This window comes from Phoxinus phoxinus, assembly GCF_949152265.1.
Source record: "Phoxinus phoxinus genome assembly, chromosome: 18".
Classification (NCBI taxonomy): Eukaryota; Metazoa; Chordata; class Actinopteri; order Cypriniformes; family Leuciscidae; genus Phoxinus; species Phoxinus phoxinus.
In genome coordinates, this window is record NC_136893.1 from 6,841,316 (window position 1) to 7,090,650 (window position 249,335).

The 249,335-nt window shown below is 37.3% G+C and overlaps 16 protein-coding genes and 1 long non-coding RNA gene across 37 annotated transcripts in view; 9 read left to right on the forward strand and 8 right to left on the reverse strand.

The window, feature by feature from the left end:
* Positions 1-4,182: 4,182 nt before the first annotated feature.
* Positions 4,183-17,354, reverse strand: marchf9 (membrane-associated ring finger (C3HC4) 9). Its single transcript, XM_079589631.1, has 4 exons — positions 15,877-17,354; positions 7,998-8,153; positions 7,685-7,877; positions 4,183-5,214 (listed from the first exon to the last, which is right to left on the reverse strand). Exons 1-4 carry the CDS (start codon positions 16,219-16,221, stop codon positions 4,880-4,882), a joined length of 1,029 nt encoding a protein of 342 aa, XP_079445757.1. The 5' UTR covers positions 16,222-17,354; the 3' UTR covers positions 4,183-4,879.
* A 5,554-nt stretch (positions 17,355-22,908) lies between these two features.
* On the reverse strand, positions 22,909-31,395 carry tspan31 (tetraspanin 31). Its single transcript, XM_079588265.1, has 6 exons — positions 30,889-31,395; positions 27,542-27,709; positions 27,326-27,406; positions 27,081-27,221; positions 25,467-25,577; positions 22,909-24,605 (listed from the first exon to the last, which is right to left on the reverse strand). The coding sequence occupies exons 1-6, from the start codon at positions 30,949-30,951 to the stop codon at positions 24,531-24,533; spliced, it is 639 nt and encodes a 212-aa protein (XP_079444391.1). The 5' UTR covers positions 30,952-31,395; the 3' UTR covers positions 22,909-24,530.
* Positions 31,396-31,822: 427 nt separating this feature from the next.
* On the forward strand, positions 31,823-56,974 carry agap2 (ArfGAP with GTPase domain, ankyrin repeat and PH domain 2). Of its 7 annotated transcripts, XM_079588272.1 has the most exons (19): positions 31,823-31,956; positions 32,209-32,409; positions 42,394-42,452; positions 43,022-43,109; positions 43,219-43,304; positions 46,311-46,452; positions 46,541-46,675; positions 46,766-46,881; positions 47,959-48,102; positions 48,515-48,595; positions 49,000-49,104; positions 50,248-50,431; positions 50,517-50,624; positions 51,677-51,814; positions 52,360-52,508; positions 53,914-54,004; positions 54,089-54,311; positions 54,402-54,669; positions 56,213-56,974. In XM_079588272.1, exons 2-19 carry the CDS (start codon positions 32,340-32,342, stop codon positions 56,417-56,419), a joined length of 2,394 nt encoding a protein of 797 aa, XP_079444398.1. In that variant the 5' UTR covers positions 31,823-31,956; positions 32,209-32,339; the 3' UTR covers positions 56,420-56,974. The 7 variants fall into 7 exon arrangements, with proteins under 7 accessions (XP_079444398.1, XP_079444396.1, XP_079444397.1 ...); XM_079588270.1 differs by lacking the exons at positions 31,823-31,956; positions 32,209-32,409 and adding an exon at positions 33,036-33,456; XM_079588271.1 differs by lacking the exons at positions 31,823-31,956; positions 32,209-32,409 and adding an exon at positions 33,171-33,456 and having other exon boundaries at positions 50,260-50,431; positions 56,213-56,967.
* A 765-nt stretch (positions 56,975-57,739) lies between these two features.
* On the forward strand, positions 57,740-65,685 carry zbtb39 (zinc finger and BTB domain containing 39). Its single transcript, XM_079588062.1, has 3 exons — positions 57,740-58,055; positions 60,948-62,456; positions 63,749-65,685. The coding sequence occupies exons 2-3, from the start codon at positions 60,981-60,983 to the stop codon at positions 64,640-64,642; spliced, it is 2,370 nt and encodes a 789-aa protein (XP_079444188.1). The 5' UTR covers positions 57,740-58,055; positions 60,948-60,980; the 3' UTR covers positions 64,643-65,685.
* Positions 65,673-69,070, reverse strand: ackr5 (atypical chemokine receptor 5). Its single transcript, XM_079588080.1, has 2 exons — positions 68,744-69,070; positions 65,673-68,180 (listed from the first exon to the last, which is right to left on the reverse strand). The coding sequence occupies exon 2, from the start codon at positions 68,175-68,177 to the stop codon at positions 67,101-67,103; it is 1,077 nt and encodes a 358-aa protein (XP_079444206.1). The 5' UTR covers positions 68,178-68,180; positions 68,744-69,070; the 3' UTR covers positions 65,673-67,100.
* A 2,734-nt stretch (positions 69,071-71,804) lies between these two features.
* On the reverse strand, positions 71,805-83,284 carry pip4k2ca (phosphatidylinositol-5-phosphate 4-kinase, type II, gamma a). Of its 4 annotated transcripts, none has more exons than XM_079588075.1 (11): positions 82,820-83,284; positions 81,538-81,635; positions 81,192-81,288; positions 79,838-79,984; positions 77,598-77,744; positions 75,595-75,633; positions 75,395-75,508; positions 73,874-74,138; positions 73,668-73,771; positions 73,455-73,571; positions 71,805-72,857 (listed from the first exon to the last, which is right to left on the reverse strand). In XM_079588075.1, the coding sequence occupies exons 1-10, from the start codon at positions 82,979-82,981 to the stop codon at positions 73,491-73,493; spliced, it is 1,254 nt and encodes a 417-aa protein (XP_079444201.1). In that variant the 5' UTR covers positions 82,982-83,284; the 3' UTR covers positions 71,805-72,857; positions 73,455-73,490. The 4 variants fall into 4 exon arrangements, with proteins under 4 accessions (XP_079444201.1, XP_079444202.1, XP_079444200.1 ...); XM_079588076.1 differs by having other exon boundaries at positions 71,805-72,450; positions 82,820-83,222; XM_079588074.1 differs by having other exon boundaries at positions 71,805-72,450; positions 73,495-73,571; positions 82,820-83,214.
* Positions 83,285-86,261: 2,977 nt separating this feature from the next.
* On the reverse strand, positions 86,262-89,795 carry igfbp6b (insulin-like growth factor binding protein 6b). Its single transcript, XM_079588101.1, has 4 exons — positions 89,277-89,795; positions 88,351-88,385; positions 87,847-87,966; positions 86,262-86,818 (listed from the first exon to the last, which is right to left on the reverse strand). The coding sequence occupies exons 1-4, from the start codon at positions 89,644-89,646 to the stop codon at positions 86,705-86,707; spliced, it is 639 nt and encodes a 212-aa protein (XP_079444227.1). The 5' UTR covers positions 89,647-89,795; the 3' UTR covers positions 86,262-86,704.
* Positions 89,796-92,840: 3,045 nt separating this feature from the next.
* On the forward strand, positions 92,841-135,566 carry spryd3 (SPRY domain containing 3). Its single transcript, XM_079588077.1, has 11 exons — positions 92,841-92,997; positions 94,163-94,299; positions 96,122-96,197; positions 101,366-101,490; positions 101,780-101,915; positions 103,765-103,953; positions 120,145-120,294; positions 126,509-126,566; positions 131,935-132,054; positions 132,199-132,332; positions 133,371-135,566. The coding sequence occupies exons 2-11, from the start codon at positions 94,172-94,174 to the stop codon at positions 133,503-133,505; spliced, it is 1,251 nt and encodes a 416-aa protein (XP_079444203.1). The 5' UTR covers positions 92,841-92,997; positions 94,163-94,171; the 3' UTR covers positions 133,506-135,566.
* Positions 135,567-135,878: 312 nt separating this feature from the next.
* Positions 135,879-156,640, reverse strand: lima1a (LIM domain and actin binding 1a). Of its 6 annotated transcripts, none has more exons than XM_079588063.1 (11): positions 156,363-156,640; positions 154,852-155,003; positions 153,016-153,058; positions 151,013-151,318; positions 142,301-142,364; positions 141,919-142,025; positions 141,087-141,164; positions 139,343-139,388; positions 138,950-138,993; positions 138,700-138,833; positions 135,879-137,409 (listed from the first exon to the last, which is right to left on the reverse strand). In XM_079588063.1, exons 2-11 carry the CDS (start codon positions 154,971-154,973, stop codon positions 136,500-136,502), a joined length of 1,854 nt encoding a protein of 617 aa, XP_079444189.1. In that variant the 5' UTR covers positions 154,974-155,003; positions 156,363-156,640; the 3' UTR covers positions 135,879-136,499. The 6 variants fall into 6 exon arrangements, with proteins under 6 accessions (XP_079444189.1, XP_079444190.1, XP_079444194.1 ...); XM_079588064.1 differs by having other exon boundaries at positions 156,369-156,517; XM_079588068.1 differs by lacking the exons at positions 153,016-153,058; positions 154,852-155,003; positions 156,363-156,640 and adding exons at positions 151,571-151,588; positions 151,700-151,818; positions 152,660-152,676.
* A 1,734-nt stretch (positions 156,641-158,374) lies between these two features.
* On the forward strand, positions 158,375-164,542 carry LOC306985632 (uncharacterized protein). Its single transcript, XM_079588100.1, has 4 exons — positions 158,375-158,498; positions 161,247-161,640; positions 162,813-162,881; positions 162,960-164,542. Exons 2-4 carry the CDS (start codon positions 161,316-161,318, stop codon positions 163,238-163,240), a joined length of 675 nt encoding a protein of 224 aa, XP_079444226.1. The 5' UTR covers positions 158,375-158,498; positions 161,247-161,315; the 3' UTR covers positions 163,241-164,542.
* Positions 164,543-165,399: 857 nt separating this feature from the next.
* On the forward strand, positions 165,400-173,309 carry csad (cysteine sulfinic acid decarboxylase). Of its 2 annotated transcripts, none has more exons than XM_079588069.1 (14): positions 165,400-165,540; positions 167,228-167,358; positions 167,451-167,577; positions 167,737-167,827; positions 168,556-168,778; positions 168,880-168,959; positions 169,046-169,100; positions 169,600-169,716; positions 169,866-169,930; positions 170,034-170,115; positions 170,291-170,490; positions 171,098-171,149; positions 171,245-171,334; positions 171,422-173,309. In XM_079588069.1, the coding sequence occupies exons 1-14, from the start codon at positions 165,525-165,527 to the stop codon at positions 171,593-171,595; spliced, it is 1,503 nt and encodes a 500-aa protein (XP_079444195.1). In that variant the 5' UTR covers positions 165,400-165,524; the 3' UTR covers positions 171,596-173,309. The 2 variants fall into 2 exon arrangements, with proteins under 2 accessions (XP_079444195.1, XP_079444196.1); XM_079588070.1 differs by lacking the exon at positions 165,400-165,540 and adding an exon at positions 166,166-166,179.
* Positions 173,310-173,318: 9 nt separating this feature from the next.
* On the forward strand, positions 173,319-182,222 carry znf740b (zinc finger protein 740b). 2 transcript variants are annotated; one of them, XM_079588096.1, is made up of 7 exons: positions 173,319-173,486; positions 175,980-176,134; positions 177,129-177,338; positions 178,167-178,301; positions 178,423-178,552; positions 178,645-178,763; positions 180,635-182,209. In XM_079588096.1, the coding sequence occupies exons 2-7, from the start codon at positions 176,090-176,092 to the stop codon at positions 180,803-180,805; spliced, it is 810 nt and encodes a 269-aa protein (XP_079444222.1). In that variant the 5' UTR covers positions 173,319-173,486; positions 175,980-176,089; the 3' UTR covers positions 180,806-182,209. The 2 variants fall into 2 exon arrangements, with proteins under 2 accessions (XP_079444222.1, XP_079444223.1); XM_079588097.1 differs by lacking the exon at positions 175,980-176,134 and having other exon boundaries at positions 173,352-173,486; positions 180,635-182,222.
* Positions 182,223-198,778: 16,556 nt separating this feature from the next.
* On the reverse strand, positions 198,779-205,600 carry copz1 (COPI coat complex subunit zeta 1). 2 transcript variants are annotated; one of them, XM_079588105.1, is made up of 9 exons: positions 205,455-205,600; positions 205,035-205,103; positions 203,911-203,992; positions 203,737-203,828; positions 203,600-203,655; positions 203,425-203,502; positions 201,665-201,716; positions 201,390-201,428; positions 198,779-199,262 (listed from the first exon to the last, which is right to left on the reverse strand). In XM_079588105.1, the coding sequence occupies exons 1-9, from the start codon at positions 205,470-205,472 to the stop codon at positions 199,215-199,217; spliced, it is 534 nt and encodes a 177-aa protein (XP_079444231.1). In that variant the 5' UTR covers positions 205,473-205,600; the 3' UTR covers positions 198,779-199,214. The 2 variants fall into 2 exon arrangements, with proteins under 2 accessions (XP_079444231.1, XP_079444230.1); XM_079588104.1 differs by having other exon boundaries at positions 201,390-201,488; positions 205,455-205,588.
* Positions 205,601-216,157: 10,557 nt separating this feature from the next.
* Positions 216,158-221,210, forward strand: nfe2 (nuclear factor, erythroid 2). Of its 2 annotated transcripts, none has more exons than XM_079588071.1 (4): positions 216,158-216,348; positions 218,076-218,154; positions 218,857-218,994; positions 219,522-221,210. In XM_079588071.1, exons 2-4 carry the CDS (start codon positions 218,107-218,109, stop codon positions 220,725-220,727), a joined length of 1,392 nt encoding a protein of 463 aa, XP_079444197.1. In that variant the 5' UTR covers positions 216,158-216,348; positions 218,076-218,106; the 3' UTR covers positions 220,728-221,210. The 2 variants fall into 2 exon arrangements, with proteins under 2 accessions (XP_079444197.1, XP_079444198.1); XM_079588072.1 differs by lacking the exon at positions 216,158-216,348 and adding an exon at positions 217,872-217,891 and having other exon boundaries at positions 219,522-221,067.
* Positions 221,100-225,816, reverse strand: hnrnpa1b (heterogeneous nuclear ribonucleoprotein A1b). Of its 3 annotated transcripts, XR_013794835.1 has the most exons (12): positions 225,677-225,816; positions 225,067-225,186; positions 224,789-224,935; positions 224,502-224,712; positions 224,320-224,412; positions 224,098-224,241; positions 223,926-224,000; positions 222,849-223,037; positions 222,568-222,762; positions 222,401-222,472; positions 221,263-221,332; positions 221,100-221,179 (listed from the first exon to the last, which is right to left on the reverse strand). XR_013794835.1 is itself a non-coding variant. In XM_079588079.1 (11 exons), exons 1-10 carry the CDS (start codon positions 225,686-225,688, stop codon positions 222,411-222,413), a joined length of 1,248 nt encoding a protein of 415 aa, XP_079444205.1. In that variant the 5' UTR covers positions 225,689-225,816; the 3' UTR covers positions 221,251-221,332; positions 222,401-222,410. The 3 variants fall into 3 exon arrangements, 2 of the variants coding, with proteins under 2 accessions (XP_079444205.1, XP_079444204.1); XM_079588079.1 differs by lacking the exon at positions 221,100-221,179 and having other exon boundaries at positions 221,251-221,332; XM_079588078.1 differs by lacking the exons at positions 221,100-221,179; positions 221,263-221,332 and adding an exon at positions 221,907-222,207.
* Positions 225,817-225,905: 89 nt separating this feature from the next.
* On the forward strand, positions 225,906-238,351 carry cbx5 (chromobox homolog 5 (HP1 alpha homolog, Drosophila)). The gene is made up of 6 exons (XM_079588103.1): positions 225,906-226,365; positions 227,514-227,586; positions 230,537-230,750; positions 232,268-232,502; positions 232,745-232,845; positions 236,561-238,351. The coding sequence occupies exons 3-6, from the start codon at positions 230,611-230,613 to the stop codon at positions 236,700-236,702; spliced, it is 618 nt and encodes a 205-aa protein (XP_079444229.1). The 5' UTR covers positions 225,906-226,365; positions 227,514-227,586; positions 230,537-230,610; the 3' UTR covers positions 236,703-238,351.
* Positions 238,352-246,016: 7,665 nt separating this feature from the next.
* Positions 246,017-249,335, forward strand: part of LOC306985639 — a 41,385-nt gene continuing 38,066 nt past the window's right edge. Inside the window, exons 1-2 of the long non-coding RNA XR_013794837.1 lie at positions 246,017-246,205; positions 246,696-246,760. This is a non-coding gene — a long non-coding RNA (uncharacterized lncRNA). The remainder of the gene's footprint in view (positions 246,206-246,695; positions 246,761-249,335) is intronic.

The following is a 249,335-nucleotide window of genomic DNA, read 5'->3' on the forward strand; positions in this document are numbered from 1 at the left end:
AGTATTTGATGTCCCCTGAGTGTGTATGTGAAGTTTTAGCTCAAAATACCCCACAGATAGTTTTATATAGCATGTTACACTTTTTGAGGGTGAGCAAAAACGCACCGTTTTTGTGTCTGTCGCTTTAAATGCAAATGAGCTGCTGCTCCCGGCACAGAGGGCGGAGCTTCAAGAGCTTGTGTGTGTCAGCTTCTCCAATTACCTCACACACACACACACTGAAAATTTCTAAAACTTGTAGCCTTTTATTTTCAAACCTGTCAGAAAGATTGAGAGACTCAAGAAGAAGTGACAACATCTCTGAATGGTTAGTTGGTGAATTTATGTAGCTTATGTGTAGTTATCTTCTAGTCATTGATTAGCATATTCTGTCTTGATAATCTATAAATCTTGTTCCCGGGGGGCGGGGTTTATGTAAATTTTAGGGTTGGTGTTGGTGATGTCACTAACCCGGGAGGAATGTCGTGTAGTCCCTTCCAGCCGTTTGTTGTAGTCCTTAAAAAGCAATTTCTGTCAAATAAAATATCTCCCTTTGTTTTGAACTTTGCAGATGTTGTTTATTCTCAAACAGCAACATTACACACTAACTAAAGTTAGAAAAGTGAAATCATATTCAACCACCCCTTTAAGGTCAATATTTAGCTAAGCATTACTTAAAAAATATATTTACTGTATGTATTTGCTAACTTCCATGACTTTGCCAGGCCTGTAAAACACCATTTAAAACAAAAACTAAATATTTTCATGACTGTGTGCAGCCCTGTATCTAATAATATTTGTAAAAAATATTTCCTACAGTTTATTTATATGAGGCTGCTAGTATACGGTAATAAAATATACCTTTCCAGTTTGAACTCAAATTAGTAACACTTTACAATGTTTCATTTGTTAACATTAGTTAACTACATTAGCAAATATGAATTAACAATGAAACAATTCTAAAGCATTTAATAATCTTAGTTTATTTTAATTTCTGCATTTAATACATTATTAAAATCGAAAGTTGTATCTGATAATATTATATGGACCTCAGCTGACATGACCGAACATTGAAAAATTGTATTTTTATTAACTAACATTAACAAAGATAAAATCGAACAAATGTATTGCTCATTGCTGGTTAATGTTAATTCATTAAACTAATGTTAACTAATGAGACCTTTGGAAGCTTGTTTCCCCCACAGAATAAAAAATACAAAAGGAAATTATGACTTTTTATCTCAGAATTATGACTATTCTTCTCACAACTGCGAGTTTATATCCTGCCATTCATTTCGTTTTCATAACTGTGCAATGTAAAAATTGCGAGAGAAAAAAAGTCATAATTGTGAGATATAAAGCCACAATTACCTTTTTTTTCTTAAAATCTAATGCCTTTTTCCTGAATGCTCCTGATTGGTTCCAGGGACCATGTGCATTTCTAAACACTAATTTGCTCCAAGTAAAGCCAAATATTCAGCAATTTGCTTGCCAAGGTCTTTAAATCCTAGTAAATAAGCATATGTTTGAACACAGTGACTACACATTCTAATCTCAGAACATCTTTTAAACTCTTTAGACACTGGTGCTGCTGTCTTTGGATGTTTCAGTGGTGTGACATTGTGAGAGGACTCGCAGTGGGTTTCTGGCGTTGACACACATCTGCCAGGTGAACGCATGTGACAGATGCCCTCCCTGCAGCGCTGTGACCTCGGCAAGGGCCGCCCAATGATAGTGGCACCCAGGAGACCTCATGCTTGGAGCCTGGAGTGATAATCTATGAAGCGCTAAAGCAAAGATGGATCGGATCAAGGTCAAGACACAGTATGAGATTTGTTTGTTGGCTTCACAAGTGTTTTTACCTGAGAGGGTTGAAACTGCAAAACAGCTCAATATTGAGCCATGATCCATGAAAATATTCTGTATAATATCATATAAATTGCACCTGTTGTACAACACTAGCAGTGTTTGTTAGGTTAAGTTGGGTAGGTCATTCTACCAGTCAAGGTGAAGCTTCGTGAAAGTCATTTTGTGCCTTTTTGGGATGGCACCACAAGGCGCCATTCACTTGAAGAATAACTTGCACATAAGTCAAAGAGTTGTGTAGCATGCTCCGATAGGAAGGGCCTGATACTGCTAATGTTGTATAAGGCTAATCTGCAGGACCAGGCAGTTCTAGCAATGTGGTCTGTGAAGTTCAATCGGAACTCCAAGGGTCCTGGCTATCCTGGATGGAGTAATGGTTGACAAACCTAGCTGAATAAAGAAGTTGTGATGAAGTGTTGGGTTGGCTGAGACCACAAGTTTTGTCTTTGCAAGGTTGAGTTAAAGATGGCGGTCTTTATTCCAGCAAGAAATGTCTATAGGCAGGCTGAGATGCGATAGCCTGGCTCCGCCCTCCTACGTACTTCCGCTCAATTTTCCTTCAGTACTACTTTAGTAAAACTTGGGTTTTCTCCGGTCAATTTTTTACAGGTCCAATCAGCGGACAGAGGGAGTGGCTGAGAACGATGACGTTGAGTCGTCATACGTCACGACCAAACGTCAGCGATTGGTTATGGCAGATCCAGAGTGGCTCTGGGCAAATCCAATAGTTTTAAACTTCAACAGAGTACCCGCCTACAAGGAAGTTAACGCTTGTCAGTGGAGAGCGGCCAGACTCTCTGTACAAATGAAATGTACGAGAGTCTGGTAGAACCAGGCTAGAGATGCGAGCAGCTACCGTCGAAACCTCTGGTTGGAATGAGAGGTAGAGTTGTGTGTCAGCATAGCAGTGATAAGAAAAAACATCTATCTATAAATTACAGAAACATCTGTCTGTCTGTTATTCGCATATCTCTCGAACCGTTAGTCCGATGGATTTCAAACTTGACAGGTGTCTTGCTACGGGCACGAGTAAGTGCAGTGCCAAGTTTGACGTTGTTTGGATTAGAAATGCAAAAGATATCGTTAAATATATCGGTAAAAGAAGCACTTGGAAGGTTGTGGTTTAAAAATAAACATTCGGACATAAACACTCTGTCAGCTAAATATTAAGTCTACACTGTTTACTTCGGAATATTATATTTTATTCACGGCCATCATTTGTAGTAGCCTATTTAGTAGCCGAACAAACTGTTTGCTCAAGCGTAGCGTTTTCGCAGAGTTCACTGCGTAGCCTGCTCCCTAAATCGTGTAGTTAAATTTGGTTGCTAAACTGTTGCTGTGTAATTGTAACAATGAGCACTCAAACACACCAAACCAACAATTACTAAAAACACACACAAAAACTGATTTTGCACGGGCACTTTGCACTAGTATTTCTGAATGACAGATCCTAGTGATGTCATGTAGATTTAGATTGAGAAGAGAAGTGGTCCCAGCACCGAGCCCTGAGGCACCCTAGTAGCTAGATGTTGGGTCTTAGACACCTCACCCTTCCACGACACCCTAAAAGACCTACCTGAGAGGTAAGACTTCAACCACTGGGTGCGGTTCCCGAGATGCCCTTCGTCATGAGGGTTGACAGGAGGATCTGGTGATTAACTGTGTCAAAACAGCAGACAGATCCAGCAAGATGAGTACTGAGGATTTGGAAGCTGCTCTTTCCAGCCTCAGAGCTTCAATAACCGAGAGCAGGGCAGTCTCAGTTGAGTGGCTGCTTTTGAAACCAGACTGGTTGTTATCCAGGTGGTTGTTTTGTGTAAGAAAGGAAGACACTTGGTTGAACGCGACTTGTTCAAGTGTCTTCCATTAATTTTTTTAAAATAATATAATAATCAACATTTTGTCAATTAAGCTCCTGGAATTTATTTTAAGAGGTAAGTTTGAATGAATTTCTAACCCCTTTATAAAATAAATAATACAATTATATTCTTTTGAATCCTCCAAACTTCCATTGTTGTTGTTTTTTGTTTGTTTTTAAAGAAGTGGTAATTAACATTATGACAAATAAATTCTGTCCGCGCTCAACTCATTGCATTTTGAATGCTAAGGCTAATCAAACGTCCTTTCAAATCAAGGTGCATTTAGCAATGTTTTTCTTGTGCGTTATGATAAAGAATTATTGTAATTCACTGGTGTTCATATTGAAATGAAAGCTTTGTATGCGAACCTTCCAAACCGCAAACAAAAAAAGTAGTGTACAGTAGTGTGTGTCTGTAAGAGGAACCCACTTAAACTAACAAAAGCCTTTGTGTGATGATGTATTTCACAAACAGCAGATGAATAGTAGTGTTTATTCAAACGAGCACCATTCTGAATAAAACAAATTCATCATGTCCATGTGTCGAGGAGGCATAAAACTCTACCCTCATGCAAAGGTCACTGTAAAATGTACAGGTATCTTTATTGCAGAGAAGATCAAATTATTTTAAATGTTTACGTCTTTTTATTCTCTGTATAATCTTATGATGTCTTATTGCACCCTCCCCTTTGATATATTTTAGTATGTAACTATTCGTATCTCATTTCCCTGGTTATTGTGTCGTGATCGTTTGGTTATGGTTGGCTTTCTTGTTGCGTCAGAAGCATCCGTAAACATCATTTACAATAGGTCCATATGAGTTGCCATATACATCACATGTCGGTGTCACTTCATGTACCATTCTCCCTTAGAAAATCAAAAAGTTTTAAAAACCGCATCGATAAAAAAACAACACCAGCGAGGAAATCGAACTAAAAATGCAATAGTGTGCTAGATCATGAGAGTCTCGCCAATAGAAACTCCAGGAATTAATGGCGCCAATGTCTTACAATGCATTGTTCGTCGCGCTCCTGTCCGTTTAAAAAGTCGAAGTGAGACGTTATGCAAGGAAAAATCGCGATCATCCTAAAATCACGAAACTGTTTTTTCCAGGAAAAGGCGCTTGGAGCCTGAAACGCGGTGGCATCTTTTTTTTCCTCCCTCTCCGGTCCGACCTCATACGGTCGTGACCCGCATGACCACCTCGCGGTTGGTGGCGGTGCCGAGCCGCGGGTCGCTGGGCCGCAGTTGACTGAGGATGTGGAGGATGGTGTATCCGCAGTGGTGGTTGAGGATAGTCCTTAACCTGCGCACTCGCTGACCCCCCCTGCTGCCGCTGGCCAGGCCGTGCGCGTTGCTGCGTGAGCCGCGGTTGCCTGCCTTACTGCTGGAGCTCAACGGGTCTCCCAAGTCCTTCGCCTTCTCATAGTTCAATACTTTCCACTGCTGGTTTACAGCTTGCCATCGCTTGAAGATTCTGTACACGGACGAGCCCTCGTGGATTATAAGGCCTGTGGGGAATTATAGATAAGGGGATGTTACTTATTGATTCGACAACACTTTACAAAAAGGTTCAATAGAGGGTTTTCACCAACGTCACGTTCTTGGCGGTAACCCGGATGCGCGGCCATTATGGAGGCACTCGGATGTAAACAACAGCATGGATTGCACTGTGTATGTACGACTGAACACATTGTTGCACTAATAAACCACAGAAAAAACACGTGGAAGCTGCGAAATCATATAGAGAAGGACTTAGTAAACAGGAAAGAGCGCAAAATGTTGACAAACTAAAGTTAATATGTGGTAAAGATCCGAACGAGGTAGCTTCTCTAGCCCTTACTGCAATTCTTCCTTCTATTTCTTATCTTGACATAGGCTACGTTCAGATTGTCAGTCCAAAAAATCACATGAATCCGTTTTAAGCTACATCCATATGTGGTTTGAAATCCTATTCAAATCACATATCAGGACATCAGCTTCAGTCTGAACGCTCTGATCGGATTTCGCGTGGTATGTGACTTTCTCACGCCACGTCAGACGTTGTTATAGGGAACACGCTGAAAGTCGCTGCCGAAACAATGCTGTGTTGTTGCAAAGTGCCGGACGAGCAGAAAATGATTATTTTTGAAACCCATTTTGAAACCGGCGCAGACAAGAGTGTGGAAAAAAGCTGTCCATACCAGCCTCCTACAGTTCTGCTGCAGGCTCAAGACGCAGTAGTCCAGCGCAGCGGCTACACATTTCCATGTTGTAAAATTTAAATAAGAGAACATCTCTATTGCAAATGTAAATCCCTACATCAACGCAACGTCATTGCCAAAGAGCTGGACACACAAATCGGATCTGAACAGTTGCGATACACAGTGTGGACATCATTTTTATCTTTGATTATACAAAGATAATCGGATTTGGACTGACAGTGTGAATGTAGCCATAGTTAATTACGTCAACATTTTAGCCATAGTCAACGCTTCATTTACACATGTGACTGATGCTGTACCTCTCTCAACCACAAACGCCTTCTTTCATCAGTGTGTTGCACTCTTCTCTTTAACTTTTGATAGTCTGTAGAACTCTAAATGTTTTTTCCCGGTGCGAGCGATTAGTACAGACCAAAACTCAACCATTTTTCAGCAGCAATAATCAGCCAAATTTGCGAGTCCGTTCAGTTCAGTGGCATTGTTTACATTCAGTGCCTCCAAAATGGCCGACTTCCGGATTGATGACGTGTAGTGAAAACCCTCAATTGTTTAGGCTACATGAGAAAATGCACTAGGTATCATGAGCTAACATTGAACAAGATTTCTAACAGCATTTATTAATCTAGGTTAATATTATTTTATAATGTATATATGTCACATAAATTAACCTGAGTTCATGTTATTAGTAGTATATTCATATTATTATTGTATATTAAAAATGATAGTTTACATATTTAAATTTATATAAACATCACTTTTTAATATAAAAAAATATTGTATTTATTTTATATGCATTGTATTTTACATAACTATGTGTTACATAAATTATATAATAAAACAAAAATGTATTACTTTTAAAATGATTATTAAAATTATGTTTAAATAAATTACAAATATATTACAATATATATATATATATATATACATACATATATATATATATGACAAAAATAAGAACACTACCGCACACTATTGATAATATTTATAATTATCAATTGATAACACACTATTATTATTAATATATATAAATTGTTTATATATATATATATAATTTTTTATACAAATAATATATATATATATTTTACATAAACATTTTTACTATTTTTTATATTGAATTTAATTATTTTGTATTATTTTGAATATCACTAGTAATAATTTAACTGATGTTCATTCACAATATACTTAAACTTACAATTTTTTTATATTAAAATGGAGCCTATTATTACATGTAGAAATTAGCATCGAACCAAGATTATGCTTTACTATATTAAAATTATTATAAATGATATATACATAAGTGTGTGATTTAGAATAAGTTTTACATTTTACAAAAACATCATTTTTAATAATATAAAAAACTATTTTACATAATATATTGCATAAATGAACATCAGTATCATCAGTTCATGTATTATTAACGAAAGTATCATGAAAGTTATTAACAATATTATATTATATTTATACTATTTATTGTTCACGAAATACATATTGTTTCATTGTAATGTTAAAATATATCAACATATGTAGAAATTAACATAACCATCTATCATTCATTGTTAGTTCAAGATACCTAATGCATTAACTACTGTTAGCAAACCTTATCGTAAAGAGTTCCCATAATTTTCCCATAACAAATTTACATTTACACATATCCAATCATACGTATATGCAAATGTGTGTATTAGTTTATAGTTAGTCTATATATAGGAAGTCAAAGAGTGGTCCTAAATGTTATAAAAACAAACGTGTGTTTGCACTGATTTATTATATTTCTCACCTATGCACACGATGTCCATGAAGCCGTACATGCCGTAGCAGATCTGGAAGAGCAGGTCCTGGCGCTGCCACTTGGCGGACGGGCTGAGAGAAGACCACACCAGCCACGAGATACTGGCGATGAGGAAGAGTGAGCCCAGGATAATGGCGGCAATCTGCACCTTCTCGATCACCGTCAGAGAAATCGCCTGCCACTGAAACACACAACATTAAAAAAAGATGGCATTTTCTTGCTTTGCTTGTAGGGGTCTATAAATAGAGATGCTAGCCAGTGCTTAGCCCTGACCCAGACACTTCACAAACTGACGCTTCACCTGCAGCGGGTTCTTGGTGCTGATGGCCAGGACTTGGTACTTGAAGTAGCAGAGCTCACAGCTCCAGGATCCTCTCTCACTGATCCAGCGGATGAGGCAGGGCTGGTGTGTGCAGCGCACGGAGCCGTCGCAGCGGCATGGGCTCAACAGCTCCCCCTGCAGGCACGAGAGAAGAACACAATCAAAACATCATACTATTTACTATTGTGATAAATGTTACTGGACTTATAGACCTTATGCACAAGAGAAACAAGAGCGCCGCCATTTTTTGAAATTTTGTCCGTATATTTCTATGGCATCACTGATGAAAAGTGATTCAACAACTGGTGAAGGGGATTTACTTATTGTAGAGTTAACTATAGCTAGTTATCATGAGCTTTGTAATGTTTGAAGCGGATGTCATAACAAATGTCAGTAGACCGGGAAGATTTTAAAAACGAGTAGTTCATTCATAAATCCGTAAGATCTTACCTTCATGCTGTGGAAATACAAACCCGGAAGACAGAACACAACGAGCACCGCGCGGAAAAGAGGCGGAGCTACATAAGGTCTATACCAGGAAAATATGTTTTGTCAATCATAATAACTTTCTCTGCCTCTGAAATAGCCTCTTTTCTGCTGGTGTCACCAAGGCTGTGAGTAGGAAGAAATAAGATTACCCAGAAATATCATAGCCTAACTATTATGATCCAGTCAAATCCCGAGCAACACAATTAAGTCCCAGACCTGCATTATTCCCAGCTGCATATTCAGTTTTATTGGGAAATGTAGACGTGAATTGAACTGGAAATGCTATTGTAACACTTTATTTTACAGTGTCCTTGTTGCACATGTTACATTACTAAAGTAATAATAACTATATATTATGCATAATTACATTGAATTAATTAATCCTAAACCAAACCCCTAATCCTAACCTTATAGTAAGTACATGTAGTTCATAATTATTACACAGTACTTACATTTATAATTACACTGTAACACGGCCACCTTTAAATAAAGTGTAACCAATGCTATTATATCGTGTAGTTTTCAATAATTAAAAAATGTGGTCACACTTTAGATTAGAGTCTAATTCTCACTATTAACTACGACTTTTGCCTCAATAAACTCCTAAATATTGCTTATTAATAGTTAGTAAGGTAGTTTAAGGTATGTTTAAGTATTGAGTATGATTAAGGCATGTAGAATATGATCATGCAGAATAAGGAATTCATATTTTTAAGTACTAATAAACAGCCAATGTCCTAGTAATATGCATGCTCATAAGAAACTAGTTCATAGTGAGAATTGGACTAAACTAATGTGTTACCAAAATATGTTTACTCTACCAATCAAAGGTTTGGGGTTGGTAAGAATATTTTTTATGTTTTTGAAAAAAGTTCTTATGCTCACCTAAGTTGCATTTATTTGATCAAAAATACAGTGAAATCGTAACATTGTGAAATGTTATTACAATGTAAAATATCAGTTTTCTGTATGAAAATATTATCAAACGTAATGTATTCTACTATAGCAACGCTGTATTTTTAGCATCATTACTCCACTTCAGTGTCACATGATCCTTCAGAAATCATTCTAATATGCTGATTTTCTGCTCAAGAAATATTTAATAATATTATCAATGTTGAAAACAACTGATCAACTGACCAATCAGAATAAAGTAACCAAGAGATTCGTGTAATAAAACATTACAGATGAAACTAGTTTTCCTGTTTCATATTATATTCCTGCATATTCCTAACATAAACAATCATACCGATTTAATTTCGTCCAGTGCTTCCAAATAAAGATGTTATAGTTTCCCGAGTCTCAGATAATCACGTGGGATCACAACACAACACATCTGCTGAAAGCCTCAGGGTTTTTACAGTCCTGACATCTGTTGCCTTCTAAATCTGCATTACAGCCGCAGAACCAACGATCCTCATGACTGGACTGCCCTCCAGGACAGTGCTGTGGCCCGGTTGATTTACGTAAATGAGATATTACTCATGAACCTGTCCGCCGTTACAAATGATAAATCGATCCCGGACACCGCGTGCATGCGGCTGCTGACGTGAGCTTTGGACTCCAGACTTATGAGCGCGTGGAGGATCTGAAGAGTGTGCGGTTAAAAGACGGGTGAGTTATTCTCTCCTCTACTGCTCCAGACACTCAATCAATACACACCTCGGAAAGTCCTGCAGCTCCACGGTTGTCGGGGAAAAGCTTTTGAGAAATTTCATTGGGAAAGCAGCAGCTTTTGCAAACTGTCACTCTGGTGCATCTGTGGTTGCTATGCGGTTGCTATGCTGTTGTCAACAAAGGAAAAGCTTTCCCTGCAGTTTTCCGCCAAAATAAAAGCTTGATGGTTTAATGTTTGAAAATTAATTAAGACAGCTATTGTATAAATATGTTACTATTATTATTATTAAATACAGATATTAAACAAAAAAATAAATATTAATGTTGAAATATTCCACTGTACAATAAGTACGAGTATTTTAAGAAAAATAATATAACAATAATAATTATATTATTATTATTTATTATTTTTATATCATTATTACTATTCATTCTTATATTGTCATATTGATAAAAATATTAAACAATTATAAACAATATAATATTTCACTGTGAAATAAAATTGAGTATATAAAAAATATTTATAAATATATTGAGTATTTATTACTACTACTACTAGTAATAATAATAAGAATTATTATTATTATTATATTATTATTATGTTGATATAAAAATAAACAAAATAATAAATATGACTATTGTAATATTTCACAGTAAAATAAATATATAGAATATAGAATAATCATAATAATAACACAAATACTTATTATATTATTGTAATTATTATTATTATTAATAATATTATTATTGTCATATTGATATAAAATATTAAACAAAATAATACATATTACTATTGTAATATTTCACTGTAAAATAAAATGGGGTATTAAAAAAAAAGATCAGTATTTAAGAACAAAATAATAATAACTATTCATATTATTTTCATATTGATATATAATCACAAAGTTTTGGCCAAATTGTGCAGCCCTACAAACAAGCACAGCAAACTTGTAGCTTTTTATTGCATTTGTAGTTTTTTTGTGTGCAAAAAAATATTTTTTTACCCAGACTTTGCAGCCCTAACAAGCATGTGCAATTTTCTAGAAAAATGATATCTAAGATTAGGGGTTTGTTCAAATCCTCAACCCTGAGCAAGAACCACTAATAATACAGCATCCAGCAAAACCACTGAAAATGACCGTGCCAGGTTTACTTAGCGAGAAGAAACCCTGAATCAACTAACATTACAGATGTAAGAGCAGCATTTAGAGATCTGCCAAGAGAACATTCAATAGATCCAATGTGAATAACAAGTGGAGGATAAAGAACAGGATGTCCAACTGTGGGCCAGAGATAAAGGACTGGAAGAATGATATAATCTTTAAGAGAAGGTCTGAATGGCTTCTGAAGTACTCAGGTACTGCGGCATAAAAGAAGAAGAAAAAAAGAGGAAAGCAATCTGTGATCATTAATTGCATCGATTCTTTAACTGTGGTACCAGCGTGTCCAAATGCAATTTTGAGGTGGGACTAGAACGAGAACCACTTTAAGCTTAATAATCACTATTGATTCTGAGAAGAAACACAGATTTATAATGTGTTCATCTCAATTTGTCTGATAAACACAGAAGCAGTCCAGTAAAGACATCAGACTTTTACTCGCCGCTATTGAGTAGTCAGTCCCGTATACGTGAAAAACAAACAGTGGGATCTACTGTGTCCACAATACAAATCTGGGAAAAAATATGTGATTTTAATAAAAGTTTATTATTATAGTCAATTAAAATTGATAAAAAAATATTAAAATACAGGTGAAGCTCGGAAAATTAGAATTAGAAAATTGGAAAAGTTGATTTATTTCAGTAATTCAACTTAAAAGGTGAAACTATTATATTATATAGACTCATTACATGCAAAATTAGATATTTCAAGCATTCATTTGTTATAATTTTGATGATTATGGCTTATGAAACTTATGAAAACCCCAAATTCAAAATTAGGTGAAAAGGTTTTCATAAGCTGTAAGCCATAATCATCACAATTATAACAAATAAAGGCTTGAAATATCTCACTTTGCATGTAATGAGTCTATATAATATATTTGTTTCACCTTTTAAGTGGAATTACTGAAATAAATCAACTTTTGCACAATATTCTAATTTCTCGAGTTTCACCTGTATATATTTTTTATTTTATTTTAATTTCATTAAACTTAAATGAATGATAATAATAATAATTTTAATAAAATAAATAAATGTACTTAGTTTTATTGTGGAAATAAATATTAAGTTTGAACATTTAAAAAGTTAATCACGTAAAATTAGTACAAAATATTTAATTGATGGGTTTTCTTGCGCTGGAGAAAATGGTCATCAGGTTTGGATCCTATTAACTTGTTGCTGACAATCAAATGATAATTCATAAATTATGTTCTCAACATTTCACTTATCTTCTAATTCAAAATCTCAACAGTTTTGCATCTAATTAAAGAATGCAAACGCATTTTCACCTCTGAACCCAACAGTATCTCTCCAGTACAGTTGACATCACGAGTCTGTCCAGTCTGATCAATGTGAGCGTTACGATAAGTGGACCTCGATGAGTCATACAGTGCTTTAAAGTACAGCCTGTCCTCCTCTTGTTGTTTCAGTGTATCTCGCTGTTATCAGAGATCCCAGGCCAGATTACATCCAGACAAAACCAAGCAGAACAACCAGCATCCAACGTCTCTACATCTGTAAGTAGCGCTCAAATCGTTCTCTCCACATAGTAATCATGGACAAAAAGCTTTGTTTCATGTGTGAAAAGAGACGGCAGCATCATGGCAGTAATTATTAAAAATCCCTCTCAGCTTCATCTGATTAGAGCTCGTATCAAGCACCAACACATCAAAACAAATCAGTTGTACATGTTCCAGAAGCTCTGAGTAATGAGGACTGGTATCACACATCCCCCGTTCATGTTTAAAGTAAGGAGGTCTGTCATTCCTGGAGCTACATGTGTGCATTATCATCCATCTATTTGAAACGTGACATCATTATGCAGTCGGGTCGTGAGCCAATCCTGAGCCGCAAACGCTGACTAATCACTAAATAGAGTCGTGACGTCAAAGGCATACAAGGAAAACATATTATAATCCAATTTAGTGATTAAGTTCGTTGGTTAATGGTTATAAGAACCTCCGAAATAGAATCAGGCACTGGTAAAATATCTATAATAATATAATGAAACGTTTTAATTTTGTGCCTGCAAAAAAAAAAGAAGAAAACACAGCACTGTAAAATAATATTGAGTATTTAAGAAAAAAAGAACATAATTATTTTTATATTATTGTCATATGGATGTATAATCACACATTTTTGGCCAAATTGTGCAGCCCTACAAACAAGCACAGCAAACCGGGAGCTTTTTATTGCATTTTTAATCACACTTGCAATTTTTATCTGAAAAATTGAGCTGTGATGTCAAAGGTAACAAACAGAGAAAAATATTCAAAAATATTATATTTTAAATATTGTTTATAAATTATATAATAGATCATTTAATTTTTAATTTATGAACCTCCCAAAACAGAATTAGGCATTGGTAAAATATCTACAATAATAATAAAAATATACCGCTAATTTGAACTAGACACCAGTTTTTAATTGTTTTTATTGTTTTTTTTTTTTTTTGCTTTCTTTTTTTTTGCAATCTAAGTCAATGGTGTCCAATGTTGTTTTAGAGTATAATGTCCCTAAAAAAAATTTTTTGTTGTTGTTGCACAAAGTCATGTAGGTTTGGAACGACTTAAGTGTAAAGTAAATGACAGAATTGCCTTTTTTTGGTTGTACTATCGCTTTAATTCTGCCAAATGGTGCAGTATTACCATCTAAACAATAACAATGAATGGCAGACTCAAACAGACCCTCAAATCCTGACGGCGAACTCCTTATGTCTTTATTCCAGTGGCTGTTTTTCTTCTGTCAGTCCGGCACTCTCAACAGCTCACTAAACGATCTACCTGAGAAGCAGGCTTACACTCGAACGCATCTCGCATTGAAAAGAGACACCGAGGCTGACATAATCAGATGGACTGCCAGATGGAGTGTGTTGGTACATCACTAACATCTCTCCATATTATCTGATGTCTACGGCTAACTTGCAGCAGACGAGCTTTACAGGTTTGGCACATCTGTTGTTTCGCAGCTTGGCTGCTGACCAAACATCCATCCCGTGTTCCGCCTATACGATCCAAATACAAACGCACGCTGATTTATCCATGAGGATCTGATTACACAAGTCAAGCAGCTCATCCATCATGCGATATAAAACATCGCTTATATAGGAACAACATCTATTTTGCTCCTGAACATCTTCACAACTCAAAAAATAATAATGCAAGACGTAATTATTATTGTTTTTCCAAACATTTCAGTCTTTCAGACCATGTGAATCCTGCTTGTATGGCTGTGTGAACACCGCTGTCTTTGCATTGCAAATGAATCAGCCTCAGGCTGCCCGGGGCTTTAACATCCACACTAGGATCTATACATTTCCACACAGAGACGTCTATTGCTCATAAAAAAGCAATAGAGAGGTTAATTGTGTGGACATATTGAACCTGTAAATCGACACACGCTCCATTGGCATACCTGTATCCCATCACAAGAGGAAGGCATTATTAGGTCACGTGTTGCCGGTGGTCTTTGTTCCGTGAGCTAAACATGTTGCCGATACTTCACCAGCAATTTCTTGCAACTTTAAGACAATTTACATGTTTTTTATTTATTGTAAGCAATCAATATTACAGAACAATATTAATAAACACAATATTATGCATGTTTTGTAGAACTAAATGCATATTTGCACAAATAGTAAGTTCTCTTGATAAAACTATTAGACTGCACATACTTAATACCAATTTTTTTTTTATTATTATTATTATTGTAACAAATCATATTAAAGTGTTCGGTTACACTTCATTTTAAGGTGTCTTTGTTAATTATACATTTAAGTACTGATTAATATTAAGAAACTACATGTAGGGTACTTAGGGTTAGGATTAGAGTTTGGTTTGGTTTAGGGTCAAAATGTAATTATGCATAATTTATAGTTTTTACTATTGTAACTGCATGTAACGTAACAATGACACTGTAAAATAAAGTGTTACCAAGTGTTCATGTAAGTGTATTTACATAAAAAATATATATTTTGGACAAGTGCATAATGCAAGGAGATGTTTTGGAGTGCATAATTATATTTTAATTGTATGTCAAAAAAACGATAATTTCACAGTGTCCTTGTTACACGTGTTACAGTTACTGTAGTAATGACATATTATGAATAAATACATGCAACTAACCCTAAACCAAACCCCAATCCTAATCATAACCCTATAGTAAGAACATGTAGTTAATTATAACCACACAGTAGGCTACTTAAATTCATAATTACACCATAACATGGACACCTTAAAATAGTGAATCCATGTTACATTTATTTTCTGTAGTAATAACTATAAATCATGTATAATTACATGCAACTAACCCTAAACCAAACCCCAATCCTAACCTATAGTAAGTAGTAAGTACACACTAGTATTATCTCACTACTTAATGCATAATTGCACTCAAAAAAAGTGTAACCAAAATGAGCAATGCTGATGAACAACATTAGTGGAGCTGTAGTAATTCACAGCGACAATAACAAGCAGCATGTGTAATATGGTGTAGCAACCACCAACATTTACATTTAAAATAGCGAACATGGCCATAATAAACTAAAGCAAACACACACACAGGCCTTGTTATCGTGGGTGGGAATAAAGGTACCTGCTCGGGCCCCTGGAAGCAGATCCGACACTGGGGTGTCCTCATGCCGCTGGCCGTGCTGCTGGTGAGGCTGACCGCGTCCAGGCCCGCCTGCAGTTTCGGGTCTTTCTCCTCAAACGCCAGGCTCCTGGGCCTGGGGTCGCTCCCGTAGTATTCTTCCTCGTCATCGCGGCTGGAGCAGTCAACGAAGGGCGGCCATCCGCAGCCGCCCATCCCGAGCCCCCTCATTCTGTCCGAGCGTCTGTTCGGCTCTGCGTCACTGTCGGAGCGTCGAGAAGAACCGGATCGCATGAAAACCAGCACCTTCAGTTCGTTAAAAAACATGCGGATCCGGTTCTTGAACATGTTTGACTACATGTGTGTGTTATATGGCTGAGACGAAATTGTTTAATTGTTAACAGAAAAATATTATTATAAATAATGATTATATTATTGTTGTTATTTTTATATAGTGTTATTAGTATGCATTATTGTTTTTATTAGTATTGTTGTTGTTATTGATTCGTTTAGGCCTATTATTAATATTTTATTCGGCAGAAATGCAGTTGCTACCCTAAAGCCTCAGAGGAAAGTGTCCAAACCAAAGGTAATTGGTCAGAAAAATCTCGGTTGGGCTTGTTGTTTTCCGTCTGATGGCATGTATGTGCTTGTTAGGGCCGATGTTGTTACAATCATCACAGGTCGACAATAATAAGCCTACGGTATTGCAGTGAATAGCCAGCAATGCATTGTTTCAGCTCTAAAGAGATGTAATTTTCATAAACTCCCAGCAACCCAAAGCCTGGACGCACGGATGAGAGACGAGGAAGATGCAAAATGGCATTTCAGAGCATCACTGCCACATACAGTCATCGTCGCGGGATCCTTCAGCATAAAAACATAATCCGAAAGAGCTGGAAGTTGGATTCATGTGCAATCCTATAGTTTTGTTTATTGTTCATCAGAGGCATCATGACGAAGCTTTCACATCATTTCCTTGTGCATCTCCCCATTGACATATTCCAGCGCCACCTCCCATCCCGAACACAGAGCTCAGAAGAATCCATTAGGTTGGTGTTTTAAAAAAAACAGCAATAACAATAATGGCAGTGTTGGCCGAGGAGCAGTGGGGAAATGCCAGCATCTCGTCTCCATTTGAAGTTCATCACCATCCCCCTCCCGGCCCGATATGGTTCCTCGCCACGTTCACGTTCAAAGGAAGATGGAGCTTCCAGAAAGGGAAAAATCAAAGGCACCGTGCGCAGATTCGCCTATTTTCCTTCTTCGCAGGGTGTGATAGTCAGTCGGAGCAGCTGATGCTGTGGATCGTAATGTGATGGGGATGCTGATGCTGCTCCCCTCTGATTCATCCTCGAAATGGACGTTCTGCCGTGCGCATCAACACACGGCCCTTGTTTCCAAGGCGCGCTCTCGCCCAATCAAAATGATTCATTTACAAGCGTCTCGCTGCCGTGCGCGCTCCTGCTCGAGTCTCCCGTGGGAGAATCCAAGTGTGCTGATTTTTTACGGGCGCCGCTGTCCAAGGTGCTGATCCCTCGCCGTGACGTTTCCCCTACGTGTCAAAGAGACGCGGGAAATATAAATGGGTCATTCATTCCTGCTATACAACACAAAGTGGAAGAATATTTATAAAGGTTAAACCATAATTACTCATATAGTGCTCTGATCAAGCTCAGGCAACTTTACGGGAGATAAAAGAAAACTAACAAATAGGCTATGATTTTTTATTTTTTTTTGTAAATATGAAAGAGTCATGAAAATGCTCTGCGTAACAGGATTGACCCATGACATAAAGGCTTTAGCTGAAGGGTCAGCTCTCTAATGCAGTTTATTGATTGAGATTCTTGTCAATTTTTGCCTGCAGGGCAGCCCTAAAAATTGATCTTTCACACTCAGCCATTACATTTATTGCATACTGTGTTAAGCTAGGACCTAGAAGAATGAAATGGCAATTGTTTCTTTCATTACTACTTGATGTGATACTGATACAGATTTACAACTACTGCGATTCGTACATTTACAAATATCAAAATTAGTCATCTAACATAAAAGTTTGTTTATATAATAGGTTACATGTGCGGTCGAATCGATTAATCGCGATTAATCACGTCTATAAAAAAAGTTTGTGTTTACATAATATATGTGTATTAGTGCTGCTGTCAGATTAATCGGGATTAATCACATCTAACATTAAAGTTTGTAGTGCTGTCAAATCGATTAATCATGATAAATCGCATCTAACATAAAATATGTTTGTATGATATATATATATATAATATGTGTTTCATATATAATATATAAAAACAAACTTTTATGTTAGATGCGATTTATCACGATTAATCAATTTGACAGCACTACAAACTTTAATGTTAGATGCGATTAATCCCGATTACTTGATTTGACAGCACTATCAAAATGTATTAAATATTATTAAACCGCTAAATATCAAACCAAGTTGCATTTATTTTAAAGACATTATTTTAAAGCACATGAACACTTAAAAAAAAAAAAACGTTGTAATTTGTCGTTATAAATTCTTATTTTTTTTATAAAAAATAACAGGTTTAACTATGGAACATAATATGATAAACAAAGAAACTGACTTCATCCACTAAAAATCACTGCCACAGTTAATTACAAGCCAAAATAAAAAACGTAAGTATAAGGTTAGTTCACTTGGTTTAATATTTTGTAATTTAATAAAATGAAATTCAAACATTTCTAAAAATTAAAATCCTGTCTTCATTTACTCACCTTCATGTCGTTCCAAACATGACTTTCTTTCTTCTTTGGAACACAAAATACTTATGGGGCTTTACTGTACATGAACACATATTACATAACTTTGATTAAACCTCATCAGTTATAATGGACAGTGAGTCAGACTGAGCTGTCAAAGCTGTACAGATCAATCTCAGACCAGGCAGCGCAGACATATTGTTGATTTATTGTTATGGCATGACTATGCTGCACAGAGGCATATAGTGTGTCCGTTTAGCACATCAATAATTGAACTGGATGCACACACAAACATTTTAATACAGACAGACATGTCCTGGGAAATATTTATATGATAAAGTTTAATACCTTGTTCTCACTGGTGAACACTAAAGAGACACTGAAGATGCAATGCAACTGAAAGGCTTTCACAACTGAAACCATTTTATATATATATATATACTTTGGTATACATACATACTAAACATGCAATTTGTTTATTTTTGAATAAAATAAACTTAAAAAAAAATACAGTAAAATAAAATGTATTAAAATTGTATTATATTTAACAATTTATTAAAATATATTATAATATGAGGCATGACCCCTGATTCACACTATGTATACATGAATCAGGGGTGATTGTGCCTCATATGGATGTAAATGATTTAATCATGTAAATCCAACATTTTTAGTGTATACATTGTCCATTGGTCCCACATGAATAAGTTAAACAAACATAATTTCAACATCAAGGAATTCAGTCATTCTAAGTGACTCAATTAAGAATCTCATGATCTTATCTTTTTTTCCCTGACAGGATTTAAAAATTTATTTAATTTCATATTTTTTGTCACATGACTGAATTTTAAGATTGTACTATTAGCTTACTACAATCATTAAGTTCCAAGCAAAGCATGATGGCAACTACAGTTTCAGTAAAAATTATTGGATGGATAGATAGATAGATAGATAGATAGATAGATAGATAGATAGATAGATAGATAGATAGATAGATAGATAGATAGATAGATAGATAGATAGATAGATAGATAGATAGATAGATAGATAGATAGATAGATAGATAGATAGATAGATAGATAGATAGATAGATAGATAGATAGATAGATAGATAGATACTTACAATGGAAGTATTGGATTATTATTGGATCCAATTCATAAAGACTAAAATACTCAATATATAGCCTCAAGATATAAAGAATATGTGTGCTATAATTTCAGTTTGGGGAAACTAACCCTTTGTGTAAAATATCCAATTTTACAACTTTGCTGCTTATATTTTTTTAAAGGAGGTATGAGTCTTTTTTCCCTTTGTAGTATTCACTATTATACCACATGCTGTCAGTTGAGCTTAACTTGTATTGAACCTGGAATGTAAATTTCAAATGACGCTTAGAGAGTTTAGAAAGAGCACAGGTTGGCTTGTTGCTCCAAACACTGTCCCAGGACCAAACAGGTCCCGCTGACCACGCCAAGTGTCCCGTACACACTCAATGCTGGTCGCAGAGAGCCGGGCAGGTCCGTCTTCAATTGTACTAACAACATCTAGCGCGTTCCATTATTTATGCTGCTATTGACCCCGTTCTGATGGGAGAGATTACTCTTCCTGTTTGTCCGACTGGATCTGCACGAGGAATCACGATCGGCTCCATCATCTGTCCGGATCAAACTCAGCCAACAAATATTGCATTGGTCATAGCAGAAAACAACACCAGGTCAGGATGCAGAGATGTTCTCCCATTACTGGTTCATAACACTCCATACGTTGCACTTCTACATTTAGGTCCTCAAACTTCTCATAGACCGTTTGCTATATCTGTCTCTTGACAGGTGGTCAGACCGGTTTGTGCATATGGACACTCATGGAAAGGAGGGAGAACTGGCACATGTCCCAACCTGGAGCCTGAGTGTGCTGACAGGATAGGGGTTCGCTTTGCTGAGCATGACCTAAGTCCTGTTGACCGGAAACTCAAGGAAACCAGACACCTTACAGTGCACATTTAACTAAGCACCCAGCAGAAAAATAAGCATTACCATTTAAAATATTAGAACAGCTGCATATAATTCGAACACAAAAAAAGTCAAACATTAAAATGCACCGTTCTTCCATTTTAAATCGAGCTGATGTGCTTCTGGTTTGAGCGGTGAAGCGTTCGATCTGTTGTGGCCACTGGCAACAATTATTGATGCGCTGAAGCTCATCAGTGCAAATGAGGTGATAACTTGCAAATGATAAGATTCAAAGATTGAACAAGCACAGGAAGGCTTTGAGATGACACCGCAGACATTTATTTGACCTTTGTAACCAGCGTTTTTGAAAACATGTGTGAAGCTTTTACATATTAGACCAGGCTTTGCTTTTTTGATTATATATAGCCTTTATGTGACCCTGGTTCACAAAACCAGTCACATGTCGCACGGGTATATTTGTGGCAATAGCCAACAATACATTGTATGGGTCAAAATTATAAATTTTTGTTTTATGTCAAAATCATTAGGATATTAAGTAAAGATCATGTTTCATGAAGATATTTAAAAAATTTCCTACCGTAGATATAAACAAATTTTTTGTGAGTGAATGCAGCACAATCGTGAACATAAATGCACAACTTTAAAGGTGATTTTCTCAATGTTTCAATTTTTATATATATATAAATGGTTTCAGTTGTGAAAGCCTTTCAGTTGCATTGCATCTTTAGTATCTCGGCCAAATATTGTCCTCTCCTAACAAACCATACATCAATGGAAAGCTTATATATTCAGCTTATATGCTGTATACATCTCAATTTAAAAAAATTGAGCCATGTGATTTGTGGTTTTGTGGTCCAGGGTCACATATATGAGGTTTGTTGCTTTTGCTCTATGTTCCAGTGGGCACCACATGAGGGCAGTGTATTTTTGAGATACAAAGACACTTGCCTTATAAAGCGCCCTTATAAACCACCTTATAATGACTTCACCCATGATGTAAAATCCCGATATAAATCAGCAGACACACAGCAGGAAGTGTGTTGTTGATGCTGAGAGTTGAAGTGGAGTACTACACAAAGAAATCGTTTGTCTCAGAGAGAAACAAGAAGAGCAACAAGAAAACACTTTTACAGCAAACTAACAGTGTTTTGTCTCTCGCTAGGGGAACATTTTGTAGGATAACAACATGGAATATTTTTTCAGGCCCTGTATGAATCATTTTACACACTCATCCTACACAAGTTGCATAATCTATATATAACAGCTTAGTGTAAGTTGTTTGCAAGAAAATAAGCAGCTTAACGCTGAAAACAAAGGAAGTAAGTGATCTCACACAGACTGAGCTGGACAGAAAAAAAAATAGTATTTTTTTGTCATAACGGATTATTAGTTGTGGAAATAAAATGCTGTAACACTAATGCATATAAACTCGATATGAACTGTAAACACCTGCTGTTTTTGTGTGATTTCCAGCTGGGGGGGGGTCAAAGCCAAATACAAATAATAAAATGTCACAATGCACATTAATCTTGTACAATTTAAATAAATGCAAAATAAAACCAGCATATCAACTTTTAAAATGGAGAAGAAACACTTCCCATATTTTTTGCTGTTGACATCAAAGGCTGTGTCCAATCAAACTTAACTTAACTTACATTTCAGCCTTTAAACCAGTATTAAAGAAAATCGATAAGTCAAAGCAATAATGCAGCTTCGCTTTTTAGAAATGCGACTTTGAAAGTATAATATAAACACTATAAGATAAATATAGTCATAATTCATCAACAGAAGATCATAAGAATTCGCTTATTCATTGCTCTGAAACTAAGTTTGTAGAGTGCACAACAGCGCTGGATTTTACTTTGAAACATGCAGTGCTGACCATTAAATCGCCTTTTGTAGTTTAATAATCACATTAAGCCATATTACGATTCTGTCTCTAAATTTAAGATCTCTTGAATTCATAATTAAGACATTTCTTATACCACTTAAGATATTTCAGACTTTAAAAGGGGCTTTTTTTAGAATCTCTCGGGAGCGTAAACTTCACGTCCTTTGGGTTTTCTTCACATAAAAATCTGCTAGGTCTTGTTTTGTTACAAGCAGTTCACGCATCGGCGACAAAGAAGTGATTAATACATGAAAAGTATTATATATAGGCCATTTAAATTTGATCCAACTGAATTTAAGACGTTTAAAGGGCCTTAAATGAAATACAGGTTTGGTATTATGTTGGGTCGTATGCAATGTAAAATCTCGATTTTGGAAGCAAAACCAGTTGAGAAACAACTCATGATGAATGCATGAAGAATTGCACAGGTATTGATCTTAGAATATTTAATTGGAAAAGTCAGTTTCAAAAATACAAGGCAAATCCAGGGGAAAGGGTGCTTACAGCTCACTGAGTCGGGTACTGTGGCCTTCTCACAATGGCAATAAATAACTATTATAGCACAGACATTGATTTCACCTCTTCAAAATCCATCAGTGAAACTCTCATAATACCATGACCAAGTGAAGCAGAACACATTTGAGCTGTGCTGAGTGATGGTTCAGTGTTCCCGTTTTCTCGATCATGCGGGGTGGAAACCATAGTGGTTAAGACTGAGTATTAGCCAATATGTTCCTCTATTAATATGAGTAAGCAAATTAACACAAGAACATATTGGACATATGGAATCAACATATGCACGTGCGCATAAGTCTATTACAAATGATCTATCTATTACAATAACAATGTTCAACATTGCAAAACAAACGCACAACTTAACACTTAGCACAAAACCAGAATTTTTTTTTAAACGCAACAAAAAACGAGAGAGAGATTTGGCAAAACACAAAATAGGAAGGATTTGAATTGAAATGGCACATTATTCAGTTCTAAAATTATGGACCTAGTGCTGTTAGTACTTTTTTTTTTTTTTATAGCTGAAAAGAAGCGATATATGATTGCAAATAAATGGCACGCCGAGATTATTTCAACACAAACATCCACGAAACAATGCACACGATTTTAAAACATTATGTCCTTGAGTAATACTAAGCTTCAAAAGGAAATGGAGAACTTAAAAAGTCCAGTGAGAATAGCGAGACCCCGGCTGAGGCGGTGGGGTCTCCGTGTTTTAAATAAGGATGGAAAAGAAGTGGTGAACGACGACCGTCACTGTAAAGACTATGTACAACAGGAGGGCTGCAGTCCGTCGGCAGGGTAGATCCTCCTATTCGCATGGCTCAGTTACACAAGTTTTCTCACTTTTTAAATATTCACGTTCTACGTCTAATTCCTAAACTAACACCCCATAGGCTGGACAGGTCACCTCATTGAGACGGATTCCATAAAGCATTGCACAAAACACCGGTGTTTATCAGGTCTGCACTCATTCAAGCAGCCCTGGATGCTGTTTTCCTGGGAGATACGCGACAGAATTTCACCCTAACTGATACTAGACATTAATATAGTTTATGTGGGATAACTTTCTGATACTATTTCAGCACTACATACCTGGTTATGTGTCCATACGTGAGCTGACCATGTCACAGGAAACTATTCTGAGGCTATGAACATGCAGACATCGATGGCTTTTACACTGCAGATTTTCGGTTTGCATACACAGGACAGGAAGAGCTCCTCACATCAAGGATGGGGGGGGGAGTGCCAGAACGAGCATCCTATCATACATGATCCCTCCTCCTGCTGGTTTAAATTAGCCCTCTGCAGACCTCGTGTGGAAAATGGGTCAGATCTATCATCAAAATGGATGTGTTTGTATGTGGAGTGTGGTGCGTTGGCTCATGTGTTCTGAACGGGGTGTCGGGGGATCTGCGGTTGTGTTCTGGGTTTAATGCTTGAAATGTCTCTTGGTGCGCTCCACTCTACCTGTGCAAAGGGGAACTGGAATAGCTGGACTACACTAAACGCAGTTTAGGACAGACGGTCTGAGAGACTATAAGAAAGCACTGGGGTTCGCTCTCGGGTCCTTTTGGTTCCTGTAGCGCATGGCCAGCCAAACTCCTAAGATCTGAGGACAAAAGGGGGAAAAATATTATGAATACAGTACTGTAGAATAATATATAGCTATAGTGAGAAAAAGTCAATGTGATAAAATGATTTTGACTAATGCATGACTGGAAGTGACTTATTTATAGATCAGATATATTATAAAAGAGATCAGTGTTTAATGTTCAATGTATATTCAGTAATATATATATATTCTAACATTATTTAAATGTGTGTATATACAGAATGTGTGTATATACAGAATATATATATTCTAACATTATTTAAATGTGTGTATATACAGAATGTGTGTATATACATATAGTATATACAGAATATATATATATATATATATATATATATATATATATATATATATACACACAGTATACACACACACATACATTCAGTAACATGTGTAAGTTTGTGTTAGTATTGTTAACTAAAACTATTAAAAAATTAATTATTAAAAATAAAGAAACAATTTTGTTAATTGTTTGTTATAAAAATAAATATAAAGATAAAAATGTTTAATAATATTTTAGTCAAAATAAAGCTGAAATAAAACAAAACAAATATTAGATAAATAGACGAAACCTTGGCAACTTAAAGTTGAGATACAATTAAATGACATGTACAATAAAATGTGTAATTGATACATTTTATGTATTTTACCCTTCTAATGAAGATGTAGCTAGTACATTTATTTTTTGTATGAAGCCTTACTTATTTATGATCAATAACAATTTATTTCAAGCTTTATTCTCTAACTAACATGCCCAGACCTCGGAAAGACGGGACACAAAAGAAGTCCAGATCTCCAGTTTCCAACTCTTTTTGTGGCATTCACATGCGGCCCACACAGCATGTGATCTGAACTAACCTCTGTGAAGCTGAAAAAGAGGCCGACTCCTCCCAGAATCTTCAGAGCTTCTGATGAATGTTGGAGCATCTTTTCCCCGCAGGTGAGGCAGGATTTCTTCCCTACACATGGCTGCGGGAAAGAAAAGCAGTGTGTTATTCTCTCATTTTTCACATTTGGTTAACTCAACATCCATCATCCAAGGTCATCATCAGATATAAACCGTTCATCTTAGAACAAAATAAACAGTAGTTGGACCCTTTACCTGTTGGGTCAGATCATTCTTCCTGTCTAAAGGCCCGGGTTCACTTCATTTACCGCATTCTGCTCTGCAGTGTTGTGTGTAACGCGTTACAGTAACGTAACTACTGTAAAAAGTAGTGTAACGCGCTACTACTGAAAATTTGGTAACGAAACGTAGTTCCTTTTTCAATTTGGCGCAACGTTACTTTTCCCAGGGACAGATTTGACAGCGACACTGCCTCCTCAGCTGCGCACCTGCGCAATCACGGCAAGCGAGAAGCATCCAGCGCTAACTTTTGAGGGATGGAGGTATTCCCACTACCATTCAGATGCGAAAAAGAGCTCAGTTCAGTACTCGCGCGCTGTATAGCTGTCTATGTATACGGGTGCGCGCTTCGGGTGTGCGCGCACAGAAAACCGTACTACCGCGTCGTCACTCTTTTTCAGATCTATCCATATGTCTGCTCTTCTCTTTCTTCCAGACGTTTACATTTTTGATAGTTTATCATACAGTTTTATGAGACATGCATCAAGCACATGCTAACTCTAGTCACGCCGGGTAGAGCAGCACGTTACGACTCAAATGTGCGAGTCTTCCACGAACGCAGCCGGACATCAGTTCTGACTGGATCTCTTCCCATATCGTCACTAACTAAAATGTCAATAGATTTTCGTGATAGTTTTTGTCATTCAAAACCGGTTTTTATTTAGTTATCGTCTGTGAAAATACGAAATTAACACTGCTAGGCATATGCCTATCTTCATAAATATTTAATTTTTTGATAAATGCCTCCCTTGATAGAGTGAGTCGTGTGTCTGAAAACTAAGCTTATGTCTTCTATATCATTTTGTCCTAGGCTATCAAGACGTGATTCGCACCAGTGTCGCACATTTAGGAACAGATATGCAACATAAAAGTAACACGTAATGTAAAAAGTTACTTTCCATAGGGGGTAACTAAGTAAAGTAACGGATTACTTTTTTAAGAAGTAACGAGTAACAAGCAAACACTATTTTTTAAAAGTAACTTCCCCAACACTGCTGCTCTGTCTTGCGCACGGTCGTGTCCACAGTTTACTCAACCACGGATGAGCGCATTTTTGGGTGAACTCTCTCTTTAAGTATTGTGGTATTCCGCCATGTTTCTCACTGACTCGCACCCAACTCGTAAACATCGGTGATTAAAGAAAATTATGAGCTTCCCACTCGTATATTAACGACATTGTGGTGCATTCAACTCGTAGATACAATCATGACTTGAACGCACCATAAGATCAGATGACATTTTTTGTGTGACTCATGCTCATCGTATCTCCCTTTCTCAAAATCAACTTTATCTATCCAATAAGGTGGTAGAAAGAAAAAAGGAGAAGACAAAGAAGGTATTCTTACAGCTCCACAGAGGCTTAAGTCAGACAAAAAGTCTGTCTGGAGTTGAGTGTTGTTGAACAGGCCACAGCAGTCCAGTTTTTTCTCAAGACTTATTCTTGTATCGTTACTCATTATTCGCCAGGACGAGTGCAGCAGCTTCTCCTGTTTTGGTAATGGGACATGACAAAAACCAGAAATCACGCTCAGTTTCTCAACAAACAATTGCGCAACAACAACGAGTGTGCTTTAAAATGAACGAGGCCCACCTGCTGACCCTGGTTCATGGCCAGGCAAGAACAGGAAACTCCAAACTGGAAGAGGAAGACAATGAAGAGAATGACCATGTACTGTAAAAGAAGCATTTGTGGTCAAGGACTTAACAACATTCGGATGGGAGAACTATTAAAATATAACAATTATAACACCATTTTTATGGGCATAGAACTACAAAAAGCACGCAGTACAAGGTTACTAAAGGATACAAAGAAAAGCATGACTTGGTGATGGTGGACGGCTCCAATGAGCCCCACAATGGAGATCAGTAGCAGAAAGAAGCCCACGGCAATCACGCCGCCAATGATGTGGATGCTGGAGACGATGCCAAAGCCTTTCCCCCATGCTGCCACTACTATCAACAGAAGACCCACCAGCTGAGGATGAAACAAGAGACCATCAGAAACATGTCACAACTGTACAAACCATTATATGGCGGAAATAACGCTATCAACATGAAATGGCAGTCACAACACATTTTACTTCCATAATGTGACATATTATCACTTATTATAGTTGAACAGAATAATTAACGAGAGGAAAAAAAGGGACTTGATTTTATCCATAGAGTTGATTTTTTTTTTTTTTATAAATAAAAAATACAATACAATAAAAATAGTAAGTGTGTTACAATTAACTTGAGTTAATTTATTAATTTTTTTATTTAAATGTAAAATGTTAAGTTAATTTAAAAGGTTAACTTACAATTGATTAATAAAATAAAATAAAACCAGACCAAACAAATAGTACAACCAAATTAAAAAAGTACACTGGCAAGACATCTAAAATAAAATAGGTCCTAAATTCATTTGTTGCTTGCAAAAAATTAATTTGCCAGAAATGATGGCAACTTATCATCAATCTACACCAATGGAAAAATATGCTTTTTGTCCACAGATAGAGTAGTTATGACTACCAGTAGCGACTAACCATTATCATCATGTTAACCAAATGCTAGCTGGGCGTATTCTCCATATGACAGATCGCTGGAGAGGAGGATTTAAAAAAATAAGACGACAAACGTTTTACTCTGTAATGCTCCGATAATGCATTCACAATCAGACCAGTAACAAAGGTCAAAGTTGATTTCATGTTGACTTTAAGTGACGTCTACAGCTGTTAAAACTATCAAGATGACATCTTTATATTGCGTTTCAATTCATGAAAACTACTGCGACAGCAACATGAAACAAGTCAAGTCTACTTCACTTCATTTCTATAAGCTAAACTGTGACTAGTGTCAATCTGCAGTTCAAGGGTTTGACTGGAATCTATATAACCCAAAGCAAAGGGCAGCAGGATAAAGATTGCAGGTCCAGAGAGCAACATATTTACCAAACAGCAGCACATGTGCAGCATATCACGGGCCAAACCCAAAGCCGAACAATGTACACAGTGTACACACACACAGTCCCTCCTTAAATGCCAGCATGAGGGTACGATTATGACATTATGGAGAACATTGTGAACCAAAACCAAGCCAAATACACCATAAAATGGTCTGAGTGATGGCTTCTGGGCAAACAGCAAATTTAATTAATAAAGTGATTTACAGAAGGATTTTCAAACCAGGGTCCACAATGGTATTGTAAGGGAGCCCGTGGAAAACTTAAGAGTAAAACTGTAAAAAATAAATGAACATAAGATTAAATAAATTATTAATTTAAATACGTTAATATTAATAAATATATTAAGTAAAATCTAACAGTACAGTACTATGATTAGAGAAAAATGTAAATGTAACAATGGAAATTATATTCTAAATATTTTCCAAATAATAATACACAATAGACATGCATAATATAGCCTACATTTTTAACAGTATAAATTGGGTCTGCTAGGGAATACTACGGGGTCCATGGGAAAAACTTTGAGATCAAATGTAAACAAATAAATAAAAATAAGTAATTAGTAAAAACGAAAGTAAGAACAAAAGAAATGAGAAAGAACGGAAATCTAAATGATCTAACAGCACAGTATATGTATATTTTTTTTTAAATAATGTAACATAATAGAAATGAAATAGTCAAAATAATATTTTACATGTTTATAATATTAATTTTCACAGTATAAATTGGATCTGCTAGGGAATACTAGGGGTCTGTAGAAAAAAATAGAGATCATATAATGTAACAAAACAAATTAATAAATATAAAAGATTAAACAAAATAAATTAGTAAAACAAACTAAATTAATAAATACATTTAAAGAAAAGAAAGAAATAAGAACAAAAGAAAGAACGAAATGTGAATCATTTATAGTGAGTAGAAATAAAGGTAAATCTAAATAATATTTTGCATGTTTATAATTCATTTTTCCTAGTATAAATTGGGTCTGCTAGGAAAAAAAGAGATAAAATGTAAAACAAATTAATGAATAAATTATAAAATAAATAGTGAAACAAACAAATTATCTAACTATCTAGTCCAAACTTTCACAAGCCAACTTAAGGTTTGTCTCAACTAACTTTTTTATCTAGTTATAAATAATATCTTACACATATTTTTACAATACAATCACATCATTTTTTTCCCAGTATAAATTGGTTCTTTATTCATGAAAATATATAGCTGTCTTTTAAAATTAGGATGGGGGGTCCCTAGCACAAGGATGATCATATTTGGGGCTTTTTGACATCTAAAAGACTAAAAACCCTTGACGTACAGTAACTTGTACCAAACGCAGCCCCTGTGGAGTAACCCAGGGTTAAGTGTCTTTACCTTAAAGGGTTTTAACCTTTGGGTTACTAGCACAGATCTTGAACCACTACACCATCCAAAGTCATTAGCACTTCTCATTTACAGCTCTGGCTGAATGCAAAGTCCTTTATTTTTGGCTGAGTGTGAGTGTGACTGTGCCACTGTGATCTTAACCCAGTATTGTCATCACATGTGAGTCAGAGGCATTATAGATTCGTGATCGGTGACTCAGTACTGTGTGTATCATATTAAGCAATGAATATTAACTCAACAAAATCTGAAATGACATTTGAGTTTTGACATATACATGCATGAAGCTGTCAGACCAAAGTCTTTCAGAGCAATCAGGCTAATAATCAGTCGTGAAATAGACATAATTACACAAATATGTATATAACGTAACTTAAAAATACAAAAGTAAACAAAACGAGTTAATGAAAAACATTACACAAACAAACATGGGGACGATTATGCAACACTGAATGGATGGCGAAACATCATAATGAGATTCTACAAATAACAAACTACAAAAAAATCTTAATATTAACACATCAGAACGATGTTTACTTTCACTAATATAACAGCAAAACAAGAATATTTTATTCCACTAGTAAAGCCTATGACGATAAGCAACGTTAGCTAGCTGATTCATCTAACGTTACTGTTAGCAATAAATAAAAGACCTCACCAACGACCAAGCAATAATAGAGACCAAGAGAGTAAAAATTAAGGAAAAAAAGCCCATAACACGCCTTATATCCAGTATAAATGTAGAACTAAATGTTAAGATTTTGTGCAGGATTAGCCGTTGCTAACAGGCTAGCTGAGCTATATATATTCATGTGCGTGCGACTCACCATATAAACTACATTTAGCGAACACAGGGCGTTTTTCGAGCACGTAAATCCTCCGCAAACCATGTTGAATCTTCAGGCATTTACCGGTGAGATGAAATGATTTGCTGCTGATGTTGATTTCGCTGATGTGAGTATGCTATAAACTGCTCTTCTTCTCTTGTGGTGGTGGTGAGCAGTAGCGATCGTGAACGAATCGTTCACTTCAGCCGAATGTTCTTGATGAATCAATTAAACCAGTTCACAAAAACCGACTGAACTGAATCATTCGCGGTACCAAACGCGAATCAGCGACTGAATGAATCTTGTTTAATGCTAATGCAAATTATTTTTTGGTTATAATAATAAATAACTATGTTTCATGAGATGAATCACGGCTGCAACAAACTGAACTAAGACACATGAATTCACAATAGATAGCCAGCCTTGTTAATGAACCTCAAGTAAATCGTAAAAAAACAAAAAACATAAACGATTTTGGATAATGACATAAATGAATCACTGAATCGTTTTTAATCGATTCTTTGAAATGACTTTTCAAAAGAACTGATTCGCGGAATCGGTTCCCATCACCTGGGCTGAGCTAGCCGGTGACGTCAACCGGAGCCGCAGACCCTCTAGCGGCAGAACTTTCACTCATGTGCTTTGTTTGTAGGAATTTCCTAAGCATACAATTTAAACATAATTTTTTTTGAAATAAAACCTGCTATATTAAGATTTTTACAAATAACAGCCAGAGTGTAAAAGAACCTCAAAATCTTTCTTCCCTTTCTAATCGTTTTAAATTAAGGAAGTGTCTAACGTGTAATTGTCATTAAATATCAATGTTTATATCGCACAATTAAGATATTAAATAAATTATTAATTTAATTATTAGCACGAAATTATCATCCCACTAAATTATCATTAAATCTCGCGATAGCAAACGATAGCAAATACCACGCGCATGTTTTCATGCCAACATACTCAGTTAAAGACATTTAATTGAAAACCTTAAGCATATTAAGAGATCAGGGACGATTTTATAGTACATTTGCTCTCCTGTCTGCAAACATGCGTGCTTCATGAAAGGCAAGTAACGTTAGTTTCTAATACACAAAGCTATCATTTTCTTTTTTACATGAATTTGTTTATAACGCGTCTGAATATTAACTGTTTCTGATGTGATATAAGAGGACGCTGATTTAATGATTATAGTAAATAAGATAAGAATGTAAAATGTGTACCTTGAAATGCAATGTAAGCCGCTTTGCATAAAAGCGTCTGCCAAATGCATAAATGTAAATGTAAATACTGAACCTTGTGGACTGATATTTAAACCAGCGCTGAAGCGTCACGTGTGTGCTGCTTGAGCTTGATTGGCTGAGCAGAGTAGCAACAAACAACGTCACACTTCGCCCCGCCCTCTAAATCGTCACGGGCGTGTGAGACACAGGATGCTGCATTGAGGACTGATGATAAAGACAGGCCCTTTCTACATCAGACACTATGAAGGCCTGAAGACACTACGACATTTATGCTTATGTATGTATTCTCATCTCGTGCAACAAATTCCCGTAAATGCCAAATATCGTAATATTTTATGGAACTGTATGGGGGAGGCTGAGACTAATTGTCTCACTTATCAGTTCAGTCGATATCTCTCAGGAGTCAGGACAGGTTTATTTTTGAATGTCAACCATACATGAAATAATTTATTACAAAATAAACACATGTTGACATTTAATGAGAACCTTAAAGCCTGTAATATATGAAATCCCCCCCCCCCCAAAAAAAAAATCTAAGCATTATTAGATAACAACATTTATTATACTTAATTAGTTGTATGACATTACTTATTTTTTCAAATAAAAAAAAACCTGTTAACACTTGCCCCCAGTATTAATGTGACATTTATGAAAAATTCACTTCTCTGTCAAACAGCATGTGACAACTAACCCCAATTTCCTCATAATGTATTTATCTCTCATTATCAGGTTTTACCATTCCATCTCTAAATCTGATAATACATTTGAGGCTGCCTTTTTGAAACTTTATTTTTTGAAACGGTTGTCTTGAATTTACCACAAAATCCTGTTTGCGTGAGAGCAGCCTATGAGATGGTGACACTTTTTTAAATCAGGAAGTGAATTCGAATAGAGAGAGAGAGAGAGAGAGAGAGAGAGAGAGAGAGAGAGAGAGAGAGAGAGAGAGAGAGAGAGAGAGAGAGAGAGAGAGAGAGAGAGAGAGAGAGAGAGAGAGAGAGGAAATTCATGCAAGCAAAACTACTTCTGCTCCGAGCTGCATGCTTTAGAGTTTGAACAACGTTTTGCTGCTGTACGTGACATTGACATGAAAGAACGGGCAGGAAATGCTGATGGGTTACAGGAGAAACTCCATGCGTTTTAAGCAGTCACATTGGTCTAAATATGAATAGCACAAATAAAGTTGTCAACTCGACTGCAATTAGAGCTGAGGTGAGAAGACATGAAAGCTTGCAGAAAACTATAAACAAATTTCTCAAACAGCTGGAGAGGGTTGAGGACCAGCAGCTCAGGACAGGACTAAAGGTTTTCCTTCACAGCATACAAGGTGAGCCTGAGTTCGTTGGAAAAGTCTCATAAATATCACGAGATTGTTTATTTTGTCCCGTAGAAAGCTTGCTGATAGATTCCCGTATCATTTTGCAAAGTGTGATGTTTACTTCAGGTCCTTAGGGGTCCTTTACTTACCGAGGAGACCGACTTGCACGTAAACAGCATGTTGTTCGAGTTGAAAATCTATATTGATAGAAAGGCATATCTGAATAATTCTCAGAAGAGAACAAGTTTACTAATCATTCTGGAAATGAGTTAATCACAACTTCTTGTGTGAGATGAAAAATTCAAGGAATTAGGCTTTTTTTACATGGTTTGATTGGCATTGATTGTTCCACTTTTGAAGTATTATGTGCATTATCTTGAGTTTTGAAATAATATCAATTTCTAAAACGTCCCAACTGTATATTTTAGAGAAGGCAGACATATAAAAAGGAATATAAATGCTTTAACTCGTGTTAAATTGAATTATATATCCAGCAGACGTCTGCAAATGCACATTCTCCACCATTAGACTGTGATGATGGACTGTTACTACAGTCCGGATGTTGAATCAGAATGGTGGATGTTATTTTAAAGAGGCCCAGGTTGAGACGTTAGCACCGTCTTAGAGACGTCGTCATGGTGGCAGGCGTTTGAACACGAAGTGCTGGTCCATTTCCTGTCTGACGCTCTCTTGCTGCCACGAAAGCCACATCCTCTTCATCTCAGTCTCCACCTGTCTATACAGTGCTACTCTTAATCTCCATATCTGACTCCATTATCTTTAGTTTTCCATAAGATTCCGCTTTTCTCTGTTTGACTTTAAATAATCTGGCATCCATTGAAGCTCCAAGCCAGATGAGCCGGCTGTTATTTTACCGTGTTAGCAGTAGACATCCGTGCAGTGCATATTTTTGGGTTGGAACTTATGGTAACAGTAACTATGCATCTTTAATATAGTGTTTGTTGATGCTCCTTATAATTTACTTCCTCCTCACACTTCCTCTTGTGAGCGTTAATGCATCCGTCACTCTAGAGTTCAGCTCAACATGAAGACGCTATCAGTCAGCATAATCTCACAGACAGTTTGTCGCTTTAAACCAAAACCAAAATTAAACAAGCTTTTTATGGTACTTACCCATGGACAACTTGCCACAATGATGATAGCGTATTCAGGATGATTGCTATGGTATTCTGGATGATTGCTATGGTATTCTGGATGCTTATTATATGGATTTCTTGTTTCTATGATATTACAGTCCCTAGATATTGCTCTAAGTTTTTGACCCATTTGATCATTTTCCAGGAGAAAGTTGTTCACACTTGCATTAACCTGCATCACTAATGATGTTCTGTAAACAAAGTTGCAGAACAGACAAGATGAAATAGTATGGATGATCTTTGAATATATTAATTAAGCCCACATAGTCATTTGATGGTTCAAATGATGCTTGATGGGAATAAAATAAAAGTGAAGGAAACTGTAAAGTGGAAGTCATCGCTGTTGGCTTCTGAGCATTGGGATTTGCAAATTGGACTGACACATTTTAATGTTGATTACTGCAGGGAGCCAAGAGTGTGGGAGACAGGCGGAGTGACAGCGATTTAGGGGAGAGAGAGAAATGGGAAAATATATTTATGAGTGCGAGTTCTCCAATAAAGAGTTCAAGGAATGTCTACCACTATTAGAATATATACTATAAATAAACTAAAGCTTTGCATTTTCTGATAAAAATATGAGTGGTGCTTGCCTGTGGTTGCTAGGGTGTTGCTATGTGGTTACTAGGGTCTTCTGGTTGGTTGCTAGGGTAATTTGTGTCATCATTTACTCAAGCCATTCCAAACCTGTATGCATTTTGTTCTTCTGTGGAACACAAAATAAGATTTTTTCATAATTTTCTGAAAGGGGTTCTATGTTGTTTGGTTCCAAATGTTCTTCAAAATATATTATTTTGTGTTCTACAGAAGAAAGTAATGTTTGGAAGGACATGAAGGTGAATAAATGATGATGGAATTAAAAATCTTGAGTGAACTGTCTCTTGAACTTAACTATGAGCAATAATAGTAATAGTCACTAAAAAATTCTTCTTTATATGCAATTAAGTAGCAAATCAATAAAAAGAACAACAAATGAGAGACATTCACATACAAGTGACTGCATGCCCTCTTCCTAAATGTTGCTGAATTGTGTTCTGTATGACACCTGTCTTCATGATTGATAGCAATCAATATAATATATTATTGATTTGTGAACTCTATATGACTGCTGCTAATTAACATTTTAAAAATTAAACTCCTCTCTTTACAAGATTATTTAAAAAAATAAAAATATATATACATATATATATATATACATTATATATATACATACTGTATATATATACTTCATATGCAAAAGCCTAGCCTCTAAGTGCCATCTAAAATTTTCTTCTAAAATTCTCATTTTTATCAAGCTTGTATATGTTTATGTTTAGTTATTTCACTTTAATGGCAATGAAAATGACCTATTCATTGTCATTTAAGTGAAATTACTGAACTTAAATATACAAGCTTGATAAAAATGATTATTTTAGAAGAAAATTTCAGATGGCACTTAGAGGCTTTTGCATGTGAAGTCTTCATAGTCTTGTGTAGATATATATATATATATATATATATATATATATATATATATATATATATATATATATATATATATATATATATATATATATATATATACACACAAAACATATAACCTATAACATATATATATATGTGTGTGTGTGTGTGTGTGTGTGTGTGTGTGTGTGTGTGTGTGTGTGTGTGTGTGTGTGTGTGTGTGTGTGTGTGTGTGTGTGTGTGTGTGTGTGTGTGTTCCACAGAGTTTGTGTAGGACACATTGATTTTTGTTTTACTCTCATCCCAGTTTTTGAATGAATTCGAGTGTAGTATTGACTCCAATCAAGCACATTTGAACAGATCAATCAATAAATTGTCAATAATATTGCATGCCCTCACTCAATCACCTACTCATTCATACACATCTTTGCAAGGACAGTTGGTGCACATAGCAGGGGGTTAGATATGGAGATAGCGAACGGAGACTAGATGGAATCAGTGCATGAAGGAGGAGGAGTTTAGCCTCGGAATACCTTGGTAACAAGCAAGCTCAGTGTCTAGGACAGGAAAGGTGGGGGGACACGGCGGCTCTTGAATCACTGTACTGACTGTGACTGTGATATGTGGCACATTGCTGCCTGATACAGCGCTGTATCGAGTGCAAAATTTGCCTCGTTGATGTGTCAGTCTTGATTAGCTTTGCACGTAACCACTCATATTTGTGTTTTTCTTGTGCTGCGTTGACCTCTTTTCCTTGTCAGAACCTTGCAAGCTTTACAGTCTGTCTTTATTCCTCAACACATCACTGATTCTCGCTTTTTAAGCAGGAGAGAGCGTGCGAGCGAGAGAAAAGAGAGGGAGAAGGCGAGGGAGGGAGAGAGAACGAGAGGAGGGGGTAGCAGGCTGTGGAAAGCAGGGGCTGGGAGCTGTCTGGCTGGTGACAAGGGCAGAGAGAGAGAGAGAGAAGCAGGAGATGGAGAGAGAAGCAGGGTATTCCTGCACGGTGCCGTTCTGCGTGGGTTTGAAGAAGACCTTCCACTGGAGAGATCTGAGAGACCCTTGTTCATGATGCGTGACTCGTCGAAACCTTTAGCGTGAGATGCACCTTCTTCTCTAGAACGAAGCATGATTGTCTCGCGCGTTTATATTATTGACATCCCGACTGCTTGACGCACTGATCACCGGAGGCGTGATGGATAGACTCTGTTTGGGGACACTAGGATCTCTCTCTGTGGACTTGCTGTAAACGTTTCCGCCGATCCATGTGGCATGTAGACTGACTCCTCAGTTCGACTCTTCAGTCTGTCAGCGTCTCCTCCACACGCCGTGGAGCAGGTTGGTGAAACGATGTGCCTTGATCTGAGGTTAACAGCTCTGCATGTCTCACAGATGTAATTTTACTCTTTGTCGTCCTTGAAGGAATTTTCGATCCTGTTTCCATCTTGTGCATTGTCATTTTTGCCTTTGAATCTGCCTCTTGTTGAATGTAGTCAATGGAATCGGGAGAATGCTTTTCATGCAGGTGTGGAGAGCTGGGCACATGTCTGCATGCTTAAAATAGGTGTGAGAGGACCAGAGAACAGCAATACGAAGTCTGGGAAGAAACATGAAGGTGTGAAAGAGCACAAAGGACATTAGCTCATTTTTTTCCCCACTTTAGGGAACAAGGTCACGGTTTACTTCTTCATTTTGACACACTTGCTTGAACTGTCTTTTTTTTTCTATGAATTCCGTGATTTTTTTTTTCTGCTGTGGAAGCCATTGAACAAGTGAATAACAAGATCATTTGATTAATTTTCTGTCCTTGATCTGGTGAGAAATTCTGGACCACATGAACCGAAGCGGGACGTCACAGTCAAAAACCACCTACCTTATCTCCCTCACCTTGGTGAAGGTAGAAACCACCGAGGAAGATGAGTTGGAGAAGTCCAGGACAGCTGTGGAGGGAGCGGTGTACGATGCTGATGGAGCGAAACATCTCAAGCACCCTGGACCCAATAATGAGGGCCAGGAACGCCAGAAAATGGGTGAGGCTGTGAAACTGGAAGCTGGAGAATCTGTCAAATTCTCAGTGGAACAGGAAATACTCCAAAGCCCAAGGGAGGACAAGGCACTTTTTGCAGATGGTGCTCACCCTGGTGATAGACATAAATCAATGATCTCACCCACCACAGAGAATGGAAGAGGCAGAGAATCCACCGGAATGTCCCAAACCTCGTTTCCCCGAGATATAGCCAGACATCTGGGTGACATCCCGATCCGTGCGACCCAGCGTCCCGTGTCTCTCCTTAAAGCTCATGGCGGTGGTCGTGAATTTAAGGAGTCTAGAGAGAGCATCCATGCCTCCTCAAAGAGCCTTGACCGTAAGGACAGTCGGACCAGGATTCAGTCCCCAACCAGCCCCACTCCTGGATCTTTCCGGGCATCATGGGCTGTAAGCGAGGTGAAAACTTGCGATGAAGACCTCAAAGGGGGTATTGGGATGAAGAGGCCCACTGAAGGGGACATCATAGCCATGCGAACCCAAAGCCCTCGAGCCGAGAGATTAAAGGCAGGATCTACATCTCTTCCGACCCCCATCGCCTTGATCACCAAGCCTCAACGCAAAGGAAAGAGTCGCACCCTGGACAACAGTGACTTGAATTGTCTGTCTGAGGACCTCCTTAAGTGCAAAGGTGGTCAAATGGTATCTGACTTTAGAACAGCTCAGTCCCAGGGGGCTTCAGCACGTGACCGCAAGATGCTAAGATTTATTAGTGGCATTTTTACCAAGAGCACTCCAGTTGCAACCAGTGCAACCATTGTGACCCCAGTCTATAGCACCATTCAGAGGGAATCCAGTGAAGAGGAAGGTAGGAGAACATGGCTTACTCACCCATACACAACTCAAACTCTCAGATAAGTAGAATTGTTTCTGAAAAGGGGAGGGGGACACACTAGGTAGCTTGCACATTTTGAAAATGAGGGATTCTTTGCGTAAAGAATGTGTAACGTTTTCTAAATATTATGTTTATATTAAAGGGATTGTTCACACAAAAGGATGTTTTCATCATTTACTCACCCTTCATGTAATTCCAAACCCTTCTTTTGAAAAATGTTTCAACCATCTTTTTTTGTCTATGCAATAAAAGTCATCAGCGCATAAAACAACATTGGACCCCATTGACTTTTCTTGTCTGGACAAAAAAATATTTGTGTTCCACAGAAGATTGAAAGACATACATGTTTGGAACGAAATTAGTCTAAGTAAATGGTGGCTGTTTTCAGTATTTGGTGAACAATCCCTTTAAAGTGAAGTATCTTTCATTTAAAAAATTGACATGTTTAAATCTGTACACACATTTAAGGAATTCTGGTAATTAATTCTAATGCCTAGGGTTGTAGAGTTAAGATGCTGAAAGCATACTGGTCTTTTATTTACAACCACCTACTGTTTCTGTTTCTGCACTGGAAAAATTGGAATGGGAAATAAATTTGATAATACCCATGCCACATGCAGCATAATTTTGCCCAACATCCTAATCCCATCTTTGATGTTCCGCCCACTTCCTGTATTCTGGTCTCATTCTTTCACGGAAGCTTCAGTCCTTTCATCACCAGTCTCTTCATTTAAAGCCATATCCAGCCAATTTTAGCAGTCTAAACTGAAGGGAAAGCACTGATTTATGTAGTGAAGAAACATTTTAAATGACATAAAGCAGTATCTGCATCAACAGGCAATTGGATGGATGAGCTTAAATTTTGCCACATGTATTTTAAATCCACCCAAGCAAAGTAAGTCTGATTTTCTTCAAATGATCTACTATGATCTTGCAGAGATGCCTTCAAGTTCAACTAATTGATATGCAGAGCTTGTTGAACAAAGGCTTCTTTTTCAAACGTCTGTATTTCTCGACAATATAGATTTGATAATTAGGTTTCCTATTTTGTAGGATGCGATTGATAATTGCACAAGTGGAACTCGATATAGGTGTGTGTGTGTGTGTGTGTGGTCAATATGCTACGAGCAAAAGGTCTGATGTGTCTGCACACACGACGCATGCGCGCACAAAATATTTACGTATGTGTTCTCCGAGTGAACAGAAGCAGCGGCTGGAGGTGGGGTTGTCATGGCAACAGGGAGGGCTGAGAGAGTTGCCTGTTGTGTGGCTGTGTTATGCGAGGGAACGAGCCACACATAAAATGAATGGGAGTGAGGGTATGCGAGGAGGGGTCCTTTTGCCAGAATGTGTCACATAGAGCGTCCGTTTAGATGGAGGGGGTGGCGTGTTGTATATGGCACATAAGGATCACACTGTCTAACCGCACTGGCTCGACTCCTGATGTGCCCCGCCGTACAATGACCTCATAGAATTGCATTGAATTCGGAGGGGGTTAAACCTCTTCCGTTTGTGTCGTGGGTGGCGTGTGAGAGAGGAAACTGCAAACGCCATGAGCGCCAACTCGTACGCCGATCTCCTGCATCTGTGCGTCGTGAGCTGCTTTAATCAGTCCACGCCGGTCACAAGGGTGTATCGCACCGATCCTCCCCCCCTTAACAAAAGCATCTTTTGCCTCTCATCCGCCGCTTGATGCACCCACAGCTGTGCAGCCACACAAAAAAAAAAACAAGGTGACATGCCCGTCTATCACTGGGTGCCGGGTCTGAGCGGCTGGTGAAAAATAGTGAGAGTGTGCTAAGACTTCCAATATAAAGCGGAGAGGGGTGTGGGTGCTCATGTTCGCTGCTGCTCGGATACACCTGCAGTCCTTCACGCCCTGTGAATTACCACTGGTTTATAACACCTCCAGATGAACTGTCATCCGAGGCGAAGGTGCAATCAAATTTCACTTCGATGCAGAATAGAAATGTGCAACAAAAGGGCAACGCATGATCTGTGTTTAAATGGTCACAGATTGGCGTATCACCAACAGTATCATTGCGCCTGTACTGACTTTAGATAATGTGGCTTGACGTGAAGGGTGGTGGTGGTAATGTTAACTCTGCTGCTCAGTGCTTGGAGGTTCTGAATGTTGTGATCACTGTATGATCATTCAATCGCGTCAAACTCGCTCTTCCTGTAAGTGAGTCATCTGGAGTTTCACGTCACTGACATCAAGGGTCAGGACGAGGGGATTTAAACTGGAGATCAACGGAGATCTTTTTTTAGGAAACAAATTCAGTAGCTGGCCTACCCTAGTGAAAGTCTAAATATACCAAAATGTATTTTGAAATTTTATGCTAAGTATACTGCAAATACATTCACACATGCATGTACTTATAAATACCCTGCAATTGTACTGTTGGTATACTTAATTGGTATACTTAGTCTGCTAAATTGGAACAACTAATTTTGTCATTAAGGCACTTTAGTTATCCGGAAATAGTGCTGAGGTCCAACTAAAGATATACATAAGTATATTTGATCGTGCTAAAGCGGAACTATTGCAAGTATACTTTATGTAAAATTATCTTGCATTTAAAGACTGATATTATAGAGAGATCATACTATTATAATACCTTACTAATAGTGATATTAAAACACATTTTTGGCTTAATATTAGGAAATCTGCATTGTTCAATAAAGAAGTACTCCAAGTAAATTTTAAATATAAGAATTATATCAGTAAGTCTCAGTAAATATGTTCATGGGTTTGTAGTATACTTAGTATGAGTAAAGGTATTTTAAATACATTTCTGCACACTAGGGTACCGAGACATAACATTAATAATTCAGCACATATTCCATCTCTTTTTTTGTTATATGATTGATCCATCTGTTTTTCTGTTGTACTTTTATTAGTGGTGTGCTTGCTAAGCACCTCAAATACAGATCAGAATATGACCAAATATAGAACCTCAATGTGATCTAAATTAGACAATGCATTTATAGAGATATAATACACCTCCTGTTTCCCTTTTTCTTCGTTAATTTAATCCCACACCATGGCAACTCTGTTTGAGATATCAAAAATATGTTTGCAATTCAGCATCTTTAATATCTAGGCCTGATGTTGACAAAGTTTGATGATGATCACATGAATCCCCTTGGAGAAGTATTTTAAAAAAAACGGCACAAAAAAAAAGGGGGAAGCTTTTTTAATATAGATTATCGAACTTGGGGACATTTTACTAGGGCAACCACTTAAAAGACCCTAGCAACTGCATAGCAACACATCAAAAGCCATTCAAAACACCCTTGCAACTGATAGCAACACATTAATAGCCACTCAAAACATCTTAGCTACTGCATAGCAATGCCCTGGAAACCATCAAGGCAATAGAATACAGTAGGATGGTTTGTTTTGCGCAAAAAATTGTCTTCATTGTTTTGAAGGTAAGACTTAACTTTGACTTTTCTTTTTTCAGCATCATGTGCCAATAGCCAGGAATGGACCTTAACTCGCGCTATTCCAGAACTGCGATTGGTGAGAACATTCATATTCCTTTAGCATATACACAAAAAAATTTTGGCATACGTCTATAAAAACAATATTTCATTTGGTTAGATTTACTAAAAAGAAGATGGTTGCACTTTATTTTAAGGTGTCCGTGTTACATTGTAATTATACATTTAAGTACTGAGTAATAATAATATTAATTACACTTACTATAGGGTTAGGATTGGGATTAGGTTTGTTTTAGGGTTTGTTGCATGTAATTATGCATCATTTATAGTAATAATTATATAGAAAATACATGTAATGTGTAACAAGGACACTGTAAAATAAAATATGACCAAGAAGATTTATTTTGAATTTTTGTCATGCTTGATGAGTAACGATACATATTTGACTGTAGGAAGAAAAAAAAGATGAAAAGATCTGACATTTTTTCTAAACATTAACAAAATGAAAAGAGCACAAATAAAGACTTTTGCTTAAATTTCGATTAGGTCTCAGATGTGTCTCCTCAGGAGTTTCAGAGGAGATCTCAACAATGTCAGATCATGATTAAAAGTGATGATTAAAAATATCATTCTTTCTGCCGCATGCAGGGGGTTCTGGGTAGCCTTCGCAGTGGAAAATCTGCTCTGGTAAACAGATTCATCACAGGAAGTTACCTTCCACTTGAATCGCATGAGGGTGAGAACTTTCTTTCTCATCTCCTTTTCGAAGACTGTCATTTTAACCGTTTAAAGGGATTATAATTGTTATAATTGTTGTCTTGTCTCCTCTTTTTCTTCTCTGTAAGGGGGAAGATATAAAAAAGAAGTGTTGGTGGAGGGACAGAGTCAGTTATTGCTGATTCGAGAGGAATCTGGTCCACCAAGTGCACAGGTGTGTGAATGTTTCCCTATGAGCACTTAACTCAGGAACATCAACTCTCTGCACAACACAAATATTTAGCCAATGCAAATGTGCATCTCCTGTTTTTCATACTTAAAGGAGAACTCCGGTCAATTTTAACATTGAGCTCAATTTTTAGTAAATTTGGAGTGCTGTCAATACAGAGAACAACGACAAAAATCGGTGTTGCCTACACTGTGTTATCCTCTTTTTAAAATTTACACCCTATTGACTTGAATGGGGCAAGTTTTAAACTTAACCAGTTCTTAGTCTTATCATCCTTGATGTGTCATAACAAGTGCCCAGCCATGTTGAGTGATTCCTTCAGAGTGAACACGATTGAATCTGACTGCAGTAGATGTGAAAGATATGAATAAAAATGATGTTATATCAGCCAGCGCAAATACCTGTATTTAGTTCCTGTTTTCGGTGGAAGTCCAAAGTAGTCGATTGTCGAGTTCACGCGCATAGGTTTAGTTACTATGATCACGCGCGTGAACTCGACAATCGACTACTTTGGACTTCCACCGAAAACAGGAACTAAATACAGGTATTTGCGCTGGCTGATATAACATCATTTTTATTCATATCTTTCACATCTACTGCAGTCAGATTCACTCGTGTTCACTCTTAAGGAATCACTCAACATGGCTGGGCACTTGTATGACACATCAAATATGTTAAGAGGATAAAAGCAGGTTTAAAACTTGCCCCATTCAAGTCAATAGGGTGCAAATTTTAAAAATAGGATAACACAGTGTAGGCAACACCGATTTTTGTCGTTGTTCTCTGTATTGACAGCACTCCAAATTTACTAAAAATTGAGCTCAATGTTAAAATTGACCGGAGTTCTCCTTTAACATTAGTGTGGCGGTAACAAACTACACCAAGTTGTCCATACCATTAAACCGAGCTGCGTTTAATTCCGTTTTTAGACTTGTGAACTTCCCTAAGCATTTCCGCTTCGGGGAATCCCGAATTTTCCCGCACATTATTTTAAAGTGTGTCCAACTTCGTCGAAAGTCGAGGGAAGTTTATTTGGACAGACCCTCGACCCCATTGATTTTGACCGAGAGAGCGAGTCTACTCAATATGTACAACTTCAGGCAGATCTATAGACCAAAATGCTAAACTATTGTGACGCCACATCAGATCACACTTTTAAGGGATAGTTCACCCAAAAATGAAAAATCTGTCATCATTTACACACCTTCATGTCGTTCCAAACCTGTAAGATGGTAAGATCATCTTCGGAACACAAATAAAGATATTTTTTGATGAAATCTGAGAGCTTTCTGTCCCTCCATTGACAGTCTACGCAACTACCATTTTGACTCTTCAAAAAGTTCATAAAGAGATCGTAAAACTAATCCATATGAATTGAGTGGTTTAGTCCAAAATGTTCTGAAGAGACTTGATCGCTTTATATGATGAACAGATTGATTTTAGGCTTCATATAAACATGAACGGAAGCATATTCAAGCATGTTCGCTTGACCCACGAGAACCAATGAGGTTCATTCTTGTGTTACGCAGCACGTTTAAACTTCAGCAAGAATCAATGAGGTTTGCTTAATATTAAATGTGAATAAAAGCCTAAATTCGGTCTGTTCATCTTATAAAGCGATTGTGTCTCTTCAGAAATGTTGGACAAAATCGCTCAATTAACATGGATTAGTTTTACGATCTCTTTATGAACTTTTTGAAGCGCCAAAGTGGTAGTTGCGTATACTGTCAACGGAGGGACCGAAATCTCTCAGATTTCATCAAAAACATTTTCTTCATGTGCAGAAGATGAACGAAAATCTTACGGGTTTGGAACGACATGATGGTGAGTAAATAATACCATAATTTTCATTTTTGGGTGAATCATCCCTTTAATCCATCCCTACCCCACACCACTCTAGTGTATGATATTGTTATTTTGACATGTAACTGCATAGTACTTGTAGCTACCGTAATCCGACCATTTATTTTTATTTTATTTATTTTTTTCTCCAACAGCCCGTTAGAGATAAGCATTGATTCAGGCCTATAAAATAGTGCACTGCTTATGGAAAAAAAGCTGTAAATAATAAATCAGCTTCATAGCGGAATCTAAGTGATCATGGCGTTCCATTTAAACACATTGCAAGGGTTCTGCTAGTAGTGGGCTCTTGTTTAAGGAAGCAATGACGTACGTCCAAGTGAACGAGACAGAGGGAAGTTAGCGAGGGAAGGACATTAACCACAGATATGGTTAACTACATTTAACTAGAAACTGAAGAAGACAGTTCATGTGATTACGATATAGTGCCCCTTGTGGAAAGATTGATAATGCTGCTTTCTCATGTTGTGTTATGAAATGCTTTTTAAACATTTTGGAATGATGTGTGAAATTGAGCTCGTGTAACAGGAAGCATTTGCCTGCACATACTTGTGTATATTGAGTATATTTGTATGTACACTATCATTCTAAAGTTTGGGGTATGTAAAAAATTATGTTATTGAAAGCAGCCATGAAGGCTGCATTTATGTGATCAAAAAATACAGTAAAAGCAATAATACTGTGAAATCTTATTAAAATTTAAGAGCTGTTTTAATATATTTAAAATGTAATTTATTCCAGTGATGCGTAATTTTCAGCATCATGTAATTAAAATTAAAATAACTGTTTTAATATAAATGTAAAATGTCATTCTAATATGCTGATTTGCTGATTTCTTCTTATTATCAAAGTTGAAAACAGTTGTGCCGGTTAATATTTTTTGTAGAAACCATGACCATTTTCGGTTTTGACAGGCTTATTTGATGATTAGAAAGTAAAAAAAAAACTACATTTATTTGAAATATATTTTTTTGTAGCATTATAAATATATTTACTTTCACATTTGATCAATTCCAAAAGTATTAGTTTCTTTAAAAAAAAAAAAAACACTGACCCCGAACCTTCGAACAGTAGTGTATTCTGCATTACACCCTTCCGCCCTGTTTTTAATTCCTACATTTGTGATTGTAGATCTGCAACTGGCTGGATGGTGTCATCCTGGTTTTTAGTCTGGAAAATGAAGCAAGTTTCCAGGAGGTGTACAAGAACTACAGTGAGCTAAGTGCACATCGCAACATAGCAGAAATCCCCATTATAGCGGTTGGAACGCAAGGTAAGAGATACACTCGTCTTGGTTTCAGGGATGTTTAATTGAGCTATACGGTGTTGAGTACCAACTCTGAGTGTTTTTCTTCCTGCAGATAAGATTAGTAGCACTAACGCCCGTGTGATTGAGGACAAGAGGGTCCAGCAGCTGTGTATAGATGTGCGTCGCTGCACTTACTATGAGACCTGTGCCACCTATGGACTTAATGTGGACAGAGTATTCAATGAAAGTGAGTTTCATCTCAAAACAGGGGCTAAAATAGCATGTTACGTCCAAACAGGATGACTGTTTTGATCGGACAATCTTGTTTCCCTCTTAGTGACTCACAAGATTGTTGCTGCCAAGAAGCAAGCCGCCCTTCTGGCCTCCTGTAAATCTCTCCCAAACTCCCCGAGTCACTCAGGGGCCTCGACTCCAGTGTCAGGGCCCGGACAGGTATCTCAATGCTTATCTAGTCTATCTGCAGCTTGGATGAATCTCATGAAAGCTGTCAAGACATGTCTGGGTCAATTCTGGGTCAAAGAAAATCTCATTTTCATTACTATAATGCACACAAAAAGTACATTTGTGAAGTGCAGTTGTAAGTCATCATTATTTCTTGCACTGAATTGAATTTAAAAATTGGTGACACTTTACAATAAGGTTTCATTCGTTTACTACATTAGTTAACATGAACTAATAATAAACTGCACTTCTACAGCATTTATTAATCTTTTTGCGAATACATTATTAAAATCAAAAGTTGTATTTGTTAACATTAGTTAATGCACTGTGAAGTAACATAAACAACAAACAGTGAACGGCAGTATTTTTTTTTATAAGTTAACGTTAACAAAGACTTACAATTACAGTAATAAGTGTATGGCTCATGGTTATTGTAAAGTGTTACCAAAAATAGTTTTTTCTCAGTACAATATTGTAAATTTGGGGAGAAAATTGTAATGAGAATAATGTCACAATGAAACATCTTAATGGCCCTACTGAAAAAATATATATGTATGATTATAAAATATTTAAATTTAATACAATATTATTAAATATAATATACCTATTTTCTTTATTCACATTTTATTTTGTTTTGAAATATGACCTAGACATTTCTTTGTGAGATTGACCCATTTATCATCATAATTCTTGTGAAATATTTTAAGGAATGAAATACCATCATGGTGTTGTTCTTTTCAATATTCTTGAGTATTGTTAGGGTGCTTACAAAATCAGTATTAATATTATTTCAATATTATTTATATTTACAAATTTAATCATTATAATAAAATTAAAAAGTTAAAATGACAAGCTTATATTTGATCATATATGAATTATAAATGCTAAAATTCCACATAAATTCATACATTTTTATTTCAGATTTATGCATTACACATTTTTATACCCCTGTTGTTGAGTATTTGACTGTTTTAAATGGTTATGAAAAACGTCATCATCTGTCTGCACCATTCACCATTCCACCAACCTCTGTCTCATTCTTCTTCATGTCCCATCATCCTCTCTTAGGCCAGTAATGGGGGTCAAAGTAGTGATTACCCCTCCTCTTTGCCTTCTACCCCTGTGATAAGTCACAAAGACATACGGGGTGGGGCAAGTGGAGACGGGGGCTCGCAACGAAATCCGCCCCGGCGACGGACCTCTTTATTTGCGGTTAGTTCTCTGAGCTCATCACAAAGAGTGTCAAATCTTGCCAGCTACTGTACATTATGTGCAACACCAGTGAAACTGGCTGTGGAAAATGTTGTATTGTGTTATTTATATTTTAAAGTCTAGTTGGCCTTATATCTAAATGATTATGGTAATCTGAGGTGATGTGTGTAAAATAATTTCTTCCATCCAAATGTAATAACCTCTTATAGGATACTAGTGAACTTGCATACGTCACCTTTAAATGTTGTTTAAAAAAACAGAAGTATGACAGCATCTTCAGTCTGAGATTGTGTTTGTGAACTTTCTGTCACTCTAACACTCACCTCATCTCATGAGTCACATCTGTCTTCCTTCCTTTACGTGTTTTGCCTTCCTCTCATGTGTACTTTATCTAACATGTCTGTTATTGTAGAACCGTCGTGGGAGTGACTCTGAGAAAAGAGGTTCAGACAGCAGAAGTGACATGAGCAGTCGATCGGTTCCTATCAAACAGGTGTGTGTGTGTGTGTGTGTGTGTGTGTGTGTGTGTGTGTGTGTGTGTGTGTGTGTGTGTGTGTGTGTGTGTGTGTGTATGTCTGTGTCTGTCTCGTGGGGCTTCTGTGAAATGCAGTGGCCCCAAAAAGTGTGTGGACAGTTACGTAGAAGGTGCTGGAAAAATGTATGAATCTCGTTGCATTAGAAGAATAATTAAATAAACCGCTTTTTGTGTATGTGTGTGTGTGTGTGTGTGTGTGTGTGTGTGTGTGTGTGTGTGTGTGTGTGTGTGTGTGTGTGTGTGTGTGTGTGGACAGTTACGTAGAAGGTGCTGGAAAAATGTATGAATCTCGTTGCATTAGAAGAATAATTAAATAAACCGCTTTTTGTGTGTGTGTGTGTGTGTGTGTGTGTGTGTGTTAGGGAACTTTGTGGAAACGCAGTGAACGCTCTTTAAACAAGGAGTGGAAGAAGAAGTATGTGACGCTGTCAAACAACGGCATGCTGATGTATCATTCAAATTTAAACGTGAGTAATGCTCTCTTGTAATCCCTTCTGTTTGCATCAGAGCAGTAGTGTTTTTACACATCCTTCATTAACAAACACTTCCTGTATGCTTCTGTTTTTATAATCACATTTTATGTTTTGTCATTTTTTTGTACCAAAATGAATACTGCTGTTCATCACTGTGTTTTTGACTTAGTATTTTTAGATTTATTAGTTTATTATAAAATAGTGTGTTCAGGTGTGATGCTGTAACTGTATTTCAAATATTATTGCCTTTTATTGCCTTTTGCCAGGAGAATAACATACACTGCAAAAAAAAACTCGTACTCTGTATTTTCATCTTGCTTTCCAGTACAAATATTTAAACATTCTTAAATCAATATATATTTAGTTGAGAAGCAAGATGACTTAAGATATTAAGTCTTGTTTACAGAAAAATTGATAATCAAGTGAGTTGAACAAAAAACAAGATTTAATATCTTAAGTGATTTAGCTTCTTAAGTAAATGTATCTTGTTTTTAGATATTTGTAATGAAAATATTTTTTGCAGTGTATAATTATATTAAATGATATTAAGTATAATACACACACACACACACACACACACACACGTGTAATAGATATAATAATGTATGCACACACATATAAACAAAAACTTTTATGTTAGATGTGATTAATCGATTTGACTGCACTAATGAAATATTTAAATACCAATTTAAATATCATATCATATTATATAATTAAATTATAATTAAACAATATATTAAACCAGACAATTTTTTATTTATCAATATTATTATATTATATAATACTATTATATAGTACTCAATATGATTATATCTTTTACAAATGAATACAAAATTATATCATTATATTTTGGGTGTGGATTTACAGATAATCTGTGTTGCAATGATTCAAATCCAGTGGGTTGTTATAAAAAAAACAAAAAAACAATGATACTTCGATGAAATTGCCTGATAAATTTACAAAACCCAAAAGCTTGAATGTTGTGCTATTTTTTTCTGTAGAAGAGAAATGGCGTATTTGTCAGTTAGATCCATGGATTGTATTTCTCATAATATAGTGTTGACATATTATGAGCAATACAATCCATGGAGATAACTGACAAATACGCCAGTATTATGCATATATTTATGATTTTAGGAGTTTATGCAGAATGCTCAAGGGAAAGAGATGGACTTGTTGCGAGTGACAGTAAAGGTGCCAGGAAAGCGTCTTCATCGCGCTGTCACTCCCGGTGGGCCGTCCCCTGGCCCGGCTCTTGTCCCTGTGCCAGGTGTAAACGGACTCAGTAAAGACAAGCAGTCATCTGAAGGGGGCGCTACATGTAAGTGAAATCTTTTAAAATTTACTCACAAATGCAGTAAAATAGTTTGAAGGATTTCTCACCGTCATGGTCTCTCTCTTTCCAGCAAATCTTCTGACTGTAGAAGAGGCGTCCAGAACTGGCTTGTCGTTTCATAATGATCAAAGGGTGAAGCGTTGCCCGTCATCTGTGTCTAATAAAGGGTTCAGTGTGGGTGCGTAAATATTTAGGTTACAGCTTCCATTCATTTCTTCTATAACGGTTTTGGAGAATAATCAATTAAAAGTAGCAATGCTACTAACCTGGAAATGAAGGTAGCGCAGCATTGCTTTCCAACTGCAAACTGTAGTGATTCATTACAGTTCATATCAAGTTCATATGCAAATCTGATCATTTTTACAGCTCGTTTTAAAGATTCATATCACTTAGTGGTGTTACCTGTTATATTTACTTGTCCTTTTTTGCACTGAAATATTTAGTTAAATATTTATAAAAAAATATTGTTTCGATTCAGTATTTTTCCGTTTGATTCAATATTTTTGATTAGTTACATTTAGTGTTAATGTGTGTGTTTAATGCTGTAACCTTAATTGAGACATGTATTCTTTTTTTTATTGCAGGAAAATACTTAATATAATTATATTCTATAATTATATAATAAAAAATTCAATATTATAAAAAAATGCAATATTATATATAATAATATATATTAATATATAATTAGGGCTGTCAAAAGATTAATTACGATTAATCGCATCCAAAATAAAAGTTTGTGTTTGCATAATATATGTGTGTGTACTGTGTATAATTATTATGTATAAATACACACACATTCATGTATATATTTAAGAAATATTTGCATTTATATACTGTATATACAATTATACAATTTATATTATAAATAAATATTTTATATATAAATATAACCAATTTTTCTTAAATATATACATGATTGTGTGTATTTTTATAGATATAAATAATTATACACAGTACACACACATATATTATGTAAACACAAACTTTTATTTTGGATGCGATTACTCGCGATTAATCTTTTGACAGCCCTAATATATATATATATATTAATAAAATTACATTATATAATAGTATTATATTAATTATATTATAATATGTTTAAATACACTCAATATATTTAATACATATATAATAATTTTTTTATTTTCAATAGTTAATCAGAATAGTTAATAGTTAATAAAGGAAATGTTTTGACAAAATTCTGTCCTCTTTTTTGTATTATCTTAATAGACTCAAGCATTGAGGGGGCTACAAGTCCTCCCTTAGGAAAAGAACACATCCCGTCTTCTCCAATGACTGACAGGAAGAAGAAGAAACGAAACCGAAGTATTAACCTGAAAGGAGACGCAGCGGCTGGACAGGCTGAGGGTGAGAGATCAGATTTATGAAAGATTGACAGGTGTCACATTGATCCAGTTTTACTGCTAAAGCAATCAGATGTATTATTGCGAAAGAGTTTTCTTTCTTCTCTTTTCCTTTATGATTCCAGTATGGACCTGATTAATTGCTTTCTGTGAGGTCCTCTTGCAATCTCTTTTACTTCTTCCTTTCTTCTTCCTCTTATCCTCTGCTGCCCTGGACTAATTTCTTGCACCGCAAGCCAAGCGCAAAATGTGGAAATTAAAAAGCTTTGGTAGCTTGAGAAACATTAACAAAACAGGTAACCTGGATGTATGAAATGGATGAGTGGCTGAGCTGACTCCATCTTGCTGTCTTTTCTGCAGTATGTGTCTCTATGTCCATCTCTTGTCACATCATTAGATTACAGCAAATGGATCTGAGTCTTTCTGTCTGTGTTCCTGTCTCCTCAAACACATAATTATACTGAGACGATACATTAGACTGAGGACACAATGGGTGTTTTTATTGATCCCTTCCTCTTGTGTAAATAACTGTTGCTCTCGCCCAAACAGAAGAAGAGAGCGCGGACTTCATCATCATATCGAGCACAGGACAGAGCTGGCATTTCGAAGCCCAAAGTCAAGAGGACAGGGACGCCTGGGTTCAGGCCATCGAAAGCCAGATCCTGGCAAGTCTACAGAGCTGTGAGAGCAGAAATAAGGTAAAGAGGGCTATAACATTTTTGATAAAACGGATAGTGCCAGTCCTTGATTCTGATTGGTTGAGCCGCGTTCAAAGCCGCTGTAAATTACTCAACAAACACACACCTGTGACCGCGTTACATTAGTATTACTGCGCAACTGCCGTTTGTGATTCATTGTTGCTGCATGTGTTGCTTAGCAACCTCTTTGAAACTACATTGCTTGGCGGAGGAATAAATGTGTTATGACGTTATATTTTTTGTTGCTGGTGTTTATTTTATGAATAAAACAAATGTTTGACAAATTTGTATGTCTGCTCCGCGTCGTGCCTAACAACGCCCCTTAGCTGTTCTAAATCCACTGTAAAACACGGCTTCGCGGGGCTTATTACCTTAATCTAACAAGCTAATCTGATGTCTATCAGTCTGTCATTATCAGGAACATCTTTTAAAGATTTGCAACACAAACCTAAACTTTTGAGAACACTTTTATGTTCAATTAGCATCAAAAGTTCCATTAAAAAAATTTTTGTGGCCAGTAGGTTTTTAAGTGCCCCTATTATGCATTTTGAGTTATTATCTTTCATGTAGTGTTTGTGAGTGTAAAACATCTGCAAAGTTTCAAAGAGTTCACAATAAATGGAGTTACAGTATTGTCGCCCAAAATAAAGAACGGATTCTGAAGTGCCTGAAACCAGTCATCGGTTATTCCAGTCTTACTTAGTGATTGTAACCTACATAGGTTTGTAACAAATTTGCATAATGGTCTTGGTCTTCATTGGCCGCCTGTGAACAACGTCTACTTTGACCCGCCCTCAAACGCTGTAGTTGTAGCTGAGAGTGGAAGAGTTTAGTTTGTGTTGTCGACATGTCGAAAAGATTGTGTTTTCTGAGAACTCGCACTGGAATTGATACAGTAAAACTGACGCCATTGTTACTGTTCATATCACTGTGTATCAAGTCCTGAAGAAGATCCGGAGCTTAAATTCAGATATGGTAATGAGAGTTTTGTTTCCGACACGTGGTAGACCAATCACAACAGAGTGGGTCATCTGACCAATCAGAGCAGCGTAGACTCTCGGAAAGGAGGAGTTTAGAGAAACCGATTCCTTTATCAAACACTGTGAGAAAATAGGTGACACTGCAATGTATATTATGAGAAAATTTAAGTGTTTTTTTCTTTTTTTGCTTGGATGCATGTAAACCTATTGTTGGTGACCTAAAAACAAAATTAGGAACCTTTAAAATAGCATAATAGGGGTACTTTAACTTTTCCATATCCCTAAAATCGAAGAGCAATAATTGGTTATTAGGATCAATAAAGGACACTGATTCCTTCTATATACGTAAATCATGTTAAGAAACAATATATTAACAGTTTGCTCTGTAATATCAAAAAATAATGGACTTCATTTTTAACTCTCAGGCTCGAAGGAACAGCCAAAGTGAAGCTGTTGCCTTGCAGGCCATTCGAAATGCCAAAGGGAACGACCTCTGTGTGGACTGTGCAGCACCAAGTAAGTGTCTTAAAATATAAACCACAAAAATTTAAAGATCTCTGTCATTGTTCAGTACATGAGAACATTACGCTCTCCTTGCAGCTCCAACATGGGCGAGTCTTAATCTTGGCGCTCTAATCTGCATCGAGTGTTCGGGGATACACCGGAACCTGGGGACGCACCTGTCCCGTGTGCGCTCGCTAGACCTGGACGACTGGCCCAGTGAACTTACAAAAGTGCTTTCGGCTATAGGCAATCATATGGCCAACAGCATTTGGGAGACCTGTACCCAAGGGTGCCAGAAGTTGACACCTGAGGCAACAAGGTGAGCTGGCTTTGACCGTGAATGTCATTGTGGACAATGGTTCAGAGCCACTATGGTAATAACTTGGCCTTTGCTTGGTGTTTGTCTCAGAGAGCAGAGGGAGTCGTGGATCCGTGCCAAATACGAACAGCGGGCATTTGTGTCGCCCTTGCCCGCTCAGTGTTCAGAGGACACAATGTCGACTTGGTTGCTTAAAGCAGTAATCGACAGGGACCTTCCCAGACTTCTGCTGCTCCTCGCGCACAGCACCAAGGACCTGATCAACATCCCGCCTGAAGGAGCAGCGCAGCAGCATCACAGCGCGTTACATGCGGCCTGCCAGCTGGGCGACGTGGTCATGACACAGCTGCTGGTCTGGGTGAGTTATTGAGCCTGACATGTGATATAAAAAGCCCCAAACATTGAGATTTTTTGGAACAGTTTATTGAACCTTTAGACAACATATTTGTAATCCTCTCCTCGCATTCTGTAACAAATCCTTCCTTCATGGGTCAAAATGACCCGAAGCCCTTATACTTTTTTTTTTTTTTTTTTTTTTTTTCAGAAAGCTTGTATCATTTCATTTTGATGATATTTTTTCTATTTTTAATGCAATTTTTTGGAGATTTTTATTTTATCTTATGTTCAATTTAATTTCTAGATTTTATCGATAAATAATATAATTGAATTCAACTATGCAATACATGCATAACCAGCTCAAAGCAGCTCACAATATCTCACATTGGGTCAAATTGGGTGTCTCTACTGTCCTCTTGTGGAACAAAAAATATAACATGATATTCATGCCTCTTGCCACTAGATGGCCTCATAGCTCTATATGGAGCAAATGAGCTTTTCCCCTGGGTCCTAAAGTCCGTGTTTGAGTTTATCTCTTATAAATCTCTTATAAATATATAAAGTTTATCTCTTGAGTTTATCTCTTTTTGTATATTCGTGGTTGAACAAGAGTCCAAAGGTCTTGGACCACTCAGATGAACATTACATAAAAAAAATTAAAAAAACAGGATATATATTAGATTCAGGTCAAAATGACCCGAGGGAAGGATGTGGGTGTGTTTTTGTCGAGTATCATATTTGATACATCAGGCTTTTATGGCTCAGATAGTATGATATAGGAGAATATGGAGACTCCTATAATACGCAAAGATAAAAAAAACAACTAAATTTTATTCAGAGGCTCAAACTCAGCAAAAATGTGCAGATGCTGATATTTATTTGGCCACAAAGTATGAAATTCTGATAGCTTGTATTGTAAATCAATGACATTTGTATAGCAGACTACTAGCATAAAATGCATATAAATATCAGTTGTCACTCTATATCTCCTAAAATGCATATATATATATATATATATATATATATATATATATATATATATATATATATCAGTTGTCACTATCTTCCAATAATATGTCTTATTAAGATAATATTTAAATGATTACCGTAGTTTTTATAATAAAAGCTCTGTAGTTTTTAATGTGAGGGGGCAAAACATAATGCAATTCAATGATTGAGAGAAATAAATGTTCCTCAAAATCCTGATGGATCATATTTGAGACTCACATTTTAACATGATTTTTCTGAAAAATTACATTTGGGTAATCAAGCAAACCTAAGTTGCTTCAGTCCAGTAAATGTTCATCTTAAAACACTGATAACAATATAATAGTTATTATTACGTTTACTTTATAAAAATCATGATGTTTAATCATGTTGATAATTAGAAATGTGCATATCAAATATGAGATACTGTAGGCTTATAGTGTTGAATGACAAGTTTTTGTAGAATTTTCTTTTTTTGTGTGAACCATTCCTTTTAGCTTTTGCACTTTCAGTATTGCATTGTTTGTGCACTTCTAACAGGTACTTTTTTGTTGTTTTTGCTTAATTGTGCTCTACAGTACGGCAGTGATGTGAAGTCAAAGGATCCACAAGGTCGAACCGCACTGACGTTGGCGCGCCAAGCCGGGAGCAAAGAGTGTGCTGAGATCCTTGTCCAGCACGGCTGTCCCAGTGAGACGTCACCCACCTCCCCGACTCCCGTTCTCTCCCGCAAAAGTAGCATCACGAGTGTCGGACGTGTCAATTCCAGGAGGAGGGTCTCATAACCCATGAACGTTCATGATTACATAAACACTTTCACCAGGCCCATTTTTATTTCTTCATACAGAGTTGTGTGTTCTGTGCGTCTGTGAATCCCCCCCCCACCAGAATATCGCCAACAACGCTGTATTTATACTGTACGTATATCCTTGCGGATTCCTCAGAAAAGGAAAAAAGAAAAAAAGAAACTCTTAATTGTCCTTATTAGAAGGCTTAGAATGACAGCTACACAATTTCAACATGCCTTTTGAAAGAAAACGGAAGCTGTTTTACCAACTAAGAAGCAATATTATTTATAATATGCTGGTTAATATATGTACTATAGATGCATTACATGGAAAAATGTAGCTTGAGAGTTTCCCAAAGCAATCTGAGGGAATGTATTTACCATTATGACTGTCATTACCATTGTTCTTTAAAATAGAAATCATGGCTAAGGGTAATGTAATGTAAGAACATGTTTATATCCAGACTCCAGAAGAAATAGTATTTGTCATTGTGCATCCTTTCTAAATACTATAGACAATAAACTCTGATCTTCAACCTCTCTGTGGTACTGCTTATTAAGTTTCCATCTTTTTTTTTAATCAAAAAGCTGATGTTTCCACATTATAATGCCTCAAAACTTCACTGTCATTGAAGGCCTGTTTGATTTCAGAGAATTCCGCTGGTTCAAATTGTGCTATCATATGTGTCATAGTATGCATATAAATGCAAGATTGCTTTCATGTTTCTTGGCCTTATTATCTCATATTTGCATTTTGAATTCATTTACACTTCTGAAAATCGTCATGAACATACAGTAGTTTGCTTAGCTGCAGCCACTCTTCCAAAATGTTCCTAAATTGACCACTTCTTAAATTAGACCACTCTTTCACACATTAAAATGTGTCTGTGACTTCAACAAGAAAACTGGATGACAACAGAAGACTGGATGCCTTTAATTACATCTGAACAAATGTGAGCAGAAAAAAAATGTGAATTTTATTTGTGTGGGTGTGTATGTGTGGTTCGAGTATTCCCTAAATTATTGGGACAAATTTGTCCATCGATCTGTCGCCATAATACATTATCCTTAAAATCCAGTATCAATTCCAATGTGGGCCATCAGAAGAAAAATACTGGACACACACACATATTGGGTTTTCATGTTTTATGGGGACATTCCATAGACATTTTTTTTATACTGTAGGCCTAAAAACTGTACATTTATGCCCTAAACCTACCCATCACAGAAAATTGCATTTTTACATTTTCAAAAAAACATCACTTAGTATGATTTATGAGCGTTTTTTTCTTAATGGGACCAAAAAAACATGTTTGCTGAGGGAATGTGGACGTGTTTTACAGTAGCAAGCCAGAGATTACATGTATTTCCATGGGAGGCGCTCATTCTTAGTGCTCGGTGTTGAATTTGTTCAGTCCTTTATGGCACAATGGCCGTGTATTAAAAATATAGTGAGCACTTTACCTTGGACAGTAGTTCTGGGCATCACAGATACGTTCTGACACAACCGAGTGATCTAGGTAGGCAGCTTACTAGGCTTTGAAACACCGCCTTGTCTATGCAGGGACGACTGTCTGGGCTAACAGGATCCGAGTTGGATTATTTATCTATCGCAACCTAGCAGCACACTCCGGGTAAGCAAACATTTGAGTTGTTATATGGTTTCTGAGTACTAGTTAGTGGCACATCGGTCAGTTTTATTTCCACTGCGATAGATGATGCTTACGTGCTACTTAGCCACACATGCTAATGGAATCCAACGGTAACCGGTTAGCTACAGCTAAACGAATGATGTACTAAATAAAGATGCAATGAGCAGTTTTATTGCACCCTAGATTGTTTTTCTGCACATATTTAAATATACATTTTTGTTACAGAGGGGTGGCAAATGTTGTGTTAACCCCCAAAACACAAATCTATTTGTGTGTGGACAGTCTTTGTTAGGACACCAGTTGTTCAGGAATTGTATTATTCATGTGTGGATTTTATTTTTTACATTTGTGCATTTATGAATTGTCTGTTTGTGTATTTTTTTTAAATTAGATATACACATACAGCAAACATATCTAAAGCTATCCTGACTTTCTGTGTTGAAACTAGTTGGTGATAAATGTAAACTTAAGTTAAGTGTGTAATTTCATGTGTAGTGGAAATAAATTAGGCTATATTTTATTTAGTTAGTTAGTTTTTAGGAGGATATTGGGCATGTTTTATAAGACGTGCACTTTATTTGAAATAATGTTTGTCTTCATAATCTTTCATCACAATAATTTTTTTTTTTTTAATCTTACAATAATTCTGAAATAATTGAATCAGCTGAAACGAAATTACGATTTGGCTGACGTCACCAAGCCCTCTTATTTTTCAAGCACCTGTCACATCGGCGATGATCTTAATACAATAGGCCTACTAACGTTACTTTACTAATTCTGTGCAGTATATAGGCTACTAATAATAACAGACTCTGTTACAAACAGAAACAAATACATTAAATAGTAGCCATTATTCTACGTTAAATGTTTCAAACATAAATCGGACGGGCAGAGAGAGTGATTAGGTCATATGACAACAATGTAGTGTAGGGCCTTTGCCTTTCCAAATACCCACACTTGCGGTCTTTGCACTTGACCATTTGTCTACTTGCATGACGTATTTCCTGTATTTGGCCTAAGTGTTCAAGTAGGTGTGAAGACTGCAAGTGTGTGTAGAACTTTTTATTACCCGATGAGACACACTTATAGTGTTGCAAAAAAAGTCTTTACAGAGCTTAAATTTGATTTTCAAAAGTTAATTATTATTATTATTATTTTAATAAACAGTAGAGCATTGGTGCTTGCAACTTGACATTTCAATGTAAGTCGCTTTGGATAAAAGCGTCTGCCAAATGCATAAATGTAAATGTAGTCCCTGTGTGGTGTGTAACATAAGACACCATTTAAAATTGTGGTGCTTCTAATTAAGTGATAAAAAACAGTTGCAAATGTTGTACAAAATACACACAGCCTACTCCTCTTTGCACCCATAAAATGACACTTTAACAATTTTTTTTACTACCAAATTACATGTAATATCTAATTAATTTAACTTGCAGTAGAATGTTTTCCTCTCTATCTGGCGATTTCGGGCCACGTGATTTCCCGAACGTAATGCATGATGGGATATATACGCTTAGCCTTGAATACCACTCTGATGCAGCATTAGTGTGGGTTTAGTGTGCATTAAAGAAGAACTCCGGTCAGTTTTAACATTGAGCTCAATTTTTAGTAAATTTGGGGTGCTGTCAATACAGAGAACAACGACAAAAATCGGTGTTGCCTACACCGTGTTATCCTATTTTTAAAATTTGCACCCTGTTGACTTCGATGGGGCACGTTTTAAACCTGCTTTCAGCCTCTTAACATCTTTGATATGTCATTACAAGTGCCCAGCCATGTTAGATGATTCCTTCAGAGTGAACACGAGTGAATCTGACTGCAGTAGATGTGAAAGATATGAATAAAAATGAATTATTTCAGCCAGCGCAAATACCTGTATTTACATCCTGTTTTCGGTCGAAGTCCAAAGTAGTCAATTGTCGAGTTCACGCGCAGAGGTTTAGTTACTTATGATCACGCGCGTGAACTCGACAATCGACTGATTTTTGTCGTTGTTCTCTGTATTGACAGCACTCCAAATTTACAAAAAATTGAGCTCAATGTTAAAATTGACCGGAGTTCTCCTTTAAGGGCACTGCACTTTGGCATTTTTTAGACAAGGGACAGTCTTGCGATCTTACTTCCTGTCTCGTGCACGCGCTACGAGTGTTGGTATTTGGAAAGGCCCTACCTCTACTGTACTATAGTTGTGTTCATGCCATGTCATAATTACGTAACGATTTCTGAAAACTACTCCTTGTACCACAGAACTGCCGATTTATTTTTGAGTTAATAGTGCAAGAGAAACGCATAAAGCGGTGGTCACACTAGACTTTGAGCATGCGAAATCAGCGGTCGTGATTTGGCATCTTTTTTTATAAATATGAATTTTACGTATATTTATATCAAATAGTAATACACTCAAAATGTAAAAAAAAATATACAATCTACTTGACTTTACAAAAATGTTGTTATATTAGTTATATTCTAGTAATTTAGCCAAGAGAACACAATGAGGTATCGATCTTCTACTGGACACACGTGATGCGAATTGGCAGCTTTGGAACGCAGCAAAATGCAAAACTTGTAAAAAAATTATGCAGCAAAATGCAAAACTTTTACATTTTTTACGCAGAGAAATGCAAGACTTTTCGCATGACACATTATGCATATGAGAATGGAAGTCAATGAAGCTAAGTGTAGTGACCGAATCCGAGGACGTGTCGCGAACAGCTCCAAGTACACCGTCATGTCATCTCTTATTTACGGTAATTACGTGAACGTAGCATATAGGTGGTACAGTGATATTTCCCTCTTTAAGTACTGAATATAAGTGCATCTAATTTCATCTGTATCTTGTAACCCTTTTTGATTCACTTCTCTTTGTTTCAGTCCAAATCCTGGCTTTGGTCATTATTGCCAGGCATGCGGATCAGGCTGCAGGGCTCTGGCCACGCGGCCCGTCTCCTCTCCGAGCTCAACCGCTGCCGCCTGTCTCGCCTCCTGTGTGACGTCGTCCTCCAGGTCGGGGGCCGCTCCTTCCCGGCTCATCGTGTAGTACTGGCGTGCTCTTGCACGCACTTTAACAGCCTCTTCTCCAGAGGTTCCCGCAACCAGGATGGCATTCCCACCACCTTCTCTCTGGACTTTGTCTCTGCCGCCAATCTCGAGAAGGTGTTGACTTTTATTTACACGGGTGAGATATTCACGGATTTGATCAATGTGGGTGTGCTGTACGAGTTGGCGGAAAGGCTCGGCGTGAGGGAGTTGGTGAGCGCTTGCCATGCCACCTTTCCTGACCTGCAGAGCTCCAGCTCTAGAGACCCGGTGGCCGATGGGGATACGGAAAGTAATATGGTGTCCGCCAACGCCGTGTCCGTTTGCTCATCCTCCGCAACGTCCTGCTCCTCGCTCTCTTCTTCAGCCGCTCCCACACCTGTGACTCCATCTCCGGTTTCTCAAGGCAAGAACGGCAGGTTGAATCGCTCCCACTTGACCACCCAGTCACCTAAAAACGAAGACTTGCAGGTGCATTTGGGTTACAACCAGCAGGTGACCAACAAGCTGAGTCCTTCGGACAGTAACCATTCTGCAGATGCTCTTCCTTGTCTTGCTTTGCAGCTCAAGACTGAGCAGGAGGATGAAGAAGAAAATGCAGGAAGCAACTCAGTGGACCAGCTTGTTGTTAATGGTAGCAAGTCAATGTTTGGGTCTCAGGAACCATGTTCCATTCCTGATTCTTCAGCCCAGCTTGGAGGTGAAACCTGCGCCCCTTCGTCGTCCTCCGGTGACCCCTTGGACAGTTTGCAGCTTGGGGCTGTTACAGGACCAATCAAAGATTCCGATTTTTTTGAGGAAGATGATGCAAGAAAGAGGCACCGCCTACAGGAAGAGCATACGGAAAGTGGCGATCAGTGGCGAGCACTGTCGGAGGACATTATTGAACTGAGCGACGAGGAGGAGCACTTCATCGTGGAGGAAGAGGACGACGAGGACTTGATGTGCATTGAGAACGGTGAAAACGGGGCATCTCTCGGCCAGCTGGCGTCATCGCAGCCATGCAAATCGTGCGGGATGCTGCTTCCGGTGGAAAACGACATCATACGAACTCACGCTGAGACGCACCTCTCGGAAACGGGTTCGTGTCTAATTTGTGGCGCCTCCTTCTCGGACCGTTCTGCTGGTGTCGCACACGCCCTCACACACGTGGGCATCTTGCTCTTCTCCTGTGACGTTTGTGAGCAGCAATTCCGGGCCGAGTCTGCATTGATTCTCCATAGACGTCAGTCAGCAGCCAGATGCGTCCCTCAAAATCCCGACCTACTGAACGGAGCCTCCCAAGGGCAAGGAGGGGAACTGCAGTGCGCCATTTGTGCTAAATCCATAGCAAATGATTTCAAAGTTAGTGGAGCATACATTTTTTTTTGTTTATAAGCCTTATATCGTGTCCTAATCAGGTGCAACGTGACGACTTTGAATCATAATGCTTGTGTCTTAATTATTAAATTGAAATAAAACTGAAATTTGATAATTTATATATATATATAATATATACTTATATTTTTATATAAAAAACGTATTTACTAAATTAACTAAAACTAAATTAAATAAATTAAAAGCTAAATATAAAAACTAATACAAGTGACAAAAGCACCCAAGAAAATTATTAAACCATAAACTATAATGAATAAAAGCTCATTCAAAATATTGATAAATACTCAAATAGTATATAAATAATATTAAAGTAACATGTTTTAAAAAGCTACATTTTATAATGATTAATTCATTAAACATTATATTCATGTTTTATATACATATAATCAATCATTATGAAATATATATATATATATATATATTAATTATATTATTAATATTAAATATATAAATATAATATTCAAAAGAAAAATGTACAAAAAAAGTAAACATCGCTTCACAGTTTTTCAGCTATTTAAGTAGACAGTAAACAGATAAAATTATTACAGCAGAGTAAATATTACAGCAACCAAACTATTTATTTTCATTATCATATACAGGTGAAACTTGAAAAATTTGAATATCGTGCAAAAGTTAATTTATTTCGCCGCATTGAGGCAGTAATTCATGCAAAAGGGGCCCAAACCAAGTACTGAGTACATATGCATGATGATACTTTTCAGAGGGCCGACATTTCTGTATTTAATAATGTAATAATTGTAATAATAATTTAATATTGTATTTTTAATTGATTTCATGTAATATTCTAATTTTCTGAGATTTTGAATTTGGGGTTTTCATAAGCTGTAAGCCATAATCATCAAAATGATAACAAATAAAGGCTTAAAATATCTCACTTTGCATGTAATGAGTCTATATAATATATTAGTTTCACCTTTTAAGTTGAATTACTGAAATAAAATAACTTTTGCACAATATTAATTTTTTTCGAGTTTCACCTGTAGCCTATGAGCTACCACTCTGTTGGTTGCATACTGCTAACTAGCTTGTATGGTAAAGGAAGACAATGACTTCAGTCAGTGAGATTCATAAATATACAATTTACCTAGATTAGTGTGTAATATTGCAATATTTTTATGACTGTAGAAAAATTATATTGTTCAGAATTTTACTTCAAAATTCAGTTTCTTTAACTTTAATATGTCAATGAATTGTATTGATTTGTCTATATTAATGATGGATATGTTCATTTTCTTCAGGCGGTGAGGGACCACGTTCAGAGCCACGCATGCTTGAGGACGTTACGCTGTGGAGTATGCCAGGTGTCTCAGCCCTCTCGATGTGCCCTCCTGTGGCACACACTAACACACCTTTTTCCAATTTACACTTGTCCACAATGCGCCAACCCCTTCCTGCAGAGTGCACTGCTGGAGAGACACCTGTCTGTACACGCAGAGGAAGGAGCGTCGGCGAAACGGGGCGACGGCAGTCCGGAAACCAGCGGAGAAGGCCAGGCCGAGCTGCGCTGCTTCCTGTGTCCGCAGACCTTCCCCTCCGAAACCGCGTTTCATTACCATCTCAGCGTGCATTCCAGCGAGCTCCAGGGCAGCCAGGTTTGGCCGGCCAAGCGCAAGGCAGACCAGCTCATCGAATACTCCTCATCCTCCTCCTCGCCTTTGGAGGCGAGCGGCTCGGGTAAAGCAGGTTTTAACTTGAGCATGGGCTTCAACCTGCAGGACAAAATGGCTCACGGGGGCGTCCCGTTTCCAGCCGGACTCGTACTGAACGGCAACTCCGGTGCTGGCACGGGGCTTAGGGAAAAAGTGTATCGCTGCCGGTATTGCGGCAAGCATTTTGCACATTCGGGCGAGTTCACCTACCACCTCCGCATCCACACGGGCGAGAAGCCCTACCAGTGCAAAGTATGCCTGCGCTTTTTCCGTGGCCGATCCACCATGATCTGCCACCTAAAGACGCACTCGGGCGCCCTCATGTACCGCTGCACCGTCTGCGGATTGTTTTTCTCCACGCTTAAAATGGTTTCCTCGCACATGGAGGTCCATAAAGACCAGCTGCCGCCCGATTTTAACATCGAGGAGACCTTCATGTATAACGACCACTCTAAAGAGCCCGTCCCAAACCTGGACACCTGAACAACGCCGCCCTCCGAGCGCTCCGTCACACTGTGTGCCCACGTTTACTTGCTCAGTAAGTTGTCGAGGACAAGTGACCGTAGACCTAGAATGTAATGAAGTGTTTAATCATGTGATCGTCTTTGTGTTGTTGTATACAGAATGAGATTGATTCTTGTTTTTTAAAGACTAAATTAAGGGTAAAACTTTATTTTAAAAATTTAGTGCTGATTCTTGACCGCATGATGGCAAGAGATACTGAGCAAAGTTACACGGCCGATCAAACGTTTGGACACACCTCTTCATTTTTAATGATTATTTCCATTCTTTTTTTTACATTTTAGAATAATAATAAAGTCATCAAAGCTATGGAATAAAAAATACAACTATCTTATATTGTAGCTTCTTCAAACTTTTGCCAAGAACGTCATGAGGTGCAGTGTGTGAACACTGTTGAAGGAGTCTACATGTGTGCTGAGCACTGTTTGGCACTTTTCTGGTCATTTAAAATGACCAATTAACAAAAACTGCAGTTTTGAAGAACCATGTATAAACGCATTATTAATTTCAGGCATAGTTCACCCAAAAATGAAAATTTTGTCATCCTTTACTTTCCCTCAAGTTGTTCCAAACCTGTATGAGTTTCTTTCTGATATTTTAAAGAATGATGATAATCAAACAGTTGATGGACCCATTGGCTTCCATAGTGGGAAAAACAAACAAACATTTGATTGGTAGTGTTTTAATAACAAAGTCATTTTTAACAGGATGTTGTTCCAAGTGCTGATGTGCGATTATTACCTCTATATACTCTTCCGGCAACTCTATCACAATAAGCTAAATGTCTCTGGTTATTCTAAAAAAGCACAAAGTAACCTTTGTTCTTTCACGACGCAAGCGCAAGTTGAGAATAAACCAAGACTCTGTTTCTACATTTTCTGATAAATAAAGCAGTGCTCTAGGTCAAGGATATAAATAAAAAGGTCCTTTTTTTAAAACATAAAATAAAGGTACTTTTCTTTTACAGAATAGTTGTTATTTTTATAGTTGTGCAGTGTATCACTTGACGTTGACTGAATTAGAAATAGTTTTGAGATGCAGTATCATATAGTTTGTATGTTGTGCGTAAAGCAAAACACTTCAAATGTGGTTCATTCATTTCATTGGGAAATTTAAGGAAAGAGAAGTGAGTCAGACTGAGGTGCTAATATATCAGTCGGTTCACATGGCAGTGTTCACCTTCTTCACTCGGCACATATCAGTATTTTGTGCAAATGGTATTGTCATGAATAAAAACAATTGTTTTCTGAAAGCTGCAATGTTCTTCTGTTTCGTTTTCCCAGCAGTTATATGCCTTTTTGTTTAGTACACTTCTTTCTTGTATGGGACACTTTTACATAGTTCGTTTAAATAATTTTTTTGTTCACATCAAAATTGATTTGGCACACCGTCCATTGATAATTGATGTTATTGGTCATACCACAAAGTATCTATTGAAAGCTGCTGGGACGTTGTGTTTGTTGTAGCCTTATTTTCAATGTACCACAGAAAAATAATGGCTGAAGAGAATGGCCGTATAAATTGCCTAGTTTGATCAACTACTTCACCTTTATCAATCAGTCGGTTTTATTTTTAGGAAGAAAATGCATATTATCAGTGCTTTCTTTGCTACTCTCTTTGATGTTGAACGTGTGATAGGAATGTCATGTTCATGCTACGTTTTATTTTCAACATGAAACAATTGCCTTATATCACTTCAGTGTTATTTATATAATTTATATATGTTCAGTGTCATGATCAGAAATCTGTTATCTTTTACTACAGCTGTTCTTGTCTTCTGAATAAAAACGGTACTTACAACAAAACTAGTCAGGGAGTCTTATCTTTTTTTGACAAATTTGAACACAAGACCACAGGTTATCAATGTTAAAAAGTATTTATAGTGTATTTTTATTCAACAAACATTACTATGACCGATAATAATTTTCCAGACATTATTGCAGGTGCAGGACATGCTCAAAAACAAAATGACATTAACCTCCACGATTTGCTCCCCCTTTCACTCAAACATGACTTTTTAAAATACATTTTAAATTGAAATGTCCATTACAATATGTACAAACAAGCTGCTGAGCTCAAAAAAGCCATTTAATCATCACTATAGGTGTTGTGATTAAGAGTATGGACGGCTAAGTGAAAGTTTCTGTCGAGTAGAACAATCAAAACAGTCTTTGTACAAACACTGGCATGTGGTTAGGGTTTTTATTACTGAGTTCCTAGATGTGACAAAAGGAACCGGTGGAAATAGAGGTTACGAAAGGTTGACAATATTTCCTTCCTTGCACTGTTAACAATACTGAGATGAGAAAAACAAGAGACAATATGGCTAGTAACCAAGAAAATGACCAAAAACATCTGGCTCAACAAGGCCATTTCTTGTGCTTTGCTTCACAAAATCGTCATTTAGGAGTTTCCCTCTTCACGCACCAATGTCGGAGTGGCTCGTGCTGGTGTTGCTGAGCTTCCGCTCTTTCACCGCGGCCGTCCCCGTGTTGCCGGCTACCGCATTAGCTGGCGTGCTGGCCGGCGGTGAAGAGATGCGAGTGATCACTGCATTTATTAGATTTCTGCGGAAGCTCTTGCTGAGAAAGTTGTAGAGGATTGGGTTGGCGATGCAGTGAAAGAGCGACAAGCATTGCACGAGGCTGAACGAGAAGTACAGCACCCCGACCATGTTGCAGGAGAACAGGTGCGTTTCCAGGTCGTCGATTGTCAACAAGAACAACACCAAGTGGTACGGTAGCCAGCAGGCCACAAAGACCAGCGAGTACACGTGCACCAACCACACGTCCCGGCGATTCTGGATGTCTGGGGATGTGCGGACGGCTCGGGCGATCAAGACGTTGCAGGTGATGATGATTGATGCCGGGACCAGGAACTGGAATATCAGGCAAAGGAAGGAAACTGAGACGAACCACTCCGTGTAGTACTGCTCGGGAACCATATAGCAGCCCGGTTCATCCCACTCCAACAGGTCAACGTGGACGTTCTCCAGCAAGGCCAGCACAAGCGACAAGAGCCAGATCCCGGCGCAGAGCAACCAGCGGCGTTTTTGGTTTGGGGGAAAGCAGGCGGGTAAGTTCGGACGTGCCAAGGACAAGTATCTCTCAAGGGTCATGAAGGCCAGGAAAAGGGAGCTGCTGTAGAAGTTAATGACGTACACGAGGTGCGTGACCTTGCAAAGGAAGCGGCCCCACAGCCAAACCTTGTCCATGGTCATCTCCAGCATGAAGAAGGGCATGGTGAAGACCACCATTAAGTCGGACAAGCTCACGTTGATGACGCAGAACAGCACGCCATTCGCCGAATGCCGCCTACGCCAGTTCACCCACACCACCACAGTGTTCTCGGCCAACCCCACCACGAACAATATCAGGTAAAGGAGGAAAAGAGCGATCCGTCGGCCGTCCTCGTCTAGGTGGATGGTGCACTCGTTGACAAACCACAGCGTGCCGTTGTAGAAGTCGTACGACGAGTTGTGTGGATCGAAGCTCATGTTCTGCAGACAGAAACAGACAGTTGTTCACTTGACCTATCGTACGGGTAAAAATTGCTATTCTGGGAAAGGCCAAGAGTAACAGATTTTAGTGGGAAAATTTTGTCACACAATCGTCTAAAAGCAGGGCCGAACAACTTTGGCCCACAATATATGCTGTCCTGCAGTTTAGCTCTAACTTTTATTGAACATACATGTCTGTAATTTTCAAGAAATCCTGAAGACTCTGGCTAGATTTTTGGGTTGGAGCTAAACCCTAAATTGGACCTCGAGGGCCAAAGTTGCCTGTCCCTTCTTTTAGAGAATTGTGTCTCGGATATTTTTTCCTAAAATCTGTCTCTTTTGCCCTTTCCCAGTTCAGCAAGTTTTTAACAAGTTTGGACGTCAAGGACCAGAGTTGCCCACCCCTGCACTAAAAGTATTTTGGCACAAAATATATCAAAAATTACCTACGTTTTTGTTCCCCAATTAGAACATTAAAGCCAACATATCCCGAGCAACTACATCGGGGATCAATGCTATTCAAATTATTAGTTTCCTAAATGACAGGGCTATAGGCGACCTACCTTGCTGTGTAGTTGCTGCTGATGAGGCTCTCAGGTTCGACCCCTCTGTAGAAGCAGTCCTGGGGAAATATCACTGGAGGCTTTGCTTGACTGGAATGTTGTGTGGGATCTAGCCATACATTGGCTTGTGGGGCAAAATAAGCTCTTCCCTCTCCCTCTCACGCGCCTGGTTGCTCCACCGTCATACTGACAGGACATCCTCACAGGACAGGAGGGGGTTGAATCTGACAGGAAGGACTCTGAGAATCTCTTGATAGCAGATAGTATCATCCATATAACCGGAGAGAATGTTTGTTTTCCTGTGAGTATTGGTCTAAACAACGTGTGGAGCCAAGCTGGAATTAAAGTGGTTGCAGGAGGGTGTGGCGCAACAACAAAATAAGGATTATGCACAAGCCCCAGTGTGTATATATTACGTTACCCTAAGCACAGCAAATCTGTACTAATGAGCAGGCACATGATACTCTTATTGGTAGCTAAACACATTATGAATTCTGCCTGCTAATGTGTATGGAGCGAGATTCACTGTTTTAAACATTGCAGTACATCTCTTGCATTTTCTTCTCAAGTCATTAAGCTGTATTTTTTTATACAAAGTGGATACTGTATGTATATAAAATAAGCTTTTAGCTTTTTAATCAGAATATTAATGAGATCGATATGCAAATTAGGCAAAACCAAGCAATTTATAATTAAGAAGCAATATTAGCAATACTACAATACACATTTTTGAACATAATTAAAGACCTCTGATAAGTTGCATGATTATTATAGCAGAAATCGGTTGTTCGAGTGTCTAAATGAGCTCAGTCCAATTTTATTAACAAAAAAGTGCTTTTTATGATTATGAATTTAGGTGCTTGCTGCAGAGTGTCTCTACACAAATTAATTAATTAATTAAATAAATAAATAAAAAGAAATTTACTGTGTCCAATTGCTGCACACCATAATAAACGCCATATTTAGTTCAACTGTGAATTGTTTAGATGTGTGTGGATTGACTACTTTCTTATCTGAACACAAGTTAAATCTGTTGTTTTCCAGATTATCAAGTTAAATCTGCAAATTTTCCAGATTATCGAGTTAAATCTGGAAGTTTTCCAGATTATCTTTTTTACAGTTCTGAAAATCTAAAAGGAAATATTAGCTGGTTTGTGCCTGACATGCTGAAAAAACACAGCCCCCAGCACAATAGCAGGAAATGCTTTGGTGGTCGAGGGGCAGTGAGTGGCAGGCAGAGCGAGAGAGAGGTAGGAAGCCAGCCGTACATCAAACCCCCTCACAACACCCCCGCTGAACATTTCAACAACTGCTACTGAGGTTGAGAACACTATAAAACGATCTCTTATCTAATCTGACTTAAAGGGATAGCTCACCCAAAAATGAAAATCTTGTAATTTACTCAACCTAAATGTTGTTCCAAACATGTCTGGGTTTCTTTCTTCTGTTGAACACAAAAGAAGATTTTTTTTAAAAGTAATGTTGGGAACCAGACCGTTGAGGGTAGACATTGACTTACATAGTATTTTTTTTCCTACTATGAAAGTCAATGGCTACCGTCAACTGATTGGTTACTCGCATTCTTCACTTCATCTTCTTTTGTGTTCAATAGAAGAAAGAAACTCATACAGGTTTGGAACAACTTGAGGGTGAGTAATTTATGACAAAATTTTAATTTTTGGGTGAACTATCCCTTTAATAACACCCATTGTCCCTTTAATGACACCCGTTTCTGCCTAACAGCTTATGGCTTCAAAGAACAATTGTTTAAAATGTTGTGGTTGAGATGACTTTAGCTTTTAGACATTTATGTTTAAACAGTAGTTTAAAAATGATCATTTATAGCAAGTCCATCAGCAACAAAGGGCCTAATTCATGAAATGTGAATTTATAAATGATACATAAAACACGTCACTTCAATGTGCTTCAATTTATGCTTGTATGGACTCCTGTGTGTACGGCTGTTCAGAATGGATGACTGCTTGCTGAATATTATGCAGTGTACACTGCATACTATTAAAACGTGTTTTTATCTAAAACAACACATAGATATTAACATTTGAAACAGTTGTATGCTACAATGTCGCCATTAAGGTGACATTGCTTAGGTTGCATTTCATTGTCAGTGGATGCAAGTTTTAATAAATCTATTTCAAAACAGCATGTGTAATATTACGAGTAGTATTTTTAAGAGTAGTATAATAGTGATATGATAGTATGCTATTCTGAAAAGCCCAAATCTGCAACAAAAAAAAAACAAAACAAAAAAAACATCAGTAGGAGTTAAAATATATGCGGTCAAAATTTAAACTGGCTTTAAATGAGGCCTATTAGTGCTTTTCACACTTAAATTATATCAACCCTCAGTTTTACTTGTATATTTACTTTATGATTGCCTTTTACAGGGTTTTAACCCAAATCTGTATGAGCTTCTTTCTTCTGCTGAACACAAAATAAGATATTTTGAAGAATGTTGGTAACCAGACAGTTGACCAGACAGTAGAAAAAACACTATGAAGGTCAATGGCTACTGTCAACTGTCTGGTTTTTCATTCAAATTTTCATTTTTGGGTGAACTATTCCATTAAACGAGGGTTAAAAATTGGCCTTAACCCAGCACAGTATGAAAAGCCTTTCGGAGAGTAATGTGACCCTCTGAACTGCGTGTTCCAGCTACTCCTACGACCACAAGAATCCGTCAGCAGTTTGTTAGACGATTGGCCCCTGCATGCTCCCCATTGTTTAGAGAACATCTTTTTGTCAGTGAGACAGGAAAGAGTTTGTCAGCAAAATCACAGCTCCTGGAAAGGCCTAGGTGGATCCTGTCCTTGACCCCTCTTCGTGTGCAGGTCCAGACATCGCGGAGACCCCGGTTAAATGTTATTATTTTAACATTCATATATATATATATATAAATCTAAAAGAACAAATACTTTATACTATTATTTTAAAATGTAGAAAATAGCAATAATTAATGATAGGCAGTCCAAACGGTTGACTGAAACTTTATACAAATCTAGTATATGTAAATGTGGACTCAATTTCTGTTTCATCCAATATATAGCAAAAAAAAAGAAAGTTTTATTGTACTTAAGAATGCACATTATTGTAATTACAGTCTTTACGTGCATTATGTGAGCACAATGCAACATCATCTTAAGGTGTTAAAACAGCTCTAAAAATACAGGTTCAATTACAACTGTTATGGATATAATTGTGCCATACAAACCTAAAATGAATAAATAACAGAAACCATGTTTTTGGAAATCTCTGAAAAATATATTTGGTCCAAACACTGATTTGCAAAATAAATAAAATGCAACAATAAGGCATTTTTTTTATACTAAATCTGCTCAGTGTTGCTAAAGTATTTCTACTACAAACTACAAAATTCCTCTTCTGCATTAAGGCTAACTGCATAAAATAGCTCAAATAAGAGAAAATAATAGTGTGTGCTCCATCCGTTCATACAAACAGTCAGCATTCATAATATTACTTTAATCTAGACCCTAACTGTACACTTAGGGTCCCCAGCTGGTCTTTTTTTTTATTTTTATTTTTTACAAAGTATCTTGTTTCCCTCCTCACAACATTCTAGTGCTGCATATCAAGTGAAGCTAGCATGCACTTAAAGCATCAGACAACATGAGTTTCTGCTATTCCTCCAGAATCTGTTCAGCAAATGGTTAAGGCGGTGGATTCTCTCTCTGCCAATCCAAAGTTCAAAGAGAGAGAGGGAGAGAGAGAGAGAGCACACCAAGAACAAGTTATGTCACTGCTACAGGTTTGGAGTCATATCTCCTTAAAAGATTAGGCAATGTTCCCATGTTTGTGGGTTGTGTCACATGGGTTGTGATCCGTGTGAATCTAGTTCTATCAATTTGTGAAGGTGCACTTAATGAATGTAGATGTAGTGTGGGTGAGAATGTGAAGTTCCCGTCAACATGTCATGCTTAAATATTGTGTTATGAAACTATATGAAAATATGAAGCACAGCCAACAGGCGCTAAAAGAATTCAACTAATCAATATGACGACATTAGATAGAAACTGCAGAAACATGTTGAGTGAATCTGACAAAGCCTGTGAAGAACATGTCCGGTGCATATTTCATCCTAAAATTCAAAAGAAAGAAATAAGATATTATATTTTGCTTAGAAATTAAGCCTATTAAGTCCATTTAATTAGTGTTTTTGTATTCACAAATTATTTTCATTACAATTAACCACATTTCCCCTCCAAATTCTCATTATAATGCAAAAAAAAAAAATAGTATATCTGAATAAAAAAAATAGTAAATGCACTGTATTATTGTAATGAGTATGTGTGTGTATTTTAATATATATATATATATATATATATATACTGTATATGTATATATATATATATATATAGGCTATATATACATATACAGCAATAACAGTAATTTTTTATAAAAAGTATGTGTACTTGTGTGTGATGTGTGAGTATGTGTGAGTATGTGTGTTTTTACACAAATGCATGCAATGAGATAAAAAAAATAAAAAAAAACATCATCTGGGCATATTACATTAATGCCAATTTTGGGGAGGTGTGCAAATGTGAGTTATTGCCATAAAAATAATGTCCCAATGAAATATAACTTGATGGATCTAAAAAAAAAAATAGGCCTAATTTCTACAATGCAAAATATAATTAATTTTTTTGATTTTGATTTTGGGGTGAAATGTGACCTTGTGATAAGTGTGGATAAGGACACCCAGAGGTGGTTACGCAAAAATGTTGGAGATGAATTCCCGGAATCGTTTGGCATACTGCTCTGGATGAACCGTAGATATTTCAGCACCAGCCTGAAAGGAAGGAAAAGAATGAGTCATGTTATTATAACCTCCCATATCTCAGAATTATATTGGACCAGTGCGCATTAAAAGTGTTTTTCCACTTACGCCATGTTTAACGGTCTTTGCCGCGTGGGCAGCTTTCTTCTTAGTGTCGTACTGTGTCAACACGTCAATGAGGCCCATGAAGTACACCTCCCTGTGTGGCGCTCCTGGAATCCAACACAAGCACACATGTAACATCCTTTCCCATTTCCCTCTTCTATACATGCTTGACACACACCCCACCCTCCGTTTTACAGGCCAGAACCTACCTGTTGCGCTTTTGACAGCGTATACATCAACGTAAGGGTCAAATTCTCCAGGGCCCAGGGGTTTGAAGGAGTTCATGTAACCGGCGATGCCCTCCGGTGACGTGCCGTAAGAGCCGACCTGTGCAGCCGGAGCAAGGCCGTTCTCGGGATCAGCGTCATCTTCACAGCAGGGCTCCTCGCCATCCTCATCGTCCCGCTCGCCACGGGCCACGTCATGGATGCCCAGCAACAGGCTGTAGTCCATTATCTTCAGCTTCACCAGGAACTATCATCATAGAAAGATCAATGGAAATATTACAATCACCATTTTGGAACCTCTTGCGGTTCATCCTCCAGTAGTTAGTTCGGTAACACTTTACTGTAGTTTAGGGTCCAAATGCATATTACTAGGATATTGGCTGTTTATTAGTACTCAAAGCACATATTATTGCCTTATTCTGCATTAATGCATTATTACCATAATCTACATCCCTTAATCCAACCAATACCTAAATATAACAACTACCTTACTAACTATTAATAAGCAGTAATTAGGAGTTTATTAAGGCAAAAGTCATCATCTACCATTTCTGAGATGCACCACGTATTACGTCATCACGTTGGAAAGGTCACGCAAGACGTAGTCGGAAGTACCGACCCAGTGTTTACAAGTATGATGTATGCATGTTGAATGACACATATTTATATGTATTTGTGTCAGTTTATTATTAATGGTCCTTACGTGTGCATATCATTATTGGTACGTGTATTAGTCTTTGCCCGTACGCTTTGTAAACACGTCTTGCGTGATCTTTCCAACGTGATGACATAATACGTGGCGCATCTCAGAGATGGTACAAGTAAGGCATTTGTGGTTAAAAGGTATATATATATATATTTTTTTTAATAGAAATTGACCGATCGTTTCGCTGGATAAGACCATTATTTCTCGACTGGGATTGAAGCTGCATTGAGACCTATCTGACATTTGGACCTTCAAACCGTTGGTTGCCATTGAAGTCCATTGTATTGAGAAAAATCCTGGAATATTTTCCTCAAAAACCTTAATTTCTTTTCGACTGAAGAAAGAAAGACATGGACATCTTGGATGACATGGGGGTAAATTATGAGCAAACTATTTTTTGAAAGTGAACTAATCCTTTAAGCCTCGTCTGTGAAACCAGGGGTAAATGTTGCAATTCAATTCATACGGAGTATAATTGTTGTTCTTTTCCTTGATTCCATAAGACATGTGATGTAAATAATCATACGCCTGTTTGTATGGCATAAAATGTAGGTAAACAAATGCATCATGGCACTGCACATATCCGATTGAGACAACAGTCAGATTCAAGCTTTTACATGCTTAATTGTTTCCTGTTGAATGGATTATTTCAGGTGTACACAACCCCTTACAATCTGATCGAAAGTTCAATCGGATCGATCGAGGTGTTTACACGAAGTCTGTTCAGTCCCATCAATCCAATTACTAACAGATTATTTGAGTGCATATAAACATGTTTTCATTGTGTATATCTTTACCTCTACATCTCGGTTTAACTTCTCCATAATCTTCTCTTTCTGTTCCTCTGTCACATACACCTTCTGCAAGTTATTTCTGAAATCCACATCTTTAAAAGTGGGCAGCTCTTTTACCTGCATTAGAAGAAGCAAGAATGTCAAGACCGAAAAGTTTGTGTCTGATGTTGTGTCAGGTAACTTTAACTGGACTGATGTCCTACCTTCTCTTTGTCACTGGCCTCACGATCTACCAGTGATCCCTGATGAACACACAAAGTTAGAGATTTCAAGACAGTCTTTCATTAAATGTATCAGCATCCGATGCTCTAACTAACAGACAGTTGATGTGGAGTTTTAGTCTGTTGTAATCATAAATGCAATTAAAATGACAATAAACAAGGTCGTGGGTGTTAAAGGTAGGGTAGGCAATTTGTTTTAAAGGGGTGGTATAATGTCCCCAGAGTGTGTATGTGAAGTTTTAGCTCAAAATACCCCACAGATATTTTTATATAGGAGGTTAAAATGGTCACTTTTTGAGGGTGAGCAAAAACGCACCGTTTTTGTGTCTGTCCCTTTAAATGCAAATGAGCTAGGGGGCGGAGCTACAATAGCTCATGTCTTTTTACCTCACACACACGCACTGAAAATTTCTAAAACTTTTAGCATTTTATTTTCAAACCGAAGTTAGAAAGATGGAGAGACTCAAGAAAAAGTGAAAATATGTTGACAACATTTCTGAATGGTTAGTTGGTGAATTTATGTAGCTTATGTGTAGTTATTTTCTAGTCATTGATTAGCATATTCTGTCTTTATAACCTATAAATCGTGTTCCCGGGGGCGGGGTTTATGAAATTTTAGGGTTTGAGATGTCACTATAATGTCATGTAGTCCCTACCAGCCGTTTGTTGTAGACCTTAAAAAGCAATTTCCTTAAAAAGCAAATATCTCCCCTTTGCTTTGAATTTTGAGCGTCGTAACTTTGCAGATGTTGTTTATTCTCAATCAGCAACATTACACACCAACTAAAGTTAGAAAAGTGAAATCATATTCAACCACCCCTTTAATACACTTTTTGTTATACTGGTTGTAACTCTCTTCACATTGCTTCACATGATAGCAATCAATAATAGTAGTGGTTAATATTAAAACATGTACATATATCTTCTGTGGAAGTCTTAGAATAATTTTTTTTTTACAGTTCCTCCTCAACCAACACAACAAACTAACGTTGTGAGATCTGAGACCCCTGACATCTGTTCACGTCCTCTGACTCGGATTTATGTAGGGCTGAAACTAACGATAATTTTTTCAATGGTTAATCTATTGTTTATTTTCTGAATGGTCAATTAATAACTGTGACTACCGGTAATCTATTTATGAACTATTATCTAATGATATTATTTATCACAAAAGATAAGGTTTATGCAGTGTATGCCTAATTAGGACAGGTTTTTACTATGGCTGGTTCACGGTCACTTTAGGGGATTTTACAGCAGCAACTGCTTACAAGTGTGAATCCTGAAATGTTTTGTTCATTCAGGAGACTAAAGTAGCTGATTCAATAGAGTGGTGCAGGAATGACATCACTTTGTAGGCCAAAAAACATGGAAACGAGTTAGCATTTTAGCACTTCCGGTTCCATCGTCCCAGAGTCAATGGGTTTTTTGAATGGGATTTTTGTAAATGGCAAAAAAAAGGTCTGTGGTGAACTCAAAAAAAAAAATTTTCTTGCAATTCCGAGAAATAAATTCAATATTTTTGAGTTTATATCCCCCAATTGTGAATTTTTTTCCCTCAGAATTGTGATATAAACTCACAATTGCTAGTTATAAAGTCAGAATTGAAAAAATAAAAATGTTATACTTATCCAAGTAAAATGTTATAGGTTTAATATATGTGTGTGTGTGTGTGTGTGTGTGCAAACGTTGTTTGCCCTTTTTTTGAATTGTTTCAATTTACAGCTTTGACAGTGAAACTCAGCACTGAGTTCCTCGATAACAGGTACATCTGAGATGCTATTCATGAACTACTCATCAATCATATCCCTTAAACCAGGTCTAAGGGGATGTGACGCATGATTTAAGTGCTGTTTGCTTATTGCTCGAGAAGTTAATGATGTGGAACGATAAATATCAGTCATGCTATGAAAAGTTAAGTCCCACAGCATCAGTCAAAAACATCCTGATGAATCAGCAACATCTCAGCTGCGAGGAACGGCCCCTACCTTCAGATCGTATTTCCTGTGGACAACGAGTCTGTGGCTGAACATGTTCCTCATGACGATCAGGTACGTGTCCTCGCTCTCCACCGTAACACGGTACATGCCCAGAAACTGAGGGAGAAGTGTACTGCCATGACACTTCACTATATGCTGTGAGACACAACACAAACCACAAAGAATTACATTTTCTGAGCTTTACCCATAAAGTTTATGGTTAAAATGTTCATGCAATGGCACATAGCTCATAAACAATGAACTTTGGGTAGCATATGGTATCCAGTACTAAAACAAGGCCACAGGCAAAATAAATTAATGTTTTTCTCTGTCTGCATCATTGACCAACAAAACTAACTTGATGCACTAAAGCTGCATGGAATATGAAGGGAAAAGCATGTCAATAGCACTTAAAAGCAAATATCAGCTTATAATTTAATAGCAGTTTTGTTGAGACTGATTCCTGTATAAGTGTGCACCCTCAGGACATGTCGTGAATATAAATGCAGCGCAAATGCAGAAGCACAGTCTAGATTAAAATCTACTCATTCAGCTACAATGGAAACTGTTAAACAAATTCACACATAGTTTTCTCATGGCTGTCACGGCACTGTAAACAAGCCAGAGCACACAAACGCTAAACTAACCTATAATTCACATGAACGCAGCCACACTGAGGCTGATTGACATCTTAAAGAGCTCTTAAAATGTTTTATATCTATAAAAAATATAAAAAATAAAAGATAAGTCCCCTTATTTTTAAGACAATTCATGACAAACACACCTAAGAATTTAATTATACAATGGTAACCCAGAACTTTATCATGATGCCATATGCATGCCGATATGTGTCATTATACACACCGCTGTATTCACTATAAGCGTAAACATAGCATACTGCCCCTACTACACCTTTAAATAAGCACCCAGAACAACAAAGCTCATTGTCAATCATAAAAAGAGAAATTTACCTATATCAAGGAAGTGCGATGGAACATGAAAATTATTTCAGTGACTGAACAAGTTTGGATGACAATGTAAAGAGGAAATGAACGACAGGGCGTGTGGATCCCAACTGGGAAAAACAAAACATAAAAATAGCTGGAGTCTGAATTCTTTGATGGATTATTTCTCCAACACACGCAAAATTGTGTAATCTGTAAACTACACTGCCCGGCCAAAAACAAAAAAGTCGCTGTTTGGATTTAAATGGGCAAATGCTTAAGAGTCTTTGATTGGATTGTGTAGCTTTTCATTTCTTAAACAACCATGTAGGAAGACACATCGTGGCCATATTTCAGGATGACAATGTCAAGATGCATCAGGCTTAAACTGTGAAAGAATGGTTTGGAGGGAGCATGAAGAATCATTCCAGACCTTAAATTTATTTTAAAGTCTTTGGGATGTTGATCTTTACCAAAAAAATCATGCACCTCTTGATGGAAATAACATCACAAAGAAAAAAACATATTTCCATCAAAAGATGCATGAGTTTTGGGTCAAGATCTTGTATTGCCAATGCCAGAGTCCAGCACTCTGTAAAGTCTTCTCCAGCACATCCCAAAGACTTTCAATAAATTTAAGATCTGAACTCAAAGGTGATAATTCATGTGTGAAAATGATTCTTTATCCTCCCTCCAAACAATTCTTTCACAGTTTAAGCCTGATGCATCTTGACATTGTCATCCTGAAATATGGCCATGATGTGTCTTCCTACATGGTTGTTTAAGAAATGAAGAGCTACACACTCCATCAATTAGGGTTAGAAGAACTGCTGACAAACATATAACATGCTAGAAAGATAATTATCACTGGAATAACGATCCAGTCATAGACTCTTAAGCATTTGCCTATTTAAATCCTTTTTTTTTTTTTGGCCGGGCAGTGTATAATGACATACAAATACGTATAAGAAAGTGGACAGAAAAAAAAGCTCAAAGTATAACACAAATGCAATACAATGTGTCTGCATTTTTTACAACCAGCTTTTAGTTCTTGAAGCTAAAGCTTAATAAATAAGACAAAGTCTCCTGACAGTTTTGTTGGCATACTAGTTTTTGGTGGGAAAGTCTAGCAGTCTTACCTGACCTGATCTGACACCACTTCCTACATAAATACCAATGTGTTTAAGACACTCAGCTATCACATTTCCATGCAGTTGAGCAGATATGAATTATCTGCATATGTTGAAATAATACTTCATGGTTTGACTTAAGCATGAATGCCCTGACCAGAGCACTGTGAGATACCTGGTGATACTCGGACAGAATGTTGTGCATGTCGGCTACTTCTTCACTGGAGATGTGCTTCACTATCAGCGTACGGTCATAGGACGTGAAGAGAAGACCTTCTCCCTGTCCATCGCCTTTCATGGGCGCACTGCGGGCCAGGGACACCTGATGGAAAACATCCATGCACACATGAAAACTTCAGACCAGTAATATTATATTATATGCAAGAAAATCAATAATAAAATACTTTTGACAAGTGACGACAACTGCTCGTATATATTTGAGAAGTTTAAAATGTCCAAATACAAGCTGATTTATCAATAGGGGCTTTCACACCGGGTAGTTTTAGGAACAGAGTGGTTCCCCGAGAACTAATGGTTCCCCTAGGGACATTTCCCTGGTTGAATTCGCATTTCGCACCACAAGTAGGAACTCTGAAGTGACGTAAGCCGCGCTTGTTGTTGTGACTTTTATTTCGACATCGATGAGAACGCCAGAGCCTGAGAGCACACCTGCTCGCACTCTCCGTGTTCAATAGTTTACGATCTGTCTAACAGTCCTGACTCCTGTCTAATGCGTTATTAGATAGATCTGTTATACATAGGAAGCAGACCGTATATGAAAAAAGGTATTAGCGTATGCCGTGTGGTTGATGTCCAGTGTCGTTAGCTGAGCAGAAATACATAATCATGTTTCGCTTGGTCCCCTCAAAGTTGCGTTGGATTTTCTCCTGGATTTTCGTAAAGGTTAAGAGGCTCATATATCACTGTTTTCCATGTTCGTAGAGTTAGTTTCTGGTGCAAATATATAGGCTATAATCTGTGTTGTGATCTTTTTTTTTTTAAATGGCGGGTGCTGGTGTTTCTCTTGCCATTCAGTGTACACTAACGTCACTGGTAGTTCCTAAAGTGTTGGTTTTAGACCCTACTCTGAAGTAGGAACTAAATTAATTCCTCCAAAAGGAGTTTCTAGAACTAAAATCGTTTCTAGTTTCTGCAGTGTGAACATGCCCAAAAACTTCTGCCAATAGTACTAGGAACTATGGTAATGTGTTATATAGCTCTGTGAATGTTAAAGGTCTGCAAAGTTTCAATATGGTAATGGGAGTTTTGTTTCCGACACGCGCTGTAAGCGGTAGACCAATCACAACAGACTGGGTCATCTGACCAATCAGAGCAGAGTAGACTCTCGAAAAGGAGGAGTTAGAGAGACCAAATTCTTTATCAAACACAGTGAGAAAATAGGTGATGCTGCAATGTATGGTATGAGATTTTTTGGATGCATGTAATGTAAACCCATAGTAGGAGACCTCCAAAATAAAACTAGGAACCTTTAAAATAGCATACTTGGATAGTAAAGGAAAAAAGGTCACCTGGTAGTCAAGATCTTCAATTCCAAATCGCTCCCTGAGGTTCCTGAAAACTTGTGGACAGTACTCCTTAAATTTAAAATGGCCTGGAAGATTCTCCCTGTAAGGCACAGAATGGTCATTTTACATTTCCAGTGAAAGCCTTTTCAGTGTACTGCATTTCACACTCTGCATTTCCCATCATCTGAAGGCAAAACGCTGCGTTGATGTGGCTGTTTTGCAGAAAAGCTGCCAATTACAACCTTTCACTCAGTCATTACATCGAAATGAAGGTAAACATGTTCCTACTGCAGCTGTAGGCACAGCAATGAAAATGTGAGTAAAATAATGATGTGCTTTTGATAAATACTTGTTGAAGAGATGGTTGTTCACTTTAATTTTGGTGTTGGCTTTGAAGTCGTCAGGGAGCAGCATGACGGGCACTGGAACTTGATTTAAATCATTTATCTGGAAAACAGTGGGTAAATAAAAATAAAATAAAATAAAATACAACTTTTTGCATCTGAAATGAATTTTGCACTGGCAGATTTAATCCATATCCCAACACTTAATGACTCAATGCATGTATATTGACAAGTCTCTTCTGACAAGTCACTGCATGAAGATTTCCCAGTCTTCTAATTATGCAACAACCAAATGCTTCATATAACACAAACTTGCACCTATAGGCAATTACTTCCCAATCCCTCGAAAGACTTAAAGGAATGTGTACAGGATTCCTGTTGGAATTTTTCATCCTAATTTGTACTGCATTTAAATAATTTGTATCAACTGCATGATTAGTGTATTTTGACTAAATTGTTTCATATAATTAGGGAAAAACATTATATGGAAAAGACAATTTTAAGATTATAAATGTATATATTTACAATATTGACTTTCTCTGAAACAGTTAGTGATGAGGAATCAGAGTCTTGTCAAACGATTCTTTCGAACAGTGACAATGAACCGTTCAAAGCAACGATTCAGTGATTCGTTTACCTCATGATGTTATTATTACATTACGTGGTCCCTGTCATTCCAGAGCGGCATATTACATGCTCTAAAACGTAACAATAAAGTCATATATAGGCACATATGTTTAATACGTTTAGTAATATGGGTGATTTTTGGAATTAGGCAAAGTTAAATGTAACGTGTGCCATTTCAATGAAGCCCCGATTCAGATCACAAAAAATCTAAGTGCAATTTGTATTTCAGTTAAACTATACTGAAATTAACAATACGAGTCAGACTACATGTCCTAAACAGCCGACTAGATTCGGTTGAACTTGTCGGACTGGGACCGATTCAGTCTGTTATTCGTTCAGGAAACGGCGAGACTGTTAGCTGATTCTTTCAAAGATTCGACTCAAAAGAACGATTCCTTCACACATCGGACGTCGCTCGCTAGCAACAGTTGCAAATCCGCCGCGTGCATTGAAACAATGTAGCTATATCCGGTTTGCGCGTGACCTCATATGTCAATACCATATCAATAACAGTAAACACTAATCATGTATTTTATTAATATTACTATAGACAATGCTTTAAATATCTCATATCCCCAATATACGTGCTTGCAGCTAACTGTTAGCTTATAAAAGGGCAGTTGTGATGTAGGATGTAAAGTGAATCAAAAACCACCTTACCGAATGATTAACGCCCCACATGAACACGCTGAGCATCGGGTCGCTCGCCCGGAACACTTTCACCTTCTGCTGCACGAAATGTTTCTTTTTGGTCTTGGTTTTGGGGGCGAGCATGACCATCGGGTTGGAGGCGCTGCCGGTGTTACCGAGAGACGCCATCATCACTGTCGGTCACTCCCCTGTAACAGCAGCGGTCTGTTTTCCTCTCGGATCCGCCTCCCTCTGTTCCTGCTCCGGTTCCTCTAACTGACAATCAACGGTCGAACAGCTTAAGCGCTAAGCTAAGCCGCGGGGGCCGGTTTTCCGCTGTGTTTTGCAGGCCCAGATGGACCGATTCTCCATGGAAGTGAACAACACTAGGTTGCTGAAGTGTGGCAGTGATCCAGATGCTCCTCCCACAAGTTCAGAGGAGCAGATCTTGATGTATTGTGACAGCAGGAATGTGTGTCAGGCAGGATCTCACCTGAGTGTAGTACGTCATGTGGTTAATTTACAGGAGAGATGAGACAGTTAAAAAATATTAAAAGTATTTAGGCTATCGAACCATAACTATTAAACTCGTTCTTGCTAGTGACATGAATTACATATTTAAACAAACCGTGCATTTTGAAGTGGATCTTTTCAATGATTCAGTTGAACCGATTCACAATAGCCTAACCCTTCACGAATTGGACTAGATCGGACCTTATTTATATGATATTAAAGAAGTGACTCATGTGTCTTTCTTGACTTTTGGTTTCTAATGTCATTCTAAGCAGATGTTTGTTTATGAACTTTTTAAAAGAGGGCTTCCCTTACAAAACATAAAATTATGGGAATATAGGCTACTGGAAAATAAAATGCTATATATAACATAATACATTTCCATATATGTAAACTAGTGCTCATACTTTTGAATATACATACATAGCCTACACACACACACACACACACACATATATATATATATATATATATATATATATATATATATATATATATATATATATATATATATATCCTATATAGACAAAAACTGTAGAATTTTAAATTAATTCATCTTAATTTAAAGCTAAACACATATTCATACACTTTTATCTCACTTTATTGTTTGCATAGCCTATAGTTACACATTTTCATATTGTCATGTTTTTCAATATATCAAAAGTGGCAATTCCTTATTATTAAATATATTGTAATATATTAATACAATATATTATTCTGAATATTCAATATAGCCTATTCAAAATAAAATTGGTTGTTAATCATAGGCCTATCAGGAAATATATATTTGCGTATGGGGCAGCTTTTGTCAATTTTCTCACATTAATATGATAGCCTACTTTCCAAGACAAAAACATTGTATGATAAAATAAATAATAGGCTACTGTTGCAATTAATGTTTAAAACGTGTAATATACGCCAAGATGTCATGCGTTATAATGACATCTAGAATCAACGATTTGTTCGAAAGAACCGATTCGCGGAATTAAGTAGGACTTCCAGTCACTGGAATGACAACTCAAATCGATGGCGATTTGTCATGATTGAAGAAGGAACTCGAGGCGTTTGGAGATCAGAATAGAGACTTTTGACTCGGGCCAGTAAGCAACTACCCAAAACCTGCATAAAACGCCCGAAATGTCACTCAGATGACTGTTTGAATTGCTCGTATTAGCAACGCCCTGACAACCACCCATGACATCTTTAATGCATCTTTTGCACAGGTAAGCACTATTCACGTTTTCCTAAAACTGTCGATTTTTTTCACTCAAATACACTCAAAGTGTATTTCTCTAGCAATAACAGACAGTTGGATTTGTCTTTTGAAAAGTCATTATCCCGTTTGATGCCTCTAGTGGCGCAGGAATCTTGCATTTTAAGAATTTAAGGAACTTATTTTTTTTTTGAGTTACTGACTTTATCAAATGTCGTGAATAGCCTATGTGTGGGTAAAAAATGTCATTAGGGCTATATTTGTGCCCATATCACCCTTGCCTCGAATAATACATGCATACAAAAATGGTGCTTACTCTCCAAGTCACAGTGATAGAAAAGTAGGACATGATGAAAGCACAGACATATGCTATATTCTGCTATAGGCTATGTTGTTACCTTGGAAACAAGCATATGGATTGCTGTGTGAGTATACATGTGCATGAATCTGTCTTGGCACAAAAGCTCCAGCACTCAAAACATTTACTCTTTCATTTTTATGATGATTCAATTGTATAAATAGCATTATATGTATCTACTTGGCTGATATAACAAGATATTATACCCTGATACAGCATACAGCCATTCTTAGTAAGCACAATCTGCTCTAGGCTCACAGAAATGCACAGTCACCATAGCTCAATATGCACAAGGCAATATTTGAATGATGACATTTTTATGACCATATGGCTGTATTTTTGTTGCCAACAGCAGCATCTGCTCTTTCTTGTTGCTTTTGGTAATTCATCGCTTTCTATCTTCTATTTCAGTGGTGCATGTATATGGTTTGATAGTTGTTTTCACATTCAATTTCATGCATGTGAGTTTCTAAATGAGATTCTGCAAAGAGTCAGTTTTTATATTAACATATGCATTTATTTTTCTCTGTATCCGTTGTTTTTTTTTTGTTTTTTTTCATAGTTCTTGCACACGTTATAATTTTTGCAATGGGCTCCTTTTCAAGGGCCCACAACTACTGGCACATATATTGATACAACAAAATCATTGTGAGGTACATTGATCAGACATTATTTTGTGCACTTTTTTTTCTCAATGCATTGTGGAAATGAGAAAACACAGCGTTCTGAACAAATTACCCAGAATACAATCTGAAATATTGAAAATTAAGCGATATAGTAACACTTTCCAATACTGAAGGATCAACATAAATAATGAAACAACTGACAAGAAATAATAATAATATAAAAAAACACATGTACAGCAGTAAATGCTCTCTAAAGGGTATGTTTAAATTGTGTTTTTGTTTTTAATCCCTTTGTATGGTGTCACCCACATATGGCACTCATTCACTTAGCGAATAAAATAAGCTCTGTTTTGACAATGAAAAACTGCTGACAATAGAAAAATACATGGCATCGTAGTTCATTAAATAAATCCACAATTTATATATATTTATATATATATATAAAATAGCATATTGAAATATATAAAAATATGCCTAACAACTTCTCAAAAAAGGTAACAGCCATCAGCATTCAAGAATATTCCACCTCATGACACAACCAACCACAATAAACTCACTTATGTACAAATAATCCACGATGTGTGTTTGCAGTCAGTGTCGTATGAATGAAAAAGGAGTACTTTCCGGATGTGCACATTATGATAGTGTTTAGATGTTGATTACATGACAATGTGTACAACAGGTCCTCAAGGAAAGTATTCAAGGAAATTTAGTAATACTCCAGAATAAATTAGACGAGAAGGTATATTCCGTTTTCTTTATAGTTTAGTCAGTGTATCGTTGGAGAAGGGGAGAGGGGACGGTTTTAACAGTATAACAGCCCATTGAGAAACAAACATAGCTAACGCACACACACACACACACACACACACACACACACACACACACACACACACACACACACACACAATTTCTACTGCAGGGCAAGGAATTAAAGATCTCTCTGTGAGAGCTGACCTATCTCGACTTACGCTCATGTGGTGTAGTGGTCATTATTTCTGTGTTCTGATGCTGATGCTCATGATGGTCGAGTTTATGGCAGTGAACGCGCTCTGGACGTTCTGAGTTAGGGCCCGTTCCCATGTGAAGTGGTTTATCCCTGGTGTGTCCTGGTCAGGCAGTGTCTTGCACCGAGCTGAAGTCATCCCCTCTCCCTGTACCCCTCCTCTTCCTCCAGGCTCAGAGCTGTGGGGCCGTCGCTCCCCTCACTCTCCATCACATGGTAAAATGCCATCCTCCCCGGCACGTGACGGCACGGTGTTGCCCTGCTCGTCCACGCACCAGCAGTGCCCGCGCTGCATGCCCTTAGAGGACCGACACTGCAAGACCACAGGAGATGGTTCTTTTCTCATATGTCATTTTTCTGTGCTTTACTACCCTTTTATCAGCCTCCAATTTTGTCACACTGACATTTGCAATACAAAGCGTCTCATAACAGTGACCTTCAGATATCCAAACATCACATGATCAAAAAAAGAAGGAAAAAAGGTAATACTAATAATGGTTATTATGGTTAAGATTTATACAAAATAGTATACAGGTGAAACTCGAAAAATTTGAATATCGTGCAAAAGTTCATTTATTTCAGTAATTCAACTTAAAAGGTGAAACTAATATATTATATAGACTCATTACATGCAAAGTGAGATATTTCAAGCCTTTATTTGTTATCATTTTGATGATTATGGCTTACAGCTTATGAAAACCCCAAAAGGTTAAATATATTCTATATAATGTATTAGTTTCACCTTTTAAGTTGAATTACTGAAAAAAAATGAACTTTTTCACGATATTATAATTTTTCGAGTTTCACCTGTAAATGACCACTAGTGAATGAAACAAATAGTTATGGTTGAACTTTATACAAAATTATATACAGTATGACCACCAGTAAATAAAATAATAGTTTAAAATTTAAACAAAATTATATATAACCACTAGTGAAAAAAAAATTATGTTAAACTTAAATAAATAATACAAAAATTAAATAAATAAAAAATATATATAGTGAATAAAAAAAAAATTTATGGTTAAACTTTAAACAAAATTATATATGACCACTAGTGAATGAAAATTAGATATGGTTCAACTTTATACAACATTAAATATGCCCACTAGTGAATGAAAATAAATGTAATCAACTAGGAATACAAATGTATCTTCACTGAGTCTCTTAGGATGTACAAAATTCATATAATAAATACATTTAGCTTCACAAAAGTCTCTTTGATACCCTTCAGATATCAAAACCTCCTCCTCAGTTCATTTATTAAAACTAAAGCGTCAAAACCAGCTTCTGAACTTCCGCAAGGTCAAACAATACCTGCCTAATTTATTCAACCAATACCTGCTTTTTCCTGTAGAACCCACGTGTGTCACAGTTCGGGATGTAGATGTCGCGATCGGACTGGAAAATGGTGAGCTCAAGACCTTGCAAGACAGTGTTGAGCCGCTTACGACATGGAGCCTGGTGAGGAAATGTTGAAAACGACATATTGGAATACCGCATATATCATACCTTTGAATTTGTATTATGGATTATTCTAAGAGACATTTTAATCATTCCATTCTAATTTGGCAAGGTTTTTTTTCATAACACAAACCAGAGGTACACAAAAGAGTTTGGTGTAATAAAATCATAAAATAAGATTAGGATTTTCAGGATTACAGAATGTTTTAAAACCATTTAAGTGTGAAATGTTTTATCAGAATGTTTTGAGCATAATTTATATAAAACTAAATTAATAATAAAATGAACCCTATTCTAGTATGTTTTTTTTTTTTTTGGTCTTTTTCATGCTCAATTGAGATAGTAAGCATTAATTATAGAAGTAACAAAGGATAGACTCACCTTTTCTATTTCACCACCGTGTGAAGGATGTGACCCTGTGAGAAAAAGGGACATCAATACTGAAAAATGACTGCATTTTTGAGAGAAAGACATCGCAAACAGTGATTTGACTGAATTTATATATTTGGTAGTATATGTAGCTTGATTCAGGTTACTTGAACTGTAAATCCCCCCCCCCCCCCCCCAACACACACACACACACACATTTTTAGGGAATAGATCCTCAAATCATTCTCATCAACTGACAATATAGGCTCTCTTAAATTGTAATGACCTAAAGTAAACAGTAGATGGAGACATGAAATGGCACTGTCAGAATGTGGGTGACACTCACATATACTCAAGATCACACACACACACACACACACACACACACACACACACACACACACACACACACACAGACACACACTACTCTCGCTCTTTATCTCCTCTGTTGCTCTTCTCAATAGTTCTGATGCCCATATGCATGACATACGTGCACAATTGCAAATACACACACAGACACACATCTGTACTTGCATACTAGCCTTGCACATTCATACCCATGATGACCATTATTACAAGTGATCTTCATTGTGCGCATTTATGATGTGTGAAAGCCTCAAATCACAGAAATGCCTTTACACCCTTCAGGAATTTACAGCCATCACATGCAAACCAGCAGCTATTCCCGGCACTTTATGCACATGTCCTTGGTTCAGTTACAGTTTTGTCATCCTACCAAGCCTCTGATATGGACACTGCAGCACAGCGGCTTGCAGCACATCCGTGGAACCTGAAATGCATCCTCGAGCTATCTTGCTTTGGCACTTGAAGCAGATTACCGTTCACCGCATGCGGCACGGCACGCCGCCGCTGAAAAAGAGCACGCCGGGAACGCGGAGGAAGGAACCGCAAAGGCATCCGTTGGCTGAAACTCTTACCTGTGGGGCGGGGCTTCTCGGTGGGACTCGTCCTGCTCTGTTTGGCGCAGAAGCCTCTGCCCTGCAGCAGAGCCTGAAGGGGGCTGTGTTCACGCGGAGGGGGCACGCAGCGAAGACCCCTGGCGCAGCTCAGGGTGTACACCCCACAGGGCTCCCCCGACGCCAACACGGTCGTGCTGGCCGCCCCGGCCGGGTCCCTGGAGGCCCGGCCCGCGCCCGAGGAGTGCCCGTCTTTGCAGGTCAGGCAGTTTTTGTGGGGGCCCAAGCGACCCGCCAGGGACCAGGATCCACAGTGGACGATCAGCAACAGGACAACGGCTGTCAAGTTGGAGAGGAAAGACATCTTGCGTCTGGGTCTCAGGTTCTCCATGCTCGGTTCTGTCGTACGTGGCTGATGCTATTTCTGGAAGTCTGTTTCTTTTTCTTCCCCTCTCTGTTTCTTTGCTCGCTTTTCAGCTTTGCTTGGTGAGGCTGCAAGCCGGGAGTCCCCTGCAGTGCCAGAGGATACAAACCGAGAACGAGTGAGAAACGGCAAGCAGCGGCTTTTAAAGATCTGAAAGGCGGTGATAGAGAGCGAGAGGGAGAGAGCACAGTTATGACACCTTCAGGGGCTGGGACTGAGAGAGAGAGAGAGAGAGAGAGAGAGAGGGAGAGAGAGGGAGAGAGAGAGAGAATGTGTAAGGGGGGGTGGAAAGAAAGAGAGAGAGAGAGAGATTATTTTTCCTTTTAGAAATCATCAAGCACTGATCCAGCTTTCCCTCACCCATTATTGTATCTGGAAACATTCCTTTGCCCAGGATACTTACTCTGGCTATGATGGTTACTTTTTCTGCATCATCTGTGAAAATCTTAGAGCATTCTAGTAATCTTTTCCATGGTAACAATGAAGATTCCATTTTTCTGGTGATTACACGCGACTACGGTCGTTTGTTCGTGGGAGAGTCGCTCCATTAACCCTGTTGCTTCTAAGAATGCTAAAAAGCGCAGCCACTTCTTAGAAGTCGGGCTTTTTAACGTAGCATCGTAGTATTAGTAACTTTTTGAATGGTTTTATGATATTTCAGATGCAGAAAAGGGTCTTTTTAAAGTCTGAATTAGCAACAGGTCTTTTCTTCCATATTGCGGTGTATTATCGTAATGAAGGGCGTGGACTTGGTTCAATGAATGGGTTGTTGGCTTGTGATGAATGTGATCTTGCTGGGGCGGGTTTTATTCAGAGTAAATGATTGGCATACGTCACCAGAGAGAAATCTACAGTTTTTACTGGAAGGTTATAACATTTTGATTAAACATTACATAGCCAAAAAGTAAAAAAAATGTTTTTAACATTTTCATGCATGGATCAAACGTTCACAATCTGCTTGTTAAGTCTGACACCGTTTCCAAACTCTCTATCAGGTGCCAAAATCAAAGAACAAACAGAGCTAATATATACACTCACGGTGTGCTGTAAAACTTACTGAAAAATCATGATCCTTCCCTTTATCTCAATGCCAAAATGTCACATGTCCTTTGTTTCATCTGAAATGAATGGACGCGTGAGCCTGGAGACAGTAGTACACTCTGAGTTTTTAAAACGTGTGATGTGAATAAATAGTGAATAAACGGCTGATGAGATTGTATTCTCAAATGAAATGAGTAGAGGCTTAGACCTGGAAACAAGCGGATAAGATCAATAAATAACATGCATTTCTAAAATATACAGCATTTTCATTTTACGCGACTTTAAGTGAATGTGAACTCAGAAAGGCACCTGCGTTGACCTTACTGAATGAGCACCTGCGTTGCATCGAGAACGTTGCCTTATGATGGAGCGATTCAACCAAGGGAGATTCTGCCACTTAATAGTTTATTTTGGAGAAGGGACCATCTGGATAATTGGGGCAGTGTTTTCACTGGAATGTACAAAAGACGGTAAATGCCAGCAACTAATAATGCAATCCATCAGCACTCAACCAGATAAATCTGATCTCTTTGGAGGACTTCATAAAGTTTTAGTTGTCCTTTGGCCCAGATACCGTTAATCGAGAGTTTATGAGTTGTCTTTTAGTGCAAAGATGTCACAGAGTGCTTTTGTAGAAGACGATAAAAACTCCATACAGTTGCCAAGGGGCTTTATACGAACTATTTATACCATCTGGATGCACCAAACAGATGTGTCTGATGGGGGGTCTCTACATGCAAACGTCTGCTTTTAGGTCCCACCCAGCTGCAGGGGTCCCATAAGGACAGAGCTGTGTTTATTTGTTGTTGTCATGAAGCATGATGGAAGTTAAGATGTCAAAGATGGGCTGGAGTGAGTGCTGAAGGCAAACAGGATTTAGATGATTATCTTATGGTATTGACATGTGTGGTCATAGTTCTTTTTAAAACAAACATGTTTGCCTTCAGAGTCTCTGTTTGTGCTGTGGGATAGTTCTCTTTATCGGTTTACGAATAGCATTGAACGGTCCCGATATGATAGGCCTACTAGCAAATCCCAAAAGGTTGGAGCATTCCTTGTTTGGATTGATGTCGACTGGATGATGTTCTTCTCTTATTAGAGTTGATTACTCTTGGCAAAGAATGCAAAAATCACCTGCCGTCTGACATTCCCATCCGCACCACAGCACGGCCCGTTCTTTGTTTCCACATGTTCTGGCTGGAGAATGTTCCAAGATGTGTGCCAAACCGATGGGGTCTCTCCATTTCCAAATTCACCAGATTACACGGTTTTCCTCCTCATCTCTGTCTACAAGTCAGACTTAGCTGCAGTTGATGCTTCCAACGCAGTATTTCTTTTTAAACCTTGCTGCATCCGTTTGTCAGCATTTTCTCATTGTAACTTATACCAAAAATAAGATGCATGCATCATCCTGTCATGCTGGTGTTAGGCTCCATACGCTTACAGTATTTTACTGCAGTCATTATGAGTCATGATTATAAGGCGCACTTAAATTGTGCCAAATGTTCTGTTACCCACTTTTCAACTATTTGAGGTGATGGAGTGCCCGACCGTTATAGTGGACTGGAAACAGGTATTTATTGTGAATAGAAAATTTAAATAGTTGTGTCAACACTTCATAATGCTACCACATTGCTCTCTTGAATACTTGATTCTGATTGGTCAATCACTGTATTCAATGGTCAAATATCTAAGAATAATGACAGTATAACTGGCCACTGTCTCTCTGATGTCTCTATAAGTAAAATAATCAAATAAATTCAACTCAAATCAGTGTTTTCTGTCTATTTATTTATTTATTTAATTAGCTGTGAAATTATGTACAGTCTGGTTTTAATTTAACAACTGTGATTGTGGCAGTATTTAAGGGATGATGTATTTTAAACCCTTATTATTTTCGATAATGACCAGCTGACTGTATATTTTCCCTTAAATGGTCTTTTAAATAAAAAATAGTATGATTCTGTGATGATACCGTACTGTGTTGATGTATATGTTGTGCTGTGCTCATGCACACTCTGCATTTCTTGAAGCCCAGCTTAAAAAAAACCCACTCCGACACGCTGCGAAGTTTCTCATTGGCTAAGCGCCTGTCAATCAACTCTGTGACGCATTTCATTGGTGCGCTGCGTTCATTCCTCCACTGACGCCATCCAGGAAGAATCGCTCTCACTTCTCCGAAGTTTGTCAGGTAGCTTAGCTAATGGAGTCGATAGCTAAAAGTAAACACAAGTGGCCTTAGAATGTTATAACGTCTTACCTACTGATGTACATAAGGTACGTATGTGACGTCATCATATTTAGATACGTTACTCTTTAGAGACTGTGGGCATGTAGCGGTGGTGTTATTATTGTATTTTATTTCGAGAAGGCCTCAAAGTAGCTAATAATTGGTTAGCTATGCAAGGTGCTTAGCAGTGATTGAAACTATCCTGCTACATCTAGTGTGAGCTATTACATCTCTTACTCAGCAATTATTTCGACCAGGTGTAATAAATGTAATTTTAATAGTATACGGTTATAATAGAAGTTATATAATACTTTATTTAATCATTTATGTAGTCAGTCTTTACATGTTTAAATACTTTGTATTTGGTATTTTCCCTGTAGTTTTCTGTCTAACTTGACTGTAAACTGATTATGAAAAATTAATAATATCTGTGATCTGTTGCTAAATGACACGACAATCGAGAATTTTCCTCTGTCATGTCCTGGATGCATGAATGACAGCTGAGCTGACAAGTTAATAATGATCTATTGAGACTCTTAGATAACAACTCATAGAAGGAATTTATTGCATGCTCATAAAGCTCAAATATGAAAATGAGGCCTTACAATAAATTGTGTGTGTGTGTGTGACTGATGTAACAGTTGACTATTAGATTATTAAGTATTTTGTGCATTTTTTTTTGTCAGCTCAGGGGTGCAAAAGTCCTGGAGGGCCACCATACTGTAGAGTTGAGCTATGTTGGAAATTATGTGACTGTAAATAAAGTAAACCTAATGTACATTGTGTTCCCAAATGCACATTTAACTCGCAACACATACAGGGATTGAGCTTGTGAGAACCAGCATTTACTGTGAACCCAATTGATGATAGCGATTTCACTTATTTTCCGATTAACTGTGCAACCCTATTTGTTCACTTGAGTTTTATATTCAATTGAATTAGTTTAATATTTTTATATTTAATAACCTCACAAGCCCAAGTTTGGGAAAACTCGCTCTAAAGGTTAAAAAACTAAAAATCAAAACATAACCATGTGGAGTGGTTGAAGAAGGAGTACAAGTCATACAAAATGTGCACTTGCATTAACGCAATTTTTGAACAGCAAGTCCATTATTAGCCTACTTATTCTTCTCATGTCTTGAATGACTTGCATATCGCAGATCCTCAATCTAAAACCTTTAAACCTTACGCCATCTGTTTTCTGCTCCACAGCCCTCTGAGATGGATGACATCAATTTACACTACAGATTTCTGAACTGGCGGCGCAGGATCAGAGAAATCAGGGAAGTCCGCGCTGTTCGTTATCAAGAGCGATCCAAACGAATGTTGAAGAATGGAGACACGCTAAGGTAGGTTTGCCCAGCGCTTGACCCTTTCTCTGTTCTTTTCTCCACTTTGTTTGGAAATCAGCTCCCGGCCTGGAATTCATGCGTTGACCCCCCTAGTTTGTATGGAAAAATTCTGCACTGCTTTTCATTTATCCTTATTTATTTGTATATTTAGAATTGCACAACCATCCACCCCCATCGATATCAGTGAGCTGGGCTTGCGAGCGTAAAGCACCGCGAGTGCGTGTATTTGAGCCACAAGTCTGTACTAAAGACGTAATCAGCCTTGACCTCACTTATTGAAACAATTATAATTTCTGAGAAAGTCAGTGGCTACTTGTTTTTATTTGATCAGAAAAAAAGATGAAAAGCAAACTCGATCCATCGGAAAAATAAATAGTTCTCCCACATGTGATGACGTAATTCCTTTTTTTATATTGGACGTCTCCAACTTCTTCAGAATTAATTTGTATCACTATGTTTGTCCAGTTTGAGGAGACAAACAGTGCAAAACATGTGTTCAGTGACTTTAAACGAACAGTTCACCCCAAAATATTAAGGGGTTTGTTTGTTTTTTTTATTTATTTAAAGATTTCTCTTAAGCTCAACAAGGCTGCATTTATCTGATCAGAAATACAAAAAAAAAAAGCAATATTGTGAAATATTACAATTTAAAATAACTGAATGTTATTCAGTTTAAAATTCACATTCAATTTAAAATATTTTAATGTTTAAAATAACATTCAAATAAAAAAAATAATTTTTCTAGTGATTATTTTTTTGCATCTTTACTCCAGTCTCACATGATCCTTCAGAAATCATTCTAATGTGCTAATTTGCTGCTCCAAAAACATTCTTTATTATTATTAGTTCATTGATCATTTATGCTGGATAATACTTTTTTAAAAGATAGATAGACTTTTTCATAGGATATCTTGATCAATAAAAATTTAAAAGAACAACATTTAATTGAAAAAATAAATAAAACGCATGCATTCAGTGCATCCTGACTGAGCTTGTATTCTTTGTTGAATCTGGCAGGTTTGATCAGGATGTTCTTCTCCAGTATGTGTCTAGATGAAGTCGTTGCTGATGTAGCTGTATTTAACAACTTTTGATGAGGTCCAAACTGATTATTTTGCTTCGTCCACGCAGTCGTCATCGGTGAAAAAAATCCCTCTCTATGATTGTGTTGGTTGGTTATTTTAAACTGCAGTCACATTTTTTTATTATCACATTTCTTATTGTGATATTGTAACCAAGGTGGGAAATTAAGCTTTTTTAACAAGCCACAGTGGCTGGTGGATGCCTAATTTTACCAGCCACTTATATTTTTTACCAGACACTTTTTCCGGAATTCAAATTTATAAAAGAAAGTACACTAGCATATTTTAAATTTCTTCAATACACAAATTTGTATTATTATTAATACATATTTTATTAATATAGGTAAATAAAAAGTGGTAAAATTGTGTTTGGTCAAGGCAAAGTCACTGCCACTGGCTGGTGGCGGGGTCTAATTTCCCAACCTGATTGTAACAATACAGACATAATTGAAATGCTTACATTATCCCACTGCTTACGTCTTGCCAAGCTCCCAAGAGGTCAGGTGACAGGGACAGGTGGTCACCTTAATATTATTTAGATTTAAATGAAGATGTGGAAGAGGTTATAACCGTCTCCAAAAGAAGCTCTCATCCATATCAGTGTGAAACATGTAGAAACGCAACTGAACCTGATTTCAGCAGCTAGTCCACTAATCACTGGCCATTTTAATAACGTACCTATAGCAACAGTGCTCTGGTTATTAAAGATTAAGCTTTTTATTACTTCCCTGCTGTAGTTACCAAGGGAACTCTGATGAAGTTGGCTGCTACGTGGCTCCACGCCCCTTATCAAAAGGAAACTGTTACTTCGAGGTAAGAAGCACACCTATGTTGTCGGGTTGCTAAAAACATTAGAATCATTTCAACACCCTTTCTGTTGCCTTTGTTAAGAAAAACAGTAACCTACTTACTAATAACTTGTTTGTAACTGTATGCTCGGAGATTCAACTTTTTGAAAGCAGTGTTTTCAATTTCATTACGATTTTGTAGATGTCTTATGCTGTAGTCAGTTCTAGAATTTTTTATGTTTATATTTTGAATTTTCCAAATGTTTGTCTTGCATCTGGTCTTTGATTATCTGCCTTTTCATAACATTTTTGCAAAGAAAATAAGCTTTCTAAAGTGAATGCTGTTTGGAAATCTTACTAATGAATATCTAATATGACACATTGACATGTCTTTTTGTCTCTGAATTTTTGTTACTGTCTATTGTAAATCACTTCAGACAGGATTAGTTTTCTCAATGACATTTGAGTTTTTACATTGCATGATTTCATTATCTGATTTTTGTATAGGATTTATAATAAGGTGGGAGTGAAGCAAGGTTGTGTGCGCTTGAATGAGTTAAAAATCACGTACAAATTCATAGTTGTCAACAACAAATTTCAAGAGCTGCTAGTCGTTTAGACAGCTCACAGACTAGTCTGTTTTTAAAATGTGTAATGTTTCCGGTGTCCCTCCACGTCAAAATAGACACTGCCCTTTGAGTTGATGTACTCCGATATTACGGCTACCTCTCTAGCAACTTTGCTATAAAATACAGTTTGAAAAAGAAGCTCCCAGGTGATTTAGTACCGGAAAACTTGCTGGGATTGGGCTATAAATTAGTCTTTGGGAGAGGGCAAGCGTGATTTAATTTATGGAGCTCAGTAGAAGCCGTCTGGTTGTGTATCTGAGGAGGGAGACAGCTCTGATGGGTTTTCTGCTGCTGGCAGATTGAGCTGGTGTGATGAACTTCCTCTCGGGGGGATTGGAGCGGGAAAGTAACACCCTGTACGTTACCCTGATGAGTCCTTCATACAGCCAGTGTTTTTTGTGTCATACTTTGAATTTTGTAAATATTTTGTCATGTCATATTGATTCATTTTTGTCCTTTTTAGGCCATTTAAAATGCATATCATTCTAATAGCTGAAAATATAAATGACTATGTATTAATTTAAACTTGTACTAAACATACTTTTATCAACATAAACAGTATTCTCTGTGCAGATGTGAGTTGTAATATTTAAAGTGTTAGGTCACCCAAAAATTTAAATTCTGTCATTATTTTCTCACGTCCTTGTCGTTCCATTTAAACCTTTAAGACTTTCGTTCAACTTCGGAAACACAAATGAAGATAATTTTAATGAAATTGAGAGATTTCTACTTTGCATGCTTCTACCACTTTGATGCTTCAAAAAGTTCATAATGAAATCCATAAATTAATTCAGCGGTAGTCACTTTATACACTGAACAGATTGAATTTAGGCTTTTATTCATATATTACAGTTTTTTTCAATCGCTAACAAGCGCTTAACCATACTCCAGATACTTTTTCTAAACTCTTAACACAGACTCACACCTACAAAACACAATTGGCCAAATGGATAATTTTCTTCTCAAAAACACATTTTGTTAAATATATACTAACTCTTCATTTCAAAATAGAACACATCTTTCTCAAAATGAAATTATTCTGTCAAAGAATAACACTTGTTTTCACTTCACAAGTTACATGCAGTCAAACAAAGTACACCAGGTTTCAAAATACTGAATATTGTTGACATTACAAAAACTGCATAGACTTTTATGTTTCTTGGTTGGGAACTGTATGTCCACATGTAGTATTGTTCACATTCAAAAGCATTCCAGTAAAAGCAAATCCTTTACTGTTTACTACAGGAGGTACAATAGAAACACGGTATGATAGAACAGAAAAAGTTTTACAGTAGTGCTTACAGTGAACAAAATATCCATGAAACACACAAGAGCATTCTGAACAAAAAAAAACAACAACTTTTTTAGTACTTTTTTTTTTTTGTACTAAAAAAAGCACAAAATGACTGTATCTAATCTCTGCGATCTTCAGGGTTAGGCCACATGTTTTCATCAACATCACATCTGATATTATCCAAGGCGATGCAATCAAGAACTGTAATGTCCCTGCACCAGCATCCATGGCTTCAAGGGGGGACATCTGGTCATGTGGCTGATGGTCATAAACCGTCCACCTCCATGCAGAAACGAACTCCTCTGGGGTTGAGGAAAGGTGAATAGGGTGGAAGGAAGAGACTTACCAGTCTTGGGTGGACTTCAAACCATGTTGTTATTGCTTGAGAATGATGGAAAGCCACATTGTCCCAGGTAATTACAAAGGTCCTCATGTTTTCATGAGAACCAGGCGCTGCTCTGGACCCAGGCGCTGGTGGAGATCATTGAGAAAGGCAAGGATGCGCTCGGCATTAGAGGGTCCACTGGCTCACTGCATCTCTCACTGGGCCTGCTCTTCTCCCTTCTCCTCCTTTTACTGTATAAGTGTCAATGTAATAGAAAAAGATAACCCCTGCCACTGAGTCTAAGCCAGTCTGGAATCAGCTGTGGTTGGCCCAATTTACCCAACATAAATCAGCTCTGTGTCAATTATTCAATTGTTTGTTTGTTATCAGCTGAGATATTCAATTGTTTGTTTGTTATCATCTGAGATATATTGTTTTTGAACTGATCATTGCAGAAGCAGAGGTTTTTATACTGTATCTAAGGTTTGGAATATTGTTTTTGCTATTGTGGGATGTTGTGTGTTAACATTCGTAAATACTACAAAAACAATCCATAGTTTTGTTGGGAGGTATAGCTTGTCTGTTAAGAAAATGTAAGCATTGTGGAAATGTGTTCACTGACTGCATATTGTGTGAAAACGACATGAAATGTGTGAATGGTATGGCCACAAAAGACCGATGCTGTGCTAATTGTGTTTAGAGTTTTGAAAATGTGACAACTGGCTGGACAAACGCTTGTTAGCGACTGAAAAAAACTGTAACATTGATCAGCGAACATAAAAAGATGCTCAACCGAACATGCTTGACACGCGAGAACAAACCTCATTGGTTCTGGCTGAAGCTCAAACATGCTGTGTAACACAAGAATGAACCTCATTGGTTCTCGCACGTCAATCGAACATGCTTGAGCTTCGGTTTACCACAACTGATGTGTGTTGATGAATGTTTATATGTGAATAAAAGCACTTAATTCAGTCTGTTCATCATATAAAGCGATTAGTTTTACAATCTCTTTATGAACTTTTTGAATCGTCTAAGTGGTAGTTGTGTAGACTGTCAATGGAGGAACTGAAATTTCTCAGATTTCTTCAAAAAGTTCTTCATTTGTGTTCAGAAGGTGAGCAAAAGTCTTGCGGGTTTGGAACGACACGGAGTAATTAATGACAGAATTTTCCCATTTAGTCGAATTAATTTCGTTACAGTTTAAAGTAAAATACATTTTGTCACAATGCTTTTTTTTTTTTTGCCTCCTCTTCATTATCAAAGATAATCAAAGAGCTAATTTTCATTAGTTAAATACAGTCCATCCATGACTGGTTGATTTTGAAAATATGTATTTTTGCACATCCTCCTTGTTGTCTCTTAAATCTAGGAGTGTTTAGTTTGGTTCTGCCCAGCTTTGAAGGAATTATTGAGACAGTAACATTTATTCTAATTTAATAATCAACTTTGGCTTGTAAAAAAGGCTTTTTCTTAAAGCAGATGTCTCATACTAAACTGTATTGCAATCTTATTGACCAAAAGCGTCACTCCATGCGTGAGTGTGCACCCTGGGAATATCTGCAGCCAGTGGAAATGAATGTGACATCTGCAGCAGTGAGCTATGAGTAATCAATAAAGAACTCGCTCTTGCTTTATACGCTCTACATCACCTGATTGTGACGCAGAATCATTCAGATTTGCAAAGTCTGGGAACTTTTTTCTTCCTCTTCTCCGTAAAGGTCATCTGCCAGTCGGGATATGCGTCAGCGTCATCCTCATGTTTCCTTATTACTCTTTCACAGGGGTTTCATCTTAGCCCGTGTGGGCAGGGAAGCCAACGCTCCATCACAATTGGACTGTGTTGCTGCACCTTCACCGCCTATTTCAACATTGAAGTGCCATACAGTGATTAACCCCTGCTCTGTTTTCTCAGTGTGCTCACATGTGCATGTGCAAATCAATTTTGTCCTTAGTCAAGTGGAAATATCTCTATTAGTGTAATTGATTATTTTGCCTGGAGCTTCGACGTGGAATTTTGTAGCCACAAGGTTCATGGCACGGTTCTTTGTTGAAGTTGCGGTAATATAATTGAGTGCCCTTAAATTAATCATTGTGCAGCATTGAATTTACAGCAGAAAAGGCTTGGAACCAGCAGCAAGCATTCGTATATAGGCTTATCAGGATTTACGCTAGCATTATAAAGCTTGGAAAGCAAATCCTCGAAAGAAACGACAAGGAAGATGAGGAAACTTGGACTTAAACCTCTTGGAGGTGGTGGAGTCGCTTTCTAAGTCCGTTTGTGGTTTTGGATGAGTGTGCAGAGTTAAGTTTAGTTTGTGGTGCAATAACTGGATTAATTTGTCTATGCTTGCCCCTTCCAAGGGTACGGCTACAACAGTTGAGTCGTGTGGCAGGAATAATCCGTCTTTTTTGCATGAAAGTCCCTCAAAATCAACAAATCCTATTCCATGTTGAATTTTCAATAAAACGAGTCGCTTGGTCCGTCTGAACTTGATTAATGAGCATGAGAAAATTAACATTAAATTAAAATTAATTTTTGGCAGTCATTTCTACATTTCATAGCTGTATGTTGGAAATGTACTAGCTTTGAGGAGGTTGCAGAGGAGAGGGTGTGGAAGTTGTTCGGAGATGCTTTGCATACAAGGGAGAGATAAGTAGTAGCCGAGACGTTAAAATTCTTAATAACAGGTTACCTGACATTTCCATCCTGTGACTCAGCCGAACGCTCCTTGTTAACTCTTGATTCCTACACCGTCTGTTATTTTGGAATCAGTGCTGCTCGTGACGCACATTACCGTTGGCATTTGCTTAGAAGTCCCTGAAAGACATCTTTTGCCCTTTAGTCACTTAAAAATAAACTGTTATCATAACCAGAATTCATCAGCTGTACTGCACATATACTGAAGCTCATGTGTTTTTAATGTTTTTTATGATATTTCAAGGTGACCATTATGGATACTGGAGTGAGAGGGACAATTGCTGTCGGGCTGGTTCCTCAATATTACAAACTTGACCATCAGCCCGGCTGGCTTCCGCACTCAATTGCTTACCATGCTGATGATGGGAAGTAAGTTCACATTAAGAGTTGTTACTTATTTTTTTATAAAATGTCTACTTTAGCTGTTTTTTGTCTAACCCTTGGGTTTAAATATTTATTTTGATATATTTACTTATATTAATATATTTTAATATATTTCAATATTTATAATTTAATACATTTGTCTTTAACCAAAATGTGTTAGTTTGTAAACTTTGTTTTGTTAGTTACCTTGTGGAATTTTTTATTAAAAATCACTTCCTCATTCCATGAAGCTTTCCAGTTATAAGTCATAAATGACTGTATTTGCTTTTCACAGGCTGTACAACGGCAACCCTGTCGGTCAGCAATTCGGTCCTAAATGTAACCGGGGGGACCGAATCGGTTGCGGAATCTATGCAGACACTTTTGATGCCGGACTCATCACTGTGTTCTTCACAAAGAATGGGAAGGAGGTGAGTCTCCATGCCTTGGTACTGAAGTCACAGAACAGTAATGTTGTCAAAAATATAGATTTTTCAATACATATCGATACACCGATACCAGCTGTGCATTTTCGCTCTCTCTTTTCTTTACAGAGTTAACTCTCTATTGCACATAATTTGACTAATTCCTGCAGGTTTCCCGAACACACATAAAGCCGCTACTCAAAATGTGTACCATGTTAAATACCTTTTCCCGGCTTATTGCACTTAAACGGTCAAATACACACAAAATTATGTAAAATGCCCATCTTTGCGAGTATTTATGTAAATACAATCAGTTATCTCAAGTGAATGTAAACAAATGCAAACAAAGAAAACATGTATAACAGTACATTCAGTCTTAAAGTGACAGCAGCCTAATAATACTGCTGAAGTTTGTGTCATTAATGTAAATCAAACAACAAAAGAAAAAGAAAGGATTCCTCTGTTTGTAATTTTTACAAAGAAGACTATCCAGTATTTTACATTTAATTACATTGTGCAAGGTCCTGCTACAGAAACGGAATAGACTTTTTTAGGGGCTCAGTGGTCCAAACATAAATGAGAGGGGTGTTGTTTGTGCTTATTTTTTCACTGACTGTTTACTTGTCTTTTTTTTGTAAATTAAATTTGTTTAAGTTTAAAGTCAAGCTTCCTTGTGCTGCACATTGAGTGAGCAAACATTTAGGTGACATAATTGTAATGGTAATTGATCAATGTTTATATGTGAATAAAAGCCTACATTAAAATAAAATAAAGCGACCGTGTCTCTTCAGAAGACTTGGGTTAAACCACTCCATTCATATTCATTTGTGGCTTAATATTGATTTCCTAGACTTTCAATGGACGGACAAAAAAATTTATATGGCAAAATATTTATATGACAGTATATAGGGTAGTTTTCCCCCATGGTATCCAACATGGAATTTAATATCAATATTTTTGATATTAAGGTACCGAAGTTAGAAATTCCAGTATGGTGACAACATTAAAGCACAGTCACTCTGATGCACACTATTGTTGTTTGGTTTTTTTGTGTGCAAGAAATTATTAAACTTTCTGTTCATCAAAGAATCCTGAAAAAGTATCACATTTCCACAAAAAAAGTATTAGCAGTACAACAGCTGATAACAATAAGAAGTGTTTCTTGAGCAGCAAATCAATATATTAGAATGATTTCTGAAAGATCATGTGACACTGAAGACTGGAGTAATGATGCTGAAAACGTATCTTTGCATCACAGGAATAAATTACATGGTAATATTTTAGAAAACAGTTATTCTAAATTCACAATATTATTGTTTTTACTGTATTTTTGATCAAATAAATACATTAAAATTCATACTGACATATCACCATGTATGTATTTGTGTGATCTATGTATAGGCTAAATATCATAAACTATTATATTGTCAAGTTGAATAAATGCATTTACAGTCTTAAACACAGTTAATTAATTACAAGTGTAAACTTGAACAGCACTATGTAAATATAATCAGACACCATATATTTATGCATTCTTTCACTAATTGCATAACATCTACATCAAACTATGAATTCTATGGACCATTGTGTGTAATGGTTTTGTTTATTGCTCCATTATAGTGGTTACAAGAATCTGTAGAGCTAAAGTCTTTGAACACACAATAGTCTAGTCTTCTAATTGAGGGTTGTTTTCTGATGACTGGTTTTCCTGCAGGCCAGATAGAAGGACCAGGAGTGATACAGACATAATTTCAATGAGCAGTCTTTATTCTCGGTTATAATGTGCTGTAAAATAGTGGTTAACTTTATGGAATGCTTTAACAGTGCTCTCTTTATGTGTATGTGTCAATGGAAGGTGGGGTCAGTGGTGGTGCCGGTGGCTCCAGATGGGCTTTTCCCTGCCATTGGCATGCACTCCCTCGGCGAAGAGGTACGGTTGGACCTGCAGGCGGAATGGGGTTCAGAGGAGGAGGACAGCGTCATGATGGTGGACAGCCATGAGGATGAATGGGCACGCCTGTATGATGTCAGAGTCAGCGGCACGGTGAGTGGGGGTGTGGGGGGGGGGGGGGGTGCTGTGGGGGGGGGGGGGGGAGCTATCGAAAACCAGACCAAATGTGAAGCCAATTAGTTTCAGAATCATTTTTTAATCTACAGGCCTTTGGAAAGTGTGACGGGTTGAGTGCAAGCATGGTGAAAGACTCTAAAGTAAACCATATTTTACACTGGGTTAATGGGAAGTGATATATGTTAGGAATTAGTGGTGCTTGCTAAGGCAAGAATCACGATTGCTGTTGCCATATGTAGGGTTAGGGATTGTAACAGGCCTCAAATCTCAAGTATTGAACCTTGGTGCAGGACTTGACAATAAGGACTGCCCGGTGGCCCCAGGGTCAGCTTGAAAAACACTCGGGCCAGTTGACGGAAACAGTCACTTGCCCGATCGGGCCAGTGCTGCATCTTCACGGAAGTTTATAATTGGCACATTTTTAAGCCTTACCAATTTAAATATTCAAGAGTGCATGTAGATGCGAAAGTACCTGGGTCTCTCAGTTTGGTACTCGCGCGCTGTATGATAAGCATCCAAAGTGTGCGCCCAGAACGCTGTGTGATGCACCTTACAGAATACTGAATTCAACATTAACATGTGAGATAAGATGCATGTGTGACGGTATATTGGGTCCGTGCAGCTCTTAAAGTGACAGCAGCCTATATTCCTGCTGCTGTCTGTTTTTATACGTCAATCAAACAAAAGACAGAAAAAAAAATGCTCGCTCTAGGCTGAATAACTTTAATTAGGGTTAATCTATATTTATACAGCGAAGAAGACTATGCAGTGATATTTTACATTTGTTTACCATTTCTGTACCTAAAAATCTATTTTAGACCTACATGAAAAACCTGAAAAGAACTGTTTATTTAATTTTTATATGTCTGTTCTGTTGTTTTATTCGTGCTATTGCTCGTAATTTGATTATTTGTTCTTATTTTATTACTGACCGTATGTAACAATATTTAAATGAGTTTGGCTAGTAGTTTTTAGTGTCATAACCTTATTTATTAAGGTTACATGGATCAAAAAACAACTAAAACAATTAACAACTAGGCCTATTTTATTTTATTTATTTATTTATAACTTTTTTTGTGGTGGGGCCAGTAGAAAAAATCCTTCGTGTTGAGCCCTGATTGGTGTGGAGCTAATCCTGCAACATTTGCATGGACACGAATGATGACGTTTTGGGGCTAGTAAGTTTCTAAGCATTTGGATGTACAGTTCCTGCCTGGTGTATGATGATGCTGGCTCATTGATTTGCACTGAAAGAGGAACATGAGCCATATCTAGAGACTTTTTGGTGGCATGTTTTGCACAGGGAAGTACCAGCCACATTTGCAATACCATATTACTGCACTATATACACAGTTCCTAATAAAATGTCCCAAAATAGCTTATTTCTTAGTGCCAATTACATGGCTTTGAGCTCCACCACATATTTGCATGGCAGTGAAGTCAACCAGAGCACCATGACCGGTTTTCCTGGTAAGAGAGGATGATAACCATTGCCGTAGAATTGTGATTACCACCCACTTTTCCTTTTACTTGTAAAATCAAGACCTGCTATTTTTGTTCAGATTCTTGGGGTCAGTAATTTTTTACCCCCGATTTCACAGACAAGGCTTAAGCCTAGTCCCAGACTAAAAGACACGTTTGAGCTGTTTGGTTTTGTGTTAAGATGCACACCAGTAATGTTTTTTTTCTAAGGCATGTTTATTAAAGTTACTTAAATGCCCTATTTAAACTAAGGGCTAATCCTGGCTTAATCTTAGCCCTGTCTGTGAAACCGGGCCCTAATGTTTCTAAAGTCTCTTATGCTCACCAAAGCTGCATTTATTTGATAAATGTTGTGAAATGTTGTTACAAATAACTGTTCTATTTTAATGTATTTCAATGTATTTTAAAAATGTATTTTCAGCAGTCATTACTCCACTCTTCAGTGTCACGTGATCCTTAAGAAAATTTCTTATCATCGGTTTTGAAAACAGTTATAAGCTTTTAACAGAGCTGCTTAATATTATTATATTTTTTTATATTAATTTCATGGAAACCATGAAAATAGAAATCTTTTAAACCATTATAAATGTATTCACTCTCACTTTTGATTTAATTTAATGTATCTTTGTTAAACAAGCAGACTTTGATAGTGAATGAAAGTGTTATTGCGATAAATGAGGTCTGTGTTCTTGTGCACTCAAGCCTTTTGGTGTTACTTTGATGTAATCCTTGCTTGAAGTATTTTGAATCATCATACCTCACAGGTTTGCCCCAATAAATTCTGACATGAATGATGTGAATCCAAAAACCACACATTACTTTACTTCCTGTCAGCCATTTACTAAGTTGACATTATCATTCTTAGAGAAAAAAAAAAAACACCTGGAGGAACACAGTGATAGAGGAGTCTGCCGAACTCAAGCGTGTGTGCCGTTGTGACTGAGTGGAGGGAATTGCTTGCTGGAGGCAACGTTTTTTCACCCATAATTCCTCAGAGTAGTGTTTAGATAAAGTTGAAAGGAACAAGCAGTCTTGTGTTTGGGTTGGTTATGGATCCAAGAGACCAAAGTGCAGGGTACAGATGTTCTTCTAGGAAAAGGACTGTGCGCCCATCATGCTCACCTTCCCATCTGATGCCCTGGACCTTCTGAGGCCTGTTAATGCTATACTGAGGTCATGAAAGCATACAGCATAAAGTGCCGCACTGTCGTTATGCTTTACTGGGCTGATGGCACGAACCGGGCAGCGCAGGCCAGAACTGGCACTAGACCAGCTTGTAAAAACTCAATAAGGGGACTTACGGGGTGCCAAGGAATCTTTTTGCCTGTTTAAAATGTGGTTGAAGGTTTTCTCAGCTGTGTGCCTTCTCTGTGAGCCCTGTTGGCTTGGTGAGAAGGTGTCCCAAGACTTATAGACTCTACTGATAAGGGCATGTTTTGACAAGATGAAACCAAGTCCTAATGCCCCATGGTTTAGTTTCCACATTAGTCAGCATCAAGTAAGTTTTTTGAGATTGGCGATCTCCCTACAGGATAGATACTCCTCGCCATCAGCGGCATGCTAATAGTAAAACGTAGGTTTGATAGCTGAAGTTCGTCAGGCAGCTTTTGACGATACTCATCTCCTAGTCTTAAGGCACGATCTAATGTAAACCAAAACTTAAAGTGTTCTTTAGCAATCTGTCACAAGAGTCCATTTTGTGGTCTGTCTCTGACGGATCCAACATACTGTCTGCGTTCTTCAGAACTCCTCCAGTCATTCCCTCCATATATGGAGCAGTTCTTGTCTTTCGGTGATGGTTTCTAGTAGGAACACATTCTCATTCTGTGGTAAAATTAATTAGAAATGTCTGTCTTTCAGTAAGCCTTTGGAAAAACAAGTATATCAGTATAGATATCAACATCAATGTTATCAATGACAATGACAATTTATTTGTATAGCACTATTAAAAACAACAACTGTTGACCAATGTGCTTTCCACGTAGACTCACAAATCAATAAGAAACTTTATATTTAAAAAAACATGTAAGCACATACAAAAAGACAGTCTTTAATCAAAAGCTCTTGAAAATAAAAATGTTTTAAGTTTGGATTTAAAAATAATAAAATAGATGGAGCCTGTCTTAAGCTAATTGGGATATGCTCTCTCTCTCTTTTTTCGCACAGAAAACGGGCCGTAGCATTTTGGACAAATTGTAAACGAGATAGTGTTTGCTGACTAATTCCCAGATATAATGAGTTACAATAGTCCAATCTCGATGAAATAAAAACGTGAATTAATTTCTCAAGATCTTTAAATGAGCGAAACGGTTTTGCTTTAACGAGCAGACGTAGCTGATAAAAACACGATTTTACCACAGAGTTTATTTGGCGATCAAATTTTAGATTATCGTCCAAATCAAACAACGCCAGCTGAGTTTTATGGAACTTTTACGTGATGTCACCATATAACTATGCCGTGAATTTATTACAGGGACAAACCTTAAAAGACCTGGGTAAAGGTAAAGGAGAAATTCGCCCAATGATGGAAGCTCTGTCATCATTTCATCTCTTTGGAATACAAAATGAGACATTAGCACATTTTCTCGTTTATACTTGGTGTGTCATCCTGGGATTGACGTCAATGGCACCAAACCCTATTGGTCCCATTGATGATTGTGACATGGTAAGAATGAACATGCAAAACTGGAAATTAGCATTTTAGGACATCACCTTAATAAAAAGAAAGTCATACAGGTTTGGAATAACACAAGGGTGAGTAAATGATGACAGAGTTTATTAGGGAATCATCCCTTTAAGTGCTCTTGCGGAAGTGTCGGCAGATCTGATTACAGTTGCACTAATTTGCTCTGTAATGAATGTAAACATGAACAGTAGAAGAACAATCACAGGGCCAGCCCTGTTTAGATAAGAAAATATCACATTCTGACACGCTGCTGACCGCCGTCATAGTGTTCACAAACACTCCTTGTTTTTTTACTGTCTATGGTTTGTCATACGTCTTCATGCATGTGATAACATGGAAATATTTTGATGTGCGAAATAGTGTGATTCACTTTTATAATAGATTGTGCGAGATGTCTCTTACAACATCTCATATGGCCTTTCCTCCTTCTGAGTGCCCACATACATAGCTACAATCAACTTTATAACCTGTAGTTGATAAAAATGTAATGCAATGCACTTACTGACTCAGATACGGCCGTTCTAATGACGGACTGGTCAAAAACCTTGTAACATAACTTTTGGTAAAATGTTAGTAATATGATGATGACACATGCAAATGTCTGACCATATATAAAGCCACAATATCAAAGGTTAAAGCATTTTTTCCATTTCCTGAAAAGCAGCATCTTTGGATATACACAAGGTTTCTGCAGCGACAATATAATAAAAGGTGTTCCTAGAACTAAAATCGTTCCCAGTTCCTGCACAGAACACGCCAAAAAGCAGATATTTTCGCAATTAGGAAATATGAAAAGGTTCCTCCGGTGAGGCCGGTTATTTTTTACTTTGCACAATCTGGGACATCACACAGATCAGCGCTGTCCATATGAGATTATTGGTTTCGGTGGAAGATCCCTTTCACAGATGAGCTGCGGGAAACTGAAGATTTGCTGACTCCTTCACTTCTCTTTCCAGTTAGCCTGTGTAAAGCCACTAATTAGCCCATTCCCATCTCATTTAAGTGGTCTTTCTGGCTTATTCTGGAAATTCTGGGTTAAATTTAGCATTAGTTTTACTGGATCTGGCAACTTTAAACGGTACTAAGTCTGCCGCTGTTTCTGGTTACAATTAATGCATGAAAACAATCACATCATCAGAAAGAGATAATTGCATTCAAATGATATGGAAAATGGTGGATTAGTATGATTTACTCAGACCCATAAATCTTTAGATTAGCCCTGATATGTGTAGCCAGCATGCAATCTAGCATTGAGTGAAATTGAGCAATGAATTGTCACACATAGGTCACCCCTGCCTTTGTATGTGTGTTTGTGTTATGAGGAGGCGTTTGGCTGGCGCCGCTGTGTACGTGCGATTCTAGGTGAACGCATGGCAGAGATCAGTTTAGCTGTTACTACAGCAGAGCCTCTGCCCACCGACTAATCTCCCGACGGCTCTGTGGCCGCCAGACTGCAACCTGGACTACCGCTCGCTTTACCCGGCACACACATCCACACCAATGCTAGCTTACACATACTCTCATCCAATGCCTTACACACTGTTTTATACTCATGCATGCACATACACTGACTCACACGCACGCTTATGAGCTGGTTGGGAGTGATAACGTCTGAGAATGCTGGGTTTAGAGCAAAGATTTATGCTCATAGCCTCTTTGGCCCTTTGTCTTTTTTTTAAACACTTCAGCTCAGAGTGTTTGTGGTTTCATCAGGCCTGGCAATGTTGCTGAGTGTCTGAAACCGAAGGGGTGACTCAAAGGGTTCAGCCCATTACTGTACATTCCCCCGTCCCAGTCAGAGAAATGATTTAATCTTAATGTTGTACACAAGAATGAATGACAGTCCTCAAGCCTTCTGGCGCTGTAGATGCGACTGTGGCCTGGTTAATTCTGGTTAGGCTTTAGGAGCCGCACTAGTACAATTAAGTCTGGACGGGAATACATTCTTCATTATCGTTATTGCCGCTTTAACTGTATTACTGTAACACTAACCACTGCCAGACGTGTTTCATAGTTTCATCTTGAATAAGATACCAGGGAAATTTGTTTCTTTCCTGCTCTTCTTCTCTTTTTTTACACAACATCCCTGCAGGGCAGTTGGATAGTTTTCTGTATTTCCATTCGGTTTTGAGTTCATCTGATGAACCTTTAGTGTCCATATCAATGGACGGTCTTTTTGGTTAGCTTGAGTTCATCTGTTTCCCACAACTGGACGGTTTCAATTGAACTCAGTGTGTGAGAACACTGGAACATCACTTCAACCCTTAAACGGAACTTGAAAGTGTGAGAAAAAAGGAAATAATGACTTATCTGTAGAAGGGAGAGGCTGCTAACCTGCTTTAACATGTCATTTCCGTTGGGTTTGCATCCTTTTTGATAAAAAAACAAGATATGACTGTCAAATGACATGTAAGGCAAAAGGAAAAAGGCTAGCTGCCTAAAATGGCATCAAAAATTGTTTTAGCATGATTTGAGCCAAAGAATCACAATTTATGGGACCATTGTTATTTTATTGGTCATTTGATTTCATGTTATGGAAGCATAGCAGTTTTGGAGATTTCTGAGGAGATAAGAGCTGCCTGCATATGTATGGAGTGAACTGACCTGGTAATGCATACGTCACTTGCACTCGTTTTGCATGATTTGTGTCATGTGATGTGAAGTCTGTGGAGTGAAGTGTCAAGCATCCCTGGTGCTGTTTTGCGTGAAGGTCAAGTCTGCAGCTTGAAAGTTTCTGGTTGTTCTTGAAACTTAGCAGGTGGAAATGTAACTGTTGGCCTGGAGCTGTTGGCAGTTATGGTCCTGCAACCGAATTCAGAAATGTTTAGCATTCGAGGGTAGTAACCAGAGGCCCATAAGATCCATCACCATTGTGTTTTTGAGCGAGGCGTTTAACCCCCGGGTAACCCGAAGTTCTCAGCACCATTCTGTTGTGAAATCGCATGAAAGTTGCAAGAATAAATTCCAGACCTTTTTGGAAACACAACAGTGATCCTCATTGCGACAGATCTTTGGGAAAGGAAATATTAGGGCTGTAAACGATTAATCGCGATTAATCTAATCCAAAATAAAAGTTTGTGTTTACAAAATATGTGTGTGTATTGTGTATAATTATTTTGTATATATATAAATACACACACACATGCATGTATATATTTGAGAAATATTTGCATTTATATACTGCATATATATTTTTTTATGATTTGTATGATATATAAATAGAACTATTTTATATATAAATAACTTTTTTTTTTTTATATATACATGCATGTATGTGTATTTATATATACAAAATAATTATACACAATTCACACACATATATTATGTAAACACAAACTTTTATTTTGGATTCGATTAATCGTTTACAGCCCTGTTTGTGACTAACTTCTTTACAACAAGGTCCGATTCTTATAGCCAACATAAACTAACAATTAAAATATATATTTTACAGCATGCAATTAATCTTTGAAATGTTAGTTGATTAAAATAGTTGTTCATTATTAATTTATGTTAGTTCACAGTACATTAACTAATGTTAACAGATGCAACTTTTGAAATTGATATTAAGTAAAAATTGGTAAATGGTGCCTAAGTACTGTTCATTGTTATTTCATTTCAACTAATAGAATCTTAAAAGAAAGTGTTACCAACTAAAATGTCATTAAGAAAAGTTTCATCACCTGTTTACTTTTGGGGTCTTTATTTCGTTTTTTAGTCTTTAGTTGAATATTTCTCACCACCTGGTTAAAAGTGAATAAAATCTTCTGAAAAACTTTTTAATATTTTTGTATTTTCTTCTTCTTCAGTGAGCCATTGCAGTTTCGGGTATTGATAGAAAAGTAAAATATGTAGCAATCAGGGCTCCAGATGCAACCAAATGCATTGTGTGACCGTCTTTCCTGCCTGTGCTACTAATTTTGTTAGAGGTCGCACTGGTGCCGCCACCACATTGTCCAACTGATTAGAGCTGCCATTTCTGTTGCATATGAGAAACATCAAAAGGCAAATGAAACGAAAAAGTGGAAACGAAACCGCGTTACGTGTTTGAGCTGCGCAGCACGGATCATTTATCATTTCGGAGCAATAATAATGCAGCACTTGCTCAGAACAGGTTTTACTCGCGGACCGATCTCGATCACGCGACACTGTTACTACACTGTGCTGTAAGATCCTGTGAGAAAGCTTTTGAATTCGCTGCAGAAATAATAACATGCTGCAAGATCTAGTGGGAATCATAGATATTAGATCAAACAGCGCTGACGTGGAAACCAGGAGAAACATTGTCGCATGAACAAACAATTTGTAGAAGGCTTTTCAATCGACAAATCACCAACATTCACTGTGGATTTAATGTAACATCGCTAACTGTAACCATGGTATTGTGACAGAAATAGTAGAATGTTTTTTTTACATTGTTCATCTCAGGGTTCGTACAACCTTTTGAGAGTGAAATTCAAGCACTTTTCAAGGGCTTTCAAATGCTTCACACTTTTTCCAGCACTTCAAAGCTCTAAATAACATACAATTTTGGTTTTTAATGTGATGATTTGTAAAATTAAAAGTTTAAAGATGTAGGAAAACTAACACTGAGGGCCAGATTTACTAACAGCTTGTGCCAGCGCAAACCCTCTTTCGGCGTTAAAAAACTACTGTCAGGATTTACTAAAGACACGCAGTGAAAAATTAGCGATGAAAAGGCGTGGACAGGGTTATTTTTTGCAGCTGACCTTGTTGCTTATGCATTTGTAGGAGTTTCCCTTTCAGGCGCAACATTTATGGAAGGAGAGTATTTAAATGAATCACGCAAGGTCAATGTACTGGTGTTTGCGCCATTATTTACCGCCCAAAAAAAGCTTGTCTTAAACCAGACGCTACCTGGTAGATTGCGTTCGGCATTATTGAAATGATCTGACTGCGTCTGCGTTCTTTAATTTGCGCATAATCAGTAGACCACGCGCAGATCTTTCCACTCCCATCGGCGCTGGTTTTGGAATTTTGCTCTCGCGCTAAATTGTTTAGTAAATCTGCCCATTAGTGGCAAACAATTAATTTTATTTAAAAATGAAAAGACATGAAATTACCAGTATAACCAGTAGATGGTGGCAGAGGAGCATTTATTTTCTATACATAGAAATTTACGTACAAGATTTACTTGCTTTCTATGTAAAAAAAGTGTGATACTATAGATTAAAAGAACAATAGTACATTTAATAAGAGTATATTTACAATTTAGTTTTTTGCACGTTACTGTTAATAAAACTTAATTTCATCTGCATCTCAATTGAAGCTCAGTGCTTTACTATCAAATTTCCCCAAAAAACAAACATGTAATATTAGTATTAGCTGCACTTATTGATGCGAAACAATAGTTATTTTATGATTTACATAATCTTTATGATTTGAAAATCCACCAAGCGCTACCGAACAGGTGCTGGCGCCACCATCTGTAGAACTTAGTGGCACCGGTGCTACTGCTCTCAAATGTTAGTCTGGAGCCCTGGTAGCAGTTTATTTTTAACTCCTCCGTCATTTCAGCATGAACTAATCAAAAGGCAACCAAAAGAATTTTGTGGTTGATATTGTTTTTTGTTGTTGTTGTTGTTGTTGTTGGTTCCGTTTTGTGGAGATTTGCAGAGCCATCTAAGTATGATAATGTCTTTTATCACGCTATGTCCAACAGCATCAGTTGCAGCAGTACTTTGGCAGGAGTGAATGATTATGGTTGGGCAAGATCTTCCCTGCTGCAATAACTGGTAGTGATAGTTGGATCTATTAAAAGGTGATGAAAGACACCACAGACCAGGCCGCCGTTGAGATGTCCAGCTAAACACTAGTAGTTTTATTTTGAAGAAATGCATGGGGTTCAGTTTTGATTACATAATAGTTCTTTTTTTATATTCAGATTTTTTTTTTTTTGTAATTTTGAGGAATAATGAATCTGTTTTTGTGAAGTGAGATGAGTTAAAGCATGCTCACATATAGTCTAAAACTACAATAACCATCATGTTTATTTCGCACACAATGCCTCTGGACTCCCGATTTCTCTCAACATGGGGACAGGAGAGCTGTCAGTCAATAAAAAAGAAAACAAAATAACTTGTACTTATTTTAAAAAGTAACTCAGATATTTTGTTGTAATGCATTACTCGTTCACATTAAAAAAATGATCTAATTATATAACTCGCATTACTTTAAACCCCAACCCCATTTTTCACTCTGTCTCTATCGATTTAAGCATGTGGCTTTGGTGCTGCTCAAACACCCACTGTTATGATTGGCTAATATCTTTGCATAGGAAATTAGTATGCTGACAACATTTAAAATGATCCAGTCAAACGGTGAAGGGTTTATAAATCTGTATGTAGCTGTTTTTCTAGCCCAGGTAGTTTTACTGCACCCTAAGCCTTAAGTATTAAATATCCATCAACAGATGCTTTACATTACATTATGGCTTGGCTGCTGGCAAAGTCCTTTTTAAGGAAAGTCGATTCACTCTGTGGCCATATTTGCAACACCATCCAAGACCAAGTCCTATCTACTTGAATGGGGGAATCCTGAAATCTTATGAGTCTCCTTCGGAAAGTCATGCTGGTTTCCACAGCCAGCAGCCGCACATTTATCTTAATCTTTTTAACTTGTCTAACTGGTCGAAGACATCCGTCAAGTGCATGTTTATGTAGAAAAATAATTAAAAACAGTGCAGACTGACATGTTTTTGCTTTCTCGTAGCTAGACACAGCAGAGTGGACGTGACATGCTGAACTACTTTTAACTTGAAAACTTGTGTCCTATCTGAACGACCTCTAACTGTAGCTTTTAGTGTAGGAACAGTATGGAGATGATGATGTGAAAGTAGACATTGAGGTGTCCTTTATCTAAAAATAAATGAAGGAATGGGGATATTCCTGCCTCATCTTGTCCTAAAAACATTTAAGAATTGTACTGGGATACCATGATGTAAACATACCAAATACTTTTCTATCATAGATCATATGAAATCATTTTGTTTTGCTTTTTAGGACCGTTTTGGAAAGTGACAGGGACTCCCAGCAATCCACAAAAAGGAGTCTGCATGTTGAGGCTTTTAATATATTATTGTGTCAATTAGACAAGCAGCTGAATGCCAAGTTCAGCTTAACACTATGAAGAAGTAAGGATAAATTCTGTTTAGACTGACTGTTAGTAACTGCCAGCCGACAGACAACTTGTAACGACATCATCTGATGCTGTCAAAACATAGATCTTATTTTAAAGGCTGGAGACAAGTGATGAACAAGACAAACATCTCAGTGTCTCCAATTGTAGGCGTCTCCCTCTTCGTGTCCTCCACCTTTTCCACATTCTCCGTACTCTGACAGGAAGTTGTGGGGCTCGCTCGCAATGTTGCACCTGTTGCCGGGGCAGCGGGTCAACAAAACAAGCTGCCGCCCCCACGCAGGTCTGGGGATGGTGACGTTCGAGAGCATATCAGATCTGTCAGCGCTGTCATTCAAGCATGCTGGGAGCTGTTGAGAGCCGTTAGGAGTGGTATAAAGGTAGACAACCTCCCCATTACTCAGCATCAAGGAGGCAGGAATGTGTGACTAGGTGCAATTTTGCCTCCATCCTCAACTGAGCAGGCAACTGTCCTGGCACGAAAACTTGAAGATGTTGATGTTGAAAAGAAGAGTCGGGTGTAGGCAGAAAAAAAGCACCACTTTGTGCGTCTATAAAAAGCAACACACGATTAACACTGATTAATGGATTTCAGCCCTTCGGTGTGTGCATTCTCCAGTGAGTAACAGGAGAGAATAACTTCTGTTTGAGAAACACACATTCTTCCATATTGAACACTGATCAGTTTAGTCGGAATGATCAAGCCTGCGTTGATCAAAGTGATGCCTGATTGTTTGCAGGATTGTGCGTCTTACTTTCTGTAGTTCATCAGTGTTTTTGATTTCAGTTTGGGATATTCTTGGACAACTCGCAGCAATCTGTTCCTGCCTGTGTTTGTCTTTTGCACGCACTTTTCTGTGTTTTATAAAACGTGTGGTCATAACCCAGCATGTTGCTGTACGAGGCCCTTTGTCGGAGTCTCCTTCTGACCTGCAGTCATTTACCGGCCTAAACAAGAATAGCAAAGATTGTTGTCGATGGCATCAGAGAAATCTTTCCATTGCACCACCAAAGTGCTGATTCTGTCATTGCAAACGGATTTTTTTCTAAGTAATTAATGACAACCAGTTGTAATCTGAAAGTAATCATGATGCTGTGTTGTGAGTTTAGAAGCTGTGTGGCCAGAAACAGAACATGAGAGAAAGGCAGTTGCATTTTTTAGGCATCATAGGCATGTGATTCCCAAAAGTGTGGTCTAGGTTGGCAGCTCATTAGGCTTAAATTTGTGTCTTTTTTGATAATTCAGAAGTTATATGACGGGCAAAAATGTTGTCGAGGTTTTAATCTGAAGCTGAAGTTTCAATTGAACCTTTGAAATGTGAACATGATGCCCAAAAATGATGTCTATATTGGCAGATTACTAGCTTCTAATTCGAACTGTAGAAGTTTGAGCATTTGTATCGTGCCAAATTTTTTTGTTTAGGTTGTAATCTGAGGTGTCAAAGTTTAAATTGAACACTTGTTGTCTGGGTTTTAATCTTAAGTTTAATGATGTCTAAGTAGGCAGCTCACTAGTGTTCTCCTTTTTGACCATTTAAACAATTATGTCATGCCCAAAATTGCTGTTTATGTTGTAACCCGAGTTAATAAAAAGTTAATGTAATGTCCAATAATACAGTCTTAACTAACTTGAAGTTTTGGCTGTTCAAGAAAGCATTTGATAACCAGTCTAGTTTTTGTCTTTAAATTGACCGTTCACAAAACCCCGCCCTCGAACGGTTCTCGTCCAATCCTAGCTTAGCTCCTGTAACTAAGGAGAAGGACCTCCGTCAAACATTCCGATTTCAGCAAGATAGTGAAATGATGCGCCTATGACAGTGAGGTCTGCTCGGGCTTAAAACTTGCTGTATTTTATGATTGATTGCAACTATTATTAAAAAATAGGCTACATGTACAAACACCGTTACACTACGGCACTGCGGCCCCTCATCAGTCAGCAAACAAGAGAAAAAAAAGAGAAAAAGCACGGACTTACTCAACTTTGATGTGGTTGAATAGGTACAGTCACAAATTCCTCTGGAACTCAAACATTAAACTTCAAAACAAAGTTCGCGCAGTTGCACAACTATTTACACAAATATATCCTTCTCAGTAGGCTACGAGTTATGAATGAAGAGAACAGCAACGAGAGTTGATGGTTTCAGCGCGTCCTCTGATTGCAGTGTTGTGACTGAAATAGCGCGCGCGGGAGCACATGCGCAAAACAGTTTTGTAAAATGATATATGATCAAATAAAAATGATTGATATATCATTTTACAAAACTGTTTTGTGCATGTGCTCCCATGCGCTATTCTGTCTATACTTTCTGTCGTGCCCTGGAGGATATATCTGCTGCATTACTCCAAAACCAATCACTTAATGTATGGAGCTCAACCCAGCCATGGCTATGGTTCTCAATTGTTTGACGGGCGTAGTAACAATAACTAAGGGGCGTGGCTTTTGCGAATGGTCAATTGAATGTTCCAGAAGTGCATATGTTGTCCAAAGAAGCCATTTGGGTTGGCAGCTCATTTGGTTTTGCCATATTTTTGTCCCTTTTTTGTAACAGACATATGATGCCTAAAAGTGTCACCTAGTAGGCAGCTCTCAAGGTTTAACCTTAAGTGTTGAAGATTTGGCCTTTGAGTTGAATGTTTGAGCATGCATTAGGCTAGGCTAGGTTGAGATGGTCAATAGGAGATGGCTCAACCTTGCGTTAACGGTAGTTTTACCATGTTAAAATCAAATTAAACCTCTGCCACATCCAGTCACAACAGTAAAAAAGACCTTCATGCATGCAAGTGATGAAATGTTTTCCATTTGTATTTCATAATATCACATATATGACAGAAATTTGACCTCTTGCCATGTCAGAATTGGTCCATTGGTGAATTTCTTTTCGTAGGTGTGCCTGTCGATACCACTCACATGTCTGTAATTGAAAGACCTCGCCCCGCCCTCGGTATTCCATTAACTTATTGAAGACATGTCAACCTTTTTGTCTTCTCTAATAATTGTATTACACCTTTCCTAACACACCTGATGGAAAAAATCAGTCAGAATATGTGTCATCACTTCTGTGTTTGAGTTTGCCCATACTTGATCAAATTTATTGTAGATTTCTAAATATTCTTCTCTAAGTGCCTTGAGCTCAAAACACCACCCAGGGTTTGTTTTTCTTTATATATGTTTATATATATTTGATATATATATAATTTAATATATATAAATTATAATTTTGTATATATTTTTAAGAAATATCTTACTCTCACCCAGGCTGCATTTATTAGATTAAAAACGTACAGTAATATTGTGAAATATTATTGCTATTTAACATAACTGTTTTCTATTTTTATATATTTTAAACTGTCATTTATTCCTGTTTTGGCAAAGCTGAATTTTCAGCATCATTACTCCAGTCTTCAGTGTCACATGATCCTTCAGAAATCATTCTAATGCTGATGTGCTGCACAAGAAACGTTTAATAATATTATCAATGTTGAAAACAGTGGTGCTGCTTAATATTTTTGTGGAAATGGTGGTGATTTTTTTTTTCAGGATTCTTTGATAAATAAAAAGTTAAAAAGAACAGCATATATTTGTTATATAATTATTTTGCATTACCGGTAATGTAAACGTCTTTATTTCTACATTTTAATCAATTTAATTCATCGCTAAATAAAAGTATTAATTTCTTTAAAAAAAAAAACTACTGACCTCAAACTTTTGAGTGGTAGTAGTTTATCTGAAATGTAAGCTTGGCCAGGTGTGTTTGCAGCACAGCATTTACTAATAATTCATAATAATTCATTACATTTATATAGCGCTTTTCTAGGTACTCATTAGCCTGGGTTTCCCCATACTGCCTTTGCACAGCGCGATTTTATTCACGCTGAAAGGCAGTCTGGAGACCATGGACCAGATTTTCGCCTCGTTTAGGGAACCAATCACAGAACGGGGAGGGAGCAGCAAGACGATGACGACATGCGACACAACTAAGCAGTTTGTTTATATCTATGGATTCAACATGGCAGCAGACGCGATTCACGCGAAGCTACCTTTTGATGCAGCCTTAGATATTGTTCTAAGTAGTTTAGAACGCAAGTTTATTTTGAAAAAAGAGCAGCTTTTGGCGTCTCTACATACGTCGTCTGGTATAATGGAAACGATTGGCTATGAGCTACGTACAGGCGCATTTGATAGACATTCTTAGCACCCAATAAACGGCGCCGGGCATTCGTAAACCACGCCTCAAATACGAGAAAATGCACATGTGGTTCCCAGACCCAAGTCTCAACGAGAATTGGGTCTGGCGTTAGCCAGGCTAGGTACTCATAGCATTTTACATAGAAGAGGGGAATCTCCTCAACCACCACCAATGTGCAGCATCCACCTGGATGATGCGACGGCAGCCATATTGCACCAGACACACCAGCTTACTGGTGGAGAGGAGACAGAGAGATGAAGCCAATCATTATATATATATATATGGGGATGATTGGGAAAAGGCCAAGGGGCAAATTTGGCCAGGATGCCAGGGTTAAACCCCTACTCTTTTTTTTTTTTTGTTCTTTTTTTTTTGAAGGACATTTTGGGATTTTTAATGACTATAGAGAGTCAGGACATCGGTTAAACGTCTCATCCGAAGGACTACTCACAGCCAGGCTGACTATTTTTGTAGATTAATTTGGTTTATGCCAATTTACCCTTTAAACTGACCAGATAATCCACCCAACAAGATCCTGTTTACTTCTATTTGAGCAAACAGTTGAAATCTTGAGATTAGAACATTTGTAATGATGTCTAATACGCTATAATGTATCTAAATTAAGTCTGATTAAGGCTATGATATGTTCTGCCACAGCTTCTGGAATATGTTGGGAAAGGGAAGAGCATCATGGACGTGGGTCTGGCCCAGGCCCGACAGCCCCTCACGACACGGAGTCACTACTTTGAAGTGGAGATTGTGGATTCTGGAGAGAAGTGCTACATCGCCCTGGGCCTGGCAAGAAGAGTAAGTCAATTGTGTTATTATTCCTCATTTAAAAGTTACTTCTGATAAAAGTGTTTGCAAAGTCGATTAATGTAGGGAAGTGACACAACATTTCCCATCCTTCATTATATTCTCCTAAATGCTCTGTAGTGCGAATGCCATTTAGTTTTTTTTAAGGTATTTTTTGGCAATAGTAAAGTATTTTGATCAAATTCCCAGTGGTTTTGGCCTGAACAAGAATGGATGTGTACAGTAAGCTCTGGATATACACCAATATTGCAAATGCGGCTCCACAACACTGCGACCTCATAACAGTTACAGTTTGACAGGCCCTGAGGCACAGAATGCAAATAAAACAGTGGTTTGAGAGAATCACCTTGCTGTCAAGCTCAAATGAATAACTCTCTCCTCTGTCATCATTTACTCATCCTCTAGTTTTTCTCATTAGTTGTTTTCTGTCATAACTTTTCCATAACTTTGTTTCTTCTGTCAAATGAGGGGTTTTCGCTGCGGAGGAACTTTTCTCAGTTCCTGTATAACTAATGGCTGAAGTTCCTGCTTTTTGTGGAACCGGGAACGAATCTGGATCTGGTAGATATTCGAATACATTTCTTGATATTTGATATCCGTTCGAATTAGATTTTTCTCAAAAGTGACAGCCCTCGTGTAATATACAGTTTACATATACTGACTCTACAAATTAACTCCACACACACATTTCTCAGCCTTGATGATGTGTTGCACTGCAATCACTTCATCTCTTAAGGCCCTTTTACACTGAGCGAAATTAGGCGATGCGAATGGACGTAACGATGACACTTGTCTGCTAGAGCCGTCAATCATATTGAATGATCATAACTCTTGCCCTTCCGAATAATGACGTTGTTTTAATTTCCTCATTCTGAGGTCTGCATGGTTCCGCTTATAAACGACTAGGAGAAACGTTTCTACAGATGAAACATGAAGCCAAATAAATATATGATTACGACGATATATGTTCTGTATGTGTTTTTCATGCGGCTTTGGGTATTTTTATAACAAAGAATGAGAAATGCTTACATAAGAAAAGCTAAGCAGGTGTAGCATTCAGTTTATTATAAAACACTACAAATAATTATTTGTTACAAAATACAAATATATTACAATACAATAATATATTGTTACAATACAAATATATTATTTAAAGTAATATACCATTATAGTTTTAATACTTTAATTTTTATATTTTTAGTTTTTAATTACATTTTTGTAATTTTATGTGCTTTGTCATTTTTATTCAATTTTATATCATTATTTAGGTTTAAATTATTTGTATTAATTTGTTTAGATTTGTTTTTTATTTCCAGTTAGTAAATGTAGTGCTTTAACTTAATACAATTAAGTTTTTAATCTACTATTTATATATTATTTCAGAGTTATTTCAATGACCAAACATTTTTTTTAATAGTTAACAATAATAACCCCTTGTTCATGAGTGAGTGAATGATGGCAGAGTTTTTATTTTTGAGTGAACTATTCCTTTAGTCACAGTAAAAGTCATGTAGTGATCATGCAGGGTTGGAACAGGAACACTGCACTGTGTTCTTCTCTCCTGACGTTCTGTACAAGAAGGTGAAGGGTAATTAGTTTTAGGTTGGGAACTGCAGACAGTAGACAAGTCTGCTGTGTCGAATCGTGGAAAGGCCTTTGGTTGCTCAGAGAAACTGAGAGATTTTGACTTTTTCTGGAACTTTGCATCTGTGTTTCATTACATATCAAATATCAGGTACAGCATAGCTGCCTAATTACTGTTTACTCTCATTAGATGTGTACCCTGTGTTCCCTGCATCCTGTGTCTGGAGAGATGTTTGCAAACAATGTGGTTGTTAATTGTTAGAACATCAAGTGTGCGTATCACCCGCCTCATGAACAACAAAATGGTGACAAACCTTGTTAAAGGATTAGTTCACTTTTAAAAAAAACTTTTGCTGATAATTTACTCACCCCCATGTCCAAGATGTCCATGTCTTTCTTTCTTCAGTCGAAAAGAAATTAAGGTTTTTGATGAAAACATTTCTCCATATAATGGACTTCAATGGGCCCCAAACGGTTCAAGGTCCAAATGACAGTTTCAGTGCAGCTTCAAAGGGCTTTAAACGCTACCAGACTTATCTAGCGAAACGCTCGGTCATTTCAAGAATAAATTAAAAAGTTTAACTTTTTATAAGCACAAATGCTCGCCTTGCTCTGTTCTGTGATGCGCATTCGTGACGTCACGTAATACGCAATTACGTTGAAAAGGTCACGCTTGACGTAGGCGGAACTACCGAGTCAGTGTTTACAAATGTGAGGAAGGAGGACCATATACACATATTCAAATGTCTTTGTGTCAGTTTATCGTTTAAAATGCCCATTGCGTGTGCGTATCCTGGGTGTTGTAATATTAAAAAGCCTAAAAGAAAATTTTCGTCTGGACAGAAATTTTTGACTTTTCATAGAAGCGTGACCTTTTCAACGTAATTGCGTATTATGTGACGTCACGAACGCGCATCACAGAACAGAGCAAGGCGAGCATTTGTGCTTATAAAACTTTTACTTTTTAATTTATTTTTGAAATGACCGAGCGTTTCGCTAGATAAGACCCTTATTCATCGTCTGGTATTGTTTAAAGCCCTTTGAAGCTGCATTGAAACTGTCATTTGGACCTTGAACCGTTTGGGGCCCATTGAAGTCCATTATATGGAGAAATGTTTTCATCAAAAACCTTAATTTCTTTTCGACTGAAGAAAGAAAGACATGGACATCTTGGACACGGGGGTGAGTAAATTATCAGCAAAAGTTTTTTTAAAAGTGAACTAATCCTTTAATGACTTGATCTCTACTGCGGTGGGAACATCAGATGGCCTGAATTATAAGCTAGTCTGCTCTCTGAGAGTCCCGGTTTCGGTCTGAGGATGATGGCGGATGTGGAGAAAAAGAGCCGAGCTCTTATCTGCAAATCAGTGAACCCTCACCCCCTGTGAACGGGACTGGACCTGGCCGTACGAGCTTGCGCGCATGCATCCGGAATATACATTGGGTTGCTAGGATGCAAGACAAAGATTTTCTGGGTTCTAACAAGGGGCGGAGGTGCGTACCGGAGCCTCGGCGGCCACGTCTACGTAAATGGGTCCAACCCTTATCACCTCCTGACCTTCCCTTCTTTCACCAGCCCTTTCCTCTGCTCTCATCCGGCACCGCGGGCTTCGGTTTCAGCTAGCTCTCTAGCACTTCCCATGGAGCAATTGAGGGAGTGTGTGTTCCTGACCCTGGTGTCCTCATTTATTTTGGAAACATTCACAAGTGGAGATCAACTCTTGAAGTGTTCAGCAAGGAACACAATCTGTCTATCTGTCACCAATCCATCTGACCTATTCCAGTGCTCATTTTACTGTATGTTTGGGTGTTTACTTTAAAGCACTTAAATACATCATTATTAATGCCTCTCAACCAATCACATGCAAGGACCTGAACTAACTGGTGTGTGCGTGTGTGTATATTTATATATTTACTTTTGATCAATTTAATGCGTCCTTGTTGAATGAAAGTGAGAACTGAACACAATTTTATTGTCATTTCTGGCCAATCTGTAATTTACAGATTGACTTTTTTTTTGTCAGTAATTTTATTTAAAAAAAAATGTCGTGTCATTTCCACTACCATCATTTCCATCACAGAATATTGACATGTTAAATTTAAAGTGTGGTGGAAATGACAATTCTCCTGTGATGTATGAATATACACTGTCGGAGGTCAAATTAAAAGTGTTTTAAGAGTTCATTTTCTAAAAGTGCTCATAGTTCATTGTTTGGTGATGACAGGAGCTTGCACAGATGCCATTCCCAGTGCCCGTATTAAGGTGTTTGGGGGAAGGTACCCTCTTGGGCTAATCTCTGCTCTGTATGTCATGTGCAGATGTGCATCTGCCTCCACCGGCAGCCTCTCTGCTACTTGTTGTCTTTGCCACAGTGTGGAAATGCAGGCAGCTCGAGTATCGCACATAAAAGCCCCGGGTGGATCTGATATGGCTCTGCCACGGACACATATGCTACTGTTTGTGTTTCTTGGAAGCTCGATGCTTCTCTCTAATGGCTTTTGCAGTCTCCTCAGGGGGCCAAAACACTATATGCATGAATAGCTCCTCTTCTCAAACAGGAGTATGTGGTATATAATTTCATTTGACAGATTTAAAAAAAACTGTTATGTGGGTCGCTGGGGCGAGCGAGGTGATTGATGGCTTGTGTGCTTTGCGTGGCATGTTGAAGTGTCTGTTTGCTTGTGTGTTTATACATGGTACTTGATACAGAGCACAGATGTAATCGTACGAATACACGGAATGCACTATCATTTTTCACCTTGTCAGGGAGCAGATGCAAACTCAATTGAAATTAAGTAATGTTTGCAAACAGTTTACTTTCTCATGTGTTGTTCCAGAGAGCGCCACTCGATTGTCTCTACATGTTTAGATCTGTTTGTCAGATTCGCCTAAGGTATCATCATCATCCTCGCGCGCTCTGTTGCACAACTTCATCGCACTGGAGCCGATGTAGCGCTTCACAACACTAGTGGGGTGGAAAGCGACCAAGGGATGTTAAACGCGTCACCTTATTGTGGCTCTCCTTTAAATCATCTGTCCGTTTCGGGTCCGAGCTTAGATCGCGAATAAATCAGTTTCAAGTCCCCCTGGTCTATGTTTACTCCTCTTCCTTATTAGATAAACAGATTAAAAGATCTCGACTTGAACCATAACACAACCCTCTATCAGCCTTAACCAAAACAGATCCCCATGTAATCCTCTTGACCAGATTACAGAAATGCCAGCACACAGAGACAGTAAACACATTCATAATGTTACTAAATATTTCTTTTAAAAATATTTCTTTTGAATTTACTAATGTTGAAAGAAAACCGATCATGGTTCCCACAAAAATATTAAGAAGCCCAACTGACAAATTTCTACATGTGCATTTTTAACCTTTTAAGTTATATAAATTAATTTTAATGTATTATAGTCAAACATGAATTAACATTAGCATAGGTGGATTAATTCTGCAAAATATTGTTTATTCATGAAATGGAAGTTGCGATAGTGTTTTTTTCCTTTCTTTGACGCATATTCGAATGAAATGGCTTCTCGAACAAGATTTTTTTTTAGGGCGGGGCTTGGATGGTTTGATGGTTTTGATTTTGCTATTGCTGAATCTCAGTTATTTTAATTAAAGATTACAAGGTCACATAAATAAAATAAATAAATAATGATATGCACGGATAAATCATATATAATTAATACTGCAATATTACATAAAAAAAAAAAAAAATTGTCAATTTTAATTTCATTGTGACTAGGGCTGTGAAACGATTAATCGCGATTAATCGCATCCAAGATAAAAGTTTGTTTACATATTATATATGTGTGTACAGTGTATAATTATTTTGTATATAAATACACACACATGCATGTATATATTTAAAAAAAAAATTATTTGTATATAAAATATTTCTATTTATATATAATATAAATTATATAAAAATATATATGCAGTATATACATGCAAATATTTCTCAAAATATATACATGCATGTGTGTGTATTTATATATACAAAATAATTATACACAGTACACACAAATATATTATGTAAACACAGACTTTTATTTTGGATACGATTAATCGTTTCACAGCCCTAATTGTGACTAACAATTTGGATCTTTTGAAGATTATAAGGTGTATTATGAATGCATTAAAAATGCTTTTTAGAGTGCATTACATATACAGGCTTCAAGGGAATTGTTGCTACAATTTTTTTTATGTAAATGGGCTTTAATAATCTCTTCAAATGACAACAGAGAACGTAAAATATCTTTCCATGTTAATTGCATCTCAGATCTTATCAAAATATTGGCTGCTCCTCGTGTTTGTGTTGGCATGGTGTATCTGTATATATATATATATATATATATATATATAAAAAACATAACCTTTGCTGCTGTGACTGCAATTCTTAAACCTAAAACAATGAGCTGTGATGCTGTGATCGTTTTCTGGCTATAGAACTCAATTCTCTCTCCACCACATTAATATGAAAGTGTTGAGTGAGATTGTTGAAAGTGAAAGTATCGCAAGTTTGTGTTTGCAGTAAATCCATCATTGGAATCTATAAAACCAGACTGTTGTCTAACTATGAGAATTTGTGTGTTATTCTTCCTCTCTTTTGTCAGGATTACCCAAAGAACAGGCATCCGGGCTGGAGTCGAGGTTCTGTCGCATATCACGCAGGTGAGTTGTTGATCATTTTTAAAGATCTGGTCGTTACAACAGTCAGTATGTTTACATGCATAGTTATTTTCGAGCTACAGTATTTTTTTCATCTGTCTAAATGCATAACACAATATATAATCAAATAGTTTGAAGGATTGAATGCATTTAGCGCTTCACCTTTTTCGTCACATACACACTATTGGTGTGTTCAAGACCTTGAAATTTCGGATTTACGAGATGAGTTCAAGTCACTTGGTTGGAGCAAGATGGCAATGTACTACCTTTTCTACAAGAAAATTCAGCAAGATTTTTAAAGAATGCACATAAGCTACTAATTTATGAACAGCATCATAATTGTACAGTACTTTTGCATTTTTACATTAAACTTAGCTAGCTTTATTAATTTAATTAATTTCAACAAATTTACTATCAATACAGATGCTGCACATCTGTATAAAAACATAGTCATCCAGATTGAAATGTTGACTACAAACACAGGTTTTTCAGATTTTCCATATCGGTGTTGTTTACGATAATAATTGTATTTCCGACTCTTTGCAGCCTTTTGCCACTGCCTGTAACGTTCTGGATCCTTCACTAAACGTTTAATCTTTGTATTCTTGCACCTGTGAACAATACAGGTTGACACGATTATGACAAAGTTTGCTACTGGGTATTTCCTACTAAAGCAAGGCGATCTTTGACTGTGGTAAACATATCCATGGCAGACTGGTGGGAGTGGCAACATAACCAGTGCATTATGGGTGTTAGAAGTTTTCCTTACTTTTTGGCAAGGTAGCACTAGTCACGTGGCACCGATTGAAAAAAAAAAAATCTGCTTTTCTACCGCTTAGGCAGCCAAGTTTTATTGAAAACCCATTTTGCCAGTTTAAAGTACCCATTTAAAGAAATGAAACCATCTGAACGTTGCTATTATTGCAGCAATCACATTCTGTAGATCTGTTAGCCCGACATCGCAAAAATTGCATTGCCATGATTTAATTCAGATTAGGACATATATAAAAAAAAAAAAAAGAGACATATATCTGTTTTAGTCCGAAAAAATCAGAAATTAATCTTTCATGTAATGTAGAAGTAGTAAGAAGTCCCACATAAAGTTTTTTTATACACCCATCCAGATCCTGTTTACATAAAGTTTGTTTTGTTTTCTCCGTTTTGTCATCTCTGGTTGTATTCCTATCACAGGTTACGCATGGATTACCCAGAATTCCTGCAGGTGGTGACTTTTTTTTTAAAGCTTTATTATTTGGCTCCTCTTCTCTTTTCAAGCCTACACATCTATGGGCACCATCTCTACAGTGTGTGGAGGACCTGGATGATGATAAGAGGAGTGTAGAGATGAGATCAGTGTGTTGATTAGAAGAAAATCCTCTTGAAAATGGCGTGAGGATAAATAGCCCTATCTCACCCCATAGGTCCCATCTTTCAAAACAGCTCAAAGGAAGTCGATATCGGATTAGATTTGCCTCTCAATGTAAAGATGGGAATCTTTATACTCAACCCCTTCATGCCTTCATGCCACTCCACATAACAGATTAGTCACTGAGTATCATCCTGAATGAAACTGTGCTTCTGTGGTGACTCAGAGCCTATTGTTTAAGGGTGAGGGATTTTGCCCGTAAGCCAGATAAACAGTGACGGTTCAGATTTTTTGATATATGTATATAATGTAATGTGGCAACGTTACTTCCTTTAGTGTGTTATTTGGGTTGTAGGTGCAACAATAGAGATGCTATAAAAATGCACTCATTAGTCTTATTTGATAGACTAGACATTGATAGATCTGTTCTTGTGACTTTAAGTACTTCACAACTCTCAATTTGACATTAAGATACCATTGGATATAGTTTTTTATGTATGCATTTATTTATTTATAACAACCGATATTCAATATTTATTTATCCCGAAGCCGAATACTGTGTTCGGGAAGGAAATGGCGCGTTCTACGGAGGAACAGGGTGATGGGAAAAAATATGAGATGGGAAGAAAAATTATATTTCAATGATTTCGCGTTTTCTCGCAATTATATAGTTGGGTATATTGTATATAATTTGCGGGTATCAGGGAGCCACTATCAATATGCGGGTAATTGAAATTACTTTTGAATGTACGCTTGCGTTTTACTTTCACTTTCAAATTCGCGTTCACACATACTGTGTATAGGGAGCGTCAGTACTGACCACACATTTTTCAAGATAAGATATTTCTCAATGGCACTCAGGATCTGCTGCACATTAAATCCTCTGACAGCATCCTGTCAGTCATCTCTCCTTACTGTCTTCACGTGATAAGTGACATCTGATGTACTGTAATGTAACTGACTACCGCAGCAAGCCTAACCATGTCTCTTTAGGGGCTTCGTAAAGTGCGTCACTCATTTTCCGTGCCTTTCCAAATTCACAGTGAGGCTTAGAGCACATCCCTATTTGCATCTAATGCTTACTTAATCTTTAATAACTCTAATATTATAAAAACATTGTTAAATATAATATTTAGCAAATCTCAAAATAAATATACAGTTTCATAGCACATTGTAATGTGATGATGCCTAAATTCGTTCAATTCAATTAGTTTAAAATATTAAATTAATTTTACATTGGGATATATGTAAATATATGTATATATACATACTTTTATATTTAAATATGCATACATGTATAGCTATGTGTGCTTTTTTGACAAATTGTTGAATTACATTTTTTGTATTAATTTTATATATTAATTTATAGATCTTAAAATATAAATATGTATGTATGGTTCTGTTAGATAAAAATATATAAAACCTGAAATACAAATATAATATTTTATATCAAAATAACTGTGTGTGTATGTATGTGTATATATATATATATTATTATAATTTTAAAGCGTTTTTCTTAGCATTAGTATCCTCCAGTGTATTAGTATTATCCAGTGTATTTTTCTTAGCATTAGTATCCTCTTTATTGGTTGACCATAACATGACAAATTATTCTATCGATCCAAATTTTCATAACGGTGCATCCCTAGTGATGGAAGTTTGTTTATTTGCTAGTGAATTCACCCAGGCCTTGTGTTCTTCTCGACTGTGAAGTGTGAAGAATTCAGCCATATCATCACTCGCATCAGGGCGATGCAGTTTGTCAAGCCCTCTTGTCAGCTTTTGCGGAGCTGCATTTATGGGGCATATCTTTTCTGCGCCTCATTGCGGCACCCGCTGATGGAGGTCTGGCATTGCCACAGAAGCGGGTCAGATTAGGGGGGCATGACTCATTGTCCTGCCCTGATCTATAAGAAGCCCACATCTATGACTCATAATCCAGTTAGTCATCACGTAGAGACGCGTTACGGCCACTGATATGTCGCTCTGAGGGTCAGTGTCCTCACGCGCATCATAGCCAAGGACAGAGGGGCCATTATAATCCCATTTGGATTGAGAAATGAAGTCGGAAGTCGTGTGATACGTTTTTTTGGGGGAGTTTGAGCCAATTTTATGGCGTATACGATCTGTATTCATCTGCTGACCGTGCCAAGTGGGTCAAAATAGTTGGCAGAATCGCTTTACCCCAAATCTCTATTTTCAGGTTTGTTCAGTTCACGTTTGGTAATGCAATAGGGTACGTGACCTTTCCCCGTTTAGGTTGCTTTAAAATGTTGACGACATGAACAAGCAAATAGTTTTTCCTCTCTAAGCCCCCAGGCTCGTAAAGCTGCCTTCTTGTTTGCGGAAGCAAGTCTACATTCCCGGTCTTTTCCAGAGAACAGCTCTGACATTCGAGGAAAGCCCTTTCTGCACTCCGGTGTAGCGTTTCCTGCCAGAGAGCCCGAAAGCTCAGGCTTGGTGAGAGCGCGTGCCCAAGCCCCCGTCTATTTTTAGTCGCCTTCCTCTCTCACAGTGGTCGTGGTGTTTGCGGAGCGTGGTGTTGGGACCGAGGCCCACATGGGAATCATAATGATGCGGTGTTTTCATCTCCCTCCGCGTGTTCAGATAGGGATTGTTTAAACAGTATCCTGAGCTGGGAACGGGTCCCATGACAACTCGACAAATATTTACCAGCCACACACTGCAATACGTTTTTTTTTTTTTTTTTGTCTGCAGGCTACCTTTCCGTGTTTTTCTTTCACTTGCTCGTGATTGTTGTTGTCTCTTTGTTTTGTTATCTTCTTATATAAGGAGAACTTCGGCTTAGGAGAAAGAAACGTACAGAGGCATGAAAGCACATCTCCTTTCATCCTGTCAGTTTCTGGATGAAGAGTATAAGTCTTCTCTGGATCATTAAGAGCAAATGTGTGAGGAATGCAGCATTAGTGCTTGTTTATTCAGGTTGACTTCGGGTCTTCACTGTGCTCTGATGCCAAGCACTAACTTTAGCATCGCTTCTTCTTTATGTCCTAAAATTCATTCAGATGATGAGTTGTTACCTCCGTTGTTGACTATAAATGAATCGCCCAAAAAAGAGGCTTTAGAAAGATAATCAGATGAGATACAGAAACAAATATTATGAAATACGAGCTCAAGCACTTATTTTACCTGCAGTGATACTGTCCAACAGCGACACCAGCAGATGATGTTCCTGGTGGAGGCGGGACTCAAATTAATAGGGCACCTTTGGACCTGTGACTCATGACATCTGTGTTTACAATGGATTTGTTGATTTAATGGTCTGAAAAGATATATATATTTAACTATTTCTATGTATATACACATGCATACTACTATTCATACTACCGTTCAAAAGTTTGAGGTCGGTATGATTTTTTTCATTCTTGAAAGAAGTCTCTTATGCTCACCAAAACAGTAACAACTGTATTATTGTGAAATATTATTACAATATAATATAACTGCTTTCTATTTAGATATATTTTAAAATGTAATTTTTTCCTGTGATGCAAAGCTGAATTTTCAGCATCATTACTCCAGTCTTCAGTGTCACATGATCCTTCAGAAATCATTCTAATATGATGATTTGCTGCTTAAGAAACATTTCCTATTATTATCAGTGTTGAAAACAGTTTGCTGTGTAGTACTTTTGCGGAAACGGTGATATATTTTTCTCAGGATTCATTGAAAAATAAGAAGTTCAAAAGAACAGCATTTATGTGACTAATAGAAATCTTGTGTAACATTCTAAATGTCTAGTATGACTTTTTTTTTTACTGAACACAAACTTTTGACCAGTAGTGTAAATATGCACAATATAATATAAATATATAGTCCAGTTCCTGTACTTCACTTTAGAGCTTTTTTCTCCAAATATTCACAGAGTTAATTACCAGGATATTTATATTATATTTATATTTAATTTGCATATCAGATTTGATGCAAGGTCATGGTTTACTAATGAAAGGAGCCGCATTTGAACTGTCCATCTTATCTGCTCCATAGATGATGGGAAGATCTTCCATGGAAGTGGAGTCGGTGACCAGTTTGGCCCTCGCTGTTTCGAAGGGGACATCATGGGCTGTGGAATTATGTTTCCTCGCGACTACGTGCTGGACTATGAAGGTGAGAACACACGTGTGGTGCTCAATAAAGGAGATGAGAAGAAATGTCCTATTTTGCTCATACTACTGCCAAATTGCCAATACATACTTGGATCCATTTAGCATGCTTGTCAAGTTTTTCCAGCTCAACGTGTTTCTCTGTTAGATGAAATTGACGACTGGGATGCCACTGATGTACGACCAAAGCAGGGGCGTGTCGAAAACTTACTGTATTTGAATGATGAAGATGAGGAAGAGGGAGATGACCCAGAACAAGAACACGAGGGCCGGAAGGTTATGGTGAGTATTTTATTTATATATATATATATATGTGTGCTCATGTGGTCGAATGCGTTCGAACAGCCACAAAAGACTGTCTACTCTCCGCCTACTGGCCTAACATGTAACATTATAGGAAGTGCGCTAGTCAGACGGGGTTTAAACTTTATCAGCTGAAGACTCAAGTTTGGTTTGAAGATGAAAAACGTACCAAGCTCAATGTTCTCTCACCATTCCTGATTTCTAACACACACTCACAGTGTTCGGCTGGTCTTGTGGCTGTCAGAGCAGAAACTAAAGCTGATGCTCTCCGTATATTTTTCTGTCATCTCCGGGCGCATTCATATGTAAATTGCGCAAGCTTATTTTGTCCTTTAGATCGAAAGATCTGAAAGAGCCCATACATTTCCCTGGTCATAGACACTCCCCTTGAAGAAATCAGGACTGAAGTGGTTGAAAATGGACAAAAGAGACGGATCAAAACACCAGGTGTAAACGGGAATGTGTCTCCCTCGTCTACTTGTGATCCGATCGACCAAAACACATCTTAAATCAAGGGCCAAGGTCTCCCAGTGGGACGCTACACAATCTTGACCGCTAGGTGCCAAAAATTGCACTGCACGACTCTGTAATCACACAGTTTCCGGCCCTCGTCTGGTCAGTTTTCATCCCACCGGGTGAGGCTTGCTTCCATACTTGTGCAAGATTATGGATGACCTCGCTGTCAAGCTCTCTCACGAGAGCTGTCTTGTGAGGGTACAGGATATCCCAGATGTGGTCAAGACGAATTAGCTCGCAGATATTTCAGTCACTCGTCTGGAAAGGCTTATTGGAAATAAAAGAACACAGTATACCCTCGGTGCTCAAAAAACAGATGTTTGCAAAGTGTTTTCTTGTGCTCATCTCGTGTCCTGAAGCAGCCAGAGTTTTGGCTCTAGTGTGTATCAGGACTGTCTGATACCCTGTCTCAGCCCTGTACCTCTGGAAATGCTGACTCACTCTCTTCCCTCTCCAGCTGTGGAAATGCTGACTCACTGTCGCCCCTCTGTGCTCATCTAGGTGTTCTTCACCCGGAACGGCAAGATAATCGGCAGGAGGGAGGTGGTGGTCCCGGTCGGAGGGTTCTACCCCACTATCGGGATGCTCAGCAGCGGGGAAAAGGTGAAGGTGGACCTCCATCCACTCAGTGGATGATAATAAACCAGGACCGTCGCACATCAGCCAGACTCACCCAAAAACTTATGCTGAGATTTCTGTTATTTCTTTATCTCTGAAGGCACTTCAAAAAAGTCTAACCCATCTAACACGTTCCCTCCAGTGCATGTCTCACTGAGAACATATCTGCAGCGTTCACCTCGGCTTAAAAACGGTTTACTGTGAAACCACAAATGTTTAATATTAGTCCTCAAAAGAACCGTTTAAATGGTGACTGAAATAATATTGTACCGAAGATACATGTAGTTTATTAAAAATGCATAGAAAAATATCGAATTATATATTTTTAATGTACTTGTACATATGTAAATGTATGTATTGGCTGCTACACAAACATTTATTTTGCTAAATCAATCATGAATATTAATAATCAGACGGACACCCATGTATTGGCAGTTAAAGGGGGTTAATAATTATGAATTATAATATTGTTCAAATAACTTCACAGTTTTCCACAAGTACTCCCTTTCACAAATGACTGGTGATGAAAGCATATTATGGTGGTTTTTTTATTTTCTTATTGTGATTTGTCTGAATGTCATATTTAATCAAGTGCCATTTTTTGCTGTATTTTCTGTCTGAAATGTGCTCGCCGGTAAATAGCATGAATTGCTAATTGCGATGTCAGCGGAGGCGAGTTGTATTGTCTCCGGTTGTAGATCTTACACACTGACATCGGGAAACGCCATACAGCATCTCCAGACCAGAGAGCGGGAGACAACACACCTCATCAGCGACTTTTTGTTCATTCGTCTATGAATGCATCTTTACAAATCAATTGAAGTTCATTTAGCCTTTATTCTGTAAATGTAGAATTTTACTTTAGTTTGTGGACCTTTTATCAGATATTTCAGGGCGGGCGACACTTTGGAGTCGGGTCTAAAACAATGGAGCTGTTTATTCAGGCATTGTCCACTGTAATGTGAACTTGTCTGGTTCACAAATGCCTCAAGCACTTTAAAGATGCCTCAACTTAAGCTGATAGTCGGATGTGCGAGCGGCCATGATGCTGCCCTCCAGACTTTATGCATTTTGCACACCTCACTGTTGCAATAATGCGCTTCCTCTTCTGTTCTGATACATATCACTTATGGAACAAAAAGCTTTCATATTACATACGTTGCCAAATTCAATATCTAATTGTGTCCCTTTCAGTATGGATTTCCCTTCTTGTTTTATATACCGGTAAATGGAATCTTTCAGTGATATTAAACTTTTCTCTATATTGCCCTAATTTAGGTGCCTCGGTTTCTTAAGTTGCATCCTACAATTTACTAGCCGAATGTCAAGACATTGGTTATGTTTGCTTAGGGTAGTGTATACTGTTGATTAGGTGATTGTTCATTGGCTGCTGGAAATGGAAGGTCGAGATGAGCGCATTGCATTATGGGACACAGCACCCAGTGCAGTGTGCACGTTGTGCCATTTTTAGGGGTGTTCTATGCATAACTGTTAATGCTATGCACAGTATACAATATACTGCAGAAATGGAAATATGCTATTCTGAATATAGCCATAATCATATTTGACACGCATTGGTTTTCAAAGGACATCATTGAATGATTATCAGTGGTTTATAATCCTGCATGATTATCATAGACTATTCGGCAACATTTGTTTTCTGTGAGAATCATGAGGTTGTTAATGAAAAAAAAAAATCTCTTTAGAGAGAGGAATGGAAATCACAGTCAACTGAAGCTCTTCCATTTAGTGATGAAATGAATATTCCAGATGAGATCATTTAACATAAAGAATTGCTTGTGTTCCAGACATAAATTGACAGCACAGGGAAGCCAAAACCAAATACCTCTATCAGTTAAGCTTCTTCAAAAAGCCAAGCGGTTGTCCTCTCCAAGATCATCTGAATTCTTCGACTGGAATGTGGTCGCTTGGCGCATAAATGGGCGGTGATCGTCTCGGGTTCACACGGTCTTCCTAAATGGAGATTTGCGTTGAAGGTGTTGATGTGTTGTTTTACTTGTAGCATGCACTCTTTTGCTAATGTGTATATAATAAAGAAATCGTTATTTCCACACAAACTGTACTCGGGTTGCAGTGAAATTCCTTTTTATACATTTTCATGCAAGCACATTTCAAATAGATTTTTACCCACCAGATACATTTTATGTGTTGTGTACATATATACACACACATATACATAATTTTACTATCATGCAATGTTATGTAAATATATAACATTTTATAAGACCCCCACTTCTTGCAATTGCTATAGCTTTATAAAAACTTTTTAAAAGGCTTGCCATTTGTTTCATGAAGCTATCTGGGGAGCAAAAATACATATGGACAAATATTGAATTAATTGCGGGGTCATTGTAAGAAAACAAAGCTCACTTGCTCAATCGTATATTTATTTGAAAACAAAAGTATTTCAGGATATTTGGTCCCATGATAATAAAAAAAAAGTGACATTTAAAATAGTTAAATACAATTTTGCAATAAAACATTCAAAGGTTGCCAATTCAATCAAATGTGGTACAGCCAGGGCGTGTTTAACATATAAAGTACATCCAAGTGCATTACAGTAGTGATAAAAAAGATGGGTGCTTCACGTACTAAGATTGGCCTAAGAATCAAATTTAAAGCAATATGTAAAAAAAAAAAAATATTGTTTCGAAATGCTAATATTTTGAAATTGAACAGCATCAGAATAAAATATTCTAGTCTATTAATATAGAAAATATAGAAAAAAAAGTACCAAACAAATTAAAATATCATAAACCTAGGTTTGTATTGACTGCACGAGCTCTAGTGTATAGTCTAGACTAGAGAAGCCTTCTGAGTAACCTGACACCTACTTGGTTTTTAGTTCATTTACATTTATAGGCACATGTAAAAGCTGAAGACATGAAAAATTGCACAAAAGACAGACGGAGACCCACAACGCAGACTACATGTAAATACGCTGGTGCTTCTGGGAAATGAAAGTCCACGGACATCTAATCTATCGCTCGGTCAGACCACATCGTCCTCATCCTCGTCCTCGTCGTAATGCCGGTTCCTCTTAATGAGGTCCTCCACGGACACGTCAGCTCTATCTTCCTCAGCTTCTTCTCCATCCCAGAAGCCCACATCTTGTGAGGCCTTGTTCTCCTCGGGATCCAGCCCGGACTCGCTCTGGGGCGACGATGGAGGACTGATCTCCGGTGAGCTGCATTTCAGAGAGGAAAGTTCCTCTTCCTGGACGTCCACTTTCTCCTCCTGTTCCATCTTTTCCTCATTGGTCTCAGCCTGTTCCTCCTCCTCTTCTGATTGGTTGTGTTCAGTCATGTCCTCGGAAGAGATGGAGGAGACGGGTGACATTTCCTCTGAGGAGCCTGGCTTCTCATTTGAAGGAGATCTTTGGCACATCTTGTTGGGTTGAGTGACCGGTGCAGAGCTGAAGATGGAAAAGGGTTTGCTTCTCTCCTTGAGAGAGACGCTCCTGCGAAGCTTTGGAAAATCAGATTGGTCCGAGTTGCTTGATACGGAGTCGCCCTCTGGAGGCCATTTCGGGCGGATGGGTTTGATGGCTCCACACACATGGGTCGTGCTCTCGTCCCCTTCTGACTGTGGAGGCCAGGATATCTTGAGTCGTCCCGTCTCCAGCGGCTTCTCCACCCTCTCAGAGGCGACCGGTTTTCGGGTCTCTAAAGTGGCCGCAAGCACATTAACCTTCACCAGTGGAGACTCCTCTACTGATGGGCTGGGGGTTGTTTCTTGAGGTGAGAGCTTCACTTGCTCCTCGGCTCCTTCTCGAGTCTCCCAAAGCTCCTTATGGGGTCGGTGGCCGAAACCCTCGTCGTAGTTGCCCTTGGCTTTAAACAGCTGGCAGTAGTGTGGCTTGCAGTAGACGTTGTTGTGCAAGGAAGCGTAGTTCACCAAACTGTCCAAAAGAGGGCGGCAAAACAGAGCGAGAGATTAGAGAAACAAACCAAACTGAGCATCAATCCTGTCCTAAATGCCATAAATGTCCCATTAAACCATCTTAGTGCTGCAGGGATGATGTATTTCTGTAGGCCAAAACCAGGAAATGAGTTCGCATTTTACCACTTCTGGTTCTATCGTCCTGAAGTCAATGGGATTTTGAATGGGTATTTGGTTAAATGCCTGAAATATGGCTGGTGGTATAAAACAAGTTTAAGATATTTTCATTTTTAATCCACAATATAATATACAAAAGCAAATTTGTACAAAAGCAAAAAATGCTGATTGTATTTTGACAGATTTGGTAAAATGTTGTTAACTGGTAAGACTTTATTTAATTTTGTTCACAGAGCTTATTTTCTCCAATAATCCAAAAGCCAATAGAAAATCCTATTGGGTTTAGGGAACTATGGGTCATTCTAATTTACTGGGTTAGCCTAAAAAAATAGCCTACATCATCCCAGACAACAATATCAGCAAATATATTGACGAAAATATGACAACAACAAAAAATAATAATAATGCAAGATATTCACTAACATTTTTAACATTAATTAATTTTTAACATTTGCAGAAAATGTACGGTTGTGAGTTTGGTTGCAGAATACGGTTATGCATGTCGACTCAAATTTCGTAAAAAAAAAAATATATATATTATGTATAACTATGTCAACGTATTAAGAATTAAAATACATAAATGACAACCTTATTCTGATGTTATGGACGTAACCAATAGCATATTATTGCTTCAAATAATTTAGTTTAAGCATGTTAATTAACAAGTATACTTGTAAGCTAGCATGTTAATTAGCCTAATAAACCAAACACATTCTATATATATATGCCAATAATCAGATATTCAAACAAACAACTAGGCCTACGTCTGCACAAAATCTCACAAATGCACAATTTTTTATTTAATTTCAATGCAATACTAAATCTTCATGCTTTAAGTTGTGTACTCAATGTTATTTATTAAGATAGTGTTTTTATAACAACAGTTTTTACATGTTTATTATATAAAATGCTTGAAATTTGCATTTTAATTTTAATTCTGCATCTCATCAACTAAAATGATACTTATACGCAGTAAAATTTGATACGATTAAAATAAATGAATATGATGAAACCAACTAAATTTCTGCAGTAGGGAAGATTAAAAACGGCAAAAAGTAACATTGGCTGTTGGGCAAGCAAATAGGCTGTTGGGACACTCATGAGCACCCAAAAAATTGTCTCGTGCCCTCACCTGAGTTTAGTGTTGCAGTAGGCACAGCGGAAGCAGGTGTTGTGGTAGATCTGCTGATTCGCTACAAGTTTCTCTAGCGGGTACACAGTCTTAAGGCACGTCACACAGGCTTCACGGACAGGCAAACGGAACTTCTACAAGTGCACAAAAATGTTTTAGCCACAGTGACAAGACATGTCTGTATTTTTCAATGACACTTCACAAAATGCAAAAACAGAAATGAAACATTCTTTAATAACTGAATTCTCACCCTAACAGCTTTAGACTGGTTTTGTTCCGGACTTATAACAGAGCCTGTAAATGGAGAGAACAGTGATTTTTGACATTGCAGCAAAATAACCTCTAGAGGGCGCTGGGATTCAGAGTAACTAACTGTACAAACTGTGTCAAAATACTTCATCCCAATGAAGATGAAAATGCTGTCATTAAATTACTCATCATCATGTTGTTCCGAAGACTTTCATTCATTATCATAAAGATCTTCATTTGTGTTCCGAAGATGAACAAAAGTCTTGCGTGTTTGGAACGACATGAGGATAATTAATGACAGAATTTTCATTTTTGGGTGAAAAGTACAAATTGTTCACTCGTGATTTGTACAGCATGTTATTGTGGATGCAAGAGACCACAAGCAGAAACTCACCATTCCTGTCTGCAGTGGGACTTTTCATTGTGTTGGCTTCAGAGCCCTGCAGATACAAAGAGTAGTAAGGCAAGTGCCAGTTTTTTACAACTAAAAAAAACACACACTATACAATCTTTGTGTTAACATGAAATTGCATTTCAACCCTTTTTGCTTTCATAATGTGACATACCAGAGTGAAACCGGATTTTCAAAATAAAAAGGATGAGAATTGATTTTGTCGACAGAAAAATAGATGGATTCATGAAAAGTGAGTGAAAGAGTCAGGTTGAAAAATAAAAGGCATTCAGGAAGTCAGCCAGAAATAAAAAAGTTGACGTGGAGCAAGTTATTCAAGGAAAGATTGAGACAAACATTTTTACATATGTATTGAAGTGCCCCTTTATGCTATTTTGAACATTCCTAATTTTGTTTTGGAGCTCTCCTACAATAGGTTTATATGTATCCAAGGTAAAAAAATAAAAATAATTAATAATGTACATTGCATATCACCTCTTCTCTCAGTGTCTGAAATGGTTCGATAAAGGATTAGATAAACTCTCTATAAACTCCTCCTTTCCACGCCCCTGCTCTGCTCTGATTGGTCAGATGACCCAGTCTGTTGTGATTGGTCTACTGCTGACAGTGTGGTAAACAAAACTCCAATTAGCATACAGTCAGCTCCGGATCTTCCAACAGATATATTTCTTAATTTCGGTCGACACGATATAATTCCAATATCGATATGAACAATATGAAAAAACTGCCAAGAATGACCACAATTAATGTCTGTACCTACAAACTTCTGAAAAATTAATTTGCCAAGTCTCTGAAACCTCCTCCTATAAAACTATATAATATTTTAGAAAAGAAAATGGTACAAATTAATTATTGTTAATATTTTATTTGTATTTAGCCTTCATACGAACAAGAAATGTGAAATCACCGTCAAATAAACATAAGTTAATAACTCAACTTATTAATATCATTAACTTTAAACTATAGGCTAACATAAGTTGATTATATTATTCTTATAGATTGAAAAAAGTGGTCAATTTGGAGACAATGAACATATGAACCGTTGTGCCGTGCTGCTTATAATTATCACGCAATAAAAATGAAAACGTAAACGTAGCCCATGCCTGTAATGTGTATCGAAATATCGGAAATGTGTTTAAAAATCATATCACCGTTATTAAAAAAAATTATATCGCGATATATATATTGAATTATTGTCCAGCCCTAACTCAAACACTGTAGTTGTAGCGAAGTAGACATTGCTCACAGGCAACTCTAGGCTGTTTGTTACAAACTTGCGTAGATATGTTACGAAAGTGAGACTGGAATTGCTGACGACTCGTTTTCGGCAGTTCAGAATCGATTCTTTATTTGTCGTGCACTTTGATTTTTTCATTTTTGCAGACCATTCGCAAACAGCTATTACACTGTAAAAAAAAAATGTTGGTTTAACTTAAAAAAGCAAGTTACCTTGTTGCCTTAACTATTTAATTACAACGAACTCAAATTTTTAATACAATGAAGAAGAATGGTTTAATAAACAGAAACTCAAAATACGATGTTATCTTCACACATTAGTTATCGAAGTTGATTTGACAAAATATTAAAAAGTTGTGATAGCAAATCATGAAAATATTTTTTTTACAGCGTACACACTGCATGAAAGGTGATATTTGAAAAAGCATAGTAGGGGCACTTTTAAAAATCTAAATGTATTTCACGTTACAAAGAGCCTAACAGTTCTTACCACATCAGCACACACTGGTGGCACATTTTCCTTCTGCTTCCCACTGTGACTGCGGACTTCATTGTCTGCTGGTTCACTCTACCGAAACCAGGAACACAAAAAGGGAAAAGGTTATCAGTGAGCTTGTGCTCCCTTAAAGGAACAGTGCACCCAAGAATGAACAATCTGTCATAATGTACACATCCTGAAGTCATCCCAAACCCATGACTTCCTCCTCATGCAACATGAAAGACTTTTTTTATTATTAATGAGGACTAAAGACATCAAACTTCAGAAAAGTATGCAAAATTATTACTATTAGAAATAATAATGAAATGGTAAAGTCATATGACAGATGTAAATGGGCTGAAATTTACGTGAACATCCTTATAATATGAATTATTATAAATTAATATTTTATATATAGGCTACTTATAAATTATTCAGATGGGATTTGTGAACATTCATTGATTCATCCTTTTCAGTTGAATTTTTTTCCATATATTGGACGTCCCTACTTGTAACACAGCTCCATAAGAAGACCTAGGGATTTTTACAGATTTTTAGCGACTTAAAAGTAGTCCATGTGACTTGTGTGAAAAGCTTCAGTCCCTGTTCATTTTAAATCACATGAAAAATAGTTTTCCACTGAATAAAGCAATAAAGTCATATTGGTTTGGAACTAAATCAGAGCGAGTAAATGACATCCGTCTCATGTTTTGGGGCGATCTATGCCTTTAAACAAGAAACAAAGAGTGTCAGGTCAGCAGACATATTGCATCTGATGAAATCATAAGAAGTGACAGTAATTGAGAGAGTGTTTTATTGTGAAAGGGGTGGGGGTGAAACTCACGGTGGGGGAGGAAGGGAAATCATGCTTAGTCACAGCTGCCTGGTACATGGCCATTCTGTCCCTGAGAGGGGTTGACTCCACCATTTTGACTCCAGAGTCAAGACTTTCTGTGAATTAAGAAAGAAAAAGCGAGTCAGTGGGGTCTCTGATAACTCATACAATGAAGAAGAAAAAAAAAAAAAATGAGGGCCACAAGGTCAAAGTGGGAATGGGAAACAGGAATTTCCACAGAACTGCCCTCAGCACTTTCCAGAAAGCTCATTCTTACAGTGTTGCAAAAAGGAAGCAGGATGTTCAAGATGTGAAATCATTTAACAGAAAACATATTGCACAAACTATTAGACTGGCGTGTTTGCGTTCAGTGTTGTGTTTGATTCTGTACCTTGGTCTCCTGGTTCCATATTCTCAGATCCAGTGTCTCCGGTTTTCCCTGGTTCTCTTGACACCTAAACAAAGACATGTGTTAATGAAGAGTGCTAAGAACAAGAACAAAGAGAGCATTAAAAAGTCCTTAAAGTCAACATGAATGGCCATTTACCACCTACTTTACTACTTTACTGTGATGAATTTCAGAATAAAACAGGATATTCACTAAGAAACAAACTGATTTAATATAGAGCCAATGAAGAATTGATCCCATTCCCTCTCTCTCTTCCCAATAATTTCCTGTTTCTCTATACTTTCAAGTCTAATAATTTACTTTTTTATTAAAATTAGGGATGCACCGATATATATTTTTTTGCCTATACGATTTACCGATAATTTTTTATATTCGAAAGCCGGTAACCAACATATTGGCCAATAAATTCAAATCCAAATTTGTATATCATTTTGAGAGCTTGGTTACAAAAACAAATGTCTCACCATTAAAAGCCATGTCCCAAACACACAATAATAATGTTCTCATTATCATTTTTATGTAGCCTATATGACAGAGACATGTTGTATTTTCCTTTTTTCAAGCGATTACAATCATATTTCAAGCAATTCAAAACCATCCTGGCGAACAGTGCACATCTGAAGGAGGCAATCCATTATTTATCGGCTTTAATATATCAGCCAAATTTTCTTATCAGGCCGATAATGATAACATTAAAAATGAAGATATATCGGCCGATACCGATATGGTGGCCAATACATTGTGCATCCCTAATTCAAATATAACGTTTATTAAATATTTTAAATGATTATTCATAGCAAAATGGCCATGGCTTCCATCTTCAATGTATATAAACAATTATTAAATGTTATTTACAAAAGTCAAAGAATGCTATATGTTTGCCATGTCATTTTATTGACCGTCATATAAAGAAAGAAAAAAGAAACCTCAAATCACACTTATTCTTATTCTGTGTGGGATGAGTTATGCTCCATAGTTTTATACTCTGGGACGGGTAAGGGGTTTGTTCAAATCCCCTAACCCTAAGTATGAGCTAAAGTAATAATGATGCTTACTTTAGCAAACAGCACTAATTAGTGAGGTGACAAGAGACATTTAAAGCCACGACAGCAGTGTTTAAACATGTCTCCTGCCCTGGCTGGCCAGTTCCTTCACTGACTTCAATAATCCTCTAATGAGCTCTGAGAGAGCCGTGGACAGACACCAGCGTCTGGCTTTACTGCCACAACAACTCCAGCACACACAGCACAACAGCTCTCATGCAATTCAATACACCCGGTGGACAGACACATGGAGACCAGAACAAACCAGTGGACAACACCACCGTTACTACACTTACATTAACACAACAATTTGGTGCCCTGTTGATACAGCAAAATTTTATTACCTGTAACTAAACGAATAATAATTCAATAAAAAGAGCTGCTTTTGTCATGTTTGGTCCATAAACTTTTCTAGTAGATGATTAACTGGAAACACTTTAGTCTATATATAAAGTTTGTTCACAATTTTGCGTTTTTTAATTGTAGTGGTATTACTTACTTCTCTGCTTTTGTTTCAGAAAATGACAAAAACATTTACTTTTCAAGAAGTGCCTAGCACATACTGTCCAACAACACTGCAATCAATCCCAGCGCAAACACATCCTCCAAAAAGTCGGCTGTATCCATTGCCATTGTTCTCAGGAAGGCAGTACAACAGGAACTAAAACTGACATCATCCCACCGAACAGAGTTTCCACATGTAACAATATCAGTATCGATCTGAAAGCCACGCGCCTTACCTATTTAAAATCAGACAGGCAGCAACGGGCGGTCCGCAGTGATTCCTGGAGATTTACAGAGCCGAGTCTGTCTGACTAAAGGCCGGCAGTGCTCTGAGAGCAGATTAAAGACGGTGAGCATGCCAGTGTTTTGCTGGCAGCCGCGGGAGAGATGGAGAGGGGGAGGGCTGAGAGGGTGGGGTGGGGTAGGCAGCTGGCTGAACCTCCAAATCCAAACAGGGCGCTGAAACCAGCCCACCCCCCCAGTCATGGATTAGCCATCAGCGGGGCTGTAAGGGGATCCACCCGGCCAGGCATCAGTGCAGCGTCTCCAGGCTGGTGTGTGGACACCAGGGGAGCGCCAAATAAACACAGTACAAAAGGCAAAGGCAGCGAAGCCACAGGGGGCATCAGCCCAGACAAAAGACCCTTTATTAATCCCAAACACACAAAAGATGGGAACATCTGAGCCACGGCCTGCCAAAAATGAGGAGCGTCCTTTCCTTATGTTATCAGAGAATAAAATCTGTCACAAAAAAAATGAAATGTACTATATCTTTTAGGGATGCACAATATATCGGCCACCATATCGGTATTGGTTCATAAATGTTCATTTTTAATATTATCGGTCCGATAAGAGGATTTTCCCGATATTTTAAAGCCAATACATAATGGATTATTTCCTTCAGCGGAGACACTTCAGATTTTGGGAAGAAAGGTTGGCCAGAGGAGTGTAAAATTTATTAAAAAAATTCACACTGGTTCAGACTAGGCAAAATGTACAACTTGTGTTGTATTAAATTGTAGAAAGAAAGAAAGAAAGAAAGAAAGAAAGAAAGAAAGAAAGAAAGAAAGAAAGAAAGAAAGAAAGAAAGAAAGAAAGAAAGACAGAAAGAAAGAAAGACAGAAAGAAAGAAAGAAAGAAAGAAAGACAGACAGACAGACAGACAGAAAGAAAGAAAGAAAGAAAGAAAGAAAGAAAGAAAGAAAGAAAGAAAGAAAGAAAGAAAGAAAGAAAGAAAGAAAGAAAGAAAGAAAGAAAGAAAGAAAGAAAGAAAGAAAGAAAAAAAGAAAGACAGACAGACAGACATTTAGATTTATCGGCCAATATATCGGTTACCAGCTTTCAAATATAAAGAATTATCGGTTTTCGATGTCGGCAAAAATGTTTCAAAAGTGTTTTTAAATCAATAATATATAATCTTTGTCTTCATAATTTTGTTTCAGTATGCTTTCATTTTATTTTATCCTTGAAATGTGTCAATTATAAATACTATCGGTATTAATAATAATAATAATAATAATAATTAGTAGGATTAGTATTATCATTATTATGACACAAAATTGCTAAGAAATGTATACCAGACAATGTTATAGTCTGATTATTCATTCTGCCGCTTCTTTCTACAACTAATAATGACATATCCCGGATGGCAAAACATCTACGAAGGTCTAGTTTCTTACGAAATGTGTCCTCCCTACAGACACTGCACATCATCACGTCTGATCATATCTAGAACTTCTCTTTATTAGTCGGTTCAACTCTCTAAGCACCCCAAATTCAATATCCACCGACATTTATAAAACAAATCTCTGCAGGAGATGTTTTTTTAAAAAATGCTGGAGGAGGTAGATGATGAGTTCACTTAATTTCAGTCTCTCTCTCTCTCTCCCTCATGACTATCCCCCAGGTTAAAGGAGAGAAGTTTGGCTTTGATGAGAGCAGAGAGCTCGAACCCTGCAGCGATCATGTGGATGTTGATCTCATGACATCAGCCCCCTAGTGAGACTTTACATGAGAGCGGCCTCATCCCAGTCTAATGATGGAAATGTCTTTTGAGAGGTAGAGGAGATTGGGTTTAACCCAAACATGAAACTATGTGGCTTTGCATGAGGAAAAAAAAAATTAAGTCAATTAATTTGAGAACTGCTGCAACCAGATCATTGAGTCAGTGAGCTGAGCTGAAGAACCAAATCTGTGACCAGTGTTCTTTTGAAACATTTATTTTCCATAAACTGGCTGATCAGACTAAACAATTCAATGATTCACAAGCATTGGGTGTAATGCTTTACTAAGTCATTCATTACTGTAATTTAATTACTTTTCTCTTGAAAAAGTAAAAGGGATTACTCTTCATTTTACTGTAATTGAATTAGTTACTTCTGATGTAATTGCATTAAATACTGTATAGAATAATTATATATAAACCAATTTAACATCTAATGTTAAAATGTATGTTTTTAATGTAACCTTCTCCCTTTAAATACTTTGGTTAGTTCAAGTATAATTTATTACATTTTATATTATTTATTTGAATTCATTAAAAGGGCAGTTTCATGTCTGTCTTGTATAGTTCAAATAGTTGAGTTTGATATAGGATCTACTAATAATAAGTAATTCAACACTTTTTAGAGGGAGTAATTAGTACAGTAATCGGATTACACTGTTGAATATGTAATTAGTAGCTAGTAATTTATTACTGTTTTACCTAATCACAAGTTCTGATCACTGATTGGGTCACTAAAATCTCAGCAGCTGAAAGTATAATGCTTTGGATTGGGGAAGTGAAAAGCCCCTCGGATGAGCAATAATGGTGTTTGTCTTTAGAAGCATAAGGTGTGGATCAAAAACATTGTTCATTGCATGCTGGGACGTTTTGAACCACTGGTGACAGTAAAATGCATTCAGTTTCAGTCTTTTGCTCTCCTCCACCCACGCTCCTTTAGCTTACTTTTTTCCAGATAAAATGTTGGCCACGATTCCCTTTTGCAGTCTGCGAAACAAGAGAAACCATTGTGTATGGTGAAGTCCCGGTTTATTTTAAACACGTACTGACTGTTCCGAACAAAATGTGATTAAAGACTAAACAATGTCAGATGAAGACGAGGTGTGACTAAAAAGACACCACAAGAATGTTCATTTTATCTTCAACCACGCAGACTAGTAGAGACCAGTAGATCAGAGATTCAAAACATCTTGTTTAAAAAGAAGGTTTAGAAGAACTGGATTTTTACATCTTCTGACAGAAGTGTGAGTGGTTATTGGCTTTTAAAACATCACAACAATGCTAGGGAGTTGTGAGTGTTGCTATGTGGTTGCTACTGTATTCTTTCTGCGTGATTTTTAGTTGCACTGCTATCCGGTTACACTGTAAAAAATGTGGCTGCGATTAGTTAATTTGTTGAGATAACTTAAATATCCAACTTAACCAAACTAAACTAAAGTTAACTAAACTTAATATTTTAAGTAAAGCATGAACACATACTTTTTAAAGTTGAAACAATGTTGGATTTTAAGTTGTGATAAATAATCGCAGCAATTTTTTTTACAGTGTACTAAGGTGTTCTGATTGGTTGCCTACATGCCCAAGTCAAAAGAAGCCACTCCCATTTCTCTATGCGCTGTAAAAAATAAAAATTACTTGATCAATAATTTGACAAAATGTTTTCACATTGCTTTAACTCATCAAAATAAGTTAAGCAATTTTAATATATATATTTATACTCATTTTAAATCAGTTTAGTGTAATTTAAGTTGCAATGACTTAAATTTTCAAGTTGATGGTACTTAATTTAAAGGCAGCAACTTTTTTTACAGTGTGGTTTTCTATTCACTAGACTTTTTCTGTCTGTCAGGCAAAAATCATAAGTCTAACCACTTAGAAAAGTACTGTAATATTACCATTTACATGGCATGCTAAAGTTTAATACTCTGGGATAGGCCCTAGCTGTTTAAGCACCAACTCAAAGTAACATTTTATACGAAGTTGGAGAGCACAAACTGACAATAGTTGAACCTGCAGGCTGTTTAGAGGAGCAGTGAACCTACTGAAACCTCAGAAACCCAGAGAGAGAAGCACACTGGTGTCTTCATGACCACAGACCATGTGACTCACAGCATGACCAGTCTCTTGAACGTTTTGAATACAAGCAGATATCCAGCAAGCAGAACAGACAAATACTGTTTGATCAAGTCGTCTGGATGACTGAGAGACTCAAGCTCTTACATGCATACAGTATACTTTAAGGGGACGACGTAGGATGGAAAACAGAACTTCAATATTTTACTATTAAAAAACATCTTTCCCAGTCCACCTACAGTCAAACCCAAACGTATTCAGACAAAATGTCTCACATTATCACAGTTTTTTTTGCTATAGTTTAGAAAATGGTAATAAAATATGACAAGACCTCAGAGTTATCAAATCAGTTGATATTTCACTGGTTTTGGCCATCCTTCTGTTAGATAATATATCTAGGTCAACAAATTACCAAGCTATGCTTAATTTTGTTCAGTCTGTGGTGTAAAAAGGTCGCATTAGCAATTACAGAAAAAAACACTTAAAGGTGCATTAAGCAACTTTTCATGTTAAAAATACCCGTTTTCTAACCCATACATGCTTAAACAATTGCCTGATGGGCTGAATGAGCCCTTCTCTGATCACTGAGATTGTCTCTATAATCCTGTAAAGTAAAATAAATAAGAGGGATTCGGGCCGGAATTTTAGACTGGGCGTGACGTCATGCGCGTTCACGGCACGCTCACATAGCTATGTCTGGCAGGTTTGTGTATTCGCCGGCATTCTCCATAGAAGATGGATTGTAAGAGACCTGCTTGTAGTTCATTTCAAACACCAACGCAAACTCCACGTAAGATAAAAAAAGAAAACTTTTGTCTAGTGCGTGCACATCTCTGGCTGCAGTTTCGCTTGCCGCCAGAGGTGGCATAGTTCTGCAAAAACTCAGAATCTTGCGCTATGCACCTTTAAAGGGATACTTCACCTCTGGAAAGATGAATGTGTATTTAAAATGGGTCATTTATGTAGAAGAAATGTGAAATTATTTTTGAATTTGGAGCCTTCTAGACTGAGAAAAGCCAGAAAATGTATTTTTGGCTTATGGGGATGAAAGACAACAACTCCCAGAATGCACTTGCTTCGCTGCCCTAGGAGGCCACGCCTACCGGTAAGAGATCGCAGTAAACAACAAGGCTAGGCTACTGTACTGAGTCTCCGTGAGTCTGCCCGGTATTTTGATGTCGCCCAAAATGTCCAGGATTCGGCTTTTGCGTTCTACAGTCGCCATTCATCATGTTTACTGTGGAGAGCAGGACGAGACTGACGGCCGCGGGAGAACGACGCGAGGCCGGTGGCGGGATTACTGATGAGCGGCGCCTGTGAGACGCACCGGTCTCGTCTTGTATCTCTCACGGAGGAGCGGGAATTTTCTTACACTACATTCAGATTCACCAATGGGAATGAATTCAGTTAGATTTAAACAAAAGGTGTGCATGTAAACAACGAATGCGACTGCAGAAAGCAAAAGCCGAATCCCGGACATTTTGGACGATCTCGACGGCCGGACATGTCCGAGAAAAAGAGGATGGTAAGTTGGTAACCTCTACTACTCAGCTTTCTCCACAGAATAAGAAACTGTTAGCTTAGCTTCCAAATCAAAAAAGGCTGACACTATATGTACATTCTGTGAGTGAGATCCCACCCTCTATGGGCGGGTTGAAAACATGCGGAACAGCGCATTATACTGGATAAATGATGAGCTAGTGTTTGTAGTCTTACCCGTATTCAAAGAAATTGGATTTCCTGCTTTTTAATGACGCAAAATTACGATTTTTGCGTCATAAAAAGCAGGAAGTGGAACACTTAAATCCTTATTTCTCCCATCTCAGGGGAAAATAAGGGAATAAACCATGACCATTCGAAAATGTGACTGGGTTTCTAAAGATACAAAGTCTAATGCAAATGGGTGAAGTGTTCCTTTAAGCAAAACAAGTGTCATTTTTATGTAAAACATTATTTATTTATTTTTGCTCACCAAAGCTGCATTCATTAAATGAAAAATACAGTAAAAACAGGATCAATGTGAAAAATGACTACAATTTAAATTAACTTCTTTCTATTTTAATATATTTTAACGTTTAATCTGTTTCTGTGGTTTTAAAGCTGAATTTTCAGCATTATTGCTCCAGTCTTTAGAGTCACATGATCCTTCAAGAAATATTTATCATTAATTAAAATAAAATAAAATAAAATTATTAATGTTGAAAACAGTTTTGCTACTTAATATTTTTCTGGAAACGGTGTACAGGATTCTTTGATGAATAGAAAGTTTAAAAGAACAGCATTTATTTAAAATAGAAATCTTCAACATCATAAATGTCTTTACTGTCAATTTTGATCAGTTTAATGCATCCCTGCTAAATAAAAGTATTAGTCCACCCCACCCCACCCCATCAGTTCATTAACATAGTATCACCATAATTTACATATCAACACCTCTGTGTTGGCAAAGGTTAGCCCACCATAACAGAGGTCATTTACATAGTGAAGTCCTAAAACTACAGTAGTCAAAGGGTTTTTAATTCTGAGGGTCACAGAACAGGTTAAACTGGTCATGAAAAACGATATTTTAACTGTTTTGGTCCAAGAGGCCTCAATGAACCTTTTTTTAATAAGAGGAAATGATATGAAAAGTAGGAACATTTATGCAAAATGTGAAAAATATGACCTGTTCACAATTGCACACACGCAATTTAAATTCTTTCATACACACCAAAAGACGTGTTGGTGAACGTGATTTCACCAAGTGCAACATGTTCCTGTTGATCCTGGAACAACATTTCAATCAACCAAACAGATTTGAGAGACAGGTTTACAGCTTATGTCAAGTATAGGCTTACAGCCAGGGTTAGGTGCTTCTACATCAGTGTCATTCACCGATCATTTCTCTCTGATTTTAGGGATAAGTTACAGGTAGGATTAGCTTTAGGACAACATTTTTGGACAGGAACAAAATATGTTGATCCGGGAACAGTAAAAATAAAAAAAACACGGTTACCAAGAGGTGTTATCTACTAAACCGACAAAATACCTTAAGATGATATGTCCCATTTTTGGGTGATAAGTTGTACTTACAATGTTGTGAATGGTCTCTCCTTTCTCAAACATCATCTTCAGGCTGTTGAGAGGCACAGTGGGAGTCTCCACATCTCTTGGCGTCCACTTATCCATCGGCTGGTCACTGTCGCTCAACAGCTGGACGTCTGTGGGTTCCAGTGGAGTGTCAACACTGGGATTTAAAGGCTGCTGCTGATGGCTCTCCGTCTGTCGTGAGTGCGTTTTGGGTTCTGGAGATCTAGGCGTCTCGGCTGGTTGTTCCCAGAGCTGCTTTAGGAGACTCAGATTGCCGTTGCGCATGGAAGGAGTCGACTTCTCCAGAGACTGTATATCAGGACAAAGAGAGTTTCAGAAGGGTGTTCACTCCTTGGGTTTCTCAACTTCTTATCTTTAACAAGACGAGACAATCAAGACGGTGGACTCTAACTGTATTGATCTATTCCTAAAATCTCAAATTAAAACATAAAACAACGTACAGAGTTTTGAATAAGACATAGCTTTATACTTAAATTCAGATTAAAAACCCAAATAAAAAGTACTAGTAAAAATATTCATGATTAAAATGACGTTACTCACTGATTAAGTCTCTGAGGCCTTCAAACAAGGAAAAGCAGTGGACAGAATGAAATGATTGAGTATCTTGTCATTAGTTGGTAGATTAGTAGTTGTTTGTTAGAAAAGGTTGACTACAAAAGCTTCAGAAACCTGGCAAATGGAAGGAGTGGCTCCCTCAGTCCGTTCTGGTGGAAATGAGGGGGGGGGGGAAACGCAGCACCAGATGCTAGTCTTTTAAAACTATCTGCATGAGGGAATTAGGCCAAACCCTTTTACAACGGGACAGACAAACCAGGAAGAACATGAAAAGAGGAAGCAGTGACAGGAAACGGGGAAAAGGAAAGTTTGTGAAAGACTTTACATGCGTAGTCATATGTCCAGGTTGTGTCAAACAATTCAAATTTAAGCTTTTTATTACCAACATTTTTTTTTTTAAATGGACGTTTTAACCATTGATGAAATATAAACTGACATCAACAGATTATGAAATGAGTGTTTAAGTATTTAGAATTCTGAACACAGGCATAAATTACTTTTTAAACAAGCTTAATTTCAGAACACTAATGACTGGAAATGAGTATGTAATGATTCCTTCATTTTTTTTATGTAGCGCATACTGGCACAATATGACATTATGTACACTACACTTTTTTATTCAACAGTCATTCGTCATCATATTATATTCGTGGATATGATTTATCACTTTTCATGCGTAAATGTCAACTACACAAAATACAAAAGTAGAAAGTTTCAATAAAAAAACTAGCTTCTAGAAGAAAAAAAAAACGACCAGCTAGGGATTTGAATATAAATCTATTTCGCCAAAAATTCTGTCACGCCATAAATATAATCCATATTTCTTGTGTGCTCACATACTAAAGCATGCTATTTTGACCATGCATGCTACAACAGCTCAAATACTTCTGGCTCAAATTCCAGGCCTGACACAAACACTGAACTGTCTGCCAAAACATAATAAGGCCCTCACAATGGGGCAGAAATCAAAACCTTTCATTCAATGAGTTTAACAAAACCTCAATGCGAAAACTAAACACGACGTGAACCAGCTGCAATCTCTCTTTCAAATCCAGTCGGATAGCTCATACCTACATCCTTCATCCTGCACATCGGCATTTCTGCAACTCCTTCATCCTGACAAACACTAACACACAGTTTACTGACGTTCCCTCACAGTGTTTATAAAGACATACACACTCTACACACATTCAGGAGGGCACAGATTGACTGAACCAGTTATGTAGAGCGCATGGGAATTACCTGCAGATTAAGACTTCTAAATAAGGATTAAGATGACTGGACACTGTGTCTAAACAGCAGTAGCCCAGAGTAGTGTTACAGACAGACAGATGGAGAGACAGATAGTTAGATTGACAGATAGATAGATAGACAGATAGACGTTGAGTCATTATAGCAATGGAATGAATAACAAGATGGTGAGAACTCACTTTTTTCTTGTCTGAACTTGTTTCTTCTGCTGCTTTCTGGTACCTGAAAAGAGATAAAGTGGAACAATTGTTCACTCAACTGTTTTCTAGTCCTCAATGAAGAGTAGCTAGTTTCTGTGTATTTTAAACGCCATACTATAAATCTGGCTAATCAACAGATGGTGTTTTTATTGTTTGGCGTATGCTAGTCTGTATCTTCTTTTCTCTGCCTAAAAACTAAACGATCACTTTTGATCATTGGTGGCCTCTACTGGTCATGCGTAGCAGTGCAAACAACTGGAATGTCTTGATTTTAATTCGTTTGAATTTCATGAACTAAAAATATATAAAAAATGAAAGCTGAGGGCTTTCCACAATTACTGATTTGCTTCAAGGATACACTCAACAATTCAGAAAATGCTGTACGCACTTGTGTTTAAGTGACAGGAGAACATTAAAAGGGTCAATGAAGCAGAAACATCACACTCAGGTCACATCAACACTTCAGCATGCTTAGACAAGTCTCCCAGAAGTTATCCTCAAAAACTCACGAAAAGCAATGTTTACCTAGTCAATAAATACTGTTCCGAGTTTAAAGGCTGAGTTTAAATGCCTAAATAAAAACTAAAAGATCACTTTTGATCATCGGTGCACCTCTAATGGTCATAATATAGCAGTGCAAACAACTGGACTGTCTTGATTTCACTTTTAGTTTTAGTTTTACGACATGTTAAAAAGGAAACTTGAAAGCTAGCCTGAAGGGCTTCCAGATACACCAACCATCTGTTGGAGGGACTTTAAAAAAAAATTCCCAACCACTGAAAGCAGGAAGTTCAATCTGATTTTCAAAGGAAATCTACAGCATACCGATTCAAACTAACGGCTGGCTCTGAATGAAGGTTAGCTGGAAAGATACACAGATAAAGACAATAATCATAGCCCTGCACTGCAATACCGTTGAACCGTTCCCAAATGCTAAACACAATTTATATTTGCCCACATCTATCAAAGGTCAGTGATCATCAGATTATAAACCATTAAATCTTTCGCTTTGATTTCTTTGATGCTCACTAATTCAGCTGGCAAATGTAAAGTTTTGAGGATGTGGAAGTCATTGATGTATGTGTAGAGAGGAAGCCAGAGACAGAACCCTGGAAAAGACATCAGAAAATCTGACAGGAGATGCACTGGAAAAACTCCAGATGCTGGGAGAAATTCCTCTGCACAGGAAACACACTGACTGAGAGCCATGCTTATAATGAGTCGGGCAGCAGACATTCAGCTGTAAATCAAACATGTTTCTATGTCTGAGAGAATTCAATATGGAACTTGCATTTGGAATGCTTTAGAATTCTAAAATTTTCAAAATTAAGAACTTAACACTCATTTTACGTCACTATTTTAAAATGCAGTAAATGTGTCCAACTGAACGTGTGAACTTCATTCAAATATTTTTGCTGATAATATAATTTGCACTTAAAAGTGGTATTAAATTGCATTACAAATACAAAATGGATACTTTTTTTTTTATCAGTGGTCTCAGACTTTTGGACCCCACCGTACATCTGTGTCTGGCTGTTGACTCCATTAAAAGATTTGACGCCACTTTCATGGTGAACGAAAGAATGAAGAGAAAGGGGAAAAACCTCCCGATAATGTTGAAACAGAGCTTTGAACATCATAAACCAATTTGGAACAAAACGGCAGCATTTAAAACAGAAGTGCCTTGTTAAAAAAAGTTGTGAAACACCGTTTAAAGAGCACTAAAAGGCGTACTAAACTAAGTGAAAGCAAATAGGAGAGGTCAAAAGAAAAGTGAGATCAGCTTAAGATATGCAAATCCGGTAATTTGCTTACTTGGAAAATCGCTCGGCAATGGCCGTGCTTTTGCCTCGCACACCAACAATGGAGAGCTCCTGTGCCGTAACTCTCAAGGACTGTGAGCCCCATTGCCCACGACGAAATGAACTGACTGCCATCTTGGTATCTTGATGTCTTCAGTAGGATATCTGTTTGGACAGAGGCATTTAAAATATGAAAATTAATACAAAACAACTTGCTCCTTTGTTGTAGAGAAAACCAGACCAGGGGTTTTCAACCTTTACAGTTTCGGTGAACCCCACTGCAAATGTGGAAGAAGAAAAAAAATCAGTACCATGTATATTTTTCAATATTCCATCACAATATGGATATCCGAAATTAACTTAATGTGTATTCCAATAGATAAGAATAAAACATTGGAACAAGACTTTAAACTGTACAATGCTCAGTCTGCACTAAATGTATACCAATCGTCCAATTATATTGAAGGCAACCGTGGGATTGCACAATTTAAATCCCCAAAACACCTGTGGAACATCCGAAAGAGGAAGAAAACGTTTTCCCATATTACTCTTGAAACGAGTTAGTCATTCTGCGCCAGTGCACAACACCTGAAGCCGCTCACCTGATCATTCAGACATGCTGTGACTTATTCCTGATATGACAGGAAACAGTGAGCAATATTCTTGTTATCTCACATGATCTCATGCCTGTTAAGGTTCTCACAAAATTCACAGGAAACTGATCATTTGGGGGCGACCACAAACCTGTCCTTAGCCATGTCTTTGATATGATAGGCAGAACTGTTCCGATTAGGTTTCAGCGATAAAACTGCTTCCAATTTAACCAGCATTTGATCTTTTCAAGCATGTTCTCCCACCCTTTGCAGCTGAGCCGGGCTTTGTTTTGGGTGATGCAAGGAAAAAGCATCACCCAAAACGTCAGTGTCCGTATCAGTGCTGCTGAGACAGTAACTGAGTCATCATTACCTCAGATTACTCATCATCATGCTTTACATGCTATCAAACCATGAACACAACTAGTTGCTTGCTGTAGAGTCTGGGAAAGAATCATGTCAAAGTGGCCTTTATTTGGTTCAGTTTTATTCATCTAAGAGATCTCAAGTGTGTCTGTTTCAATGACAGTGAGAGCCCTGCAATAATGCAATAATGCATGTGCTCATTAAACTCGGTTATGTGATCACAAATCAACGTATTTAGTATTAAGCAACATATTAAAGCTTTTTTAAACAAAAAACATTTTCTAAAATCAACATCTTGATGCATTACAGAATGAAAGACAGCCATTTTAAGTTTTTTTCTTTCTTTCATTTTTTCATTAAGAAAGCTACTTGTTTAAAGGAAAAATCTAATCCAGAGACTCATTCAGAAACATATGGCTGGTGAGACCATTGAAAAGAGTGAAGTGGGAAGCAGCTCAATAAAAAAACTAAAAAACAGAGCATGCACTCAAAATGCAAAACAACAAGTCCTATGAAGGCATTGCCAAAAATAAAGCCCCAAGAAACACAATCAAAACATACATACTCTTACGTTTGCAGTCTTTCAAGCCTCCTCTTGGAATCTTTCAGTGGATGTGCCAAAGAGTTTTCTTGCTGGCCTCTCAGTCCTCTCAATGCTCTGAACACTGTCTGCTGCTCACTCTCACATTGTTAGTGAGTGAGGAAATATACTGCCTCCTCTCAGCCAATGGGAAGAGAGCTGCTTTGCACCTAGCAGGTAATGCCCCTCCCACTTCAGGGCTCAGCAATTCATCATCAGACTCTCAGTAGAACAGACAAAGTGAGTCAACAAGGCTTCTACTCAGTCTGGGAATCCCACAGGATTCCTGGAAGTGAGCAAAAGTCCCCTCCTTCATGTCCAGCTCATATTTCGCCCCAAAATCAGAAGACAAAAATAAAAGCCATTAGCACAATAAAGATTGTAAAAAAAGTGTAAATGTGTAATTCACATTTTTATTCATTTTTTATGTAATGTTCTTTCTCATTAGATTACAAACCATGTACCAAAAACTGTGGGAACACAAAGCAGCGGTGTCTCACAGAGGAGGCTCTCCAGGACTCTTCAGGCTCACTGGATCACTTTCATTAATCCCTGTCACATGGAAGTCTTGCTGGAGAATAGGCACAACATTCCACAGTGTTAGATTACGCATTTCTGCACATTACTAAATATTATTTAAACATATTGTATATACCGTATGTATGTATATATATACAGTATATATATGTTGTATTTAGTCTGCGTGTGTGTTCAAATGTATATTTGTGTGTGTGTATGAATATATATATATATATATATACTGTATGTGTGTGTGTGTGTGTGTGTGTGTGTGTGTGTGTGTGTGTGTGTGTGTGTGTGTGTGTGTGTGTGTGTGTGTGTGTGTGTGTGTGTGTGTGTGTGTGTATTTGTGGCAATAGCCAACAATACATAGTATGGGTCAAAATTATCGATTTTTCTTTTTTGCCAAAAATCTGAATAAGTAAAGATCATGTTCCATGAAGATATTTAGTAAAAATTTCCAACTGTAAATATATAAAACATTTATTTTTGTGAGTGAATGCAGCACAATCGCGAACATAAATGTTCAACTTTAAATTATTTTCTCAATATTGATTTTTTTTGCACCCTCAAATTCCAGATTCTCGGCCAAATATTGTTCTATCCTAACAAACCAGACATCAATTGAAAGCTTATTTATTCAGCTTTCAGATGTATACATCTCAATTTCAAAACATTTACCCATGTGACTGTTTTTGTGGTCCAGGGTCACATATAATGTAAAAAAAAAAAAATAGCATGTTCCCTATGAATCGCATTAATTCACATTTCCTTCTAAATTGCAAGTTTGTTTAAAGTTTAAGTATGTTAATAAATAATTCTAAATTAAAAAATAATAATAATAATCTGAAATATTTAGTTGTTTAGTTCTCCTATAAATACATGAACAAAATATCAACCGAAACATATTAAATATACATAATACACACTTTAGCCCTAAGCAAATGTCCTCTTCCACAGAAATCAGACATTATAATCAGAGGCTATGGAGGCAGGCAAAATATGGTTAGGCCTATTATCATCTTTTTATTTCCTCTGCTAGTGCTATTTCAGGTAATAAATGTCAAATATTGAATATACTTTATAATAAAATATTTTTTATTTTATCTAAAATTATAGGCAAGGTAGACATGTGTGCCAGGTCAGAAGGCAAACATGAGCAAAACATCTCTGAGACAGAGAGTGATATTTGCAATCGCCAGTGGAGAACACATTTCTTCATAGTTTCCCAGTTCATTATTTCTGTCTCAGCAGTTTATTATGATCACTTCCCTTAGGCTAGATAGACTTGTGCAGAAGTGTAGGCTGTTTCATCACACTCCCATTCATGACTCATTTTAAAGTGGATGAATCATAAATCCAGGGAAACTTTAAGTTCAGTATGTCAATGTCAAATCTGTAGAATAGGATTAATTAGAATAAAAAAGAAGTTGTTGATAGTGAAAGTTTGCAGACAGAAATAGCATTAGCTGTAGGTAAATGATTAACAATGCCTGTCCAGAAGGCGGCAGCAGCAGCAACGTTAGATGTTTTATCAATATCATATTACATGATGCGGATGAAGTGTGTGGATGAGACCTCGTTTCCCTCCGCCAAACTGAGGTAAACAAAACTGACTTTCGTAATGTTATTTCATTAATGTGTGTAGAGTACCCTTCGGGGATTTCTATTTCTCTGTGTAGATGAAAAAAGCGCTGGATTTCAAACTTTCAGTTTCTATGCTACAAGAAAAGATTACCTGAAAACAATGTAACCGCGCGCAAATTTGCAACCCGTAACAATAACGCTGTTTTATTTTTAAACGGAAGTAGATCGGAGCTGAACGCGCGTGCTGCATCAGTTTATGAAATGAGTATCTCTTTGTTCTTTTCCGTTTTTCGCGCGTCTTTTTGCTTCTCTAATGATGCGAGTGTTTGCAAGGTGTTTGTAATCGATATGCACATGTAAATGGGGGCAGTTTAGGCTATTATATTATTCCTGAGCAAACAAACGCTCTATTAATTTAATAAAATGTGCGCCATCGTTGTTTATTGAATGTAAACAAAGATGACGCAGCTGTGACAGTGAAGCACTAAACTGGAAGTCCCCTACAGATAATGCAAAGGGAGATGCGCCATTCACACTTATACACCAAAAATAAAAGAAACATTGCAGCATCATTCGATTAATTTGTGTGTAGCCTAATCAGCACGTGCATTTAGCCTTAAAATCGATAAGCTATATGTATTTCACAATCTGGAAGTGATAACAAAGAGTATGTGTGGTTTGTAAAAACAACGCGTCAATGGGAGGGACTCGTGATGAAGATACACACTTCCTTCAGCTCCACCAATGATGCTTCAGCTACAGTCATAGGAGTTCATCTGTTGATCTGTTATTATATTGCTGCTTCTTGCCACAACACCAAGTATTTTATTACACAATATATGCTATATTTTATTTGTTTAATCTTTCACTATATTATTGTATTGTATTTTATTATTAGTTATTCTTTTTTTATGTCTATTAGTACAATGCCTCAATTGTCCACAGGGGGATCAGTAAAATATTATCCTATCTATCAAGTCCTTTAGTTCAGAAGTTTTCAGTGTTTTATATAGATAAAATGGGGTAAGAACCATATGGGGAATAAATTATTTATATTTATTTAAATAAATTTATGAACAGAACTGTGTTGGGTGTAGTCATGCATTACAAGTTGTGTAATCAGATTACTTTTTCAAGTAACTGAGTCACTTTTTCAAATAAGTAACACAAGTTATTTTGTTTCCCCATTTATTGACTGACAGCTCTCTAGTCCTGAGAGAAATCAGAAGTGTGTGCTGAGGTTATGATGGTTATTGTAGTTCTAGACTAAACACAATAACATGCATTTACTCATCTCACTTGCACAAAAACAGATTCAGTGTCCCTCAAAACTAATAAAAACGGGAATGCAAACTCAGAATTTTACGCAAACCTGCAATGATTAAGTATGCTAAATAAAACAAATATACTTTAAGTATTTAATCTCACTTTATAAAACAATGTTTTTGCTGCTGTCCTTTGATGATCCAATTCAACCATACTAATAATAAAAAATTGTTTTTTTTTTTATTATTATTTTTATATTTAGTAAGAGTGTCAAACTTTCTTCTGCTTTGTCCTATTCTTCTGCGTTCCAGAATAGCAGCACAGCTGAAAGGTTTAATTGAGTTGCGCCCCCTAATGTACAGGAGTGAATTTGCATTTCCTGAGTCTGAGGCTTATTCATTTCACTTATGGCGCTTTTCCATTACTAGTACCAGCTCGACTCGACTCGCCTCGCCTCGCGTTTTGCTCCGTTTTCCATTGCATATAGTACTTCCACAATAGTACCTGGTCGTCATAGTGACGCGACACACACCCGCTACCCACACACACAGGATAATGGAGGAAATCGAGTGTATGCTGTTTTTACATAATATTAGTAATGGGTATATCACGCAATCTCTGGCAAAACTATTAAAAAATGTTGGGGTTATTCAGGATACTCTGTCTGGCGCGTGCAATAATGACGCAGTGAATAGTGACGATTATCTCTGACCAATCAGTAGTCTGCCGTGTGTCACGTCACAGTTTAGTATCGCCTCAGCTCGCTCAGAACCTCGCTGAAGGTGATACGAAAAAAAGTACCTGGAAGCAGGTACCGGTACAACTTTTACACAGTGGAAAACCAAACAAAGGCGAGGCGAGGCGAGCCAAGGCGAGCTGGTACTGTGCAGTGGAAAAGCGCCATTATAGTGAGAAAGGGCCCCTGGTGCATTACGTTCCATAAAAAGTAACGCAATTAGGGTACGTTTACACGACAACTATGCACTAAAAACGGAAAGGTTTTTCCTCCGTATTTTCGCATACAGATGACACCATTGTCAAAACCATCCCCGTTCAAATGGATTGCGAAAACTACTAAAAACGCTGTATTATTCATGCCAGGCCAGTAGTTGGCGATGTGACTTTGTAAAGAAACATGTAATACGCATGCGCATGACGTCACTGTTTGTAGTTTCCACAGAGATGATAACTGTATTGTTTTCAAAAACTTCCACTTTGAAACCTGTTTTCAGGACCCCTGTAAATGAACAGCCAAAACGCATAAAAAGTGATCCATTTTTTGTTGAAAACTCCCTTAGTTTCTTTTTAAGGGAGTAACAATATTGTAATGAATTATTACTTTTAAAAGTAAAAGTTGATTAAAGAAAAAAAACTATTGATTAACCAGTTGGAAAAAGGATATGAAATATTTTGCTGTAGTGGTTATTCATTTTTATAATAACATATAATTATATACGTTTGTTTTTTAAAACAATTTAATTTCTGGTTTTGTTACAGCCTTAATCTTCGTTTTCAAAACCAGTGTCAAATCCAGGTTTTCACATCACTGACCAAGCACAAGAGGCAATGGATGGACCAGTAGATGGCACCAAGCTCATTCAGAAACACAAGCTAGAGCTCCTGCAGGCCCTGATGGGAGATACAGAGTTCCTGCTTCAGCACTGCCATGCCCGTGGCATACTGTCCAATAATGAGTACAACAACATCAAAGACATTAACATGCGTTCAAAGCAGGTACGGGACATCTTGGATTATGTGATCCACAAAGACAACAAGCACGCTCTGAGTTTCCTCAAATTGCTGAAAACACAAGACATGCAAGAGACATTTCCTAAACTGCAATTCCTTCAAAAATGGCAACTCAACAAACGCAAGACACCAAATAACACAGGTATGATCTTATAAACCAGGGGTGCCCAATCCTGCTCCTGGCGATCGACTGTCCTGCACAGTTCATCTCCAACCCTAATCAAACACACCTGAAGCAACCAATTAAGGTCTTCAGAGCACGTCAGGATCACTTGAAAATTAAAGGCAGGTGTGTTTTATTAGGGTTGGAGATGAACTGTGCAGGACAGTCGATCGCCAGGAGCAGGATTGGGCACCCCTGTTATAAACCATCCGTTATCTACTATTAAGACATTAAGACTTATTGTAACGTGTCAAATAATACAATAAAATAAACGTTTTTATTTAGAATTTCAGCAGATGATCATTTGTGACTACCGGTACACTTGTTTTTATATGAAAACTTACATTATAACAAAAAAGTAAAAAACAAAAACAAAAATTCACATAAAAGTAATAATAATTGAACAGGAAGACTGAAATAAATAAATAGAGGAAAAAAATCAAGGTTACTTCAGGTTATTTTTCCCCCCATTTTTAATTACTGTAATTTTTACTGTATTATAGTAAAAAAATACCTTGCAATGATTTTTGAAAATCACATTTAATTAAATAAATGCTATCATAATGTATAAATACTCTAGAAGAGAAAGATTATATATATATATATTATTATGTAACAATTATGACATTCTAACTCTGCACAACTTTGCATTACATTAATGGAAACTGAGGGATAAAATTAGCTTAATTATGAAAATAATATCACAATGAAAAAATTGTAAAGGCCCATTCGCACCAACTATAACAATCAACATATAGTTCTAAAAAGTCCACATCACAACTATAATGATAATGGCACAGAAACAATATTGTTGGAAACACTTTCAGAAAGATATTTTTTCAGCTGATGACAGATAAAAACATTGACAGCCAATCATAATCAATCTTGCTGTAAAGAGCTTGAGCGTTTAAAGCTGCAGTGTCTGTTTAGAATAAACAGAACGGTATTGTGCGTTGGTGTGGACGCTAATATAGTTATCGTTCTTGGTGTGAACGAGCCTTAAGGGTCCTATTATTTAGTATACTTTTTTCTTTGCTATATATATTCCCTTTTAATGTATGGGGTACAAATGCCCGTTCACCCTATTGCCTTCAAACGTTCCAGTACATACATAATCTATTTGTAATTTGAAAATGATGTTGGTTTATCAGAGACGACAGCCAAACGAAGGCCTGAGGTTTCGGAAAACGATGTTCTACAGGAGCAGCTGTCTATAACCAGTGAGTCACGTCTGCTTTGCATCTTCTGTTCAGCTTCATGTCCGCACGGCTGCATCACGTCTCTTTGCTTTTCCTCAGAGTCCAGGATGGTGAGTGAGAAGGAGATGATGAAGGTGGCCGGCTACATTGGGAACAGCTGGAGGCAGGTGGGCATAATGGCACTCGGTATGAACACCACCACTCTTCAGCAGATAGAGGAGGATAACAAACTACACCAAGAGCGGGTTTTCGCCATGCTGCGCAAATGGAGCATCCGCGAGAGGGGCAAAGCCACAGCAGATCGCCTCTATTCCCTCCTAACCCAAGAGGACAGCGGCGTAGACCCCCGCAATATCAACTTCCTGATGGAAAACAACTGAGTCCACAGAGAGGACGGCATTTATGTAGCACTTTGCATGCGTAGACATGCAGGCATACCACTAGAGGGAGCTATAACTGCTATTTAGTTATATTGAAGAATGTTTACTTAATTCACTGGTAATTTTTGTGTTTCTTTGTTTAGGAAAAGCCATGTATTAGGTCAGCTAAAAGCTTGAAATAATATGGAAACGTTTGAACGCAACAAGCTAAAATGCGGGTATTTTTTAAAAAAATTCTTAAGCCTTTTTTTACATTATTTGAAAATGTGCTTACATTTGTTTTAAATGTAGCCTAATGCATAAATATATTTTTTAAAGGGGCAGGACTGAATAAACTGTTAGACTTTTAAATGTGGATTTTTTTTGTTTTATTTTTTTATGGCATTATTGTTACTTGTTTGTTTTTCTTTTAATCTTATTTTCATGTGAGATCAAGTTCCATTCCTTTTAAATTGCACTTCATTGTGAGTGTGTGAGTGTCTGGAATATAATAATCTTAACCTAACAATATCAGGCGAGCCTGATTTGTACCGTAGCATTTCTCTACATTTCCTCTTTTTTTTTTTTTTTTTTTTTTTTTTTTTTTAGTAAATGAATGTGAAAGCTTTTATCTAAGGCTTAAAACTTGAACCGATTCCATGAACAGATAAGGAAGACTCATGTTTATGATGGAAATTTACAAAGATTTATGTTCCAATTGAGACTGCTATCTGGCAACATAACGGCGACCTTCGCTCTCTCGGCAAGTATCACGTTATTTCACCCTGATGCATTTTCACCCTGATGCATTTTCACCCTTGTTCACCCTTGTTTTGCATGCCAAGCAGGTGATAGGATTGGAGGCGGAGCTTTGTACAATTCCATTGCACCGGCCAGTCATTAAACAGCGTCTAGTCCTTGCAGACTTCAGGGAATCTTTTTTTATTTGATAGATTGCAACCTTATGAGGGAACATTCATTTCAAATTCGATCATGCTTGCATTAAATGGACTATTTCATGTTACTTCTGTGATTGTAATTTTATATTGATACTTTTTTTTGTCCTAAATCTCATTTCCATTTTGTAAATAATTGATCATGGTGTTGGGTTATTTTCAAGTAAATATAAATAAAGAGAACAAATGATTCATTATGATGAAAGAGTTTGAGGTTATTTTTTGTTGTTGTTTTATAGCCTGTTTTATTGTGTAATTAAGATATTTGTCAGATTTACGGTATTGTGTTTATTGTTTTATTGGCTATAAAATCCGGCTCCTGGAGAGTATATATTTTTTTGATAAATCTCTATCTCACCTGTTCCTCAGAATCTTTGTATCTCATTTACTTCTTTAATTTCATATAGATTCAGCTTTGATCGTACACGTTTTAGTTCATCCTGGATCGTGTAAGGTTTCTTTTGTACGGACTAAACATTAAAAACTAGATGGAATTGTTATAAACTTTATCATGAGGTTGATATACTTAAAAATAATTATTTCCAATTCTTTTATTTTTCAAAATGAGCATGAGCTGATGACACCAATGTAAAATGTGCATACAAATGCTCACAAGTATTCACAAATATTCCATAGGAAACACTTTTTCTATAAGATAACAGTTTTTTTTTTTTTTTTGAACCCTGTGACATTGCATTCCTCTCTTTTGAGTGAGTGTGTGTGGGATCATTGTGCAACTCTGACAAACATACGTGGAGGGATATATCTTTCTTTCATCAGCAAACTCAGTCTCATTTGAACTTAGAACAACACCCAGAGTTTGGAAGATGTTGAACGTTGTACCCCTGTTTTTTGCATGAATACCCAAATGAATGTGTGTGTCATTATATAACATGTAAAGCTGTTGTACTGGTCATTATTGGTTGAGTCAGTTTTAGCACAGTAAATATGTCTGGCCCCCTTATCAACTAAGATGCAGGACCCTGCCAATAAAACCAACCAATGGTTTCTCAGAAGGTAAGAATAGCCTACTGGAGATATTTGAAGAAATTAAACAACTATAACAGCCATGAATAATTATGTTACTCAAATAATTGCATGCAACTGATCATACCTGGGTCTTTAGAAAGCTATTTTTTTCTTTTTAAGTTAAAGATTGATTTTTTTTTTGTTGACACCCATATCACTCTAATCCAATTATAGGATGTCACTTGAATGACGAATCGGGCGTGTGCATCACGTATATGAAGGCTGGACCCTGAATTAAACCACTGAGGGTCTCGAGGCATCCTATACGACATCATTTAGGCTACAGTAGAATTTCATGTGCTAAGTGCAGAAAGGACACAATGAGTTCATCTAAAGGTGAGAAGTTGGATTGTTCTGTTTTGGATGCATGAATAAAGTTGCACTTATTTCTTAGTTTTGCTGAATCGTGCGTTTCAAGCTGATGATGTAATACTGTCCGCGTGCAAAAGTTTCATTATAATTAGAAGCAGGAGGGGAAAGTTGCAGCTAACGTTATGGGTTATTATTATGGTGAGCAGTCGATGAATGATGCATTGTTTAGGAACTATTGCATAAGTTGCAGGAATTGCAACGTGTCGCCCCTCTAAGCGCATGCATCGACCCCATTGGGAAAACGTTACTCAAGAACTTCCTAAACAGGAAAAAGGCTGCAGAAAGTATTTTATTCCGCTGGTTTATTTCTTAACAAAGATGAAAAAAAGGTGCATATTACAGTTAAATCTGTCTGTCTTTAAATCTTTTTACAGCGGTTTTGCTCTTTGGTGTCATATTTCCAAAAAATAATTGGGTCGTCGATTACGTTTTTCTCATAAAATATCGCGATTGTTACCTTCACGTGCTATCGTAATTATCGGTCTAGTTTCTAAGTTTAAAAAATTGGACATGAACGCCCTCTCAAGACAAGATTTGAATACGACAAGCTCGTTATCACGACTTCAGAAGTCGGATTCGGGAGGAGGACATTTTCGATAACACGTGAAGGCAGCATTTTAACGCTTATTGTAAAATTGACTCTGTTCTGGTTCTGACTGGATGTGCAAATCAATAGACATTTATCCATCATTTATCACAGTGGAATGCTTACCGGAAGTGCTCATCGAAGCAGTGTATCGATTTTTCCGGTTATATTTTATGTAGTCTAGTGAGCCTCTGGTAAGCAGCGCGGCGCTGCTTGGCAACAGTAAATATAACGTTAGTAAAAGTTCATCTAAAGTGGGACTTCAGGTGAAGAAGGACAGACGCGTTTCATGTTCGATTGCCATTTAAACATAAAATACACGAATGATATACATCATAGGCACACAATAGGTTACAATGTAAACACATACAATCATCCAATTTTTTATGGTGTCTTTTAAATTAAATGGATACTTTAATCATGTTTTACTGTTTAAACAATGTCCAAACTGGAAGATGTTGATATTTTTAGTAGAGGTATTAACCGAATTAAACTTTTTAAAAAATTAAAATAACCCCCCATAAAAATTAGCATATGTTTAGATACATATGTTTAGATATTCTTCAATTAAAAGTAACAAAAACTTGAAATAAAAAAAAAAACATTTTTTAAAAGCAAAATAACAAAATATAATACAAAACAATTATATAATGTATAATAAAAATATATAAAATTTAATGATTCAAAAAACTTTTTTAAACAATTTTGTCGCTTTATAGAAAAAAAACCTTGATTTAGTTTTTAAACTTTTTTGAAGAAAACTGCTTTAAAAATGTTTTTCATTGTATTTAAAATAAATATATTTTGTCACTTTTTATAGAACAAAATAGCTTTACAAAAAAGTTTTTGTAGTATTTAAACATACTTGCTTTAATTATAAAATTGCTGTGCCACAAAAAATGTAAAAAAATAATGTTGTTCAAAATACATTATCACATAGAAATGTGTATTATGTATAATATATATATATATTTTTTAATAGGGTTTGCAAAACAAATATATAATATTTGATTAACGCATATTGGTTTATTTTGTGATGGATGCACCTTTAAATGTATTTCACAGCATATACGAATGGCCATTCCCACCTGGAAGAATCAGACATGTACGAGTCGGATGGGAAGCTGTTCCTTACTGAGGCTTTCAAAGTGATTATGGAGGAGATACTTCACAAAGGAACTGACTTGAAGGAGAAGGTTGTCTTTTAAGAGTTTATTATTTCATTTAACAGAATTGTCATTTTTGGGTGAACTATCCCTTTAAGAACTGCATGTCTTTGCATTCACAGGTGTGTGAGTGGAAAGATCCAGATCAACTGAAAGCTCTTCTGGACCTCGAACTCAGAGAAAATGGAGAATCTCACAAGCAGTTATTGCAGAGGGTCCGAGATGTGGCGAGATACAGCGTTAAAACCTGTAGGTTGCATATCTTGGGATCGCATTCCTCCTATTTATTCATATTAGCTGTCGTCCTGCATGAGTTTTTCAGTGGTTTATTCGGAAATGTTTACATTTGTTCCTCCCAAATCTTGAATATGTGGTTACATCCTGATCCGAAGCCTTTCCCGTTCACAGGTCATCCTCTGTTCTTCAATCAGCTGTTTGCTGGGGTGGACTACCATGCATTGACCGGACGGCTCCTCACTGAATCCCTCAACACCAGCCAGTACGTGTTCATGTTAATATGTTACAGTGAAAGTGCCATCGTAGGTCCTCAGGAGAGAGTTGTAAATGAGTCTATATGGCGTTTTATTAACTGAGGAGCGCATCAGTGTTTAACTTCCAGTAAACTGTTACACCGTTGCTGAAGTGTCCCATTAAACCCTGTTGTAATAAGTAACTTATCAGAGCACTTGAAGTTATCAGATGACACATTTTGACAACAGCACGGAGCCGCATAATCATATAGACCGATCTAAAAAGTGTGTTGATTAGAGATTGATGAAATTAGGTCTGGAATTTAAAGATAATGCAAACAGTGTTGTTATCATTAACTTAAACTATATATCAGTGCTGTCAAATCGATTAATCGCATTTAACATAAAAGTGTGCGTGCGTGCGCGCGCGTGTGTGTGTGAAAAGTTTTGCAAGGGAATGCAAAGTTTCTTAGGTGGACACAAAACTTTAGAGCGGTGTGGGGATGTTAATGTGTTGGCCAATCGGCAGTTAGCATCACACTGGTTCCCTCGACAAAAAACCAATACGTTTTTGGATTATTGCAAAAAATAAGCTCTGTAATCAATAAATGTAAATGATAATTACACATCATTTTCAGCAATAACCATATAATAATAACAGCAGCAGATCTATTCAAATTCTTAATAAATAGTGTATTAATGATACTAAAATAATGCTAATACAAATGCATGTGCGTATCATGCCTGACCAATACAGATACACCTATGAAGTGGCTCCGGTGTTCGTCCTGATGGAGGAGGAAGTGCTCTGTAAGCTCCGCTCTCTGATTGGCTGGTCAGAAGGAGATGGGATATTTTGTCCCGGAGGTTCCATTTCCAACATGTATGCCATGAACGTCGCACGGTACTGGGCCTTCCCTCAAGTGAAGACAAAAGGCTTGTGGGCAGCACCACGGATGGCTGTATTTACATCACGACAGGTACAAAGACAAGAATTACTGATTCTAATCTAATCATAGATTTAATAGGGCATATAAAGCAGTATTGTGTAATATTTCTTTCTTCTTCTTTTTTATTTTAGAGTCATTACTCAATGAAAAAAGCAGCTGCTTTTCTTGGTATCGGAACTGAAAATGTTTTCATTGTACAAGCGGACGAGAGGTACAGGCTCTTATCTCTGACATATTTTGGAAAACCTGTGGTTCTCTTTAAATTGTGAAAATGTAAGTTTCTTTGTTCCGCCACAGCGGCAGCATGATACCAGAGGACCTGGAGGCTAAAATCGTGCAGGCAAAATCACAAGTAATTATTACAGTTAATTAATAAATGTAACATTTTAACGGTAGTGTATATAATATTAAAATGAATTAATATGGTAAACTGAAGTATTGTGTATAAGTGAGAACACGTAATTGTAAAATGAAAACTTGATCGCAAAACTCATTCCAAACACGTATGACTTTTTCTACCTTCCGTGAAATTTAAAAAGGAAGTGTTTTGCTGAATGTCCAAGCTGTTCTTTTGCATGAAGTGAAAGCAGACCGTGACCATAAAGTCTTCTGAAGACATTTGATAACTTTTTTGAGGAAGATCCCTAAATCTATGTCTGCTTTCTTGATATATGATAAAAAGCATCATGAACTTTATGCAAAACATCTCCTTTCAAGTCCTGTGAAAGAAAAAAAGTCATACAGGCTTGGAACGACATGAGAGTAATGTATTTTACATTTTTGCATGAACTATCACTTTAAATATCCAAGAGTCAAAGGTTAATGGTGTTTGGCCAATGTGTCTCCTTCAGGATGCTGTTCCATTTTTTGTAAACGCCACAGCGGGTACCACAGTACAGGGCGCCTTTGATCCTTTGAACCGTATTGCTGACATAAGTGAAAGAAACGGCATGTGGATGCACGTTGACGTAAGTGCACCTTATGCAACATCGTTGTGCAACACGTCTATATGTTTGCGGCCCTCACTTTAAAAGTGTCCAGTTGTTTGCACTAAAAAAATTCACATAGCATGTCTCCCTTTCCTAACTGTTACAATCTGGATCTCTCTCCTTCACAGGCCGCTTGGGGAGGAAGCGTGTTGTTTTCCAAAAAACACAGGCATCTGGTTGCAGGACTAGACAGGTTTGAGCTCTGCACACTCTGAGCTGATAGAATGAGCCCTGGATAAAATGAGCTTTGTATAGAACAATAGCCTGACTGGATCTTTCTCTTTTTTAACACTCAGAGCAAATTCCGTGACTTGGAACCCTCACAAAATGCTTCTAGCGGGCCTGCAGTGCTCTGCGGTTTTGTTCAGAGATACCACGGTATGAAAGCTTGTGGAATGTTGCAATCCATCTTTCTCTTTTTTTTTTTTTTACTTTTAAGCACATGTAAGTCAATTCATGCAATATTTTTGCTATTAGTAGCAACTGACTTGCGCACAAATGCATATTTAAAAGTACAGTGCACTCATTTTATCCACTGCGTCTCAATCTGTAGGATTTGCTAATGCACTGTCACAGTGCCAAAGCAACCTATCTGTTCCAGCAAGACAAGTTCTACGATACAAGTTTAGACACAGGAGACAAATCCATCCAGTGTGGCCGTAAGGTGGATTGTTTGAAGCTCTGGTTGATGTGGAAGGCAATAGGAACGCACGGTCTTTCAGAGCGAGTGGATAAGGCCTTTGCCCTCGCAAGGTATTTGATGCATCGGTCAGATGTTGTTGTTGTTGAATAATACATCATCAATCTTTTTTTAATGTTGCATATTGTGGAACACTATTGACTTTATATTATTAAATGCATTGCAATATATTATTAATGTATACAATACCATTAAAAAGGTTAGGGTTGGTAAGATTTTTAATCATTTTGAAAGAAGAATTGAAAATAGACTACACACCGTTTGAAATATTATTACAGTTTAAAATAACTTTTTTTATATTCTAAAATGTAATTTTATTCCTGTGATTTAAGCTGAATTTTCAGCATCATTCCTCCAGTCTTCAGTGTCACATGATCCTTCAGAAATCATTCTGATATGCTGCTCAATAAACATTTTTTTATTATTATCAATGTAGAAAACAGTTGTGCTGCTTAGTATTTTTCTGGGGGGGGGGAAAATCAGTATTTTTTTATGAATATAAGTTCAAAAGAACAGCATTTATTTGAATTAGAAACTTTTGAATAAAATAAAATCATAATAAAACAAAAACAAAACTTATTGACACTGAACTTAAAAAAAAAAACGTATTTAATATATTTATATGTATTTATTTGAATATATTATTTATATTTGCACCAGGTATTTAGTTGAAGAAATGGAAAAAAGGGACAATTTCCAGCTGGTCTGTAAGGTACAGTGTTGCCTAAAATACCTAAAACTATTCTTATGTTTATGTAAATATAATTCATGTTTATATATTTCTCTATGGTGTGTTTTTTCCAATAGGGGCATTTTGTGAACGTTTGCTTTTGGTTCATTCCACCCAGTCTGAGAGGGAGGGAGAACAGTGTGGATTACCAGGAAAGGCTATCAAAGGTCAGCTTCGCTTAATTGTTGATGTAGCACGGAATTTAATTATTACACATTGAATTATTGCATGTCATTTTCAATGTACACCATCAGGTGGCGCCAGTCATCAAAGAGAGAATGATGAAGCGTGGAACAATGATGGTGGGATACCAGCCCATGGACGAACACGTCAACTTCTTCCGTATGGTTGTTGTTTCGCCTCAGCTGACCACCAAGGACATGGATTTCTTCCTCGATGAGATGGAGACACTAGGGAAGGACCTGTAATTTAGTTTGAATATGAATGGTCTGCCATTATCCCCTCTCAACCTGTCACTTTTAAATTTGTGATTATCTGGTTGCTAAAACTAATTTTGACTTATAAATAGTGCATAATACTGACGTCATTGACAAAGCATGCAAAAATGTTTGCATCTACAGAGGTCATAAAGTGAATGAATCTCATAGATTCTGGCCCACATACACTACCATGTAACACTACACTAAGTTTGGAATAATAGTTATAATTCATCTTTTTTTAATGTTTTTTTTGTAAAGAAAATCAATATGCTCACCATGGCTCCATTTATTTGATCAAAATGCAGGAAAAACTAAATATTACAAATATTATATTTTAAAATAGAATTTATTCCTGTGATTTAAGCTTAATTTTCAGCATCATTACTCCAGTCTTCAGTGTCACATGATTCTACAGAAATCATTCAAATATGCTGATTTGCTGCTAAAGAAACATTTATTTTATTATCAATGTTGAAAATAGTTTTTACTGCTTAATATTTTTGTGAAACGTGATAGTTCAATAAAAAAAAACAAGTACTTAGCAAGGACGCATTTAATTTATCAAAATTGAAAGTAAAGACAATTATAATGTTACAAATATTTATATTTTAAATAAATGCTGTTCTTTTGAACTTTCTATTCACTGAAGCAGTTTCAAAAAACAGTTTTCAACATTGATAATAATAATAAATGTTTCTTGAGCGGCAAATCCGCATATTATAATGATATATGAGGATCATGTGATACTGGAGTAATGATGCTGAAAATTCAGCTTTGAATCACATTTTTAAATGGTTATTTTAGTTTGTAATCATATTTTACAATATTACTGTTTTTACTTTATTTTGGACAAATAAATGCAGACTTGGTGAGCATATGAGACTTATTTAAAAAACATGAACAAATCTGAATGATTCCAAACTTTTGATTAGTAGTGTATTTATTTAATTTGGCACATCTAATTTAGGTCTTCTTGGGGTCTCCACTAATGAGCTGAATATTATCAGGTGTGTTAAATAAGGAGACGTCCAAAATGTGCAGTACATGGGCCTCCAAGACCAGGTTTGAGAACCACGGCTGAAACTGTACGCCTGTAAACCTGATGTCAGCATACCTGAATGGGCAAAATCATATCTATGTGCAAAATGATTTACTGGCGAAAAGCATTTCTGATTGGCTAAAGCTTGGGCCGGTCCCCTTTTCAGAGCCTAGGGCTGTCACTGAGACAGGTGTGATTTGTTAGGACACTCATTTCAGTGATATGTGTCAGAAAATAGGCTTATTTTGTATGTGTGCTGTTAAGTAGCTTTACATTAAGGTATGCTAAATATTTTTATTTTAGTGAATTAATTTGATTTGTTTTGCTGTCCATAATTTAATAGGGATATTTGAAAAAATCAGATGATCATATAATGGCTGATAAGAATTTGTAATAATCTGTGACTGTCATTTTGTTTAACACAATATATGGGCATATAGGTCATATATAGGTCAATATATGATAGGCTGAGTGTTTTTTCTTGAAGCTAAAAGCTTTATTTTGTGTTTTATTTTGCTTTGCTTTGCGATTTGTACATTGAAACACCAATATTTGTCACAAGGACGTTTGTGTTATAAAGAATATCAAATGTTTTCCCGTTTTCAAAGTCTAATTTCGCAAGCAGCTAAATATTTTACACATTAATAAAATACATTTCTGCATAACACTCGTGGACTTTATTTACACCGGAAGCTTGTAATCGTTTGCCAGTGTGGTGATCACGTGACACACGCTCTCCCCAGAGAGCACTTCCGGTAACGTTTCCTGTGTTTGTAAACTGAAGAAAAAAAAACTGTTCGACAAGAAAATATTGGGCTACGGTAAAAGAAGAAGAGTAAGGTAAAACAAATACGTGCAGGCTGCGATACTACGTTTATTAATCCTATAACAGCATTTAAGAAAAGACTTAATCGCTCTGAAATGTGAAGTTAAATAGACGGTGAACTCACGCCCTGTTGTGATGTAGGATGAATGGAGGAGTTCACATCAGTAATCTCGGTGTTTACAGTTCAGACTGAAGAAGAATGAGTTTCACTCGGATATTGAGATTATTGATATCTGAATTCACGCCCTTTGTTGCTTTAAACCCGTTAACACCTGAATTCTGTTCCACAGACACAGAGAACAAATATAACAATGCATTGTCTATACTAAACTCAGACATGTTGTGAAATGTATTATTTTGTATAATTTAGATTATTGTAATAGTTATTTCTGCTGTCCATTACAATGGACACTGGTTATGAACGGTATCAACAACATCCAGATAACTGTACACATGGATTTGATAAGTTAATAAATAAAACTTTAAATACATTTGATAGATTAGTAACACTTTACAAAAAGGTTTAATTTGCTAACATTAGATAACTAAATTAGTTAAAATGATCTAGCAATGAAAAGATTTCTAAAGCATTTATACATCTGAGCTAAAGTTAATCTCAGCTTTTACTTAAACGTGATTAAAATCAAAAGTTGTATCTGTTAACATTAGTTAATGAACCTGAACTAACATGAACTAACAATATACAGTCATAGTTTTTACTAATTAATGTTGACAAGGATTAATAAGTACTGTAACGATTGTACTGCTCATTGTTAGGTAAGGCATTAACTAACCTTAACTAATGGAACCTTATTGTTAAGTGTTACCGATACATTAAAAAAAAGTTAATGCTAAATTATTGTGGTTTTAATTCAAATGTTTTTCTAAAGGGAAATAGGGAACATTTGTGACAATAAGGTCCCATTAGTAATGCATTGTTTCATTAGGAATGCGCAATACATTTGTTACAGTATTTATTAATCTTTACCGTTTAATAATCTAATACCGTTACTTTATAAAAATACAACGGCCCTTTGTTAGTTCATGTTAGCTCAAGTCCATTAAATAGAATTAGCAGACACCACTTTAGTTTTTATAATGTATTAGTAGGCTAAATGAATGTTGAGATTAAAATGTAGTAAGCCTAAATAAATGCTTTAGAAGTATTTTCATTGTTTTGTATGTTAACTAATGGAGTTAACTAATGTTTACAAATTAAATCTTATTGTGAAGTGTTACATAGAATTCGATTTGAATAAAATAGTAGCTAAACTTATATTATTGATTATGAATTTGACTGTTGGGCTAATAAATTATTGTGTTTGTAAGCACATGAAAGACAATATCATTATAGCGCTTTGTGGTTCAGACCTGCAACCTTTCGGATCATGTCGACAACTCTGACGTGTTTCTAACAAGGCCAGTCTTCTGTTGTGGTCACAGGCAAACAACCTAGTAGTTTACTTTCATGTTGACTGCTATATGAACTTGGGTAATTATGACGTATCTTGTGCCATGGCATTAATATATTGACTAAGGTGGCACCAAATAAAATAAAAGTGATGTCCATTGTAATAGTCACTGGGTCTGAACGGGTTAATACTTGCTTTAATTTGCATGCATATAGTGGTTTATAAGAAGCACACCAAACTGCAATGCAGTTAAATGAGTTATAATGGAGTGTATTACATAGATCCAATTGAGTTTTCTTTGGCTTTGGCTGAGATTGCTTTCTGTTTGCCATGTGATAAGACTGACGCAATTTTATTTTCTATATCCTGAAATTAATTTATCTTCCAGGACCCTGTTGGTTGCCAAATCCACTCATGAGCCAAATAATGCTATTGAACATCACAATATACAATATGCACCCACTCACCTTGATCTATATGTCTTTTGATTTATTGCAATCATACTACGTTAATTTTGTGGAGTGCAATTACTGTCCATGTCCAGTGCACTATCCATCCATGGCTTCCATGCCTCATTTTGTTCATTCATTTATATTTGTGTGTTCATCTGGATCTTTGAGGGTGAGTTAGTCAGACTAATGCACGGGAATGAGCAGTGGAAGGGAAGATCGTGGTTGAAATAAATCTGTTTTTAATTCCAGTGAATCCCAGAATCCAACCAACCAAATCCAAAATCAACAGGGCATAGACGCTCGGAGGTATTCCTAGCATTTCAGTTCGACAGAACCGATGAGAATCCACTCCACTCGGTTTCAGTTTTGAGCTGGTTTGTTTCCAGATGTCATTTAGGGACTCTTGACGCCTGGAAATGTGACTAGCTGAAGCCAAACTCTTATGGCTTTAAAAACACAGCCCTATAAGCCTGTATAAACAAAAGCTTGGCAATGCAGACATGGAAAATGTCTGATTCTAGCGAATTAAAGCCGTGATTTGTCCACGGTTGACAACTTCTGTTAGTGGTGGGCTGGATGTGTGGCAACATCATAGACAGAGATGGATATTACCCTGGCTTTATATCCCCCCTTCTGTTTCTAGGCTTGGGCCCCTGATGATTGGGGCTTGTGTGGTCTCTAAACATTCTCGCTGCCCAGAGCGAAGCTCTCTGTACCCCAACACACACACACACACACACTCTCACCACAGCGATGTCACACCTTTCCAACAGCTCAGTGCGAGATCACATGAAGTGGGTCAGTGTTTATTTTCTCTTCTTCATTTGCATTTTCTGCATTTGTCCACATTTGTGTTGAAAAAGATATCCTTCATTTTCCTTTTTTGATTGACTTTTCTGTGTTTTAACATTTTGTAATTCACTTCCACAGTCTGATTCTTGTCTGTGACACCAGACTTTTACTCAGTGTTTAAGAGTAATGGAGATAGATCTCACAAAAACTGTCAAGAATGTGTGTCAGTTATATTTCACCCCAAAATTATACAATGCTTAATAATAATACAATTATTAAGCATTGTTTAGTATAATTTAAGATTTAAAACAAAAATAATTTTCATGGTTAATTAGGCACATTTCTCTAAAATTATCATTTTATTTTTATTATTATTATTTACATAAATCATGTATTTTAGGATCATTAGAACAACATTGTTAATAACTAATGTTGTTGTTATTAATAATAACAGTATTTTGCAACATGAAAATGTCATAATGCAAACATCTTAATAACCCTTTTAATTTAATTTCTGTAAATTATTTTCTGTAAAAATTATTATTATTATTTTTTACATAAATTATGTAAAATATGTAGTGGTTTATGTAAAATCACTACATACATATGATACATTTTATGTAAATAATAAAATAGTAACTAATAATAATAACAAATATTTTGCAGAAATAAAATTGAAAGTATTTTTAGGATTATTAAGATTTTTGCATTATGACATTTTATGTTGCAACATAATAATAACAACATATTAATAATAATGACAAAAATGTTAATAATAAATGTAATTATTATGATATTTTGTGGAATAATTTTCCCTGGGCATGTTCTTGACATAATTGCACTGTGACCTCTGAATTAACTTGACAGATCTTGACTGAAAAGTATTTGCTATGTCTTAAACTGAGTCACATTTGCGGCAGATTTCAAGCCAAATTTCCAACCCATCAGATTAGTGACTTTGAGCATGATTTTTAAAAGTGTATGTTTGTGTGTCACACAGGCTGGGTTGCTGGGCTGTGAAGCGGTGCTGTCCAGCATGGCACTCATGCAGGCTGGCTCCATGTCCAGTCATAAGAAGATGGGCTCTCATCTGGGCCAGGGACAGAGAGAAAACCATCACAGCCACAATCACAGCCAGAACCACAACCAGGACACACACAGCCAACACGGACACATGGTGCTGCCCTCAGGAGTCAGCTGCCCACCACTTGTAAGAGAAAAAAGACACGGATCACATTGTAAAAGAAAGTCATAGGCTATGGGTTTTTAATTTGTTTGGTAAACTATTCTGGAGTCTGGAGCTGATGCTAAGGTCATGGGCTCAATTCCCAGGAAAAGCTCACATTGCCAAAAAGCATTTCCCAAATGCATAAATGTGCACCATTATTTAAAAGGTTCAGAACAGTAAGATTATTATTATTATTTTTTTACTTTTAAATACTTTAATTCAGCATGGAGGCATTAAAATGATTGAAAGTGGCAGTAAAGACACTTATACTGTTATGAAGAATGAATTTGCATTTTAAAAAGAATTTCAAGTAGGCCTATAGGCTGTTTTCTTTTTTAAAAACTTTATATTCATTATAGAATCCTGAAAAAAGACGCATCATGGTTTCCACAAAAAAAATTAAGCAGCACAATTGTTTTCAATATTGATAATAATAATAAATGTTTCTTGCTCAGCAAATCAGTATATTAGAATGATTTCTGAAGGATCATTCTGAAGAAAATTCAGCTGTGCCAGCACAGGAATAAATTGAAATTTAAAAAATATATTAACATGGAAAACAAATAGAAATAATTTTACACGATTACTGTTTTTACTGTATTTTTGATCAAAAAATTGCACTCTGGGTGAACATGAGAGACTTTATTCAAAAACATTTTTAAAATTCTTACTGACCCTAAACTTTTGAACGGTGTTTTGTATTTAAATTCTAGATGCTGGACTTCTGAAACTGTGTACTGATTTAATGTGAATGTTAACATGTTATTTTTCATTCAATCCGGTGACCTATATTCTCTGTTTTTGGGGCAGCTCATCCGCAAGGATGGAGAGTTTCACTCATCCAGGCTCTTGGATGAAAAAAACATGCAAGCCAGACAGAACGTGCAGCCAAAGAAGAAGAACAGGAAGTCTGGACTTCCCACCAAATTGAGAGAAAAGCCCCAGGCATGCGTTCAAACCTATCTGCAGGATTGCCCTGCAATCGTGCCTGTTTATCACATTTACACACTTCCTCTTGTATTCGTATCCTGACTGACTGCTCTGTTCTTCTGTCTGTGACGTGAAGGTGGAGATTCCTGAGGTTAATGACGATAACTCACTCAGCTCTCAAGTGCAGAAGAATTTCATATGTGAGCACTGCTACAGTGCTTTCCGCAGTAGTTACCATCTCAAACGCCACATTCTCACCCATACGGGTACGCCACGAGCCTTTCCGCTCTCACACCATCTTACGTTTCATGTAAAGAGATGCATTGAGTAAATGTGTGTATATCTGTGTGTGTTCTAGGGGAAAAGCCATTCGGATGTGATATGTGTGACATGAGGTTTATTCAGCGCTACCACCTGGAGAGACATAAGCGTGTTCACAGCGGTGAGAAGCCTTATCAGTGTGACCGCTGCCAACAGGTGAGACGTGACAAACACAGGCAGTTATTCACAGAGAGCGTGCGATTTGCTTATTACATGCATAAATGTATGTTTTTATGATAGGACAGCGAATGGCATCATAATGCAGGCTTAGCGTTATGCAGGCTGCAGCGAATGACATTCACAAACCATTTTACATTTATAATATGGCACATTTATATGTGAAACATGATATTATCCATCAGGAATCGATTTGATCATGAAAAGTGGTTATGTTGCCAGAATGGATTGAGGTGGTTGAAGGGGAGGGGCTGAAAAACAAGATGACTTGGTAATGCTAGCTAAACAAAGAAAAGTTGTTTAAGAGTAAAAGCAAGATATTACCGGTACATTTAGAAGAACAAATTAATACATTTTTATTGGGAATAACGTGCACTGGATAAATTGTGCACAATAAGACCAGAAACATGAATGAATAGAAAGTAAATATGGTCAGTTTTGATTTCATTTTGACATTTTATGTTAATTTTACCTTTATGCTATTGCTGCTGTCACTGTGACATCAGATTATTAACAAATGAATCTTAATGCATGAACATTTATTAGCGACTATGACTGATTTATGTCAGATTCAGCCCGATTATGAGTGAACTGTAAAACGTTTCTTTTTACTTTTTACTCAAAGTGTTTAAGATTAAGGATTAAGTTGAAGATTATGTAAACGTTTATGGTTGCAAGCCATTAAGATAGGCTGGACTGATGAAACCTGCGATGATTAGTCTGCTATTAAAGCATGACTTTGATGTAATCAATATATATATACATAATATTCACTCATGGAGTTCATAGGGGACATAATGTATTACAGCATGAAATAATATTTAAACCTATAACATTTTGCATAGATAACTTTTATGACATGACATTTTTATGACATAACCTATGACATTTTTATCTCACAATTCTGACCTTTTTCTCGCAATTACGAGTTTATATCTACCAATTCGGACTTTATAACTTATAATTGCGAGTTTATATCACAATTCTGAGGGGGGAAAAAGTGAGAATTGCGAGATATAAACTCGCAATTCTGATTAAAAAAAGACAGAATAATAAGAAAGAATTTATCTCGCAATTCTGATTTTTCTTTTCAGAATTATGAGATTTAAACTTGGAATCGCTTGAAAAAACTCTCAAAACTGGACACATACACCACTATTCAAAAGTTGGGGGTCAGTAATACTTTCATTCAACAAGGATACATTAAATTAACCAAAACTGACAGTAAAGACATTTATAATGTTAATAAAGATTTCTATTTCAAATAAATTAATAAAGATTTCAACTTCACAACTGTTCTTCGAAAGAATGCTGGAAAAAAAAAAATGTGTCACTGTTTCCACAAAAATAATAAGCAGCAACTTTTTAACATTGATGATAATATTAAATGTTTCATGAGCAGCAAATCAGCACAGAAGGATCATGTGATATTGAAGACGGGAGTAATTCAGTTTTACATAACAGGAATAAATTACATTTTAAAATATATTTGCGTAGAAAACTGATATTTTACATTGAAATAATATTTCACAATATTACTGTATTTTTGCTATAAAACAAAAGCTTTAAGCATACATATCAAAAACATAAACATAAAAAATATAACTGACCCCAAACTTTTAAACGGTAATGTGCATTTATATTAAATGCACTCTGTAATTCATATAATTGAATACACAGTGATTACAGAAGTAAGACACCAAATAATTACCGTATTTACAACAAAAGAACACCCTAAATGGCTTGCGGGAGCTTTTGACTGTGAGAATCAGTGAATCATTTAATTAAAAGCACATCCAAAAGAACCAGTTCAAAAATGGGACTAACTCCGAACCCCTTCTATCACACAGAACTTTTCCAGAACCGATCGGTTACTACGGCATCGACGTTTGTGTGCCGTGGGCATCCCTAAAGAGGAGAACCAGCCGTGCTGTGAGGGACGGCCATATTCTCAGGACCCCTCCCAGCACACGGCGTCCTGGAGCCCACTGCAGACAAACAACAGCAGGCTGGCAGTGTGAACGCCTTCCGATCGCTCGTACAAACCTCTTCCCAGCAAACACCACCTGAACGGGGGTTTGAACCTGTAAACTGTTTAAAGACTCCAATCTGTCCTGCTCTGATCCATGCGGCTCAACCCCAGTGGACTCTGGGAAATAGCATATTTTGTATTGTAGATGGTACTGTGATCAGCAGGCGGGTTAGTTGTGCATTCAGTCCAGGCAATAATGACGTCCGGTAGTTTAGAATCACTTCCTTTTGTAGTTCCCTTTGGAGCGCTGTAGATTGTTGGGATTCTCAGCGCCACAATATTAACCTGTGAACATCTTGAGCCGTAGCACGTGGCCTTTTCGATCAGAGAAGTTAGCCGTAGTGACAGTAGATGCATTCTGGTAGGATACGTTTTCTCAGTGTGCACATCAATTAATCATTTCCTATTCTCATTAAATACTGTGATAACGGCTCGTGACCATTGACCGTTTTACACAGGCTTGTTACGGTTTTAGCAGAAACATCTGGAACGTCATCCATCCTACATCCACAGGAGAGCTCATTTTTTGTGAGCTACATTATGGTGTCAAGCTTTTGAAGTTGGCCTTTAGGTCAACATGAACACTGACTTTTCTTTGGGTATTAGAAAATGAACGACAAATTTCGTCACAGTATGATGTGACTCATGCGGTAAGTCTGCTAGCATCTCAGTTTCTCTTCTAAAAGTCACTGGATCGACAAAGCCGAGCCAAGAATAACAAAGCAAACCTTTTAACAGGTTGTACAGTTCCTAGAGAGACAGATGTTTATATAAAAACCGCTAGTTTATCGCAGAGGTCTCGTTGTATGTTTCATATTCCGTCAACCTCGGCCCTTGAACACGGACTTCTGACGCACTCGAGCTCGAGTTAATATATTTTTTCAGCGTTTTAAATAATTTAATTAGAAACCGTAGTAGTATTAGACAGCAGTTTCACTGTATTTTTTTACATGTACATTTTGCATGGTCCTTTCGTTAAGTGCGTACCGTAAAAGGTTATTGTATTGTGATTGTTTAAAAGAATGAAATACACTTGTTTTTGTAAGAACATTATTTTGATCCATTTGTTTGGTATTTTTTACCAATCTCTAACGCGAAGTTTATTCTTATCATGTTAGACAACTTTTAGTGAGGACCTCAAATTGACAATAAATTTTCTTTTCTAAAAAAAAAAAAAAAGTAGCTTCTGTTTTACTCCACACAAGCTTGTTTGTATTTATTTGTACTTGTTGTTATTTTTCGTAATGAACTGGTAGAGCATGGCGCTCTGTTAGCACAAAGACTATGCATTTTGATTTTAAAAAGTCATCATATGGAGTAAATTGATCAAATGTACATTGAATGCACTGCAAGTTACTTTGGATAAAAGCATCTGCTAGATGCATTACATATTTATCTGTTCTTTGCGAGGCTGCATTTATTTGATGAAAAACAATCAAAACAATAATATTGTGAAATATTACTACAATTTGAAATAACAATTTTTATTTGAATATATTTTAAAACTGTAAGTTAGTCCAATGAGGGCAAAGCTGAATTTTCAGCAGCCATTAGTCCGGTCTTCAGTGTCACGTGATCCTATAGGAATCCATTAGCAGTGATGAAAACAGTTTTGCTGCTTAATATTTTTGTGGGAAACTTAAACTTTTTTTCAGGATTTTTTGACGTTTAGTTCCAATACGGCATTTATTTAAAATAGAATTATTTAGTGACATTTATAAATGTCTTTACTTTTGATCAATTTGATGCATCCTTGCTAAGTAAAAGTCACAACTATTGAAAGCTAGTGTGCATGCTTACCACCAGGTGGTGTAATAGGCCAACTTTCATTGTGTGCCAAGTCATATAAATCCTTTTAAAGGGGATTTTATTTCCGCTGTCATCATTCACTACATACATTACTAGCATATATGTGCCTAGATGTACATATGGTCTTTACATGCTATATAAATTACTCAGCGGTTTCTGTATGATCCAGTAGAGGGCGCTGTGTTCCTTGGCATGTAAATATTACTAATGCCAAAACAATTATCTGTTCTTTGCGAGGCTGCATTTATTTGATGAAAAACAATCAAAACAATAATATTGTGAAATATTACTACAATTTGAAATAACAATTTTTATTTGAATATATTTTAAAACTGTAAGTTAGTCCAATGAGGGCAAAGCTGAATTTTCAGCAGCCATTAGTCCGGTCTTCAGTGTCACGTGATCCTATAGGAATCCATTAGCAGTGATGAAAACAGTTTTGCTGCTTAATATTTTTGTGGGAAACTTAAACTTTTTTTCAGGATTTTTTGACGTTTAGTTCCAATACGGCATTTATTTAAAATAGAATTATTTAGTGACATTTATAAATGTCTTTACTTTTGATCAATTTGATGCATCCTTGCTAAGTAAAAGTCACAACTATTGAAAGCTAGTGTGCATGCTTACCACCAGGTGGTGTAATAGGCCAACTTTCATTGTGTGCCAAGTCATATAAATCCTTTTAAAGGGGATTTTATTTCCGCTGTCATCATTCACTACATACATTACTAGCATATATGTGCCTAGATGTACATATGGTCTTTACATGCTATATAAATTACTCAGCGGTTTCTGTATGATCCAGTAGAGGGCGCTGTGTTCCTTGGCATGTAAATATTACTAATGCCAAAACAATTGGGATTAGTGTAGTGTAGTTATACTCGTTAAGCTGTATCTTGACTTCAGACAGCAACTAACTCTATAAAATATGACTTTATAATGCGTATGTATTTACTAACCCACTATAGAAGCAACTTTCATTGCAGTATGGGAATATGATGGAATTACTTGTACTGGAAAAAAGCGCTTAATGCTGGCGAGACGAACTGATATTTCCAGCAGAAATGTAATGGAGTGAAACGTTCAAGGCAGCTCAAGCCGCATTGCCAGCAAGGGAGACAGAGTTAGACAAAGAGTCTGGCTTTGTGTTGCTTTAGAGAGGCCGTAGTCCTCTCCTCTCTAGTCTGACTGCTGATCCTGATTTATAACACCCGTGGGCTGAGAGCACTTAACACACTCGCTTTCAAAGCCAAGGCGGACGAGAAGAGAATTTAGACATGGCAGTGCTACGTTAATACAATTCGAACGGTTAAGAGAGGACCTCAAAACATTGTTGAAGGTTGGCTTTGTAGCACACAAATGTTGCATGTGCTACCATTTACTTGTCCAAATTAGGCCTGCCTTATTTCACATGCAACCCTCCTCAAAACCCTTATCGTAGGGCCTATTCCTCGTCAAATCGCATGCAGAGCACTATTTAAAGTTTAATCCGTAGATTAATCAACTTTATACGCCGCTGCAGCCATCTGTCATTCTGCTGACAGCGTACCTTTACATGTTAATTAACAATGATATTTAACCAAGCAGAGGTCAGCGAGGTTGCCATCTTCATTAAAATTTCAGTCTTCCCAGATACAGCTACAATCATGAGGTACGGATTAATACAGTGGGCCAGAAATGATGGAAGGGAAATATTAAAGTGTTGCTCCTTCTTTTGGATGGTGTAGCCTTGTGGTTAAAACATATGGGCTGTTTACCGTAAGTTTGTAGGTTTAAACTGTCGATCTGCAATAGATCTTGAACTATTATCTACTTTGAGATGTTTCAGGATCTGACTGTGTAATAAGTTTAAGGCCTTTAGTCACCAGACTTCACCAGGGGCTTCCTTCCAGTTTTCAGATAGTGGATGATCAATACGGCTTTTTCAGTCACCAAAATTACCTTTGGTTTCCCTCCAATATTGAATATTGGTTATTTTTAATATATTTTAAAATATAATTAATTCCTGTAATGCAAAGCTGAATTTTCAGCATCATTACTCCAGTCTTTTTGTGAAAACCGTGGATTCCGGATTCTTTGATTAATAGGTCAAAAGAACAGCATTTGTTAGAAATAGAAATATTTTGTTATAAATTATTAGAAATGTTTTACTGTCACTTGATCAATTTCATGTGTTAATTGATAAAATAATTAATTTATTTACTTAAAATTTTATATTAAGTCAATCATGGTCCTCGTGACAGAGGAAATGTGTCATTGCTACAGAATTCATTGGTTCTAGGATCTAGTGAAGATTTCTACACTGAAGGAGTGCAAAAACAATCAGTCCATGTGTAAAATACATTTATGCATTTGCCAGATACTTTTATCCAATGTTGACTGCATGCTTGTGATCATGTGGCTTGTGATATTTAAAATGTTTTGGTTGTGTCATATAAATTACAACATTTATATATATATTGCAGATTTTTGTTAGTCAGTTTTTAATGGAGGATACAGAAACAAGTGTGAGAGAACAAAATACGGCCTTGAAGCTGATGAAGATTAATTAACCAGCTGTTTTTTTTTTTTTTTTTTTTGCCATGTGTTCTCAAAAGAATCACTGTCACCGACTGCTGATGGCAAACCGGGGAATTCAGAACATTCTTTGACCTACTTTTCTGTCCAAATAATTCATGAATATTCATGTGAAATTTTCACTTTTATGTGCAATGGCACAATTAGTTTCCTTTCAGCACTTTTGCAGCCCTCACACAGAGCAAACAGGAAATGATAAATGACACCCTCACATTATTCTGACCGCTGTTGGGTTTAATGAAGAGAAAGAAATCACAGTGTTTTCTGCTGTATCAACATCAGGATCAGGATTTGATTAACCCAGCTTTAATCAATAAAATCTGCCATTAGGGGCAACCTATTGGCAATACGTTTTAACCAGGTTACACCACCGTTTGCAACTATATATATATATATATATATATATATATATATATATATATATATATATTCAAGACACAAAAACAAACGGTGTGTGTGTGCGCGCTCTTGTTTATGTGATTTATGAGGACACAAATTTGTATAATGACATGTGTATTACACTGGTATTACAACTTAAACATGGTTTATGAGGACATTTCATGAGTTCTCATAATTCAAATAGCTTAAAAACATAAAAAAAAACAATGTTTTATTAAAAATGTAAAAATGCAGAATGTTTCCTGTGATGGGGTTTAGGGATAGGGGCAGTGTAAGGGGATAGGCTGTACAGTATAAAAAACATTATGCATATGGAATGTCCTCACAAGTAGGCTATAGCAAAACAAACTGTGTGTGTGTGTGTGTGTGTGTGTGTGTGTGTGTGTGTGTGTGTGTGTGTTATTTTAAACTGTAATAATAATTCACAATATTACTGTTTTTTTTTACGGTATTTTGATCAAATAAATGCAACCTTGGTGAGCTGACTACGTTTGAATGTTATATTTGTATATTTAATTGCACTCATGATTGTCTAATAGGCCTACCTTGTTACATGGTATATTGTAATGAAATGCTAATTTGCTATTATTTTTACTAGTAACTACCGGTAACTAAATCATTGATTGTGATAATATACTTATTATTGTGATAAAACACTTATTATGAAAATGCTTAATCATCACATCCATGATGCTAATTAAAACAATGACATTTTACATATTTAAAAACAACAGCAAAAAAGCAATGGCAGTACCACAAAACTGCTTTCATTTCCTCTTGCCCTTGCTGTTATGTTTGAAGATTCCTTCGTCAAACCCCTTAAACTCTGTTTTACGAGGGAAACCCAAAGTGCCGGGACCGGCTCAGTTGACCAGCGCCTCATTGTCAAGATTTATCTTGCTCGAGAGTCATCCACATTCCTGATGACAGGACGAATGCCTCGGCGTCCTGCCGAGAGCGTTAAAATCACTCTCACGCTGAAGCACATTTCGCCTCGACAGATACATTAACATACAGTGGCCCCGCGCCACCCCATCAATCTGTAGCTTGTTGGGTCCCACCATGGCTTCTTTGGGCCTCCCTGTAGAAGTCCATTGGCTTGACTTGGGCAGTGGTGGCCCTCTTTGAGTCAAGGGTCCACAGATGACATGGTCTAGGTCACTGGAACCTTCCGGAGGCCTCGATGCAGGTTATAAGTTACTCAATCTGGATGCAACTAGCGTATACATTCTTAAAAATAAAGGTTCTTTATTGGAATCAATGGTTCTATGAGAAACATTAAATGTCCATAGAATCTTATAATTGCTCAAAGTGTTCTTCAGATTATCAAATGTTCTTTATACTAAGAAAAAAGGTTATTTGGGGAACCTAAAATAGTATGACATAGCTGCGAAAGCTCCCTTTGAAACCTTTACTTGAGTGTAGACGTCGAATTTGGGTTTTTTAGCTGTGTTATTTAATGTTTCTGTGCTCCTTATATTGCCAAGATCCTTAGACTACTGCTAAAGCTGCTATATGTTTTTTTGCCAGATTAATAAGTAACTGGCCTCTCTGAACATGATGCATCTTTAGACTACTTTTTCCCTGCGTGAAGTTGTGCTTAATGGGAATTTTTTTTAACTTATCACCATGTGCTTTTGCAGTAAATCAAGTGTCTTTATGAGCTTCAGCAGTTTTGCTTCAATTTTGAATAATAAACTTGGCAGGAGAAGTTGTTTTTTTTCTTTGCCATTTTCATGAGGATTAAACGATATTAAATGTTTGCCCTATTGACTGCTGATTCTAGTTTTTATTTTTGCATGGGCGTGATTTCTTCTCCCAGTTGTGATTTGTTTATGGACTGTATAGAAAAATTGATTAAACTAATAAAGGTTTGAACATTCGCACCTCCCTGACCTTCCATAAACAGCTTGTGTCATTGTTTCCGCCACTGAGATGTTTATGAGTCCTGTTTGCTCAGAGAGAAACATAACGCGGAGCGCGCAAGTATGCAATATGCCTCCAGCAGAGACGCGACGAGTTCACACTGCGATTCGCATGCAGGCGTGCATGCTAAAAAGGCCTTAATGCGTCTCTTTAGATGTTGTGCAATTACATGCGAGCATGGGAAGGCCTTTGTGCACCTCCATTTCGTCCCACTGCAATTTTCCACCTGAACAGACAAGGTGAGGCGAGAGGTGAGGTGGAGGTGCACGTCTTATGAATCCTTGAGCTTTTGACAGACGGCAGCGGCCTTGCTATTTACCCTTAGAAATTTTCACGGGTCACGGCTGTTACAGGGGGTTCACGCACGCCGGCGCTGATCTCCTCGTGCGACTGATGCACAGATAAAGGGGATAGATGGACGAGGGGAAAGCGTTTAGGGAGATGAGAGTACAGATAGACAGTAGGCCAAAGTGACTTTGGCAGTGGGCTGCTATTGATCAGCTTTATGATTCATTGATTTATACCAGACAGTTTCAAGTGCTTTGAAGAGATATGAGTCATATACATCCACGCTAATCTCAGGGGTTGCAGGAGGGGACTACGGTTAAAAACTGTTTCTGATATGAGCAGACATCCTTATGATGTCTTAAGACTAAAGCCGCACGGTCATGCGACGCAAATATCTGTAAGGAATAAAGGTGTGCATGGGAAATAAATGGCCGGAGAGCTGCTTTTGATCATTTTAGGGAAATTATAAGGGACAACATGATATGGTCTCATCTTTCAAAGGAATACGGGTTTGCGGGCAAGGCGATCGCAAGACGACACGCCCTCGCACAAATACGCCGACACACAGATAAAGAGATCGCGTGAAGATTTATGTGACAGTGAGCTAATTGCATGCTGCCATTTGTCTTCAAGAAGTGACACCCGATCCTTTCTCATGGTTTTTAACAATTATATCAGAAGAAATATACTTTCTGCACACTATTTTATGGAATTATAAGCTGAAGTGCAACAAAAGGCATTAGTCAGGCTGGAATTCCAATCGATTCGGAAAGTATGTTGAGGTTAGTAATTGCCGTAAAACTAATTTAAAAGACACATCTTAATAGAACTGTCCTTCATGTGGTACAATCTAAATTAACTGGCTTTATTCATTGCAAAACTAGTGTTTAATATGACAACATTAAGCACTAATAAAGTCAGTGTTAGATGAGGAAGAAATTGCATTTTAAAGGAAGAGTTCACACTAAAATTCAATTCTGTCAATTCAATTCTGTCATCATTTACTCAGCCTTCATGTCGCTTCAAACCTACTTTCTTTCTTCTGTGGAACACAAAAGAAGATATTTTGCATGGACATTGCATGGGGTCCAAACAACATTGATGACTTCCATTGCATGAATCTAGTGAACTATCCCTGCTATTAACTGCACATGTTCATTTTTTACGGTGTACTTGAGTGAAATATCTGGTATCACTGTGAATGTTGTTTCAGAAGCGGCAGAGGAAGTTGAAGCATGTCGAGAAGTCTTTCATTGCCAGTGTCAATTGTAAAACAATCTTTCCGCATGGAAGCAATATGTTGCAATGTAAAAGCCAATTTAAACACATAGGATACCGTGTAGTGCGCGTATAGTGCGTGTTATTTCAACATAGCATTGCATTAGACTGTATAATCGCATTAGTAGTGCTTGATAAAGCTAACATCTTCATTACTATTTCTCTTACCTGCAAATTGTACTTCAGTGTGCAGTTCATTCAACAGTAACATTTTACATTTTTGCAGTTGACAGATACTTTTATCCAAGGTGAGTTAAGCTGCATTCAAGCTCTCAAGCATTCCCTGCTTGAACCCATAACCGCATTGCTAATGCCATGCTATGTTTGAGCTACAGAAAGGCAGTATTTGTGACACCTCAAATCACGTGGCTTGTTGAGGAGAGGTGTGCGTTTTATGTTTCTAATGGCCCAGACATAAAACAGTTGGAAAATCACTAGAACCACCTAGAACAATTTAGAAACCCACATATCAAGACGTTAAGAACCCACTAAAAGTGATATAGCTCACCTGAAAATTATTATTCTTTCATCGTTTACTCGCCTGCATGACTGACTTTATTCTGTGGAACACAAAAGAAGATATTTCAAAGAATGTTTCAACTGTTTATGTCCATCCAGTCAAAGTCAATGGGGTTCGAAACAACATTGGACCCCAATGACTTTCATATGGACTATAAAACACTGACATTTTTTTTAAATATCTTCATTTGTGTTAGCACAGAGTAAAGAAAATGATGAGTAAGTGTTCATTGTCGGGTCAACAATCACTTTAAATACTATATATATATATATATAAAAAAAAATAATCAAGGACTATACTATATAATAGTTAGTTTATGCAAATTGGGGATAACTGAGAATGCAACTTTTGCCTAAATGCCTCATTAATCAGCAAATCACACTGTGAGGATTTAATCATGAGAATTATAACATAGGCTATATGTGGTTGGTTATCAGTGGCAGGCCACAAATTTATTGTAAGCAAACATCAACCCCAGTAATGGGATACGGCGATGACAGTCATGTTTGCATTGCTGATGTGCGTTGATTGAGATGAATCGTCTGGTCGGATCGTCCGCATTTTTGCGTCGCATAAGAGATGTTTTCTTTGAGTGTCGGGTGTTGAAACAGGATATTATTTTGGAGTTGGAGAGTTAGATGTGAACGCATTCCACAAAGAAACTGCAGCAGGCCTGTGTGAGTGAAAATGACTGCAGCTACAAATCATTCCCTCTCTCTCTTTCTCTCCTCCTCCTCCTCCTCTTGCTCTCATGACGTCAGGAATGTCGAGCACTCCCTGCTCCTTCCCTTGGGGAGAGGGTTTTACGATTGAAACCTGACACCGTTTCTGTGTCCCATAAGCAACAGAGCGGTAACTCACATCAAAGACAGCCAGCGTCGAATCACAGCACGGCCATAAATTAGCTTGTCGTTCCTGGACCAATCAGAAACGAGCATTAAATCAACTCTGTCATGCTGGCAGCCAATGGTGGGACTGCGGCGGTAAATCTGTCAAGCGAGCGTCTGTTAACGGGCGCTGTGGTGCAGATGGGGAATCCACTAGGGTGGGGGGGTGTGGGGGGGGGGGGGTATATATGAGAGAAAGAGAGAGAGAGATGGAAAGATGGAAGGAGGGAGGGGAAAAGCTGAGCACTTAGAGCTAAAGCGTGCAAAAATCTTGCTTTGGTTACCCAAAGATTCATTTCTGAAACCCATAATGGCCGAAAATCAAAGTGTTTTGCAAGTGGTAAGCCGTGAAAATTCGAGTGGAACAAGACCAAACACGACCGCATGAGAGAGCGAACACACATCCCAAAGAAAAACGTCATAAAGCTTAATTGCTACCACTGCTGTGTGACATTGAGTGTCTACAACAAAAGTGAAATACGGCCTCGTCTCACTCTACAATTACATCACTATCTTAATCACCGACTCTTGTCACGATTATTTCAGTTCACGACACTCATTATACACATTCGGCCCATTTGAAATGCGCGATAGCTTGTCAAACGCAAACCTCAAACACTTCTTTATATGATATGACATAAAAAAGGAGACTGAAGCATGTCGGAGTGTGTGAAACAATGACCTGTGGGCCCTTTCACGTTGCTGCAAGGGTGCAGACCAGATGTTCTCACACGTATGGATGCGCACGGCTACAAGAGCCTGTTTGTGTGTGAATGCATGTGCGTGTGCAGATGTAACGCAGCGGGACGGACTCTTCTGGGATTTGAGTCTCGTTCTAAATCACGGGGAAGGGAAAGAAGGGCCTCGTCTCTTAAAATGTCAACAGGCTGCAGCTTATACTCCGCAAACATCTCCAGCTCAGATCGACGGCCCCCGTTTTCAACGGCGGACCACGGCCAAATTCGGTGACTAATGGCGCAGGCGAATCGAAAATAGAAATGTCTAAACAGGCTTGTGGACATATCCAACTGCCTGGCTGATAAATGTAGCGTGCCTTCGCTTGAATTTATGTGTTTTTAAACTCTCCGTCATGTGATATGAAAATAAGGTGTACTCTTACCAGCCTTTCCAGCCAGAGGAATAACATCTTAGCCTTTCTGAATGGCACGTTTGAAACGCTTAATGTGCTGTTGAATAAATATTGTGCAATTATGGATTTAATGCAATACTTATATGGGAGTTGAGAAGTCGGGGTCAATATAGCAGATTTATCTCAAGTCTCTTCCACAGATTGTAGACCCGCACAAATTGACAGCTTCTGATGATTTCAGGAGACAAATAACTGAAGTCAAATACTGCAAAGAAGATGTTATTTTTACACCGGATAGAATAGCTTGTTGAAATACTACTGGATCAGCAAAAGCTGTGGCATTGCTGTTGATTTTGGCTGCCTCTGCCTCCAAGGTGAAATGATTTTCTATTCGACTGGAATCCATAAACAGGCCCTGTGAGGGCGAGAGGCGCCATAAAACACATCAGGCCCGTATGGAGGCGTTTCCGTTTGCGACCAGGCGAACCTGGGGACGGGGGCGATGGCAAGCAGAGCTCTTATCTCGGCCTGGCGGTGACCAAATCCATTCGTGCATTACCCGTCCTCTATCCGGAGCCATTTTCTATGGTCTTTTGATGAATTTGGCCTGTCTAAATTTGCCTGTTCCGAGAGCATGCCGTAATTTACCTACATTTATCGCAGGCGCGCTGTTTGCTCAGCTTCGGGCCCTGGGCTGCATGCATGATTAATGTGAAACACTGACGCTTCTGTGTCGCCCTCCCCCTCACCTGAGAATAGAAAATGACTCTGATTGCAATAAGCGTGCAGATTTTTGTGAAAAAGGGTAGTCGATGTGTGCATGTGAATCTGGAATACTCATTTGGTGACATACAGACTGTAAGCTTGCAGATGATGATAATTTATTGAGTGCTGCACACATTCACCACTACACACACACACACACACACACACAAGCAGCATCTATCAATTACAGGCCTCTAGTCCACACGCCTCTGACAATTTTACTGCGCGTTTTGTACGGCGTGTCAAGCCGCGCTGTTTCAGTCTATTATACTCATTCCTCTATAATTAATATAAATTACCTTTTTGCCTTTTTACAGCCGTGCCACTGTAATTAGTCGATGAAAGGCATTCATCGGCTGCCCGTAGGCGCTGCTGAAATATCCAGATGAAAGGCCGCAGTGGCATCATGCATGTTAGCGGGCTGTGATAATTCGTTACATTTATATAGCGCTTTTCTACTCAAAACGCTTTACATATGGAACGGGGGATCTCCTCAACCACCACCAATGTGCAGTATCCACCTGGATAGACGAAAAACGGGTCAAAAATAACTTCATTTCTGCCCATACAGAAGACTGATCTCAACATCTGCCCTTTTGCTATTAATACAGATACATATATCCGTTTGACACCGCCCCATACCTCTCATACCACATAAAGGGTTGAGAACATGATATTCAAATCAGCTGCACCAATATAGTGATTGCTTCAGGTCATAAACACGACCATCCGAGGGAACGTATTGTTCCTGAGGGCAATACATTTGTTCAGGTGTATTAGCATATATGGTCCTGGTATGTGTAATTTTTGCTCAAAAATTAATGACTCTTTCAAACAGGTCTCTTATTGCTCAGAGAATCAGGGGCCGCAAAGTGTATTTGGACACTTTTGGAACTTTGGATGTCTTAATTTTAAATAGTCTAAACGTCATAGAATAGATTTAAAAAAAAATGTGGCATCTGTAAACTAATGAAAAGTAGAGGAATTTAAAAATTGTTCAATGGGTTTTAAAGGTCCCATGACATGGGGTTATTATATTATTTTATAATGTTTCCTGGGTTGCCCTTATAATGTTAGTATGTTTTTAGATAAAAAAATAGTCATAATTTAGAAACAAAAGGCATTTTTCCTAGCCCAGTTTTAGCCTCTGATTTGAACGCTCTGTTTGAAGGGGCGTGTCTGTGTGAGACTTCAGTGTAACCGGCCACTGCTGTGATTGGCTGACATTTGCTTATGAAATAGCTACTTATTACATGTGAAACTCTCTCGAATACTTTTACTACAGTTATTATACGTTTTTACTATTACAGCTATCGAGATTAACAAATCGTCAGAAGTTTTTAAAGTATTTAGATATATTCCCATCACATAAAATGTTGCCGTGATGAGCATTGGGCAAGCAGATGACAGTCTGTTCTTGATCGCGAGAATGAAGATCTTATCATTGCAACGCAGTTTCTGCACTCTCTCTGCTTTCCCCAATGCAAACACGATGCTGTAAATACAGTAATAGCTTCATGTGCAGTGTAACGTGCGTCATTGATTTCATAACGAGTTTGACAAGTGTCCAGATAAACTCGATCGCGCTGTGTCCATGAGGAAATGAGCTAGGAAGTAGGAACGCGTGCGCGCGATTCCTACAAAGATTGTTCTTTGATCGCTTTCTGTATATAATTTATTCACAATTTAAATACGATTATTTTCATCCTACTAAAATAAACGATGTGAAGTTGATATTTTAGTCACTGGCTCGACTTACTGAGGCATAAACAGCAGTATTGAACGATTTGAGAGAAAGATTACCTGTCTCTATAGAGAGCCTAAGTACCTCCCCTTCCGGTCGACCACCATGGGACCTTATTTCGGAAAAATATTGTATGGTAGTCAATGGCGAGAGACAACAAATATTTTGATCTCGTTTGAATTGTGCCCTGAATTACACATATGATGTTTGTCAATTTAAAAGATACATTTTAAAGTCAAGAAAGTCGCAGTTTGATGTAAAACTGTTGAGGTATAAGACTGTGAAAATACGTAATTACAAAGACTACAAACCCAGAAGGCGCACATGCGACGTCATCCCTTTTCTCTCAATGAATGAAGCTAACTTTACTGAAGCTAACGTCTGTCATTTTTTCTATAGTCTTACATTATAATCCTAACGTTACGCCGTCATGCCTGACTCGTGTTTTGAGCCAGAATACACACATACGAGCAACGGATCTTGTGACGTAAGTTAGGCTACATAGTGCGAGACGAGAGATGTAGTTCATCGAGCGATTTTCACATACAACTAAACGTTACTCTTCTGTTTTATGACAAACTGCGACTTTCTTGACTTTCATATTTACCTTTTAAATTGACAAACATCATATGTGTAGTTCAGGGGACAGTTCAGACGGAATAAAAAGATAAGTTATCTCTCGCCATTGACTTCCATACATATTTTTTCCGAAATAAGGTCCCATGAGCCGGAAGCGGAGGGGCGGGATTTAGGCTCTCTATTGTCGTGAGATCATGTCATGGGATTGAGGCTACACAGTCTTGGACGCCTTTGTATTTTTGTCCGATTTTCAAATACGTTTTTCCTTCAAAACAACGTTTGTAATGTTATGATTCACCTCGGTCATGGCTTTAACAAAGACTTTTTTTAAAATAAAAAAATGAATAGAAAAAAAAAATACTTCCGGAATCAACATCGCTGAAAAAGGGGGCGGGCACAAACAGTTCGGAAAACTTTAATTTTCTGCAGATGCTGGCGAAATAACGTTGAAAAACCCTCACAGGGGTTAATTTATTACCCATTCAGCTTATGTGCCGATTCTTTTCAATTAATCAAAAACATACCGTGCAACCAGTGAAGTGCGATTCCCAAATCAATGTATGATTCTTATGAGCCGTTTGCTTTGTTGGATCAGAAACATCAGCGCTACCACTGTAGTGAAATTACAGAACGAATGACTCTTATGAGCCGGATATTTTTTGTGAACCATGAAATCACTGATTAGTTTTTCATATGATGTAGGCTATAGTTAAAGATACACATTGTTTTTTTGTTTTTGTTTTTCAATAGGCCTAGTATGAATTATGTTAACACATTGTTTGTCATTTGTGTGATCTATATATGCTAAAGACTGCTTTTTTTTTAAAGAAAAATTCTTTGTAAACACACCTTTTGCAAGACTTGTTTTAAATAGGCAATTCATTATTGAACTTATCTGCAAAATGGAATTGCAGTTGCCATTGAAATGCATGCATGCTAACAGACAACTTTGGAGACCTTAAACAAACAGAGCAGTGTTTTTATAGCACCACAGAGTTGCAGCGTTTCCACTTTTCAGGAGAATCAATGGCTTGCTTATAGTTGTCTCGGATAATTACCTCAAAAATGCCACACTTTACCCTTAAAGTTAGATTACTAACACAAAGACCGTTGTACATATCCTCTCAGGTGTTACCCACTGGCTCTTGATTAACCTTTTCCCTTTTTCCTCTATTGCAGATGATAATATCTTTAAAAAAAAACTTGTTCCACAGTCCCACAGCACTTTGCTTTATTCAATGGGAGCATGTTGTACACTTCATAACACACAGATGAGCGAGACGTCTTGAGGTTTTATCTGTGACTCTTACCCATCCACTAATGAATCATAATGAATGACCTCATAATGAAAGAGCTACTTAGCTCAATTGGTCAAATAAATTTCGAGATGAAGGCTCTCATGCTTTGGAGATAAGACCCCAGCGCTCGCGCGCCTCTCTGAAACAGGGTTAGGGAACTCCCTCTGGGAGGGTGGGGCGCTCAGGGGCCAACGTCATGTTTCATTCCTCAAAACAGCACGCTTTAGGATATCAGCCGAGACAAAGGAAACTTTCCCAGCTACTTTCATATGGATGCCAAAGCATCATTAAAGAGGAAGATAGAGAGGAATAGAAGGTTGTGGAGGTGTGCTGAACCAGTGCCAAGAAAGTTCTCCGTCTGAAGCTGTGTGTTACAGACCCAAACTGGCCTAAACAAGCCCTGTCCTAAACCTGTCTCTCATTACAACAGCATATCCCACATAGCGGTGAACTTTTATAACCTGCAGTCAAAGCCGTTGAAGATCGGTTTCCATTCCAGCTTCTGCAGTACAAATCAGGAGAATGGATGTTAGTCAGGACAGAAGCCATATTTGATTTTTCATGAATGAAAAGTAGGGTGTGAGGAATATAAAAACATTCAAATACTTAAAAAAAAAAATCCTGATGGAAATTGTTCTTTTTAAAAACCTTATAGAATAAAGTTAAGATATGGTGCTTAAAGGTAATTTTATGCACTCATTCATTGATTTTAAATGTCTTTAAAAAAAACTTATGATACCATTTCTATCACAAAATATTAGTTAAGTATTTCATTGATAATCTCTAAACCTCACTTGAATTTGTTGGTGGAAAAATACATTGGGTGTGTAATAAAGAAGTTTAAAGCAGGGTTATTTAAAAAAATAAAAAAAAATAAAACCATTTTCACTATTTTACTAAAATAAACATTAACTACATTTAAATATAATATAAAAATGTAAACATTTTATTTCAGCTACTGGCCAAATAATTATTTCTTATTTTCGCTTAATTTATGTTAAAATACTAATTGACCAACAACTAAATAAACAAAAATTAAAAACTAAAACTTAATAAAACTAAATAGACATTAAAAAACTTAAAACTAATAAAAATGACAAATAGGCTGTAGCCTACAAACCTACAGAAACTTTAATGAAAATGAAAACAGAAAATATAAAAAATTTAATTTAAATCAAAATATTACAATAATAAGTATATGATACTAAAATAACACCGGTTTAAAGAACTAAAGTAATTCATTACGACTGATTTTTCCTCCAACTTATGATTCCATTTCTACAGGGATTGAAGTCATTAAATATTTACTTGATGAAATTAAATTTGCTCTGTATGGTTTGGTGGTTGGTGGAAAGAATAAAAATGCCGTCTGATAAAGCAGAAAGCAGTAATTTCATTCTAAAAATGTGCTTGGTTATGTCTAAAGCTCTCTTTAATTTGCTGTAGATCATTAGACGAGCCATTATGTTGCTGAATACAGTAACTGGTACAAAATAAAAATTAGCTTTCTAAGTCATTAACTGACTGGGCAGCTCCCTCTTTTCATGTACCCTGATAAAATCTTCGTGAACTCTTTCAAAGCATTGGTCTCAGTGACCCCTGATATTGCAGATGTCTGGTATCCGCCCCTAGTGCGATAACGGTGTCCTAGGTATGATTCTGAGGCATGTACGTGATATACTACTATTTTTACAACCATTTCTCCAGGGGGAACCTTTCATTTGCATTAAAATGAGAGACGGGAGGAATCCACCAGAGAAAAAGCAGGCATGCAAAGCCGTCAAACCTCCTCGCAACATTTTGCCTCACACACACGGCTGTGTTTTCATGTTTTATGGGGACTTTCCATTAAAAAAAGGCCATATATCCCATCGCCTTACACTAACCAAACCTAGCCATCTCAGAAAACTTCAATTCACGTCAAAACACGTCACTTAGTATGATTTATAAGCCGTTTTCCTCATGCGGACCAAAAAAATGTCCCCACAAGGTCAAGGATTATGGGTAATGTCATCTTTGTGGGGACATTATGGTTTACCTGAACCACACACACACACTAAGCCATGGGTGTTTAGCGACAACCAGTTTTTATTCCCGAATATTTAGTGGAATAAACACTTTCCTCATGCAGTGTAAAAGGGCTTGTGGCCAAAACAGCTTTTCTGGGTTTTTAAATAACAGCCTGTTTTAGGACCTCTTAAAAAAGTGCCATTTGCTGCACATAATTTACAACCAATTCAAAATTGACCATAAATTTAGAGGGGGGAAAAACATTGATGTATTGTATTGTGGATGTATTAAAAACACTTGTGATTTTACATGCATGATGTAGTGCCTAGCAAGCATAAAAGGGCAACAATAACAAAGTTAAAACGGTGTAGTAAATGTTAAGTGCAGTTCAACCTCAGGATTGTGTCTCATTTACAACCAGGAGAGGGCGGTATTGCATTGACTTCGAGTCATTGATAGAGTAGCGAGGGAAACAGTCACTTCTATCTATGTCTACATTATGAGTGTAATAAATGTTGTAGCATCTCTAATGTTCTCAAAGTCATAACAGTTCCTATTTTTTTTAATAAATCGGTTTAGGAACTCAAATGCTATTTTAAACATTTCTCTGTTTTGTTGCTGGGGAGGTAACATGTATAACTAGATCACCAAGAGTCCCTAATCCTATGTATGAGCAGTAGTAATAGTGATGATTGACTTAAAACTCACAAAACAGTAAACAAAATGATCACAAAATATTGGCAAGAAAAAAAAAAGTGCCCAAAAAGAGGAGAAAACACACCGCAGCAGAACGAGGGTGAAACGGTTTGTTTATCAAAACAAGGCTCAGAGGGAAGAACAGAGAACAAGATCAACCACTGGAATGTACATGAATCGTAATGAAAATCTCACAGTACAACAGTGATATCATTCACAAAACCAGCCATATATTCAAGCGCTTACTGGAATGGGATGAAAAAAACAAACACGCCCCGGTACTTTTCCCTAAAAAGAAAGTCCCGCCAAGACAATATTCCAGCTTCTTGCCATGACAATCTTTAGAAATGTCATGTTCCCGGTCTTATATTTGAGATAGAGAGAAAAACACTAGAAGCAGACTTCAGTGGATGTGCACTTTAACAGTCAAGAAAATACTTGAGGAAAAGGGCAGATAGGACAGTAGTGATGAAAAGTGGTTGAGTCTCATTCATTCCCCTCATCTCAGTTCAGGAACGGGACCAAAAGCGTCCTATCGGAGTAGAGACCATTTGATCTGTTCCTTAGCTGACTGTAGCACCTAGAAATAACAAAAAAACATCCAATAAAGTTAAAAGCTTTATTTACAATATGATCTAAAACACTAGTATTATATTACTTAAACAAAAAAATACATATATTTCTTTTAATTCACCAAAAATGCAAATTGCTAAAATGTATCTAAAAATATATAATATATATATAAAATGTATTCTATATTAATATAATACTTTTATTCCACAATCAATCTGATAATATGAGGTTTACCGAGATAAAGTGAGACATTTCTTTAGATGTCAAACTTTAAATGGAAGAAACATGACTTGGTGCTCCTTTAAATCCACTTATAATGGTTGTTATAATTAATCTGAGGTGTCATTAGGAGCTTATGAAAGTGGCTTCGACAATTTATTATAACCTGAAGTTTTAAATTAGGCCATGCAAAATAATTAGTCACATTTAATTAGAATGAATTACCATCTTCAGAATAATTTATTTGAAATATTTTGTGTTCCTCTTCAGTAAATGCAATCACTCAGTGAGGACGGATAGACCAAACCACTCCCAAAAAACCTCACTTGTCTCCAAAGCTACAAAAGGTAATTGAATTTTAACGTGTTTGTGTTCTTGACTTATTAATGCCATCATTTTTCTTAAAAGACACACACATCCATCAGGGCGCTGCTTTATGGTTTTCAATACTTAAGAGGCAAAATATTAGCACCTCCTCCTTAAGGGCCAAAAGTCTGAAATGACTATATTTTCCTAATTTATACCCACATTTTCCAAAAGTATATGGTCATAAGAATTTGCTAACCAAGGCTCCCTTTATTTGATTAAAAACACTAAAACAGTAATATTGTGAAATATATTCAAATTGAAAACTGTTATATTGCCATAATATATTAAAATGTAATTGATTGATCACTCCAGTCTTCAGCGTCACATGATCCTTCAGAAATCATTCTAATATTTCTTATCAATGTTGAAAACAGTTATGCTGCTTAATATTTTTGTGGAAACCATGATACATTTTTTCAGGATTTTTAGACAAATATAAAGTTCTTATATGTGACCCTGGACTAAAAATCAGTCACATGGGTGATTTAAAAAAAATAAAAAATAAAATAACCTTATACATCATCTGAAAGCAAAATAAGATTTCCATTTATTTATGGTTTGTTAGGATAGAACAATATTTGGCCGAGATACAACTATTTGTAAATATGGAATCTGAGGGTGCAAAAAAAAAAATCGAAACATTGAGAAAAATCACCTTTAAAGTTGTCCATTTGTGTTGTGGTGATTGTGCTGTATTCACTCACAAAAATAAATGTTTTATACATTTACGGTAGGAAATGTACAAAATATGTTCATGGAACATGATCTTTACTTAATATCCTAATTATTTTTGGCATAAAAGAAAAATCGATAATTTTGACCCATACAATGTATTGTCGGCTATTGCCACAAATACACCTGTGCGACATGCGACTGGTTTTGTGATCCAGGGTCACATATTTTGAATCTTTTGTAATATTCTAAATGTCTTTACTGTCACATTTGATCAATTTACTGCATCCTCGCTGAACAAAAGCATTAATTTCATTAATTCTTTAAAAAATAAATCTTACTGACCCCCAACTTTTGAACAATAGTGCATCTAATATGAAAAAACTGCAGAAGTGAAAAAGCAAAACTTTTACATGTAAAGGTGCGAACGTTGAGCGGAACCTTGTAATCGAGTAATGCAGGCGCAGCAAAACATCCAGGAATTAATTCATCATCTTAATTTGCACAAGACGAGGCAAAGCATAACCGTATAGCAGGGAAGACGAGGAGACAGCCATTAATCACGGACACCAAAGGGATACAGGCAGCCTGTCGCAGGGCCTCTTAAACGAGAACATTAATCAGTCCGCACTCACGACTACGCCAGCCGCGGGGAGCCATCGCTGGCAGACAGCCGCCAATAATTAGCCATCATGTTTACATGCGCCAGACACACGCGGCAACTCGGGCTAGCGAGTGAAAACTTCTTAATGTGGGCGCTGTGAAACCAGACCACCGCAGATTCGTTTTCCAAATGAATCATGGGTAAATCGCAGAGCCGCTATTAAACATAAGAGCTGGTGTCGCTGAAGGAAGCGCCGTGGACTCCTCTCACCTGAGTGACTGTCTGTTCTGTCAGAGGCACGTCATCGCCCTGGAACGAGATGAGAGAGGGAGATGCTGATGACTTTAGGACTGCTGGCTTGCTTGCTTCCTGTCTCGTACATGCAAGATTATTGGAAATCAAACTTAATAGCTGCCTAGCAAGTACCATAATGCTCATCAGTGGCGTCAGAGCACGAGAGATGAAGCAGAGGCAACAAATACTAATCAGATTAACATTCACATCAGTGTAATGGAAGTCAATAGAGGAGAACAAGTAGTAGTTACCCTCAAAGCGACACGGTGAACCACCTGCTGTGGGTCGCTCTCCAGGATCACACTGCAAAACAGACAATTAATCAGCGCTGCGACCAAAACAATGGGATTTTTAGCCTAAAAAAATGCATGCTTCCTTTTTTGGCCCTCCTTTATGGAGAAAAGAGAGAAAACAGGACAGGATGTGGACAGGATCAGGAAATAACACTGGCCAGAATCAATCTTATGTCGCCCGCATGAGCACTAGTGGTTTTCAGTGGCCGATGTCTAGACCCAGAGGGAATCTACAGACTTTTTCTGCAATGATTTTTTGTTTTATGTTTTATTCTTATCAATGGATTGCATCAAGGTATCTGTTTTATTAGTTTATGCATTCCCCTGGGAAACGTACCTAAAATCTGGGCATTGCACCATTGTTTGAGCTACAGGATTGACATTTATTCATAATATAACGTTTAAACAGAGCTGAAAGAGTATGACAGTCTTAATGGTAGCTGAAAGCATAATATAATCAAAACAGATCCAATAAATTAATGAAAGGAGCGACTGATTTATAGTATTTTATGAATGATTTCCATGTCTGTAATTCTTTAGCTGTTGATTCTGTGTGGGCCTGCTGATTCACAATTATTTTTTAAAATACAGAATAAATAGAATTATATAAATATTAAAGGTGCAGTATGTAAGAATGACAACTAGTGGTCTAAATAGGTACTGCAGTCGAATTCAAAATATCGTAGATCGTGGTTTCTCCTGCCTCCTGCTCCTCAGACTGGACGGCGCTCACTCGGGTTGCCAGTTTGAGCACACGCAACAGGAACGAGCGCAATGGACAATAAAAATTAGCAAATTGGCAACATGCAGTATCACAGACCAAAACAAACACAAACATTCCAGCCTGGAAACACACATTTCAAAGTAAATGAACTGGCCGTAGACGTGTTTTTCAGAGAAACGAGCATGTGAATTTAGCATGTTTCCTAAATATTTGCAAACATATTATGGTATTTTTATGCTTTAGTAGAGTGGAAAAGTTACATACAGCACCTTTAAATTACACAAATTGATTGATTAGAATACTTAAAATATTAATTGTAATAAATTACAATGTAATAAAATCCATAAAATTGATGCCATTTTTTCGGAGAGACGCAAGTCATTTATGATGTAGGACAGAAGAGCCACAGTGGCTTTACCGATTGCAGCAACTTCTATTTTTATTACAGATATTTTGTGCCATTTTCCCAGGAATAGGCGATTTTGTTCTCTTGAACACATGGGATGGAAATGGTGCTTTATTCGCAAATGTTTTATGCAATATTCCTATTTTGCACACAAGTTAAATTCACAACTTTGGATGTGATGATACCAGTATTTCTCTGAACTGTTGTGAGATGCACACAGAGTGACTTTCTATTGCATGTGAAAAGATGGATGCTAAAGTTTGAGCTGACTCACAAATGTCCTCTTATACAACAACTTTTCCTCTTCTCAACATGGACTGTGTGTTCCCGGGGGCGGGGCTTATTTACATTTTAGGGTTGCTGATGTCACTAACCCTAGAGGAATGTCGTGTAGTCCCTACCAGCCATTTCTTGTAGTCCTTTTCTTTGAAAGCAAATATGTTACTTTGCTTTGAACTTTGTAACTTTGCAGATGTTGTTTATGCTCAAACAGCAACATCACACACTAACTAAAGTTAGAAAAGTTAAATCATAATCAACCACCCCTTTAAATGTAATAGAAGTTTGAATACATTCATTATGGCTTACCCTCCATCAACAATCTCATCAACAGCCAGGAACAGACCCTCCATATTTTCAAGCAGGGCTCGCTTTTCCACATTTTTCCTAAAAAGAGGAAGAAAACAATCAAAGTCAAACTTTTTTGGGGGAGGGTTTCTGACAGAGACCATATAACTCATAATGAAAGTCTTTCCTACAGTACCTCAACATTTGGCTCAAGGAATCAAAGAGACAATTCAACACTGACATAAGCATCAGCTGTGTGAAGAAAGACAAATGACACTTATGAGATTCACACGGTTATGACAAGACAATACTGGATGAAGTATAAAGCATTACCTCATTTTCATGGGAGCTGCCGATTACGTAGAAATACAGATCAATATTGCTCTTGTACACAACCGTTAGACCCTCCAGCAATGCTATTTCACCTGTGCGGAAGAGAGGAAGAGTGACTCCAAGATATGACTTTATGTTGGCGAACACAAGACTGGCAGTAACACAATCACTTACTGTCGGTCCTGTGTGTCTTGTTGAAGATGTTCTTCTCAAAGGCTTTCTGCTCTTTCACTGTGGGGTACGTGTCATCATAATACTGAAACGAACACAACAACTCAGTCGCAAACTAATATATGAAGCTTATAATACAGACGGAGCACTTCTATATTACTGAAATGAAAGTGCTAATAAACACTCTTTCATACACCTTATGCAAACAAAAAGCTTATGTTTCTTAAGGGTGTGAGTTTGAAAATGACAGACTGTTATATAGTTTTGAGTAACATGAGGGTGAGTAAATGATGACAGAATCCTAAAACCGTTTACTTTCAGGTTTAACCCTATTAAGCCTGCTATTTGTTTTCAAAAATTGCCTCTAAATGTTCAACATGATCACAACTTTGCTGAAAACCTGTTGCACACAATCTTCTACATGGCATCTGACTGATAGTTGATTCATTTAGCAAGTGAAATGCCTTTTAGTGTCAACCTAAAAATGTCCCTCTTCAGGTGTAAATGTAAGAATTTTAATATCGCTATTAATATTTCAAAATGAACACTTACTGGACTGAAGCAACTTGGGTTTGCTTGATAATACATCATTTTCACATGTCAGGCTTTACGGGGTTAAAGGGATAGTTCACCCAAAAATGAAAAGATATTTTTGATGAAATCTGAGAGCTTTCTGTCCCTCCATTGACAGTCTACGCAACTAGCACTCTGACACTTCAGAAAGTTCATAAAAAGATCGTAAAACTAATCTAATTTCTGCGTAACACACAAGAATAAACCAAATTGGTTCTCGCACGTCAAGCGAACATGCTAAAGCTTCCGATGTGTGTGCTGCTGATGAAATCATATGGATTAGCTTTACGATCTCTTTATGAACTTTCTGAAGTGTCAGAGTGCTAGTTGCGTAGACTGTCAATGGAGGGACAGAAAGCTCTCAGATTTCATTAGAAATATCTTCATTTGTGTCCCGAAGATGAACGAAAGTCTTACGGTTTGGAATGACATGAGGGTGAGTGATTAATCAAATAATTTTAATTTGTGGGTGAACTATCCCTTTAAATAAAACGTCACTGTATATCAACACAAATCTGATCATGATCCTGATGTTCATCCTCTGATGATCTCACCTTAGCATAAAGTCTCTCTCCGTCATTGTCCATGATCAGAACAGCTTTTACAGTGTACAGAGAGGGCTCCTGTCACAGCACAGACACAAACATGACAGATGACCAATGAATTACAGTCAAATTAATCAGCTGATCAGGGCAAAGGTTGAATAGACGTATAACGTAGCTCAGATGCCCATCAGCAACTGCTGAGGTTTTAAAGTCAATATTATAGTATAATATTTAACCTTTAAATATAATAAGTATCCTATACACGCTGTTGCTAAACTCGTATGATTGATTAGTGATGTATTGTTCAGCGGATGTAGCGGAAGGGCTGTTTGAACAGAAAACAGAACAGATTTTACTGCTAGCGGATGATTTACACTTATATTGATATATATACATATATATTGGGATATAGAGATACAATCGTATTACCAGTATTAGCGTATCCATCTTGTAATGTGCAGAAGGCGCTCACTCTAGCTCCGTGTATTGAATTCCTGCGTATGTGTACTTCCGCTTACGACATGAGGTAAAAGGGCAAAACTAAGCGGAAGTACTTTGTAACGTCATTGATAATTGCGGGAAAATATTGCAGGAAATAAATAAATAAAAATGTTTTGAATTGGCCTACCCAAAGCAATTATTATTATTATGATTATGTTTTTTTTTTTTTTTTGCTTTATTGGTTGTCTTTAGTGTACATTTGGTTTGAGCTTATATCCTCTATTTCTTGTATCATACTCTCATAAATACTCTTTTAATGTTAAATCCCCAAACATCTCAAATATATTGCCATTACATTCACCATATAAAGTTTTAGTAGCTCCCTTTAGTGTCTTTTTTTCATATATTTTATTGGAAACAGCATTCAAACAATATTTGCAACGTAATGCAGTACAAGTCTCTATTTTATATTTTCAGAATAAACAATTCTTCAAACCCAAAGTCCTTTTATGGTTTTGTCCCATATCCCTCCCCAACACCCACCCTCAGGATAGCCAGTCAAACATACAAACAAAACCAAATAAGTAGGATAGGAAGACTAAGTAAACTTAAAATAAATAAATGATAAAAATAAATTATTTAATATTAAAAGCAGTTATTATTATAATAGTATATTTGCTATTATTATTCAAATAAAACAATAAGAAACATTAAAATAATGACGTGAACATTACAATACAATCTACACACTACAATACAATAAGCACACAATACTTTGTGTGTATAAGCACACAAATCGTAAGAATCCAGCTGTGTAAAATGTGTGTGTTTGGCTACTTGTGGGAGCCAAATGTTGGAAAATGTCCTAACAAATTCCATTCAATTTTGAATTTAATTATATTTATATGGTAGCCTATATTTTATTCACTTTACACCAGTGAACTAATGCAAACAGGGCTTTAAGAGAGAAATTGGAGAGCAGCCTAAGGGACATTCTACCCGAAACATACATTATCTTTCCTTGAATTGTTACAGTGAATAAAAAGTATTTCATCCAAAAAAAAAAGTTTTAATCTGGCTGATGGTTGATTTCTGTGAGTTTTTCTGTAAATGAATATGTCATTCTCAATTTTTTTTTTCTTTATTAAAACCACTTTTGAAAATTACAAATCCTGTCCATGACCTTGTCCTCCGCCAAATTATAGCGACAGCTTTCATAGTTTTGTTATGCTAAAAACTGTTATTTAGAAGAAGAAGAGAAGAAAATAAACAAGTTTAAGCTGTTATCATTCACATCAATTGATCAAAAACATGAAACTATATATACATACAAATAAATACTATTTTACAACTGTCCCCATGTTTTCAGTCAGTCCTGTCACGTTTACACAAAACACATAAAATGTGTGAAATACGCCTTTAAGGGTATGACTCAGAGGAAGTGACATCATTTCACCCAGGTGACGCTGACATTGATCTAGGCTAAATTCTGTAATTGATTTGGTTTCAAGCTTGTTTTTGTATGCTTTTTTGTTTGTTGAGGAAGATGAGCTAAAGGGTCAGGCCCTGTCACGGTAAAACATCCCTGAAAATAGGCTAATAAAAATGTTTTAAATCCAAAACATGTCTAAAAAGGTTACTGAAATTCCTTGCTTGCATGTTAACAGTTTTTATGCTAGCATGCTAGCAGGCTGAGCTATAACTTTGCAGCTATAACAGCTCCAACTCTTCTGGGAAGGCTTTCCACAAGGTTTAGGAGTGTGTTTATGGGAATTTCTGACCATTCTTCTAGAGGCGCGTTTGTGAGGTCAGGCACTGATATTAGACGAGAAGGCCTCACAGTCTTTGGCTAATTCATCCCAGAGTTGTTCTATGGGATTGAGGTCAGGACTCTGTGCAGGCCAGTCAAGTTCCTCCACACCAATCTCGCTCATCCATGTCTTTATGGACCTTGCTTTGTGCACTGGTGCGCAGTCATGCTGGAACAGGAACATCCCCAAACTGTTCCCACGAAGTTGGGAGCATAAAATTGTCCAAAATGTCTTGGTATGCTGAAGCATTAGGAGTTCCTTTCACTGGAACTAACGGGCCAAGCCCAACCCCTGAAAAACAACCCCACACCATAATCCCCCCTCCACCAAACTTTACACTTTACACTCAGGCAAGAACCGTTCTCTCAAACCCATACTCGTCCTTTGGAAGTTCTGAAGCTCTACACACTGTTCTTGAGCTAATCTGAAGGCCACATGAAGTTTGGAGGTCTGTAGCTGTTGACTCTGCAGAAAGTTGGCGACTTCTGCGTACTGTGTTCCTCAGCGGTGACCCGCTCTGTGATTTTATGTGGCCTACACACTTCATGGCTGAGTTGCTGTTGTTCCCAATTGCTTCCACTTAGTTATAATACCACTAACAGTTGATCGTGGAATATTTAGTAGTGAGGAAATATTACAAATGGACTTATTGCACAGGTGGCAACCTATCACGGTACCACGCTTGAATTTGCTGAGCTCCTGAGAGCGACCCATTCCTTCACAAATGAAGCAGTCTGGAGGACACGTGCTTGATTTATACAACTGTGGCCATGGAAGTGATTGGAAAACATTAATTCAATGATTTGGAGGGGAGTCCAAATACTTTTGACAATGTAGTGTATGTCCTTGGCTGAACCATAGTCTAATATTACGTTAACATAAAAATTATAATATTCATTTAAAATTGGAATGCTTATCAAAACTTAAATCAAGAACACAAAACATAACTTTTTCTGCATCTTCAAAATCAATAAAGTCCTGTCACACAGGAAATGATGACATAAACGTGTACTATTTGAGGAAATATTAATTTAACTAATCTCTTTAACTGTGTAGATGAAGGTGGGGGTATATAGCCACTACAATGTTTTTGTAAAAATCTCCTATGTAAAGGTAGTTATTTTACAACTAAAGTTGCTTATAATTCTTATGGGAATTACAAAACCATGTTAGATACAATCAGGGACATGTCACAAAATAAGAAAATTCACCATTCTAACATATACAAATTTGTCTGTGACAGGGCCTGACATTTTAGGGGGGAAATGCGTATAAAAAATGATTTTATTCAATCATAAAAACATGCTTAGATGGCATTATATGCGTTTCTCATAGTTTAACATGTCCTCCATATGACTCAACGTTCAGATTTAAGAATAAGATATTTTCCCCCCAAGATGTTTTATAAGTGGAAATGTACGTTTCTGGTAGAATGTCCCATAAATGTACTAGCCTAATTGAAAAAAGTTTTTTTAAAAAGTAAAGAAACTATTCACCTACAATGCACAATATTTAGGCCTAGCCTATGTCTATTTAATACCTTTAGTATTGAAGCAATATTGATGTTGATAGTTTAGCCTGTACGTCTGACCACACAGTCTGCTGAACCATAACAGTTTTTTATTTATTAAACAATGGCAGGTTTGGGTTAAAAATGACTAGCCAACTATATGTGCGCGCGTGTGTGTGTGTGTGTGTGCGCGTGCATGTGTGTGTGTGTGTGTGTGTGTGTGTGTGTGTGTTGTAGTATTACCGGGTAGAGAAGACCCATGCTAACAGGGAATGTTCTCAGAACTTTAGCTAACATTATGTCAAGGTTCTCTCAAAGTTCTGAACAAACATTCCTCCAGTATTGTCAGTAGAATGTTAATTCAAAGTATCTGGTCTTTAATAATGTTCTCAAAACGTTGGCACAAAAACACTATTTATGCATTGTTCATGGAGTGTTTTTATTCTGAAATGTTTTAGTTGGACGTTCATCTAACGTTTTTTAAATTGTACTTGTTTTAGAATGTTCAGAGAACATTCAAAAGTAACATTCCCATTATGTTTGAAGAATGATTAAAAACGGAATGTTTCCTTAACCTTCACATATCCTTTTAAAAAACAGGACATGTTGAACAGCCAGAAATAATGTTTTCATAACTTAATGGGAACGTTAGCACAATGTTCTTAGAACTTATTTTTGTTAGCTGGGAACCAAATGGTAAATGGACTGCATTTATATAGCGCTTTCACAGACCCAATGGCCACCAAAACGCTTTACATTTTGCCTCACATTCACCCATTCACTCATACACCGACGGCACCAATCGTGATCCTGGAAAACTCCTAAACAATCACAGCAACATAGGACCTCCTTTTAGCCATGTTTTTCCTTATAATCAACTTGAGATCCAACATTTTGTCTGAACTGAAAGTTTTACCAACTGAACTAACTAATTAATAGCTACTAATTAGGTCTGGTGACTTGACATTTAATCTAACTGATAAAAAAAGGTATAGACGTTGAGAAAACAAACAAATGGTAGGCCTAATTAAAGTAAAATTCCCATTTACAAACTTTTCATACTGTCCTATTAGTCATGTGTGTGTTTGAGGGTAATATAACAACCTCAAAAAATATTTCAGAATTTCAAAACCAAACTTGCTCCTATTTACATAGTGTTTTACAGAAGTGTTACTGAAGGTGATTCACAGTCTACCTGGGTACAATGACTTCATCATGCTTCCAGCAATGGAAAAAAGCCGAGCAGTGGTTCTAACTTCTAACCTGATGTAAACCTCTGGCTGTCGGGACCAGACGCTTAGTCAAAGATAATGAGTGATTCGGATCCTGATTCTGAACTGATTGGGTCTGGAATCTGTTTGCTCTCCGTGAATGACACACTGGCCTCAATGACACAAGTCCTCCTCAATATTGCATATGCTTCCAGCCTGTCCTGTTTTTTTTTTTTTGTCAGAGATAATTTAAGAGATCCTCCTACAACTGGGGATCATAATTACATTGGTCACTTTTTCTGGGAAGCACCACTGTGAAAACGAATCCGTACAGGGGTTTTCCCTGCGCGGCTCACGGCTCTTTACTACAGCGACTACACTGACATCAGAGGTCACTTGTTTTGTTCTCAGACTTAGAAAACGGTTTAATCTAGAGATCTGTTATTCTGAGCATCATTTTGCCTCTAAAACAAGTCTTGAAGCACAAAGTACAAAAAGTAGTTTCTATTCTGAATGATGCTCTTTATATGCTTGTTCAGTAAGGTGGCTCACCAGCGAGTTTCGCAATGAAACACTGGGTTTTCACAACTTTACCACGAAGAACATTTCGAAATTACCCTATGTTATATCAGAGAGGATACAGTATGTGTTTCCTTGGTGTCATTTTTTCTCTTTAGGTATGGTTATGTCACCCTAGCTTCACAGTGCTGTTCATATCAATAATTATTTTTTTCAGTTTATTATCCATATATATTATGTCATTTATATATTATTTGCCGTGTTCATTATATAGGCTACTGCCATTCAAAAGTGTGGGGTCAGATTTATAATTGTTTTATTGATTGATAGAAATGGATACTTTTATTCAGACAGAGTGCATTAAATTGATCCAAAGTGACAGTAAAGACAAGTGCTGTTCTTTGTTCTTTATTCACCAAAGACATTTTTTTTATCATGGTTTCCAGAAAATAAAAGTAAATAAAAATAAAAAATGTCAACATTGATAATAATACAAAATGTTTCTTGAGCAGCAAATCAGCATATTAGAATGATTTATGAAGGATCATGTGACACTGAAGACTCAAGTAATGATGCTGACAATTCAGCTGCATACATAATATATTTTAAAATATATTACCATAGAGAAAGCTATTTTAAATGGTAATATTTTGCAATATTACTGACTTTTTATATATATATATATATATATATATATATATATATAATAAATGATGCATTTTTTATCATAGCTCCACGGTGCCGTTCCCAGAACAAGAATTTTTATTTTCAGCCTATATTCAGTGTATAGCATTCGTGTCTTTGTTTTGTGGTGCATTCATATATACTAACATTTGAAAATTTGGGGTCAATAGGATAAAAAAAACAAAAAAAACATCATATTTATTTGAGCAAATATATAGGTGTGTTTATAGTAAATCTGTGTGTGTTTATAGCAGTCATTTAGAGCTTGTTGTACTTGTTGCAATTCTTTTGGTCTTAGTAATACATTCATAACGCCTCCAATGTTCAGCAGTTTATGGAATCATTTCTGAAGCATTACTTAAGTCTTACGAGTATCCAGTCTTTGACTCCTCAAGTAGCACTGCTCTAATAGTTCATAGTCAAATGTACAGTGGAAATATTTGCAATAGAGATGATTTTCTCAGAATCCTATTTGTCACCAAACAATCGTTACACCTGACAGACTCCAAATGAGGAACCTGTGCCCACAGTATCATTGCGCATAACTGTGTCTCAATAGTGCTTGAGATTAAACTCTTCAGATAATCGGACGTCTTTCGCAATAAGATCTTTATCTGTGCGGTCACGGCATAGTGTGTGTCCGCTCATCTTTTTTTCACGGCGTATCAGAAGGGCATTGATGGACATCTTCATCATCATCATACTGGCCTGTAATCTGACATGAAGGTGGCTCTGTATCCCACCGGCTCCCAGTGTGGGCTTGGGTGTGGTGAGAGTTGTGGTTGCAGAAGGAGAGGACACCAGGGGGAAAGGGGATGTTGGGTGGCGGAAGCTCTGCTGAGCGCTGATAAAGGCTTGTCTAGGTGCTCATGCTAACTGTTGTGGTTTCTGGCGTGAGACGGGGGCATAGAGGGGAGCTGCTTACACGATCGTTGTATTCTCTATTGCACAATATGGCGTTCAAAAATGCATCTTGTTCTTCAATGAAAGCAGGAGTTCACATGGTGAATGTCCTAAATTTGCTCATTTGCTGTGCATAAGTGACCTATTGATTCTTAAATATTTCTGCTGGTGACTTTATAGCTTTTATTTATCTTAAATATTTCAAAAACATGTCCGCTTATTTTCAGGTTTAAATGATATAATCCCTTATTTAATGCAGTAACACATGTTTTGAACCTGACTCTGCAGGCATGCATATGGATCTGTGCTTAGTAAACAGATTGATATATATGCACTGGACTGTGCGTTGAATTAAAAACATATACTTTATTTGAGGTTTAAGGGAATGCTATTTATTTAGAGCTGTTACAGAATATATATTTTGCATTGGATGAAATTACGTTACTCTTGATTACTCATACACATATTTTCCACTTTTCCCAGCAGCAGGGTGAATTTTCCCAATGGACCACAAACCAAAAGACACGAATGCCCTCATCATAAGTAGCTCGGGAGGATTTTCCGTGTAATTGAAAACGTGTTCTCATGTTTACTTGTGGCTAATGACAACTGATAGTAATGTTATATTTTTTGACAGGAAAAATTAGTTGTTAAAAGTATAAATGCTCTTTAAAAGTTTGGGGTCGGTAAGATTTTTTATGTTTTTGAAAGAAGTCTATAAAGAAGGGTTATGGTGAAAGAAGTCGCCATAACCCATTTGATTAAAAATACAGTAAAAAATGTAATATTGTGAAATATTATTCCAAATACCTATTTTCTGTTCATATATTTTAAAATGTAATTTAATTATTTATATTTAAAATATAAATCTTTTGTAACATAATAAATGTCTTTAATTTTACTGTCACTTATGATCAACTTAATGTCCTTTCTAGATAAAAGTGGAATTTATTTCTTAAAAAAATTAAATCATACTGAACCCAAACTTTTGCACAGTACACTGTAAAAAAATATTTTCATGATTTGTTATCACAACTTTATATCTTTTGTCAAATCAACTTCGATAACTAATGTGTAAAGATTACATACTATTTTGAGTTTCTGTTTATTAAACCATTCTTCTTCATTGTATTAACTCAATTAATTAATTACAACGAACTCAAATTTTTAAGGCAACAAGGTAACCTACTTTTTTAAGTTAAACCAACATTTCTTTTTACAGTGTAGTTCAAATTTAAATAAATAAATGAATATACATTATAGATATACTATATTTATATAGATATAAATATAGATATACTAAATATGATTATATTACATAAAAAATAAAAAGGTTGAAAAAAGGAAATGATTAGGCATATAATATACTGTATATATATATATATATATATATATATATATATATATATATATATATATATATATATATATATATATATATACTTATAATTTATTTATATTTACTATTTTTACTTGTATAGAATATCTTACTTCTCTTAGAAACCATTCAGTTTTTTCATCTTAATTTTTTTCGTTTATTTTTTTAAGAAAAAAATATATCCTGAAACTTTAAAACAAAACAGAAAAATCCTTTGAGTTTTCTCATACCTATGGGAAGCAGGAAGAATAGAAATAGTTGGATGGGTCAGGATGGTGTCGTGGCGCTGTTTCACTTCCTGTGGTCAAACCAAAGAGGGTCAAGAGCATCACGAGGCCACAACGTGACAGAGGGTCAAATGAATACCAAAAATACAATAAAACTCATTCAAATATACAATGAACAGCAAGAATACATAGATGAAAAGGACAACAAGGTCACACAGCAGTGAGATACAGAACTGTGCGAGCGACTCGATGACCTGAACTATGTGTGGAGAGAGTCAGAACGGCTGTTTAGGTTGGAACACACCAAATCCCAAACCACTGTGGTGGATGTAATAGCAGGCTGTTTTCATGTGTGTGTTTGTAGGTGGTGGAGTCGGGTGGGTGGGTGGGTGCTAGGAATCAAGGCTTGGGAAGTCCCGTCTCTCTGGTTCCTGGCAGGCGCCCACCTCTTTGGACGATGTCAGCCACCTACGTCCATCATTATGGTGCATTTACATATAAACATATTAACGTGTGAGAATGAAAACACCGCATTGAGACGAGCTTGAACAAGTATCAAGAAACCACGGGCGCAACGCTGTAACAAGCCTTGATAAGCAGTTTTTAGTCATAGCTTTCTATTTCGTAGTACTCAACCACACTATCGAGCTTCTAATATGTTGACATTTTTTATAGGACATTTTCTACACTGGCAGTCTTTGGTTATTATGATTGTGGACTGCATGCTCCTGAATGCTCTGGTATAATATTGAGAACTTTAAGAACTAAGCACACATTAAATGTAAAGCGTATGTACAAATGTTTTGCTTCAGAAGCTCAATACATAAGTTTACTAAAGTGTCATCATATGTGACCCTGGATCACAAAACCAGTCACATGTCGCACGGGTATATTTGTGGCAATAGCCAACAATACACTATATGGGTCAAAATTATTGGGTCAATATTATTTAATGGCCAAAATCATTATATTAAGTAAAGATCATGTTCCATGAAGATATTTAGTAAATTTCCTACTGTAAATATATAAAACATTTATTTTTGTGAGTGAATACAGCACAATCGTGAACATAAATGCATAACTTTAAAGGTAATTTTCTCAATGTTTCGATTTTTTTGCACCCTCAAATTCCATATTTGCAAATAGTTGTATCTCGGAAAAATATTGTCATAATAACAAACCATACATCAATGTATTTATCATTTAGTAGCTTATTTATTCAGCTTTCAGATTATGTATACATCTCAATTTTTAAAAAATGACCCATGTGTCTGGTTTTGTGGTCCACATATTGTAAATATATTTTATGCAATTTGACAGATATTCAGTTTTTTCCTTTATTATATGTTGATTATGGGGTTATTTTATTGAGATAATGTAACTTAAAAAAATAAAAATAATTATCATTTAAAAAAGAGTTGCATTTAAATATGTGCATGGTTATTTAGGTCTAAACTTTTCTTTATTTTTCACTAACCCCTTTTTTGATTATCACAAAACTTGCAATGCATATGTTTAAAAGATAGAGAGAGAGAGAGACAAATGTATTAAATAAAAGTAAATATTGTTTATTTTTTTATGTTTCTCGACCAGAAGTGCAACTGAATGCGCTCCGATGGCAGTCCTTGGTTTCTAATGACCGTGGACCATCATGCACCTGAACGCTGTTAAAGTGGTGTATTATCGAGGGTGGGTGTAACATGATAAGGCATTGGTCAAATAAAATGAAGCACTTTAAATGAACAAGGAAAACACATCCTTTCACCTCGCCTGACGATTGTCCCTGAACAATCCTGCCGATTGTCCCGTGTGTGTGATTTGGGAAGGACTTCATCAAGGACTCGAATGGTCACTTGCAATGTAAGACACGCTCTTCCACCCTCCCGTCCCCCCCGCTTTCACTGGCTGTTTGTGGTTGTGCGGCAGATACAGGAACAATGTGGCCTTTCTTACCTGTTGAAGGTGTACATTCCATCCCTACTAAAGCAAGTCAGAAAACAGCCCCTCCTCCGCACAGCAATCCCAGATTTAACTCCAGGTGCGCCTGTTCACAGTGTCTGTGTTCAAACCACATCCCTCACATGGGTGTACATGATCACCTCAGGTCATTTCTGCACCCCATGAAACACACGCTTCTTACTGAGGAAGTGATAGACTTTAGGACACGTACACACCTAAGCTGTGGATGGGAATCACTGGTCCATAAACCACAATCTGAAGGGTCTAAATCTATATTTGGTCTGGGAAGTCCACAAGTGCGAGCTTATATATATATATATCCGTGGCTTAACCGTTTTTTTGGTCTGGCAAAGTATTTTAAACATATTAAAGTGCAAGTGTTGCATTTAGGAGGGCAAAAAGTGTGGGTGCTTTACAGGAAACCTGCTTGCATCGCCCATAGACCCATCCCATTTGTGTGAGTGACAGCCAAAAGCAGACAGGGTGAGTGGGAGAAGGAGTGAATGAGAGAGAAAGACAGGTTGAGCGCATGCACACTTGTAGTTCAAAACTAAGAGCATGCAGCGAACTCTTTCACTCTAGCAGTTTAACACAGGGGTCACTGGTTTCTGCTCACAGGATAATATGATATTGTGAAGACTTTTTCATCTGAGCTCAGTGCTCCAGGAAATGCTAATAAGGTACAGTGTGTCATTTCGTCTTTTTTGAGGGCTTGTTGGGAAGTTTTTTTTTCAGTAAATATGGCAGTTGTTGACTGATATTGTAGAATTTTGGTTCCCTTTCAAATCTTCAAGATTCTAAATGACATCTAAAGGAGTTTTTGAGTCATAATTGTAGTTATTAAAACTCTCTAAGGACACATTAAATGTAAAGAGTGTTAACTTTTTTTGCTTCAAAAACTGAATACTGTTAACTTTTTTGCTTCAAAAACTGAATTTAAGTTGACTTGATTATTATGAACTTGATTAAAGTGTCAAAGTTGTGTGTGTGTGTGTGTGTATGTATATATATATATATATATTGCCTACATGTGTATTAACTTTTTAAAAGTTTAAAAGTGTTGCTTCGTTGAAGACTTTAAAATATGCGCATGGTTATTTCTTGCTCTAAACTTTTCTTTATTATTCATTAGACGTCAACCACTGCAGTCACTTTTTGATGATCACAAATGTTGCAATGTTTAGAGTAATGTTAAAAAAAATGAGAGAGAAATTTTTTATTAAATTAAGGAAAATATTGTTTAATTGTTCATCTTTCTTGCTCACTGTTGTTGGCTCATGTACACTGCTACAGTGGTTTAGTACCACAGCTGATGTTGAAACTTGGGAGGCCTGTCCCACAGCCCGGTCCCCTCAAAATTTCAGAGACTAGTCAAAGGAAATAAGCTAGACACCGCGGTAAAGGCAGGATATATGTCTTTTACCCTCAAAATGTCAAAAGGAAAGAAGTGTTTTCTTAAATATATCACCACACATGAAATACAGAACCATTAGATGTTATACAGCATTGCCGTCACGTCCTGTCAAACTTGAACCTGACAGTGGATTTACATTTTTACAATTAGCTAGATTGGACGGCTTTCAAATTTGATTAAAATTGGTATTGTTTCTGGCAAAAATAACCAGTATTCATACAAAAATGTCACTCTTGTAAAATTGTTCAATTGAATTAGAAAGATAACAAGTTTTTCTTGGTACAGTTAAAATGTATGTGCGAATAGTAGCATAATGACATCTGAATGCAAAGTTGCATTGTTTTCATCGCACCCAATTTAACAGGAACAAACCATTAAAATTTCAAGCAGTTGTTGTGTATAAAAAGGCTTCACCAATAAAAGCAAACCACCAGATAATGAGGTGTTTCACACAATCATAAAAACACAGTGGAATGACTGCTAATGCATATTAAATATCACTATACATCAGCTCATTTATTATCAACATAAAGGAGTGTACTGAGAAAGTCTTCCTGACATTCTGATGTCTGTGGTTAGGCCCCTGCCTTCGTTTACTGGAGAACAGGCTGGCTCCCGAAAGATTGTCTTATCAAGGGTTGACATTACTGTTCGAAAAGCCAGCTGATAGGACAAATCCAGCACAGCGAAACTTCATGTCCAGTGACACAACATGACATTCGGAGCACATGGGAAGGAAGTTTAAATATATATATATTCTTAAGGTTAATTTTTTTACGTTTCAGAGGGACATCATCCTCTGTTTACGGGTGTGTAGATGGAAATGTACTCAAGTCAGTTTGAATTTGTTCTTAAGATTGTTGGCATGTGGTCACAACTGACATATTACCCGTTATGTGAACGCTAGCATGGTTTGTGTGTCTGTTATCTCTTTCAATGTAAAAAAAAAAGAAAAGAAAAAAAAGTTCAAAATGATTTCTTTTAACTTTTTAGATTGATTCACTGCATCGGGGGTCTGTCCTGAATGTGTTCAGCAATCAACGGTGTATTTCCCCTGAGGATCAGCTGTGAGGTGAGTATCTATTTCAGGAAAATTATACTATAAATCAGCTGTTTTCCCAATGAGAAAGGGTGGGGAAAATAAACATCTGTTTATACATTGCTAAAAATAATAAAATAAACTCATGAGAATGTATATTTAATATCTATTTTGCAAGTATATTTTGTCTTACAGCAGTAGCAGACTTTTACTTTAAACTTAAAAAAAAGTGAAAATACAGACATATAAAATGTAATTTTGAATAATGTAAAAGATTTTGAAAAGTTAATTCAAAAGAAAAGTGTTGCTTCGGTGAAGGCATTGAAATATGCACATGGTTATTTCTTGGTCTAAACTTTTCTTTATTTTTCATTAGACACTACAGTCACCTTTTGATTATCACAAAAATGGCAATGCGTAATAGAGTAATGTTTAAAAAATGAGAGAAAAATGTATTAAATGAAAGTAAATATTGTTTATTTTTTTATCTTTCTTGTTTAACATTGACTCGTTTACATTATATATATATATATATATATATATGCATACATATACATGCATACACACACTGGCTGAAACAAGTTGTGTAAATTGATCTTGTTCCAAGGATTTTTAGATATTTTAAGTGAGAAATACATATTTAAAAGACAAAACTACAAGTTGAATTTTATTTATTTATTTATTTTGGTGCAACAGTCCATATCAAGTTTTCCAACAACTGCATTTCATTTCAAGGGACTGGCAAACCCAGGAAGACTGCATGGGGAGGTGTCGATGTCCACCAATGTCACTGGATTCCGGGCACATCGTTCCCCCCAGCATTTGGAGATGGACTTGGCCTGGCAGGAACTGATGGCCATCACAGATCTTCAGGTCAGTACACTGGAACCAGTTACTCTTTTACATGCACAAACACCAAAACTCAAGAAAACATCAGATTATTTTGTGGTAGGATACAGCCAATCATTTTAGAGTGAGTGCAAGATGCCTTAGTGAAACGGTGGCCTTATTACATTTTTCTAATGCTGAATCCTCTATAAACACACATTGAGTTTAGCTACGATCTGCAACAATGGGCCAATTGAGTGATGCGAGGATAAAGGCAGACAGAGAAAGAGGGTGACTGCTGTATATTGCCGACAGCCCCCTGCATAGCACAATGACCATCTGTTTCGACATGAAACCCGAGCGCTCCTAAGTAAGACCTGCATAAGCTTACGGGTGGCACATTCACCCAGGTGGGCCGGTCCTGTAGAGAGCAGCTGACCGAATACAACCCTCCTCTGCAGCACAAATCAACTGTTACTGAGATCGGACCTTCGCTATAGGTTCCCAGATAACGTTCTTTTATAAGAGTTTGATTTGAAGTTCTTGTTATTAAAACATTATTTTTGTCACAGGAGTTTGAGGTACCCAATGAGAATCCCTTTGAAGCAATCCCATACCTCTCCATGGAGCCCATGGTTTCTCAAGGAGGGTTCAGGATGAGTCAACCTCAGCTGGAAACCATTCCAGCTGCTTGTGATGCCCATCGTGCTGGTGTTTATGAAAACGCATACTCAGAAATGATGCCACCCTATCAGCGTTTGAACCCACACATGGATATGCACTACGGCCACGGTTCCCCCAGAACGCTTACGAATACGCAAACTCTTCATCCACCGCTCATGAGTCTCTTGGAGCACATGAACATGGCAACACGCAGTCATGGGATTGCGAAAGATGGCGTTATCAACCTTCATGGCACAGGACAAATCAAACAAGTTTGCACGGATGATCTGGAGTCAGATTCCGGTTTGTCGCTTGGTTCAAGCCCGCCGCTCGCTTCTCCTGAGAACGGGGTGCATGGAGTACCTACGTACTTACCTGCAGACGGTACGATGGGATATGCTGAAAGTCAATTCGAAAGAATCGGGGAACAGTGTCGCATGCGGCCTACTCTGCTTGGGTCTGTTGACTACCAGCAGCCCTACAGCTCATACCCTGGACCATCTTTTCCCACAGCTGCAAATATGCAGGCTACCAACCAGCAGACTTACCAACCACTGGCAGTTTTACCCACAGCACTGCATGATCAACTAAATAGCTCAGGTTTAACAAGACTAGGTTCATTTCAGGCTCCGTACCCAAAATCAAACAGTGTTCCTGTACCCCTGAGCAGAGACGAGCGGCGAGCCCTCGCTCTAAAAATCCCATTCCCCCTGGAGAAGATTGTGAACCTACCAGTGGATGACTTCAACGAGCTTTTGACCCAATTCACACTGAACGACAATCAAATGGCACTCGTGAGGGACATTCGCAGACGAGGGAAGAACAAAGTTGCCGCTCAGAACTGCCGCAAACGGAAGTTGGAGAATATTGTGCATTTAGAACATGAGTTGGGACAACTTAGAGCCCAAAGAGAACATTTAACCAGAGAAAGATTGGAGTTTCAGCAAAACCTAGCCATTATCAAATGTCAGCTCTCAGATATTTACACCCAAGTGTTTTCACAGCTACGTGACGAGGAGGGACACCCATATTCAGTTGATGAGTATTCACTACAACAAACTAATGATGGCAACATTTACTTGGTGCCACGGAACACTGTACTGGAGGCCAATTAACTTTTTAAAAGGTTTAAATCACCACTTGGCTGGACAAACCTAAACGTATGACCAATGCATTTAATTACTTAAGTAATTTGTCATGAATATGCTTAAAGTTTTTCTAAAAAGAAAACAGTAATTTAGTGCAGTACATAACTACAATATACATTAATGTCTACAGAATTTCAAAGAGAACTTTTTAAAATAAAGTGTAATTTTATGGGACTACTTTTACTTGGTTAACTTACTCTATAAACCACACTGCAAGCATTTTGGTAAAAATACTTGTTCATTACATCATTGGTCAAACTTTGAAGAATCAGTATTACATGTCCAAAATAAAAAACTTTCATTAAATGGGTTCAACAAGACAACCAAATCACATCATTTGTTGCATTAAAAGTTTTATTTGTAAAAAAGGTAAAAACCACAGGTATAAAAAAATAAATCTATTCAGCTGCATCTTTGTCCTAGAAAGAGAAAAAACAAAAAGTCTGAGATTCAGAGAGACTGTAAGCACATGTAAGCAAAATTACATTTCAAAAGCAACTACCTTTTATTATAGCACCAGTTTAAACGGACAAACATGTCTTCATTTCAAGAGATGATTCACTCATCAGATCCTGTAAAAGCAAGAGTATCATGGTCAGCAAGTTAAATATGAAACACTGGGGAAAAAACTGGGCATGCATTAAAAATGTATAAATTTTATAAAATCGTCACCAAACTATGCTGACTGCAGTTACTTCCTCTGTAATACACAACACTGAATGGGAAGTTCACATTAACTGTACAGCTTCAACTAATAAAATTCGTAGTTACCAGCGGTAGTGGAGAAGTCTGTTCTTACCTACAGGAGTTTTAAAAGCGCTGCCTGCTAGTCTTTGAGTAGCGCCCTGTACTCCCTGCTCTCTGCTTCTTCACAGGGCGATGATCTTGCTACTCCTTTCTCAGCTTGCTTCCATGGCTAGACTGATATGCAACCAAATGTACACTACTCTAAGCATTTGCATTTAACAGCCAATGCTTTTTTTTAAACAGTAATTTACAATTTAACAAGAATGGATTTAAATTTAAGAGCCAGAAGACAGTCTTTAAAATTGAATTGCTACTAAAAAGGCTCATAGAAGCTCACATTAAGTTTAAAAGTACTACACTAAAACCCCCAGAAACCAAAAACGACTAATACAGCACATCTTTTAAAAAAAACAAAAATTATGTTTTATTTCACCTTGATTGGTTACATAAAATAAAAACCATAACGACTGAAAGTAATTCTACATAAAACCTCATTGGAATGCTTTTTCCTCAATAGACAATATAAAATAAGTTTGCATGATGACAAATTCATGATGTCCCACACACGATAGCGCTACTGTACACTTCTTCTGGTGGCAGCTGTAAATCTGCCAAACCTGTTTGGCTGAGCAGATCTAGGGATGTAAACCTGCATCTGCCCTGTCACTTCTCTTGCTGTCCTCTCCTAAAGCACTCAGTCCTGTTGAACAATATGAACAACAATTGTTAAGCTGAACACTAACTGAGGGTTGTTTCTACACCAGATGTACAGCAAGATTACAGTTTATTGAAGAGCATTCAGTCCAAGACTAACATGTAGGCATTGTTACCCTGTAAATAAAGTAATCTGAAACAAAGTCTATTTAAGGTAGACAACGGAATTTGAAACCAACCTTTCTGAGCTTAAAACCGTCTACCACCAGAGCCACCACTATATCCACCACTGGATCCACCTCCATAGCCACCTAGAACAGACATCATGCATGTTAGGATTCAAGTTGGTTATATAAGGAGATTTGAACCTAGAGGGATGTGAAGTAGGCCATTATGAAGAGCTCACCACCATATGGGCCACTGCTCCTCCCTCCTCCACCGCCACTGCTGCTGCCGCCACTACCACCACCACCTCCAAAGTTCCCTTTCATGGGACCATAGTTGGACTGCTGGCTGTTATAGCTGCCGAAGTCACTGTAGTTACCGCCTCCACCACCACTGCTGCTGCCGCCACCGCTTCCGCCGCCGCCACCAAAGTTACCTATGAACATTTAAGTCATACAATGTTACTGCCGACAATTTAGGCACTTGCAAATAGGTTTACAATTAAGATGTACATGTACTCACCACCTCCAAAGTTTCCATTGCCATTGTTGTAATTGTCATTATAGCCACCACCGCTGTTTCCACCGCCGCCGCCACCATAACCTCCGCCCTGGTTGCCATAACCTTGTCCTCCTCCGCCACCTCCATATCCACGATTTCCACCATAGTTACCAGGACCGCTGCCGCCACCTCCACCACCACCATAACCACCTGGAGAAAGTCACAGGAATTACTTGCCATTAGGGTTGGGAATAAAAATAAAAACCTGAAATGTTTGCTAAATAAAAAGGGAGATTTACTTTTAAAGAAATAGTTTAGGGACTACAACAAATGGCTGAAAGGGACTACACGATATTCCTCCCTAGTGACATCACTAACCCTAAAATGTACATAAACTCCGCCCTCAGAACACGTATATTATAGATTATCAAGACAGAATATGACTAGAAGATAACTACACAAATTCATAAACTATCCATTCAGAAATGTTGTCTTAAGTCTCTCCATCTTTGACTCCGGCTAAAAAAGGCTGTCTGTGTGAGGTAATCTAAGCTGCTAACAAGCTGCTGTAGCTCCCCCCTCTGTGCTGGGATCAGCATTTCATTTGCATTTAAAGGGACCCACAAAAACTGTTTTGCTCACCCTTGAGTGACAATTTTAACATGTTATATACAAATATATTTGAGGTATTTTGAGCTAAAACTCCACACACACTCTGGGGACATCAGAGACTTATTAACATCTCATGAAAAGGGCATTATACCACCCCTTTAAACGGTTTTATTTTATAAGCATTTTTGTTCAGTTGTGTTGGTAACTAAACAAGAACAAGTTTGCAATAGTACAGAGTGTTTTGTCTTTAATGCTGGAAATGTATTAGATTGGCTGCAGTATGTTAAAACCATAGGCAAATTCCTTGTTCTTTAGCATGTTGATGTGTTATGGTATTCAGATACAACCTTTTTTTGCAAAAATGCTTCGAATAAATATTAATCAGTTTTTTTTACCTTTTTAGAATCGATAAGAAAATTAAAAATATCCAACCCTACTTAAGTTACAATCAGTTAAATTTTCAAACAACTAAAGCGAAACGCATACCATCTCCACCAAATCCATTGTTGTAGCAGTCCCCTCCATAACCACCACCGCCGCCACCATTACCTCCTCTACCTCCTGCATCAGGATTGTGAAAATAAGATGTTAAGTCAATACTAAACTCAAATACACAATTCCAAACACTTCAAAATGTCCTCTTTGGCATGCAAGTTACCTCTTCCGAAGTATCCATCGCGGTTGCCACCACCGCCGCCACCACCACCTCCAAAGTCATTGTTGTAGCCTCCATTATTGCCATATCTGTTGAAGTTTCCACCTCCACCGTTGTTGCCGCCGCCACCGCCGCCACCACCACGGCCTACAGATTTATTTTAAATAAATTAATATAGCAAAGTGTATTAAAAGATACCATGGAAAAAAATAAAATCAAACTTACCTCTCATGTTCATACCAGTGTTCTGCATTTCTTGTTTAGAAAGAGCTTTTCTGACTTCACAGTTGTGCCCATTCACAGTGTGGTATTTTTGAACTAATGGGGGAAACATACCAGGGTTATTTTCTTTTTAACCATACAATATTAAGATATTAAAAGGTTGACACCAGAATGAAAGCACTTACTGACAATACGATCAACAGAATCATGGTCGTCAAACGTAACAAAGGCAAAACCCCTTTTGTTTCCAGTCTTGTGGTCAACCATTATCTCAACGGCTTCAATCTTTCCAAACACATCGAAGTAGTCGCGAAGATGGTTCTCCTCAGTGTCATCCTTAATGCCTCCCACAAAGATTTTTTTCACTGTTGTGTGAGCAAATGGCTTGTTGGAGTCCTGAAACAGACATGCATTTAGGCATTTGCATCCACACATCTCTTTAGGAAAGTATACACATTTCTTAAGTTCTCACCTCTCGAGACACGGCTCGTTTGGGCTCCACGAGCCTACCGTCGACCTTGTGGGGGCGTGCATCCATAGCAGCATCGACTTCAGTCACACCAGCATAGGTGACAAACCCAAAGCCCCTGGAGCGTTTTGTGTTTGGATCTTTCATCACCTAAAAACACATAAGCATACGGGTTAAACACTGGTCCTCGTACCCTTTAAAAAAAAAAAAAAATCAAGTGTTCGAAGATAAAAACGGTTAATATAGTAAACAGCTCAATAAACAGGGTGAGAGGGACTTACCACACAATCCGTTAAGGTTCCCCATTGTTCAAAATGCGCCCGTAAACTATCATCTGTGGTTTCAAAGCTGAGCCCTCCAATGAAGAGCTTCCGCAGCTGCTCTGGCTCACGTGATTGGCCCTGAAAATAACAATCCATATAATAGCTGAATAACACTAAAGCTGTGCATCGAGTCTATTTTCTGCAGCATTAAACTAACAATACATTTGAGCGCGAAGCGTCGTGACTCATGAGACCTTGAGGTAACATGCTCTATAAACGAAGACCTCCGCCATGTTGGTGCCGGACCACGCGGCCTATTTGTAGTAGCATCTCGGTTTCAGCCAAACCGTGACGGTAGAAAATAAATGTAGACCATTATAAATACGGCGATTGAGTAATTAAAACAAAGAAATCATTATTTTCGGGAACACAACCTTCGATTTAATCATGCGGCCTAATGTCTGCATTCTACAAGAATTAAAATGGCGGCTCGAACACGCTCTTTGCAAATAACAAAGAGCAACAAATAAAGTCAAAGTTAAATTCGAAAAAAAACGCAAACAACCAAAATTGCATTGCTTAACATAGTCTGTTGTAACTCTGAATAACTATATTAAAGTCAACTTACGTCTTTAGACATCCTACCGACTGTTTCTGTTTGAGCTGCGCCACACGCCTGTCGGTGAGACACACACTGAGAACTGGGGGAGATACCATAAATAGCTTGGGTGAAAACAGTCCCCTCCTACTTTAGACGATGATTGGTTTACTGTTCCCGCTAATGCTTTTGTTTTGCGTTTTGGGGACGTCTGATTGGCTGAGACTCAAGTCAATCCCGAGAGCAGAGGTTAGTGAGTTTGATCGGAAATCTTTATAAAAACTCGAAAAACTAAACCCTTGTACGCTTTTTAAAATTTAAATCAACGTGTTATTTAATATAAGAGGGGCTTAATAATTAATTTATTAATAAGATATATTTTCATTAATATAGCTTCGATGTCACTTATTATGTAAAGGCACTTATGCCTCTCATTGAAATGTGTTTTTTCTTAAAAGGTTTAATTAAATATAATTTAAAAAAGAGCAGAAATATTCAACAAAACCTGTGGATTTAGTAACCATGTGGCGCGTGCGCATGCCATTGTATGCGCGCGAGGCTGTTTTTGGCGCGAGTGGCTAGATGCTGATTGGCTAGACTCGCCACTGAACGGATGCATGCGCGAGAGGCAGCAGCAAACTCCTGTGTGCAGGGAAAAAGCCGCCGCCGCCTCAGCCTCATTATCCAACACGAATAGAAAAACGTCGAAAAATACCTCAGTAAGTATAAAATAATTATCAACATTGACGGCATAATATGTCATTGTAGAATCTCCTTGCACTGTAAAAGATTTGCGTCGTCGTTGTTACGTTTAAACATGATAAGATCAGGTGAAATCTGTTCAGCTCGGCCCGCGCTGTTGCTAAGCAAATGCTCACACAGTGTAGCGCGCACGACGATAACATTCAAATAAATGCGAAAAAGCGCGTGAATGCTTTGCTTAGACAAAGGGTAAATAAAGAATTAGAGAGTGTATGCTAATTGAGCTAAATTAGCCTGCTAACGTTATCATGTGCGCATGGGCATCGGTGAACCATGTTTTTTGTTATTGGAAAGTATTTGGCTCGTTGAACTAGCTTATACTTAGCTGCTATTTGTACACAAACACAACACCACGGAATTATTTATCAAGCATATTGTCTTATATCTTTGTTTAGTTGCTCCTGTAGAATGAGCTTATAGTGAGGCAAACAGTAGTAATCAATGAGACTTCTGTAGCCAAATGTTAGCAGTGCAGCTAGCACCACATTTAAATCCGATGTTGTTTATGGTATGTATTTTAAAACAAATGAATTGGAAATTAGCATATGACAAGAAATGTGACCGTATGAAAACGTGAGAGTTGTGTAGGACTGCTCAGTGTTTTACATTGTTTGTTTGGCCTTGTTTGCTAAGATCCTTCATTACATGAAGATAAGAACACATGGCAGGTTTATCGCAATTCCAGTGCAAGTTTGGTCAAATATGTGTCTTGGGAAATAAATATGGGAATTGCATCCCAATCCACCAATATAATTGCTTAGTCTAATATAGAGTGTTAAGACAGTGTGCACCAATATTTTCTTTTGCCTTTTAACTGATTAATCATTGTTTACTAAACATCTTTTGCAGTGTATTTATTTAGCTATTATTATTATGCATTTAAGCCTGAAATGATTTTGTAGCTCATCAAATGAAAGCATTTGTATGTTTATTTCTAAAAAAAGAGGTCTTATATATTTTTTTTATAAGAGCATTGGGTGTTTCACTTTTAAGATTAAAGTTTTATACTTAATGTCTTTATATACATTTTGTTTAAATTTAAATGCAAATGTTTCAATTAACTATATTTGCTTTTTTTATTTGTATCTAACTTTTTTTTATTCAGGGATCCCTGAATGCTGTGATCAAGAATCATCTCTGCATTTTAAGAGGTCACGCCCTACAATAGAGGACTGTAGGTGAGTGCAGAAAAACAAATACTGATTTTTGTCATTGCTGTTAAGATTTTGAGAATAACATGTTATAAGTAATTTTAGTTCATGATGGTTATTTTTGCTGGGAAAAGAATTTGACAATATAGACACTAGTCAATACTAATACCCTATAATATGGCCGATACTTGTACCCAGGGTGGGAAATTAGCACCCGCCACCCGCCGAGGGCGGGTACTTTTTCAAAGTGGCGGGTCACTTTGCCGTGTATACCAGCCACAGTGGCGGGTGGATTATAATAATGCTGCGTTCGCACCAAAAGCGAATACAGTTCGCAAAAATTAGCATCCACCGAGGGACCAGGACAGGACCACCAGACGCGCATAAACGCGTCTTTACATTGACTTAACATTGAATGTATTAAGTAGTAACCAATAAACACATGCTGCGAGTGATTTCATTGTACGGATTGGACAGCCTTTGTCAAAGAATGCGGTTGCTAAGTAACAATAATACACTTTTGTCGAGTAACTCTTTTGATTGGTTTTCAGCGCTGTGTGTCACGGCGCTGAAGAGACCGTTATACTGTATAACTTATACACATAGCTAAGCTGAGAATAAAAATAAAATAAAAAGTGTATATATATAGCTGAGCTGAGCTGGTGCAGAAGAAAGGGAAATAATTTTTAACCATGCGCGCGCGCTCTCTACTACACTGCTGAAGCGCGGATGATCTGAAAACACAGACAAGCTGGAGTTCAGCGATCTTTATTTGAGATTTTCTACTTAAATTGAAGTGTCATTCAGTCGGTCTGTGTTCTGTCACGAGCCGCTTGCGCTGTTTGTGCGACTAAATCTGCGATCAAAATGCAGGCTGATATCCAGCAGTGTTTTAATGTTGATTATAGGCTATATGAGCAAGAATGCAATGTTTCCCAAATATCCACACGATTTCAAATGTGACATTGATTTTATACAACAGTAAAAAAAAGGGTAACATTTAAGTGATGTACTGCATTTAAAACAGTATAGTCAGGCTTATTGCTCTATTTTGCAACGAAATCTGTGGCTTTGAACGAATCGTGAGATTCAATGAATGAATGACTCGATGACTGCCACCTACTGGCTATTTTAATATAATATTTTTATTAATATTAAAAACGTTTTTTAACATTGCATATTTATTGAACATTGTTTTATTTAAAGCATTATTTATTTTTAAAAGGTATTATAAAGGTTAAAAATTAATTGAAAAAATGTATTAAAGGGGGCGAATATTGTCCCTTAATGGAAAAGGTGTGACTGCAGTCTAAGTGGAAGAGAGGAACTTATGAAAAGGGATGTAGAATTGCACAAGTGCTACTGCTAAAGAGTGCAATGTAAATAATTTCTCATAAGCTTAATTGAATGGCCTAGAGAGAATAATTATGACATTTTCTGTCTAAAGACTACATATAAAATAGCTACCTAAAGTAACTGCAGTTTACTAAAAGTAATGACTAAAACTTTGCATTCATAAGCATTTTCGTCTGAAGATGAAGACTAAGACTGAATCAAAAATGGTTGCCAAAATGAACACTGGCCTACACACACCAAGCGGACTACAACGCTGTTGCGTATGTATTAAATATGACTGATCATTTAAATAAAATGTTTTATTTAATTCAAGTAGCCTACATAGTAGCCTACATAATTATTTTCCAGGGTTTAAAATTTATACAGATTTGATATTTTCCCCTCATACTTATGTTGGAATGGGTACGAAGTTGGCATTGAATTTAATTTGAAATGGTATTAAAAAGGTCTTAAAAAGCCTTGAATTTAAGCTGGAGGATCCTGGGGGTACCCTGAAATAAATAAGAAACGTATTAAAGCAATTTCTTTCTTGCAATTTGAATTCCGGAAAAAGTGGCTGGTAAAAAATATAAGTGGCTGGTAAAATTGGGCATCCACCAGCCACTGTGGCTGGTGGACAGAAAAGTTAATTTCCCACCCTGCTTGTACCTATGAAATCTTACGGTTCTCAATACCACAGCAGAAACTATTGCTAACTGATTTCTTAAGTAAACATTTTTCTGTGTTCTTTGGCAATTTTAAAAATAAACTGTAATAAAATATAAATAGCAAATGACAAGCAAGTACAATAACAAAACAAAGGTGCAATAAAAATAAACTTCGTCAAGTCTTAAAGGATTAGTTCACTTAAAAAAAAAACTTTTGCTGATAATTTACTCACCCCCATGTCATCCAAGATGTCCATGTCTTTCTTTCTTCAGACGAAAAGAAATTAAGGTTTTTGATGGTCACGCTTGAAAAGTCAAATTTTTTTTTTTTTTTTTTTTTATGAAAAGTAAAAAAAAAGAAAGTCAAATTTCTGTCCTGACAGCATTTTAAACGATAAACTGACACAAAGACATTTGAATATGTGTATATGGTCCTCCTTCCGCACATTTGTAAACACTGACTCGGTACGTCAAGCAATTTCAACGTAATTGCATATTACGTGTGTTGTGGTTTCAATCTTTTTATGAAATCACTTCAACACGTGACGTCACGAACGCACATCACAGAACAGAGAAAGGCGAGCATTTGTGCTTATAAAACGTAAACTTTTTTATTTATTTTTGAAATGACCGAACGTTTCGCTGATAAGACCCTTATTCATCGTCTGGTATCGTTTAAAGCCCTTTGAACCTGCACTGACACTGTTATTTGGACCTTGAACCGTTTGGGACCCATTGAAGTACCCATCGAAAGACATGGACATCTTGGAAATTATCAACAAAAGATTTTTAAAAAGTGAACTAATCCTTTAATAGCACTATCAAGTGTTTGTTTTGATCAAAATTTACAGTGGAATTGCACCTGATCAGCCAAATATGAGCACTCTGCAGAGTTTTATTCATCTTAATTTTATATGGTAAATAGCATCTACTCATAGTCTTGCTAATGTTTTTGTTTCTTTCTTTTTTTTCAGTTGACCACTTTCCTCCCCAGACCAGGGAGCCACAGAGGTCACATTAGCTCAGAGGAAGACACTTAGAATCAGCCATGGGAAAGAAGAACCAGAACCGTGAAGATGATGAGGCTGCCTCCTCAGATGAGGAAGAATACATAGTGGAGAAGGTCTTGGACAGGAGAGTTGTGAAGGGCCGTGTAGAATATTTCCTCAAGTGGAAAGGCTTTACAGAGTAAGTCAGCATTGCCCTTTACAATAATCTAAAGGCCCAGATACACTCGCAGTGAAGTTCTTTTTTATTAATCTTCACCTAGGGGTTCGAAATACGTGAGCAGCGATTATATACTGTTAGCGAGCATCCTGATGCCGCCCACACTGCTGAGAATGCCATTGAGATGAATATGTAAATATGTGCTGTGCGGCTTCCTCTCAATAACAAAATAAACACAACACGTGACAGTGCTGAGAAACAGCAGTTAAAGGGATAGTTCTACCAAAAAAGACAATTCTGTAATTTACTCGTTGTTCCAAACCTGTATGAATTTCTTTCTTCTGCTGAACACAGAAGATATTTTGAAGAATGTCGGTAACCAAACAGTTGATGGGGCCCCATTGACTTCCATAGTATTTTTTTGTTCCAATACTGTGGAAGTTAATGGGGCCCATCAACTGTTTAGAATAGGAATAGAATAGGCTGTTTTCACATCTTAGGAACATGTAGGGTGTTGCTGCATGTAAAAGTCTTAAAATGCATGAAATGACAATGAAACGCATCAGCAGTTTTTACACTGAGATGCAATGTGCCTGTCTAAATTCTAAACCAAACCATTTAAGAAATTAGTTTGAAGTTCACTCATTTCTTGGCAATTTTAGTAGTGTGCAAACTTCCTGTTAAGCCCCTTTCACACAGAAATTCTGGAAAATACACAGATAATTTTGTCCCGGGATTGTTTGATTTTGGTTCATTCACACTGCCAGTGATTTTCCGGGATCTGTGAGTGCGTTCACACACATCCCGGTAAGATCCCGTAAAGACACGTGACGTCAGGATGAGACGTAACGTACGCGTCGAAAACATGTACACTAACGCATCGCGTACCGTTCCAAAAAGCGGGCGAACGATCTCCGCTTCAGCGCGGATAGTAAGTAGGAGCTCCTGGTCTCTGCTTCGTTCCAGTTTGCAGACATTTTTTCGTTCTTTATTTGTTGATGACGAACACAAACTTTCTTTTTCTAAGAGCAACAGAGTCGCGCGATGGCACGTGCGTCATCACTACGACACACCCCTTACGGCAGGGGTGCCCAATCCTGCTCCTGTCGATCGACTTTCCTGCACAGTTCATCTCCAACCCTAATCAAACACACCTGCCTTTAATTTTCAAGTGATCCTGACCCGCTCTGATGACCTTAATTGGTTGCTTCAGGTGTGTTTGATTAGGGTTGGAGATGAACTGTGCAGGACAGTCGATCGCCAGGAGCAGGATTGGGCACCCCTGCCTTACGGCATTGATCCTGGCTTTTGTTCACACGGGCGCGTTCCGGGACTGATCCCGGCAATGTTTCTAGGTCCCCAACCCGGGATCAATCCCGGGACGTGTTTACGTTCACACAGAAGGCACTCTGGCAATTTTGCGGCGATTTCCCGGGATCAATGCGCTGTGTGAAAGGGGCTTTAGTATATCTCATGCTCACATGATATGAGGAAATACAATGTTCTTAATTCATCATTGATCGTGCATTGTATTGCAGCAAACACAACACATGGGAACCGGAGAAGAATCTGGACTGTCCAGAGCTTATCTCAGAGTTCATGAAAACCTATAAAAAGGGAAGCAGTGCAAGTCCACCCAGCAGCAAGCCCTCCAGCACAGGCTCTTCTTTGGCCCGTCCCAAAGACAGTAGCGGCAGCAGCAGCAGCACAAGCAAGAGGAAAAACTCAGAGGAAGAGAACGGGAGTGGCAGTAAACCCAAAAAGAAAAAGGAGGTACAGGCTTAACAAAAGTTTAAGAGCCCATACTCAAGCTTCATTTGCATGTAATTACCATGAAATCTTGATAATGCAAATATATATAGAGGGCTGAAATCAATTCTAAAGTATGTTTCTTAAATCATTTCTTTCTTAAGTGATATTGTTGTGGTGGCCAGTGTATTTAATGTGGTGGTGTTAATGATATTTCTAGTTTGAGTAATTTTAGGGATTTTGATCTTATTCTTTGTTCTTCTTAGGATGAGATTCTTGTAGCAAGAGGGTTTGAGCGAGGCCTGGAGCCTGAGAAGATTATTGGAGCAACAGACTCTTGTGGAGACCTTATGTTCCTTATGAAGTGGTGAGCAATTTATTTCAATGAAAATCTGACCATATTCTCTGTCAAAAATGTTCTTCTATGTGGCGGTCGAACATGGCCAACCACACACATTTTAAAGTAGCCTACCCATGTGAACTGTGAGCCCAGTACTGAATAAAAATAAATGCTAAGCAACAGTTTGTAACATCAACTTATTATTTATTTAATATTACAAACGGTTATATTAATATTACTAAAGGGATAATATTAATATTAACCTGTTTATTTTTTAAATAAAAAAGAATCACTGTCAGGACAGATCATCAAACAAAGTGCTTGAAACTATTTTATATATTTTTTAAATCTGTATATGTAAAGTCACAGAGTGACTGCTTTGAAAAGTTAGTAATAAAATGAACAGGAACGTTTACATAGAAACAGTGGCAGGTCTATTATTTTGCGTTTATACTCCCAATATTTAATCCACAAACATTTGACTTTCGACAGTATCAGATTTTATTGCTGTGGTTTTCACTGTCAATCACGCATTTAAATACGGTTGCCAATCTTAGAAACTTTGCAATGTGGTGTTAGCAGCATGAAAATATATATATTATATAGACCCCTTTTCAGTTAGTAAACATGGTGACGTTTTTTCTGGACGGAGCTTAGTTGGTGGCAGAACGATCCCTCTGGCCGCTTCACTAACGTTAGTTTGCAAGTTTTGTTAGCTTGTTTTTTAACATTGACTGGAGAAAATCCAATTTTATTTTAATGTGCAAGGTCACTCACTGTCCAGGATCGCGATTGTTATTTGCAAAAGTTAAGTTTAACGGACGGAACCAGATCGACTGACCCGTACACGCTCAGTCAATGGATGGACGATCTGACAGGATTAACGTTAGCGCTACCTCCGGTTGAGAAGCATCACATCTACACCTACCCGTGTAGTAAAGAGAAACTGAGGGCATATACATCTTTAGATGCCCATAACTATGTGCTGAATGGTCACGTACAAGACTTGTGTGTTACGATCCACAGTTCTGCCGAGCCAGCGCCAAGGCCAGAAGACAACATTACGGTGCAATTTTAATTATGTGAATATTTTCTAGAAATAAAAATTCCAGATACAGCATATTAATGTTTTTAAATATGTATTCGATTACCCTTTTTTACCAGTTTCTTCAAAAAGTCTAGTCACAATCAATAAAAACAACAATCATAGATGATTCACAAATAATCACAATCATTTTGAAAACATTGTGATAATTTTAAATTGGAGCCTGCACTCTGTCGATTCTAGCACCCTACAACACAACAAGATGACATATAATAATAATAATAATTTAAGCGCCTTATTATGTAGCCAAATCTGTGCTGGTTTGTATTGGCCGCCTCCAGTTTTCCCTTTGTTTTGCCTCCAGCTAGCGCTGTGACGTCGGCTCGAAATTGGTCTATACAGAATGCAAACAAAGATCGCTACCATCATAATCACTGAAGCTTAAATTCAACGCAAGGTACACAAAGTTGCACTCTTGCGAAAACTATCAGCGGGTACCGGTACGGCAGAAAGGCAGGTGTCGTAATATTAAATAATACAAATAAATTCAACAAGGATTCATTTAGGCGGCCACCAAATATTTTCAATGCAGGAAAAACCCTGTTCAAATGTGAATTCAGAACTGCTATGTATTTGCCATTTAAATTTGATTTAAATCTAATCACAAGTGGTCTTGATATGCATGTTAATGACAAGGAAGTCTCTCGACTGACCAAATTGTGATTAGATCACCCGAGATGAATGTTAGGACAATAGTTTCAATGGCCTCATTTACACCTGGGATTGTCTGATTTCATGCAACTTGCCCCGTTATTGTTTCTTTGTCTGAACTTTGCTCACATTCACACTCCTGCCCTGTGTGAGACTGAAGAACCAATATTCTTTTGTCTCAATTTTCACCTATTTACACCTGTGCATTTGAAACCCATCATTGTAGTCTCCACTTAGCGTTTATTTATATTTGACTTGTTTACAAATATAATTGGAGTTCCTGACTGGTACACTAACTGTAAACTTACCATACATGACACATGATCACACTTTAACAGACTACAGTAGTTACACGAACAATAGCCGCTTTTCCAAGCTCAAGCAGAAATATAACTGGAACCGTTCCTTACCGATCTTAGAACCGGTTGATCTTGTGTTGGTTTTCTTCATAGATTGAGGCAGAAAGTACAGTGTTTTTTTTTACAGATGTAGCCGTTTGCATCATATAGCATGCATTTTAAACCGAATGTTATACTACTTGTCTATTGCCTAAATGCTCCATTGGTCAAATGTTACTAGATGTACACTAGCATAATACAATAAATTATAATTAAACTGCATAGTTGCGTAATAAATGAGGGAAATTCTGATTTCTGTGTTCACTGCTTTCAAAAATTTTGTAAATGACTAGGCCTATCTCTACTCTGTAACATTTCTAATATAAAGCTGTGGTCAAATATAATGCAAAGCTTCATATATAACCCTGAATATATTTTCAGGGTTTTTGTGGGTCCTTAAAAAGTCTTAATTCAGTTTGATTTAATTTAAGGCCATAAAATGTCTTAATTACCTTCAGTGGGTTACCGGGAGTCTTAAATTTTGGGACAGAGTAATCGTAATGCAGCCTAATGTGATTATTAAACTTCAAAAGGGCTATGATTTTAATAAATTTGAGCGCTTCACTTTCAAAGTCTACAGGGTCTGTTTCAGAGGAGTTCACAATCAATGAATACCACACATCTATGCCAATCGAACTCTTATGATCCACTGTTGAATAGATATTAATATCTTTACTGTAGGGTGTTAATATTGTAATGTATGGAAGAAAAGCATAATTTATCTCCATCATTTTGAATGAGCAGCTGGAAGTAGTAAAGCATAGGCATTTCAAAGTTAGAGTCCCAGTGTTTATAATGGTTTATAATTAAAAATGTTAAAACATTTAAATCTTTATTTTAAAGGTTGTTGTTGGTGTTTTGGTTGCACAATTATCCAAATCTGGCTTTTAATTGAATCTAAACTCTTGCAACTTCTCTCTGGGCTGCCCAAAGACCAATAACATAATTTAACACATCCAATATACAGATTTAACTAGTATCTGCACAATAATCTTTTTATTGTCTTTTTTTTAAAACACAATATTACACCAGAAATTTGTCTGTATTGATATATTAGTACATAAACTAATTTCAATAGTGAGTAAAACGTCGTGTATTTGAAACTTGCAGTTACCCTGTTGAAGTTAGTTGAATGTGCCCCAGCCTGTTTAAGTAAAAGATCCTGAGTGACGGGATTTAAATTTATAATTGAGCATATTTGCTCTGTATTGACTTAATCGACAACTTTATTTGCGCAGGTCTTAAATCTTTTTTTCTTTTTTTTTTATCTCTACAGAAACCCTGATTTTTATGACACAAAAATGTAGTGAATGTAAACAAAATCAGTATCTGCTCTAGTATCTGCTGCTTAGTCAATCATGAGGTCTTTACTTCCAGACATATTTATAAATGTTTAATTCTCTTCAAGCTCTCCTAAATGAACTTGGTGCAAGAAGCTTTATCAAACAAGTGTATTTAAGGATTTTAATGTCACACCAAGTGATTTTTTTATTATTTTTATTAGAACTGGAGCTTATTCAGCGCATGATGACGTATAACCTTGTGCAATTGTCCAATTAATGCAAATTTCACTGATGTCCCACCACAGGAAGGACTCTGATGAGGCAGACCTTGTGCTCGCAAAGGAAGCCAATCACAAGTGCCCACAGATCGTCATTGCCTTCTATGAGGAGCGCCTGACCTGGCATGAGGACGGCGATAAGAAGGAAAAGAGTGCCACGGCTGTTTAAATGGCATAAGGGGGAGGAAAGACACAGTCCTCCAAACCATGTGCTCTTTGTCGCACCGGTGACACTCTCATAGCCAACTTTTAACGGACCATTTAGAAAAAGAAACAGCCAGCGAGTAATGGAGGTTACTGCCCACCTTGAAAACCTCTGCCCACCCTTCATGAAACAGCATCACTCACCAGACAAACCGAAAGGCCATGACGAACTGTGGCAGCAGTGGAGAGCGGTGGAATGTGATCTCTTTTCTCTTACTCTCTTTCTGATCTTCCTTCTTTTTTGTCATTATTTGTGTATTTGTGCCCCTACAACTATGTTCTTATGATGTATTGTGTGCTAGTGTAGATGTGAAACCATGAAAACCCATACATGCCAACCTTTTTAACTTTATTCTCAGTTGATTTTGTAGAATTGCTGACATGACTGAAAAAAACGGTTGCGGTTCAGCGTTCATCTATAACGCTGGATAAAGGGTTTTTCCAATCAGGTAGAAAGAATTTTGCTGTATCACAATTTTTAACTGTAATAATGACCCATGTGGGCCAGAATCATGTGGTTGATTTTTTTTTTTTTTGGCTTCTAATTGTCAGTAAAGCCACATAACAGAACTTTACCTTATGATAACTTGCCCTGATTAAAATTAGGAAAATTATTGGCATCCATTTATTTTTTTATCCCTCTAACATGTGTAAAAATTATATAACTTTTCTAGCGTCAAAATTGGCCCGTTTTAACCATTCTTAATCTTTAAACTCGTCACTCTTGCTTGTAGGAGGGCAGACAATCGTCATCACCTGAGTGTGAAATGGGACATTTTTAATATGTTTCCACATTTTTTCCTTGATATTCATAAGTCTAACTGACATACTCCCTCTTGTGGCTGATTTTGGTGAACACATTCCCTGTTTGACCTCATGAACTCAGAGCTGTCCTCATTCACGTGGTAGTTTAAGCATATGTCTGGTTCTTATTACTTTTTTTAACCTAGAGTTGACTCAATAAAATTGTTTATCAAGGTCACATGACTACACTGGAGTTTTGTGCTCTGTAGTGCCATTTTGTTTTTACAGAGCATATTGAACTAAGCTACTTTGAGATCATTTACAACAGGAAAAGTATTTTATTTTAAACCTATGGACAGTCCACTGGCGGTAGAATAGTGGGAAAGGTTTAGTTTGAGATGGAATTTTTTTTAATGGGGGTAAAAGTTTGTAAACATTTAAACGGTTGAACATGGTTACAATAAGAAAAACAAAATTGGGTATGGTTTTTGTTGCATTGCAAAAGGACCATCCTTGACATGATCATTTCCACAGATGATCCAGTTCTAGTAGTTGGTTTTAAAATGTGCAACAATAGATGTCTTGCTATGTTATGTGCAGAGCCTTTTTTTAAATGTCCTGTACCAAATTGTAGTAAATCAAGTTTTCAACACTAACAGTTGAATGTTTTTGGAAACCCTCAACCCTGGCTTTTTGACTCTAGTCATTATAAATTAATTGTAGTGCTGAGATTATGCCAGTTTCACTCTGAAACAATCTGTTAACCAATAAGACATGCAAAATCCTATTTAATCCAGTTGTGATAGAACTTTGACCTGGAAAGCAGTGCTGATGTGTACCAGCAGATGTCATAATGGAGCAACTCTTGCCTGTTTGACTGATAGAATACTTAACAGTAATTAAGTAATAATAGCAGGTTAAAACCTAGAAGAATCAGAATTCATGGGCATATTTGAACTCAAATGCTTTTTATCCTAATTCAAAGTAAAATATCTGCATATTCATAATGCATTGTTCATTGATATTTGAGAGCTCATTTCTATTTTGACCTAGTCTTGAAGCAGTTTAATGCCAATTTCAGTAATATTCACTCAGTTTCATGCAACTTCCCCATGTTTGATTTCTTTAGTCTACATTAGTCCGTATCTTTCAGATGACGGTATGCTGTTGCACAGGCACTAGCCCTGCCCTGCAGATTTGAGCCTCAACGTACTTCCAGTTCAGTCTCTTCCTTTTGTATTCACTCTCAGACATTTGGACTATTGTGAATGTGACTTGTAGCTCCTTCATGGCCTCAGCTCCACACAGTCCAGCGTCTGAGCCGGAACCCCTCCCTTTAAAACCGCTTTCTCGACTACCTCAGTGGCAGTGGAATTTTCCAAAGGGGAAAAGGGGAAGTGGTTCAGCTCTGAAAAGGAATGCAGAGGTCACTAGTAAATTTTCAGCCCCGGGGAGCAGAAGTCTCATCAGATAACTGAGAGGTTGCATTTATGCTTTATGGAGCGCTGGAGAGCTGAGCCTGTCACACTCGCACTGCTCCACCAGGACTCAAGGAATGTTAGATCAGGAAAGAAGTAGCAGCAGCCTATAGAATATATAAAGATATAAAAATTAGATAAAAATACACTTAAAAAACGCTAACTACAACGACATCTATATTATCGTCCACAGTCCACACCAACGCACGATCAAGTTTATTACAAGCGCGTGCTGCAGTTTTGTGCTTTAAAATGCTCGAGCTCTGATTGGCTGTCAATGTTTTTATCCTTCATCAGCTGGGAAAAAAAATCGTTCTGAAAGTGATTCCAACGATATTCATCATTATATTTGTTCTATCATTATATCGTATCATTATAGTTGTGATGTGGTGGACTCACTCAGCTATTCTTTTAAATTTAAAATGCTTTTTTGAACGCCATCGTTATATAGTAGCCTGAACGGGCCTCAATGCTGGAACAAACTACGATTGAAATAGAACATTTTGCGAGTGAGTTTAAATGGATCGTTCATCAAAAAGAAAATGCTATACTCTCTTTAAAATAAAGGCTGCAAAAATAAGTTTTTGCAGTGATGCCATTTTGGGTTCCCCAAAGAACCTTGTACAGTGAAGAACTAAAAAATAATAATAATAATTCTAAAGAACCTTTTGCAAAATAGAAATGTTCCACAGAGGTTAAAGATTCTTAATGGAACCATGCCATAAAGAGCCTATATTTAAGAGAGTAATCAAGCCTGAATGACATTCTTTTGTGAAACAAAGCTATTTTTGAAGAAAGTAAGTCATACATGACTTTGGAACAACATGAGGGTGGTTAAAGGATGTCAAATTTTTCATTTTTGTTGAAATCCCATTAAAGTCATAATCCCCATGGTGAAACCCACAATGCGGAACTACGTGCAGGACGTTGAGGCTTGCCTGAGCGACGTTTTTACCCATAAGGAAAGAGTGCACGCTTTGAATATGTTTGCTGAAGCAAAAACAGTCTGCAAGCAGCGAATAGAGTCAGTGTGCAAGATTTCTGGGATGCATGTGGTCCGATGGGTTTTCGCTGCACATAAGCTCAAATAGATGGCTGTCAAGGGGACCACTGAACAGCTGTGGCCGAGGGCTGGAGTTTGGGAGGGGAAGACTGCAGCAGTGTGTTCGATCCACACTGCACCACCATCCAAACCGCCTAAACGCACACACAAAGTGCACTCGAGCGCCGTCGCTTTCGTTTGGACCGGCGAGCAGAGTCCTGTAGGCCTCAGAAGTACGATATGAGACCTTTATCGAATCCCTTTCCAAACCTAAACGCACACAAAAGCGCCATTACACCATGATTCTGCTGAATTGTAGTGCAGTATTATGTGCGGCGTCATTAAGAACGCAAGGTCACGCCATTAGCCGTGACCTTTCGAGACACTTATCGCCCCTCTATTGGGTTGTTGTTTGAGCCGTGCATCGTGATGGCGCAGCAATGCTCTTTGGGCCTCAGTTGCGTTTAAAGCTTGGAGAAACAAAGCCCAGCCTCTCCCCAGCAGCCCCCACCCTGGAGCGAGCAGTCCTCCTCCACCCCCATCTCTTCCCCGAGCCGGGGGAGTGAGAGAATTATGGCCGCCATAAAAGGCAGATAATGCATTGTTAACTAATTCTGTCTGCTCAGAGCTGATGTATCCACTGCTCTAAATCTCCATGCCTCCAATAAAATGCAAATGCTAATGCTCGCCCTCCACGAGCTGATATCATTTTTAACAGGCCGGAGGTAAAAGCTGAGATAGGGTGGGGCAGGGGACGACATAGACAGCGTGAGGTTTGCTATCCGGCAGGAGGAAGAAGATACAGCGTGGCGAGAGAGCCTATTAGAGCTGCGTTTAATAGCAAAGCTCTCTATGAACGCCCGATTCTGGGGCTCTAGCTTTTGGAGGCAGGGAGCTGAATGAGCAGAGTAAATGTCAGTGTGTATTGCTCTATGAACTGATTCATGGGCTTTTTTAAATTAGCTTTGAGCAAATCATTACATTACTTTGTATGTATTATTTACAGCGCACTGCACGACGAGTTTCGGTGTTGAAATATTACATCCCTTAAGGACATTCTAATTATAAAAATCTGGGCATCTAAATCATAAATATTCATGAATACTTTCATTAAGATTTGTGGTACATTTGGCTATGATCTGTTTTTGACCAATATTTGATGTTATAAATTGCATTATATACATATATAATATATATATATATAGCCTATATATATACACACACACACACAATTAAATGATGTTTAAAGTCCTGTACTGTTATTTCCTTGAGATTATGTTCTGTAATTAACAGAAGATCCCAGTACTCATTCCTGTGTCGCTCTGCTGGGACTTCTAAATATTGATTCAGATCTATACTTCAATTACAAAATGGCAGTTTTCTGTCTTTTGTTAATGATGGCTGATTTGTGTCCCTTCTACGCTTGCCGTGTTCTGTAATTAGACTGTAAATTCATTTTCACTGGGGACGTTAAAGATGAGAGAGAAAGAATAAAAGAGATAATGTCAAGCCGTTATTAGATTAAAATGTTTATTTCAAGCTTTTAAACTTCATGGAATTATTCTTACACCAGAATTAAACCAGCCCTGCAATTACACATCCACGTTTATATATTTATTTATATGATTTATGCAACGTCCATCTGCAAATGTGTTGCGGCTGACCTCCTCTGGCATAAAAATTGACCACTCTGCTGATAAAGCCTCATCATAGTTGGCCAAATTCACTTCGATATGTTGGTTTCAATTGCTTTTCGTTTAGTAGTATTGCCCTGGTTTTCTCTGATGACGGTTATTTAATGCTTATAAGCCTAAACGGATCACAGTGCACTTGGAACTAACGGCACAGTTAATCTCAGTAACCGTCTCAGTTCTGCTCTGAAATTACACACTTGTGTGTATTCATCGTGTTGGAGGGAAGCAATTAAACACCTTTGAGTTGGCACACTGCTATCTGAATCGATTCTGAGCATGTAGATCAGTATAACTATACAAGTTACTATCACAATTCATTAACATTTGGATTTAAAAAATATATTTTTTATATACTAGTGGTCAAAAGTTTGGAGTAATTGAGATTTTTTAAAATGTTTTTGAAAGAAGTGTCTGAGCTGTTTTTATTTGATCAAAATACTGTGACATTTTATTAGATTTAATATATATATATATATATATATACACACACACACATATATATACTGTATATATATATATATATACACACACACACACACACACACATATATACTGTACATATATAAAACTCCAGTTTTCAGTGTCACATGATCCTTCATAAATCATTCTAATATGATGATTTGATACTCAAGAAACATTTATTATTATTATCAATGCTGAAAACAGTTGTGTTGCTACATAAATGTATAATGTTAGAAAATATTTCTATATTTCTAATAAATTCTGTTCATTGAACTTTCTATTCATCAAAGAATTCATCACAGTTTCCATAAAAAAATATTAGGCAGCCCCAAACTGTTTTCAACATTATTAATAAATAATAAAATGAACCATTATTACTAGTTGAGCAGCAAACCAGCATATTATAATGATTTATGAAGGATCATGTGACACTGAAGACTGGAGTAATGATGCTAAAAATTTGGCTTTGCATCACAGGAATAAACCTTTTTTTCTATTTTTGATCAAATAAATGCAGCATTGGAGAGCATAAGACACTTCTTTCACAAGCAATTTTTTTTTACAAACTACAAAATGTACATTTTTGGTGACAGCCACATTCTTCACTTGAGAGGCAACTTTACAGAAGGAAAGGTCAGCCGAAAGTGCCCACCTGCTGGCCTCTCTAACATCCCATCATGCCCCTTGGCTAGGAAGACCACGTTGCATTACTTGGGTTGTCTTTGGTCAGCATGTGTCCTCTAATTTATGATGGCGACTTATCGGCGCCTATTTTGCTTTAAAAGTCTTCTTGAGTTTCCTGGCTGAGCTGGATGTGTGGAGAGTGCTAATCCACTCACATTCAGGACAGACACGTTCAGACGCTGGCCCGCGGCCACTCATTTGAACTGACAGCGCGCTGTTCTGCACAGACTGGAGCACAGGCGGCTTGACATGGCACAATGGAGCCTCTAGAGTTACGGCATCCCCGGAGGACCCTGTGTTATCTGGCGGCGTTGGAAAACAGAGGGCCCTGTGATCTAACAGCGAGCACGACCCAGCCATGTGCAGGACGACCCAGCTGGGGCTGCGGCGGGCACATCTGTCTGATGGAAAAGACGGATCATCACATGCATCTCAATCGTAAAGTGACAGAGAGTGAGTGAAAGGAATGACCTTTGAGACAGCGATTCCTCTATTGAATCTCTGTGAAATCCCCTGGCTTTCATGCAGTACAGGCATTCATGCACTCAAACTCAAAATAATTTCATAAACAACATGATCTGGTTTAACGCATTAATCTGATGGAGGAGTTAGAGTTAAACATTTAAAAAAAGTAAATTATCCAATTTGGCCTTAGATTTAATTCTATTTCAAAATTGAGGTCAGTGGCATTTTTTTAAAGGAATGAATACTTTTTTTAATGATTGGTATGTGTGTGTATATAAAAGCAAGCACGTGTCCTCCAGACTGCTTCTACAAACATTTGTGAAGGAATGGGTCGCTCTCAGGAGCTCAGCGAATTCAAGCGTTGTACCCTGATAGGTTGCCACGTAAAATCACAGAGCGGGTCAGCGCATGCTGAGGAACACAGTACGCAGAAGTCGCCAACTTTCTGCAGAGTCAACAGCTACAGACCTCCAAACTTCATGTGGCCTTCAGATTAGCTCAAGAACAGTGTGTAGAGCTTCAGAACTTCCAAAGGACGAGTCTGGGTTTGAGAGAACGGTTCTTGCCTGTGTGTAAAGTTTGGTGGAGGGGGGATTATGGTGTGGGGTTGTTTTTCAGGGGTTGGGCTTGGCCCCTTAGTTCCAGTGAAAGGAACTCCTAATGCTTCAGCATACCAAGACATTTTGGACAATTTTATGCTCCCAACTTCGTGGGAACAGTTTGGGAATGTTCCTGTTCCAGCATGACTGCGCACCAGTGCACAAAGCAAGGTCCATAAAGACATGGATGAGCGAGATTGGTGTGGAGGAACTTGACTGGCCTGTACAGAGTCCTGACCTCAATCCCATAGAACAACTCTGGGATGAATTAGCCAGAGACTGTGAGGCCTTCTCCTCTAACATCAGTGCCTGACCTCACAAACGCGTTTCTAAAGAATGGTAAAAAGTTCCCTAAACCTTGTGGAAAGCCTTCCCAGAAGAGTTGGAGCTGTTATCTTCAAAGGATGGGCCAACTTCATATTAAACTTAAACTTCGGATTAAGAATGGGATGCCATTAAAGTTCATGTGCATGTAAAGGCAGACGTCCCAAAACTATTGCCAATATAGTATATATATATATATATATATATATATATATATATTTATTTATCATTTCAAAAATATTTTAAGTAGGCTATATTTTTATATCTTATATTTGTACAAATAAATTAGGAGATAAAAGGGGCATTATGTATTAAATTGTACAGTAGCCTATATAAAAAACATTCTGAATTGTTTTATAAATAGAAAAACCTTCATCAGACCTGTCTTCCCATTTGTTCTGCAATACAACCAGAACGGCCTTGCAGAAATCCAGGAATTATGAGAGGATTGAGCAAATGGTCTCTCCACCAGATGATATCTCTGTCTGGCTCTTCCTCAAATCACACTCTTACTCCCGTCCTGTCCGTCTTGACAGCTAGAGCTTTTCCACAAAGGATTTATCTTCCACAGAGGTTTCTATTTGTTTGTTGGGAGCATTGCTGGTTCTTCGAAGTGTTATGGACCAGTTCAACATGCTGCATTTGATTAGCAATCCTTAGAAGACTGCGAGTAAAAGCAGTGCATAAAAATTTGTGTTGCATGTTTCCACTCCTGACCTCTCGAGTTCAGCTTGTCCGCACCTGGTTTCCTTTAGCCTTCTCATCATATGGAGAGGGAACAGGGTCCAAATGTTTAACAAACACATGGAGAAAGAAACATAGGCAGAATGAAATCTGTTCCTCTGATGAGGATTCTGTCTGTAACATTGACATTTCTTCTCACGGAAAGGAAAATGTCTTTGTTAAAGAGCCACAGTATTTGTGTGAGAAAGAGCCATACTCAATTATACTCATACTCATTTATATGCTCTGTGGGTTTGACCAAATGAGATATTTATATATTTATTTTGTATTAACACTTTTTTTTTTGTCTGCACAAACATTGAGTCTTATCATAAACAACTCAAAATGAACTCCAAAAGATGCTTTTAAATGGAATGCCAAACTAGGTGAAAATGCATGGCAGATGTGTTACCTTGGCAACACCCAGGTCACCAGAAGCTTGTCTTTCCTGTGCTGCCAAACAACAGTGGCACTGCTGGGTTCACTTACTGCCCTGCTGGAGCCTCCGACGGCCACTAGACTACTGCTTCTGAAGCCTCCTGCTGTTTTGGGTTCCTCATAAATCCAGGTAAGGAGTTTGAGTCCTTGTTTGCAGGACAAGGCATAGGCCTATATAAGATTTTGTCTTTGAGAAAGAAAAAAAAAACACAACTTAAACCTGGAAATAAACAGAAATTTTCTGCACTCCAAAATATACGATTTCATCCAAAAGTTGAAACTGCGTCAAGGCTGTATTTTCACAAAATGTCAGGGTGAGGCATGTTGGCACAGCCGTTTTAAATATTTACACAAGGGTTTTAAATACATTTGTACAATACAAAATAGATTAGGCCTACTTATCATAGTTGCCAAGACCTTAAGTTATGTGTCTTTATAAACTTTTAAAAATAAACGCACCCTGAAAAAAATATTGTGCACGACTCGTTTCGATCGACTCTGTCTTATTATAACGACTCGTTTGAGTGAATTAGTCCATGACTCACTTTTAACACACAAAAAATCTCACTTGTCGCCACCCAATAGCGGTGTAACCTATTTATTTTATTAACACGCCTATACGTGTAACATAAATACGGAGCCACTGGAAAAATCAGTAAACGGAAAAAAGAAAGATTCTTTTTAGCGATCAGATTCAAAAAGTCGAGTCACTGAAACCAATCCAAATCCTGCCCCGCGCTAGTTGTCACCTGATCATGTGACTGAAAATGGCGCTTTCGCGAGGAATACTTTTGAGTCTCCATGGCTTTATGAGAGTGAGTATCATTGTAAACATTTCTTAAACGTGCTGTATGGTGGGAACGAATTTACTTAAGCAGTTTTGGAATTGTTTGGTTTGTACAGGGGTCCAAGAAGTTTGCGAACTTTTTGTTTGACAATTGCCCGTTTTATCAGAGTCATTCCACGAAACCGGTACGATTTGAGTCTCTCTGACCTTTTTAAGTGTATTTTACCTATTGGGTCACCAAAACCTATTTTAAAAGCTTTTGTATCTCTCCTTTAATAAAGTTTTTTTTATTTTGAAAATGACATAGCTACATATTATCTTTATATTAGATTTTGTCATGTCCCTCATGGCCTTCTATGAGAGTGTACTTGGGATATGAATAATAATACAATTAGAAAAAATACCATACATTTAGCCATTCCCATGTTTTTTTCTAAGTAAATTCATGATTATTCATTAAAATCACATTATTTAGTAATGTTTACCTCTGTAATCACCTCACATAATTCTTCCCCTAGATCCTTATGTGACGTCAATAACAGGAAGTAACATCATAGAAGTCTTCTGAACAACACTGTCACAGGCAAGTTACCACCTTCTTTTATAACTAACTTATTTAGAATTGTGATATTGTGGTTGTTAAGCTCAACGACTCAACCCCGTTACATCAAATAAAGATAGAATTCTATTATTTGTGAAAATAATCTTTGTTATTTCAACAATATACATGATTTCTTAATATCATGCATGCCATGTGCTCTCCTGTTATTCACTACATGCAGAGCAGTGGCCATTTTCGAGCCAAAAAATCACAACCCCGTCACACTCAACCTCGTTACTTTTTTGCCATGAAGCGCACGCACATTCAAAAACACACACACACACACACACACACACACACACACACACACACACACACACACACACACACACACACACACACACACACACACACACACGTCAAAAAAAGCACATAGGTTATATGTTTTAATTTTATGACCTATTTAGTCGGTTTATAATGTTCTAATGTATGCTACGTTATTGTTGTTTTTCCTGCAGTCGGGTTAATAAAACTGAGTTGCAATTCCCCTTTGGCTAAGCCCCGCCCCCCTTAGTTACTGTTGCTACCTCTGACAACTTCATCTGGGCTCTGGTTTGGTATCAACATGGCTTATGCTGTGACAGCTCTTCCTGTTGAAATTTTATCAAACTTTTATAAAGCAGCAAATAAAGTGTCCGATAGAAGTTGGCAAAAGGGGCTGCAATATGCGTTCGAAGGCTATATTCAAGACATAAAGGTGAAACGCAAGCAACAACAAGGCATCCAAATAGAGGCAAAAGCATAACGGTCACAGTCAAAAAATGAACCACAGCATATCCTAATGGAGACGGAGGCTGTGACTAACAATATCAGGAGCAACACTGTTCATACAAAGCTGGGTAGGTCTCTATTCACTTCTATAATCATTATTACAAAGCAAACGGACTACGCGAGTATAAAGTTGTATTTATTAGCAGCGTGTGCTAGCGTATCAACAATTAGGGTAGAGAACCGAAATCATAACCTAAACAGCATAAAACTGTCTAACTAGTATAACTTCACAGTAAGGTTAAAAGCAAAAATAGAGCACACAAAAGTGAGCTTGTTGATCTTGAGGGGTTTCACTGACTGAGAGGACGTCCACACAGTTTAATCCAAAAACGACACTTGTCAGTATTTTACTTCGGTTTTGGGAAGGGAAAAAAACGGACACCCCCCTCCAACCTCTCTGGGAAATGCGTATCTGTGTTACAAATGCCCCAGGCACAACGTTTAACCATATTTTTGACAAAACTACGACGGTAATAGCCTGCCGAGACCAAAAATATGAGACGCCTGTGTTAAAGTCAATGAAGCACTGTGAAAAAGTGTCGGACCTCTGTGGGAGCTCGTTCTTGGCTGCGCTGTGATTGGTCAATCTACATTCTAGGGCGTGGCTTAGCCAAAGGCGAATTGCATTTACCTGTTGGTTTTCTTGGTTTATGAAATACAGTGCTTATAGAAAATCTTAGTGAATTTGAGTAAAAAAACAACTATATGTTAAGCTGTATTTGTCTCTTCAATCCCGTTACCCTAGTCTCAACCTTGTCACACCTACATTTTTATTAAACATTTTTTTAAGTAATTTAATGTTTGTTGAACTTAGTTCTAACTAACTACTAACTTCAAGCTTTAGTATATCATAAGTGTAAAATTATATGTAAATTCTAATAACTGAATTAGTGTGAGGGACATCTGATTAATAGGAAAAGGTTGATTTCATTACAAATATATTTTATAATCATATTCAGAGAGCTCTCATAGTGTCCATAACGGGGTTGAAGACTAATAGTGCCCATATCTTAAAATAATTACCAATAATAATAATAGGGATTTTATGCCTGAGGTGGGAAAATATGTTTTTCTGGTTAAATATGTAATTAATGTTGTGTGGTGTTCAGAAAAGTAATAAATATTAGTAAAAAATCCAAAAATGTGTAAGTCCAAATTGTACCGGTTTCATGGATTGACTCATTAACATAGGCTACCGACTTCTACCTTGTAAGAACAGCAAGGGTGATCATTTAAGGACGAGTTGTTTTAACAATCAGCGTTATTGTCACTAATTGTACTCAAGTCAAATAATTTAAAGGAAAACATGCTTTTTCGTCTGATTTCTTTTCAAAAACACGACTGTCAGTAGCCTCTAGCTATAGGCCTACTTAAAAGGTTAGTTACCCACATTTTCCCACAAGGGCCTTTATTGCATTATATGATGAACAGATTTTATTTAAGTTTTCTTTCACATATAAATATTGAACAACGCACATATAGGTAAAAGGAAGCTCAAGCATGGTTGCTCAGGTTCATTGTTATGCAGCACGTTTGAGCTTCAGCAAGAACCAATGAGGTTCATTCTCGTGTTATGCAGCATGTTTGAGTTTCACAAGAACCAATGAGGTTCATATTTCTCGTGTTACACAGCATGTTTGAGATTCGCAAGAACCAATGAGGTTCATTCTCGTGTTATGCAGCATGTTTGAGTTTCACAAGAACCAATGAGGTTCACTCTCGTGTTACGCAGCACGTTTGAGATTCGCAAGAACCAATGAGGTTCATTCTCGTGTTATGCAGCATG

What these genes read in the sequence shown, in the direction of transcription:
- ackr5 (XM_079588080.1), bottom strand. Translation starts at nt 68,177, where the DNA reads ATGAGCTTCGATCCACACAACTCGTCGTACGACTTCTACAACGGCACG.
- LOC306985632 (XM_079588100.1), top strand. Translation starts at nt 161,316, where the DNA reads ATGGATGGACCAGTAGATGGCACCAAGCTCATTCAGAAACACAAGCTA. An exon ending in CAAGACACCAAATAACACAG is followed by an intron (nt 161,641 to 162,812) that starts GTATGATCTTAT and finishes TTGGTTTATCAG; the next exon opens with AGACGACAGCCAAACGAAGG. An exon ending in GGAGCAGCTGTCTATAACCA is followed by an intron (nt 162,882 to 162,959) that starts GTGAGTCACGTC and finishes GCTTTTCCTCAG; the next exon opens with AGTCCAGGATGGTGAGTGAG.
- lima1a (XM_079588063.1), bottom strand. Translation starts at nt 154,973, where the DNA reads ATGGCAGTCAGTTCATTTCGTCGTGGGCAATGGGGCTCACAGTCCTTG. An exon ending in CAAGTTCAGACAAGAAAAAA is followed by an intron (nt 151,319 to 153,015) that starts GTGAGTTCTCAC and finishes CCTGATATACAG; the next exon opens with TCTCTGGAGAAGTCGACTCC. An exon ending in ACCAGTCTAAAGCTGTTAGG is followed by an intron (nt 138,834 to 138,949) that starts GTGAGAATTCAG and finishes GTGCACTTGTAG; the next exon opens with AAGTTCCGTTTGCCTGTCCG.
- nfe2 (XM_079588071.1), top strand. Translation starts at nt 218,107, where the DNA reads ATGTGTTCAGCAATCAACGGTGTATTTCCCCTGAGGATCAGCTGTGAG. An exon ending in CCCTGAGGATCAGCTGTGAG is followed by an intron (nt 218,155 to 218,856) that starts GTGAGTATCTAT and finishes TTTCATTTCAAG; the next exon opens with GGACTGGCAAACCCAGGAAG. An exon ending in TGGCCATCACAGATCTTCAG is followed by an intron (nt 218,995 to 219,521) that starts GTCAGTACACTG and finishes TTTTTGTCACAG; the next exon opens with GAGTTTGAGGTACCCAATGA.
- pip4k2ca (XM_079588073.1), bottom strand. Translation starts at nt 82,981, where the DNA reads ATGATGGCGTCTCTCGGTAACACCGGCAGCGCCTCCAACCCGATGGTC. An exon ending in TGTGGGGCGTTAATCATTCG is followed by an intron (nt 81,636 to 82,819) that starts GTAAGGTGGTTT and finishes ACTGTTTTCCAG; the next exon opens with ATAAATGATTTAAATCAAGT. An exon ending in ACAGGAAATACGATCTGAAG is followed by an intron (nt 75,634 to 77,597) that starts GTAGGGGCCGTT and finishes TGTGTTCATCAG; the next exon opens with GGATCACTGGTAGATCGTGA.
- hnrnpa1b (XM_079588079.1), bottom strand. An exon ending in CACTGGTATGAACATGAGAG is followed by an intron (nt 224,242 to 224,319) that starts GTAAGTTTGATT and finishes ATAAATCTGTAG; the next exon opens with GCCGTGGTGGTGGCGGCGGT. An exon ending in CAATGGATTTGGTGGAGATG is followed by an intron (nt 223,038 to 223,925) that starts GTATGCGTTTCG and finishes GACTTTCTCCAG; the next exon opens with GTGGTTATGGTGGTGGTGGA.
- tspan31 (XM_079588265.1), bottom strand. Translation starts at nt 30,951, where the DNA reads ATGGTTTGCGGAGGATTTACGTGCTCGAAAAACGCCCTGTGTTCGCTA. An exon ending in ACCAAGTCATGCTTTTCTTT is followed by an intron (nt 27,407 to 27,541) that starts GTATCCTTTAGT and finishes CTTCTTTTACAG; the next exon opens with TACATGGTCATTCTCTTCAT. An exon ending in ACTTAAGCCTCTGTGGAGCT is followed by an intron (nt 25,578 to 27,080) that starts GTAAGAATACCT and finishes TCTTTCCCGCAG; the next exon opens with CCATGTGTAGGGAAGAAATC.
- spryd3 (XM_079588077.1), top strand. Translation starts at nt 94,172, where the DNA reads ATGGATGACATCAATTTACACTACAGATTTCTGAACTGGCGGCGCAGG. An exon ending in CCCTGGGCCTGGCAAGAAGA is followed by an intron (nt 120,295 to 126,508) that starts GTAAGTCAATTG and finishes CTCTTTTGTCAG; the next exon opens with GATTACCCAAAGAACAGGCA. An exon ending in TTCTGTCGCATATCACGCAG is followed by an intron (nt 126,567 to 131,934) that starts GTGAGTTGTTGA and finishes TCTGCTCCATAG; the next exon opens with ATGATGGGAAGATCTTCCAT.
- zbtb39 (XM_079588062.1), top strand. Translation starts at nt 60,981, where the DNA reads ATGCGGATCAGGCTGCAGGGCTCTGGCCACGCGGCCCGTCTCCTCTCC. An exon ending in CCATAGCAAATGATTTCAAA is followed by an intron (nt 62,457 to 63,748) that starts GTTAGTGGAGCA and finishes CATTTTCTTCAG; the next exon opens with GCGGTGAGGGACCACGTTCA.
- agap2 (XM_079588266.1), top strand. Translation starts at nt 37,876, where the DNA reads ATGAACCGAAGCGGGACGTCACAGTCAAAAACCACCTACCTTATCTCC. An exon ending in TCCACTTGAATCGCATGAGG is followed by an intron (nt 43,110 to 43,218) that starts GTGAGAACTTTC and finishes CTTCTCTGTAAG; the next exon opens with GGGGAAGATATAAAAAAGAA. An exon ending in ATCTGAAGGGGGCGCTACAT is followed by an intron (nt 50,432 to 50,516) that starts GTAAGTGAAATC and finishes CTCTCTTTCCAG; the next exon opens with CAAATCTTCTGACTGTAGAA.
- copz1 (XM_079588104.1), bottom strand. An exon ending in TCCTTGAGCCAAATGTTGAG is followed by an intron (nt 203,503 to 203,599) that starts GTACTGTAGGAA and finishes TCCTCTTTTTAG; the next exon opens with GAAAAATGTGGAAAAGCGAG. An exon ending in TTCACCGTGTCGCTTTGAGG is followed by an intron (nt 201,489 to 201,664) that starts GTAACTACTACT and finishes TGTACGAGACAG; the next exon opens with GAAGCAAGCAAGCCAGCAGT.
- marchf9 (XM_079589631.1), bottom strand. Translation starts at nt 16,221, where the DNA reads ATGTTCAAGAACCGGATCCGCATGTTTTTTAACGAACTGAAGGTGCTG. An exon ending in GCTTCCAGGGGCCCGAGCAG is followed by an intron (nt 8,154 to 15,876) that starts GTACCTTTATTC and finishes TCGTGCCTGCAG; the next exon opens with GGGGAGCTGTTGAGCCCATG. An exon ending in GCACCAAGAACCCGCTGCAG is followed by an intron (nt 7,878 to 7,997) that starts GTGAAGCGTCAG and finishes TGTGTGTTTCAG; the next exon opens with TGGCAGGCGATTTCTCTGAC.
- igfbp6b (XM_079588101.1), bottom strand. Translation starts at nt 89,646, where the DNA reads ATGGAGAACCTGAGACCCAGACGCAAGATGTCTTTCCTCTCCAACTTG. An exon ending in CGAGAAGCCCCGCCCCACAG is followed by an intron (nt 88,386 to 89,276) that starts GTAAGAGTTTCA and finishes TTTTTCTCACAG; the next exon opens with GGTCACATCCTTCACACGGT. An exon ending in ACGGTGGTGAAATAGAAAAG is followed by an intron (nt 87,967 to 88,350) that starts GTGAGTCTATCC and finishes TTTCCTCACCAG; the next exon opens with GCTCCATGTCGTAAGCGGCT.
- csad (XM_079588069.1), top strand. An exon ending in GAACTGACTTGAAGGAGAAG is followed by an intron (nt 167,359 to 167,450) that starts GTTGTCTTTTAA and finishes TTGCATTCACAG; the next exon opens with GTGTGTGAGTGGAAAGATCC. An exon ending in CTGTATTTACATCACGACAG is followed by an intron (nt 168,779 to 168,879) that starts GTACAAAGACAA and finishes TTTTTATTTTAG; the next exon opens with AGTCATTACTCAATGAAAAA.
- znf740b (XM_079588096.1), top strand. Translation starts at nt 176,090, where the DNA reads ATGTCACACCTTTCCAACAGCTCAGTGCGAGATCACATGAAGTGG. An exon ending in AATTGAGAGAAAAGCCCCAG is followed by an intron (nt 178,302 to 178,422) that starts GCATGCGTTCAA and finishes TGTGACGTGAAG; the next exon opens with GTGGAGATTCCTGAGGTTAA. An exon ending in AGTGTGACCGCTGCCAACAG is followed by an intron (nt 178,764 to 180,634) that starts GTGAGACGTGAC and finishes TCTATCACACAG; the next exon opens with AACTTTTCCAGAACCGATCG.
- cbx5 (XM_079588103.1), top strand. Translation starts at nt 230,611, where the DNA reads ATGGGAAAGAAGAACCAGAACCGTGAAGATGATGAGGCTGCCTCCTCA. An exon ending in AAGTGGAAAGGCTTTACAGA is followed by an intron (nt 230,751 to 232,267) that starts GTAAGTCAGCAT and finishes ATTGTATTGCAG; the next exon opens with CAAACACAACACATGGGAAC. An exon ending in CTTATGTTCCTTATGAAGTG is followed by an intron (nt 232,846 to 236,560) that starts GTGAGCAATTTA and finishes GTCCCACCACAG; the next exon opens with GAAGGACTCTGATGAGGCAG.